We start from the raw sequence: 288358 nt of genomic DNA on the forward strand, positions 1-288358 counted from the left end.
TCTCCCCCCTTTCTCCCTCCCTCCCAAACCCACTTACCTTCTTCTCCTTTTTTTACGGGAGCGGACGTGCTGGGAACACCTCTGTTTCCAGCGTGTCCGCTCCCAATGGCCAGCATGGAAAGGGAAAACTGACTCTGTTTTCCCTTTCCCGTGGCCATTTTCTTGGTTGTTTTTTTGTTTTTGTGTTTTTGGTCACGCATATCTTGCGGGCCGGGGTACTAAAAGCAATATGACCCTCGCGGGGGCATTACCGACTGAGTCGGTAATTCCCCCGCCGCAAGGGTTATATTGCTTAAGCAATCCACTGAAAATAGCCCATCTTATTTATATCCATCAGCATCAGTGTTCAGAATTCGGACACTAACGCTTCAGTAGAGCTGGATTACCAGCTGCAAAGCTCATGTGCCCGGTGAAAGAGCAGCCCGATTCCATGCGCATAATCTGTACAGAAATGCCTCTTGCAGGAGTTTCCACTTGCACGTTTTCAAAAAGCACTGGTGTAGTACAGAGGGCTCAAACCACACACAGAAGGCCCCAGACACTCCTCTTGCTAGACTACAAACGCGTTTGACTCCGCAACAGTCCTTAGATGACACTATGCCAGTCTAAACAAAGGGACCCTTTTGCTAAAAGCCTCATTTCAGTGCTGCCCTAAACCCCCCACACCCCAACTCCTAGGACAACAAACACATGGATCATGCTGATAAAAACCTGCCCCGATTGACCCCTTCTACTCCCCTCCTAGATTCTGTGTGCTGACATGCCCTGATTCTTCCTGAAACATCACCTTCCGGTGACAAACAACTTTGGTCTGACCCTTGCTTGACCAGATGCTCTCTTTCGACACTCACACCATCCAGTGGCCCAACAGAATGATGGTGTTCGTAATAGACCAAATTCTACAAGGACAGCCTTTGTGTCCTGGTAGACGCTGTTGTGACGTAGAAGACCCACCTCTGCCGTTTTAAGGTGGACAGGACAACTCTTCAGAAGGGCTCCAGTGTGTGAGTGAATCTGTGTCTTAGTGTTCACCATTGACAGCAGCCTGTCCTTCCAGAAACACATAACCAGTGTGGCCCAAATATCCTGGCTCAGAATCTCTACCCTTCGAACAATCAACCCCTTCATCCCACTGCAGGATTTCCGGACCGTAGTGCAGGCCCTTGTTGTCCTGCACATTTATGGGGGAAATGCTCTCCTGATAGGGCTCCCAGCTACTAACTTTGCTATCCTAAAAGAAGTCAACCACGCTGCAGCATGTCTTATTACAGGAGCATGTAAATCTGACCAAATTACCCCATCCCACGCAAACTACATTGGCTTCAACTCCGAGCCAGGATACTGCTGAAGACTTCATGTATTATCTACAAAGCAGTCACAAGTAGCACACCAGCATACCTGGCGGCTAAGCTTCACATATATGGTGACACATGCTCATCACGCAGCAAATCGACCAACAAGCTAGATTCACAACTCGTCTGCAAAGTACAGACACGCAAACAATCCTTCTCTAGTCATACACACACCCTCTGTAACTTGCTTCCAGTGTTGGCTCAGCATGCTTTCACTATTCTCCAATTCTGCAAATCTCTCAAAACATGGCTTTTTCAACAACACCTGAACAAGGACCAATTCCAGAGGATGCACATACCGAAGCACACACCTCACAGTACTGACCTACTGTTAAAATATGCCAGCCCAAATCCCAGCTACCCACTCTTCGTTTGAACTTTTCACATCTAAAAATAATGAATAGAACTCTGCTGCCCTCGAGCTAGGTCCGTGCTTTAAACAATACAATAATCTTCATTCCAACGGCGCCGACCCTTAATGCCTGATTACAAGGTTCCCTTTGCGGGATGGCTGTTTAACGCCTACTTTTTGCAGGCGTTAAAAGCCATGCCGCAAAGGGACCTTGGCGATAATTACGGCACCGTAATTTACGGTGCCGTAATTATCGCCTTTCCCCATTCCCATTATGCCCTATGGGGCAAAAATGGGAATGGGGAAGGGGCCATTGGTGAATGGGGAATTACCGCCCCACTCACCTTGGAATGGGGCGGTAATTCCTCCATCCACCATGGCGGAATTGCAACCTTAGCGGCATGGACCATGGTGCTAATAGCACCATGGTCCTCCGCCAAGGTTGTAATGAGGCACAATAAAATGAAATAAAATAAATGTGGATGCATCCCCTGCAGTTTGATTGACATATTCAAGGGTGGAGCACTACATGAGTAAAGCATTATTGTCAGACATGTTTTAATTGTGAGAAAGGGCTCATTTAGCCTTTCATGCTTTTGTGGCTGATAAATCATGTGACTTGGAAAATGGGGTAATGATACTGTTGATTAGGAAGCTGGATATTTATGGCATAAAGAGCTCTGTCAGAACATATTATTATTATTATTATTATTATTATTATTATTATTATTATTATTATTATTATTATTATTATTATTATTATTATTATTATTTTTAGATGTGAAAAGTTCAAACGAAGAGTGTCCATCGCATGGACTGCACGGCTCCCCAGACTCACTGGGGTGTGCCCATCGAAGGAACGCAACCTTAACATTATCAACATGGGCAGCATTGTGGGAGTTGCAGGAGTGGTGACAGGAAGTAATGTCGAGTATAGAACAGAAAATATGTATGAAAAGAAGACATGTTATGGTTTTTGTGTAAGACCCTTTGTCTCCACCAAGCTGAATCCTTTCAGTTTAGGCCGAAATTAAAACAAATGTGGGAACATCTGCATAAGATAATGACATGCGTTTCACGCATGGGTGCCATTTGTAGTCAGGTTACCTGACTGTATAGGGATGAATGGTGGGAAATGTGATCCTTGTGTTTCCCTGCTTGGTGTAGTGAATCTGACTATGTCTCCATACACATCAATAGTTTAATTCACGTGGAGGGGTAGATATGACATTTGGCACTGCCTGCTTCATTGCATGTGCATTGAGCATTGGAAGTTCACAGAGATACATTGTAATGTTGGCCATAATGTGCAAGCATTGTGGTAATCATTACTGATCTCTTTCTGATCTCTTTCTGTCCCATCATTAGGTTTCTTCTAATCGATAACGTGCTGAATCATCTAATCCGGTTGTGTCCTTCCCTGAGATCATATAGAACGTGTTTTTTTTTATGATCGACTGGCTACAAAATGAGGACATGATGCAGAAACCTGTTGGGACGCTCTTTAAGGGGGAGACAATGTAAGCCTAGCACATGCACGAGTGACATTTTTGGAGATTCTATTTTTAAAGAAATTCAAAGAAACTGAATTTCAAAGATGAATTGGTTTGTGAGCTGTGATTGTGATAGACACAATTTGTAATGAACTAAATGACAATAAAAAAAATTAAAACATTGCTGCGACATGGATTTATTGCATCTGACACAAATAATATGCATCAAACATCAGATTGCATTAATCACGAAAACCTAATTGTTGTGCATTGTAATCCGCCCATTCCACGTAAACATCTGCAATAGTTCTTACGAACCTCACGTGTCCATCAGTTGTTCAGAATCCATGAAAGAATCGGATGTTCACAAACACTGCTCAGGACAAGGTTTTGTGAGAACTGGGAATTATCCACTTTTTGAGGAGACCGAGGAAGCTTTGTAACATTCACATCTACCTCTGGATTGCATATCCAACACGTTTAACCTGTATCATTTGCTATGTAGTTAAGCTATGGTCAAGAACCTTGAATGACGTTTCAATGCCATGCATGCAGCAATCATGCCCCGAAATGCATATGTGTGATAATGAATAGGTGACCTGTTGTTTATGATGCCTTATGTGATTGCTTTGAGTTCCTTTGTTGTGTGGGTTGTGTCTCATCACCTCTGTTTCAAGTCACCAAGTGGTGTGAAGAGATGACATCTTTTGTGTAGTCGCTCATGGACGTGTGGCAGCTTGTTTTGTTTCAGAATTAGGAAGTCATTTGTTGACAATGGAAAGAGTTGATATATGTTTGAAGAGCAGTGGTTTGTGCCACACCATATGAAGGCTGATGATATGTTGCTTGTGTCTTTTACAAAAGTCAAGCTGTTCGGTCAGGTCTTGTGGGAGGGTGACACATGTGTGGTCCAGGGCATGACCACATTAGGGAATGAATCAATTGCAAATAATGTAGCTTTCTAACCATTGAGGACAACTAGGTCCCTAAGCAATTGTAGCTCTAATCTTCCCTTAATGGTTTCACAGACCTGTGTCAGGACTTTAGAGAAACATGACTTTGTCACACCATGTGCTTTTGCAAGTCTGCACTTGCATAAGCTACTTGCAGAAAAGTGCAAGACACTAAGCAAATTGAACATCAGTGTATCTCTGTTCTGATCTTTCTGTTGGCTTCTATGTCATCCTGGATTGATGTCTTAGGATTCTATTCTAGCCATGTGAAGTCGGTAGGCGGCAAGTACATGCTGGTCAGTCATGTTTGGGGATAAAGAAACATGGCCTCCCATCCTTATCATCTAGTTGCTAGGCAAGTGTTTTGGGGAGGGTACATGTCTATCTACTGTGTGTATGCTAGGCAAGCTGTGGAGAGGCTGCCCTGCTGTATGGTATTGGGGTGCTTTGGGGGCTACTGGGCCTATAGTTGCTGTCTACGCCAGGATGGCTGCTTTTCGAAGTTAGATGTGCTTCTTTGCAGTGAAATAGGCTGCTGCTCCCTCCATTGTGCTTTGTTATATTGAATAATAAGCTCATGTTATCCTTTGCTATAGATGCAACTCCCTGATGTGTGTATGGTTTCTGGTGCTGGCTTTTTAATGAGCAGTTCTGCTTTGTTTTTCTTTGGAGTAGTATTACATTATTGGCCCTGCCCCTGATTTGCACCTGATTTCAATAGCTGCTAATTCGTGGTTCTGCAAATGGTCTAAACCACGCGTTTTGCATGCATAATGTTTCTGACGTGTAAATCGAACATAAATGGAAAGTGATCAATTGGATTTTGACACGGATAATTCATGTATCAATGAAGTTCCTCACGTACTGCCATGTACATATAAACTAACACCGCTTACTGCTTGTATACAACCATCAAAAGGGGCGCTCATAAAGGGCTTATGATTATTACCACTGACTTATTGTTTCTGAGCATAGACATTTCCACAAGTCTCGTAAAAAATATGCGCTCTAAAGATTGATGTTGGAAGATATTTCTATTATTGTATGCACATAATATTTATAAGGATGCCTGTTATTTCATAGCAGAAGCCTTTATTTAGAATGTTCTTCACAGCACATACAAAATCTCAGTAAATACTTGAAACTCGGTAGTTTAAGCCTGCTTATCTGCCAATTTGCTTCCACGTGTCTTTTTAATCTTCCTAAACTAATGATCACGAGCCTTTCTCGGATCTCTTATTGTTGGTATAAGGACAAGGACAGCTTTAGAATATTACATCAAAGAATGGGCTAGTGACAGCAGTAATTGCAGTTCTTTCAGTCGAGGATTTATTGCAACCTCACACCGGTCCCTGGATTCTTCATTATCCCTGAGATTTACCATGTAATCTGTGCTGTCACTCTGTCTCTGCACATGTAGCTGCTATTATTCTCATTAAATGCTCTAGGTCCTTGGTGGCTAAAGCATTTCTCATCTGCTAGCAGTTGTTTGGCTCTATTTGACTCCTGGGGTTCTGCCGTTGTGATTGTGTGCTCCGCACAGAGGCAGTAAGACCTCTGAGGAGTATGAGCCAAGCTTAGCGAAAGCACTTGGAGACAGAGTATTCACTAAAGAATTAAATGCAAAGTAACACAGACAAAACTGTTAGTTCAGCACACAAAAAATAATGATGGTGCTAAAACGCATATAATATTACATGGACGCAGCAACGTCCATGTCGTTATGGTTAAATTGGTGTTTCCATAGGAAGAACATTTTTTGGGTGGCTTATAACTTTGCTCCCTCTGGACGAATCCTCACCAAACTTTGCAAAAAAAGTATATGGCCCACTCTGCAAAGTTTGGAGAGGTTTGGTCCAGGGGGGGGCAAAGTTATAGGGGGGTCCCAAAACTTTTGTTTTTCCCTTAGACATAGTGGGAAAAAACTTTGCGCACGCCTACAGCCCAAACCACTGGACAGATTTACACCAAATTTGCGGCAGGAGCGGGGGCTTGGTCCCGAAAGCGTGCTTTTGCAAATTTGGTGTAAATCCGTCCAGTATTTTTTTTTAAAATGACCAAAATGTAAGGCAAAAAAATTAATGATATCTCCGTTCGCTTGGCGGATGGACTTCCCGGTTCGCTCCGCGGACAGTGCCCTGATTGGCCGAGCGGCTTGCGTGATGTCCGCGGACATCCGACATGTTCACTGATTGGACGGCGTGGGGCGTGGAGCGCGTCAGATATTTGGTGGCGCCCGACATCTTGCATCCGCGGACGACCGCGGACAGCGAGGTGAAACTTGGTTTAAAAATTGTATTTAGTGGAGTGTGTTGGTGTGTAAAAGTGTTTGGGGAGGGTGAGGGAGTATGAGATAGGTGCAATGTTGTATTTATTTTATGTGCTAGACGCTTTTGTTGTGTTCGATTTGTCTGCGGACAACACAGCTGTTCTGAAATGTTCCTAAATAAGCAGAATGGATTCGGTGTCAAGTTGAAAGTGTTCTAAGAAGACTCGTGTGGTCCTGGAATGTTCGCAGGGGGTGTCCTGAAGACGTTGTCTGTATTGTTCGTTGTCAAGCTGAAAGTGTTCTAAGAACACTCGTGGTGTCCTGAAATGTTCGTACATAAAGAAAATGGGGGTGTCCTGAAGACGCTGTCCGTATCGTCCTCTGGCAAGTTGAATGTGTTCTAGGAACTTCCTTGTGTCCGCGGACATTAAAATGGTTGCAATGCTTGAATCTATGGGTGTGATATGCTGCGGTGGTTGTGGCCAGGGTAATTTTGAATTTGGCCATGCACCCAAGGCTCTATTCCCTGGCCACAACCACCACAGCATATCACACTCATATGCCATGCACCCAAGAGGCTATGCTCTGGCCACAAGTACCGCAGCATATCACACTCATAGTGGCTTATGACTTTGGGTCAAAAATAAATTTATAATGAACATTGTTATAAGTCAGTATGGGTGTGATATGCTGCGATGGTTGTATTTATCATGTTATACTTACTATTTGGTTTAGTAACGGGAGTCCATGTTTTTCTTGTTCATTTCTGTGATAAAAGAAAATAGCATTTTAGTATTAGTATTTTATAAAGACTTATTACATTGTACAATCAACATTTTCTTCTTTTTTTGACCCTCATATTTAGTAGATGACAAACCAGAGTACTGTGCAATTTGCTCAGTTTCTGTGTTTGTTGCTAAAATCATTGGGTCTGTGGGAGAAAAAAAATCCATGTTGGATTAAAAAAAAACCTTTTTGTGTTATGCTACAGTTTATTTGTTTGTTTGTTTTCAGTGTTTACTTGTTGTTTCTGGCTAATGCTTTATACATTGGATTGTTCCAGTTTTTGGGAGCAGTAAGATATTAGGTATTTGTTTGGATATTGTAAAATTTTGGAGCAGTTAGATACCAGTAGGAATATTCTAACTGTTTATTTTTTTATATAATTTCGTGGTATTGATTTATCTGTTTGGATATTTCTAAATTTTGGGGCAGTTAGATACCAATTGGCGTATTCTAACTGTCTGGTTTTTTCTCTATTTGAGTTGTATTAATTTATCTGATTAGTTGTTGTAGCATCTTTGGGCAGTTACATAGCTTTTGGAATATGGTGACAGTTTATATTTTTTTACTACAAGAGTACTTAAGGTTTAAGTACAGTTAAGTTATCAAATTTTGGTTTTAAGAACATTAAATAAGCGTTTGTAAGATTTGCTCGTAATCGCTGCTTTAGAGTAATGGTATTCATTACATTCAAACCATCCACATTTCTTTTTTATATATGCAGTGTAGTGCCCTGAATTGGTTGTGGCTCCTGCGTGGTAGATTATACCTATTGTTGTGAAGGTTTTCCTACCAAGTGATATTTGACCATGTGTGAATCCAGTCAGCTTACAGTTGTTTTTGGTACCATCTGCATTGTAACGTAGAAGCATTAGTATTACGTATTTACTATGTGTTTGTATTACTAACGTGGAGCGATTATCTGAATTGCAGGTCGAACATAATCTACCATGGTTTGCATTTTGTACAAGTTGCTGAAATGGAACGGATTCACAATTAGGTATTGATATATGCACAAAGCGTTCATTGGGGATTTGTTCTTGTGTCACATTGTTGCAGAGAGTGCATGTATGTTTCCACATGTATGAAATCTGGAAGATTTCATTTATAGGTATGTTTTTGTTTTCCAGTACTAATAGTAAGTACATTAAACATTCTTGTGGATCTTCCTGTAAGTGTATAGTGAATTTCACCATTCCAGCACAGTAGTCCAATTGTTGTCTTATTCCATAAACACTATACGTGTTGTCAGGATTGTTTGCTGCGTTTCTGTGAAGTACTAACTTTTGAAAACACAATGGGTCTGTACTGTGTAAGTAAATGTTCTCAACAATTGGTGGTAATTGAAATAGAATATTCATTGCTACATTTGCATAGCAACTTACACCAACTATATTTGAGAGTTTAAATGGGCCAGGCAGTTCTGTATTCGACTGCTTTTTTGGAGTGTGTCTTCCTTCTTTGAAGAAGCACCTGGTTTACTTTCCCTAATTGATTATTTTTTGCTTGTGCCACTTGATGAAGTATTACTTTCTTTTACTCTCTTTGGAGGATTTGCACTGACATCCTGTTGCTTTTCTGTTTGATTTATTTTTCTTTTATAATGTTTTAATTTTTGTGGAACAGAATATGTGTTTAGATGGGGAGTGTATAGTGAACGAAGTCTATTGTATTCTAAAATGCAAGGAATATCAGCGTTTATTTTACTTGCATCAAAGTTGATTAGAAATAGACCGTCAAGTGTACGTAAGCGTGATAGTGCTACGTAGCTCGTGCCTTCTTTAAAGACTCTGTTACCAATGTCTATCATTGCTTTGTCTAGGGTAAGACCTTGTGATTAATGAATGGTGACTGCGTATGCAAGAGTTAGAGAAAATTGTTCTTTGCGTACATACATGTCTTTGAAGAGAAGGAATCGAGCTGTTGAGCCTCCTATTCTTTTTACTTCTGAAGGTTTGTCAAAGAGAATATTGACAAACTGAATTTTGTTGTCATGTGGGTATGTTTGAAAGCCAACAACTGTACCCAGTGCTTCATTAACTAGTCCTTGGTCCACGTCAAGGTTACGTTTCAGCATTACTCTGCAATTTAAGGATCATTTTAATATCTTTTCCAATCCTGCTGTGTTTGAGATTGATTTACTAAACTATTTAGTCTTGTTGTGGCTTGGTCACACATGGGTAGTGTCAATCCATGTACATCTAGTTTGTCTGTGGCGCTAATTTCCATTATTGTTTGCATTTCGAACTTAACATTATTTCATTGAATTTGAAACACCTTGCAAGAGTTGGCATTAAGGCCATACAATTGACAGTTTTGTTGGATAATTGTTCCATAACATCTGTAGCACATGCATTATCACCATAAAGTGCATGAATGTGCCGGGTTTTCAATATTGCTTCTGCTTCTTTAGAAAGTATACCAACTCTGATACTTTTTAAGATGTTGGCATAAGTGAGATCTGCAGATTGGCACATGTTTTCTGTTAATTCTCTGTATTGGAAATGTTGCCAAAGGTTGACATTTCCTATGCTGCCAACAGTTTTACGGCAGAGTTTGTGTCCTAAGGTTTTAAAAATAGGCTCACCTTTTACTCGTGTCAATTGAAGAAGATCTCCGAAAACAATAATGTGTTTTCCTGCAAAGAGCTCTTCACAGTTTGTTTTGAGTACTTCTTGTAATCTGAGGTGAATCAAAGCCAACATTAGGATGGACACCATGCTCACTTCATCTATTAGTAGCATTTGCATGTGTTTCAATACTCTGCATAGTTCCATTGCAGCTTCTGCAGAAAGTTTGTAATAATCTAATTTGTTTTGGTGTTCTACTGGCAGGAGTAGTAATCGGTGTAAAGTGACACCACCTATGTTGTAGGCAGCTAAACCTGTGGGGGCAGTGACAACAGCTGACAGTTTTGTTGTTTGTCAATTGTTGAAGGAACTTACTGATGATTTTGATTAGGAATTTTTTGCCAGAACCAGCTTCACCACTGACATACAATAGTATAGGTTTGTAATTTTGACAGGTGCATTCTTTGTTTTCATGTTGTACACCTTGTGCAATTTCTTTTGTTACTTCTTGAAAAATGATACGCTGCTCATTGTTTAGCTTTGATTGTAGTATAGTTAAGTCTTCTTTATCTTCCTACTGACACATGGTGTTTTCTACTTCTATCATAGCTATTTCTGCCACATTTGTTATTAGTGGGTCTCCCAGTGGTTCTTGGCTTCCTGTGACAGAAGGTTGACTTCTGTCAGGAGTGTCCTTATCTAGTTGGGCCTGGAGTTCTTCTTCGTGTTGCTGTTCATTGTGCAACATTGTTTTGTACTGTGCAAAGTTTACATCAGTTATACTGCTTTCATTTGCTTTGAAAGCGTATTCATATGAGTCATAGATATCTAGTATTTCTTCTTCTTTTCTCCATGCTTAAAGAGTTGTAGCAGGGACATGTAATATACTGCTTTATGTTGAGGAGTCTTTAATGACAATTTGATATGATTAATTACATTTGGTTTGGTGAGTTTTACTAAGCTGTCTTCACAGTTTGTCAGTTTGTATAATTTCTGAGATACTGTTTTATCTGATGACAGGTCATTCCAGAGGTCTTGGAGCTCTGTCTTTTCTGCTTTGGTTAAGTATGCTGCGACAATCATGCAACTGCAGTAAAATTGTCTGCAATGTACTGCACATCTATGTTTGCATTCCATAAGTGGGCAATGATTGCATTATACTCATTGATATATTTTTCTTCTTCTTTTCTTTTTATGTAATATGTATTTTTAGGTGACTTACCTTTAACACTATGTCTAACTGAAGACATGAGGTTGTTTACTTGACCTGTATTTGAAACTGGTCTAGGGAAACCAAATCAGCATTTGGTGTAGTATTTCCCTTTGTTTTTGTATTTGCGACGACAATATTTTCCACATTTGTGTCTTTGAAATTGAAAATTTGTGCATGAAGATCACTATTTGTGGCTTCTGATGGAATTTCACAAGTGACATATTTTTCAATAAACTGTAAAACAGTGGCAGCATTGTCTTGACCACATTTAGGAGCATCTTTAATCCATAAAAGCAAGTGGACATGTGGTGCTCCTCTGGCTTGGTATTCTTTTCTCCAAAAGAAGTGTTGCACTTCTCCAAGGGGAGGAACAGTTTTATTACAAATAAAATGTAGCATAGCAATGAAGCGATGGTGAAAATATTTTGAAACATTAACAGGATCCTGAGAACAAAGTTCTCCAGGTGTTAGTATATCTATGTTTGTTTTATTTTCGTTTGATATGCGTAGGAAAGCATGTACATCTTCGCATGCATATTCTGCACAACTTAATGTAACAAACCAAGTGGGTGGGCCAAGGTTTCTGATCATACACGTACATCTTGTCGAAACCAGTACTCTTTAGTACCACGCATATTTGCCAATAGATTTGTAAGATTTGCTTGAAAAACCTCATCTTTTTGTTGAACTTTTTGTAATAATTGTGCAGCTGTCATATTTTGAAAGTGTGATCCTGATTTTAATATGTGTGCAACTCCGTAACATAAAATTGCTAGTTCACTTTCAAAGAGTAGGTGGAATATGTATTCCACATTTTGTCGAAATCTGGGATCTTCAGAATACATTTATAATGAGCGATATTCTGATGCTGATATTTGAATATGTCTATCATCGTATCTTCCTCCTTTGCCAGTCGGAAAGAGTAGAGGAAAAGCACGTGCTTCTATACTTTTTCCCATATGCTGATTGGTGATCCTTTTGTTTGACGCATTTGGTACGTTTCCAGTGCATCTTCTATGGTGTCATTAGAGTGCAATGGATGCATTGTATAATGGTCTAAAGTGTTTGATATTGCAGCAGGATCTAGGAGCTCAAATTGACCAGCTTCTTGTGTCTCTTGAATTATTTCAGTTGTATCTTTCAAGTTTCCTTCAATATTAATTTCTTTGTAATATTCATTATTCTCTTTAAGATATTGCAGGGCTTCTCTAACTTAAATCTACCAGTTGTTGACAATTTTTTTTTGTCTTTTGTAGGTACTCCATTTACCAATATAATTAAAGATTGTTGCATTGGACGTTGCACTCCTAGAGTGTGCACATTTTCTTTTAGATCTAATGGTAAATACACTACTTTTCCACGAATACCTTTCACTAATTCAGAGGGAGGTAATTTTGCAGTTTTTGGTTGAAGGCGTATTATTGCTTGAAATGGGTGCACTGTTTGAATTATGATGCTCTCATATAAATTAAGTTGTTGAAGGGGTTTTGGTAGTGGATATAATTCCAAGTTATTTGTGATAGAACGTGAAGGAGTTTGGTTGTTGTCAAGTTTTGTAGTGCAGTAACTGCAAAGTATTATGGGGTCAGTTATTTCATATTTGTTTTCTGCTATAAGGTAGAGAGCTAATTCAAACCATTTAGATTCTTCATTATCTTCTATTTTGTATGATAGGTCTACAGTTTTTGTGTTACTTTTATAAAAGGTTCTGCCGCAACAGACACACACGTGGTTTGGTACTTCAGCTGAAGTACTTTCAAATTTTAGTATTTCTTTTTTGTATGTGTGTAGTGAAAGGTTGCCATGTGCAGAATTGTTACGAAGTTGGTTTACAGCTAATTCATCTTGTAAGTGGGTTTCACTTCCAAAATATTTTGTCTGGATATAGTCGATTTCTTCTAGTAGGTGTTTTGCTGTACCATGTAGAAGAATGTTATTTAAATTGGCTAGTGCTAAAGCAGGACATTTAGCATAGTACAGTTTATAAACTAGATTTCTTATACTTGCATGATGTGTTGATATCCTTTTGATATCATGGAAGGTTGTTTTGCAAGTAGGTCCCGTAATGCAGGCCAATTAATGTCCTTGTAGTCCTGTGTACTTGCGTACTGGACAAGCATCCATATTTTGCAGTAGTTTAATTTTGATTTTGTCTTTGCTTTTCACATATTGATTGAGGAATTGGCGTAAAGACTTGAACATTTTTTTGGGAATGTTACACATTGACGTGCATGGCCATTTGTACACTAGGAGGGTAATTCATAGAATCCAGCGCACAAGTAGCGCACGCGGCTGGCGCACAGCGTGCGCCTGCGATAGTCTGCGCCAGGCACGTGCGCTAAAACTGATTTCCGCGCACAGCGTATTCATGGATTTCATGCTCCCAAACCAGCCGTGGCGCAGAGAATCGCAGCGAGCCTGCAGCAGCGCCAGTAACACCCCCAAGAACGCCCTCGCGCAAGGAAAAGCCATCAAAATCGCTAAATCATCGCCAAGGGCTGCGCAAACCCTGGACCACTTCACAGGGCAGGCAAACAAGGAAAGCAAAGCGGGCAATCCTCAAATCAGGAGTACGCGGGAAGTTCTACACGCGACTAGGCAGGGAACGTGATTTACAGGGGTACGCGGGAATTATCACACGCGAACAGCCAGGGAACGCGTATTACAGGGGTACTCGTGAAGTAGAACACGCGATAGGCCAGGGAACGTGTATTACAGGGGTACGCGTGAAGTAGAACACGCGATAGGCCCGGGAACGTGGATTACAGGGGTACGCGGGAATTATCACACGCGAACAGCCAGGGAACGCGCATTACAGGGGTACGCGTGAAGTAGAACACGCGATAGGCCAGGGAACGTGTATTACAGGGGTACGCGTGAAGTAGAACACGCGATAGGCCCGGGAACGTGGATTACAGGGGTACGCGGGAATTATCACACGCGAACACCCAGTACTGAGTCCACCACGGCTCCTGCCCCCTACAACACGCGATTGGCCAGGGTACGTGCATTACAGGGGTACGCGTGAAGTAGAACACGCGATAGGCCAGGGAACGTGTATTACAGGGGTAGCGGGAAGTTCAACACGCGATTGGCCAGGGTACGTGTATTACAGGGGTGCGTGGGAATTATCACACGCGAATAGGCTGGGTGTGCCCTCACAGGTGTACCCTGTACACCCTCCACGGCCCCTGCAGGCAGCCCACAAAACAGGGGACTACCCTGCACACCTGATCATGTCCCCCTGCACCCCCATCCACCAGGGGCACCCTCCACCAGGCCCCCACCCATGTCTCCCACCACCCCCACCCCCCAGCAGTGCAGGGGCACCTGCCAGCAGGCCCCCACCCATGTCTCCCACCACCCCCACCCCCCATCCACCAGGGGCACCCTCCACCAGGCCCCCACCCATGTCTCCCACCACCCCCACCCACCAGCACTGTGGGGCACGTGGCCAGCAGGCAGTCAGGCAGCAGCAGATGGCAGGTGGGAGCGTGCTCAGGGCTCTGGGGGACTGTAATTTGGCCTCCTGGCCAGGAGCGTGGTCTTTCGTGTTTGAACGCGTGGACAGCCTGATAGGGAGTGATTTTGCATGTGAAAATCCCACACTCAGCGAATCGCGCGAAAACCCGTCACCAGCATATGTGCGTCTATAGTTACCTGCACGTGCAGTGTCAAAGCGTGTGATTGGTGAAAATGGATCTACACGCAGGAGTGTCAAAGCGTGTGATTGGTGAAAATGGATCTACACGCAGGAGTGACAAAGCGTGTGATTGGTGAAAATGGATCTACACGCAGGAGTGACAAAGCGTGTGATTGGTGAAAAGTGAGCTACACGCAGGAGTGTCAAAGCGTGTGATTGGTGAAAAAGGATCCACACGCAGAAGTGACAAAGCGTGTGATTGGTGAACATGGGCCAAGCACGTACACGCCGTAAGTGACGCTGTACGTGTGGGCCTGTATATAAGGTAGTGTAGAACACCATATCCTTGTACGTGCTTTTCGTGGAGAGCGAGTGGGTGAATTCTGTACTTCTTGTCGTTTCACACGCGATTTACTTCACGGCGTTTCCAGTTCGTACTCCCTGTTACCTCTGACAGCTTTTTCTCTTTTTCCTCTTGTACTGGTTTACCTGGGCCTGTTCCCTCAAACAGTGTCCCCTTCTACTGTTGTCCTGTCTCCTCAGACAGCGTACACATCTTCTTTTGGCGGGGGTCTTGCCAACCAAACGCGCTCATTTTTCACGCTCTTTTACCTGGCAGACGGTGAGTCACGCAGGTATCTAACTTCTGTGCTTCTAACTTCTGTGCTTGCCCCGTGTGTAGCCTACCCCTTCAGAGGTCATTCTAGGCTGCGTGTGACTGGATGCCACAGCGTAGCACAGGGTTTTCCATCAGCACACGTGGTCTAGGAGGGGTATTGTGCACGTTCCTTAACTTTTTTGGGCTGCCTGTGTGTTGCGTGACCCGTCATCTTTCCCCAGGGGTGTCATATAGCCTTGCCACTGCACTAGGGTACGAATACCATCTGGTACCCAACCCCTTTGACACCCAATTGCCCAGGACAATTGTGCACACCGACTCCCATACGCACAATAACATCAGTGCCATGGTTGGGAGGCGTGCAAGCCGTAAGGGTGGCAAAGGTGGCCGAGCCACACGTGGTGGCCGTGGAGGATCCACTAGGGGACGTGGTTGTGACTTGCAGGGTGCCCCTGTCCCCCCCAGTCTGGAGGACCAGTCAGGGACACCCATGCCCCCCCCCCAGTTGAGAGTCATGTGGCTGATACCAACCCTGATCAGCCCTTGTCGGACCAGCCCATTGTGGCACCAGACCTGTCCGAGGGTGATCCCATCGCTGACATCCAGGTCAGCAGGTCCACTGCACGTGCACCGGTGCACATTGGTGTCATCAGGGCACGCGCATCTATGCCAGATAGGTCATCTGCTGGCCCCCGTAGCCAGGGTGTGGCTCCATCCACCCCACCTCTCATACACCCTGCCAAGACTGTGTCGGTCCTAGTTCATGCACCTCAGATCAGGCCTGACCCCATCCCACTACCCCCAATGCCTGCACCTACTCCCATGCTGAGTGTGCAATCCCACACACCCAGTACTGAGTCCACCACGGCTCCTGCCCCTAGTGTCCACAGCGGCGTAGGACACTCTGGATCCCCACCCCCTTCCAAGCGCAAGAGGAAGAGTGCACGTCCAGCACAGGCTGATGCCCCAGGCACGGCTGCACAGTCCGGCCCATCAAGGAAGCCAAGCTTCACAGACGCCGAACTGAATGCACTTGTTCAGTATGTGTCAGATCATGATAGGGAAATGGTCATCGTTGCAGGGTCCAAGACCACACATGCCAGACGCCAGGCACACTGGCAGACCATTGCTGACAGAATAAGTGCCCTTGGAGTAGTGAGGCGCACAGCTAGTGATTGCCAGAAGCGCTGGAATGACCTCAAGCGCAGGGCAAAGGATAAGCTGGCCTCAAGTCATGCCGCAACCTTGGTGACTGGAGGTGGGTCCCCAGCACAGGAAATAGAACTCACACCACACGAGTCCGTAGCTGGATCCTACGTCACCGAGGGACAACTCCAAGGTGTGGGAGATCTCCCTGATTACGAGGCATCATCCGGTGAGTGCACATGCATGTGTGTATTATCCATGTGCATGGTGTGTGTGTGAAGCATTCATGTTGGGTGCCTGTCAAGGGGGTGTGTGGCAGAGTTGATAGTGGCACCCATGTGCCTCATCCAGTATGTTCAGTGCAACACCATCTGCCCACAGCACTATCCCTACTGGCAACAGTGCACATATGGCCCTACACCATGGAAGTTGCCCTTGAATTGTCATTTTGTCACTACATTGTTGCTCATACTCCCCTGTCTATTCATCTGATGTCTTACATACCATTCCTATACTTTCCCCCAGCCAATCAAGTTTCATCTTCACATGCCTGACATGCAATGATACCACATGCTAATGCGTCCTCTGTATATAAATGCCAACCAACATGCTGTCATACTGTGGATGTTGCCTTGACATCCACCTCCTACCTGTGTGCTTTGGTACCGTCTGGTTTTGAGCCCCATTCCCTCACACTCCATGCTGCTCTTCATGGTCTATCTTCCATGACTTCTACAGTTCAGACCATCGTGCCCTACTCACGACACCTGCTTGCCAACAGTCAAATGAGGGCACCCTGCCCTCCAATGCGACCCACCCTATTGCTGACAAGTGCATCTGAGCCTACTCAAAGCTAACTCTCACTGACATCTGCTCATACATGCCTTTGCCTGTCCCATAGACCCTTCACATGGTCCCTGTCCTCTCTCCTTGCTCCTCTTCCACCATCAATGGTGGGACCCGTTGGGGTGTACTCCTGGCCTCCTTCCAATCCTCAGAGGCCACAATTGATGTGCATGGTAATGGGAGCATCTCAGTCCAAGGCCCTTAGGCCAACCTCATTCTCCTTGAGAAATGCTACCCACATCTCATCAACTTCCTTTCCTCTCCTGCTGTCCCCCCTCCTCTCTCCTCATCAATCCTGCACTGCCTCCCTGCACCCTCCCATGATCCTTCTCCGCCTCCCACTCCAACTCCTACACATGCTGCACCTCTGATCACTAGCACTCCCCGTAAGTCCTACAAGGCTGTCAACCTCCTCCACAATTACACTCCTTTCACTGCGGCTGCATCAGGCATTCCTCCGATATCTGTCACTTACATGAGGTTATGCACCTTGACATCCTTGGTCTCATGGAAACATGTCTGACGGCCAGCTCTGTCTGCATCCTTCACACACTCCTACCTGATGTTCAGGAGACCCTCTCCTTGGCCCGCCACTACTGTGCAGGGGGGGTGTGCCCTTGGCTTCCCTGAGGGTATTCCTGCCACTGTCACTCCTACTTAGACCTACTCCACTCTGGAATGGCTTGTGTGACGTCTCTCTCTACCACAACTTGACATTCACAAACTGTGCGTACTGTGTCTGGGAAAACTGGTCAAATGTACTACTTCCTTTCTGAGTGTCCTCACCTCTCCTCCTCACTCATGTCCCCAGACACAGAAATCCTCTTCCTTGGTGCTGTACGCATCCACCTGCATGCTTGTTGACCCCCCCACGTGACCTTACTGTGACCTCAGCAACTCCCTCTCACCCTCTAGACTCCCGTCTGTCCCTACTCATTCTGCAGGGCACACTCTTGATGCTCTGATCTCATCTGACTTTCCCCTCTCCGTCCATCTCTGCACTCCTCTCTCCTGGAGTGATCACATTCTCCTCTCCTCCCAGCTCACCCTCACCACCCCACAGGCAAAGCCACCCTCACCACTGTCACACACCTTCTTGGTATTCCAACCCATGAAGTGTGTGTCAGTCGAGGCTCATGCTGCCAAAATCTCCCCCCCATCCAGCTCCCCCTTAGGCTCACTCCCATCCTGACAGGGCCCACTCCATGCTCCACTCTATGTCAGGTACACTGGATGTCTTTGCCACGGTCATGACCACCTGTCTGAAGCCCCATGCCAATGCAGAGTCCTGCCATGACTCGGATCTTGTGAACCCAAACCACAGGTGCCGGGTGGCAGAGAGGGAATGTCCTGCATCATGCCCATCCTCTGGCAAACTGGCCTGCCACATGCTCCAAAGGCAATAGCGCCTCACCCTTTTCACCAAGATGAGATCCCCAATCCAAGGGCACATATCTGCGGCATGTGACAACTCTGCAGGACACTTAGAAATCTGCAAGGACCTTGCCGAGCCAGATGCAGTGTGTACCTCCCCTGTCCCCTCCGAGCCCACAGCACTGCATGATTGTCTCTGTACCCCTATAGGGCACCCCCCCCAGCACTTGTCTGCGCCTAACACCATCTGCCCTTGACGTTAAGTCCTACTTACCTTGTACAGCACTTCCAGCCGCCACTTCCCCTTGCACTTCATTGTGCCACCCACCCCTGCACTTGCGTGACATGATTGACACCAGCACCAGTAGGATTGTTGACTGGCATCCCCTTCTGCCCCACCACCCCTCAGTGCTCCGCTGTACCTTCATACATTTCTGGACCGGTGCTTCACGAATGCTATATGATTCCTTTACAGGTGATGGGGAGGTGGAATCACATTGTTAACTGCATTTTGTTGATGTAGACAAGGCACTGTGCATCGTGGCCAATTTGGACTGGCAGATCCATGTACAACATGTTAACTTATTGATGTGACGATGCAATGTCAGGACCAGAGTGGTTGAAATCCTAAAAAGTTGCCCTCCTCTCCCTCTTCACTTGGTGGCTATGTCACATGCCATGTGTGTGATGGCATGTGCCTTTGACATGGCAATCACCGGCCAATGTGTGATGGCAGTGCTAGGCAGCATGGTGAGCAGGCGTTGCTCTCCAATCTGTACATTGTATGCCCTGAGCCTCCCCTACAGACCCAGTGATGGTGAATGCATAGGAGGTCTCCCAGTCATGTGGGACATGTGTCGTAGAACTACTGCCTCTGTTGTTCATCAGCCCTTGTTGCATGCCATGGTGCTAATGCCTGTTTCCATGTTTCTCTTTCATGTCTTTGCAGGGGACGAAGCACTTGTTGATGCTGGGGATGTGGTGGTTGAGCCGTCCCAGGAGGGCAACCCGGGCCGACCTTCCACAAGTGAGGGACGTGGTGTGTTTGTGGGTGAAAACCCACAATTGCTGCAGGTCGTGCTGTCGAGGGGTGTCTCTGGGGGTTCCTCCCCCGAGCAGTATTCAGGTGTAGACTCGGAGGATGACACCTATGTGCAGTCGCAGGTGAGTGTTCTTGGGAGAGAATCTCCTCTGTCCGACCCACCTGCAGCCGGGCCATTGCCCTCAATGGGGATGTCAGTGTCGGCAGCTCAGCCTCCGGTGGTTACGGATGCAGGGCCACACCACACAATCTCTGATCCTGTTCCTGGGGCTGCAGATCAGAGAGGGAATGCAGTCCTGCAGCCTGAGGCCTTGCCGGCACAGCAAGGCGCAGTCCGCCTTGCCCCAGGCAGGTGTGGTGCCCGTCAACGTGGTGGCCGTATGCCACCTGGCAATACCGCTTGGGAGCAATCCATCTACGGTATGGCCACCCAACAGGCAGCATCATCCGAGATGATTGCACAAGCCATGGATAGGGTGGCCACTTCCATTGTCCCCCCAGAAAGGCTGATGGAGCGACTGGAGCAGGCTACACAGTCCATCAGCCAGGCACACAGGGAGGATATGTTGGAGTCCAACATGGACAGGCGGGCGGCACTGGCGACTCTGCGGGAATCACTTTCCATGGAGTCCCAGCGCCACAGGGAAGGCCTGAGGGAAGAATTCCATCACCTCAGGTCGACCCTGTTAGAGCTTGAGGCTTCATCCCATAGAAGGACAGAGGAGCAGCTGGAGCGTCTGACACGGACGCTCTCGGCCGAGATGCAGGCAACTCGTGCGGAGGTCAGGTCATCCCGGAAGTTACTGCATGGGGACCTCTGCATGATTATAACCCAGAACCAGAACTACCAGACCCGCCTGCTTGCAGCCATGGAGGAGCAAACTCGTGCTTTGCGTGGGCTGCCTCCCATTGTCACACCATCTTCTGAGGCAGCTCCCCCACCTCCTGAGTCAGCTGCAGGGTCTGGCCAGAGCGATAGCGACTCATCTCCCACAACAGAGTAGCCGTGCGGGCCACGAGCCTATGGGGTGTTTTAGTTTCCCATGATCCACACAGGTGGATTGTGGCGTGCATCCTGTCCTCGGACCTCATAGGTGCCCCCCCCCCCCGCCGGCCCTTTCACGGCCATTTTTCCTCAATATTTTTTTTTTCTTTTTCAAGAGTGTTGCCTTGTGTGGGTACCTGGGCATACACTGTATTGTGGCTGGGCACATGCAGGCTTGTCCTGAGTTTGGTTTCGATGCTTGGGTAGCAGACATCCACACCCCTCCTGCTTCCGTTTCCATGGGCTTGCAAAGGGTGTGCCCAAGTGACAGCAAATTACACGGTGACATTGGACTCCCATGAGCTGTTGGCCAGTCCATAGTCAATACTGTGTAGACATTCATAGTGTACATTGTTGTTGCACCTAACTATGCATGATGTTTTGATATGTGCCTCTACTTACATATGTTGCTCATGTTTTGCAGGTATTTCACACAGTTCTTCACACGGGCATACTCTCTGGAGTCAGACTACATGTCGGTAGAGGTGCACTGACACTTTTGCGTGGCGCCATCACTGTACATCTGGACGGTGAGGACATACCAGCAGAATCAGGTAATGAGACTACCATTGATTACATGCATTGTGTCTTGTTTGGGTGGGCTTCAGGGTGGGTTGGTGTGTAATTTGATTGAAATTACTCTTACACAGGTGTGTAGTAGTGGCTCCAGCGCGGTTAGCTGTTCAAGTGCGGCCATGTTCCATTTGGGGCACTGCTATTTGTGACACTGGTGTCATGTTGTGATGGCCAGTTTGTTTGCTCTCACATACCATGACATGGTGTCCTCAGTGGCGGGACTGTGAAGGGAATGGGTGACATGGCAATGTTGTCATGTAGTGAATCGCCTGTGGCAATGCATATTTGATTGATGGAGTTGTGTCTTTTCGTTGTGATGCATTGCTGGTGTATGTGTAGGTAGGGGTGCACACATAGTGACACTTCCATGTTAACAATCTCAGGCTGATGTGTATCTGACAGTTTATTGTCAAGTAATTTTGTGACATTGTCAGGTAGTGTCATCATTGATTGTCAGATGGTATGTGCCAGAGCAGTGTGCACTAGCCAGCACTGTGATTCCTAGGTGAAGAAGTTGGCCACCAGTTGCGTACGGGCTGCCTCCCCCCGTGCCCTTTCCCCTCCCATGCGCAGCGGGCGTGCATGTGGTTGTGGATGTGGGGGCACCACCATGTCCACGGGCAGGCCCCGGCGTGTTGCAACGTTGTGCAGGACACATGCTGCCACTATGATCCTGCACCCTATTCGGGGAGCATATAACAGCTGCCCGCCAGAATGGTCAAGGGAGCGAAAGCGTGACTTCAGCACTCCGAATGTGCGCTCCACTATGCCCCGTGTTGCAATGTGGGCTGTGTTGTACCTTACCTCGGGTGGCGTGGTGGGGTTCCGGATTGGGGTCATCATGTGGGGGCTGATAGGGTAGGCACTGTCCCCTGCGGAGGTGGTGATGGGTATCATTAGTGGTGTTGTGTCATGACCCAGTATCTGACATGCATGCATGTGCAGTGGCATTCATGCTCACCAAGCAGCCATGTATCTCCATGCTGGCCAGCCTCTAGGTCCCGGCATAGGGTAGACATTCTGTAGATGAAGCTGTCGTGGGTGCACCCGTGATAGTTGGCATATACTGATGTGATGATTCCCTTGGCATTGCATACAACTTGCACGTTGATGGAATGCCATTGCTTGCGGTTTCTATAGATGTGCTCTGTTGCCCTGGGTGGACGTAGAGCCACATGTGTGCAGTCAATTGCACCAAGCACTTTGGGGAATTGAGCCACACCATAGAATTCCTGGATGCACGTCCGCCTTTCTGCATGAGTCCTGGGGAGATATATGTGCCTGCGGACAGATGGCCGTGCAGTGATGATGTTCAAGACCTGGTGTAGGCAGCGTGACTGCGTGGCCTGTGACACACCACCCACTATGGCACTTGTCCGCTGAAAGGATCCAGTGGCCAAGAAGTGCAGTACATTCAGGACCTTCTGCAGGGGGCTGAGTGCTTGGGAGCACAGGGTGGGTGATGTGAGGTCATCCTCCCACTCACTGACCAGGTCCAGTATGATGTGTGCTGGAAACCTGTACCTCCCATACACCTGGTCATCAGGCATCCCGAATAGGCTGGTTCTGGGTGTGAATATTCTGGCCCTGACTCTCCTCCTCCTCCTCCTTTGGTAGCCCACTGCCACTGCTGCTAGGAACGGTATGTTCATCCTGGCATCTGGCTTGTTTATTGAAAAGTGCGCAAATTGATGCCTTGCGCGTGTTCTAGGCGAGCGTGTGACCCTCGCACCCCTGGAATCTAGTTCCCACTCCAATAGCGTGTGGAAATTCCCACGCAGCAGGCATACAGGTGCGCTGACGTACTTGCGTGTGTAAGTGGCCGCGCACCCCTGAAATACACATACATAGGCCAATCGCGTGTACGCGCACTTTTGGCCAATTACACGCGATGAAATACACGTACATAGGCCAATCGCGTGTACGCGCACTTTTGGCCAATTACACGCGATGAAATACACGTACATAGGCCAATCGCGTGTACGCGCACTTTTGGCCAATTACACGCGATGACACTCTGACGTGCAGTATTTCCACGTGTGCTCCGTCATCACGTGCTGAGTGGGGAACGCCCTTGCGGATCACGTCAGACGCGCTTACGCGGTGAGGGACTCTGGTCCAATAGATTCGCGTATGCGTGCTGACGCACTTACGCGCTAAGGGCCTTTCCTCGGATTTCACGCTGACGTGCAGGAATTTCACGTGCCAATTCACTCCGTATCAAGCTGGCCACCCGAAAACACACGGAACACCACGCTCCTGCCCAGAAGGCCGAGTTACTGCCCCCCCAGTGCCCTGAGCAGCCTCCCACGTGCTATCTGCTGCTGCCTGCCTGCCTGCCTGCTGCCACCGTGCCCTGCCATTTGGTGCCTGCACATCAGCCATCTGCAGGGGTCCAGTTGCTGTGTCCACCCCTGCTGGAACTGAAGACTCCCAACTGGGATTACATCGCTCCACAGCCCAGCCCCAGGACCCAGTTGCCCACCCACACCTGCCTCTGGGGTTGCCATGTCGGGCACTTCCACATCTGGCACCAGTGGCAACCCCAGGCCAGAGGGGCAGAGGGGCACCAGCTTCACTGCCACCGAAGTTGGTGTCCTGGTGGAGCATGTCCTGGGGCAGTATGATGCCCTCTTTGGATCGTCCCGTGCCAGCAAGGAAGGACGGGAGAGGATCTGGGCCGACTGTGTGGTTGCCATCAACGCGGAGGGGGTGGCAACCCGCAACGTCCAGAAGATCAAGAAGCGCTGGGAGGACTTGAGGTCCAGGACCCTTGTGAAGGCCCGGCGCCTCGTGGAGGGGGGCCGGGGCCGCATGAGTTCCATCCAGAAGAGGGTCCTGGAACGCGTACGCCCAGCGCTCCACGCCCAGGTCCTTGAGAGGGAGGCCCGTCTGGAGTTGAGCGGTAAGTGTGCAAGCATTACTGTGTGAGACAGGGCATGTTGCGGTGTGCTGGTTCTATGATACTTGCCTGTATGTGTGCCATGGGCCATGTATGCATGTATGTGTGCAGGGACATCATGGTAATGCATGTGCGACCAGTGATGTGTGACCCACATGGTTGTTGCATGTGTTGAAATGCGTCATGGGGAGCCCTATGCAGATTTAGGACATGAGAGCATGCCAGTCTCTGTACCTGGACATGGATGGGGGTGAAGGATGGGTGCTGATGCCAGGTACATATATGGTAGCCATGTCTGTGTGCCTGACCTGCGTGTCTGTGACTTGTGCATGCCATGGATGCATGACACATGTGTGTGACAATGCACAGATTCAGTGACGCACCCAACTTACCCTTGTTTCGCCTGTGTTCGTTGTGTTTGGGGCCAGATGGATGTGACTGAGGTGAAGTGTGTGCATGTGATATGCATGAGCCATGATGCATGTGAGTTACATATCATTGAATGTTTCAAGAGTCAATTGGACATGCATGGAAATGTGCATGGCATGCACCATGCCTGTTACTGTGTGTGTTTTGCCTGGACTGACCCATGTGTTGTGGAGGGACATGATGGAAGTGTACTTTGACAGGGGTGCTCATCTGCTATTGCTTCCTGTCTAGGGGACCATTGTACAGTAGCCTGATGCTTGTGTCCTTTGTCTCCCTCTACGCAGCGGCTAGTGAAGAAGAGGGCGGAGACGGCGCTGTGGAGCAAGGCGGCGGGGATGCCCCCACGGCTGCAGCGGAAGGGGTGGGTGAGCCCCCACAGGGGCCTGCTACGGCGGGAGACGGTGAGGAGCCATCCTGGTTGGTGGTTTGCACAGAGGAGAAGGAGGCCGACACTGTTGCACACATGGGGCCTGGTGGGAGCATCCCTGCTGGTGCAAGTGGTGCAGTCCAGGGCCAGGGGCAGGAGGCAGCACAGGTCACCGTGGAGGTGCCTGTGCATGTCGCTGTCCCTGACCCTGTGAGTGCACCACCATGCACCAGCAGGGATGCCCCGTCCCAGGCCCGTCCGCAGGTAGAGGGGATGTCCATGTCAACTGACTCCCCTCCACCTGCGGCCGTGGGAACCCCTGGCCGCGTGGAGCAGGTCCTGATTGGGGTCGCGATGCGCACGGCTGTGATTCGTGAAGCCGTGCGTGCTTCCCGGGAGGAGCACGCACGTCATCACGAAGTGCACCGTGCCGACGTGGCCCAATTGGGATCGGCCATGTTTGGGGGGTTCCTGCATGTGTTGGCCAATCTGACGGCCCTCTCCTCCTCTGTGCAGGCTATCCACCGGTCGTTCTCCTTGCCGTCTTCCGGCCCAGATGCCACCATGGCCCCCTGTGGACCTGCCCCGACCAATGCAGCCAGCTCGGTGGGGATCCCATCCCTGCCACAGTTGGGAGTCGGAGGTCGGCAGGGGTGGACAACACAGCAAGTGGACCCCAGCAGATGGAAGATGTGCCGGCATCATCGGGCAGGGCACGTGCACGACGGCGTCGGTGGTTACCATCAGCCTGGATGCCGTCGTGCTGGCAGAGGCAGTGGCGTTGGAGGCAGCAGCGGGCTCGACGTGGGAGGCATCATGGCTCAGGGCCATCAAGATCAGAGGGGCAGGCATCGGCCGGAGGGCAGGGCAACCCTGGCATGGCGGTGTGTTCCGTGTGGGAGGAGTTTGGCCAGCGGATAGGTGCGGAGCGGCAGCGGGCGGAAGAGGAGCGGCTCGCCATGGCCAGGGCGGAGATCTCCATGCGTCGGGCATTGAGGCGGGCTGAGTGCCTCGAGGAGGCTCGCAGGGATTTTGGTGAGCACATGGGGTTGTCCCTGCGAGACCTCGGGGCCAGGACTGAGTCCCGCCTCCAGGACATTGACATGGAGTTCGAGGATGCCCTGGCCAGCATCACCAAGTGAGCCGCAGGACTAGCCCGCTGCCTTTGTATATAGTTTTTTAGTTAGTTAGTGCTAGGTTTCCTTTATTTATTTTTATTATTTTGGACCGCTTGGACAATGGCCACTTTTTTGTACATAGTTTTTTAATTAGTTAGTATTAGGTTTCATTTGTGGTGTTGGGCTCATGGACCCTTGAACATTCCTGTATATATTGTTATTTTTTGGGAGATAATTTTTTTTAATTTCTTATTGTTTACACCATGACGTAATGGTTTTTCTTTGATTTCCTACTACATGGTTTTGCTTTGGTCAAATTCTATTGATTTTTTAATCCTTTGTTTTTTGGTTTATCATTTTTGTTCTCGGACATGGACCTTTTATTTACTTTGCCACATAGTTGTATGTTTTCTTAGTTTACTTATTTTTTGTTTTTAATACATTTTTATATTATCTTACACTTGTGTCATTTTCTCTTTGGTTTCTTACATGTCATGATATGGGTTTTGACATTCACTTGCACCCATTGTGTATGTGTGTGTGACGGACATGTGTTCTTTTGCATACTTGCCTTTGGGGTTGTGTCATGTGATTGCATTCACTATGTGGGTGCATGCAATCCTTGCCTGGGTGTTTGTGCTGGGTATGCTGGCCATTACTGCCATGATTGTGTATCGTCAGGACCTGGGGCCAGGGGGACATGGGTGGGGGCCTGGTGGAGGGTGTCCCTGGTGGATGGGGGAGTGGGGGTGGTGGGAGACATGGGTTGGACATGGGTGGGGGCCTGGTGGAGGGTGTCCCTGGTGGATGGGGGGTGGGGGTGGTGGGAGACATGGGTGGGGGCCTGGTGGAGGGTGTCCCTGGTGGATGGGGGGTGGGGGTGGTGGGAGACATGGGTGGTGGCCTGGTGGAGGGTGTCCCTGGTGGATGGGGGGTGGGGGTGGTGGGAGACATGGGTTGGACATGGGTGGGGGCCTGGTGGAGGGTGTCCCTGGTGGATGGGGGGTGGGGGTGGTGGGAGACATGGGTGGGGGCCTGGTGGAGGGTGTCCCTGGTGGATGGGGGGTGGGGGTGGTGGGAGACATGGGTTGGACATGGGTGGGGGCCTGCTGGCTGGTTCCCCACAGTGCTGGGGGTGGGGGTGGTGGGAGACATGGGTGGGGGCCTGGTGGAGGGTGTCCCTGGTGGATGGGGGGTGGGGGTGGTGGGAGACATGGGTGGGGGCCTGGTGGAGGGTGTCCCTGGTGGATGGGGGGTGGGGGTGGTGGGAGACATGGGTTGGACATGGGTGGGGGCCTGGTGGAGGGTGTCCCTGGTGGATGGGGGGGTGGGGGTGGTGGGAGACATGGGTTGGACATGGGTGGGGGCCTGGTGGAGGGTGTCCCTGGTGGATGGGGGGTGGGGGTGGTGGGAGACATGGGTTGGACATGGGTGGGGGCCTGGTGGAGGGTGTCCCTGGTGGATGGGGGGTGGGGGTGGTGGGAGATATGGGTTGGACATGGGTGGGGGCCTGGTGGAGGGTGTCCCTGGTGGATGGGGGGTGGGGGTGGTGGGAGACATGAGCAGGTGTGCAGGGTAGTTCCCTGTGGTGTGTGCTGCCTGCAGGGGCCGTGGAGGGTGTACAGGTAATGCCTGGGAGCACACAGCCAATTCACGTGTGGAACTTCCCGCGCACCCCTGAAATCCACGTAGCCGGCCATATCGCGTGTGGAACTTCCCGCGCACCCCTGAAATCCACGTACCCTGACTAATCGCGTGTGGAACTTCCCGCGCACCCCTGAAATCCACGTAGCCGGCCATATCGCGTGTGGAACTTCCCGCGCACCCCTGAAATCCACGTACCCTGCCATATCGCGTGTGGAACTTCCCGCGCACCCCTGGAATCCACGTACCCTGCCATATCGCGTGTGGAACTTCCCGCGCACCCCTGGAATCCACGTACCCTGACTAATCGCGTGTGGAACTTCCCGCGCACCCCTGAAATCCACGTAGCCGGCCATATCGCGTGTGGAACTTCCCGCGCACCCCTGAAATCCACGTACCCTGCCATATCGCGTGTGGAACTTCCCGCGCACCCCTGGAATCCACGTACCCTGCCATATCGCGTGTGGAACTTCCCGCGCACCCCTGGAATCCACATAACCGGCCATATCGCGTGTGCAACTTGCCGCGCACCCCTGCAATCCACGTACATGCCATATCGCGTGTGGAACTTCCCGCGCACCCCTGCAATCCACGTACCCTGACTAATCGCGTGTGGGACTTCCCGCGCACCCCTGAAATCCACGTAGCCGGCCATATCGCGTGTGGAACTTCCCGCGCACCCCTGAAATCCACGTAGCCGGCCATATCGCGTGTGGAACTTCCCGCGCACCCCTGAAATCCACGTAGCCGGCCATATCGCGTGTGGAACTTCCTGCGCACCCCTGGAATCCACGTACCCTGCCATATCGCGTGTGGAACTTCCCGCGCACCCCTGGAATCCACGTAACCGGCCATATCGCGTGTGCAACTTGCCGCGCACCCCTGCAATCCACGTACACTGCCATATCGCGTGTGGAACTTCCCGCGCACCCCTGCAATCCACTTACCCTGACTAATCGCGTGTGGGACTTCCCGCGCACCCCTGAAATCCACGTAGCCGGCCATATCGCGTGTGGAACTTCCCGCGCACCCCTGAAATCCACGTAGCCGGCCATATCGCGTGTGCAACTTGCCGCGCACCCCTGCAATCCACGTACACTGCCATATCGCGTGTGGAACTTCCCGCGCACCCCTGCAATCCACGTACCCTGACTAATCGCGTGTGGGACTTCCCGCGCACCCCTGAAATCCACGTAGCCGGCCATATCGCGTGTGGAACTTCCCGCGCACCCCTGAAATCTACGTAGCCGGCCATATCGCGTGTGGAACTTCCCGCGCACCCCTGGAATCCACGTAACCGGCCATATCGCGTGTGCAACTTGCCGCGCACCCCTGCAATCCACGTACACTGCCATATCGCGTGTGGAACTTCCCGCGCACCCCTGCAATCCACGTACCCTGACTAATCGCGTGTGGGACTTCCCGCGCACCCCTGAAATCCACGTAGCCGGCCATATCGCGTGTGGAACTTCCCGCGCACCCCTGAAATCCACATAGCCGGCCATATCGCGTGTGGAACTTCCCGCGCACCCCTGAAATCCACGTACCCTGCCATATCGCGTGTGGAACTTCCCGCGCACCCCTGGAATCCACGTACCCTGCCATATCGCGTGTGGAACTTCCCGCGCACCCCTGGAATCCACGTACCCGGCCATATCGCGTGTGCAACTTCCCGCGCACCCCTGCAATCCACGTACACTGCCATATCGCGTGTGGAACTTCCCGCGCACCCCTGAAATCCACGTACCCGGCCATATCGCGTGTGCAACTTAACGCGCACCCCGGTATACACGCACACGTTTATTTTTTCTCTCAGCGCGTGTCTGTGTTTGTGGGTACCCCTTTGTACGTCATTTGTCCTGGAGGGCCACAGTATTGGACATTGATCATGTCTGTATATAGGTGCTATTTGTTGGCGCACCTTTTAGCGCACATTTCTTGCAGGCGCAGAGACGCTACCGCCTGCTTTCTTGTGGCGGTCGTGTTTGTGCCTGTTTGTGCCTGTGCGCTGCTTTGAGCGTGCGCTTTTTTGCCCTATTCTATTCCATGAATACGTGTTGTATGCGAGCGTGTGGGCGTTCCGCGCACTTGCCTCCTGAACTTTCCCCGTGCCGCCCACATTCTTCCCCATTCCGAGTGTTGTGCCCCATTTTATTCCCCATTCCGAGTGTCCCGCCCTGTGTTCCGCCTACTTTAGAGCTGTGCGCTGCGCTCGGAGTGATAGCGCAGTGGCCGTGGCGCACAACGTTGGTTGACCTGTGCGCCGGCCTGCGCCGCGCGCTATTTCCGCGCACGTCCTCTGCTTTTCTTGCGCATGGACTTCCATGAATCGACGTGCGCTGGTTTCCCTGCGCTTTGCGCTAATTTTCGGCGCAGCGCACGTATTGGCCCCTCTGCGCCGGGATTTTCGGCGCACATTTATTCCATGAATCGGCCTGTAGATGTTCTGATTTAGTTGAATGGATGGGTAAATCTACGTTTTCAGGGCATATTTTTGTAAGGAGTACTTCTTGTTCCATTATGGTATTATTAACTTTTTCATAACCTCGACCACTGCTATGTATGGCAATTGTATTTGTTTGCTTTTGTTTGTACGCTTCTTCATTAAAGTATGGTTCTGCGCTTGTAGTGTGATTCCATTCACCTCCACAGATATTTAAGAAGTTATTTCTGTTGACATTTTGTTTATTGAGAAGTATTTTTTGTAATTTAGTTATTAGTTTTGTTAGTGGTTTTATTCTGTTTAACACTAAAATAAATCACTTTCTTTTGAGAAGTAGTGCACTGTCTATCAACGCTTCTAAGATTACTTTCCTACGATAGGTTTGAAGTGTTGAACCTGGTTTCTCTCCTGTTTTTATAACATTTTGAAGGACTTTGTGATGGAACATTTTGGCTAAAATACTTTTCTTGGTATGCTTACTTTGTACTATATCAAGATTAATAGAAGAAGTTGTATTCGTAGTGATAGTTGATTTTCTATTAATTGTTTTTTGGGTTGTTTTACTTTTTGTTAGAGGAGGCAAAGTTTTTGTACTAGAAACTTCTTCTGTTAAACTACATGACTTTATTAGCTCTGGTGTTTTTTCAGTTTTTTTACAAATTCTGCTATAGATGGATGTTTGTGTTGGAGAGTTTTCTTTTCATTTGCTCTACTTCTGCGTTCCTTTCTACAGAGTTGCTTTTTGGTAGGCATTCTTTAGGGTTTGTTGAAAGAAATACAGAAGGTATGGGTTGGGGTGTTCTGGAATGCATGTGTGTTGTGTGCATGAGTGTTTGAGTAAGATGATTAAGATGTATGTAATAATAATAATAATAATAATTTGGCATTTATATAGCGCTACGAACCCTCAGGTATCTGAGCGCTGCTTATTATTACCCACGGTGTGTGGTGCTCATTTATCGACCTCGGAAGGATGAAACGCTGAGTTTGGCGCTGCCGGGATTCAAACCTGCATTCGCAGGCTCTGCACTGATGTCAAAGCGAGCGCTCTACTCGCTGTGCCACTTGACCAGTGGTGGTGTGTGATTGTGCTTTGGGAAGTACAACTACTTGGGATGGGTATTCTTGAATTAATGTGTTACTAAACTGGGGTTCAAATGACAGAAAAAAGTAAGCCAATGGTTTGTACTAGTATAAATAGTATATCTAAAGCTATACAATTAAAACAGTTGTTTGTTCTACAACATCTAAATTCTAGCGGCTGAGTTGGGTAATTTGTGTGTCGAAAAATAAGAAGTTGTGGGCCATTCTGCCAGTAAATCACTGTTTAAGACTGGGGGATTTTTGGTCAGAATGGTGCAGAATCTCTAATTTTAGGCACAGAAATAGCATGAATTAACCTTACAGTGTGTTTGAGTAATAATTCAAATATTATGGTAACATTGTACTTACTTTTTTTCTAAAATGAGCAGTTTGCTTCTTAGTTGTTCTTTGTACTTCAAATTCGGCTGCTTCTTTTGTGGAGAATGGTCTTCACTGCAATTGTAAAAGAAAGAAATTAGTAATTTGGTTTGTATTTAGCACTGTTTTTAATTTAGACATAGATATTTTAAATTGAAATGCTCAGCGCCTTCCTCAAAACCATTAAAACTATATTATGACTAACTGTAGGAAAGAAAATATCTTTACTATGGCTTGTGAAATTCATAATGTACCACTGTGTACCACTATTCCTGTTACTAAGCTATTCCACGTAATAGTGAGTCAATGTCATAGCCTGCTTTTCCACGTAATAGTGAGTCAATGTCATAGCCTGCTTGTCCTATATAAATGTAAGTAATTATATAAATTGAAAAAATTAAAACCAATTATGTGTTTGTACAAATATTATTGTTTGAGATTTGATCATAGAGTGTGCATGCAATTTTGTTTGATTATATGTAGTCTATATATTTTATTTCAAAAATGTTGGTTTAACATTATTTGCGTGTGTGTGTGTATGAAGAAATTAAACGGTATAAAGGTTTGTTAGTCAAAGTTCATTTTAGGGCAATGAAAAAATGATCGTAGATTCATTTTACAGATTATACAAGGTAAAAGTCGGTTAGAAAATGTGTTCATGTACTGTATAGAAAATATGCATACCTGTAGTTTGTGTTCATGCATATGGATATGGACGAAGCTGCAAGTAGAAATGTTGGAGACTTGTATAGTATTTCTCGTAGATCGTGCTTGCCAATGGTATGAGACTTGTACTCCAAGAGATTCACCGTACATTTGCAGTGCTGATCTATGATGATGCAGTTACATGTAGAGGTCTTGGATTTGATTGTTGGATGGTCATGTGACTTCTTAGCTACCTCCAATGTGGGAATGGTACAGAGAGTGAAGTGGAAATGTTAGAAGGGCTGTCCATGTTACGATATGTTCGTGGACATGGCGGTAGTTCTAGGACACCGCGTATTACTTCCGGGGAATTTGGGGTTGGGAGGCATGCAAATGAAATTGAATGTAGCAAGGGATTGGTCAGTAAAGTTTAGTGAGTGTGTTGTGCTAAGAGAGGTTTTCTCAGATATTCTTTTTGCTGAGAGAAGAACAGATAGCTATGGCTGAGTGTTTCAAAAAACAGATTGTGTGGATTTTGGGATACTCGTGGATACATTGGTTGAAGGTGCATGCATAAAGCTGTGGAGTATCTATAGATCTTGGATTCCCACATGTGGAAGTGCACTGGCATGGAGTGCGTGGAATGAAGTGGTTGGACTTGCTACCTTTCTGTGCAACGTTGAAGATAGAGGAACATCCAGACATAATTGTAATTCATTGTGGAGGGAACAGTTTAGGACATGTGTCTGGAATTTCTTTGCAATTTGCAATGAAAGAAGGACTTCAGAAGATCATGGACATGTTTCCAAACTCCCAAGTAATTTTTTCACGGATTGCGCAGAGACAAATGTGGCTTCGTTCTTTCTCATGTAGTCCACAAATGGAGAAAGCAAGGCGTAAGGCTGTTTGTGCCTTCCTAAGAGATTTTGGCATGTCCTCTTTTCATAATGAAAATATTATGTTTCGTAGTACAAACATTTTTCACAGAGGTGGAGTCCATCTTACTTATGCTGGCAATCAGATTTTTCTGAGAAATGTACAAAATGCATTGCAACTTTTTTTTAGAAATGCAGCATCCATTTTGAAGTAGGTGTTAAGTATTTATAATGTTTAACATACAAACACCTCCCAAAGGCTCTTTTCAGAGCCACCACTTGCTCCCAGAGAAAAATGCAATGGTTACAATAGGGTAGTACCCCAATTTCTTTATGTTCGCAAACTGTCCGCGGACTTTTAAGATATACAAAGGGCCCTGCTTTATTTATCTTTCACCTCTATTTTTTAACTGTGAAAGGCGGCTCTGAAAAGAGCCTTATTTTTTTTTTAATTTAGTTATTTTGTATTTATTTTTTTTTGGTTTTTTATACATGACACACTAGGAGAGGAGGGGAAAGGAGGGTAAAGGGGGGGGAAACCAACCACCACAGGGATATGAAAGGGCGAGATGAGAGAGGAAGATGTAGAGTGGGTTTTATTTGGGTAGTGAGCAGGTCTTCTCGTGCTCTGAGACGATAGTCTCAAAAGCACTCCAAAGCCCCCCCCTGCAGAGTACTGTGTCATAGTACATACATACAACTGTGACCCTCGAAAGGTAAGGGTTATCAGAATTCTGTATGGCCTGTGAGGCAGTTTGAGGAAGACGCTGTCCCACAGAGGTGTTCCTTGTGGTGACAGGATCAGAAACTGAGGATGAAGTAGAGGCAATCAACCTACTACTCTCTTCGCAAGGTACAACATGGCGAATGACCCCAGTGTGGAATGAGTTCAGGTGTCGCTTCATGGTCGTGGTCCCAAAGCTGTACACACCATGCCTCCCGCGACTGAGTACCATTTTGCACTCATTGCAGGTGACATGGTTCGCACGAGCCTCAGGAACATTCCCATGAACGGTAAACAACCGCCACTCCCAAGAATCATGCAGAGGGCGGGTAGTAGGGATTTCCTCTCCCTCATTCTCATCATCCTCTTCTTCCTCCTCTGTATCTTCACTCCTGTTCCCCTCTTCAGGCCCTTGGGGAGATGGTGGTGGTGGAGGGGGCGGGGGTGGTGCTGAGGCAGATGTAGCACCAGGTGGCAATAGTGGAGCCATGGATGTCATCGTCTTGGAGATGGAAATCTCAAAATCTGCAAAGTATGCAGCAAAATGCAGTGTGCTCTGTGGAATAGCCAGAAACACAATGAGAATGAGCTCTAGGGCATGGTCTTTTATAGGGGTGCTTGTACGCCGTCCGCAAGACAGATCGAACACCAAAAAAGTTTCAAAAAGTGGAAATTTAGGATTAGTATGTGGGATTTGTGGTATGGTGAGTTTTTAATGAGAAATATTGTGGATTACTTGGAAATGTACTTTTAAACTGTTCGGGGATATGAACAGTGTCCGCATTCAGAACACGCGATCAACGTTGGCACGGTCACATGATTGCTTCGTGAGCGTGTTCGCTAAGGAAGCGACCGTCCGCAGGACACCCAATGTACGGACATTGTTTTGCGCATGCGTGTTGATGTTCTACGGACAGTTTTCGGGTCCTGAACTAATTAAAAGTGCGTCACACGTAAAATGAACAGTTACGGACAGCCGTTTGTTCTTAGCACAGTTTATCTTACTTGCGAACAATACGGACAGACATAGCGTCCCCAGCACATCTCCATTTTTGTTTATTTACGAACAATTCAGGACACCCGGAGTGTTCTTAGAACAGTTTCAACTTGCTAGCGAACACTGCGAACAGGCATCCTGTTCTTAAGGACACCTCCATTTTTGTTTATTTACGAACATTACAGGACAGTACGAGTGTTCTTAGAACAGTTTCAACTTGCATGAGAACATTACGGACAGATATAGTGTCCTCAGGACACTTACATTTTCGTTTATTTATGAACATTTCCGAACAACCGCACTGTCCGTGGACACCTAAATTGGTTTTAACACAAAGAAATGAAAGTAATTACAACACAATATAAAAAAGTAACTTTATTTGACATATATAAACAATTTATGACTGAGAAGGTAGGGCAGAAACGGAAACAAAAACAGGAGAATTAGGGATTTCAATATAAATGGGATCAGGTGAAGAAGGGATGAAATGTCATCAAAACATTTTGGTCCATGGAGAGGGTTTGGGGTTAAATGAGTGGGATATGGTGAGGTGGGACAAGTACAGGTGGGACAATGCTATGTTGTTGGTAGTTTTAGGTGATCTTCCACAAAGTTCTTTAAATCGTTAAAATTTGCCATAAGTTGGTCCATTTTTTGGTTAATGTGCTCCAGAGTGTTATCCACTGCTTCTTTTCCTGTGGTAGTGGCAATTTTGCACTGGTCTGTAAAAAATAAAAATGTATATGTTAAATGTATACAAAATAATATTTATTAATTGGTTTATATAGTAAAGTGTGTTTCATTTATGTTTCCTATGATATGACTTGACCCTAAGTCTACAAATATAGTAACTTTTCAATTTTTACTTCCTGACTGTTACTGAAGAAAACTATGTGGCTTAAATATGTCAGTAAAGGAAAAAAAGGGAGAGCCAGCCATGTGATGCCATAAGTGATGTCATCAATGACATTTGTGATGTCATCATTGATGTCCTGGGTGTTAGTGTTAGCAGTGCACGGTGGCGCAAGTTATGGTTGCTTATCTTACCATAACTGCCGAATTTCAGGGGTTTTTCGGTTTTACTTTGAACCATAACGTCCCTTTATTTTACTGAATATATATACATATATATATATTGAGAGGAGAAAAATCCTTATCCACGGCACAAAAGAACGAAGGCGGGATGCACTCCCAAAAGCAGCAGAAACACTGAAATCGCTTTCTGCAAAGAGGCAGGGACACCAAAGTAGGTCCAGACTGAAAAATCCCTTTTTTATTAGTTGGTCAGCATGACAAGGAAAAGCAAAGAAACTATATTTTCAAGGAAAAAACGTTAAAGTGCAGTCTAGGTAACTTAACTCAATGCAATAAAACCCTTGAAATCCAGCACATTGGGAAACTCAGGAGCTCCTTAACTTGGTGTGTTCCCATTGATCTCCCCATAATGCCATATACCTATAATAACATTTTGAATGGCATTGTAATTTCCTTCTCTTATAATATATATGTTCTCCTGGGCTTTGCAACAGGAACACGCTGAGTTAAACCGCTCCTGAGATACCTAATGCGCTGAATTTCAAGGTTTTTTATACATTCAGTTTAGTCATCATATCTGCAATTTAAGTTTTGTCCTTGAATTCCAATTGTTTTGTGTCCACTGTTGCATATTCAAAACTCCACTCTTTAAAGAGACCCACCAGGTCCCATCTCGCCAACCAGTTAGATGTGCCCACCTTCAAAAGAACCAAAGCGGGAGGGTCCAGCTTTCAGCACCTGACCCCTAAAAGCTGGAATACACTGTCCACCACTCTAAGAGGTGAAAGATCCTACACTACCTTCCGCAAATGTTGAAAACGAAACTGTTCTGTTAAATCTAACCAACATGTATAGACACTCTTCTCAAATTGTAACCTAAGCAAACAGCATAAAATATGTTTCTGTTACCACCGTTTACTATACTGTACTGAACCACATGCTGTAACCTTTGTCCTGCCTGTTTCCAAGTACAGTATTCTGTAACAGTGCCACAATGCCCCTGGGCCGCTTGTGCGCTTTGTAAATGCAACTAAATAACAAAATAAATATTTTAAATAAGTAACGTGCCATTAGCCATGCTCTTCAGCCATGCCCACTGTGTATTTTTGCCCCACCAGTAGCATCAACAATTGGTGTAAAGTAACACCACCTATGTTGAATGCTGCTAAATCTGTTCAAGTAGTTACAATACATAACAGAGAACAATAAGTAAAAAGGAGTTTCCTGTTCCAGCTTGTCCACTAACATACATGAATAGAGGTCTGTATTGGACACAAGAACATTCATTCTTGTCATGTTTAAAAATGTGTAAGAAAATATATTTGATTTTACCACACACCTCTTTCTGCTCTTCATTTAGTGTACTTATTAATGTGTCATAATTTGGCTGTGCAACTTCAGTCTGTGGTATTGCCCTCTATGTATTCCGTGGCAAGCACAACATCATTTTGAATAATTGGCTCGTCTAACACATTTTGACTTCCTTCTGCAGAACCTTGACTGCCCTCAAGAGTCTCTTTTGTCAATTTAGTTGCCACAGGTTCTTCTTGGAATAGTTCTTTTTCCAGTAGCTCTAAATTCTGTCCAAACATTGGATATGTAATAATGTATTTTTTTGTACAAAATTACTGTTCAATGGTTTCAGAACTTCCAAGCACATAATTATCTGCACACCAGGAAAAAAAAACATTGCAAAAGGCACAAATAAAATAAAATCCTTTTTCTCTGCAGTTTGGGAAGACAGTTTCATGTGGTAGAGACTTGGCTTTCAATGTCTAACAAGAGATCCAGTACATCCTTATACTGTAAACTGTCCTCTGTCATTGTTTACTTCAATACTTCAATGTGAGCCACTTCATACACAGATCTTCCAGCTTGACTGACCTATTTGGATAAAAGGTATCAATCAAATCGGCTTTCAAGATGTCTGTACTATCAGGTACTCTTTCAGCTAACTGTTGAATTTCACTGAAAGGTTTTAGTACCCGATTTCTTGCAGTAAATGGGGCAAGACTTAACCATAAAACATTAATGCTATAGCCATACAGGGGAAAACCGGTTAGCTGATATGCAGCTTTATAGCTTCCACACTCTCTGTGAGAGAATAACTTTATACCAAAGCTTAGACGTATTTGACTAAGACTTTTGTCAGATCATATGTCAGTCTACACTTCAGCTGCATTCCTCTTTTCAGCTTTTTTCATGTATGCAGTATAATAGGAAGCAACAGCTGTTGTATTAACTGCAATACACTGTAGATCAGTATATGCATTCCAAAGTTGAGCAATGACAAGATTTTAATAATTTATGAATTGGCATTACTTATCTCTTTTTAAGTGGTATGTATTCTTTGGTGACTTTCCAGTCATGGCCCAAGTTTCTGATCAAGCATCTAACCTCTGAATGTCATCTATACCAATATTCCTTAGTTCCTCTTATTGTGGCAAGGATATTGGTAAACCTTTCTTCTAAAATGTCATTTTTTTGTTTCACCGGTTGCAGCATATAACATGCAGAAACATTTTGAAGTCTAGTTCCGGTCTGAAGTGTATGAGCAACAGAATAGCAATAGCATAGTGTTGAAAATTCACTTGCATACAGTAACTGAAAAATGTACTCAATATTGGTCCAGAATCTGGAACCTTCAGAATACATCTGTGTACAATGATATTCTGAGCAAGAATTCAGAACCCTTCCTCCAGGCAGACCCTTACCGACATCCTCTTTGTCCTTCACTCTCCAGGCCTATGGATCCACCATATGGTCTCTGTTCTCTCGGTTCTCTCTTTTTTCTTCTCTCCCATTAATGGAGGCACTCGGTGGGAGGTCCTCCTGGCCTCCATCCACTCCTTTAAGACCTTTATTAATGTCTATCTGAATGGCACTGTCTTAGTCCAGGGCCCTCGGCCCACTCTCCTATTTTTCTCACATCTTATCAACTTCCTTCCTTCTCCTGCTAACCCTACCTACACCTTTCTGGCTCTTCTGCCACCTCCGTCCTCTGCCACCTCTCTGCCACCCTCCTCATCTTCTCTGGTTGCTCTGCCACCCCTTACTCTGCCACCTATCTGGCACCCTCCTCTCCCTCTCTGACTACCCTGCCATCTCCTTCTTCCTCTTCTGCCCACTCTCAGGCCCCTCTACCAGCTCCACAGGGTGTGCCTCATGCCTGTACCTCTGCACGGAAATCTTTCAAATGTGGCAATCTGCTCCACATCGCTACTCTTAGCTCTTGCTCTGCTGTCAAACACTCCTCCGACATCTGCAAACTCCCTGAAAAACTTGATCAAGATGTTTTTGGTCGCATCAAGACATGGTTCACTGCCAGCTCTGTCATAAGTTTTGACACGCTACTCCCTGATGGCTACATGATCCTCTCTGAACCCAGAACCAACCATCCAGGAGGTGAAGTAGCCTTGATCTCCCCAGAGTGGATCCCTGCTTCTGTCATTCCTATGCAGGCCTACTCCTCATTTGAATGCCTGGCTGCAGGCTTGCTATCTCTCCTGGCCTATCTCTTACTGTTGTCACCTGGCCAGGTCACCCTGTTCTTCTCAGATTGGGCCAAACTCTCCTCCTCTTTCCTTGCATCTGCCTCCCAACTTCTCCTACACTGAGACCTCCACATCCACCTGTATGCCTTTGACCCCTCCTCAGGGCTCTTTTGCAATCTGTGCGACTCTCTCTCTGTTTCTATTCTACCCTCTTGCCTGATAATCTCTGCCGGGCACAACCTGGCTCTTGGTTTGACCACTATCTTCTGTCCACCCACATGACACTCTCTGTTCCCCAGGGGAAGTGGACCCCAGCACTGCCACCCACCTTCTCGGTCATCCAGCCCATGAAGCGTGTGTCAGTGGAGGCTTTAGCTTTTACTTTATCTCCTCCGCCTATGCATGCGGCTGGCTCACACTCTGGCATAGCCCTCTCCAACCTGCATCTCTCTATCTCTAACACTCTTGATGTCCTTGTCCCTGTCAGGAGGCTCAGTTTGAAGCCCACATCCTATGCAACTCTTGGTATGACTCTGACCTCGCCACCCTTAAATACAAGTGTAGGGTGGCTGAGAGGAAATGGAGGGCATCAGGCTCATCCTCTGACAATATGGCCTGCCGCCTGTTCCAAAGATAATACAGACTCTCTGTCCTGTTGAAAAAGAGAGCTTACGGGCCTCATTACAACCCTGGCGTTAAGGGGTTAACGGCGCCGTAAAAGGCTGCGGTGCCGTTAAACCCTTAACGCCAGATTCACACTTTAACGCCTGGTTTTTGCAGGCATTAAAGTCCAACCCGCTAAGGGACCTTGGTGCTAATTACGGCACCGTAATTTACGGTGCCATAATTAGCACCTTCCCCATTCCCATTGAGCCCTATGGGCCAAAAATGGGACTGGGGAAGGGGCCATGGTGAATGGGGATTTACCGCCCCGCCAACCTTGGAATGGGGCGGTAAATCCGCCATCCACCATGGCGGAATCTGGCATGGACCATGGTGCTAATAGCACCATGGTCCAACGCCAGGGTTGTAATGAGGCCCCGAGTCTCTGCAGCCTCTAACAACATGGCCAAACTCTTCAAAATCTGCAAGGAGCTGGCCAATCTTGCTGCAGTCTCCACCTCTCAGGCCCTTTGCATGACACTGGCTTTTCACTTCACAACAAAAACTCAGGACATCCTATCCTCTCTCTCCTCTACCATTTTCATCCCCTCTTCAGCCACCTCTCCTCCTCCTTTCTCCTCTTTCTCTGTGTTTTCTCCTGACAATGATTCTAGACAAGTCCGATCTATGAAAGTCTCATCCAAGCTGGTGCTTCCCTGCTCCTCCAGAACCATCAAGGACTACATTGATACCCTCACTTCAGCCTTGGCCGATTTTAGCAATCACTCTTTTGCCACTGGAACTTCCCCCTCCCCCATGTGCACTCCCTTGTGCACCCCTCCTTAAGAAGCCTTCTGCTGATCCTTCCTCTCTGGCAAACTACTGCCCAATCTCTATCACTTCTTTCCTGGAAAAGGTGGCCATCTCCGAGCTTACTCTCCATTCTGAATCTGTTGGTTTTCTCCATGACCACCAATCTGGCATTAGAGCAACCAGAAGCACAGAAAAAGCTCTCCTGAACACCTGTAAAGACTTTCTCTCTAGTCTTGACTCTAACCTTCCTTCTGCCCTCATCCTCTTTGATCTATCCTCTGCTTTCGACTTGGTCAACCATCCCATCCTGATCATTCGTCTGTCATTTTCGACTCCACCCTCTCCTTCACTCCTCACATCACAGACATCTTTAAATAGTCCCACTACCAGCTGCACCTCCTCAGAGGTACTCTTCCTTTTCTCCCCTTCCCCCGGTGTCTCACTGTCTCCAGAGTCCTGGTTCTCCCAATGCTGGACTACTGCAACAGCCTCTTTATCAACCTCCCTGCCTCTGCTCTGCATCCTCTGCAACTCATCCAGAACCACAATACTTATCATTGGCCTCAAGCCCAGGGAACACATATTTCTGGTGCTGAAATCCCTCCACTGGCTCCCTGTGGGTGCAAGGATCAAGCTCAAGACCCTCTGCATTATCCACAAGGCTTTCTGGGGCCTGGCAGCTACATATTTGCAACAATTCCTACCCAAATACTGCCCTTCCTGAGACCTCACTCATCTACCTCCGATCTTCTGTGAGTGAGCAGGTTCTCCAACCAGAGATTTGGAGTGAGATCTCTATCATCTGCAGGAGCTTCCCTCTGGAATAGCCTCCCTGCTGCCCTACGTCTTGAGCCAGATCTCCTTAAATTCTGGAAACTGAATTGATGGCTGACTGGCTGCCTGGTGTACATCAGAGTCTCATAGGTCCCTCGCATCCTATTTATTCATTGATTCGGATTTGTAGAGTGCGCTACATCACATAGGCATCGAGGCGCTGGTACATACAGTTTGTAAGCAGGCTTCATTCAAGGTTATATTAGCAGCTCCCAACATTGGGAGTTCTTAGTTACACATCTAGTTGACGAGAGACAGTGGACATTTCATGCGATGTTAATCAATAGGTAACTTCATTGAGTTTCAGCAGAGTGATTCAGTCATGCGACTAGCCTAGTTTTGACAGCTTTGCAGAATGCTATGTGGGAGTCAATAGATATGATGTGCACAATAAGAGCGTTCCAGTGTGAGGCGGCCATGGCTGGGAAGCTGGTGCCGCCTGCGCGTACCCTATGTGTTTTGGGAATGGTAATTCACTTTGAGTAGGCTGCTCTGTTAGGTCTGGATGAGGTGTGCTTGGATATTCTTTGGGCTAGGTACAGTGGTGCTTGGTCATGAATGCATTTATGAGTAAGGGCAATGGTCTTAAAGATAATTATTTTTTTGACGGGAAGCCAGTTAAGGTTTCTATTGACCTCAGAAATGTGGTCCTTTTTGGAGATCCCGTTGGCATTGTTTTGGACAAGTTGGAGTTTGGTGATGTTGTTGCAGGAGGTCCCTACGAGGAGGGCATTGCAATAATCCAATCTTGAGCCAATTATGGCCCTCGCAGTGGTGAGGGTGTTCTGTTGAGATAGGAAGGGTCTGGCTCCATTAAGCAATTTGGAAGAGGCAATAACACTTACTTGTCTGATCATGTTCAGACTTGAGTCAAGATACGCCCAGGGTCTTGGCTGTTTGAGACACCATGATGGGTATGTTATCAATGGTGAAGGAGCTATACTGACAATCTAGTTTACTCAGGGTGGCTGCGGTTCCAATTAGCAGGAGTTCAGTTTTCTGCCATCCAGGATTCAATTGTTGAGTAGATGTAGTTTATGGTGATCATATCAGAATTATAGTCACCTGTGAGAGGGATAGGTACCTGGGTATCATCAGCATAATTGGTATATGTGATGCCCAATTCATCAAGTATGTTGAACAGGGGCCTCGTGAAGAGGCGGTAGAGGGTGGGGGCGATGCAGGAGCCCTGTGGCACTCTGCATTTGATGTGGCTAGGCTTGGCACAAGCTGTGTCGGAGAAGACTTTCATAGCTCTTTCTTGTAGAAACAAGGTGATCCAGACACCTGCCCACAAGGTCAAATGCGGCAGATAAATAAAGGAGTAGAAGGAGCGCGGGTTTCCCTGCATCTCTGAAATCGTCCATTTGATTTTTTAGATCTGGAAGGGCCGTTTCTACCCCATGTCGAGGGCAGAATCCTGACTGCCGAAGGCCAAGAAGGTGGTTGTCTTCAAGGAATTTTTGAACTGGCAGGTAGGCTACCTTGTCCAGGATTTTCAGTAAGAAGGGGACGGTGGTGATGGGCCTATAGTTCCCTGGAACTGTTGGGTCAAGGGAGGGTTTCTTGAGGAGCGGGCATACCCAGGCTTTCTTGAGGCAAGTGGGGACATGGCCAGATTGGAATGAGGAGTTGATGAGGAGTTGATGAAATCCGTGATGAAGAGGGCGAGGGTAGGGACACAGTCTTTGATGAGTTGGGCCAGGCAGATGTCCCCTTTGCAGTTAGTGGGTTTGATTAAATTAAGGAGGGAGAGGACTTCAGATTCGCTCATGACCTTGAAGTCAAAAGGTGGGGACACAGCTGATGTGGTAGCTGGTGGCGGATTGGTGTGAGAGTTAGCTATTAGTTGGGTAATGGCTTTTTGATGAGCTATGATTTTGGCTTGAAGAGTGTTGAGTTTATCAAGCATGGCATTTTCAATGTCATTACACCACTTTTCATCCTTGCAGATGGTGGATGATGGTGTGGAGGGGGTTTCCAGCTCTCTGAAAATGGCAAAGATTGCTCTGTTCCCTGATTTTTGCAATCCTTGCGTTGAAGGAGGCGGCTTTTGCTTTGGTTATGGCTGTTTTATATTCTCTAGAGATGGTATTGAAGGCTATCTCGGTAGTGTTCTGGGAGTTCATTTTCCAAGCTGAGAGTACTGCTCTTTTCTTAGAGCGTAATTCCAGAAGTTCCTGAGAAAACCATGCATTCGAGTGTTTAGCTCTCTTAGCTTTTCTCATGGTGAGTGGGGCTATGGCCTCCACAGCTTGAGTGGTAGCTAGTTTAAATGCACTGGCCAAGGTTTCAGGGTTGTTGGAGAAGGGTGGTAGGAGAGCAGGCACCATCAGGTGGGGCATGATATTCTCCTTGGTGAGCCAGCGTGCACTCCTGACTAGTGAGGCAGGAAGTGGGGTGAAGGGGTTAGGAGGCCCTTTGGATGTATTGAGGTTACATTGAATGTAGTGGTGGTCAGATCATGGAATGGCAGTAACGTCAATGATCTGGATAGAGCAGTTATGGTGTGCGACCCAATCCAGGGTGCACCCCTTAACATGGATTGGCTGGCAGATAGCTTGAGAGAACCCTATGGTGGATAAGGCCTTGTTTAACGCAGCTGCATGGACATTGCTAGGGTCATTGAGTCCAAGATTGAGATCTCCTAGGAACTGAATTTTAGAGGTCTTTTTTAGGTTGTCTGATAGGGATTGAATAAGAGTTTCATGGAAGTCTGTGCTCGGCTAAGGGGGGAATATACAATGTGGAGGGAAATGGTGCATTTGGCAGTGAGGTTGATTTTGAGCATAAGGTATTCACAGTTTTGATTGAGTTCGCCATCAATCCTTCTGAAGACAAGTGTGTCTTTGGCAGTGAGCAACCCCCCCACCCCCTTTTGGAGGGTGCAGTCCTGTCGGAAGATGGTATAGCCTGTTGGAATGGCGAGGGTGAGAGCTGTGCCAGAGGATTCATTCCGCCAGGTTTCGATGAGAATGAAAAGGTCCGTGTTGTCCTTGGTAATGTTGTCAATGCACTTGGAAAAACTGCAGAATCTGCGTCAGACCTATTTGCTGTTATCTTAACTGTAAATTGTATTAGTGCACTTGTTCCATGCACTTACTCTTCCTAGAGCAGACTTGTATTGTTCAGAAACTCAAGGGCTCTGAATGACTGTTGTATTTGCCCCTTGGTCCCTCCCTCTTTGAATGCTTTGAAACACTTTGCTTTGTGTGTAGGCGCTAAACAAATAATACCATATCATACCATGTCACCATTTTGTCTGCACATTGTCAGACTCTATCACTGCATCACTTTAAGCTGTCCCACTAATAGTTAATGTTGTTACATGGAACATGAATGGGCTGTGCTCTCCAATTAAAAGGCAAAAAGTACTAACACGCTTAAGAAGATTAAATACCCATGCAGCATGTATTCCAGAAACGCATCTTTCTGAGAAAGTGGCTGCAAAGCTTTGAATGCAATGGGTGGGTCAGGTATTCTCCTCTAGGGCCAGCCGTCACAAAGTAGGAGTGGCAATACTTAGGCAATACGTAGAACAAGTCCTGCCATCTACAATCGGATAAAGCCAGGAGATGGGTGTGGGCTAAGTGTAAACATGGGGACACCTTCATCATACTCCTAAATATATATGGGCAAAACCAGTTGGATCCCAAGTTGGAATGACCTAAGTCGTCTACCACCCCATTCACAATTATTGGCAGGGACTGCAATGTTGCAGTGTCCCTCTAGACCCTTTCCTAGATGGGAATAATGATGCAGATATAATATCCCTAAAATGCATCGTACATTTGAAACCTTTATTCATGTGAATGGGCTAACTGATGTTTGGAAGGCTTTGTAACCCCAGTGCCTTTGAATATACCTATTTCTCATCAGCGCACTCATCCTACACTAGAATACACTCCCTATTTTTTAGGAATTTAGAAATTTAGGAAATTAGTGGCCCAGGTACAAAAAGCCCAAATCTGTCCGCTGGTAATCTTGTATCATACACCAATAGTGACTATGATGGACTAGGACCCAACCCCTTCAAGATCCCCCAAATTGCACCTGAACACAAATGTACTTTGAACACATGACTTCAGGCCCCTTTAAAAGAATTCACACAAGAATGTTTTACCTTTAATGAGTCCACGCTTCGGGACACATAAAAGGGTATGTAGCGTGGCAAGATAAATCTGAAAAGCAGTCAGGCACTGAAAACTTGAGGAAGATTAAAATGGAGACTGAATATCTGAATAATCCATCTTCACAGATCCTAAAACTACCAATACAATCGAAAAAGCAAAAATGGAATACATAAAAAATGTAAATATGGGCCAGTTGGCACAGCCAGTACGAATTCTTCGGGGGTGGAAACAAAGCGGGCTCACTGCTGGTGAAATAGTTAAAAACTAGAAAGCAAAATAATAAAGTTGACACTCTCACATAGGGTAATACCACTACAGTAAAGAAGAATGAATCGATGATGCCTTTGCAAAATATTACAAATCACTTTCTACACCAGAGTCAACTCTGACTAGGGACCAGAATAAGGACTACTTGGACAATACTCCCACACAACACTTCATTACGTAAAGAAATTCTCCAAAATTGGGTGTGATATAGCACCAGAGGAAAATCAGCAATAGCCAAAATAAAGTAGGGAAAAGCCCTGCCTTCCTGATGGCTTCCAAATAGAGTTCTTTCGGAAATTCATGGATATGGTGTCCCCTAAACTTGTATATTTATATCTATGGTACGCATTTGACCAAGGAAGGCAGGGCACTTTTTTGTGAAGCTATCCTTAAAAAAGTCAATTGCCTCCTTAATTAATGTGGAGGTGAATATCTTTGCCAAGATCTTGGCATCCCAACTCAAACCCCTAATTCCTAAATTGATTCATAAGCACCATCTGGACTTTGTTAAGGGCATAATCTCCTCAGGAAATATCTGCCTGCTATACACTTGACTGATAAAGTTGGATGCAGAGAAGGCCGTTAACAGTGTGGAATGGACCTTCCTGTCGGGGTGACTTCAGTGGCATGGGCTTGATCAACAGGCGACCCCCTTAAATTTTATTTTATATCAACATCCCCGATCCCCTGTCTTTGTTAATGGTAAAATCTATCCTTTCTTCCCATTATACCAAGGGACAAAACAAGGGGTGGTCACTCTGCCACCTTTTAGTAATCCTAGCACTGGAACCCCTGCTTCATTGTATACAGAGCAATGTGAATATCAGAGGAGTGGGTCACCTGTCTCGGGACATACAAGTGGTTGCATAGGAAGATGACATATAAGCCTTCCTCGAGGATCCTCACAAATGCCTTTTCTCCCTTCCTAAAGGAGTTAGAGCTAAATATACTCCATGGTATTGGGTATAAGCTTAATATAGACAAAATGGAGGAGAAACCGCTAAATAAATATTGGGCCTCATTACACGGACGGCGGTAAGGGTTAACGGTCACCGTTAATGGCAACGGTGACCGTTAACCCTTACCGCCGTACTACGAGGTCCCTTTGCGGGTTGGAGGATTTAACGCCTGCTTCTTGCAGGCGTTAAAATCCAACCCGCTAAGGGACCTCGGAGCTAATTACGGCACCGCAAAATTGCGGTAAAACCCCTTTCCGCCAAGGCGGTGCCGGTATTTTACCGGCATGAGCCATGGCGCTAATAGCGCCATGGCTCACCGCCTACCGTGTAATGAGGCCCATTGACTTAAGCCACAGTTCAATAACTGTTGTCTGCTCTGGAAACCTTCTGGTATAGTATTTGAGAGTCCTCTTCTCTGGGGATGTGCAAATGATGACTCAAATTAATGTGCACACAATCACATCTAAAGTTGAGAACCTAATAAATACATGGTCCCCACTTTCTCTATCCTGGTAGACATTTATAAACAATCAAAATGGCCATTGGTGCAATGATTCTGCACTGTCTGTCGATACTACTTATGAATTGACCAGCACCGTTTTTCAAAGATGTCAAGAAAAGGGTGATTAATTTCGTATGGAATGGGAAAAAAAAAGAATTGCAGTGACGAGGGTTATTGTTCACCCCACCCTAGGAGGGGTCGAATTACCCACTTTAAGCGATACCTAGATGCACTCATGATAAAGCAGGGCCTGAATTGGTACACAGAATATTAATGATTCTCCTCCAGCAGTACTACAAGACATTCCGAATTTAAAAAGTATGCCATCCTTAATAGGAATAACCCATATACACACAGCAGTTAAGGCACTTTGTATCTGGTCACAGACCACATGCTGCAACATAGAGAGTAATGGGCCCCAACCACTTTGGTTTAATGTAAATATAACATTGAACAGGGTATCAATATACAGGCCTTCTTGACTTACAGTGAGATTACTGTATGACAATCAGATTTGGACAGGAGAAGCTACACCATCCTTTCAGACCCTTAAAAGGACCAGCACTCTGTCTAAGATAGCACCAAGATGTCCATTGGGTGAATGTTGTGCTTAATAACTGGTCATTACATCACTCTCCCGGTGAGAGAATTTCTAAGGTGCTGGGAAATAGCAAGGAGTTAAACGTAATATGGCCCTGGTTTAACCCGTGGACACACTCACACACAGAACCACATCCAAGTCAGCTCCTCATGTATAGAAAGGTCTGTCAAAGATTACTCAACCCAACCCAAATAGTAAAATGGAGCAAGCATGGATCCTGGACTGTGCGGCTGATATCCCCACTCCATTGTTGCCCTCAATATGGGAAAAGATCAGGCATACATCAGTGGGGCCTAAATTACCTAAACTCTGTTTATGGTGTACAATAGGTCCTTGTGTAAACCATCGAGTGTGGGGAATTCACCTTCAAATCCGTCTGCTGTTCTCTACTGGTCATGCTTTGCAGAAGCCGGGACATTTAAACACATGGAATATGACTGCAGGTTCGATTCTTGGCTCCGGAAATCTATAGGGTTGCTAATCCTACACATCTCAAAGTCACAGTCCCATTTTCCCTATCTGTAATCAGGTGTGGCAAGGTAGGCCCACACTTCTATTCGAAGAAGATTCAGAGTAAGCTTTTCGATGTGCACATTGCTATTGCCCAAAAGATGATCACCTCCAAAGGGAAGAACTTGAATCACCTCTCTAAAGGAATATGGTGGAATCAGGTAGCTTATAGTCATTATATGGAAATGTGTCTAGCCAGGAAGCAAATATGCCACTTCGAAAACCTCGGGATACAAACAAGGGCACAGCATGGACAACCAAAGAGTTGTAAAATAGTTCACAAATTTTCAAAACAGAAAGAACTCAAGGATACTTTCAAAGTAACGTATTCACAAAGTACAAAATAATGTAATAGTGTTCCACAGTATTTTCTGAACACAAATTCAACAAAATATGTACATATAAGAACCCTCAATGGTTCATTACACATGGTTTAACAAAAACATCAATAGCATTTATTACTCCAGGAACAATTGTACAAACAAGTATTAGAGTATTCTTTAATCGGCAAAAATGTAGACCATAATCCTCAAAAGAAAAGGGGTTATCCTGATATCTTGATAGGAGATATTTGTCTTGATGATGATTGAAATCGTCCACCTATCGTCTTCTACGCGTTTCGGGCGTTAGGCCCTTCTTCATGTATTGATATCTGGATATTGGTTCTGAAATTGTAGCAAAGGTAGGTACAATTACTTTAAATTATCTACTTATCAATGTTAGTGTGGCATAACTACAGATAAGGAAAGGGTCTCTGCACTAACCTGAATATGGACTCCTAAAAGTCAAGTCTTTCTTGCATACTGCTTTGGAAAGGGTAGGATTTCTGCTACCTGGGCAAAGTGTAATTTATTATGTTTACTGGGGTCTGCAAAAGGGCTGAAGGTCATCATGTGCCAGTGATTCTGGACTGTGGGAATGTCTGTAAGCTAGCCACAGGGCTCGAGGAGACAGTCCAAGGGTACCAAATGTGGAAAGTGGTACATGGTTGTTGTGTTACAGATAGGGAGAAGTACATATTGGCCATAGTTTTGTTAAGGGGGTGCAGACATGCATTTTTGACTTGTCATTAGCCAGATTGTTTGGTGTAGGGGAAACAGGTGCTAAGTGTGTCTGTTGGGTTGGACATGCCTTGCACAATCTTGCCATTGGCCATGGCCATGAGGGATGATACATGGGATTACGGTGGGCAGTGGGCCCGACCTGTTGCAGGGGTCAATGTATAGTTTGAGATAATTCGTAGGTTTGTAACTTTGTCCCAGTATGGGGTTAAAGTTGCCACATGGAATGAGGCTGTTGAATGAGGAATGTGTTCTTTGAGATGTTTTGTGTGGTTTGCAAAATGGCTGAAGGCCATAGCCCAGGGTCAGTAGAAAGTGGGCATGTCTGTATATTGTTTTGGGCTTATAACTGGGGCAGGTCATAGAATGTTTTGTTCATCTACAAAGAAAAGGAAATATAATTAGTAGTAGAACATAATATGGCAAATATACATACATTAACTTGTGTTTGCCTTCATAGGCAGCATCTGTATATTCAATCTGTGTCCTTGTGCAAGCGATACACTTCTTGCTATTTTTTCCACTTTGTTAAACTTTTTCTGGTTTGTTTCCGGACTGCTGCATTTGCGGAAAGGGAAGGTACCAGGAATAGTGTATCCAGTGGTCCTATCCATTTCTTGGATTCATTTTCAAACTGATTCTGCACCTGAAGAGGACAAATACATTTTAGGAGCATCTACAAACAAGGCAGCAGTAATGGGTGTTCCTCTTCTTCATGGGCAATTACAACTTCCAGAATCATGGGCCTCATTACGACCCAGGCGGTAAGTTACCGCCTGGGTCGTACCTTTACCACCATGGCGTAAACTATGTTTACGCCATGGTGGTTGGTGGACTTACCGCCCCATTCCGAGGTTGGCGGGGCGGTAAATCCCCAATCCCCATTTACCCTTCCCCATTCCCATTTTTGCCCCATAGGGCATAATGGGAGTGGGGAAGGCGTTAATTACGCCACCGTAAATTACGGTGGCGTAATTAACATCAAGGTCCCTTAGCGAAATGGATTTTAACACCTGCTAAAAGCAGGTGTTAAAACCTCCATGGTGCTAAGGGACCTCGGAATCAGGCGGTAAGGGTCGGTGCTGTTTACGCCGCCGTAAACTCCTTACCGCCTGAGTCGTAATGAGGCCCCATGACTTGGAGGACACAGAGGCAGGAATGATAGAGCAATGGAGCAAATCACAGTGCTTGCTTCAGGATTAATATAGGTCATGGAAGCGTTACGCATTGGGCCTCATTACAATTTTGATGGTATGGGATACCACCAAAACAGTAATACCATCACCAGCACCTGGAATGCCGGAATTACCAGCATATTCCAAGTTCTAGTAAGTGTATGTAATTCCCCATTCCATGCAGTCTGCAGGACTCCATGGGGGAATTGTCAGTATTTAACGGTGCCGGTAATACCAGCATTTATTTGTGGTGGGTGCCGGAATTACCGGAAGCTCAGGGCTGCAGGTAAATCCAGCCACCCCACCATGGATTACAACCACTTTTTTCCCACTATGCCAAACTTGTAATGAAGCCCATTATGTTGGAAATGGTATTATCATTAAAATGTGTACAACATGTGCGTGTAGCACGCTGTTCTTGTATTAACGTATTTCTAATAATTGGGTCATGGGAAATATCAAGGTGGATTGAAAGAAGCTGTATTTTACTGTGAGTGTTTGTCAATGTTTTGATAATGATAGCTATTTCTTTTATAATATGCTTAAAGTAGTTATATACCTGGTGGGTTATTCTGTTATTTGTTTAAGAAATATATTTTGTAAATATTAGCTCACATTTTTTGTTTAACTCATAATTTTTGTTAGCTTCATTGTTTTGTCTATTGCTTTAGGTTCTTAAGTAGTTAGATACCCATAGGAATACTCTAACTGTATCACTATACCAGATATAAATATGAATTATAACTTCTGTAGATGTGCTGGTAATATTTCTTTTTTTGTAAAGAAGTGTTGTTACATTCAAACCAACTACTGATCTGTTTAACAAATGCATCATAGTGTCTGAATATGGCTGTCACACAAGTTTGGTATGTTATGCCTACTGTGGTGAATGTGTTTCCACCACGCGAGATTTGTGCATATGTGAAGTTAGTGAGTTTACATTATATTTTTCTTCCATTTGCATTGTATCTTAAAATCACTAATATAACATAATGGTCATTTGTCTCTATTATTATAGTTGAAAGATTGGCTGGATTGCAACATGAGCATACCATGCCATGCCTGGAATTTGGTGGAAGTTGTTCAAATGGTATAGTACTACAATTGGTTACAGATACATACACAAATTGTTAATTGGGAACATGGCCTTGTGAAACACTGTTGCAGAGAATACATGCATGTTTCCATGTTTATGTCATCTGTAGCATTTCATATACAGGGATGTTTTTTCTTGCTAGTGTGAGAAACCTAAAGGTACTCTCACAACCGCTCCCCAGGGATCTTCTATTCAGGTGGCCAGGGAAAGGCCATTGCTTTTGGATCCTGACCCTGGGGGCGGACAAGAGATGGAGGATCACCTGGGTGGAGAGCCCTAGGGATTGGGGAGAGAGTGCCTGAGGGTGAGATATGGCAGCCTCCTGTTTCCTAACACTGACATACCCTGCCCTTCCTCAGACTTTATGGGTCATATGCAATCACATCCCATACTTCCCCATTCACCCCTACCTAGTACTGAGACGGAAAAGTGGGAACCAGGAGTATGTGAAACACCACTCCAGTACTGGGAGAAAGAAGAGGGGTGCGCAGGTATCCACTACAGAAGGTCAGACATGTCCCAGATATTTTGTTTGTTATGTTCAGGCAATACCAGTCAGCAACACACACCGGAGGCCCCTTAACCTTTTAATTGATCAGGGTTTTCCCTCCCAGGGCTAATACCTTTTTTTGAGATTTTGGTATTGCATTCAGTCACTTGTAACTTTTTTGTTAGAACAGATAACGAAATTCTGCCCCTTTTCTTCCCCTGTGTAGGTGGTCATTATGCCACCAAGGAATCCTAGTTTGCTGTAGGGGGGTGAGAGAAAATAATAAAAAAGATCAGATTATGGGCCTCATTACACGGTAGGCGGTAACCATGCCGCTATTAGCGCCATGGTTGCCGCCAATATTTTACTGTGTCCGCCTTGGTGGATGGCGGAATTACCGCTCTACTCCAAGGTGAGCGGGGGCGGTAATTCCCCATTTACAAAGGCACTTCTCCATTCCCATTTTTGCTCGCATAGGGCATAATGGGAATGGGAAAGGATCTATTTACGGTACCGCAAATTGCGGTACCGTAATTAGCACCGAGGTCCCTTTGCGGCACCCTACTTTAACAGCTGTTAAAACCAGCCGTTAAGGTCGGGTCCCGCAAAGGGAACTCGTAGTAAGGAGGTAAGGGTTTACCGGTACCAGTGCCCTTACCGGTACCGGTAAACCCTTACAACCTACTTTGTAATGAGGCCCTATGTTTTTTTTCAGAAAATGCCAATAAATCGACGAACAAAGAAGCCTATGGGCTTCATTACAAGTTTGGAGGCAGCCATGGTGCTATTAGCACCATGGCTGCATCCAAACCGGGCTCCATTACCGGGTTCCTTCAATGCTGAATAACCGGGACATTCCAACATTGAAGGACCCGGTAAGTCCTCCTTGCAGGAACCATTCCCCATTCCCACTTGAGCCCCCATAGGGCTCAATGGGAATGGGGAATAAGGTAACAACGGGCACATTACAAGAGTCCCGTTGTTACCTCCCTCTTCCCCTCGCGGGACCTGGAAAAGACATCTGGTTTTACCAGACATCTGCTCCGGTCCTGCAAAGGCAGCCTCATAATCAGCCCGACGGAATGAAGGGGGACGGCCCCGTACCGGCCCCCTCCATTCCGTCAGCGCAAGCCTCGTAATGAGGCCCCCTATGTTTTTTTATAGTAAGAGCTAGAACAAATGGTTTGCAGTTCTGAATTCGCCATTTTCCAAGCTTTCAAGAACAGGTTAGGTTGGAAACAGAAAAACATTTTGTTATAAGATTACCATCAGTTTTGTGCGAGGGAGGCGATTTTTCCCTTTTCTTTTAAATAGGACCTGTTTAGAAGGAATGGAAGGGGAGGGTAGGAAAGCTCAATGGGAACTCGAACAGGCATACATTGCTGAAAAGTAGACACAATTCTAAGTTCTGGAAGGGGTGATTTGCCAGGTCAGTCAACAAATATGTACCTAAAATGTCTATAATTTGAGAAATGGAAAAGTGAGTGAAGAAAGTATGTGCTGGACATGTTTGGACTGGTAACTTAATGGCTTCTGTCAATATTGAGAACAGCATTGCTCGGATACGTTCCCAGACTCATCTAGTTAGGAAATCAAACATTGTTGGTAATGTTTCACAAAACAAGCAATACCACGAGCCAAAAACTGAGCCATGGTACACAGGATGTTTATGCTGACAGACTAAGTAGACATATGTAGCATTTGAAAATAAGGAAAACAAATGTGGGCAAGAATGGCAAGCATACATTTTTTGAAAGAGCACAGGCAGGCCTTTTGAAGGCTAGGTGACTTGTGCAGGTTACACAAGCGCATTGTGCCTAAAGCAGTGACTAAATGCAGATCACCTTTCGGAAATGAAAGGGGTGTTTAACAAAGTGCAGTAGAAAATGTGTGAAAACTTTTGAAAACCAAGACAAAACAACACATGTCTTACATTCCCACGTTCCCAATGGTATGCCAACGAAAACGGCACCTCACATGTGTCAGTGCACTTACCTGGGTGCAAAGGGAAAATGCTAAACCACTGATACACCAAATGTCCTAGGAAGAAGACATTCTTATGGTATTTGGTGTTTTGGACATCCCACAGTTTTGGGCCTCAGGTGCTACTAAGGAAAACAGAGAACCCCATACATTTCTGAAAAGAAGACACCGCAGGGAATCCAAATAGGTACAACGTTTGCCAATCGTTCTAGAATGTATTACCCACAAAGCTTGGGAAACTCCAAAAAGTGTAGAAAAAAAACAATTTTTAGACATTTGTCACCAGGAAACCACCGAAACACGACGACTACAGCATATGTCATACCTTTCCATGTTCCCGCAGGTGCCCCAATGAAAACAGTACATGGCATATGTCGGTGCACTTACTTAGGCAGAAAGGGAAAGGCTAAACCACTGGTACATCAAAGGGCCCAGGGAGAGGACATTCTTATCGTATTTAGTGTTGTGGACAGCTCACATATTTGGGCCTGGGGTGTCGCAGCCACCAAGGAAAAGGGGGATTCCCCTACATTTCTGAAAAGAAAATACCTGGGGGAATCCAGAGCGGTCTGACTTTCACCAATCACCCTAGAATGTATTACCCACAAGACGGGCAAACCCCAAAAAGTAAAGTGTAGAAAAAAAAAAAAATGTTCAGACATTTGCCACTGGGAACTGCAACACACGGGCAAAAACACGTCTTACTTTGCCATGTTCCCACAGGAGTCCCAATGAAAATGGTACCTCACATGTGTCGGTGCACTTACCTGGGTTCAAAGGGATAAGGCTAAACCACTGGTACATCATATGCCTTGGGGAAGCCTGGATTTTGCCGTCGGGCAACTCACAGATATGGGCCTGGGATGTCACAGCCACCAAGGAAAACGGGGAACCCCATACATTTCTGAAAAAAAGACACCCGGGGGAATCCAACAGGGTCTCAATAACCTCCATGGATGTTGTTAACCTCTGTGGAGGTATTGGCACACTGACGGTGCTCCCTGGTCGGAAAAAGCTGTAACACAGGCAAGCCAGAGCCCCAGGATGGGCAGCTGTCTCCCATGTGAGTCGGCTGTCCCCATGTCCAGCGGCAGTCCAAGGGATCCCCGCCAAGGTTGCCTTTGCTCCCAAGAGAGAAAAGCTGTAATGTAGCCCAGCCAGAGCTCCAGAATGGTTTGGGGTGATGTCCCTGGCCTTGGATGTCTGTCTCCAATGTGGGTCAACCGTCCACAGGTCTAAAAGCAGTCACAGGGAGCCCTGGCAGGTTCCCTATCACTCCCCACAGAGAAAAACTGTAAAACAGCCCTGTCAGAGCTCCAGGACAGCTGGTGGTGCTGCCCCTGGCTGTGGGGCCCCGTCTCTAATGTGGGTCGACCGTCCACAAGTCCAGCGACCGTCCTAGGGATCTCTGGCAGTGTAACCATCCCTTCCTGAAGGGAAAAGCTGTAACAGCGCAGCCAGAGCTCCAGGATGGTTTGGGGTAATGTACCTGGCATTGGGTGCTTGTCTCCCATATGGGTCGACCGTCCCTAAGTCCAGCAGCGGTACAAGGAAGACCCCGCAGGGTCACCATCCCTCCCTGAAGGGAAAATCTGTAACACAGCCAGGCCAGAGCTCCAGGACCGTCAGGTGTGACACACCTGTCCTTGGGCACGGGTCTTACATGTGGGCCGACCGTCTGCCAGCAGTTTTCCAAGGGAGCCTCGGCAGGGTCACCATCCCTCCCCACAAGGAAAAGCTGTAACACAGCATGGCCAGAGCTCTAGGGAGGCCGGTGGTGCTGCCCATGGGCACCTGTCTCCCATGTGGATTGATTGTCGTCAAGCCCAGCGGCAGTCCTAGGGAGCAGTGTGAAAAGCTTTAGCACAACGCAGCCAGAGTTCCAGTATAGTCAAGGGTGATGTCCCCAGCTTTGGGCATCTGTCTCCAATGTGAGTCGACCGTCCACAAGTACAGCAACGGTCCCATGGAGTCCCGGCAGGGTCCCCATCCCTCTCTGGGGGAAAAACCTGTAATGCAGCCCAGCCAGAGCTCCAGAACAGCCAGGGCTGCTGCCACCTTCTTTGGGCACCTGTTTTCAGTGCAGGCCTACTGTCCACAAGTCCAGCTATGGTCCCAGGGAGACCCAGCAATGTCCACATCCCTCCTCTGAAGGAAAAGCTGTAACACAGTGCAGCCAGAACTCCAGGACAGTTGGGGTGCTGCTCCGGGCCTTCAGCACCTGTCTCACAGGTGGGTCGCCCTTCCCCCACTCATCTGTGGTCCCAGGGAGCGTCAGCCGGGTTCCCATTCCCTCCCAGGAGGGAAGAACTCAAGGAAAGTTGAGGGTAGATCCCCCAGCCTTGGGCGCCTATCTCCCATGTTGGTCGCCTGTCCTCAGGCCCAGCAGCATTTCCAGGGAGCCCTGGCAGGTGCCCCATCCCTCCCTGGAGGGAAAAGCTGTGATGTGGCCCAGCCAGAGTTCCAGGACAGCCGGGGGTGGTGCCCCAGGCAATGGGCATCTGACTCACACTTGGGTTGACCACCCCCAGCCCCAGCAATGGTCCCAAGGAGCACCCATAGGGTCCACATCCCTCCCCGAGGAAAAAGCTATAAGGTAGACCTACCGGAGATCCAGGACGGCCAGGTGTACTTCAACGGGCAATGGGCGAAAGAGCCCCAACCCCAAAATCTTTTCCCTTGTGGCTTAGTGCTCCTTACTGCTTCCCAAAATGGGACCAGACCCTAAATGTTGCCCCCCAGGGAAGCAGGCAGGATCTGCCCCTCGATGGGGGGAATCCTGAGGGGGATGGCCATACAGGCATTGGGCCAGACTTCTGATGACCCCTAGTGTGCCCCTGTCAATATTGCCCTATGTTGTTTTGCCTTCCTTGAGGGCAAATGGGTGCAAGACAGCACCCATTTGCCCCCAAAGAATGTCAAAACAACATTATACTGTCTTGTTGGCCTTTTTTGTGGGGTGGGGGAGGGGGGCGGATGGGCCCCGGGACTGGGCCCGGGGATCCCACTCCAAGATCATATCGCTGGTGGCCTTCTGGTCCTTGCTGCATCCTAGGGGTAGCAAAATGGGACCAGAACCCCAATTTTGCCACCCCAGGGAAACAGCAAGGGTCTTCCCATCCTTGGGTGGAATCCTAAGGAGGCTGGCCCTACTGGGCCAGCCCCCTGATTCCCCAAGTGTTCCACTCTAAGTGGAGTGTAATGTTGTGTTGCCTTCCTTGGGGGCAAATCGATGCAAAACTGCACCAATTTGCCTCAAAAGAAGGCAAAACCACATTATGCCATCTGGTTAATATTTTCTGGGGGTGGGGGTGGGGGGCTGATGGCCTGTCCCCCACCCCAAGATAATATTCCTGGTGACAGAGTGGTCCTTGCTACTTCCCTGGGGTGGCAAAATGGGGTCAGAACCTCAATTTTCCCCAGGTAAGCAGCAAGAATCTGCCCTTCCCTGGGGGGATTTCTAGGGGGGCTGGCCCACAGGCACTGGGCCATCCCCCCAAGACCCCAAATGGTGCCTTATTTTTGCATTCATTGGGGGCAAATGGGTGTAAAACACCACCTATCCGGCCCAAACAAGGCAAAACATTGGAGCATTGTTTTTTCTTGTTTTGTTGGTGGTTGGGGCTGTTTGGCCTGGTGGGGGCCCCCACCCCCAAAATCAATTCCATGGTGGTCCAGTAAGATTGCTGGTCAAGGATAAAATGATCCTTGACCCGCTATCGGCATTTGAGAGTCTCCCCTTTCCAACAAACCCTCCCCCATGCAAATCGGGCAGAACCTGCTAATAGCTAAAGCATGTAAATATCATTTCCTGGTGATGTTGGTGCACATAGCATACCCCAACGTCATCATGGCCAAACCCAGGCACAGAAGGGAAAGTCCTCCCCTTCACGGCCTGGGGGCCAGGATGATGGGAGCTGTAACATGGTGGGTGATCCGCCCATCCAAAGGTAACTGCTAAAAAGGATAAGGTATCTCGTCCTCAGCACGGCAAACATAGGATTTAAGGGGTTATCAAGGCTCAGGTGTATAAAAGGTGAACCCCAAATCAATGTGAGGAGAAAGAGCTGCCTTGGTGGAAAGAGAACAGGAGGTCAAGATACTGGCAAAAATCCCAGAGGACTTGCAGGACCCGAAACGAGCAAGTCGGGTAGTGCATGCAGCACCGGGAACCTGTGAAATTGAAGGTGGACAGCTAGAGCTGCCGAACAACAGAAAACTAGAACGGCTGCATGCCACATCCATTCCGATAGCAGGCATGTACAGAGAAGTACCCGGCAAGGAGGAGGAGTCAAGACGATCTGCATATCAGCTGGCAAGAAGGTGAGCTGATGCAGCAGGGACCAATGGAGTGGAGCTGCTAAGAGCCAGTGAGGGTCAGAGGACTCGGAAACACTGGAACGCTCCCAGGGAATCGCAAGTTGCAGTTCACAGAACTGAGGAAATATGAGCAGTATTGAATACCAATCTGAATGAAAAGTACTGTTTGAATGAAAATACGCAATATTGAATGTTGAATGGAATGTAAAGTTCTGTTTGAGGAATATGAAATACCCAATGAACATTGGAAATTAAACTGACAAAGAATGTCATACTTGGTGAAAGGAACGCAGTGAACAGAACAAAAGCAAATAGGTTGATAAACAAAGGTGGAGAAAACTTGTAAGTGTTTGGGAAATGCAAAAAAACTGATGTACAAGTTTGTTGCAGGAAGTAAAGAGAATATAAGTGTGGAAAGTCAGAAGCCTGAGGCAGAAAAGGGAACTTATGTTTCTGTGACCTGTGCTGGGTGGACCATGTGAACTGCGCCTGGATCTGGGAGTTCCCCACTGTGAAGTTCACAGACATTGCAAATTAAGCCCAGGACTGAAACATTGACAATCCTCCACAGTGATGCGCTACTGTTGACAATGCTAGCTCGACGCTAGACTCTGGCTTCTCCTGAACTCTGTAAAGCGTTGTACTGCCCATGGGACAGGTTGGTGTTATAAACAAAAGAAATAAATAGGAGAAGCACAGGGCCCATGGTTGTGTGACCTGTGATGCGTGGTCTAAGTGGTCTGACAATTATGCCTAGACAAGGGATCCCTAAATTGTGACAAGGAAGAGACATTGTGAAGGAACCACAGAGAAATGGGAATCAAATGCTAAAGAAAACTAGAAGGCAGGTCAAGTGGACCTATTATTTTCTTACAAGGAAGCTAATGCAAGTCATATGAGTACAACAGTGCAATCTTGGGGAAGGAAATCCTGAGAACTTAAATAACTGAATATAGTCTTGGGGAAGGGAACCCCTTTTTTGTGAACTGCGCTAGATTGAACTTGGGGAAGGGAACCTCAACACCCCCTTTTGTGTGAACTGTGCTAGATTGAACTTGGGGAAAGACTTGACAGAACATTGGTAAGAACCCTCTTTTTTGTCTGCTATTGAGGAATGGTGTGCCGCCAATTACCTCTGCCTTAATGCCAGTAAGACTGAGATTCTACTCATCGGCACACCCACTCCCTCCTTCCCTGCAGCTCTCTGGCCAGCCTCTCTTGGCCCACTTCCTGCTCCTATTTGCAAGGCAAAAAACCTTGGGGTCATCTTCGACTCCACACTCTCCTTCTCTCCTCACATATCTAACGTCTCTAAGAAGTCACACTACCAGCTGCACCTCCTCAGAGGTATTCTTCCCTTCCTCTCCTTCCCCCAGAAGCTCACGGTCTCCAAAGCCCTGGTTCTCTCGAAGATGGACTACTGTAACAGCCTATATCTTAATCTGCCTGCCTCCACTCTCCGTCCTCTGCAACTCATCCAGAACAGGACTGCGAGACTTGTCCTTGGCCTCAAGCCCAGGGACCGTATCTCTCCGGGACTGAAATCTCTACACTGGCTCCCAGTGGCTGCGAGGATAAGTTCAAAACCCTCTGCATTGTCCACAAGGCCTTCTGGGGCCTGGAGCCTAAATACCTTCAACTCTCTCTTCCTAAATATCTTCCTTCCCGAACCCTTCGCTCATCTGTCTCCAACTCCCTCAGAGTCAGCCGCTTCTCGAAGCAACGAGCTGGGGATCGATCTCTCTCTGCGGCAGGGGCCTCCATCTGGAACAGCCTTCCTGCCTCCCTGAAACTTGAGGAGAAGCATCTCCAGTTCCGGAAGCACCTCAAAACCTTCCTCTTTGCTTCTGCTTTCTCTCTCCCTTTCCCCTGCTAAATTCTTCACTGAAACTGCACTGAACCTGCACCTGGGCCACTCTCACCGACCTCGGTCCTTGGCCCAGCCACTCTCCACTTGCACTGCCTCCCTGGCTACCCCTGCACTGCTGGACTGTCTCTGTATCCCTATAGCCCCCCCTCCCTGCACTTGTCTGCACTTAACTTGCACTTGCCACCAGCTGGCCCTATTTATTTATTTTTTATTCTACTTACCCTGTTCTGCACTTCCCCCCTCCCCTTCCCCTTGCACTTTTCCCTTCCCCCTACCCCTGCACTTGCACGATCAGAATGACACCTGGCCTAGTAGGATCGTTGTCTGTCTTCCCCTTGTTCCCCCCTCCCCGCCTCGTCGCGCCTTGAAACACCTGTGTATAGGCGCGTTACAAATGCCATATCATATCATATCATATCATATCATATCAAGCCATGCAACTATTGGAACTGTATTGAACTTGTGAAAGAACTTACACTGAAAACAGCTGAGACTTTACTTTTCAACACTGTTCTGTTGGCTAAGAAAAAACGTATTCTAGATGTGAGGGCAAGCCTAGGTTTTGACACAGAGAGACTTTTGATTCAGGCTTCCAGGCATAGACACCTCTTAGTTTTATTTAGGAAGGTAAATTCATACCTCAGTTATAGGGCAAGTTAGGTGTTACACCATCCTGATCCTTTATAAAGCTTTTGATATTGACTTATACAACTGTTGTCTCAGTCATGTCCTGATACAATGCCTGTCTCACACTAGTCATTTTAGTAAGTAGATGAGGAATTATTGGGGATCCTCTTGTGTATTTATGGCAAATTGAACAATTTATTCACATTGGTCCGCTACCTGTCTTACACCTGACACAGTGTAGCTAGTGTTAGAATTATTACTAGCATATCTGTGCAGAATGTGGTGTTGTAAACATAGCTGTTGTGAGCCATGCAAGTAAATATTGTCCAAAAGTGGTAACAATTGGAACAGTAGATTGATTTCCACATTGCATAGCAATTCACTCCATTTGTTTTCTTAAATGTAAAAAGGCAGAAGAATTTGGCCTGCGGTAGATTTAAAGGTGTTGCATTTCTTTTTTCTTTTTAAATGGGGACCATGGTGTATTTTCAGTCCTTACCAGTTCCTTTTTTCAGATTTCTTTTTTCATGTACAGGGTACATATGCCGATGGGGAGTGTACACTACACATAGTTTGTTTTATTCTAGGATACAACAAATGTCAACTTTGAATTTGTTTGCATTGAAGTTCAGTAGAAGGAAACCTGTTGGAGTGCTGTGTAACTTGTATCTTGTGACTTATGACATGTTACAGCATGTGACAGAGTGAGAAATAATTGTTATATGTGGGCATGCATATCTTAAAAAAAAGAACTGTGCTGTAGTTCAGGAATCTTTTAGTTTCTTCAAGTTTGCAAACTTGATGAGTATAAATTGGATTTTGTTTTATTTGGATATGTTTGTAAACCAACCACTGTCTGCATTGTTCCATTAACTAATCTTTGATCTACCTCAATGTGCATCTTAGTGTTATGCCGATGAGACAGGTAGTGAAAATGTTTTCTAATGCAGTTATGTCTGATAGAGATTTTTCTAGGATATTTAGGCGTTCCATAGCATTTTGACACATAGGAAGTGTTTTACCACGGATTTCTAATTTGTCTATGCAGCTGATGTGGTCTATGGGTTGACTTTCATTTTTGCACGCTGTGTCATTTAATTGGGCACAGTTGGCAAGAGTTGAAATTTAACACAAGCATTGTTGATTTTGCTGTGCTAACTATTCTATTATTTCAGGGCCAGATCATTATAGTCCACACAGTTCATTTGAAACTCTAATTTTTAAGGATGCTTTTTCGTGTTCAGTAAGTGCACCAATTCTTATGTTCTTTAGAATTTGAGCATATGTTGGGTCTGCTGATGGATACATATGTTGTACAATTTCTCTGTAATGAAAGTGAGGCCACAGACTAACATTTCCTATACTGCAGAGTGTGGTATGAACTTCTTTGTAACCTAATTTGTTTTAATCTATGTTGGTCTTTGACTGGTATGAACTGTAGGAGATCCCCAAACACAATGTTGTGTATTTCTACAAACAGTTCCTTGTATCCAAGCATAAGGACCTACTGCATACTTACTTCAGCTATTAGAATAACTTTCTTTGTTCGTAGCATTCTGTGTACTTCTGTAAAGATGCAAATCCAACGTCCTTAAGGGAGGGTGCAAGTACAGGATATAAAAAATATTTTAGCAAGGCCTTACACCTGGGTAGTGATGCAGTGATCACTTAGTTTTGTGACATCACAGGGTAATTACAATATATACATATAGGTGTACCTCACATCAGGCAGTTGTCAGGCTGGGGGCTGTGCAGAAAAGCACAAGTACAGAGGGTTTACAGGGAACTAGGGTTAGCACCCGTATATTGTTAAATAAAAGAATAGGTAGGTGCAGCTTCATTTTTTATGTAGGTATCCAGCCCCTCTGGGAAAGGACGTCGCCCGCTGCAGCAGGAAGGAGGAATTAATTTCTCATGGAAAGCTAAGAGAAAAGAACCAGAATAATGTATATTGGCAAGTATTTATTTATTTATTTATTTATTTATTTATTTGACATTTATATAGCACACAAAACCCTGAAGTATCTAGGCGCTGTTACATTAGTTCAGTGTCTACAGGCAACCTTTTGTGCGTTGCCTGTAGTCACTGAACTAATGGGAAAGGAAAGCACCAGTTTGATTTGTCAATGTGTAACATTCTTTGGGGGGCCTGATTTCGAGTGACCAATCAACATGTTAGAATTATACTAATTGTTGTCATTTTTCACTGTAAAAGTTGTAGCCCGGAAGTACAATGTTGAAAAATGATTTCCAGTTCGGATCCACTGAGCTGTCTGTTTTTCTCCCAGCTGTTTCTTTTTATTAAATACTTAATTTTTCACAGATTTTGGATTATTTCTTTGATTACTTGGGAGATTGCATCTTTACATTTGGAGGACCCTGCAATGCAAGATCTCTAGTTTCTCAACAAGTCGGGGGGCTCCATGCCACATACCTTGGAGGTAAGGTTCTGGCCTGCAGAGACCAGATTGAGTGCAAAAAACAAGGATGTCTTGCAGGATCTGAGTTTCCTGAAAGTCTGCTTGATCCCATGGGACGACTGTGATCCAGGGGGTTCAGTTGATAGGGGAGATTCAGCATCAAGGTAGCTCAGTTGTCCTAGAGCACATGAGTGTACTAGTAAACGAAAAGGTAACATTGTACATGTTTTAGTTGATTCTTATAGTGGTTGGTATATTGGACAGAAAGGGATCTCCTCTGTTGTGGGGAAAGACAGCACCATTTAGAATTGTAAGCATTCTGATGAGCTATTGAAGGGAACTCTTCCATTGGGAGGAACAATGACATCATAAGTATGATAGAACTGTGAACTGGTTTGGAAACTCCTCTTACGAGAGGAAAGACAGTGCTGTATAGAGGGAGGAAATGTGTCTTTTTTTGGCCCAATGACTGAGGACAAAAGGAAATTATTGTTGAATATAGGAGTGAGTCTTGTTTTTGTGTAGGTGAGGTTATTTATGTTTGCAGGAGTATAGAGGATTTTTTGACATTTTGTAGAATTGTATTAGAGTTGTTAAGGTGGTGTGGGTACAAGTGTGATGGAATGAGTGAGTGAGGATTGATTTGATTGGTGTAAGAAGTGGGAAAGGTGTGTGGTGACTGGAGGGTGAGGTGTGAGTGGTGGTGCTGTGAAAAGAAAACACGGTTACACATTTGAGGCTTTCAAAATTGTTTTGGGGAGTTGGGGACTGTTGTAATATGATTTATGTTTTTCCAAATTGGTTTATTTAAGTACTGCAGAGGCATGGGAATACACAACCATGTTAGAACAGTGTCGGTGGACATACAGTGGGGAGGGATGGTGTTAATTTGTATTATGGAAACTCTGTTAGAGCACTTGTGCAGTAAATTGCCAAAGTATAGAGATAAAATGATAAACTTCTATATAGAGGGGCTACCAGACACAACAGGAAAGTTGTTCTAGTCTTGGCCCGGTGAAGGTACATTTGAAAGGTATATTGTAGAGCATGTGTACACTTATTTATTGAGCACAACAAGAGAGGTGATGGCTGAAAGGTTTCAAATTAATTTCAAACTCTGGCATTGCTCTGGCAAACCCTCCAGAACATAGTTCTTCGCCGGCCAAGATATTATAAAAGGGGAAAGACATATGCAAATCAGGCATGGTGGAAGCCCAAAAGGGGTATTCCAGGCCGAACCTCTTGGTCAGATCCCCTCTGCATGAGACCTATTTATTAGCCACACACAAAGGGAGAAAACTGAAGAGTAGACAAATTATATTAGAGTTGTGGAAAATGTTTGAGGGCGAGGAAGCTCCCGCCAAAATGGCAGTTAACAATAATGGAACGGTTACCATCCTTCAGCCTTTTCCCCTTATGGTTTGTTACTGCTATTACAAGCCACGGTGGGCTACACCCACCACCGTCATGTACTTCCAGCTGAGGATCAAAAAGGGGCGACCAAGAAGAAAGCAAGGACTAGTACGATTCCCTCAGTGAGTACCTCTAGTAACAGAACTACTATCCTCACAGCAGCAGAGACTGTTAGGAGCACAATACTTTCAGAGATAGGGAAGAGCATGCAAAGACAGAGAGGATGTATTAAAAGAAGCAGAGGGAGATGTTTCGAGGGCCACATAGGAACAGGAAGAGTGCTAGCGCAGAGTGATTACTTCAGACACCTCGATGACAGGAAAAATCATGTTTAAATTGGACAGCAAACCCAGTTCAGAGGTGGAACTCGCCACTTTAAAACCAGTCGATAGTGATTCCACTGAAGATGACTGTCAAGTAGAAAAGGATGAGGGAGAGGAGATTTGATATTTTGGGGAGATGATATAGATAGGGAAAGAGAGAGAGAGAGAGAGAGAGGGGGAGAGAGGGGGGCAGAGATTCATTTTAACAACTTAGGAAACAGGAACGCAGGGTAGCAGTAGCAAGCAGTGTGAAGGGGGACAACGTATCACAGCCTCAGATGCAGTTCCTCCTATTATCGAAAGGTTGCGGGGGACCCCAGTACGTACCATGGCCAAATATAGATAATGACAATTTAATCAACATCTTGTCCTGCACAGCAGGGGAAGACAAATGGATCTATGCCCTTGAGAAAGAGACATCAGGGACTGCCTTGGCTATAGGAGATTTAAAAAGCTTATTTGCCACTTTACTGGGTGGGAAGGTGGACATAATTTGGGAGCTGGGTCTTCAAAGCGGTTAAGCACTGTGTCAACCCGCTACCCAGACCTGCCACTCCACACTCCCTCAAAACATTGAAAAATCCACTGCCATCAACGCCTTCTTCATTGACAAAATCAGAACGATTTGCCAGCACATAGACACCAGATCTGCATCCACAGACCCTCCTCAGGAAATCTCCATAGCCAGGACAACATTCAAGACATTCTTGACAGAGGAACTGGTAGAAACCCTGGATACGCACAAAGCAACATCGTATACAGGCAACATCCTCCCAATCCATCCTGAAGATCCTCCCCACAGACGCTCTCCTTCCCTATTTGGAAATCAGCAATAGCTCCCTAACTCAAGGTACCTTCTCATTGACCCTAAAAACAGGGTCAATCCTCCCTCTACTAAAGAAACCCATTCCTGATGACCTAGGTAAGTATCATCCCATCACCCATCTTCCCTTCCTAGGAAAGATCTTCAAGATAGTGGTGCCACACAACTGCAGCAGCACATCAACACCAACAATCGCCTCCAAACCTACTAATCATGTTCAGACCCAGATGCAGCATTGAGGCAGCAACCATACATGTGGTTGACAACACCCTCAACACGCTTAACAATGGCCACCTGCGATGCTGGATATGCATTGGAGGGACAGGGCCTCCATGTCCTTGCCTTGTACTCCCTTATCATGTGTGATCTGTGTTATTTTCTGCACACGAGTCCAGTTGGTACCCCTGACAGTGCAGCTCTTCCTCGTTTTGGTTGTGGTGAAAAGAAACCTTTGGGATACCCTAACCGATGTCTGGGGGTACACTCCTGGACCCCTAGTGCATGTTTCTGGGCACCTGTGTGTTGCCCACAGAGCAGGGTATCGGCTGCTGGCAGCTTTATGCCGGTGTGACAGGAGCACTGATTATCCTCCATTTTGGGATACCCAGGCCCTGCCATAGGAATCAGTGGATTCCTGATAAAGGCAAGATGACCTCTTGGTTTCTATTGCCTGTTAGCTTGATTTCCAAAAGTCCTGGGAAGCCCTGACTCTGTCCCTTCCCTGACTGGCTGTTGGGTGGAAGAACCATATATGGTCTTGTGAGGAAGTCCAGGCCAGACTGGCTGGCACCTTCCCAGTGACTGAATGTTGCGGGGACACCCTTGGGGTGGGACCTGTGTAAATGGAGTGTGTGACAAATATGCATTCCATGTTATGGGTGTCTAGTTTCTGTGTGTGTAACACAATGAATGACACAGCCCTGCCTGAAATGGACATGAATGCAGTTTAGTGTGCTGAAAGGCTGGGTGCTTGCCCCCAATCTACATTCCTCGTATATGGGTGTCTGGGTGGAGTGAATGGCCTGAATGCCTGTGAGCATGGGTGGCTGCCTGCTTGCATGAATGCCCTTCAGCTGACACAGCCCTTGCTAACCTCAATCTATCTATCTCCAACACTCTTGGCATTCTTGCCCCTGTCATGAGGGTCCTACTGAAGCCTTTTCAAACAGTGCAACTCCTGGTACGACTCCTGGCTGCCCTTAAACGCAAGGTTAGGGCAGCAGAATGGAAATGGAATGTGTTGGGTGAACCATCTGACATACTGGCCTGCCACCTCCTTCAAAGGCATTATCGACTCTGCATCCGCACCAAGAAAAGAATATTTATTGAAGCCTGCATCTCCGTGGCATCAAATAACACAGACAAAGTTTTCAAAGTCTTCAAGGAACTGGCTAATCCTGCAGCAGCCACTTCTTCTGTTGCACCCACCGAGGACCTTTGCTCGGCCCTGGTGGCACACATCACCAAAACAACCCAAGACATTGTTTCCACCCTCTCTTCCACACCACAGCATATACCAACACTGAAGTCTCCCTTGGCCCCCCTCCTCTTACCCTTTCTTCTCTTTCTCCCATTACACCGGATGAGGTCACGAGACAAGTCCGATCTATGAAGGCTTCATCCAAACAGGTGGACCCCGGCCCCTCCAAAACCCTCAAAGTCAATATTGACTCCCTTGCCCCAGCCTTGGCTGATCTCTGCAATCCCTTCTTTTCCACAGGAGCTTTCCCATCTGCCCTGACGCACTCCCTTGTGCACCTTCTGCTAAAAAAAACTCTGCTGACTCCTTCATTCCGGCAAACTACCGCCCTATCTGCATCACTCCTTTTTTGGGCAAACTCCTGCAGAAACTGGCTATCTCTCAGCTGACCCTCAACACTGAATCTGATGGTTCATCCCACGACAATCAATCTGGCTATAGAGCATCCAAAGGCATGGAAACTGCTCTTCTGAACACCCATGAAGACCTGCTCTCAAATCTCGACACTAACACCCCCTCTATCCTCATTCTCCTTGACCTCTCCTCTGCCTTCGACATGGTTCACCACTAAATCTTGATTGCATGTCTCTGTGCCACTCAGGGAATCATAGGTCAGGCTCTGGCACAGTTAACCTGCTTCCTCTCCGACCGCACATCCCAGGTGGTACTCGGAGCCTTTCACTCGACTATCACTTTCTCATCATGTGGCGTTCCCCAGAGATCTAACCTATCCCCTTGGTTCTTCAACATCTATATGCCTGCCCTGGCATGTGTGATTGCCACTTTCACCTCTAACTTCCAGTGCTATGCTGATGACATGCAACTGTCTTTCGGGCTACCCTCAGCCGCCCCCTCCTCATCGCTCACATCTAATTATGTGACCACTATTCAGTCATTGCGTGCTACAAATGGCTCTGCCTCAACACCACTAAGAGTGAGATTGTTCGCATTGGGATGCCTGTTCCGCTTTCCCACTTTTGCTCTGGCCGGCCTCCCTTGGCCCTGCACCCGCACCCACCTGCGAAGCAAGAAACCTTGGAGTCATCTTTGACTCCACTCTCTCCTTCTCCTCTCGTCTCACATTTCAGACATCTCTAAAAAATCTAACTATCAGCTTCACCTCCTAAGAGGTACTCTACCTTGCCTCACTTTCCCCCAGAGGCCTGCTTTCTCCAGATCCATGATTCTCTCCAGGCTGGACTATTTCAACAGCCTCTTCCTCACCCTCACTTCTTCTGACCTGCACCCTCTGTAACTCATCCAGAAAAGAATCGCAAGACGTATCCTTGCATCTCTGTGGCGCTGACATCTCTTCACTTGCTCCCTGTGGCTGCAAAGATCACATCAAGACCCTTTTCATTGTTCACAAGGCTTTCTGGGACCTGGGACCTACCTACCTACAACACTGCCTACGTAAATTCAGTCCCTCACAAGCCCTCTACTCATTTACCTCCAATCTTCTACGAGTGAGCCGGTTCTCCAAGCAGATATTTGAAGGGAGATCCTTATCCTCATCAGGTGCCTCCCTCTGGAATTGCCTGCCTGCCGCCCTCTGTCTTGAGCCTCATCTGCTTAAACTCCAGAAACTCCTCAAGATGTTCCTCTTCTCCTCTTCATTCTCTCTCCCTCTACCCTGCTAACCAAATTCTCTGTTTTTTCCCTCTCTCCCACCTCTTCCTTACGGCATGCTGACTGGCCGCTGGGTGTACCTCACTGTCTCACTGGTCCCCGGCACCCGCCAGTCCACTCTCACACTTGCTCCAGGGCTGTACACCCCACCCACACTCAGTGCTCTTGAGAAATTAATCCAAGAGAGTGGCTCTCTCTGCACTTAACTCAGTCTCAACCGACTGGGTGCACTTGACCCCCCTGTGACTCTCTGTGCATTTGCATGATCCTAACGCACCACGCCTAGATAGTCTCTCTGTTCTCCCTTGTCTTCACCCTAATTGTTAAAACTGCAGAAACACAGTCTGGCCTATTTGCTGTCTCCTAAACTGTTAAGTGTGTTTTTTATGCACTTACTGTGCCTGTGCAGACTATTATCGTCTCAGAATTTCAAGGGCTCTGAGCGACTGTTTGTTTTTTCCCCATGTTCCCATGTGGGGGTTAAGAAAAGCCTCTATCTCAGGGATTGGTCTTTAAATATAGAAATATTGCACAGCTACGAGTCAATGAATCACCTCTGCAATGAACATAAAAAACGAGGAATAGCTCCACTGTACTTGTCAATATAGACTTGTGAGAAAACTTTTTATGAAATTTAGATGAAACTTATTTGTATCAAAACAAATCCAGGGCGGTGTGGTCTTATCGCCTGCAAGGCAATGAATTGCAAATTATGTGATCTTCCCGAAACTCAGTAATCACTCAGACATTTGGTGACTGTTTGTTCCAGTAAACAAAGTAACTTCTAAAGTTCAAAGCAAAAACAGCTGCACTATCTTAGTAAATTCTTACATTTATATTACTCCAATGAGGAACATGTTTTCTGGAATAAATGTCTGTCAGGACGTACCACCTCACTGGTTATACCAATTGTGGGTTTTATGAAAATTTTACATCTTGATGAGAACGTTATAAATTAATGATGGCCTTGTCTTTTAGAGATGCATTGAAATATTTTTTGCTATGTTTACGGATTAAATGAAATGTAATTGTCTTTTTATTTTTAATCATGAGAAGAAATCGATCTACTAATAGATGGTGTAAACATTTTTCATTTGGTTTTATCGAATGTAATATTGTATGTTAATGTTTTTGCAACTTGTTAAAGGTTATATGATTAACCAAACAACAATAAAACCTTTTTTTTAAATGTTTTGCATTTGCTGATTTCCACTTATAAGGTAATTGGTCCTTTTCTGTGGAATGCTATTGCCTGAAGCTGTCTCCAACATAACTGCCCAATCAGCACCTAGCATTCTATCAACTTCCGATACTAACAATTCCAACCAATCAGAGTGTCATGTTTGCGCTATCACATTAGGTAATGTTGTGTATTTGCCACAAGAAAAGAAGCCACCAGTTAGGTTTGTCAATGTATAGAGTTCTTTTGGGGCCTGAGTTCGAGCAGCCAATCAACATGTTAGAGTTATACTAATTGTTTCGATTTTCCTCTTTAAAAGGTGTAGTCCGGAAGTACAATGCTGAGAGATTGTTTCCAACTCAGGTTCACAGAGCTGACTGTTTTTCTCCCAGCTGTTTCTTTTTAATAAAAACTTGTTTTTCCTTGCAACATGTACTCTCCATTTTTGACAATTTTTCAATTACTTCTTGGATTACTTGGGAGACTGCGTCTTTACATTTGAAGGCTTCAGCGACATCTCCCGTTACCTCGACAAGGCTGTGGGCTCCCTGTTGCACACCTTTGGGGTGTGCCACCGACCTGCAGACACCAGATCGAGAGCACTAAATGGGGAGGTTTTGCAGACTTTTGCCAATGAGGAGTTTTGTAGCTTTTGCCAACAGTTTGTGGTATTCTTGTTTGTTTTGGGGCTCAACTGGGATGAGTAGTAGTCTGTGTAGAGTTACTCCTCCTAAGTTGTAAGCAGCAGAACATTTGTTGGTTCTTTTTTCTTCTCCAAATATACACATTGTTGCCAGAACACGCTTCATCACTAACAAACAAGAGTAGAGGTGTGCATATTTTGCAATTGCTAGTTTTATGTAATCCATGTCCAATGTTTTCTGTGACTTCCAGGTAAATGGTGAGTTGTTCATAATTTATCTGTGATGTGAACACTCATACACCTTGTTCAGAGTGCTTGCAATGATCCATCATGTTTTCTACTTTGGTCATTGCTATTTCCGATTCATTTTGAATAAGTAGTCAAGTGCATAGTTCTTATTAAAAATATTGGTGGATGTAAGAAGTTGTGAAACTGATGGTACAATAAGTTGCCATAAGAAAGACCTCTGAAATTGTGTGACTTTTTTTTTAAAAGGGACTTTGGGCCTCATTACAAACTGGGTGGTATTCCAGTGGTAAATCCATTAGAATACCACCCAATGGAATTATTGTTACTGCCATTTGGTCTGGTGGATTTACCACCAGATTACAGGTGGTGGTGGTGGTGGTGGTGTTAGTCCCCATTGATTTTGGGTCCATAGGACTCCATTGGGGATTTTGACAGAATTACTGTTCCAGAATTAATGCTGCAGTAATTCCATTGATTTTGATTATATTTCTGTGGAAAGTGGGAGGATTTACTGCCAGCATGATGTTGTAGGTAAATCCCCCATTCCAGGGCCAAACTCATAGTATGACGTTGTGGAAAAGTGCATGAGGAAAAAGCAATTTTTGGAGGCAATTAGATTACATGTTTTAATCATGGATGCATATGGCAAGAGGGGAAGACATTGTATAAGTATTTGAGTAAGATATTAAAAAAACCTTAACGAAACGTAGATGAGGTAAGTATGCATGGGTTTGGGTGAAGAATTTTCAAATACGGGTTGTATCATGCTAAATGCTAGGTCCAAGGATGATACCCGAATCGTCTATTGGTGCACAGTGTTCAACTATTAATTAGAATGTTGTTAGCCTCGATTTCTTTTAAGGTATTAGAAAAGATTTCTCTTTTGGGACACTTTCCCTCCATATGTTATTGAGCCGCACAGTTGTTGCTTTTGTTTTGTCTTGACTTGTTGAAGGCTGAAGGCTTCACTTCCCTGGCTTTTTGCTATTTTGTTATGGGGAAACTGACTAGTGCTTCAGACTATCAGTACTGGAAACCTGTTTCCCTTTTGGCTTTTTACTTGTTATTTGTTTGGCTAACTTTTTTCATATTGCACAAAGCATCTTTCAATTACTTTTGAATCACCCTAGACTTAATTCAAAGGGATTTTTGCTTGCTTTTAAATTTGCCTAAAGAAATGTTGGTGGCAGAAGTTACTTTTTTTACAATTGTAGCTATAGTTTTAGTTAGCACATTCACGTTTACTGCGTTTAGCTACGAGCAGTGGCTAGTGTCCCACGATGTTTGTGCCACAAGGTGTTTTTCTTGTTATTCGGCCATTTGGTCTTTGGTCTTCTTTGGTCAGGAATTCCCTTTACATGGTCATGAATTTTTCCAGGAGAACTATTGTTTGCCATGTGTCTATGTGCCAAGGAAGCAGGCTGGGGCTGTCTGGTCCCAATCCACATACTGGTGCCATTATGTCTCGTGTACATAAATGAGTGAGCCCCATAGAGGTCCGTGATTGGACCACTGCTGGTGTGCATTGTAACAATGTAATTGGTTATTTATAATGCGCTGAATACCCAGACGTTTCTAAGAACAGACCCGGGAATCAAACCTATGTTGCTCTGCATCGTCTTGCTTCCAAGGCAAGCTTGTTGCCCCTGAGCTATCCTCCCAGTCCTGTATGAGTGGTGCAGATTCTTGCTATTGGAGGGCTGAGTTTTATCACTCACCTTAATTTAGAATAAGAAGAGGAGACCTACAGCCATTCCAGCAGATTAGAAGAGGAGCCAAGTATTCTGTGTAGCAGTGCAGATGACGAGGACCACAGGATGATTCCCGAAGAGGCCTGAAAATCGTTTGTTTTTGCTGTTGCACCAGTGAAGCCCTTGCTGAACTACCTCATACCAGAAGACCCTTTCTGGTGTTTCATACCTTTTGACTGGTGGTACCAACCAGTCTTGAAGCCTTCTCACAATCCTACAGCCTGGAGCCTTTGGAAGTGCCCCTCTACCACTCCGTGGACTAAAAAGCTCTATGTTGGGCTACCGTGGCAGAAGAATTGCCGTTATTCATTTTTGCTTTGAACTTTAGAAGTTACTTTGAATTAGAACAGAGCAGGATACATTTGAGCCCTCCACCCCACTCCATCACAGAATTGACGTGGAGTCACTAATACCTCACAATGGAACATGCTAATCCAGGGATATTTTCCAATTAGAATGGGGAGATTTTAAAAATAGATATTAGATATATATTTGGAAAATTAATGTCTTTCAGAGCAGTCAGACCAAATGGCTGAACAAACATATTATTGAAAGTGAACCAAGACATCTGCTTTGACATTTGGTATGGGTAAATTAAGAAGGTAACATGTAATTTATAGAGAACACATTCGTGGCATAATGCCCATATCACTCCCATATATAAAAAGGAAAACCGGGAAAAAAAAACAGATAATTACTGGTCTATAGCTTTGCTGAATGTGATGAGCAGACTTTGCAGGAACTATGCTAATAAAAATGGAAATCTGAGTCATGAACTCCAGCTATATCATGACATTAACCACCGTTTTTTTCAGAGGCATAGGAACCACATTAAAGGGGATAGCTCTCAACATATTAATAGAAGAAATATTGGACAAATGGGGATATGAGAAAGGATTTTTGAAATTGTTAATCTATTTGCATCAAGACAAAATAAACAAGATTAGCTTGAACATGGGTGACAAACATACAAGATGCATACCAATATACATATTGTCCTACAATTAACATTAATACAGATCTGAAATTATGGGATTAACGATGCTTTAGATAAGAACATTGATAAAACTAAGGTTTTCAGAATCACGAAAAAAGGAAATAAATTGAGGTACACGTGGAGTTTGGGTCAACACCCCCTATAAGAAGTCTGAAAGCTGAACAATTTGTGATACACAATGGGCCTCATTACAACCCTGGCGTTGGACCATGGTGCCATTAGCACCATGGTCCATGCCGGATTCCGCCATGGTGGATGGCGGATTTACCGCCCCATTCCAAGGTTGGCGGGCGGTAAATCCCCATTCACCATGGCCCCTTCCCCATTCCCATTTTTGACCCATAGGGCTCAATGGGAATGGGGAAGGTGCTAATTACGGCACCGTAAATTACAGTGCCGTAATTAGCACCAAGGTCCCTTAGCGGGTTGGACTTTAATGCCTGCAAAAAGCAGGCTTTAAAGTGTGAATCTGGCGTTAAGGGTTTAACGGCGCCGCAGCCTTTTACGGCGCCGTTAACCCCTTAACGCCAGGGTTGTAATGAGGCCCAATGTGTAAAACGAAACTGTCCCTCAGAGATCAGGCTAGAATTCGAGTTTAGAACAATGTTAATAGTATCCAAATAAAATAATTGCACTGAACAGTATGATAGCTATAGCCCGAAACCATTAATATTGATACCTTTTGAAAATGTTTTCAATTCTGTTATACTCAATCAAAGTGTGAATAAGATAATGATTGGAAGCGTGACAACAATTATAAGATATATCTGTAGATTTTTTTTTTAATTCAATATCAATTTACCCCATGCAGTGCCATTAGATGTGAACTAGATATGAACTCTCTTTCTGCACTTGCTAAATTGGGGAAGATTTCCTTTTCTGTAAAAATGAGGAATGTCGTAACAACTGATTCATGCTATAAATACAGCTGCGCTAAGTCAGAGTGTGCTGGTGATCTCTGCATACATGCCTCATTGTCAACGTCTTTTGAAACATACAGAAATGAAGATGCATTGAAATGACTTGTGAGTATGTCAGAGTTATCAAAGCGACTAGTTTACACTGGCAGAATGCATGCATTTCTTTCCAGGTGAACCTAATCACAGTGGGGCACTGTACACTTTCCTGTGAGACAGGAGAGTGCATGTTTTACGAGACTTTGCCTTAACTAATTAAACAACTAAGAAATACTTGGGGCTAGGATAGACATTCACACAGGCAGATGAGAACATGTAGAATGAATAAACTAGTGTGCTGAATGGAACATGTGAAACATCTGTGCGTTGAATATCCCATCACCTGGGAGTTTAAGGAAGAATGTTTCTGTCATATTGTGCCTGATATGTCATTTACTTTGAAAGAATATTTTTCATTGATAATTTTGCCAGGATAAGAGATCTTGCTAATTAAAGAGGACATTAGCTTGTGCACATTTTTTTTTTTTTTTACAGTTATTTAGTTTTGGACACTTTCCTTTCACGTATATTCATACTGTAATCAAGTCAGTAGTATACGATTTATTGGATATGGTACTCCACGAAATATGTAATATAATATTTATTGGACATTTAAAGGGATAGTCCAGTAAAAAAAAATATTTTAAAAATAGATAGGCAACATTAAAAAAAATAATACTAGCACTTTTTTTTTAAGCTTCCTATGTAAAATTTGGAGCTATTCAAGCTCAAATTTCGCAAAAGCAAGCACATGGGCGCATCCATTTTGTGAAATGGATGCCCACCTGTGCTGGCTTTTGCTTTTGCAGCACTAATGAAGGAAAAGCCAGCCAGCTGTAGTAAACAAAAGCTACCGCTGGGTGGCTTTTCCTTCATTGGTGCCGGGACTCGGAGGACGCGGACCGGAGACCAGAGCAGGAAAGCTGCAGCTGAATCTCGGTAAGTACTATTTATTTTTTTTAAAAAATAAGCACTAGCTGCGTTTTTTTTTCTAAGTTTTCCGGGCTGGAGGAGCTGCAGCTTTAAAAACGTCGCTTTTGAAGCGACCGCAAACATAAATACAACGTTGTGTTTGAAAATGCTGCGGTATTTCTTTCCAAGTTTCTCAGGCTCCTCTGGCTCGAGGAGCCTGAGAAACTCGGAAAGGAAAACCGCAGCGTTTTCAAACACAACCACGTTGTGTTTCTGCCTGCCGTGGCTTTCACTTTGGGTCTCCGGTGCTCCCACAGGGGAGCACCGGAGACCCAAAGTGAAAGCCAAGGCAGGCAGAAACGCAACGCGGTTGTGTTTCTGCCTAAATCTGCTTTCCCATTTGGGGCTCTCGGGCTCCCCACGGGGGGCCCAAGAGCCCCAAATGGGAAGGCAGATTTAGGCAGAAACACTGCAGCATTTAGCATTTCCCATTTGCTGCAAGAACTGGACTTCCCCATGGACTACATGCGGGAGCACAGCCGTGACATGCTAGTGGGGCCTAATTGTCAGACTACGGCTGCCCACTATGATACCCACTGGAAGCAAGTTGCGGAACATGTGAGTGCATTCGGCCATGAGGTGCGCACAGTGTTAGAGTGCAAAAAGCATTGGAATTACCTCAAACGCAGCGCTAAGGCTAAGCCTGCCTCAAATTACAACTTGACTCTGGTGACTGGCAGTGGGCCTGCACCTGAGGAGGAAGACCTCACTCCGCACGAGTCACTCGTTGCGGAATTCATACCACCTGAATCGGTCAAAGTAGTGGGAGAGATGCCCTACTTTGATTCCCAGTCCAGTGAGTGTTGCTGCATGTTTGTTGAGGACATGTGTGTTTTACTTGTGTGATGTGTTGTGGATGACTGCCACTACATGTCATGTGTACATGGTTCTGATGTGCAAGTAATGCAATGCTTCACTGATGCATGGCTGCTCTGCAGGATGGTGGACATGTGGAGCGGACGGGGACTGTCCGCAACACCACTATTGCACCCTACTCACATGCTGGTCACCAGGATGCCCCTCCGGTCCATGTTCCAGCTCACTGGCCCTTCTGCATATGGCCTGGGGTGACCTTCCTCTCAGCCCTGGGACTATGTCATAGCATGACTGACATGCATGTGTCCTCTGCCTGCATGTGGGTACTCCACGTAGGCATGCTCCCTTGCCTCTCCACGCCCCCCTCTGCACCCCAATTTCACCTTTGCACTGGTCTGCTTCAATTTTGCCGTTGAGTACTTGCCTGTTCATGCATCCTGTGTACATGCTAACTTCAACCAGCCAATCTGCCAGACATATGCTGTGGGGTACATCCTTTGTACCTGATGCAGGGTGTCTCACTTGGACTGTGCAGAGGTCAGATGCCCCGCGGGGTCATGAGTGCCCATTCATGTGGATTCCATGCATGCCCCTATGTGTCCTTGACTGGATGATTATTGTAGTACGTGTCCAGGGTGACCTACATTGCATGGCATTTCATCAGCCTTCCCATGGCCACTGTGGCTCAGTCCTGCGTCGCACACATGTGTAGGGTGTAACAGTCTGTGTGGGTCACAGGCCTCAGCCTGTTTCATGGCCAATGACTCTGTCCAACTGGTGTAGTGTCTTCTTCACACGTGGGTTTACTCCTGAGGTTTCATCATGTGTCCTGCTTACTGTCCCATCATCATCTCCTGTGTTGTCACTTGACTCACATGATGCAATTGAGGCTAGTCAACACTGTCTGTCAATACACAGGTCTATGGTCATCATTTTGATGCCATGCAAGGCATCCCTGCATTTTCACTTGGGGGGAGGGGTGGTTTGCTTGTAGCTATGCTACCCATTGCATGCACATTGCACGTGATGGCTGAAGTTGACCTTGCACTGCCTTCACATTTTCTGATACACATCATGAAGTACTTGTACATGTGCATAGTGGGTAACGTACAAATGTGTTGCACTGCATCGACCCACTTCAGAGCGATATAACACCCTTCTACATGCCTAATCAAAGAGGCAATGTCAAGTTGACCCAGCATGCATGGCAGGTTCTCTTTTGTGTGTGACATGTCTGCTTCATGTGTTTGGTGTCTGTGTTGTGTGCTTCTAACATGTGTAGTGAACTTTTTTCTCTCTACTTTTCAGATGATGACGCAATGGAGCCAGAGGATGGTGTTGTCATGCCAGGCACAGGGTTGTTATCACTACAGCAACCCGGCACAGGTGGGGGTGGTGGGGAGGTAGGCCACGAAAACCCACATGTGCTACAGTCCATCTTGTCTTTGGCTGGCAATGAGTCCAGCCCTGGCGACCACTCTGACATCCATGTCGAGTTGGATGTGCATCAGGTCCATATGTCAGGGGTGAGTGATTCTTATGCGGGCACTCCTCTGTCTGTGACACCTGTCAGATAGTCTTGGAACCTCCGCCTGTGGTGGATAGGGATGCAGGTCACCCTCCACACCAGTCACTGATGTGCCTGGGCCATCACGTCGACAGGTGCATGTAGTCGTGCAGCCGCGGGTGGTGCCAACACAACAAGGACACCCGGTCCTTGGGTCCCGCAGGTGTCAAGCCCAGCAACGCGGTTGTCACACGCAACCACTGTATACTGAGTGGGAGCAAGACATGACTGCAAATTCTGAACGCCAGGGGGTAGCAATGGAGAACATCACTGTGAGCATGGAGCGGGTGACCCAATCCATGCTCCCCCCTGCTAGGCAGGTGCTTCTCCAGCAGCAGGCGGCACGGTCCATGGCCCGCTCACTCAGGCTGGGCATGGCGGCCTCAGATAGGGCATGCCAGGCTGAAATTTTGTCTCTGTGTGAAGCAATTGCTGCTAACGCAGAGGCACGAATGGAGGCCCTGAGGGAGGAGTATGCTTCCCTCAGATCCACTCTGGGTGTCCTTCTGATGTCCCAGAGGGAGCGGTCAGAGGAGAGGTTTGAGCAGCTTGAGCGTACCACCTCGGCTGAGCTACATGCTTGCCGGGAGTTGCATCAGTTGTCCAGCCAGGCCTTGCAGGAGGAACTCTGTGTTACACGTGTTACCTTGCAAGAGGAAGCACGCGTATCATGTGAGGTTCTGCATGCAGACCTACGTGTCATCGCCGCACAGAACCAGGCTCACCCGTCCGGAAGACTTGCAGGCTCCTGTGAAACGTCCTCCTTTCCAGGAAGAGCCAGACTCGGACAATGAGGTATCTCCCACATAAGTCGGGCTGTGCAGGCGTTGAGCCCATGGAGTTTTTTTTTCCTCAACATGTGGGTGTTGAGCAGCACCCTGTACCTCCCCCCTCCTGGGATCCTCCCCCCCTGGTCATATTTGGCCATTTTTTATTTTTATGTTAGTTTAGTTAAGGTTCTATTTGATAGTTAGTTTAATTAGGTAATGTAGGTTTTTGATAGTTAGTGTAATTAGTAAATATAGTTTAAAATTGCTTGTCTTTTGTGCTTTCATGTGACGGTGTGGTGCTTTGTGGCTTTTGAAAGCATCCACTGTCTGTTCCAGCTGGTCCCTTCAAGCTTGTCTAGTGTATGTGTTTGCAGCTTGGGGTCCTGACTCACATATGCCACTCCTGCTTCCCTTATCCATGGGCTCGCAAGGATGGTTCGGTGTAACAGCCTATTACACAAGGGCTTAGGACTGTCATATCTGTGGTATGTCTACTGCTGTACTACTTGTGTTGACACCCCTAGTGGGGATGATAGGGGTGATTTTGACCGCAGTTCTTCCTATGCTAGATGGGTGGTTTCATGATTCATGTGTGCATTAATTGCTGTACATTGTGTAGTGTGTTTCTTATCTTTGCTGCACACGTGCTTCATGCAATTCATGCTGTAGACATTGGCTGACACACTTTGGCTGGGAAAGTTGCACTGATAGAGTGATTTCAGATGTATGTCTCTGACATGGTCCACTCATGACATGCCTGAGGAGACACACACAGGGAAATTTCATGCATTAATCATGTTTTTTCGGCCCTTTCTGCAGGGGGATGAGCCTCCAGACCACCTTTCCCAGCATACATGGCCCATTGGATGTCTGAAAGCTGGCCACGTTCGGTGGTGCAGACATGCACATGTGTGCACAGGCAGAGCCACAGGGATTGCTCTCATACGTCATACAGAAGCTGACGTGTTTCAAGGAACTCCAGGAAAGGTGAGCAGCACAAGGGGGCCACACCGCAGCCAACCATCCAACAGGACAGTTGCACATGCATGCTAAGTAGCACCACTGACGGTCAGCTTGGACAGATATTGGTGTTGAAGCGCAAAGTACAGCTAAGATGCGTTGGTGGAGTAATGGGTAGTTGATGGGAAAGTTGTCAGGGGCACATGCACGGGCAGTGGCACATATCCTCTGGTCCAACATGGTCCATTGAGGCAGTTGTATTAGCCATGTAGCATTCCAAGACAGGGAAAGAAGCAGCTCACAGGGACAGACAGCGAGGGACAGACTTGTGTGCAGTGCATTTCATTTACAGGTTTGAATTGCCACATGCACTACCTACTTTATTTAGGTTATGCTGGAACACGACTTGTACTGAAGTCGTACCTTGCTAAATGCGTCTGGATGCTTACCCAGGGAACATTGGATGTTGTGTGAATCTTGACACATTGGTCTTACATTTGCCACGCACCCACCGGCGCATTACTTGCTGCATTGACTGTGTATGAACCATCACGGGGGGAATCTTATGTATGGGTACGAAGCACCACACCAGATAGTTTTTAGAGTATCTTGTTACTTTGGGGCATGCATGGGTGTGTGTGTGTGTGTGTTATGGGCACGCACAGATTAGTGACTCTGGCTCTCTTTGCGGCATTGAACTGCTCATGTTACTGGACCTGAGAGTGCGCAGGCAGGAGGCCAGCACTCATCCCAGAGATAAGTTTCTCTTTGACTTCAATTTCAGTAATTTGATACTATGTGCATGATGTACACGTTTGGTCTGATTGTGTATGTGTTAATGTGATTAATATGTTTTTGTACATTCCCTACTTTCCCTTGTCAAACCTACTCCCCTCTCCTGCCCCTCATTCCGGTTATCCAGTATACCAATGCCTGTCCCAACTGCATATCCCTGACCCTCCTTCCCCACCAGGGTCTCAGAGGCCTGTGTGAGTTTGACCTTGCAGGCACCCAGACCACGGTGGGGGTGGTTGGTTTGTGCCAATCCTGCTCCTGTACACGGGAGCTGTGACAGTACACATCAGTTTGTGGTGCATCATTCAATATTATGTACCACACATGGTACACATCCTTTTGTGACATTGTTTTACTGTGCTACCTTGGTTGTTCCATCATTGTGCTAGTACTTGGGCTTTGTGACATACTGCTACTTCAAGTCATCTATTGGAGGCTCTTCTGGTTTGTTTTGCTGCCTGCAGGCTTTTTGCTTGGCTTATGTGTTGGCCTGCTTTGAGTTCTCTTTGATTTGTTGTTTTTGCAAGTCAAGGTGGCCTCTGAGGGTGCTGGACACTTTGTACATGCAAGGTGGAAGATGGAGACAAAGGGGAAGGGTGATCCTGTGGCCAGGTGAATGTCAAGGATGAAGGTGACATACCCCATGCACAGTTGTTCAGTGGGTCATGGTGATATGTGAGGGAGGGGGGTATTTTGTTGTTGGACAGTTGCCTTGCCCCACAGTATGATGGGCACCCTGACATTGTAATTGTGGTACCCTATGTACATGATGTATTCTGCTGATCAATGGCTGTTCATGTGTTGTGTTTACCTTCCATTGTGAGGGTATAGTTGTGGTTTGACATGCTGGGGTGTACACATGGGCAATGTTCACATGTGATGAGGACACTGATGGTCACTTGATTGCACATGCATGCATTGAGTGCATGTCCCTACTGACACACACACTCACACTATGATCCACAGCATGTACAACCACCCTTCCATGTCCACATGTGCACACAGTTAGCCTTCTGGGGACCACCGTGTCCCTGCAGCACATGATCTATGACCATTTGTGGATCCTGTACATGCATGATTTGTTTTTTTATTTAGTTTGTCATTTTCATGTGATGCTCAGGGTGTGCATCACACACAATGACTGGTCACTATGCTGTGTGCTGAGCAGTGTGTTGCAGGAGGTGGACACAGCACACATATTATGCAGTGTTTATTTTGCTATGCACAATGTGCATGTGAACAGGCATTCATTGTTATGTTCAAGCTACAACTGTTGTTATGCATTCGGGTATGATCTGCTTTGTGTGGGAGGTTGTTGGTCAGTCATGTCATCTGATTCCATGCCAGGCATCATTGTCTGACGCCACTTTGCATTTTTCACATGTCAATGTGTACATTGTTGTTATTGTGTTGGTGTTTTGCTATTGCTTGCCATGTCATGTTGTGGTTTTGGTGGCTTTGTGTGACATACCAGTGATTGTCATGGCCTGTTTTGCAAGTCTGTGTGATACACACCTGCATGGATACCTTTTGGTCACACAGGATTTTTTAGTTTTGAGTAGCTAGGGATGCACACAATGTGACAATTCCATGGCAACACTCTCAGGGTGGTAAGGATGCGACAGTTGACTCTCTCTTTGTCATCATCGATTGTCACCTGGTATGTGCCAGGCCTGTGTGCACTCTGCAGGGGTGGGAGTTTAGGTGAAAAAAACGTGGCCACAAGCTGGGTCTGGGATGTCTCGCCACTTGCCCTATCCCCTCCCATGGACAGCGCCTGTGCCTGTGGTTGGGGATGTGGGGGCACCACCATGTCCACCGGTACGCCCTGCCGTGTTGCAACATTGTGCAGGACACATGCTGCCGCAATGATCCTGCACACTACTGGGGGTGCATAGAGTAGCTGGCCGCCAGAGCGGTCAAGGGAGCGGAAGCGTGACTTGAGCACTCCGAATGTGCGCTCCACTATGACCCTGGTTGCAATATGGGCAGCGTTGTATCTTACCTTGGGTGGTGTGGTGGGGTTCCGGATTGGCATCATCATGTGGTTGCTCAGAGGGTAGGCACTGTCCCCTGGAGAGGTGATAATGGTTGTGATTATTGGAGTTTGTGTATTTGTCTGTGTGTGACATGCATGCATGTGCACGGGCATTTGTACTCACCTAGGAGCCATGTGTCGCCATGCTGCCCAGCTTCCAGGGCCCGGCTCAGGGAGGACATTCTGTATATGAAACTGTCATGGGTGGAGCCAGGGTAGTTTGCATAGACAGAGGTGATGATTCCCTTGGCATCGCATACCACCTGCACGTTGATGGAATGCCAGTGCTTGCGGTTTCGGTTGATGTGCTCAGTGGCCCTAGGTGGATGTAGGGCCACATGGGTGCAATCTATGGCACCGAGCACTTTGGGGAAGTGTGCCACCCTGTAAAAGTCCTGGACAACGGCCTGCCTTTCTGCGGGTGTTCTGGGCATGTATATGTGCCTGCTGACTGAGGGGCACGCACACATGATTGCCAACACCTGGTGTAGGCAGCGTGACTGCGTGGCCTGTGAGACCCCCCCCCACTATGGTAGGGTCCAACTGCTTGCAAAAAACCCAAAGGACAGATAGAAATCAAGGATTATTTGTGTCCATGGGCCTCATTACAAGTCACCAGGTGTGGTAATAAAGGTGCTGGAAGCAACATACCAGCACCTTTACTACGAATCTGCCGGTTGGCGGCACTGAACTACCTGCAGGCCTGACATGCCGGAAGTTTAGGCCCCTAATGGCAGGTTTTTCACTGAGGTACCACTGGCATCATTAAGGGTGTTGGTGCTTCACGATTCCCACTCCCATGGAGTCCTGGAATGGGAACGTAATGTACCGCCGTCTCTTGTGATGTCCCAGTAGCACCGGGATGTGAGGTGGCAGTAACGGTAATACAGGGTTGGCAGCAACTTGCCGTTGTGCCAACCTCGTAATGAGGGAAAGTCTTACAGAGATTCAAAGGGAGACACACATGGAAGAAAACAATTCACAGCATTTTATATGCCCATAATTTGGGTTGAACAACACAAGAACTTGTGATGGTAGCTGACTTATGTCAAAGGAAGTACATTTGCAAAATGCCAAATTCAAACAGAAGGTGGACTCCTGATATGGTACACACCCCTTTAAGACGCTCATACATCCAGTAATGGATCATATGCACCATTACACTGTGCCTTCATGCTGACACAACAATGTGTAGAAAAGAGCAGACAAAACTAGTGGGGCAACAATATATGTAAGGGAAAAATACAGGGGAGGATTCATTTTAAAGGCATGCTAAACATAGACAGGAACTGATTCAGGGCCTCATCACAAGTTGGGCGATATCCTGGCGGTAAATCCGCTGGGATACCTCCCAACACAAATAGCGTTACCACAACTAGGTATGCCGCTATTAGCGTCAGATCCCGATTTGTGGCAAAGCAGTAAGTCCCCATTTATATTGGGCCCATTGGACCCAATGTGGCATTTTCGGTGCAATTAGCGTCGAGCAAATTGTGCTGCAGTCATTGCAACGAGAGTGGGTAGAAAGTTGGCAGATTCACCACCAGCTCAGAGCTGGAGGTAAAGCTGCCAATTTTCCACCCCACTCCTAGCCGGGACGGAGCGGTAATGCGGCAGTAATAGCATTACCATCACATTTTTACCACTCCGCCCAACTTGTGATGAGGCCAAATAGTGTCTACATGGAACAGACACATTCACAATCCATCTTAGGGCCTCATTACAAGTTGGGCGGAGTGGTAAAAATGCAGCAGTAATGCTATGGATTTACTGCCAGGATGCCGCCCACTCGTGATGAGGCACTAAGGGCCTCAATACGACTCAGGCGGTAAGGGTTTTACGGCGGCGTAAACAGCGCCGACCCTTACCGCCTGAGTACGAGGTCCCTTAGCGCCATGGCGGATTTAACACCTGCTTTTAGCAGGTGTTAAATCCATGGCGCTAAGGGACCATGGAGTTAATTACGCCACCGTAATTTACGGTGGCGTAATTAACGCCTTCCCCACTCCCATTATGCCCTATGGGGCAAAAATGGGAATGGGGAAGGGTAAATGAGGATTGGGGACTTACCGCCCCGCCGACCTCGGAATGGGGCGGTAAGTCCGCCTACCACTATGGCGTAAACGTAGTTTACGCCATGGTGGTAAAGTCACGGCCCAGGCGGTAACTTACCGCCTGGGTCGTAATGAGGCCCTAAGTCAGTTAACTCAGGAACTAGGTCAATTGAGATGTTTTGCTTGCACCTATAGGGATACATTTTTCTTTGGACTACCCAGTGTGCAAGCCTTCTGCCTTATAGTGCAGACTTGCTGGAACCAATGTTCAGAAGATCAGTTTTAGATGAAGGGCATAATCTCTTGGCTGTAAACAACATCACATTGCCCCAGTTAGCCAGGTAGAGCGGACACCTTGCACATATTGAGCATATGCAGCTAAGATCACTGAATCCTTGCAGGTCACAATGGTGATATGTGCTTCCAGAAGAAATAGGAACACGTCTCCAGACACACAAACACACATCATTGCAGTTACTAACTCATGATATCACCTGCATAATCATCCCTTTCTGTCAAAAGGTGATGAGCCTAACTGAGCCCACATCACATCACACTCCATGTTGTCACCTCCTACTTTTGTCCATGAATTCGAAGGATGGCTCAGCAATAAACTTTTCCCTAGAAACGGTAGCTTTTGACAGAACACACCAGCTCCCATAACCTCTGCTTTCTCATGCCCCATCAACACATCTGGATGTCTACATGAAATGGACATACACAATAGTGTGCTTAGAGCCAAATACGAATGCTAAACATGCCCTGCTAACCTGCCCCATACCTGAAGGGCAAAGCAAAATTGACTTCCCATTTTGGGCACATAGTTATAATAACAGGACAATGGCTTGTGGCACATTAAAAACCTTCAGCAAAGTAATGGCATTGACATCCCTCACCACCATGTGGTGCACAATGCACCAGTACAACTCATATATCATACACCATCAAAGCACATGGGCCAGAGCAAGTGCAAAGTTTGCTTGGTAGTAGCACTAGAGAAAAGTTTGCCCTATTTTTAACAACACTGAGAAACATTAAAAAAATCAATGCACCTCGACAAGTGCAGTTTGGCTTATTGAAAGCACCAGGGCTAAAACACACGATGTTGGGTGTGCCTCATCGAGGTAGGGGGCCTTTCCTTCATGGTCCCAGACCGCAGCCTCAACCACACTAGATCGACTCACCCCTGCAGGGTACCGCGTCGCAGTACACACACAATACAGTGACCTTTGAAATGTAAGGATCTACTGCAGTGCATATGGCCTGCGAGACTGAGTAAGTGTTCCGCTGCTCCACTGGAGTGTCCCTTGTGGTGACAGGAGCAGGTGTTGTGGATGCTACAGTGGAACACAACCTACTACCCTGTTCGAGGGCGACAACCCTCCAAACTACTTCCTTGTGGCTCGACCTCAGGTATCACCGTATGGAGGTTGTGCCAGAGCTGTACAGCCCAGGTTTGCCACGACTGTGTAGTGAACCTTGGCTGCTTGAGCCTCAGCTACACCCCCAACGGTGGTAAAAAGCCTCCACATCCAAGACTCACATTGGCAACTCGTAGTGGGGACTTCCACTACCTCATCCTCTTCCTCTTCTTGTATCCCCTCTGCATCATCATGCCTGTTCCCCTCCCCAGGCCCTTGGGAAGGCGGTGGTGGTAGTGGTGGTGGTGGGTGTGGTGCTGAGGCAGAGGCAGCAGATGCAACAGCATTGGATGCCATTATCCAGATAATCCAGCAAATCAGCACCCCAGCAATCCAGTAATTCAGCAATGCAGCAATTTGGAGCAGTGCTCTGTTTTGATCAGCCAGAACAGAATGAGTTGCAGCACTGGGGTGTGGCCTTTTACAGGGGCACTGGGTCCTTTCATAGGGGTGTTGGGGAGCACTCTGCAAACAGTTGTAGGCTCTGTGACCATTTTGAACCCCAAGCTGGGCTCAAAAAGTTCCAAAAGTCTCTAGATACCCAGAGGCATAGCCTGGGTGCTCTGCAAGGGTGCAGTTTCACAGTAAAACACCTTGGATTGCTCAAAAACGCTCTTTTCTAGTATCTGGGGACCCAGACAGTGTTCACAAATAAGGACCGACACTCAGCGTGGGTGCAGTCACATGGTGACATTGCGAAAGTTTGCAAATGAAACAACTGTCATAGGACACCTATTGTGAGGGATCCATTGTGTGCATGCGCCTAGGTGTCCTACGGAAAGGGTTGGGCTCCTCAAACTAATTAAAAGTGTGGCACATGTGCGGTGGACAGCTCTGAACAGGCGCAGTGTTCGTAGGGCCCCGGGGCATGATACACATGTGACCAGGTGCCCACCAGACATGGGTGGGCTCCTCAAAACTAATTAAAGTACATCACTGCTTTGCGGACATGCCGGACAGGCCCACTGTTCGTTGGATCTGGGGGACGAGATGCGCATCCGCCCAGGTGTTCGCCGGAGAGAGGTAGGCTCCCGTAGGACACAAGGAATGTGATGCATGTGCTCCCAGGTGTCCTCAGGACAGGCATGGTCTCCCTGAACTAATTAGAGTTACATCACAACTTTGCAGACATTTCTGGACAGGCACAGTGTTCTGGAAACCTCCATTTTGATTGCAGACAGGCCAGACAGGCGCGCACTTCGCAGACTCCTAACAGGGCTTTTAAAAAAGAAAACACACACACACACACAAAGCAACAGCATATACATAGAACTTTATTTACACACACAATTAGTAAAGGGGAGGGGTAGCTGAAATGGAAACATATACAGGGAAATTGGGTTTTTGTGCAGGCTGGTCATCAGGGTAGGAAGGGATTGAGGTCTTATCATAATGTCTTTGCTTACAGGAAATTTGTGGGATAGTAGGCTGGGACAGGGGGAAGGGGTACAGGTGCAAGTGGTGCAGTGGTACTTTATATTTTCCATGATATGCCTTTGAGCAAGTAGCTTTAAATCTGCAAAACTGTCATTCAATTGGTCAATTTTTGTCCCCAGGCTCACCAGTTCATTGGCTGCATTGTCAGTTTGGGTTTCTATGTGCACTCAGGCACTTGTGTAGTAGCTGCTGTGTCTGCTCATTCCCTTCATTTCCTGTTTGTACTGTTAAACAAAAACACATATTTTTTTTACATGTGAAGCAATGTCTATTAATTCTCTTACTTTTCAAACTGCACTGTGTACCATTGGAGTTACTATCTTCACTCATTTCACCAAGAGTGAAATTCTCCTCAAGCCACTCCAGGGTGCTAGCCCTTTCTGTGTAAAAAATATATATATATATATATCTTTTTACTAGTCATGTACACAGAACAAACTGCACTGTTACAGGAAAAAATATAGTGTTCTTACTTCTTTCTAGTACGGTTTTGCTGAGAATACTTTGCATTTCTCCCGCTGACAGTTGCTTCTCAGTTTGTATGTAAAGCAGCACTGAGGTAATACTGTTGGAAGCACAGGTTATTTTTCTCCTTGGTGCATTCCATTATGTTGCACACCCTATACAATTGACCTGCTGCTTTTATAAGTACAGAGTTTGTAGACCTACTTAATGTTTCCTTATAATTCACTTACATGTTGCTCTTTAAACATGTTCAGTTTCTTTGCTGCATGCTACCATAATGTAAAACAACCCCTGAGCTTTTGGACACGGTGGATGCTACCCGAGGTCCGTGAACAGTCACACAATCCGAGGAACTTGTGATCATCAGCATTGGGCCAAGGGGTTCAGTATGTTGTATGGTACATCTGCACAAATTAAGTGTATCTTGGTAAAAAACTATAAAATTCAGTGAAGAAACATTGTTAAAGGGACGTTATGGTTAAGTTGCCCTAATTATATTTCTGGAATGCCGCTGGAGCTATTTCATAAATAGCAACTATGCGGGTAGTAACATAAAATGGTGTTTTTGAAAAATAAAATGCAGCCATTTCCACCTTCACTTTGAAGGTGAAAATGGTTTATTTGCATACAGTAGTGTAGTTGCTCATACACTACTGTACATTTTATTTTATGAACAAAAGGATCAATTATGACCATATTATACATTACATGGGTAAGGTGGTGAGGGGGCATCAGAGTTTCCCACCTTTTTCACCCGCCTACCATGACCCTTTGCAAAAATATTTTTCACTGTATTGAAGGGAAGCACCCGCTATTCCTTGAAAACACAATTTAATATAAATGGCTACTCTTACTATGTCTCCTTCACCAGATCCCAGTCTGACAACCCTCACAGTTTTCTCTGCTTCAATGAATTGAAATATGCAGCAAACTCAGTAGAGCAGTAAAATCAAAATCCACTTGTCCAGATGCATATCCCATATCCACAATTACCAGCAAGATGCTGACCACAGATTCCGATCACATAAGGCACAGGCTGAATGGCAAATAAAGGTGGCCAGTGCAATGCAAGGGCGTGAGTGACAAATAAACTGGCCATTTAGCAACGTAGGCATGGGAGTGGAGTGAAAGTGAGGTAGGGAAAGGTGATTGAGTAAAAGGTTAATATAAATGACAAAAGGGGAACAGAGCTCTGAAAGTTAATTTTAAGTAAGGAAGTGAGGTGGTATCAAGGATTTGGTGCATGGGAAGGGCACCAGATGGGGATATGTTTGGAAAATAGGGTAAATGAGACAGGTACAAATCTAAAAAGGTAGGTCAGTTGATTGAGTGAATATTGCTTTGATCTGTGCCTGACCTGATTGTGGGGTGGAACCAATTTCTTGCTTGAATGAAGTGATGCATCCTTGCTTTATGAACATATGTTACATTCAGACTTCTCTTATCATGTGTATGATGCTTTGAAAGCCAGATTTATTGAAAAGTGTACTAGTTCTGCCCTTCAAAAACAACTTTGCAGAAAGTGTTTTGGTAGTTCTAATATTGAAGATGAAAAGTAGAAGATGATGTCCCCCCTTCTGTCTAAATTGAAAACTGCTGAACCAGGAGGCCAAGCCTCAACTCCTGGCATTCCGCTCTTCACACTTTAAGTGATCCTGAGCAAATAATGTTTAATCAATGGCCCACATTACGAGTTTGGTGGTAACGCACTGGTGCTACCGGCAGGTTGCAGCCAAACTCGAAACACTCTTCCGCCGCCTGATATCCTGGTTCCACCGCGGCATTACAAGTCCTGGGATGTCTTGCGGTGGAAACTGTTGCGGTGGAAACAGTTCAATTTGACTCCACAGGAATGGGGACACAGAAGCAATGGCACTGTTGCTAATGGTGTTGGTGCTTCAGAGAAAACCACGTCTGCAGGGGTTGGTGCCCTCAGCAGGTCAGATTTGCCAGAAGCAACCCGGTGCCCACTCAGACCAAATGTTGCCAATACTCCTCTGGATAAGCCTCTACACAAGGTCCACAAGTTCCACAAGTTGTGGTCTATGGATAGGGTTTATAGTAGTCTACCTCCTTGCAAGGCTTTGGATAGGTGAATGCATCAGGTAGTTGAATAGCCATGTTTAGAGTTGCTTCCTAAAACATCTGGCCATCATCTTCCATGTGATGTGGTGTATAGCAGATCAGTAAAAGTACAACAACACTTCCCTTGGTGACAGACAGTCGTTTATTTATGAATAACCCCTGTGTGTACATTTCACAGGAGGTTTATACATAAGTAGGTGTTATAGTGAGTCTGCTACCATTAATCATCTGCCTATTTACAATCTTAACCACATACGGTACAATTTATCTCTGTGTTTATACTAAAGTGGATTCTTCAATACATATTGGAAAGGTTTAGGTATGTCTGACCAAATTCCAACTGGTCGTGGCAAACTGACCATAAATCAATTTGGTCGGTGCCCAATTTGAACGCATATATATATATGTATTTATCCCCCACCTCCAATTTTAGGGCAAAAGGGGAACATCCCTGCATCCCTAATATTGCTAAATACCAACCCAGGATAGCGGGGGACATCCCCATAAGCCCCGCTTTCCAGGGTTGGTATGTAGCAATATATGCAACCAAATTGGCCCGAAGGCCAAATAATCCATATCATATTCGATCAAATTGGTCATTCGGTCAGTTTTCCACGGTCAGATAGGCTAAAACCATTGGAAATACACCAAGGCCTATTACAAAGCATACTTTCTTTGTGTATTACTGTTGAGAAGTGTCTTGCTGCCTTCCTCCCTGAAATGTTATATGCCTTAGTGGTGCTAAGGGAAATTCTTCTAGATATATATAGGCATCTCTGGGTGAATACAATTTTCTAAAAATTAATAAAATCTACTAATACAGACATGGGCTATTTAACCAGGGTTACATCTGCAAAAAAAATGAGAGTGGAGAAGGTGCTTACTCATCCCTATTGTAAGCCAAATCTCAAATTCAACAATAAAAATCAATCTAAAGAGCCAAAAAATAATTCATGAGATGTGAGAAATATGAAACGTTTATTACAACACAGCCTCGGCTGGGAATTATCAAAAAGTCATTCAACATGGTGACAGAAAATGGCTGAATTTATAGAAAACAACAGAGATGAAATGACAACAAATGTTATAGGTTATTCACACTTTCCCGGTCTCCGATTTGGCATTGTCATTTGCAATATAGGTGAATCGATACAATGCATAGCCCTATTGGGTTATTCAATCCTCGTGACCGAAGCAAGACATCAGTTTATTAATTAATCAGCATTGAGATCATCTCCTTTTCCATGGTGCTGATTGGATTCTACTCTTTTTATTTTGTATCGGCTAGACTTGATTATTTATTTATGTATTTATTTTCACATTTGTTGGGGTGCACTGAACCCTTGGGTATCTAGACGGTAGTTACATTGTGAGACAAAAAATACACAAAATACCAAGTAGAAAGACAAAAAAACAAAACATACAAAGTAGAAATAATACAGAAGCAGGCATGAAACACAACAGGGTGGGAGGGTGTCATGGTATCTTAAAGCCTTGATTTGAGGAGGAGACAGGTATCCAATTCTCTTAGTCTGTTAGCTAAGGGAGTTTTTAGGTGAAAATCCAAGTTTTTATGTTTTTTCTGAATGTCTAGTAGGAGGGTACTTTTCAGGGTGCTGAAAAGATGGTTCTATAGTTTTGCGGCCATGACGGGAAGGCTCTGTCCTCCTGACGTCTTTCTGGTGTAGGTGGGCACTCTGAGGAGATGGCTGGGTGTAGATATTAGAGGGCAGGGGGTGTATTTCTCCACCTTGCATGATATGCAGGCCAGGATGGTATTGTTTTGGGTTGTTTGCAGCTTGCACAAGTTACGTTCAGAGGTTCCAGCAAAGAGATCATTGCATTATCCATTTTGGGTCTGGTGACTAGGTTGGTACTGGTGAGGAAAGGCTTGCTAGCATTCAGTAGTTTTGTAGTGTAGGCAGTGGAAGTGGCAATGGCATTGACCTGATGAGAGAGGTCAAGGGTGGCATCTAGGTACATACCCAGGGTTTTGGCTGCAGAAGATGTATGGACCTGGTTGTGTCAATGTCAAATGCTTTGTAACCTGGGTCTATGCTGCAGAGGGTGGAGTGAGAGCCTACAGTGTCCTAAACTGAGTTGATGGTTGCAGCGTCTATGTGGTAGGTGTCAGAGAGAGAGAGGAGGATTTAGGTGCTGTCAGCATAATTTGTGTAGGATATGACAATGGCAGATGATCAAAAAGGGGTTTAGTGTAAATGTTTTACAGGGTTGCGAAGATGCAGGATCCTGGTGCGACTCCACAGGTTACTGGGGTCGGTGGGGCAGCATGGTCGTCCATGAAGATACAGGAGGATCTGTCTGTTAGAAAGGGTTTAATCGAGTCTGTTGCTGCTGCATAGAACTTTGCTGTCGTGATGAGGTGGTTGCAGAGGGTCTGGTGGTCGACAAGGTCAAAAGCTGCTGATAGGTCCAGTATGAGGAGCAGCGCAAGTTTGTCTGAGTCTTTGATGTCACTTAAATGGTTTTTATGACCAGTAAGGCGGTTTCTGTTCCGTGCTTTGGTCTGAAGCCTGATTGGCAGATGCACAGGATGTGGTGTTCCTCGAGGTATTGCTGGACCTGGATGTATGCTGCACAGCTGAGTATTTTAAGGATTAAGGGTATGTTGCTGTTGGGGTGGTAGTTAGTCAAGATGGTAGGGTCAACAGAGGTTTTTTTTTAGAAGCTGGAGGATCCAGACTTCTTTCAGGGCATTTTGGCGCAGTTTTTGTAGCAAAGGAGGAGTTGATGTTGGGATGTGATGATTGGTGTAAGCGTCCCGGCACAGTCTTTGATGATAATGGCTGCACAGGCATACCCTTTGTATCGGGAGGGCTTGAGGCCTTTGATTATGTTTGTGACTTTGGGTTCTGATACCGGGTGGAAGTCAAATTGGGTGATGGTCGGGTTGTAGGAGGGAGGGCCGTGGAGGTGGCTGGTGGTGTTTTGGTGAGGATGGCCAATTGCTTGGCACACATTTTGGTCTGAGGGAGTTTATTTTCCATGTGAGGGGCATCTTCTATCTTGGTACACCAGGTGTTTTCTATGAAGAGGTCTGAGGGAGTGGAGACTGGCGACTCGAGTTCGTCTAAGATTGGGAACAGTTTGATTGTGCTTTGTTTATTCTGGCATTGTAGCTGCTGGCTTGGGCTGAGTGAATTGCCCTTTTATAGTCTTTGGCTAGGTTGGTGTACAGTGCTTTCGAAACTGTGGATGCACTTTTTCTCCACGCTGTTTCAGCGGTGCATTTCTTGGTGTGGGCGGTAAGGAGCTTCGGGGTGAACCAGGCGTTCTTTTTTAAATCTTGCTTGGCTTTGTGATTTTTAAGCATGGCTAGAGTGTTGATAGCTAGAGCAATGGTATCGTTGTACAGTTGGACCAATGACTCTTCGGTCGTGTCTGTGTTGGATGGGTTAGTGAGGGCCAAGAGGAGGGATGTGAGGTTGTCCTTGTTCAGGTATTTGGTGCAGGTTTGTGTTTCATTTAATGACCTCTTGTTGGGGAGGTTGAATGTGATGGTGTGGTGGTCAGACCATGGGCAGGTTGTGGTGGTGGGGCCAGTCAGGTCAGAAATCCAATCGAGGGTGCAGCACTGGATGTGGGTAGGGTCAGTGATTTGCATATCAAAACCAGAGAAGTTGAGAGCTGTTGCTAAGCTTTTTGTGTGTTTCTGTGGGGTCATTGAGGTCAAGGTTGAGGTCTCCCAGGATTAGGATTTTATAGCTGGGCTTGTCAGTGGGATTGATGATAAGCATGAGGTGTTCCTTGAAGGATGAGATGGGGCCTGGTGAGCGATAGTTGCGGTGGAGATTAAGGCTATTGGTGGATGAGAGAGTGAGTTTGGTGGACAGCATTTTGCAGTTTGGGAAGAGACTAGAGTTGGTGGCCCTGATGGTGATGTTATTTTTGTAGATAAGAGTGACTTTGCCACCTCTGCTGTGGGTTTGGTCATTGTGCATAATGACGTATCCTTGGGGGATAGTGATGGATAGAGCAGGGCCTGCTACTGAGTGGAGCCATGTTTCGGATTGGCCAGCAGGTCAGATCATTAGAGGTGAGGAGGTCTTGAATTTCTGGGGCATGGGCAAGGACTTATCCGGTGTTGATCTGGACACATTTGAGGGGCTTGTTGTGAGATGTGGCTGGGGTGGGGTCTCGTGGTGGGTGAGCACAGTGTTTAGGGGTGGGTGGGGACAGAGGTCCAGATGTGCAGGTGGACAAGCTTGTTTCTGACGTGGATGGAGGGTGATGCTAATAGTGGAGCAGAAGGGGGCTGCGGGGGATGATTTTGGGTGCGGGGTTGTCTTGTGAAGAGCTGGAGGTGCCGATTCCTGGTATATATTGCAGATTTAGAGAGGCGTGTTTTTCAGTGAGTAGTGAGGCTCGATGGGGTGCAGCTCAGGGTTATGTTATGTTAATTCACTTGGAAGGCGCCAAAGCCCGAGGGCATCCAGGCACCATGCGTGGGGTACGTGATGCAGGGGGTAGGTGCAGGTGGTGCGATTGTGCTTTCCTAATGCAGTGGGTAGTAGGCCTGCATCATGGCGCAGCTCAAGGTGCGAGATACTGGGCCTAGAAGCAATTGGCACGATCGTGCTCTCCTAATGCAGCGGGTAATGGACCTGGGTAGAAGTCAGGGTGCAGCTCGGGGTATGAGATACAGGGCTTAGATGCAAGTGGCACGATGGCGCTTGCCTAGTGCAGTGGGTAGCGGGCCTGGGCAGAAGTCGGGGTGCTGCTCGGAGTACGAGATACAGGCCTAGATGCAATTGGCACTATTCCACATTACTGATGGGATGGGTGTGTTATTGGGGCAGTATAGTAAAGCAGAAAGTACTGCAACCTTTCCCTGCACAGGCTTCACCTATGTGGGCTTCGGTACCTGGAAGATATGTAGACCGTGTCAGAAGTGGCACTTGCGTGGTGGAAGTATGGGCCAACGATGGTCAGGCAGAACCTTGTGTACCCCTTTGAATGCGCGGGCTTCTCCTGTGGGGCTTTGGTACCTCTGGTATAGGAAGGACTTTGCAGGACCTTCCTCTGGTAAGTTTTGCTGCCTCACCAAACAATAGACCCAACACCCATCACCCAATGGCAGGGAGCTCCGAGACCACTGTTATCTGATGGTTCTCAACTTCACTAAGATCTTTGTGCTCAACAGATCCGGGTCAGCAAAAGCTGCTTTATTTTTGACACCAAAGGAAATCCCCCTCTCCAAAAGTTGCCCTTCAGAGATACCCAAAAAAAGTCCTGTTTAACTTGATGCCACTTCCTTTTCCCTGTGAGACCGTTCACAGGAGGTGGACGGATACAAATAAAAGTGCCAAAAACGGTTAGACTTTTAAAAGGCAGGAAGTGGGTCCACTCCGAAATGTCCACACTCAGCCCAGAGGCCAGCAGCTCCCAGGTAGCACTTCCCCTATAGGCAACCTCAATTCTCCTCTTCATACTCCACTCCCACATGCCCAGCCTCACCAGATAGCAACCCCACCCCAGGGATCTCAGTGTGCCATTACCCACCTGCCGCCCTTCCCGCTGTACTCCTTCCCTTGTTCGGCGGAGTGGTGGGGACTGGAATGCTTGGCTGTTTCCTCCCCCTCCACTGGGCCTTAATTTGCTGTTGCAGGAGGAGTATGAGTGGAGTGAGAGACTGAGTAGATATCAACCAATCCCTGTGTGAGATGTGACAGTGTGTCATCAAAATTATGACTTTTACATCCTCTTCCCAAAGACCTCACCGTTTGACACCATCTTACTTTTCCCATCATTATGAATGGTTAATCGCCAGTTTAACTTTGCAACTCTTTGTTGAAACATTACTTGCTTCCCCTTCCATGCTCATGATTCAATTTTTCCTGCATCTGACCTTATTAGCTAGGGGCTTAGATGCTTGCAAATTGCATTCTCCTACAATGATATGAAGATATATATATATTACAGGGCCTGGTTATGGTTATGTTGCTAAACCCATAGGAAGAGCACTTTATGAGTGGCATATAACTTGCCCCCCGGATGAATCCTCACCAAACTTTAGAACAAAAGGTTTATGACCCCGTCAGATCGATCCTGTAAAGTTTGGTGAGGTTTTGCCAAGGGGGGAAAAGGTATAGAGGGGACACAAAATGTGTTGTTTTTCCCATAGACGCAATTGAAAAGATATATTGCTGACATTGCTGATATATATTGCTGATATATTGCTGTTTTTGTAGGTTGAAAAAGGCAGTGCCGGTGTGTAGAAATGGTAGGCAAGTAGAATGAAGGTAAAGTAGAGCTGTTTTTATACATGAAAACATTGTTTGGAAATGCTGCCGGTTCCGCAGTCAATTTCGGTGTCCGTGGACATCATTTCGATTGCACGGGTGTTGGGGTGAGGGTTAGTTTTATTAGTTAACAATGTATGAGACGTTAAAAACCAACCCGCAAAGGGACCCAGGGAGCTAATTACGGTACCGCAATTTGCGGTACCGTAATTAGCGCCTTCCCCATTCCCATTATGCCCTATGGGGTAAAAATGGGAATGGGGAAGGGCAATGGTGGAAGGGGGAATTACCGCCCCGCTAACCTTGGAATGGGGCGGTAATTCCCCTTTCCGCCAAGGCGGTGCCAGTATTTTACCGGCATGAACCATGGCGCTATTAGCGCCATGGTTCTCCGCCATCCGTGTAATGAGGCCCTTAGTGTTGTAGCATCATGAAGCTTTCAATACACATTTTCTTTTTTAGACCCTCATAAACAGTACATGTTTTGTACAACATAAATGTATGACACACTGCTGTTGTCTTGCCATTACATAATCATTGGGTCATTGGGAAAATAATTCCGTACTGGATAATAAAATAATGATTACAGTTACAGTGCAAAGGTGATTGTATGTTTGTTTTTTGAAGTTTGTTGTTATTAAAGGAATGCTTGAAATAGTTAGACATCTGTTGGCATATTCTAACTATATTAGAGGTTAGAAGATGATTTGTCATGCAAGAAGTAAGATGGCATATTTGCAATGTTTGAATGAAGGGTGTTTTGAAGTAGTTACATACCTGTTGGCGTATTCTAACTAGATTGACTTCACAATTGTTCTTGCAGTATGATGGATGTAGTTAGATATCTGCTGGCATATTCTAACTGTTAATGGTGCTACAGTTTAGTGACAATATTTGGTTTGAAGGAATATTAAGCAAGCATTTATTACATTTGCTGGTCACCTATGTTTTGGGATAACGGAGGTATTGTTACATTCAAACCAACAACATTTGTTTTCACATATGCAGTGTAGCGCCCTAAAGTAGTTTCAGCACCAGCATGGTATATTATACCTACTGTTGTGAAGGTTTTTTTTCCAAGAGATACTTGGTTGTGTGTGAAGCCTGTAAGCTTACAGTTATTGTTGGTAACATTTGCATTTTACCTTAGAAGCATTAGTAAAACATTTTGGCTATGTAAGTTTATGTGTATGGTGGAGAGATTATCTGAATTGCAAAAAGGGCATAATATGCCATGTTTTGCCTTCTGCAGAAGCTGTTGAAATGGAATAGATTCACAATTTGGCAATGATACATATATCAATAGTTCATTAGGGATGTGGTCTTGTGAAACATGGTTGCAGAGAGTGCATGTCGGCTTCCATGTGAATGAAATCTGTAAGATTTCATTTATAGGGATGATTTTGGTTTCCAGTACTTGTAGTAAGCACAATTGGATCCTTGTGGATCCTCTTGTGTGTTTATGGTAAATGTTAACATTCCTGCAGAGTAGTCTAATTCTTGCCTTATACCTGAGACAATGTAAGTATTGTCAGGGTTATTTGGGGCATTTCTGTGAAGGACGAGTATTTGCAAACACAACTGTTCTAAACCATCTAAGTAAAAGTTTAGAACAATTGGAGGCAATTGAAAGAGAATCCTCATTGTCACATTCACATAACAATTTGCTCCAGTTGGGTTTCTGAATTTAAATGGACCAGAGAATTGCGTTTGTGGATAGTTAGATGGGCATGCAGCTCTTTCTGGAGAAGAGACATATGTGTCGTTCTTTTCTGAAGGATGTGAAGTTGACTTTGTACTAGACAGTATGTGGTTGCATTGATTGATGCATTGCTTGATTCAGGAGTTGATTGTTATTTTTTAGTGGAATTGTTGGCAAATATGCTATAGCTTCTGTTTATATTATTTGTCTTTTTTTAGATACAGGGTACAGATCTAGATGGGGATGTATAGTGCCCGCAGCCAGTTGTATTCTAAGATGCAAGGAATGTCAGCATTTACTTTGTTTGCATCAAAGTTAACTAGGAATAGACCATTGAGTGTACACAGATGTGAAAGTGTTACGCAACTCATACCTTTATTAAAGACTGTGCTGTCAATGTCAATAAATGCTTGATCTAGGGTTAGATCATGTGATTTGTGAAAAAACATTTGCCAGTGACTGAGAAAATTGCTCTCTGCATACGTACATGTCTTTGAAAGGAAGGAAACCTCCTATTGTTAGGCCAAAGTCTTTAACTTCTGTAAGTTTGTCAAAGTGGACATTGACAAATTGAATGTTGCTGTCAAGCAGATATCTTTATAAACCAACAACTGTATCAATTGCTCCATTGACTAAGCATTGTTCTACATCAAGGTTACATTTTAGAATTACTCTGCAGTTCAAACACAAAATTAATATTTTCTCCAATCCATCTGAGTTGGAGATACATTTTTCTAAGCTATTTATTTGTGCTGTTGCTTGTTGATACATAGGAAGTGTCATGTTGTGTCTGTGGAGCCGATATGCAGTATACGTTGCATTTCTTTTTTCAACATTGTTTCATTGAATTGTCTACATCTTGCAAGGGTTGGCATTAAGGATATACATTTTAGATTTTGTTGAGTTAATTGTTCCATGACATCAGGTGCAGATGTGTTTTGCCCATATAGCTCATGGATTTGTCTACTATTTAAGATGGATTTTGTATCTTTAGTAAGCAGCCCAGTTCTAATGCTTTTCAAATGCTAGCATATGTGAGGTTTGCAAACTGGTGCATGTTTTGTGTTAGTTATCTGTAGTGAAAATTTTGCCAGAATATATACATTTTCAATGCTGCCAAGAGTATTACAGCATTCCGTGTGTCTTAATATTTTAGAAAATAGGTTGCCATTTCACTGGCGTTAACTGTAGAAGTTCTCCAAAAACAATGGTATGGGAGGATCCACCAGGGGGCGCCGAGATGTGTTGAAGCATCTCCGCTCGTCTCCCCACCAGGGCGCTGTTCGAGGGACCCAAGCCCCCCCGACACCCCCGGAGCGAGACACCGACACCCCCCCCCAGTACGAAGGTGCCGGGCACCCCTGGCCCAAATCTGAGACCCGGGAGTGGAGCAGAGCCGGAGCTGCGAGCCAGCGGATCCTGAGGGCGCGAAACCCCTCCCTCCTGCAGCCCTGCGGCTCCGCGAAAAACAACAGCGAGCCCGGGCCCAGAGAGGCCTCGCAAAGGCCCAGGCGCTCGAGGCCGAGGGATCCTGACGAGAACCGACGGCAGTTCGCGGCAACGGGATGGCCCAGGAGGTGGACCGAGGAGCGGGAGGAGGAGGCGCCGCAACAGGATGAGGAACCCCCCCAGCGGAGTGCCAGCGAGGGAGAGGCTCCCCAGGAGGGCGCAGAGTCTTGCGAAGCCCGCGCGGGGCGAACACGAGTGGCGTGGGAGAGGCCCCCCCCGAGGTAAGGAGACCCACCCCGGGGCTGGGCACCCACAGGGGGCAATAAAACTCACGGCCCCCAACACAACGGTGGGAAAAAAAAAAAAAAAAAATAAAGAAAAACGGAGAGAACCTGTGAAAGTGAATCCACCGCCCACGACAAGTGAACTGCCTGGGGCTCCAGCCCCCCCACAACCTCCTCCCCGCCCCTGGCCGCAGAGCTACCAAGGGCCCCCGCCCCCCCTAGGACGCAAAGGAGACAAGCAGGCCCCGGTGGCCACAATCATTTGGGGGCAGACACCGGGGAGCAAGAGTGCCCAGGGAAGGCCTATGACCTGGAGGGAAACTCTGCAGAGGTTTCGGCGCCCGTCCCTTGAGCCCCAAACAACCCCTGAAATGGCCACCCAAACGCAGCAAGAAGCGGCAGACGCAATCTCGGTCTCCAGGGGAATGGCGGCCCTGTTGGATGAAATTAGAGGATTCCGCGCAGACATCACCCTTAGGCTGGACACCCTAGACAAAAAGGTTGAAAACATAGAAGACAGGGTGCAGTCACTGGAGAACATCACCCCTTCGAGTGACATTCTCGAATCGCATTTTGACATGCGCCTGTCTGAACTAGAGAGAAGAGAAGAAAAATGCTCATTGAAAATGGATGACTTGGAAAACAGAGAAAGGCGCTGCAACCTACGTTTTCTGGGCTTCCCGGAACAGGACGGGGAAACCCAGGCAGACATTGTCAAGGCAGTCAACGCGGTGGTGAGAGTGCTTTTCGACGGATCTAACACCAACGAACCCACCATCGACATGGCCCACAGAGCAGGGGCAGCCTCCAGAGGCCCCAGATCCGTCTTAGTTCGCTTCCACTACTTCTCTGAGAAAAGCAGGATCCTCGAACTAGCTCGCAAGAAGGGCCCGGTGGAATGTGATGGGGCCCAGATCTCAGTATACCAAGATTTGTCGGCCTTCACTTTGGCGAGACGCCGTCTGTGTTCCCCTCTGACGAAAATGCTCCAAGCCAAGGGAGTCCGATACAGATGGGGGTATCCTTTTTCACTTTCTTTCGAGCTTGAGGGATACAAGTATACCCTGATCACCGAAGACGACATCCAACGAGTGACAGGCGAACTCCTAGATAACTCGGATTTTGAACCGGGAGACCGCGATCGCGAGCGCTCCCCGAAGGGCCCAAAAAAGATCAACGCTCCGAAGGAGAGGCGCAGAGTACGAGGCCAAAGGAAATTCAGGAGAGTGGCACCAGCGTCGCCGGACCCTCAGAATAGCTGAAACAAACTACTAGAATCAGATGTAAACTTTCTCCACTCGACGTTGCACAGGGGGGATGTTGTTACATTTCAAATCCTTGCACCAAGCCTGAAGGGGCAGGGGGGGCTCGAATGGGTGTTTATAATGAGGTAACGAGCCCGGAGGGGGGAGACATGGTTGGCCGGTTGTGTGACTTTGGGACGATGCCTCAACACAACCAGGCGATCTGGGGGGAGGGGGGTCGGGGGAGTGAAGAGGGGATGTTGGAATGTTGGGGAATTTGTTATAATACACCAAAGTTTGGGGTCTTGATCGCACCCTGGGGGCAGTTCCTAACCCTCAGCGAGGTGCTGAAACATAGAGGGAGTAACGACGCTTGCATCCTTGAAATTGGAGTTAGGTGCTTCATAACGCATCCTAATGGATGATTCACTCCAATCCTTGTCAGTGGGGTCTCTGAATGTTCGGGGGCTCAACTCACCCACCAAGAGGTCACTACTCATGCGGGAATTTACGAGGACGAAACTACAGTTTCTCTTTGTGCAAGAGACCCACTGGGTTCGGGGGAAGGAACCCAAGCTCAAAGCTAAAAATATAGACCAGGTATTCTCAGCCTCTACCCAGTCCAAGAAGAGGGGAGTAGCTCTGCTGGTGTCCCCCGGGGCTCACTTTGGGTTTAAGGTGGCACAGGCCGACCCCGAGGGTCGGTATCTCATGGTAAAAGGGGGTGTGCGGGGACGCCTGTTCACCTTGGTTTGCATATACGCCCCAAACGAATCACAGGACATTTTCTGGGAAAGCATGAAGGGGACAATAATGTCATTTGCGGAGGGGACCCTCCTGGTGGGAGGGGACTTTAATATGGTACTCTGCCCCGAAAGGGACAGAAAATCTGTGAACCCTTGCCCCAACATCCGCCTCCACAAAAAATTGGCATCAACCTTCCAGGCAGTGAATGGGGAATTGGGGTTGTGTGACACGAGTACACCCAAGAAAGGTCTGAACCCCGACTACACTTTTTACTCTAAGCCTCACGATGCCTTCTCGCGTATAGATTACATTTTGATAGATTCAGCAATGCAGGGTGAGATCACCAGCGCTGGGGTGGAAACCGTCCCCTGGACGGACCATGACATGGTGAAGATTAGGATCGGCCTCCCCCCTACTCCTGTAGCCAGCTCCCGATGGAGTTGTAACGACCTCCTACTACATGACAGGGAGACGCGCCAAACCCTTCTTACAGCCATAGAAGATTATTTCTCCCTGAACGACAACGAGGAGGTAGGCACTATGGGAGGCTTTTAAGGCAACCATCAGGGGCACCCTAATTGGCATAGGGGCGGGGAAAAAAAGAGAGAGGGACCGGGAAGAGAAAGACCTGAAAACCAAGATAGAGGCCATACAACCGGGTGGTAAACTGAAAACACAGATGTTCCCTGGGCAGTGGGAGGAATTGCAGAAGCTGCGCACTAGATTGGCTCACCTCCAGGTAGGGCAAACGGAAAGGAAGCTCTCGTTTCTGAAACAAAAATATATGGAAAAAGGGGAAAAGGCCGACAAGATACTGGCCTGGAGACTCCGCGAACTTAGGAAATGCAGGAGAGTGAACTCAATCCGCTCTGTGGACGGTAACTCGACCGCAAGGGACTCCAAAATAGCGGAACAATTCAGGCTATACTATGAAAAATTATACTGCTCAGAATACAAGGGGGACGGGATAGAAGTTGATAGGTTCCTGGATTCCCTCCCTGTCCCGGGCCTGCTACCAGACAAGGCCGACACTCTGGAAATCCCCATTTCCCCGGAAGAGGTAATTGACACTATCTCCTCCTTAAAAAGTGGCACGGCCCCGGGGGACGACGGCTTCTCAGTCAAATTTTATAAGACCTATAGATCTACACTCGCCCCCTTCCTGGCCAAGTTATTTAACTGTGCACTAAGCCATGGGTCCCTGCCTCCCACAATGATGTCAGCCTTAATAGTGGTCCTACCGAAAGACGGCAAAGACCCAGCCCTATGCCAGTCATATCGCCCCATATCGCTCCTAAACACTGACGTCAAAATACTGGCGAAACTCCTGGCGAACAGACTGGCAAAATTCCTCCCCACCCTGGTACATGGTGATCAAGTGGGCTTTATCCCGGGGCGCCAGGGGTCAGATAACATTAGAAAAACCCTCGACCTTATGCATGAGGCTACCGAACAGGGAGTGGAGGGGTACCTCCTTTCACTCGACTCTGAAAAAGCCTTCGACCGGGTCGAATGGCCTTATATGATCAAGGTTCTTAGGAAAATGGGATTGGGAGATAATTTCTGTAGGTGGGTCGCAGCTCTATATAACTCGCCCTCGGCGAGAGTATCAGTTAATGGGGGCACATCCGAACCCTTTTCCCTTTCCCGAGGCACCCGGCAAGGCTGTCCCCTGTCACCTCTCCTATATGCCCTGGCCATGGAGCCCCTGGCTATAGCGGTTAGGAACGACCCGGAGATTAGGGGTATACGATGGGGGGAGTGCGAGTTTAAGCTCTCTCTGTTCGCTGACGACATACTGGGCTATCTGACCAGCATTCACACTTCCCTACCGAGGCTGTTTGATCTCATAAATCTTTTCGGCTCCTTTTCGGGGCTGAGAATAAACGCATCCAAATCAAGTATTATGCCAATGGGCCCAGGGGAACAAGATATTGAGAACAAAACCGACATTCAAGGGGTTAGAATCGAGCGAACATCCACAAGGTATCTGGGCATCATCATCCCCAGAGATCTGTCTCATCTATACCAAGGGAATTTCCCTGGAATCCTCGCCCAGGTCAGTAGCGATCTCAAAAGATGGGCCCCCCTCACGCTCTCCTGGCTTGGACGCATGGTCTCGGTTAAGATGAACATCTTACCTCGCCTTCTCTATCTCTTCTCAGCTCTCCCTGTCGTGATACCTGAGGCCTTTTTCGAGGTGCTCCAGTCTCGTGTCCTTCACTTCATTTGGAACGGCAAAAGGCCCAGGGTTAAAACTTCTACTCTGACCCTCCCAAAGTCTCATGGTGGCTTCGGACTCCCCGATTTTAGGCTCTATTATAAAGCAGCTCAGCTCAGGGTGATGTTGGAGCACATGCGGGACGACATGCGTACATTCTGGACGTATGTCGAAGACATCCACGCACATCCGAAGAAGGTCAGGGACTATCTATGGGCCTCTCCCAGGTCACTCCCCCCACAACTCAAGGCACATCCTACCTTAGCAGTCCTTTGGTCACTGTGGAAACCCAGCAAAGCTAATAATTTGATATCTACATGGCCTTCGCCTCTGTCATCTCTATGGGGCCCGCCCATCGATCTGGACATGAGGGGCTTTCGGGACACCCAGGCATGTTCTGACAAGGGACTGGAAAGAGTCTCCCAGCTTACACGAGAAGAGGGCTTCATTGAATACGACAGCTTGGCAGAGGCTCTGGTGGACAGGCCCCCCACGGTTTTTGAATTCCTGCGGCTGAAAGGGATACTTACCCAACCGCGGTGGTCCGACCAGCTTAGTCGCCCCCTCACCGCATTCGAACTAATTCTGGCCAAAAGTAAATCCCGCAAAGGTTCGCTATCTAAGTTTTATAGTGTGCTGATTACAGCCGACCTAGAAGGCAGACAACCCTTCAAGCGCATATGGGAAGAGAGGATGGGGATGCCAATAGAGGACCACACCTGGAGGGCTGTTTTCAAGTGCATTTTCACAGGCTCCCTATACACAGCAGCTATGGAACATAACTTTAAAATCCTCCATTCATGGCATCGCCCCCCGGCGCTATTGTCTAGAATGTTCCGGGATGTTTCCCCCCTTTGCCCCAGGGGATGCCATCAACGGGGAACCTGGTTTCATATGTGGTGGAGTTGCCCGTCCATACAGGTATACTGGACGGAGCTTCTAAGCTGGATCAAAGATATCGAGGGTTACGGCCCATCTTTGCACCCGCTGGAAATCCTACTGGGCTCCCCCATGCCGGATTCGGAGGTGAATGCCTTCCCCAAGGTCATATGCGCCATGTTGCGGGCAGGGAGACTGGCGCTTGCGCAAAAATGGAAAAGTGTCCGGGCCCCCTCTAAAGAGGAATGGCTCTGCAAGCTCAGAGCGATATTCAGCTACGAAAAACTCTCGGCGATAGCAAACAATACTATGTCTGATTTTGTCCAAGAATGGACAGCAGTACTGCTGCACGATGATTGTATTACTATGCGATTGTAGAGGGGCGATTGAACAAATGTTTAAACCAATGGTTGCTATGCGCTGGTCCCCATGCCCCTCAGAGGGTTGGTCTTGCCCTGGCCTAAGCACCACATGGTCTTACCCCACTGTTTCAAGGATCACATTTCTCTATCGCCGCGCTATGCAAGTGTTCTTCCCTATGCTTAATATAGTTGCATTTTCCCTAAAGTTGGCGTAACAATTGTTTTGGGGGAGGGTTCGGGAGGGGGGAAGGGGGGTTGGGAGTTAACCAGAAAATGTTTCTGACAATGTGTCTTTCTTTTTTTTTTTTTTGCATCTATTGTGGGTGGAAAAGGCCAGTAGGCCCACCCTGTCGTGTATGTTGTCAATAAAAATAAATTAAAAAAAAAAAAAAAACAATGGTATGTTTTCCTCCAAACAGTTCTGCAACTATTGGAATACCACATTTTGGTTAAGATCAATATAGTTATAGTTTCATTTTCAATTTTCTAAATTGTGGTCCATAAATGTAATCGTATATATATATATATATATGTGTGCCCAATTCAATAACATACTATGGCAGCACGTTACTAAGAATGAGCTGATTCTAATCATACATCCAACATGGCAGCTATTGTTGTGCATACGGAGCATGCAGTACATTCTAGCTCCGTTATGTGTGTACTAGAATAATACATAGCGCCCTATGGCACGCAAAGCTCCAGCTCCAGTTCATCACCATCGGAGATGCTGGTGAGTAATGGTCTTTCGCGCAAGCCCCTGGATTTCACAATTCACAATTCACAATTACTCTGGGGTGCTGTGCAGGTGACCGTCTAGCCTTGCTCAATATAATTAAGAGTACCTAATTGGGTTTTCTTGTTCTTTGTTTTTATCTCTGCGTCTCTCTGTGAATTCATTCAGTGGATATGGGCCACAGACATCTAAATTCTTCACTGCAACAAAAGCGTTTATATAGGTATGTTTATAATGTTAACGTACAATATGTTCATTTTCCAAGTGCTGGTTTCATCTTATGAAGTAATTCAGTGACATAATTGGTTTGGCTTTGACTAAATAATACCAATAATTTTCAATTGAATCTTAGTCAGGTTGACTAATTTCACAGAAATCAAGGTAATTAAGTCCGGCATGCAAAGGGCATCATTTTGGTGGAGTCTGACAGCTGTTGAGCTGTGGCTGCGACCCCCCTCACCTGCCCTCTGCTAGCATCTGGAGGACTTTGGAGGTGCTAAGGGACATGCGGCTTGCAGCTTTGAGAACGCGGAGCAGGAATGAGCGGCGTCGCACTGGTTGGCTCCGCCCCCTGCCCGCCCCCTGTGACGCTTACCAGAAGTATAAATCTTGCATCCAGGCACTCTTGCGGCGCTAAGCCCGGCGCGCAAAGGGCATCATTTTTGTGGAGTGTGACAGCTGTTGAGCTGTTTGGCTACCTGCTGTGGCGTTACAGGGAATTGCAAACTGCAGGAGCTGAACACAACGAAAACGATGAACTACGAGGAGGCTCCTAATTACATGAGGCAAACAGCCACAGCAATGGACCTACAAGATGCCGGATTGAGAACCCACCTAGAGGTAAAACAAAGATTTGCCTCACTCCCGGAGGCAAATGGGAGTTCTGAACAAGTATTAAGACCAGCTCTTTTAAAACAAAGCCGTTTACCATTTTTAACAAAAAAACGGAAACGTTTATCAGTGGGAGCCAGTCAGCCCATTATGGAAATGCAAAAACAACTGCAGCCAGCAGAAAATGACGATAATCTGTGGTTGGCCCCTAATTCTCCGGAGCTGCCTATGGCGTGTACTGTCCCCATGGCAAGAGAAGCTACAAAACAACTGCCCCCAGCTCCCACAATAGCGATAATAGACGAGATGGTGATAGAGACTATAGACAAGGAAAAAGTGGCTGAACAAACTCTTAGTGACTCTAACGAAATTGCGCTACAGGAGGACCCGATCCTGGTAAAGGATCTCAACGTTAGAACTAAGCCGCTTAACCAAGAGTCTATTAAACCTCCTGAAAATATTCCAAAAAACCAGAGGAACATAGAAACTGATGATGAGGCCATTGTAATATGCCCTGTAGTGGGGGAGATGGAGGCTCTGCATACATCAGGTGTACCCCTGGACATTCTTAGAAGTGACCAGCCCCCCACAAATAAGAATGAGAATGAAACCACTGGAAAGCCACACTTAACCACACCTTTGAATGACGTGGAAAGGACAAATCTTGGGGACTCACTATCCGAGGCTAGAGTGGCTATAAATCCAAAAGTAATGCAAAAATTACCGATGCAAAAGTCCAGCTGTGCTATGGATAATATACAAAGCTCCAACCCGTAGAAACAGCATGGGAACAAGGAGGTCAATGGGACGAAGTGGATCTCGGACAGATAAGTCTTACAGGAGTCCATCGACCCGAGAGACAAAACAAATTACAGAGCTCCGATAAAGACAGCTTCAGGTCCTAATTCAATCTGGAAGATCGTGTGCTTATGGAACCGCAGTTACTGTACCAGGAAGTAACTCATGCCTTGCAAATAAAATCCTGCAAGACATTTCCAAATTGACGAACAAAATTGAAAAAGAGAAAAGAAAGAGCTTTTGCTTGATAAATTAGAGAATGGCAGCCCTGGATAAGGAACAAGCCAAAATAAACTCTTCATTTGTTGAGAAATCTCCTTCACCTCCAACAGAACATCGGAGGTACAAGACTGCAAGGAAGGAGAATCAAACCCCAGCCTCTGATTACAGAAACGTAGCTAAACCAGACGAAATCCTGCAAGATTTAACCACGGATGCAGTGGGAGGGGAAGAACGGTCAGGAAGGTCCAGGGCCTCCACCCCAACCTCAGAGGAGGTAAACAGGCACTCGGGAGATTTATGGAACAAACAAATATTACGGACAATAACGGAGGCCTGAAAATGTGAAAGAGAAAAAGACATGGACCATATTGAAAAAGTGGTTATGGCTTCGCTAACCATTACACTGGCTCTCTTTCTAAAACTACACGAGGCAATTAAAGACTCTGTTCAAGATGTGTATACCAGCAATACACAAATAAAGGAGACCCAGGCCCAAATGGCCTCATCCATGCAGATCCTAAATAAAAGGATAAATAAAGAAGCCGAATTAACTCAAATTTGGCAAACACGCCTTAGCGATCTAGCCAGGCGAGATGCGACCGATAAATCCCTGCTGATGGAGGCTGTCCTGGAGGACTGCAAATGGATGAGGAGTATCCACAAACAAAAGACCGAAAAGAACGATGAGAAACAGACAGAGACAAAATCTAAAGAAGGAAATGGCCCAATGAAATTGACACAAGGAGCAACTGTTCCTCCGAAACAAAAGGAGCAACATCTGGAGGACGTGATTCTGATCCCCTCTGGAGAAAACAGAGGGGATAAGGTCAATTTAGTCAATCAATTACCCTTAGCCCAACTGAAAACATCTACATTTGCAATTTTTGCAGGGGTGGCGCCTAAGGCTGGGACTCAGCAAAAGGGAAAGGAGGCCATTAGAATACTTAATGAAAAAGGAAAAAAAAACAAAGAATGAATCTCTCAAACGGAAAGAAAATGGTTTCGAGAGCCTTCTTAAGGAATATAAGAACTCCACCCAGAAGAGACAATACACAGTGCGCTAAGAAGCCTAGAAGAGAACTGATAATGAATGATTCAGACTGTATAGAGATTGAGAGGATTAAAGAACTAGAAAATGCTATAACAGAGGATAATGGGGACGACCCTGAGCAGACAGGAAATTTAAGTGACCTCATTGAATTGATGGGAGATGACAGTAAGGAAGAAGATTGGGAAAGTATTAGCGTCTCGGAATGGCAAACCATAGACAATTGGGATACAACGGACCCAACTGAAAATCCTAAGGATGCTAAGAAGCCAAAGTCCAATAGAAAATCCAATCAAGCCAGCACCAAGGATTTAGAAAGAAGAGCTGGACACCCGGGACATGACTGTGATCCAGACCAGGAATATACCAAATTTAAAACACTGGAACAAAAAAGAAAAGAACAGGATGATAAAAGAATGATAGAGCATAAGACTCAGGACAGCCCACGACCTAAACAATCAAATGAAAAAAAGAGAAGAAGCCAACAGAAGCCAAGAAAAGGGTGGTGCCATTGTTGCCATCCCCGAAAAAATCCATGTTATTCAAAGTATGCTACCTAAAACTTGAAACAGCATCAAATGGTCCTAGAAGGGTGATACTAAATAGGAGCCATGTGATGGAACTCTGCAATCAAGTTTTACATCCACAAATGATATCTGTTAGGGAGAATTCTCTGTTTAGGCTGAATTTCCTAACCTAGTGAGTCCCCCAACAGCTTTGCTGGATTTCTGGAGTTTGTTTTTGTCCATCCTGCCAAGAGTGAGACTCTTTTCTCCCACTCTTGGACATGAATGTGGTTGATTCCTGTGAATGTCAATGTGTTCTATGGGCTATGGGGTCTTTTACTCCATAGGGTCTCATGTGTTTTACTGTGTGTGTTACACCGCACCCTCCGTGCCGTAACACTGGGGTGTCCTAGAGGATCCCCACCATAGACTCCATACCCTGGGACTGACTACTGTCTCCCAAGGCATGTAAAGTCACCATTGGCTTTACTAGACCTAAATTTACTAACAGAACTAGTACAAACCATCCTATTGTGGACATACTAGTAGGGGTAATTCGATTACCCCTGGGTCTGTTATTCAAGGGGGCACTCTCCCATCCCCCTCATCGAGTTTTGGCTGGTGGCAGTGGAAACTACTTGTTATATTCGACCCCGAATATAACTCTATGGGGTTCTTCCCATTGTTGGAGGCTAATACTTTTTTCCATTAGTCTCTAACATACCGCCGATTTATTTGTCTTAAATAAATCTACCAGTCGGTATTTTCGGCCAGAACTCGGTTTTTAAAATGGCGTCTGTGTTCACCTATGTAACTCCGAACCAAAGGTTGAGCCCTTTGTTCCACATTTGGCGGGCTTCTACACAGAAGCCCTCCAGAGTGGTGCCATTCTGTCTGGGTACCAAAGGGGGTGTGGGAGGGGGTTTAGGGACCCTGGACTGAGTTGCCTTGCCAACTCAAGTCGCCCTCTGGTGTGATTGGCCCAAGTGGTGAGCACCCCGCTCACCACTTAGCGTGTTTTGATTGACAGCTAGGCTGAATGAATGGGGGTTTGCTGCATAAAAGCAGGGCTTTTGGGACTGGATCTTCAGAAGTCGCAACAGGACCTAAGAATCTGACGAGGGTAAAGCTGAGCCGACCTGCAATGACGACACCTCCAGTGGAGCCCTGCTGAACTGACTCACCACTTCCCAACGACAGAGGAGATCTCCCCGCTGGAGAGTCTTCTCCCCCTGACTGGTGGGAACAACCAGTCCCTTTGCTTTTTCTTCGCTTCGAAGGCGTAGTGGTCAAATTGCCTGTGCTGAGCACCCCGGCAACCGGATAGCCACTAGCCCATAACGCGACCAAAAGCTGGTGCCTTGTGACGGAGCACTCCGCGGCTGGTCACTTCCCTGGTGGTGCAACGATCTTCAACTTTCCTTCGACGACGAGATCATCTCATCTCTTGGCAAAGCCCCGACGTGCATCCACCACCAGGAACAACTGCCCCCGCTGGAGCTGGCTCTTCACTTACAAGGTACTGTGTCCGCCTGGCTTCCCTTGTGACGGTTAGCGTGGGGTGTCTTGAATCCTTACCTTTCCATTGGGTCGCCTCCAGACCTTCTTAACTTTTTGTGCTAAAACTGGTCTAACCTTTCTGTGACAATTTGCTACAAAGACTGGAGGTGCGTTTCCACTGTGATACTTGTTGGGACATATCGCCTTGCCTCTCTCCGAGTGTGCCTGGCCTCTGAACTTTGTAAATCACAGTAGACCCTGCCTTGCGGGCCTTGCATTTGCTTCGTAAAAGTGTTGGTACCGAGTTGGTTTCATACCCTGCCTTCTCTCTCCCGTTCTAACGAATATTAGAGTGCCATCTAGGTTAAAGCATTCACCTCTGTCTGCAAATAAGTGGTGCCGTTGAACCTAGACTTGTCGAAATATTGTTAGAGGATTGATTTACTTATAGTAATTGTAATTGAAGTTGTTTGCCGTATTAGTGCCAGAGTGTTTTCATAGATGTGTCCTTAAAATAAATAATGATATATCTTTACACCCAAGCTCTGTTCCGTGTCTGCTTGTTCTACTGTGTAAATTGCCCTATTTTGTATACTCCACATACTGCCTAACTCTTCTTGAGGGAAGTCTGACTGCTCAGCCACAGCTACCAGGTGAACCTGTGTGGTACAGACTGCTACCAAGTGGGTTTACTGCCAAACACCTGTAGGCCTATATCTTTTGCAGTGGTCCCAGGTTGAACTGCACAGGTTTCCACTTAACACTGGTGGCAGCGGTGGGATTTGTATCGAGTATACAGTTTAGAGTGCTTTTCAACACTTTAGGATAACTAACCACAAAGCTTAGCACTAAAAAGCAACTTTCAAAAACATGTCTACTATGGAAGTTTACAGCCAAGAGTTCTTGTCAGGCGAAAGTACTGAGAGTTTGAGAGCTCTCTGTAGGCAAAGGAATCTTTCTGTAAGAGGCAAGAAAGTAGAACTGATAGCGAGACTGCTGGAAAACCAAAGTCTGGGTACTGGTTCAGAGGAACCAACTTCTCCAGCGAATGTAGAAAACAGTGATGGCATTGATCTGAATCAAAGTCTTGATAATGAGTCAGAAGAGGAAAGTGAACCTAATGAAGTTAGCCACTCTGAGCCTCTGTCTGCCTTACCTACTTTACCTACGGGGCCCATACCAGGTCCCACATGTAACCCTGCTTATTTTGAACTTGAAAAAATGAAGGTCGAATTACAAGCGGTTTTTAGCCCAATCTGAAAGAAACCAAGAGCTAGAGTTCAGACGAATGAATGCCCAAGCTGAGCAGAAGCAAGCTGAGTTAAGACTCAGAGAAATAGAACTTAATCACGAGTTAGATATGAAAAAGATGTCTGTGGAAAATGCTTCTCTCTCCTCTGGTTCCTCTAGAAGTTCCAGTCCCAAAAGACCCGGGATGCCTAAGGAATTAGTGGCTATGTATGAACCGAGATTGGATGCGTTGGATTGGTTGAAAACGTTTGAATATAATCATGGGCTCCAGGACATCACCGGGAACGAGTTACTTCCCTGGTTGTTCTCTAGGCTTCCCCCTGTTGCAACTGATGTGGTAATGGAGTTGGGGGAGGTGGATAAGAAGGATTACGAAAGTGTGAAACTAGCTTTGATAGCTAGATTCGGGAAGACCCCTCCCCAGTATCTTAAGAGGTTTAGAACCCTCAAAAAGCTTGATGGTACCCCTTGGGCTACCTGGCTAAGTGAAGGGTTGAAAAACTTAGAGGGATGGATTAAGGGTTACAAGGTGAACACTTATGAGGGTATGAAGAATCTTTTTATGTTGGAGTCTATTTATGATGCCTGCTCTCCTGAGCTCAGACAGCACTTGGCTGATTCGAAGGAATTGGATTCCAGGAAGCTAGCTAAGGCTGCTGACTTGTGGGTTGCCAACAGGGCTACTCATAAGGATTTAGGGCAACTCAGAAGAAGGATGAGGGAAAACAGCCTAAAAAAAGACTAAAAAGAGAATTCTAATAACTCATAATTCCAAAGAGGGCCCCAAACAAAATCATAAGGGTAAGCCACCAGGAAAACCGCAGCAGAATAGTGTACCTTCTGGTGCCAAACCGGAGGGAGGCCAGAACAAGCCACCATTCCAGAAAGCATTCGATAAATGCTTTGTTTGTGGCTCGACTGACCATGTGAAAGGAGATCCCAGATGCAAAGGTAAACCTTCAGGGGTCCAGCTTGTCTCGTTAGCCTTCGCTCCAGAGGAAGAAGTCCAAATGGCAAGTGGAAACTTTCTACTACTGGCTGATGAACCCACTGGAGTCTCAGCCAGTGTTTCTTTAGTGTCTCTGGGTTTGTGGGAACAACAGAATTTAGATGTCTATAATGCTATCCCAGATAATACTAAAGAGTATTATAAGGACAGTGTCCAGGTGAATGGTCAGGAGACTCCTGCCATTAGGGACACTGGGGCCAGCATAACTCTAGTGGATACATCTTTTTTTCAGGCTGAGGATGTTGCTAAGGCACCCAAACGCTTCACCAAGTTAGTTGGAGGGCCTGTGCAGATGCTTCCCCAATTACCAGTTCTCATCCAGTGTAACAACATGACTGTAAAGATACCTGTCAGCATACAGAGTGAGGTACCAGGACGCGTTCTGTTGGGTAACGATTTAAAAACTCTCCGAGTTGTGTCTCATACCCCCAGACCTCCTAGTAAACGGTTACAGGAGCTAACCAGACCTGCAAGGGAGAGAACCATGAGAGTTACTCCCCAGGAGATGATGAAGAAGGATATGACTCCCGCTCCACTGGAATTGTCAACTGCCGTCTCAAAGAAATCAGAAGCGAAAGGGAAACCTAAGACTTCTATACCGAAACCAGCAGCCAGCATTCCAGTGCAGCCAACAAGGACTTCCCCGCGGTTTTCCAAAGTTACACCCATGACTCCCCCTCCAGCTGAGGCTGAGAGGGTGGTACAACCCTGTGTGGTAGAATTAGACTCTGAAGAAGAGCTAATGGAAGGCCAGGAACTCATTGGAGATCTGGATCCGGTTGACCATCCTGACCTGCAGTCTTTACTGGCAGAAGGTGCACCCAACAGGAAACAATTCAGTAAGGGACAGAGGGAATGTCCAACTCTGGAAGGTCTTTGCACCAGGCAGAAGCTCAGGCTGAAGGGCAAGAGCCTGGGAAATACAGGTTGCACTGGGAAGATGGCCTCTTCTACAGTGAACCGCCCGAGTCTGCACCTGGAGACTACACACGACTTGTAGTACTCCAAGAGAACAGACAACAGTTCTTGCAGTTAGCCCACGAGATTCCTTTGGCTGGTCACTTGAGTTTCAAGAAGACTAAGGAAAGGCTCTCTCTCTACTTTTATTGGCCGAAGATGGGGGCCGAAGTAGAAAAATACTGCAGGATCTGCCACACCTACCAGACCTCTGGTAAGGTTGGCTCCAAGAATGTGGCACCTTTAGTGCCTCTCCCAGTTGTGGGAGTCCCATTTGAGAGAGTAGGGATTGACATTGTTGGTCCCCTTGATCCTCCAACCTCCTCAGGCAACAGGTTTATACTTGTTGTAGTAGACCATGCTACTAGTTATCCTGAGGCAATTCCTATGAGGACTGTTACAGCTCCGGCTGTGGCTAAGGCCCGCCTTGGTATTTTTACCAGGGTCGGGTTTCCTAAGGAAGTAATCTCTGACAGGGGGTCAAACTTTATGTCCCACTACATGAAAGCCATGTGGAAAACCTGTGGAATTACTTACAAGTTCTCAACAGCTTACCACCCACAAACCAATGGGTTGGTCGAAAGGTTCAACCGAACCATGAAGAGCATGATAGGTGCTTTAGAAGAACCCCTTAAATGAAAGTGGGACCTTCTACTGCCATGCCTTCTCTTTGCTTATAGAGAAGTCCCTCAGGAGGGAGTAGGTTATTCTCCCTTTGAGCTTCTCTATGGTCATCCCGTCAGAGGTCCATTGGTCCTGATTAAGGAGGGGTTGGAGAGTGCTCCTTCCCCCAAGCCAGTCAGAGTGACTGACTACGTGATAGGTCTCCGGAGGAGAATGTCGCACATGATGATGGAAGCAAGTAATAACTTGAAAGCTGGACAAGCATTGGTCAAGCACTGGCATGATCAAAAGGCTAACTTGGTTGAGTTCACTCAAGACCAGCTAGTTCTCGTTATGATCCCAACAAGGCAGAGTGCCTTGCAAGACAAATGGATGGGACCATTCAGAGTTGTGGTTAAACTCGGAGAGGTCAACTATCTGGTGGACTTGGGCAACCCCAAGGAGGCTCAGACAGTCATCCACACCAACCGACTCAAAGCGTATGTTTCGAGACCTGATGTAGGAGCGTTGCTTCTAGCATCATCAGAGGAAGAACAAGAGAGTGAAGCTCTTCCTGATCTCCTCAGAGGCTTACCTTTAGATGATAAAATTGAAGGAGTGAATCTCTCTTCAAATCTGACACCCAAGCAACAAGAAGAGTACAAATCTATGTTAAATCAGTTTGCCCCTCTGTTCTCGCTTTCACCAGGCTTGACCCCTTGAGGCCAGCATAACATACTCACTGGTGACTGTCTGCCAGTCAAAAGCAGAGGATACAGAATGTCAGAAAATGTACAAACCCATATCAAAGGTGAGGTCAGCAAGATGCTTGATCTCGGGGTAATAGAGCCCTCTACTAGTCCATGGTCTAGCCCAGTTGTGTTAGTACCAAAGGCAGGATCTAAAGAACTTAGATTCTGCGTGGACTATAGAGCTCTTAATGCAGTCACCAAGACTGATGCCCACCCTTTGCCAAGAACAGATGAGTTGGTGGATAAACGTGGTTCCGCCAAGTTCCTCAGCACATTTGACTTGACGTCAGGCTATTGCCAAATAGCCCTGACAGACCATGCCAAGGAGAAAACTGCATTTTCTACCCCCGGTTGCTTTATACCAGTTTAAGGTGATGCCTTTCGGATTAAAAAATGCACCTGCTACATTTCAACGGATGGTAAACCAGGTTCTGAATGGGATGGAGGACTTCTGCATGGCATACTTGGATGACATAGCAGTGTTCAGCAATTCCTGGGAGGAACATGTAACCCACCTAAGAGATGTTTTGCAGGCTCTTGGACGAGCCAATCTGACCATAAAGGCGAGTAAATGCCAAATTGGACAGAGTAAGGTAGTCTATCTTGGGCATGAGGTAGGAGGTGTAGAAATAAGGCCTTTGCTCAGTAAGATTGAAGCTGTGCAAAATTGGACAACACCTACTACTCAGACCCAAGTGAGAGCCTTCTTAGGTCTCACTGGGTATTTCAGGAATTTCATTGAGAACTATGGGACCATAGCTTCTCCTCTGAATGTCATCTCCTCTCCAAAATTTCCTAAAAAGGTTCGATGGAACGAGAAGTGCAATCAGGCTTTTGAAAACCTGAAAAAGGCTCTTTGACAAGCCAGAGTACTCAGAGCTCCTGATTACCACCAAACTTTCATTGTTCAGACAGATGCTTCTAATGTAGGAATAGGTGCCGTACTCAGTCAACTGGATGGGAAAGGTAGGGAGCACCTCGTTTGCTTCATCAGCCGCAAGCTGAAGGATCCTGAAACAAGGTGGGCAACAATCGAAAGAGAATGCTTTGCTATCGTGTGGGCTCTGAAGAAGTTTAGGCCATACTTGTATGATTCTACTTTTGTCATTCAGACTGACCACCAACCCTTGAGATGGTTAATGCAAATGAAAGGGGAAAACCCAAAACTACTGAGATGGTCAATCTGCCTGCAAGGGTTTGATTTCACCATTGAGCACAGGTCAGGGTGTCACCACCAAAATGCTGATGGTCTCTCTAGGATGTATGTCATCGACTAGAGGTATGAGATTCATCCAGGAGTGGATTAAATCCTCCTGTCCCTTAGTCTGGGCGGGTGAGTGTTAGGGAGAATTCTCTGTTTAGGCTGAATTTCCTAACCTAGTGAGTCCCGCAGCAGCTTTGCCGGATTTCTGGAGTTTGTTTTTGTCCATCCTGCCAAGAGTGAGACTCTTTTCTCCCACTCTTGGGCATGAATGTGGTTGATTCCTGTGAATGTCAATGTGTTCTATGGGCTATGGGGTCTTTTACTCCATAGGGTCTCATGTGTTTTACTATGTGTGTTACACTGCACCCTCCGTGCCGTAACACTGGGGCGTCCTAGAGTATCCCCACCATAGACTCCATACCCTGGGACTGACTACTGTCTCCCAGGGCATGTAAAGTCACCATTGGCTTTACTAGACCTAAAATTACTAACAGAACTAGTACAAACCATCCTATTGTGGACGTACTAGTAGGGGCAATTCGATTACCCCTGGGTCTGTAATTCAAGGGGGCACTGTCCCGTCCCCCCTCGTCGAGTTTTGGCTGGTGGCAGTGGAAACTACTTGTTATATTCAACCCCTTGTTATATAACTCTATGGGATTCTTCCCATTGTTGGAGGCTAATACTTTTTTCCGTTAGTCTCTAACATACCGCCGGTATATTTGTCTTAAATAAATCTACCGGTCGGTATTTTCTGCCAGAACTCAGTTTTTAAAATGGCGTCTGTGTTCACCTCTGTAACTCCAAACCAAAGGTTGAGCCCTTTGTTCCACTTTTGGCGGGCTTCTACACAGAAGCCCTCCAGAGTGGTGCCATTCTCTCTCGGTACCACAGGGGGTGTGGGAGGGGGTTTATGCACCCTGGACTGAGTTGCCTTGCCAACTCAAGTCACACTCTGGTGTTATTGGCCCAAGTGGTGAGCCACTCCACTCACTACTTAGCGTGTTTTGATTGACAGCTAGGCTGAATGAATGGGGGTTTGCTGCATAAAAGCAGGGCTTTTGGGACTGGATCTTCAGAAGTCGCCACAGGACCTAAGAATCCGACGAGGGTAAAGCGTAGCCGACCTGCAACGACGACACCTCCGGTGGAGCCCTGCTGAACCGACTCACCACTACCCAACGACAGAGGAGATCTCCCCGCTGGAGAGTCTTCTCCCCCTGACTGGTGGGAACAACCAGTCCCTTTGCTTTTTCTTCGCTTCCAGGGCGTAGTGGTCGAATTGCCCGTGCTGAGCACCCCGGCAACCGGATAGCCACTAGCCCATACCGCGACCAAAAGGTGGTGCCTTGTGACGGAGCACTCGCGGGTGGTCTCTTCCCTGGTGGTGCAACGATCTTCAACTTTCCTTCGACGACGAGATCATCTAATCTCTTGGCAAAGCCCTGACGTGCATCCACCACTAGGAACAACTGCCCCCGCCGGAGCTGGCTCTACACTTACAAGGTACTGTGTCCGCCTGGCTTCCCTTGTGACGGTTAGCGTGGGGTGTCTTAAATCCTTACCTTTCCATTGAGTCGCCTCCAGACCTTCTTAACTTTTTGTTGTAAAACTAGTCCAACCTTTCTATGACAATTTGCTACATAGACTTGAAGTGCGTTTCCACTGTGATACTTGTTGGGACATATCGCCTAAAAGTGTTGGTACAGAGTTGGTTTCATACCCTGCCTTTTCTCTCCCGTTCTAACGAATATTAGAGTGCCATCTAGGTTAACGCATTCACCTCTGTCTGCAAATAAGTGGTGCCGTTGAACCTAGACTTGTTGAAATATTGTTAGAGGATTGATTTACTTATAGTAATTGTAATTGTAATTGTAATTGAAGTTGTTTGCCGTTTTAGTGCCAGAGTGTTTTCATAGATGTGTCCTTAAAATAAATAATTATATATCTTTACACCCAAGCTCTGTTCCGTGTCTGCTTGTTCTACTGTGTAAATTGCCCTATTTTGTATACTCCACATACTGCCTAACTCTTCTTGAGGGAAGTCTGACTGCTCAGCCACAGCTACCAGGTGAACCTGTGTGGTACAGACTGCTACCAAGTGGGTTTACTGCCAAACACCTGTAGGCCTAAATCCTTTGCAGTGGTCCCAGAGCAAACTGCACAGGTTTCCGCTTAACAATATCAACGGAGGATATAAAAATAGTCGAATTTCCAAAAGAACACAGATTGGATCAAGTCATCCTGCATTTGACGTCTAAGAAGATCAAGCGAAAACTCCCGGCGGTTACTGATATTCTAAAAAAAAGGGGGTATCGGTAGGAAGATCTGGACGATGACTTCAGTGAAGAAAAAGAGCAAGCCACAAGGAGTCAAAGTGATGAAGTAAAGGAGGAGAGATCATTGCGAGTCAGCGATATAGATACTGTGAAAAAGTACACAAAAAAAAAATAGCCCAGACTTGGAGACATTAAGGGAAAAGAATGTAAATGGTAAAGAAGGTGAACAAAAACAAAAAGGATACCCTACAACAACAAAAACAAGTAAGGAGGCACTGAAAACCTTAAGATTCACGGTGGATAATTCTGATAATCCAATGAGGACAAAAAGTAAGTCAAATAAGTCAGACAGCCAAGGAAAGGAATGGTCATGGATGGCAAATGCCCTGAATTCTAAAAAGAAACAATAGAACACAAGAGGATTTAAACATCTGCTCTCCAAGGACAGTTGTTTCCTGGCCAAATATGATCTCATCTCAATACAGGAGTCATGGCTGAGAGAACCTCCTGTATGTGAGGGCTATGAAGTTTATATTAACCCGCCTAGAAAAGGACCCAAGGGAAGACCTTTTTGGAGGCCTAATGATATTAAAGAAATTGGGCTGCCCACTTAATGTCGTAGAATATTTGACACCGAACCCCTACGTACAAATACTTAAAGTAACACCTGAAGTTGAAGATGCGAAAGCTATGAAAAAATGGTCTTGATTAACATATATTGGAGTGAGAATATCCCAGGACCGGCGAGTTTTCTAAAATCAATCATGGATATAATTGATAAATCCATGACAGAGGAAAATGATCAGCTGATACTACTAAATGGCGATCTAAACATCAAACTGCTGGACAAAGATGGCAAAATCAAAGAAATAGAATAGCTACTGGGAAAAGAACAGACATGGATGAAGGAAATGAGAATTCGTGAGATGAAGATGTTAAACGGCCAAACAAAAGGAGACCTGCAGGGGGCCAACACCTGGCATAGTGGGAAAACGGGAGCATGCCTAGACTACTGTTTTGTGGAAGGGAATACGTTGGAGAGAATATCTTCCTTTACTATAATGAAACAGACAAGCAGTGATCACTGTCTGTTAGCCACTGAACTTGCCTGGGAAATAAGAACTAATCGATTGACCGAAAGAGCGATGGAAACTGAGGTCACATCGGGTCGAAATCGCTTGAGACTTAAAAATCAGGCAATTCCGGACCTGGCCTTTGGTTATAAAGAAGCAGTAACTAAGGATGCAGAGACAGTGGAGTGTAAATGGCTATTGGAAGCATATGAGGTAAAGTATAATCCTACCGAAAGTAAGCATACTAAGAAAAAAACATGTATACGATGACCAGCTAGTGGCTAGGTGAAAACAATATAGAGCTGATCGGAGACTCATAATAAAGAACAACAGTACAGAGAGAGATGAACTACTGGGGAAATGCCATCAAACGTACAAAAACTGGCTGCGACAAATTCGACATATAAGAATGCAAAGGGATGCCGAAAAAATGCTAGCCGCAATATCTACTAACAACGCAAGAGGCACATGGGATTTGCTTAACAACAGGGATCTTAATTTATCGGCTATAGGCATTAATCAAGTATCAGAAGAGAAATGGTTCCAGCATTATACTACTCTCTATGAAGGAGAAACCCAGGAAAATATCACAAAAGAAAATCTGGACACCATTCCTTGGGCTCTGGCTTTTGATAAAGAAGACATCCTAATTCTATTAAAAAAACTTAGCACTACGAAAGCAGCAGGCCTAGACGGCATCTCCAACAAACTGTTGAAAGAAAATGGTGAGGATTGGGTGGACTTAATATTTGCCCTATTTAAACAGATCATGAAAACTAAACAAATTCCAGCTACGTGGACGGAGGCCTATATTGTACCAATATACAAGAAGGGGGACAGAGAAAATCCCAGGAACTACAGGCCAATAGCACTCCTAGACTCAATTGGTAAGCTTTTTGCATCGCTTCTGCTAAGAGATCTCAAAAAATGGGCCTTAGAGGCCAGAATCTTAGATGAAAGACAGACAGCCTTTGTTAGTGGAGTTGGCACAGCCCTGAATCTATTTCTGATAAACCTGTTGAAGGCAAACACACTAGCTGGGAAAAAAAAGCTTTATTTAGCGTTCATTGATCTCGAACAAGCTTTCGACGGAATTGATAGAGATCGTCTGTGGCTAAAAATGAGGAATTGGGGATGTCCAAAGGACCTATTAGAAGCCATCAAAGCCCTATACACTGGCACTTCAATTAAGATCCAAATCACAAGCAATGGAGGGCTATCTAGGAGGATCAAAACCCACAGAGGTATCAAACAGGGCTGTGCTTTATCACCATTCCTCTTTGTGCTATACATGGCCGATATGAAAACTGCCCAAGAGAACATTCGTGCTTTCCCACCTAAAATAAATGGATGGAAGATACCATGGATGCTGTATGCTGATGACGCGGTATTTATTGACCAGACACCGATAAGTCTACAAAGACGGATTGAGACCTTCAACAAATACCTAAAAGAAAACAGCCTGAAGATCAACGTCAAGAAATCGATGATCCTAACCATGAAATCTGGAATGGGGAGGAAATGTGCAGGCAAACCGGCGACATGGGTATTGGAAAATGAAAAATTGGAAGAAGTGGAAACCACAATGTATTTGGGAATAATGATTAATAAAAACTGTAACGAACAGGCACATTATACTCTGATCCGGGAAAAACCTGTGGCCCTGACAAACCAAGGGATTTGCCTACACCGTAGATATGGGAAATTCTCCCTAACCCCGATTGTAACCTTTTTTAAGCACAAGGTGATGGCGGTCATCACGTATGGTGCAGAGGCACTCCTAGCTCTCAAATGGGAAGTCTGGAACCTGTGTGAGGCCTACTTTTGGCGTAAGATCCTGCGCCTACCAGCTTCGCTACCGGTGGAACTCATAAGAACAGAGCTTAGGTTACAATCAGTGGCTTCGGTAGCTCTCTGGAAATCCTTAGCATTCTATAGAAAGTGGATTCTGGACAATCCATCCAAGCCTTTTGAAATTTTAGTACAGAAGGCCACAGTAAAGGAAGATAAGATGCTACTTGATTGGAAAACAAGATGTAAAGCTTGCATGAGCCAGGCAAACCTCTCGGAAGACACCCTAAAGAGCAACCCGGATAAAGAAAAAAGATCTATCAGGGAAAAGGACGGGGAGGAAACCCAGGATCTAAGATGGAAAAGAAATCTATGCTACAACATTGTTTGGGAAAAAAAAGGCTTCAATGTGTTACCTCCTTATCTGCTGAAATTCCCATCTAAGCACTATCAGGACCTACTCCTGCACTGCAGACTTAACATCTGGCACTGCAGAGAAGTAAAATGGAAAAGAAAGCAAATTGAAAAATCAATAGCATTTTGCAGGTTCTGTAAATCCAAAGAGCAACTGGAAACGATCAGACATGTAATGTTAGCGTGCCCAGTATTAAAATGGAAAAGAGAAATCTATATGGTAGCTATACAAGATACATAACTAAAGACACGAAGGAGGAAATTTGGGAACGTCTCCTAACGGTGTAAAAGATCCGCAAAACCCTTGATGCATTAAAATTTGTCAAAGCATTGCATCTTAATCAGGAGGAAGAGGAGACGGACCTTGAGACAATCCCAAGGGGGCTGAGCTGTTTAAGATATTGTTAACCACTCTGGATAAATGAAGCTGGGAGCAATGTTACAATGTAACAAAATGGACCTGAGGGAATAATTTATTGGACTAGTCCCTTCTGGATAAAGAGAAACTTAATGTTGAAATAATGAAATTGCTAATGGACTAAACAACCAATGTTTAAGGTTGAAATATGATCAACCAATAAAAAAATATATATATACATTTTTTTCTCTTTAGTTTAATTTGGTATGAACACTAACTGGAGAGACAATTGACATGTTAAAAAAAAAAATTGGGACTCTAACTAATTTTACTGTTTTACTAATTTTTTGCCCCCATTTCTCCTTGTATAATCTTCCATGGTCTTTGCTATTGTGGATGCACCACACAATATCCTTTTTCATAATGTGATTTATGATGCTACTTATTGCATATGTATGTTTTCATTTTGTTATGCATATGATTTACCTATCTGTGGGGTTTACTGCACATATGCCCCCTGCTTGGATTTGGTTTTGTCCTTTCATTCACAATCTTTCATGGTTAATTGTGCTCAAATTATTTTTGCATCTTTTGAATAATTGTGTAATGAATTTTTAGCCTCTGATGACGAGTGCCTCAGCTCGAAACACGTGTCAGGCTGTTCAAACGCTGTGCAATAATTAAAATTCATCTACAATTGTTTCTGTAATCGTGTTCTGTGTGCTGACAACAGGTAAACTACCCCTTGATACAATTTACGTACTGTTGGCAACTTTGGCAGGTTGCCCACACCTTGCCTCAATCTGCAGCCCAACACTATGATTGAAAACCCATCAGGGTGCCATTTCTCACTTGTCCCTTTTCTGACAAAATCAGATTCTTTGTGTAGTTGAGCTTCCATTTCTTCCTCTTGTTGGTGTTCATTGTCCAACATTTGTTTGTATTGTTTGAAATTGTGATTTCTTATACTGGGTTCATTTGCTCTCCACCATGACAATACTAGGTGTGTAACTATCCACAATACCCTCATAGCCTGCAACAAAAGCTGAGGCAGCTAACCATCCTTTCTGAAGAGTGAAGATTTTCCCCATACTACAACCATTTCTGCCATGGGAAAGGCCCCAATTTTCATATGACGCTTTCATTTGCAGCCTGCAGGACAAATCTAGCAATTTTGTTTAGGCCATGTGGCATTCACAACCTTTATACTCAAACTCTGTTTCACTTACAGGTTTTACCTGCCCTAGAGTGAGCATACAGCTCATCCAACAAAGATCTCTGTTGCAATGTTCCCAATGTGTTTTTCTTTTACAAAAAAATCACAGAGAGTGCTGCTAAAATTGAAATATGTGGTTTGCAGCTGTTATGCAAGTGGGCAGTAAAAGAAAGCACATAACTGTCACTTGATGTCAGGAGATGGGACAAATGAGAATACGATTATTGGGCAGGTTATGCAAGGTAAGTGACATGCACCCTGTTCATATGGATGCAATCTATGTATTTTCTATGCTTTGGTAACATACATGCAGTTTTCGTTTTTGGTGTGCATTCCAAAATATATGCATACCTGTAGTTTGTGATGATGGATGTAGATGTGTATGAATCTGGAAGTAGAAATCTTGGAGAGTTTTACAGTACTTTTGGATACAGATGCTTGGGAATCATAGGAGACCGAGTTGACAGAGTAAGATGTAGAGATCTTGCATGTGATTGGTGGATGGGTATGTGGCTGCTTAACAGTAGCCAATCAGAGAGTGCCACAAAGAGTGAAGTGGAAAGGGAAGAAGGGCTGCCCCTTTGAAACGAATCCACAAACACTGCAGGAGTTCATGGGTTACACATGCCAAATCCGGCGCATCTAAGCATGACTGTCATGGAAATGGGACTGTGGGGATTAGCCAATCAGGTGTTCAGGGTGTGCTTTACAGGAAAGGAAGGGTAATACATTTTTTCATTGTGTGTTGGTTGTGTAGTGAAGATGGCTGGCATTACTGTATGGATAGTGGGAGATTCCTTTGTGTGTGATCTGGAGAGGGATTCAAAAGGAAGAGATGTTTCTGCTGATCTTGGTTTTCTGGGCCTGCAGACTTTGTGGTGCAGTGTGCCTGGCTGTAGTTGGCAGGCACTGCTGGCTCTTTACAGAAACATGGGTACTTTTGGTAGTCTTGATGTTTTGGTGGGGCACTGTGGAGGAGAGCACTTGGGCTATATGAGTGTTCCATGTTTGGTTCCTGTACTCAAGTAGTTGATGGAAGAACTGATGCTGCTTTTCCCTACTGCAAAGGTGTTTCTTTTTCAGAAATAGCATCTAGAGCACAGTGGAACAACCCCAATGTCTTTAATCCCCAACAAAATGTTGGAAGGCGCCTCATTGATAGAGGCATGTGTTGCGACATGCTGAGATGTCATTCATCGCAATCTAAAGGATACTTTGCTGAGGTTGATGTAAGGCAGTAAGGAGGAAAAGAAGAGACCACCCCCGAAAAAAAGAGAAAACAAAAGATGTTTGTTCAGTAGCACTAAAAAAAGAAAGAAAAAAAGGCTCTTTTCAGAGCCACCACAATAGTGGAAATCTCCTTCCCTGGGTTAAATGTCTCCCCCCGCCCCCTGATTTGTCCGATGTATCTGTGAACACTGTGGTAGTTTGCGGATTGCATGTGCCGCATCCGGGCTTCTAAGGATGGCAGGCATGGGAAAGGGACTGTGGAGGCCAGGGGATTGGTCAATAAGGTTCCCTGGGTGTGGTGTACAAGGAGAGAGTGTGGCAGAGGCTCTGTTTGCTGAGAGGAGTGCAGGTGGCTATGGCTATGGCTGTATGTTTCTGGAGGCAGAGTGTCTGGATTTTGGGGGCTCTTGGATACATTGGTTGCAGGTGTATGCAGAGCACTGTGGAGTGGCTGCACATCTTACATATCCTCATGTGGATGTGCACTGGTATTAAGTGCGTGGCATGAAGTGGCTGGATTTGCTTCCTCTTTGTGCCACTTTGGTGATACAGCATCATCCAGCTTATTATTGTTCATTGTGGAGGGAACAGCTTAGGCCATGTTACTGGAATCTCTCTGCAGTTTGCCATGAAGGACGCACATGGAATATCATGAACATGTTTCCAGACTCTCGAGTATTTTATTTGTGCTTTGCCCAGAGACAGATGTGGCTGCTCTCTTCCTTATTTGGTCCACAAATAGAGAAAGCCAGGCACAATGTCAACAAGGCTGTTTGCGCATTTTTGCAAGGTATTGGTATGTATTTCTTCCACAATGAAAACATTACATTTCATAGCACCAACATTTTCCGCAGAGATGACGTCCATCTTACTGATGCTGGCAATCACATGTTTTTGTATAATATCCAAAATGCTTTGTAGCCGTTCTTGCAAGTATAGCAAGCATTTGGGCAGTAGGTCTTGTCCACTTGAAAACTTACAAAGAATAAAAAAAGGCTGTTTTCAGAGCCACCACTTTCTCCCAGAAAAGAATGCAATGGTTTACATGCTGCCACCCGCTGCATGTTTAGAAGTCCACAAACATCTGTGATATCCGTGGACTTTGCGGACTGTGCAGGGGGATGAACCATTTCATTGGCACTTCTATTTTTAAACTGTGAAAGGTGGCTCTGAAAAGAGCTGTTTTATTGTGTGCTTCCTTGTTTTATATTTTATTTTTGGTATTTTTTCAATGAGACACAAAAGGAAGGGAAGGGAGGGTAGGGAAGGGGCACCAACCACAGGCATACGAAGGGGCAGGTGGAGGCAGGAAGATGTTGGGTGGGCCTCCTCGAGGTAGAGGGCCTTTCATTCATGGTCCCAGACCACAGCCTCAACCACACCAGATCTACTCACCCCTGCAGGGTGCCAAGTCGCAGTACACACACAATACAGTGACCTTTAAAATGTAAGGATCTACTGCAGTGCATATGGCCTGCGAGACTGAGTCAGGGTTCCGCTGCCCCAGTGGAGTGTCCCTTATGGTGACAGGAGCATATGTATTGGATGCTGCAATGGAACACAACCTACTACCCTGTTCGTAGGGGATGACCCTCCAAACTGCTTCCTTGTGGCTGGACCTCAGGTATCACCGCATGGAGGTCGTGCCATAACTGTACAGCCCAGGTTTGCCACGACTGAGTGTGGCACTCAATGCAGTGAACCTTGGCTGCTTGAGCCTTGGCTACACCCCCAACGGTGGTAAAAAGCCTCCACACCGAAGACTCACATTAGCAGCTGGTAGTGGGGACTTCCACTACCTCATCCTCTTCCTCTTCTTGGCCCCCCTCTACATCATCATGCCTGTTCCCCTCCCCAGGCCCTTGGGAAGGCGGTGGTGGTAGTGGTGGTGGTGGGTGTGGTGCTGAGGCAGAGGCAGCAGATGCAACAGCATTGGATGCCATTATCCAGATAATCCAGCAAATCAGCACCCCAGCAATCCAGTAATTCAGCAATGCAGCAATGAGGAGCAGTGCTCTGTTTTGATCAGCCAAGAACAGAATGAGGTGCAGCACTGGGGTTTGGCCTTTACAGGGGTGCTGGGGCCTTTCATAGGGGTGTTGGGGAGCACTCAGCGAACAGTTGTACACTCTGTGACTATTTTGAACCCCTAACTGGGCTCAAAAAGTTCCAAAAAGTCTCTAGATACCCAGGGGCATAGTCTGGGGCCTCTGCAAGGGAGATGTGTCACAGTAAAACACCTTAGATTGCTCATAAAAGCACTTTACTGGTATCTGGGGGCCCAGACAATGTTCACAAATAAGGACCGATGCTCAGCGTGGGTGCGGTCATATGGTGACGTTGCGAAAGTTTGTGAATGAAACAACTGTCCATAGGACACCTATTGTCCGCATGTGCCTAGGGGTCCTACAGACAGGTTTGGGCTCCTCAAACTAATTAAAAGTGTGACACATGTGCAGTGGACAGTTCTGAACAGGTGCAATGTTCGTAGGGTCCAGGGGCGTGATGCGCATGTGCCCAGGTGCCCACCAGACATGGGTGGGCTCCCCAAACAAATTAAAGTACATCACTGCGTTGCAGAAATGCCAGACAGGCCCGCTCTTCGTTGGACCTGGGGGACGAGATGCGCATGCGCCCAGGTGTGCGCTGGAGAGGGGTGGGCTCCCCGAACTAATTAAAAGTATGCCACAACTTTGCAGACAAGCCGCACAGGCGTGTTGTCCGTAGGACATAAGGAATGTAATGCCTGTGCGCCCAGGTGTCCTCAGGACAGATATGGTCTCCCTGAACTAATTAGAGTTTCGTCAAAACTTGGCAGACATTTCTGGACAGGCGCAGTGTTCTACGGAAACCTCCATTTGATTGTGGTCCACCCGGACAGGCGCGCACCTCACAGACTCATAACAGAGCTTTTAAAAAAGAAAACACACACACACAAAGCAACAGTATATACATAGGACTTTATTTAAACACACAATTAGGAAAGGGGAGGGGTAGCTGAAATGGAAACATATACAGGGAAATTGGGTTTTTGTGCAGGCTGGTCATCAGGGTAGGAAGGGATTGAGGTCTTATCATAATGTCTTTGCTTACAGGAAATTCGTGGGATAGTAGGCTGGGACAGGGGGAAGGGGTACAGGTGCAAGTGGTGCAGTGGTACTTTATATTTTCCATGATATGCCTTTGAGCAAGTAGCTTTAAATCTGCAAAACTGTCATTCAATTGGTCAATTTTTGTCCCCAGGCTCACCAGTTCATTGGCTGCATTGTCAGTTTGGGTTTCTATGTGCACTCAGGCACTTGTGTAGTAGCTGCTGTGTCTGCTCATTCCCTTCATTTCCTGTTTGTACTGTTAAACAAAAACACATATTTTTTTTACATGTGAAGCAATGTCTATTAATTCTCTTACTTTTCAAACTGCACTGTGTACCATTGGAGTTACTATCTTCACTCATTTCACCAAGAGTGAAATTCTCCTCAAGCCACTCCAGGGTGCTAGCCCTTTCTGTGTAAAAAATATATATATATATATCTTTTTACTAGTCATGTCACAGAACAAACTGCACTGTTACAGGAAAAAATATAGTGTTCTTACTTCTTTCTAGTACGGTTTTGCTGAGAATACTTTGCATTTCTCCCGCTGACAGTTGCTTCTCAGTTTGTATGTAAAGCAACACTGAGGTAATACTGTTGGAAGCACAGGTTATTTTTCTCCTTGGTGCATTCCATTATGTTGCACACCCTATACAATTGACCTGCTGCTTTTATAAGTACAGAGTTTGTAGACCTACTTAATGTTTCCTTATAATTCACTTACGTGTTGCTCTTTAAACATGTTCAGTTTCTTTGCTGCATGCTACCATAAAACAACCCCTGAGCTTTTGGACACGGTGGATGCTACCCGAGGTCCGTGAACAGTCACACAATCCGAGGAACTTGTGATCATCAGCATTGGGCCAGGGGGTTCAGTATTTTGTATGGTACATCTGCATATATTAAGGGTATCTTGGTAATAACCTATGACATTCAGTGAAAAAGCTTTGTTAAAGGGACGTTACGGTTAAGTTTCTCTAATAAAAAACTATCAAATTTAGTGAAAAAACATTGTTAAAGTGACGTTATTGTTACTTTGCACTAATAAAAACCTATCCATATTATGGTTGCAAGTAAAATCGAAAACCCCAGAAGCTGGGCAGTTATGGTAAGCTAAGCAACCAGAACTCACGCCACCACCGTGCACTGCTAAGACTAACACCCATGACATCAAAGATGACATCACAAATATCATTGATGACATCGCTGATTGTGTATAAGTGATTGTCAGTATAATGTTGGCAGAAAATGTGTCAGGGGTGGTTGGAAGACATATTATGAACTACATAGTTCAATAGGCAATGTACTGATATAAACAATATTCCTTTGCAGTATTCTTTCTACTACAGCAACATACTCAGGCATAGGCAATTGCTGCAACATGCACCTTAGAGGTGTAATATTTATAACGTTGCAATGTTGGGTAGTAAAATGGTGAATGCTTCTGCATCAAACTTTTGTATACTGTGCAACATGTAATAACTAGCTAATAATGCATAACTTATGAAATACTGCTACACACAAAACATAAAGAAACCACAATGTACACAAATCTGGGGCATATACAGGGAAAGTAAAGTAACCAAAATAGGTAATCATGGGGTTGCTCCCCTTCGACAAGCTTGTGTTAGATCTCAGTAAACTCCCGCGCATTAACCTGGTCCAAAAAGCGGTAGAAACTGTCCTTAACCGAGCCAGTCAGGACTCAAAGGAAAAAGTAGCCATCAAAAGGCCCCCCCCCAAGAAAGAAAAACTGACCATTCCCCCCCCCCGGAACAGTCCCGAGTTTCACCCCTCAACTAAGCTAGACCTAAAAATATGCCTGCTTAACACGCGCTCTCTCAATAAACATGCACAATGTGTTCAGGACAGGATTGTCAATGAACAAATAGACATCTTCTGCATAAGTGAAACCTGGCTCAAGGACCCTATCGGCCCTACCTGCGACATCGCAGTCCCGGAAGGCTACTCCATCTTCTACTCTAACAGAGAAGAAGGCCAGGGGGGTGGTGTAGCAGCCATCGCAAAAGACTCTATACATATGTTTCCCAGCAGCATAGCATGTACAGGCTGTGAAATACTGCACCTCAAACACAACCCTACGGCAAACAGAAGTTTAAACTTGATTGTCCTATACAGGCCCCCCACGTCCACCCCAGAATTCAACGACGAAATAACGCATCAACTCAATATGCTTAAAGGACCCAACACAGCCACACTAGTCACGGGCGACTTTAACCGCTGGTATGGCGATACAAAAGACAAAGAAGCTAGTAAAATTCAAAGATCCCTAAACAACATTGACTTTGAGATCAACAACCAAGAGTCCATAATGGACAACGGCCATCTTCTTGACTGGGTCGTCTCTAACAATCTCGAAACCCGAGAGTTTAAGACTGAACCTTGCATTTGGTCAGACCACAATCGCATATCCTTCCACATCACCCTGCCTCTTCCCAAACCCAAAACCCCTAACTGCCCGACCCTCTCGACATACCATAACTACAAAAACATTGATAGGAACCACCTCATACAATACCTAGCTGAGGTGGATAACAACCAAACCGAGAATGACTCCTGTGAAACAACGTTAGCAAATCTACTTAGTCATCTTGAGAAACTCACGGACCAAATTGCTCCCCTCCAAACCAAATCAACTAGACCCACCCAAAAAAAACTACAATGGTTCTCCAAAGAACTAGCAGAACAAAAAAGGGACAAACGAAACAGAGAAAATGTCTGGCTAAAAAATCCTTCATCAGCCAATAAAGCCCACTGGAAGGAAGGTGAAATAAAATATAAACATATGATAACCGAGGCCAAAAAAAACTTCTATAATGAACAGATTTCTACAGCCACCAATTCCACCAGCAAACTGTTTAATATCCTTAAATCCATAGAAAAACCCAAAGCCATTACCCCTCCTTTCCTACCCTCTCAAGAAGAATGTGATGCCACCCAGATCGCCTTCTTCAACAAAATTTTAAAAGCCAGGGACGCCATCATAAATTCCCTGACCAACAAAAAAACGACAGTTACCCTGCCATCTGAGACTGCAACATCAGGTATTGGAATGTTCAAGTTCACAGAGATCAACAACAGCGAAATGATCAAGGTACTGGCGACCATGAAACCCACGACCTGTGCAGAGAATATCATTACACCTAAGATAATATTGGACAACATAGACATATTCGCCCCCATCCTGACAAAGATCATTAATGCCTCTTTTAGAGACCAGGAAGTCCCTAATGCCATCAAAAAAGTCTCAGTAACCCCCCTGGTTAAAAAACCCAATCTTGACCAACGCGATCCAAATAATCTCAGACCCATAACAAACTGCAATTTCATCCTTAAAATCATGGATAAGATCGCCACCATGCAGCTCCAGGCACACGTAGAGGAATCTAATTCCCTCCACCCACAGCAGTCTGGTTTTTGCCCCGCTCACAGTACCGAGACGGCCATGTTAGATCTGCAGACCAATATGCTCGGTATTATTGACAAGGGTAAGACAGGCCTACTCGTTCTACTCGACCTCAGCGCCGCATTTGATCTCCTCGACCATAACCTACTCCAGAATGCGCTAAAAAAGTCCACCAACTGCTCTGATGAAGCCATCAGCTGTATAATGTCCTTTCTAAAAAACAGAATATCCAGAGTGCACTGGGGGGACAAGTTCTCCCTTGAAAAAGAAATCCTCTGTGGAGTTCCCCAAGGGGCTAGTATGTCACCCCTACTGTTTAATCTTTACTTAAGGTACCTATGCCTTGTTCTCGACCACATAAACACCTATTTTACTAACTATGCTGACGACACGCAGCTTGTATTCGAACTAAGTGGCAATTATCAGAAAGATAGCGAGCAATTTACCACGATATACAAACACGTGGAGCAATGGATGGACTCCAATTGGATGTGCCTAAACGGAAAAAAAACAGAACTCATGATTTTCGGCTCATCCTCTGCTCGTGCTAAGCTACCCTCATCCTACACATCCTTCCACATTAAAGATACCCCCATTCCGGTCCTAAGCAAGGTTAAAACCCTAGGTATTCTGTTACAAGCATCGTTGGGGGCAGAAGCCCAAGTACAGTTCATCAACAAAAACTGTGCTTACCACCTCCGTCTAATAAAAGCCATCAGACCATTCATATCTGAGGAAAATTGCGCGACCATAGCAAGAGCCACCATCTTGTCGCGCCTTGACTATGGCAACACCTTAGTCCTGGGTGCCTCCAAGCAATGCCTACAAAGCTACCAAATTGTACAGAACAACGCGGTAAGAATTGTCAAGCTCAAAACTAACACAGAGCATATCAGCAACTCCAGAAGGGAGCTTCACTGGCTGAAAATCGAAGACAGGGTGCATTTCAAAACCTTAACCATCGTTCACAGATGCATCTACGGAAAGGCACCAACCTACTTAAAAACTAGGATCAAACCATAGGTTCCTAATACAACACTGAGATCATCCCAACTTGGTAAAATTGCTACGGCACCACACAAACTCAAAAGTGGCTTAGGTAGAGCCTTTCCAACCCTTGCAGCCAACCTTTGGAACAACCTACCAGACCACCTTAGACTGGAAACCAACTATTCGCGCTTTCGCAAACAGGTAAAAACCCACATCTTCAAATAACCGGCCATCATCGCCCGTACCTCAGTTATTTTAATTCTATGTGACTGTCCCGTCCGCTCTGTCTAATCACTGTCTGTTCATCCGTCCTCGTGTCCTTGTTTCTGCGCCCCGAGGCTCGCGAGCTACCGGCGAAATATAAATATTAAATAAAATAAAAAATAAAATAAACAAAAAGAAGCAATATCATCAGAAACTGTTCATAACATGAATGGTTATCTTCATGTACCAAAATGATTGCTGTGTTTCAGGCCTGCTTTTTTCTCTATGCATCGCTATTTGTCTAGGCTGATTAGTGAGCAGGTCTATGTCAATAGTCAATAAAGTTGTTTTTATTGTGGAGAGCTTTGTAATGATTAACCATCCTCTTGTGGCCACACAGCAATTGCTACCAGCCTAGCTGATGCGGTAAGACGTTTTGGCAGGTATTTATAATTTAACCCCAGGACCCTGTTGAAATTCTTTTGAGGGGACCCCTGAATAAAGACATACATAGAGGAAAGTTAGTATGTAACTAAAAACAATAATAATGATATATATATATATATATATATATGTATTAGTTATGGTTAAGTTGCTGTTTCCATAGGAAGAGCACTTTTTGGGCGGCTTATAACTTCGCTCTCCCTGGACGGATCCTCACCAAACTTTGCAAAAAAAGTAGTTGGGTCACTCTGAATTTATTTGCAAAGTTTGGTGAGGATTCGTCCAGGGGGGGGAAGTTATAGGGGGGTCCGAAAGACTGAATGGGAAAAAACTTTGCGCACGGCTACAGCCCGAACCGCTGGAAGGATTTACACCAAATTTGCGGCAGGAGCGGCGGCCTGGTCCCAAAAGCGTGCTTTTGTAAATTTGGTGTAAATCTGTCCAGTAGTTTTTTTAAAAATGACCAAAATGTAAGGAAAAAAATTAGTGATATCTGCGTTCGCTTCGCGGACGGACTTCCCTGTTCGCTCCACGGACAGCACCCCGATTGGCCCATGGGCTTGCGTCATGTCCGCGGACATGAGACGTGTTCGCTGATTGGACGGCGAGGGGCGTGGAGCGCGTCAGATTTTCTGTGGCGCCCGTCATCTTGTATTCGCAGTCGACCACGTACAGCGCAGTGAAACGTGGGTAAAAAATTGTATTTAGTGCCGTGTGTAAGTCTGTAAGAGTGTTTGGGGAGGGTGGGGGAGTATGAGATAGGTTCAATGCTTTGTTTTTTTATGTGCTAGACCTTTTTGTTGCGTTCGATTTGTCCGCAGAGAACACGGCTGTTCTGACATTTTGTAAATAAACTAAATGGTGGGGTGTTTAGAGGACAGAGTATGTGTCATTTTTGTTAGCAAGGAAGGTAAAAATGAGCTATGAACACTCGCGGTGTACTTAATTGTTCGTAAATACACAAACTGGGGGTGTCCTCAGGACGCTGTCCGTATTGTAATCTGTCTAGTTCAATGTGTTCTAAGAACACTCGCAGTGTCCCGAAATGGTTGCAATTATACAAAATGGGGGTGTTCTGAGAACGTTGTTTGTATTGTTCGTTGTCAGGGTGAAAGTGTTTTATGAGCACTCCTTTTGTTCGCTAATAGTACAATTTCCTAGGAGCGTCAACCGACTTTTTGTCCACTAAAGAAACAATAAATCCGGCTGGTGTGCGTCGACATTATGTGATGATCCTATGACTGGCGCTATTGACCTGGCTGACTTGCTTTTGCGACACTAAATCATATTTCCCGCCACTAAGCCTGATATTATCAAAGTATTCATATTCCCCGCCCTTCTGCGTGACGTTACAGGGTGCGTAATGAAACGCGCCCAGTCGTCTCCAGTACTACGCGACTTTACACAGAACCCGGAAGACAACACACATTATGTCACAACACAGCGCGCCACAATTCAGAATATGAAACTGTGATTTAAAAGCAAAGAGCAAGATTGTAAATGTTGTAAAGTACATTTATTTGACATCAAATGTTTAGAGAATATTCAGCAATTTGCATTTGTCTTTGTTGTCGATCCGCAAAAGTTCATGTTGAGACACGCGATGTTCCTTTGCGGTACAGAGAGTGTTAGATCAGGTTACAACTCCGTGCGCCACAATTCGGAATATGAAACTGTGGTTTAAAAGTAAACAGCAGGATTGTACATTTGGTAAAGTACATTTATTTCACATGAAATGTTTAGTGAATATTCAGCGATTTGCTATTGTCTCTGCTGTTGATCAGCAAAAGTTTATTTGGAGCCACGCGTTGTTCCTTTGCGGTAGATAGGCTGTTGGTTTATGATAAAAGCAGTAAATGGTCTCACTGATAATCGGAAAGTTGATCCAACAATGAGCCATTAGACCACCGTATTGGTTGGTATGTTGTTTGTAGCCGCTAGTACTGCGTAAGGGCATATTGGTCCTTGGCGATTGTCCCATAAAATGGTGAGGGTCATGAAGTTGCATATTTGGACTTGCACCTGGCAGTTGAAGACCCCATCCGCTGGAGTCTGTAAATCGTGACATAGACAAAACGGGGCCAGGTACCTGTTTTAAAAAACATAAATTAGTCTCACCAGCCGATCTTCATTAAAAATCATCATTTTATTTATTAGGGCGTGAAACTATTTGCTATCGAAGATAGTGCAACAGAGTATGTTAATAATAAAATAATAATATTTTCCCATTCGTATAGCGCTAAGAACTGTGAGGTATCTAAGCGGTGCTTATTATTAACCAGGGTGTGTGGTGCTCATTTATCGACCACGGAAGGATGAAAGGCTGAGTTTGGGCTTGCCGGGATTCGAACTTGCGTTAGCAAGCTGTGCACGGATGTCAAAGAGAGCGCTGTACTCGCTGTGCCACTTGACAGGCTACAGTGAAGTGGCACAGCGAGTAGAGCACTTGACCGCCTATAGACCGGTTAAATTATTTATATTAACCCACTCTGTGTCGTCTGCCTTTTTCAGAGCCCTCTAAACAACAGGGGATCAATTTGGCGGTGATAGTGCGCGGTAGAAAACATTATGCCACTTTCAACGAACAAGTTCAACTTCAGCGGTCTTTAATGCTACGCTATTGTAATTATATTTGGTATAAAGTAATGTAAAGGGTTACTTACAGTACAATTGCAATTTCCATTGTCTACGAGTGGTGCAGTCCCAAAATACGACTCCGCGTGTGCCAACGATCTTTCGCATAGTGATATAATATGTAAAAGTGGTTTCGTTTCAGAAATTTCATCTTTATCTTCTCTTACGTTTTAGCAACACTCCTTCAAGAGAAGTCTTTCATCACAATCTCTGTCTGTCAAGGTCAAAACACAATACAACCTTATAGTCTTCTTCGTGAGCCTCTCCGGGACCCGAGAAAAAAATGAAGCAGCTGACCTTCACTGTGAACGAGCATAAATTTTTACTTTGCAACATTCTGTGTAAAGCCATCTGTAGAAGTTGGTTTTTGCACGCCATGTTTGTATATTGTTTGCGTGATATTAAAAAAAGTTTGTTTAAAGGACGTTATGGTTCTAAGTACAGTCGAAAGACCCCTGAAAATAGCAAGTTATGGTAAGCTATGAAAAATAACTCGCGCCAACACCATGCACTGCTAAGACTAACACCCAGGACATCAAAGATGACATCGCAAATGTCGTTGATGAAATCACTGATGACATCATATGTGTATGTACTTTTCATGCAATTTGTGTACTAGGGATTTTCATTATAATGTTCCGAAAAAAGTGTCAAGGATATTGCAATAAATATCATACCGTTATTAGTGCTTTGAACAATGCATTTATATCAATAAATAGCATTGTATTATGGGATTCTATGTAGCATACTGAGCTGCTAATGGAGAAAGATAGCATTGTGTGCAGAGTTAATATGTAGAATAATGAAAAGATAATTGTCCTGAAATGTTCGAAAATTCACAAAATGGGGGAGTTCTGAGGACGTTATTCGTATTGTGTGATTGCTTAGCTGTATGCAATGAGGGAATGGTACAGAGAGTAAAGTGGACGCCGTCCGCGGACCCCGCGGCTGTTCGTGGACAGGGCGTGGTCAATCCGGGTTTTTCCAGGAAATCCAACATGGAAAGAAGACTGTATGGATCAGCCAATCAGATGTCGAGGTTGTGGATTTGTGTTGAAAGAGACTGTGTTTGGTGAAGATGGCAGAAGTGGAGAAAGTCAGGGTGTTGGTGCTCGGAGATATGTTTGTGCATGATTTACAGCAGCATGCTGAATGCAGGCATGTTGCAAAGAACTTTGATGTCAAAGGAGTGGAGGTGGTGTGGAGCACTGTGCCTGATTGCAATGTACAGGGAATTGTACAAGTTTGTGAGGATATGGCCACGATGAACAGTCCGCATGTGGTAGTTTTGCACTATGGTGCTTTCCATTTGGGCAACGTCAGTGCCCCTACTTTGTTGGCTGATTTGGAACGCTTGGTTCAAGCCGTAGTGAAGATCCTTCCAAATGTGAAAGTAATTTGTTCTGGATTACTACCTGGGGAAATATGGGACAATAGTTCAGTTTTTTGTCCTCAGCAAAACATTGCTAGGTGTGTCATCAACCGAGGCATGTGTGCCTTCATGCTTAGAGCTGGTATGTTCTTCTGTAACAATGAGAATATTGATGCCAGTAATGCTGTTAATTTGAAAGAAGATGACATTTGTTTATCTTTTACCGGAAATGCCTTTTTATTTTGGAATGTAAGGGTTGCTTTGGAGAAGGTTATGTGAAGATTTTAGGAGTAAAGTAAGAAAAAAAAACAAGAAAAAAAATATAAAATAACAGGTGTCTGTCAAGCATCTGTAAAAAAAAAAAGACGCTCTTTTCAGAGCCAACTTCAAAGGGGAAATGGGGCACACTATTTAAATTTACATTCACCACGCTCAGATTTTCGATGTGTCCGCGGACATGGCGGTAGTCCGCGGACATGAAAATCACTACGAGGGGGTTAGTATGTTCTATGTTACATGTCAGGGATAGTATGGTTAAGTTGTGCGACTAAAAACCTATGAAATTCAGTGAAAAAACTTTGTTAAAGGGACATTATTGTTCCAAGTAAAACCGAAAAACCCTTGAAATTCCCCAGTTATGGTAACATAAGCAACCATAACTCGCGCCACCGTGCACTGCTAACACTAACACCCAGGACATCAAAGATGACATCACAAATGTCATTGATGACATAACTGATGACATCACATGGCTGGCTCTCCCTTTTTATCCTTTACTGACATATCAAAGCCACATAGTTTTCTACAGTAACAGTCAGGAAGTAAAAATTGAAAAGTTACTATATTTGTAGACTTGGGGTCCTGTCACATCATATATGAAACATGTACATAGCAGAAGATATAGGCTTGAAAGAGAGCAATCCTTTCTGTGCATGAAGATAATCATTATGGTTATCAGCACTTTGTCATAGTTTTATTTTTATTACTCTACCTTCATCTATATGCTCATATTTGTATACATTATACTCACTCTCCATAGAGTTAATGGGAAAAAACTTTTGCTCGCGTCTACAGCCCAAACCGCTGGACGGATTTCCACCAAATTTGGACCAGGAGCAGCGGCTTGGTCCCGAAAGTGTGCTTTTGCAAATTTGGTGAAAATTCGTCCAGTAGTTTTTTTTAAAATGACCAAAAAGTAGGTAAAAAAAAATAGAGATATCTGTGTTCGGTTTGCGGATACACTTCCTTGTTCGCTCCGCGGAAAGTGTCCTGATTGGCCAATCGTCTTGCGTGATGTTCGCGGACATACAAAGTGTTCGCTGATTGGACGGCGTGGAGCGTGAAGCGCGTCAGATTTTTCGGTAGCGCCCGCCATATTGGATTCGCGGACGTCCCCGGACAGCGCGGTAAACTTTGTTCAAAATGTGTATTTTGTAGAGTGTGTTGGTGTGTAGGAGTGTTTGGGGAGGGTGGGAGTGTGTGAGATAGGATGAAAGTTGTGTTTTTTATGTATTAGACGTTCTTTTTGTGTTCGATTTGTTTGCGGACATCACGGGTGTTCTGAAATTTTCTAAATAAACTGACTCGGGGGTGTTCTAAGGAGTCAAAATGTGTCCGTTTTGTTTGCAAGCAAAGTGAAACTGTTCTAAGAACACTTGCGGTGTCCGGGGAATGTTCGTAGGTGGTGTCCTGAGGACGCTGTCCGTATTGTTCTCTGTCAAGTTGAATGTGTTCTAAGAACACTCGCGGTGTCCTGAAATGTTTGCAAATAAACAAAATGGGGGTGTTATGAAGACGCTTCTAAGAACACTCGCGGTGTCCGGGGAGTGTTCGTAGGAGGTGTCCTGAGGACGCTGTCCGTATTGTTCTCTGTCAAGTTGAGTCTGTCCTAAGAACACTCGCGGTGTCCTGAAATGTTCGCAAATAAACAAAATGGGGTGTTCTGAAGACGCTTCTAAGAACACTCGCGGTGTCCGGGGAGTGTTCGTAGGGGGTGTCCTGATGACGATGTCCATATTGTTCTCTGTCAAGTTGAATGTGTCCTAAGAACACTCGCGGTGTCCTGAAATGTTCGCAAATAAACAAGATGGTGGTGTTCTGAAGACGCTTCTAAGAACACTCCCGGTGTCCAGGGATTGTTCGTAGGGGGTGTCCTGAGGACGCTGTCCGTATTGTTCTTTGTCAAGTTCAATGTGTCCTAAGAACACTCGCGGTGTCCTGAAATGTTCGCAAATAGACAAGATGGGGGTGTTCTGAAGACGTTTTTGAGAACACTCCCAGTGTCCTGGAATGTTCGTAGGGGGTGTCCTGAGGACACTGTCCGTATTGTTCTCTGTCAAGTTGAATGTGTCCTAAGAACACTCGCCGTGTCCTGAATTGTTCGCAAATAAACAAGATGGGGGTGTTCTGAAGACGTTTTTGAGAACACTCCCGGTGTCCTGGAATGTTCGTAGGGGGTGTCCTTAGGACGGTGTCCGTATTGTTCGTTGTTAAGTTGAAAGTGTTCTAAGAACTATTGCGTTGTTCTGAAATGTTCGTAGGGGGTGTCCTGAAAACGGTGTCCGTATTGTTCGCTGGCAAGTTCAAAGTGTTCTAAGAACACTCACATTGTTCGCGGACATTAAAAGTTTCCCATAGATCATAGTTGAAATGTTTGACTCTATGGATGTGATATGCTGCGGTGGTTTTTTCCAGGGCATAGAGTCTTGGGTGCATGGCCACTTGGCCATGCACCCAAGACTCTATGCCCTGGCAAGACTCATCCTTTTGTTGCACTTTCTCTAATAATTGTGTAGCTGTCATATTTTGAAAGTATGATCCTGATTTTAATATGTGTGCAACTCTGTAACATAAAGTTGCTAGTTCACTATCAAAGAGTAGGTGGAATATGTATTCCACATTTTGTCTAAATCTGGGATCTTCAGAATACATCCGTAATGAGCGGTATTCTGAAGCTGATATTTGAATAGGTCTATCATCATATCTTCCTCCTTTGCCAGTTGGAAAGAGTAGAGGAAAAGCACGTGCTTCTATACTTTTTTCTTATACTTTTTTTTTACTTCCATTTGGCCATGCACCCAAGACTCTATTCCCTTGCAACAACCACCACAGCATATCACATTCATATTTGTTTATAACTTTGGGTGAAAAACAAATGTATAAGGAACAAAGGTATTAGATACTATGGATGTGATGTGCTGCTATGGTTGTCCTTATTATTGTATACTTACTGTTTGGTCTAGTAATGTTTTTCTTCTTCATTTCTGTGATAAAAGAAAATAGCATGTTAGTATTAGTATTTTGTAATGACTTATTACATTGTATAAGCAATATACTTTTATTTTTTTTCGACCCTCATATTTAGTAGAGTACAAATCAGAGTACTGTGCAATTTGCTCAGTTTCTGTATTTGTTGCTAAAATCATTGGGTCTGTGGGTGAAAAAAAATCCATGTTGGATTTAAAAAAAACCCTTTTTCTGTTATGCTACAGTTTATTTGTTTGTTTGTTTTCAGTGTTCACTTGTTGTTTCTGGCTAATGCTTTATACTTTGCTTTGTTGTATTTCTTTTGGAACAGTAACAGATTCTTCATTTGTTTTGATATTATAAAATTTTGGAGCAGTTAGATACCAATTGGTGTATTCTAACTGTGTATTTTTTGGCCTAATTTAGTGATATTCATTTATCTGATTAGTTGTTGTAGAATCTTTGAGCTGTTAGATAGCTTTTGGAGTATTCTAACAGTTTATATTATTTTAACACACATTTATAATTTTGGGACAGTTAGATACAAATTGGCATATTCTAACTGTGTATTTTTTGGTCTAATTTAGTGGTATTCATTTATCTGATTAGTTGTTGTAGAATCTTTGAGCAGTTAGATAGCTTTTTGAGTATTCTAACAGTTTATTTTTTTGTAACACAAATTTACTTAAAGGTTTAAATACAGTTTATTTATCAAATTTTGGTTTTAAGAACATCAAATAAGCGTTTGTAAGATTTGCTGGTAATCTCTGCTTTAGAGTAATGGTACTATCATTACATTCAAACCATCCACATTTCTTTTTTATGTATGCAGTGTAGTGCCCTGAATTGGTTGTGGCTCCTGCGTGGTAGATTATACCTATTGTTGTGAAGGTTTTCTTACCAAGTGATATTTGACCATGTGTGAATCCAGTCAGCTTGCAGTTGTTTTTGGTACCATCTGCATTGTAACGTAGAAGCATTAGTATTACGTATTTACTATGTTTTTGTATTACTAACGTGGAGCGATTATCTGAATTGCAGGTAGAGCATAATCTACCATGGTTTGCATTTTGTACAAGTTGCTGAAATGGAATGGATTCACAATTTGGTATTGATATATATATATATATATGAAGCGTTCATTGGGGATGTCTTCTTGTGTCACATTGGTGCAGAGAGTGCATGTATGTTTCCACATGTATGAAATCTGAAAGATTTCATTTATAGGTATGTTTTTGTTTTCCAGTACTTGTAGTAAGTACATTAGAAATTCTTGTGGATCTTCCTGTGAGTTTATAGTGAATTTCACCATTCCAGCACAGTAGTCCAATTGTCGTCTTATTCCAAAAATACTATATGTGTTGTCAGGATTGTTTGCTGAATTTCTGTGAAGTACTAACATTTGCAAACACAATGGGTTTGTACTGTGTGAGTAAATGTTGTCAACAATTGGTGGTAATTGAAATAGAATATTCATTGCTACATTTGCATAGCAACTTACACCAACTATATTTGAGAATTTAAATGGTCCAGGTAGTTCTGTATCTAACTGCTTGTTTTGGAGTTTGTCTTCCTTCTTTAAAGAAGTACCTGGTTTACTTTCTCTAATTGATTCTTTTTTGTTTGTGGTACTTGATGAAGTATTAGTTTCTTTTACTCTCTTTGGAGGATTTGCAGTGACATCCTGTTGCATTTCAGTTTGATTTAGTTTTATTTTACAACGTTTTAGTTTTTGTGGAACAGAATATGTGTTTAGATGGGGATTGTATGGTGAGCGAAGTCTATTATAGTCTAAAATGCAAGGAATATCAGCGTTTACTTTACTTGCATCAAAGTTGATTAGAAATAGACCGTCAAGTGTACGTAAGCGTGATAGTGCTACGTAGCTCATGCCTTCTTTAAAGACTGTGTTACCAATATCTATCATTGCTTTGTCTAGGGTAAGACCTTGTGATTTATGAATTGTGACTGCGTATGCAAGAGTTAGAGAAAATTGTTCTCTGCGTACATACATATCTTTGAAGAGAAGGAATCTAGCTGTTGAGCGTCCTACCCGTTTTACTTCTGAAAGTTTGTCAAAGAGTATATTGACAAACTGAATTTTGTTGTCACGTGGGTATGTTTGAAAGCCAACAACTGTACCCAGTGCTACATTAACTAATCCTTGGTCCACGTCAAGGTTACGTTTAAGCATTACTCTGCAATTTAAGGATAATTTTAACATCTTTTCTAAGCCTGCTGTGTTTGAGATTGATTTTTCTAAATTATTTAGTCTTGTGGCGTGGTCGCACATGGGTAGTGTCATACCATTTACATCTAGTTTGTCTGTGGCGCTAATTTCCACTATTGGTTGCATTTCTTTACGTAGCATGATTTCATTGAATTTGAAACAGCTTGCAAGATTTGGCATTAAGGCCATACAATTGACATTTTTGTGGGATAATTGTTCCATAACATCTGTCGCACATGCATTATCGCCATAAAGTGCATTAATGTGCCAGGTTTTCAATGTTGCTTCTGCTTCTTTAGAAAGTATACCAACCCTCAAACTTTTTAAAATGTTGGCATAAATTAGATCTGCAGATTGGCGCATGTTTTCTGTTAATTCTCTGTATTAGAAATGTTGCCAAAGGTTGACATTTCCAATGCTGCCAACAGTTTTACTGCAGACTTTGTGCCCTAATGTTTTAAAAATAGGTTCACCTTTTACTGGTGTTAATTGAAGCAGATCTCCAAAAACAATAATGTGTTTTCCTGCAAAGAGCTCTTCATAGACTGTTTTGAGTACTTCTTGTAATCTGAGGTGAATCAAAGCTAACATCAGGTTGGAGACCATGCTCACTTCATCTATTAGTAGCATTTTCATTTGTTTCAATACTCTGCGTAATTCCATTGCAGCTTCTGCAGAAAGTTTGTAATAGTCTAATTTGTTCTGGTGTTCTACTGGCAATAATAGTAATTGGTGTAATGTAACACCACCTATGTTGTAGGCAGCTAAACCTGTGGGGGCAGTGACAACAGCTGACAGTTTGTTGTTTGTCAATTGTTGAAGGAACTTACTGATGATTTTGATGAGGAATGTTTTGCCAGAATCAGCTTCACCACTGACGTACAGTAGTATAGGTTTATAATTATGGCAGGAACATTCTTTATTTTCATGTTTTACACCATGTGCAATTTGTTTTGTTACTTCTTGAAAAACGCTACTTTGCTCATTGTTTAGTTTTGATTGTAGTATAGTTAAGTCTTCCTTATCTTCATATTGACACATGGTGTTTTCTACTTCTATCATAGCTAATTCTGCCTCATTTGTTATTAGTGGTTCTCCCAGTGGTTCTTGGCTTCCTGTTACAGAAGGTTGACTACTGTCAGGAATATATTTATCTAGTTGAGCTTGGAGTTCTTCTTCATGTTGCTGTTTTTTGTGCAACATTGTTTTGTACTGTGTAAAGTTTACATCAGTTATAGTGCGTTCATTTGCTTTGAAAGCATCCTCATATGAGTCATAGTTATCTAGTAATTGTTCTTCTTTTCTCCATGGTTTGAAGAGTTGTAGCAGGGACATGTAATATACTTCTTTATGTTGAGGAGTCTTCAATGACAATTTGATATGATTAATTAAATTTGGTTTAGTGAGTTTAACTAAGCTGCCTTCACAGTCTGTCACTCTATATTTACCTTTTTTTTCATCGGGTTTCATATTATTTTTGTATGTGTAGTTTTGGGCTATTTGGTATAGACACATGTTTTCCAAAGTATTACTTCTGTTTGGGTAGTATGTGCCCAATAAATTGTTTTTTAAAATGTCTTGGCTGTTGGGATCATGTTTGGCTATTGTTTCTATATCTTCATATGATTTTAGAACTCTTTTTCTAGATTTAGCTGGACCAAGATTTAGCCATACTATATTTTCAGATTTACCATACAATGAAGTACCAGTTAAACGATCAGCTGCTTCATAAGATCCACATTCTCTATGGGTGAGCATTTTTATGCCCAAGCTGTACAATTTCTGAGATACTGTTTTATCTGATGACAGGTCATTCCAGAGGTCTTGGAGCTCTGTCTTTTCTGCTTTAGTTAAGTATGCTGTGACATATCCTGCAACTGCAGTAGAATTGTCTGCAATGTACTCCACATCTATGTTTGCATTCCATAAGTGGGCAATGATTGCATTATAATCATTGATATATTTTTCTTCTTCTTTTCTTTTTATATAATATGTATTTTTAGGTGACTTTCCTTTAACAGTATGACTAACTGAAGACATGAGGTTGTTTACTTGACCTGTATTTTTAACTGGTCTAGGGAAACCAAATCGGCATTTGGTGTAGTATTTGCCTTTGTTTTTGTATTTGCGACGACAATATTGTCCACATTTGTGTCTTTGAAATTGTAAAATTTGTGCACAAAGATCACTATTTGTGGCTTCTGATGGAATTTGACAAGTGACATATTTTTCAATAAACTGTAAAACAGTGGCATCACTGTCTTGACCAAATTTAGGAGCATCTTTAATCCATACAAGCATGTGGATATGTGGTGCTCCTCTGGCTTGGTATTCTTTTCTCCAAAAGAAGTGTTGCACTTCTCCAAGGGTAGGAACAGTTTTATTACAATTAAAATGTAGCATAGCAATGAAGCGATGGTGAAAATATCTCCAGGTGTTAGAATATCTATGTTTGTTTTGTTTTTATTTGATATGCGTAGGAAATCATGTAAATCTTCCCATGCATATTCTGCACAACTTAATGTACCAAACCAAGTGGGTGGGCCAAGGTTTCTGATCATACAACGTACATCTCCATGACGTCGAAACCAGTACTCTTTAGTACCACTCATATTTGCTAATAGATTTGTAATATTTGATTGTAAAATCTCATCCTTTTGTTGCACTTTCTCTAATAATTGTGTAGCTGTCATATTTTGAAAGTGTGATCCTTATTTTAATATGTGTGCAACTCTGTAACATAAAGTTGCTAGTTCACTTTCAAAGAGTATGTGGAATATGTATTCCACATTTTGTCTAAATCTGGGATCTCAAGAATACATCCGTAATGAGCGGTATTCTGAAGCTGATATTTGAATAGGTCTATCATCATATCTTCCTCCTTTGCCAGTTGGAAAGAATAGAGGAAAAGCACGTGCTTCTATACTTTTTTCCCATATACTGATTGGCGATCCTTTTGTTTGACGCATTTGGTAAGTTTCCAGTACATCTTGTACGGTGTCATTACAGTGCAAAGGATGAATTGTATACTGGTCTAAAGTATTTTATATTGTAGCAGGATCTAGTAGCTCAAATTGACCAGCTTCTTGTGTTTCTTGAATTATTTCAGTTGTATCTTTCAAGTTTTCTTCAATATTAATTTCTTTGTAATATTCATTATACTCTTTAAGATATTGGAAGGCTTGTCTAACTTTATATAAATCTACCAGCTGTTGTCATATTTTTTTGTCTTTTGTAGGTACTCCATTTACTAATATAATTAAAGATTGCTGCATTGGACGTTGCACTCCTAGAGTATGCACATTTTCTTTTAGATTTAATGGTAAATGAACTACTTTTCCACGAATGCCTTTTACCAATTCAGAGGGAGGTAATTTTGCTGTTTTTGGTTGAAGGCGTATTATTGCTTGAAATGGGTGTACTGTTTGAATTATGATGCTCTCATATAAATTAAGTTGTTGTAGAGGTTTTGGTACTGGGTATAATTCCAAATTATTTGTGATAGAACGTGAAGGAGTTTGGTTGTTGTCAAGTTTTGTGGTGCAATAACTGCAAAGTATTAAGGGCTCAGTTATTTCATATTTGTTTTCTGCTAGAAGGTAGAGAGCTAACTCAAACCATTTAGAATCTTCATTGTCTTCTATTTTGTATGATAGGTCCACAGTTTTTGTGTTACTTTTATAAAAAATTCTACGGCAACATACACATACATGGTTTGGTACTTCAGCTGATGTACTTTTAAATTTTAGTATTTCTTTTTTGTATATGTTTAGCAAAAGGTTGCCATGTGTAGAATTGTTGCTTAATTGGTTTAAAGCTATTTCATTCTGTAAATGGCTTTCACTTCCAAAATATTTTTTCTGGATGTAGTGAATTTCTTCAAGTAGGTCTTTTGCTGTACCATGTAGAAGGATGTTATTTAACTTTGCTAGTGCTAAAGCAGGACTTTTAGCATAATACAGTTTATAGACTAAATTTCTTATAGTTGAATGATGTGTTGATTTCCTTTTGATATCATGGAAAGTGGTTTTACAAGTAGGTCCTGTAATGCAGGCCAATGAATGTCCTTGTAGTCCTGTGTACTTGCGCACTGGACAGGTATCTATATTTTGTAGTGATTTAATTTTGATTTTGTCTTTGCTTTTTACATATTTATTGAGGAATTGGTGTAAAGATTTGAAACATTGTTTGGGAATGTTACACATTGACGTGCATGGCCATTTGTACACTGGACGTTCTGATTCAGTTGAATGGAGGGGTAATTCTAAGTTTTCAGGGCATATTTTTGTAAGGAGTACTTCTTGTTCCATTATGGTATTATTCACTTTTGCATAACCTCGACCACCACTATTTATGCCAATTGTATTTGTTTTCTTTTGTTTGTACGCTTCTTCATTAAAATATGGTTCTGTGCTCGTAGTGTGATTCCATTTACCTCTGCAGATACTTAAGAAGTTCTTTCTGTTGACATTTCGCTTATTGAGAAGTCTTTTTTGTAATTTAGTTATTCGTTTTGTTAGTGGTTTCATTTTGTTTAACAGTAAAATAAATACATTTCTTTTGAGAAGAATTGCACTGTCCATCAATGCTTCTAAGATTCATTTCCTACGATAGGTTTTAAGCTTTGAACCTGATTTCTCTCCTGTTTTTATAAGATTTTGAAGGGCTTTGTGACAGTATATTTTGGCTAAAATACTTTTCTTGGTATGCTTACTTTGCACTATATTAAAATTTGAAGAAGTAGTTTTATCTGTACTGATAGGTGATTTTCTGTTAATTGTTTTTTGGTTTGTTTTACATTTTGATAGAGGAAGCGAAGTTGTTGTACTTGAAACTTTTTGTGTTTCACTAAATGATTGTATTAGCTGTTTTGTTTCAACTTTTTTTTACAAATTCTGCTAGAGATGGATGCTTATGTTGGACACCTTTATTTTCATTTGCGTTGCTTTCTACGGAATTGTCTTTTGGTAGGCATTCTTTAGGGTCTGTTGAAAAAAATAAAGAAGATATGGGTTGGGGTGTTCTGGAATGTATGTGTGCTGTGTGCATGAATGTTTGAGTAAGATGATAAAGATGTATGTAATGGTGTGTGATTGTGCATTGGGAACTAAAACTAGTAGGGGTAGTTATTCTTGAATTTATGTGTCTCTAAACTGGGGTTCAGATGACAAAAAAAAAGTAAGCTAGTGGTGTGGAAAAGTACACATAGTAAATGTAATGTATACAATTTAAACAGTTGTTTGTTCTATAATATGAAAATTGTAGTGGTTCAGTTGGCTAATTTGTGTTTCCAAAAACAGAAATTTGTGGGCCATTCTGGTTGTAAATCGCTGTTTACGACATGGACATTTTTGGACAAAATGGTACAAAATCTCTATTTTAAGAAACCAAAATAGCTGGTATTAATGTTATAGTATATTTGATTAATAATATAAATAATATGGTGATATTTTACTTACTTTTTTTTAAAATTAACAGGTAACTTCTTAGTTTTTCTTTCTCCTTCGAATTCGGCTGCTTCTTTTCAGGAAACTGGTCTTCAGTGCAACTGTGAAAGCTTCAAATTAGTAACTTTGTTTGTATATAGCACTGTTTTTAATTTAGATATTGATTTTTTAATTGAAATCCTCAGTGCCTTCTGTAAAACTATTAAACTAATTTATTTACATAAGATACATTGCATCAGTTCAGTGTATATGATATGTTCTTAATGAACAAATTGTATTGAATGACTAACTGTAGCAAAAATACAATATCATTACTATGTCTTGTGAAATTTATAATATATTAGTGAATACCACTATTTCTGTAAGTAAACTGTTCTAGGTAATAGCGCCTCAATGTCATGTCTAATTTAAAGTAATTAAGTAAATAAATAAATAAAAACAAAAAATATGAAATTGTATAAGTATTTTTATAAAGGTTTAAACATAGATTGTGTTTGCATGCAATTTTTTTGAATATATGTAGTCTATATATTTCATTTAAAAAATGTTAGTTTAACATGATCTGAGTGTGTGTGTTTAAAGAAAGTAAAAAGTACAAAGGTGTATAAGTGGTAGTTGATTTTAGGAAATTGAAAAAAGTACAGTAAATTGATTTAACAGATTTTACAAGGTAAAAGTCTGTTTGAAAATGTGTTCATCTACCATAGCTCTCAAGTCACACGCTTTGGGCGGGTGTCACACGCCTTGTAAAGGGCAGACTCACCCGCCAAGCCTCCTGCACGCCCATTCATTCCAATGGGGTGCTCACCCGCTAAAAACAAAATCGGGTGATTTCACCCGCCTGTAAAACAAAAATGGTTGAGAGCTATGTCATGTACTATACAGAAAATATGCATACCTGAAGTTTGTGTTCATGCATATGGATAGGACTTGTACAGTATTTGTGGTAGATGCTGCTTGCCAGTGATATGACACTTGTACTCAGAGAGATTCAGAGTACATTTGCAGTGCTGATCTATGATGATGCAGTTAGATGTAGAGGTCTTGAATGTGATTGGTGCATGGTCATGTGATTTTTGAGGTACATCCAATGAGGGAATGGCAGAGAGAGTATAGTGGAAATGGTAGAAGGGCTGTTCATTTTACGATATGTCTGTGGACATGGCGGTAGTTCCAGGACATCGGGAGTTACATACGGGGATTTTTGGGTTCAGAAGTCATGCAAATGAGAATAAGCACTCAAAGGGATTGGTCAGGAAAGTTTGGTGGGTGTGTTGTGCCAGGAGAGATGCTCTTTTTGCTGAGAGAAGAAAAGATAGCTATGGCTGTGTGTTTCAGAAAACAGATTGTTTGGATTTTAGGAGATTTGTGGACACATTGGTTGAAGGTGCATGCAGAAAGCTGTGGAGTAGCTGTAGATCTTGGATTCCCACATGTGGAAGTACACTGGGATGGAGTACGTGGAATGAAGTGGTTGGATTTGCTACCTCTCTGTGCTACTTTGGAAACAGAGCAACATCCAGACATAATTGTAATTCATTGTGGAGGGAACAGTTTAGGGCATGTGACTGGAATTGTTTTGCAATTTGCTATGAAAGAAGGACTGAGGAAGGTTATGGACATGTTTCCTAATTCGCAAGTGATATTTTCACGGATTGCGCAGAGACAAATGTGGCTTCGTTCTTCTTCATTTGACCACAAATGGAAAAAGCAATGCGCAATGTTAATAGGGCTGTTTGTGCCTTTCTAAGAGATTTTGGCATGTCTTCTTTTCACAATGAAAATATTATGTTTTGTAGTACATACATTTTTCGCAGAGATGGAGTCCATCTTACTTATGCTGGCAATCAGATTTTTCTGAGAAATGTACAACATGCATTGCGACCTTTTTTGGAATTACAACAACGATTTTGAAGTAGATGTTAAGCATTTACAATTTTTGACTTACAAACACCACCCACAGGCTCTTTTCAGAGCCACTACTTCTTTCCAGAGAAAATTACAATGTTTGTGATGGAGTAGTAACCCAATTTTTTTAATGTTCGCGAACTGTTCGCAGACTTCTAAAAAATACAAAGAGCCCTGCTTCATTTATTTTTACTTCTATTTTTTAACTGGGAAAGGCAGCTCTGAAAAGAGCCTTATTTTTTTTGGATATTTGTAATTTTGTGTTTTTTTTTGGTTTTTCAGACACGACACAGTAGGAGAGGAGGGTAAAGGGGGGACACCAACCACAGGGATAAGAAAGGGTGAGCTGAGAGAGGAAGATGTAGAGTGGATTTTATTTGGGTAGTGAGCAGGTCTTCTCGTGCTCTGAGACGATAGTCTCAAAAGCACTCTGAAGTCGCTCCCCCCTGCAGAGTACTGTGTCACAGTACATACATACAACTGTGACCCTCGAAAGGTAAGGGTCATCAGCATTCTGTATGGCCTGTGAGGCAGCTTGAGAAAGACGCTATCCCACATAGGTGGTCCTTGTGGTGACGGGATCAGAAACAGAGGATGAAGTAGAGGAAATCAACCTGCTACGTTCTTCGCAAGGTACAACCCTGCGAATAGCCCCAGAGTGAAATGACCTCAGGTGTCGCTTCATAGTAGTGGTCCCAACGCTGTAGTTACCGTGCTTCCCGCGACTGAGTATCATTTTGCACTCATTGCAGGTAACATTTGTGATGTCATCTTTGATGTCCTGGGTGTTAGTCTTAGCAGAGCACGGTGGTGGTGCGAGTTATGGTTGCTTAGCTTACCATAACTGGCGAATTTCAAGGGTTTTTCGGTTTTACTTGGAACCATTACGTCCCTTTAACAAAGTTTTTTCACTGAATTTCATAGGTTTTTAGTAGCGCAACTTAACCATAACGTCCCTTTAACAAAGTTTTTTTCACATATATATATATATGTATATATTACATGGCCTGTGGTAGCGGCCATGTAGCTATGGTTAAGTTGCTAAACCCATAGGAAGAGCACTTTTTGAGCGGCTTTTAACTTTGCTCCCCCTGGACGACTCCTCACCAAACATTGCAAAAAAAAGTATATTGCCCACTTTGAATGTTTTTGCAAAGTTTGGTTAGGTTTGGTCAAGCAGGGTCCCAACATTAATTTTTTTATCATAAACTGAATGGAGAAAATACTTTTCTCACGCCTACAGCCCAAACCGCTGGATGGACTTACACCAAATTCGTGGCAGGAGCGGCAACTTGGTCCTGAAAGCATGCTTTTGTAAGTTTGGTGGAAATCCGTCCTTTTTTTTTAAACAACCAAAAAGTAGGTCCTATAAAATTTGTGGTATCTATGCCTGCTCCACGGACACCCTTCCCTGTTCGCTCATAGGACGCTCCCACTGATTGGATGGTGAAAATCGTGAAGTGCGTCTGATTTTTGGAAATGCCTGCCATCTGGAATTAACGGACATCAACCGGAGTCCACGGACATCGAAGTAAAAACATATTAAAAAACACAACATTGCACTTGTCAAACTTGTCAAATAATCTCTGGGGAGTGGAGTGGTGATGAGGATGGGATGGGATATGGCTGCAAGAAGCAAAATGGTGTTTTTCGCCACAAAACTCCGCTAAATGGTTTGCATGTTCGCAAACAGTCCTGAGAAGTTTGGGGACACATGATGTTTGGGGGCAGTTTTTGGCTGGCATATAACTTTGGCACCACTCAATGTAACTGCATGAGATTTTGCAATTATATTTCTGACCTGATTCCGAATGAGTTTGCAAAGTTTTCTGGAATTTTGTCAAGAGGGGGCATAATTAGAAGGGGGGTCTCAAAATAATGTAAAGGCATATAAATGAGGTGCCATTTGAAGAATCTACACTTAATTTAGCAAACTGATTATAGATCTAGATATAAATGTTTTTGCAACGTTTGGTGGGATTCTGTCAAGAGGAGGCAAAATTAGAGGGGTGTCCCAAAATATTGCAAAGGCTTATAAATGTGGTGCCATTTGATAAATCTACACAAAGGTTTGCAAAATGATTATAGATCTAGATATAAATGTATAAAAAATAGTGATATATCTTTGGTGACTGAGGTGTAGCCTGTGGCCATGGGCAGTGGCCAGATTGTCTGGGTCATGGAATAAGGTCATGATCCGGACAATCTGGCTACTGTAACGACCACGAGGGACAACACATGGGGTTAAAGTGTCCACCTGGGACTGGCTTTGTGGTAAAGTTATTCGAAATTGGGATAGATTTGAAAGGGAAGAAAATGTGCTCGTGGTAATAAGGTAATGGGGTTCTCTTTTGGCATTCTGCAGGCTTCCATGGAGAGTGAAGAGGGGCACTGTATGGAACCATGCCTTCCCTTTCCATGGTGGCCATCTTGGAAAAGGATTTTCCTTCCTACACCGGGATGCCACAGGCATTCCCTGTGTAGGAAGAAAAATCCTTTTTTTTAGCACCTCGGATTCCCGCTTTGGGATCCTAGGGTGCTAATGGCCTTCATCCTCCATTATAGGGGCTGGAATGGGGGGATAATGGTCCAGAGACCTCTATATCCACCCTCACTTCGCTTGGGCTGATAATTTGGGCTGCCACCCTATCAGTGAGGTGGAGCTGTGCCTCTCTGAGCACAGTGATCAAGGAGTCCACGTCTGGATTGCCTTAGTAACTTAGGGTGAGAACCCAAAGTACCCATACATGTGCATAGAGAGGTCTGGGAAACCCTCTACCGGTACATACATGGCCCATTGACCTGTTAGTGCCCCTGGGATGGTATCAACCAAGTTAAAGACATCTGTGATGTCATCTTTGAGGTCATGGGTGTTAGTCCTTGCAGTGCAGAGTGGTAGTGCAATTATGGTTGCGTACCTTACCATAACTGTCGAATTTCTGTGTTTTTTCTGTTTTACCTGTAACCATAACGTCCCTGTAGCAACGTCTTTCAATTGAATTTCATAGGTATTATAGTAGTGCAACCTAACCATAACTTCGCTTTAACAACTTTTTAGTTGGTTAATTTGGCAGGTTTTTAGTAGGGCAATGGATCCAGAACGTTCATTCACTATAGATTTTTCAGTGAACGTGATAGGTTTTTGTTAGCACAACTTAACCCTAACGTACCTTTAACAACATTTTTTGACTGAATTTCATAGTTTTTTACCAGGAAGCTATTATTTTGTGTAGATGTACCATTTGAAATTGATGTCTCCATAACAATGAGCACAGTAACCACAAACTGTACGTCTGAGCGCATATAGCGACTAGCATTCAAATGTTCTCTTACATGCTGCTACCATTCACCAAAGTGAATGAACATGTACAAATAGCATCATGGATGTACATTGCAAGGAGAATGAAGTAAGTTAAGTGTGCAAACTCTGTGCTTGTAAAACAAACAGACCAAAGGCATAGAGTATGCACCATAATGGAATGCACCAGTACACAAAGTGACGTATGCGTTCAACAATATTACCACACTGCCACTGTACATGGAAACGAAGAAGGAAATAGCAGAGTAAGGAATGTATTCAGAGCAGAACGTAACTGCAGCATGGTAATTATATTGAAGTCTCTCCTATGATTGCAGAATTTCTGCAGTGAACAACAACAGCAAACCATGGAATTTGTTTTTTACACAACAATGTCATGCACCCTAGAATGGTTGGAAGAGAATGTCCCTCTTCAATAAATGAGTAACGATAATAACTGCATTGGCAAGCAGCACAGTCTAAACAGTAATGTAGTTAATATTTATTGCTTTATGCACATGTATGTTTGTGTGTAACAGGACATACTTTACATTGAAGGAATGCATCAGAAGTGGCACTTCTTCTGCAACAGCATATATCCACACAAAATCAAAGAGACGCTGTAAAAAGAAACGTACACAGCATGGACATAAAAATGGAACAATTGCTAAACAATTAGTACTACTCCTACCATGTCCTGATACTGGCGATGAAATGAAATGGAATGGTATTTTATTTATATCACACTCGTACACAAGTGTTTCAGAGTGATGTTTCTTACAAATTAAATGTGTACATGTAAACTGTCAGTGTGTGGACAGTGCTTTGGTGCTGTAATTGCAATGTGACTTTTTAGCACACAGTGCTGCCCGAGATGCCTGCAGGTAAGCAAAATGGAGGTTTCCTATTGAGAGTGCACCTGCCCGGCGTATATGTCCAATCACAATTGAAGTGTCGTAGGAGTACAGTACAGGCCTCATGTCCGCATCTTCTCATTCACTTTTAATTAGTCGTGGCACTGGTCGTCTGTCAGTCATGCAGCTATACGTATGCCTATGTCATCCTCTATCTCCTGGTAGTGCCACCCCTGTCACCAACCCTACAGAATCATGTGACAGGCTACAGCATGTCAAATAGTCCTGTCGCTTACGGATTTTGTATTGCAAAGCTACTGATTTATGGCTGCATCATGTCTGGCTGCCTGAGGCCCATTGGGAGCAAGGAGCAGGGTGTTCCAGTGTGCAGTGGTTGTGTTAAATGGCCCATTGCTTTGATTGATGAGCTGCTTGCCCTTCCATGACCCGTGAAACTGACACAGCGTCTCTGCACTTAGCACCATGAGGATTTGTAGCAAGTTGCTCACTGCAGTTTGTACAGGTGCATAAAATATTGCACTGCATATTGCACTGCACATATGCCAGTCTGTAGTGAGTCTGGAAAATATGAACACTGTTGCTGCTTGCTAACTTGCAGACAATTAAATGTAAGCACAGCTAAGTAAACAACAAATTCTTCGGATCTCAAAGATTATGAGTGCCGGTTGCAAAGGTACTGTAACCGCATGCAGCTGCCTGAACAACTGTCTTGTTTCTCTGCCTAATGAAACTGCGTGTCTCCTGATGAAAAACATTCCTATGTGGCAAAATGTACTCATCTCCATGAATGCCACAGATATAGCTAATGTCGTGCCATCAAGTGACGGTACTTTCACTGTGATGACGTACAAATAGCAGTTTTGTGACGTAATACATATCATAAAATATAACGCAGATCAATATCTGCGAAAACACATTACACGTGGTGTGACATTCCGACATATGGCAGCGCCAATGCACAAGCTGTTTAGGACTAGTGCATCAGACGTTGGATATATACATTCGCTGTAGTGTTATACTGTTCATAGCAACCTGCAGAGTGGCCCTTTGTTCACAGACAAGAAGAAAGGAACACAGCGGGTATTGCGAGCGAGTTGCAGTCGACGGCTTTCATTCACAATGCGTGTCCATATCCTTTCCCACCCTTTCCAGTAGCTATTGCAATTACCAACTAGCAAGATTATATACAGTGCTTTAATATTTCATTGGTGACTATTTTTCAAACGTTATGCTTCCAACACATTTTTGCTCACACCACACCCAGAAATCTTATTGCACAATCTCTTAGCTTCTACAGAACCATTTCCATGCGCGCCATTCTGCAAATGGGACGGATGTGGAACATGGAATCCCGGAAGTAACAAGATGTTTGCATACTTTTCGTGCTGTCTGCGGGCATGGTGAAATACATTTCTACCAGGACAGTAGATTTCATATGTAGTGGTGGCTCTAAAAAGAGCCTTTTGTTGTTTAGTTTTTTAGATGCTTTTAAGGAAACACTTTTTTTGTGGGTTTTATAGAGATTTTTATTTTTATGCACATTCTTACAGTAAGCTCTACAACGCATCTTGTAGATGGAGCAACACAATACCATTGCCAATGTTGGACAAAGAAATGCCATTGTCATGGAATAAGTCTGCATTTTGAGAATCAATGATGTCATTGTTACAGAAGAACATTGCAGAATCACACAAAAAAGTAGCCATGCTTCCATTGATGATACACCTTCCGCTCTCTGTCTGTGAACAAACTGCATTAGAACAGTCCCACCCTCTTCTTGGTGGTATAGATGAGAAAATAATTTTCATAGTGAAAAAAAACACTTCACTGCTTTCATCAATCTCTTGAGTTGACACATATGAACAATGCGCATAACCCAAATTCTGAGCACCGTACTCGGACAAAATTAAAAGGTACGAAAGTGACCACTTCTTTGCAAAGGTCAAGGACAATGCCAAAATTGCAGACATTGGCAGCACACCACAATGCCTCCACTCCTTCCAACTGAAATTGCCATGCAAGTCTCTTTCCTGGGCATACCTGTGCAAATGTACCACAAAGGCATCACACAGTAACAGCACTCTGCATCCCTCCATTTCTGCCAGTCTGAGTCCACGAAGTAATGTAAGAAAATGTTACCGCCCCTTCCTGTGAAGCGAAACCAAAGCAGCTAATTGGATAATCCCCACAGTCACATTCCCATTGGCCAACTCTTCACTGTTGGTGTGCTTTCCTGTGACACACACCCTGAGCACTTGATAGGACACTCCCTACAGTCCCATTTCCATAGGCCAGCCTGGCGAGAAGCACAGAATGTAACACGTGTGCTTCCCCAAGTACGGCGAGGGCCAGGTCCGAGTGAAGCAGGAGTCCTTCTTCCTATTGCTGAAAACCCTAATCACCTGATTGGACAATCCCCAAAGTCCCATGCCAATTGGGCTACATGGTGGGAATGTCAGATTGTCAGATTGTGACACGTGTGCCTCCCAAAGTCCGCAAGGGCCGCACCCCTGTAAAACTGGAGCAGTCCTTCTTCCCTTTCCACTATCTTCTCTGCAGCACTACCTCATTGGGTTACGCGTAAATAGGCGCACATGCATCCACCAATCGCATTGATGCTGCCATAATCCAACACTGTACTCTTGTACAACACTTCAAATGTACTGTTACACATTTACAGTACAAGTGTCGTGCCAGTCCAATGCAAACTTCAGTAAATGTATGCACAATTCGCCATCCGCATACATCCACATGGCCACCCAGGATGTGGCACGTGCAATCCTGAAAGTACTGCAGAATCTACTACCTTTTCGTGATAGTGAAGGGGTTGCAGGGTGTGGCGGGTATCAGCAATATCAAGCTGGGTAGGGGATTGAGTCTTCCATCATAGATGTATAACGTTTTATTTTTCTTAATTTTTTTTAGTGCATGCAAGCAACTCTTTTGTTATTCTCTTCATATACGTTTCCTTTTGCCTCTCCTTACATTTTTACCACATTCTAGTCAATGCTTCTTGCACAGTGTAAAAGAAAACGCCATTGCCAGTGGTGCTCAAATAAATGCCATTTCTAAGGAACCACTGCATATTGTGCCACCTCATGATTTCATAGTGGGCGGAGAACATGCCAGCAGTCTGCATAAATTCACACATGCTTCTGTTTATAACACACTTTCCGACCTCTGGTTGGGGACAAATTGCACCGGCATGGGCTCATACTCCTCTTAGTGTTATGCATGGGAAAACTACCTTGGAAATAGGATAAATCCCATCACAGTGTTCAGCGACCTGAAGTGGGAGAATGGAAGACCAGGCTCCTGCCCTTCCCCCCTCACGCTTGGCCTAGAGGATCACGGCCTAGACACCCGCCATGAGAGGAGTTTGCCTATCTATCAGACGACCAAATACCCTGGTACAGGAACATACGGATGTGCCCATCTGCCTGCCCAGCAGCCCGCCCTGTCCATGCCGACACCTGCGGCACGGATCAACTCGACTAAACCTACATGTCATGTCGTTAGAGATGCCATGACGACCTAGCCACGGTCAGCACACCTGTGCAAATATACACACCGGACACTCCCACACCAATCCACACGAAGAATATACTCAGTGCTATGACGTAGGTGACAGACATACTCACGGACGTGCATCTTATTATTTTCCACATAGGCTCTCAAAATGCAGAAACGCAAGACGCATCATGAACTTATCTAAAAAGGCTTGCTCACGCTTCTTCTAAGAGCCATGTACCATAATGAAGAATATAACGGGGACACGATACTGAGGATAAAGCAATATGATACCGTAACCTAAAGCGCTCTGCATCAAATGGTTCCACCTATGCACCAGGCCCAAGTAGGCCGCAAACAAAAGCTTCCATGAACATTGAATGAGCAAGAACTGGGTTGCTGACCCTGCAAAATGAGCCCGGCGAAAGCACACCGCCAAGGGCACGATGTTGCAATCTCGCACGCTGCAAGCCAACGCCAAGGTCGCACCTGCAAGATAAACCAGGCACACAGTAGGAAAAACAATATTAATTATGTTGAATTCTGCCTCAAACACGGTCCCACCTCACATGACAAAGCCAAACCTGACAAGATGCCAAGCCAAGGAGGAAGGAGACGCCTGAATCCCACGTTTGAAGACACAGGCAGATACAATTAAAAGACTCATTGGACATCTGCAGCAGTGGGAGTAGTCGACCTCCCAACATATGAATAAATCCTCATATTGTTTACACCTACCCATATTAAAACATTGTTGCACATTACAGGTGCACCGCGAGCTGGGAACAGCGATAGTCCCAGACTGGGAGGCTCGCGAGCGGACCAATCAGAACATGGGGCTCTTATCACTGACGCCATTAACATTGACCAATCCTCAGAGGTCTTCATGTAACAATTTTCATGTATCAAATTGAAGGGACAGCCCAGGTATACCACCTGACTAACCCTCAGCCACTAACACCGTTCTCTATATGTGCGCTATACTAACCCTACCACTCGAGTAACCAATCCAGAGTGGAAATAGGTTTTTTACTAAACTTTGTAAGATGACGCAAGTAGCGCATCATACTAAGGTAAAAAGGGCCTGCGAGCCCCACCATTGTGTGTGTGTCAGGACGGACACGTACGCTCCTTGACCCATCCCTGCCGTTTTGTCTAATAAACAGCAGAGTCACCTTGCTTCTTGCGTGTGTCTCATACTCTATCTCTTTTGGGATATACGGGAGGAGTTGGGGCCTCCCTGCCCGGAGGTCTGCGGACGGCCCAGCCGACCCCAGCAGAATTTCCCCCCCCGACAGACCTCTTTAGGTGATGGATTAAACGTCCACATGACATGTAACCCAAATGTAGACTTCCATAGTGCACCAAGACAACATCTACGTTTGTGACGGAGACCACATATCCGCAAAGCCGAACCATCCTGCCGAAACTGCAGTCACCTTGATGGCCCCAGAAAGCGTACACTCCTTCCAAACCAATATTACCAGAAATGCCTCTTCACAAAAAACACCCGTGCAGATGGCGCACAAAGGTATCACCAACGATAAGCACTGTGCGTCTCTCCATTTCCACCAACCTCCCGACACAGTATTGGAAAGATATGGTACCACCCCTTCCTTTCAACCACACCGTAAACACCTAATTGACTGTTTCTCACAATTCCATTTCCATGGCAAGCATGCTCATAATGGCAGTATGTGTCACAAACGATTTCCCATCTACAGTGAGGGCCACGGCCCAGTAAAGCAGACACAATACATCTTCCCTTTGCAGTGGCATTTTTGCAGCGTTCCCTCCTTGGGTGCTGTCAAATTATCAAACATGCATGCAACAATCACATATAAATTCTATGCATTGCAAACTATCATTTCTGTACACTACTCCATATTTACCGTTAAACACTGTCAGTGCATGTTCCGTTTGATTCCAAAACCTCTCCACCAGAAACGTCTGCTAATGAGTGCACGATTGCAGCATCACCAAAGAACCTCTGGTGCACCATGCACACCTTTGGCCATGCACACAAAAGTGCAGCCCTTCCCACACCCATCACAACACCCTCTGGGCAGCTAGCATATGCACAAATGTAACATACTGGCACTTCTACCCAACTCCCCCACACCATAGAACATCCATTCACGAAAACATGTCACAAATAGCATAATCCACAGCCTGCACCACCACTACCCACTTCCATTCACAAAGTCTTTTGTCACTGACAGCCTAAGCACAACAGCTTCACAAAATCGGGACTACTTCATTAAATCTGCACATAGCACACTAACCAAGCACATACAAGCTGCACTTCAACCATACCCTCTTCCATACACACATTATATACACACTGCACCCTGTGGCCACACTGCACACCTTCTCACTGCACCATCTCCTACTGCACACCAAATACTGTTGCATGTTGCAACTATCACCACAACCATGCAACACACAATAAACGCTTTTCAACTCTCTTGTGCTGCTGTATCACGTCTACAATGGGCTCCACACCCAATTCTGCAAAACTCACCACCCTGTGCCTCATGCACTGTCAATCCTGTATTGCCGCAATGGATGTGCTCCTTGCAAACATTCCCGCACCGTAATTCATCCATGCATGTCAGCAAGTCACCAGCTAGCACTGTGCACATACGCACCACTGTCACCAGCACTCCTACCCAACCTCTGCACTGCAATGGAGCTATACAGCGTTAAATGCAACATTAACCTATCATTAGTTACTGCACCACTAGAGATTAGTCAAATACTATCAACTGACCATGCTCAAATATCTACTAATCTGAAATTGGAGTGCCAACTGTTTAAGATCGATCCATCTCTAGTACTAGTAGAAATAGACCGCCCTCAATTGTCCATTAGGTGGAGTCAGGGATTCTCTAATCAATTTGTCAGGCACATATCACAACAAATGAAACAGAAAAATCAAAAATGTTAACAACTAGTCAGTACTCTGAATTGATTAACACTGCACTAATGTTTTTTAGAAACAAATATAGCAATAAGAAACATTTACATCCCGATGATCCTACTTGTAAGATTTTGAAAAGGGAAAAAAACAAAGCACTGAGACAACTCAAGAAATAAATACTAGGATCAGAGCTTTCTAAAACTTTGCGCTACAAACCCTGTACGTATATAAGCAGAATCTCAGGCATGCCCGCATTCTGAAGTACAATAGAGAGAATTGTACCTTAGTAAGAGCCATAACGTCGCATGACACACGTACAAATGGCGTACGATTAAAAGTGATAACAAGAATATTGCTTTGGCTATGCCTCATTGCATTGCCGAACAAGTATGTCAAGACTATATAACAGTTAAATTTCAGCTTCCATCGAAATTTAATTCTGAACCAGGAGTATCTCTGTGCTATAGTGCGATCACCCATCTGAATGGACACTACATGACATTAAATGGGCCACTTCCAGACTATACTATTCCAAATCAGCAGGGCCCGATGGATTTCCTCCATGCCTTTACAAAGCAGAGCCTGAGCTTTGGGCAGTAATTTTAAAAACTAAATTTGAATCCGTCATTAATTCGGGAGTTATACCGCCATCATAGTTAACTGTGGACATTGTCCCAATATTCAAAAAGGGAGATCCTACCTTACCACAGAATTACTGACCTATTTCCTTAACAGACACAGATGCCAAATTGTTTGCGATTCTGCTTTTATATGACCTTGAGAAGTTTATTGAAAAGAAAAATCTATATTCAAGATATCAAACGGGTTTCAGGAAGGGCATGAGCACCTCACTAAATGCCGCAATCATGGCACATGTAATAGCGGGAACAAAAGACAAGGGGCCTCATTACATGGATGGCGGTAAGGGTTTACCGGTACCAGTATTTTACCGGTACCGGTAAATCTTTAACGCCTTACTATTAGGTCCCTTTGCGGGTTGGGAAATTTAACGCCTGCTTTTTGCAGGCATTAAAAACCAACCCGCAAAGGGACCCAGGGAGCTAATTACAGTACCGCAATTTGCGGTACCGTAATTAGCGCCTTCCCCATTCCCGTTATGCCCTATGGGGCAAAAATGGGAATGGGGAAGGGCAATGGTGGAAGGGGGAATTACCGCCCCGCCAACCTTGGAATGGGGCGGTAATTCCCCTTTCCACCAAGGCGGTGCCGGTATTTTACCGGCATGAACCATGGCGCTAATAGCACCATGGTTCTCCGCCATCCGTGTAATAATAATAATGAGTCCCTAAGAACTCATATCCTGTGTACATTGCTCTGATTGACATGACCTTGACCTTTGATAATGTGGTTCGTAACCTCATTTAGAAAAAAAATATGAATATGGGAATTCCAACTGCCTTACTTTATTGGTTTATCAAACTACACACTAATACATCATATAAAATAAATATATCAGCCGAAGGAAGAACCACTATGCCAATCAGCACATTTATAGGTCTTAAACAAGGATGTAACCTTGCGGCTACATTCTTTAATTTATATTTGTCTGACCTGGATAATAATTGGGATCACAAGAATGTTTTCTGTCAAAGTTGGTGCCATGCGCCTAAAATGGTTGGCATTTGCGGACAACATTATCATTTTTGACCCTACTCCAGTAGGGCTTCAAACAAAACAGCAACATTTTGAGGAATTTGCAATTGCTCACAACTTAACTCCTAATCAGGCAAAAACTGCCATTATGAAATTTGGCCCTAAGCACAAACATAGAGGTTACCAATGGCAGATTATGAAAACCCGAGTATCTTGCATTACTAATACAATCTACCTTGGATACAATCTCTCAGAACAAAACTCAATTAAAGCATGGACCAATCTAATCTGCAAGAGCAGACCATTTCTGTCTCAATTAAAAAGGATGTATGCGAAATACTTTAAATTCTCATTAATACCTTTGATCGACTTCATGACACTGAAAATTGAAAGCGAAATACTATACTCCCTTGACATATGTTTATGTGATATGTGTTTAATTTTCAATTGTTTTCAGGGTTCTATGTTAAAATCTGCAATATATTCACCAATGTCTATACCTAACACTGAGATTCAACATGAATTGGGGCTTGTGGTGTTATCCCGTCGCTAGAAATGGAGACAATTGTCAAATTATGCAAAAATCCATTTCCCACCAAAGAACTTGCTATATGTCGATATGAAAAGTACCTTGGGAACAACTACTTTCACTTCAATCACTCAATATTATTTGAAAATGCAACAAATATTGAATGACCTGCATATCACCGCCGATGATGTTTATCACTGCCCAGGCTATGCTAAAAAAAAGCTCTTTGAAAGGGATCGGTGCTTAACCATAGAACGAATAACAACCTATAAATTGTACAAAGAATACGGTGTATATGTTAAACAGCACATTCCAAGATATGATCACATTATTTTATTCCCTTGCTATCATATCAGAAAAGCATATTTATGGTATAGATTTATGGTATTAGATTTTAACTTATAACATACAAGGGAAAGGACTATGAAATGTAATGAAAAAGGGAAACTAAAATAAAGTAAATGTTGTTTTCCTCAATACCATGAACCCTATGAAACCATGAAACACCTTATACTTCATTGCCCCCATTTTAAGTCCATGAGAACAAATCAATGGAGCTACACAGCGTTAAATGCAACAGTTACCTTATTCTACAAACATTACACTGTTTCCGGCACACCTACACCCTTTCATTCACATAGTATGGTCTTACCCACTTCCACTCAGAAAGTATTGTGTCACTGCCAACCTAACCACAACATGTTTCCAAAATTGCCCTTGCTACAAGCAATCAGCACACAACACACTATCCAAGCTCATATAAGCTGCACTTCAACCAAAGCATCTTCCATACTGAAAATATGCAATCACTGCACCCAGTGCCCACACTGCGTGACTTTTCACTGCACCATCTCCAACCTCACCTGCGTAACCAAACATACATGCATGCCAGCTCTCTTCTGCTGCTCTATTGCGTCTGAAATATGCTCGACACCCATGCTGTTCAAGTTACAAACCTTTAACTGATGTAGAGTCACAAATGCAGTACTGCTGTGAGTGTGCTCAAGCACTAGGCTCTTCAGTGCATGGCCTACAACCTACGCCCTTCGGCCATGCACCCAATAAACTAGGCCTTGAACACACCCACTGCAATGTAATTCCACCATGCATGTCACCATGTCACCAAATACGACAACCTTTCAACAGACCCACCGCAACTTCATGCACCCATGAATGCCACCATGTGCCCAACTACCACAATCCATCTGCCAGGCACAGCCACCTGCGCTCCCAGAAAACCTATGTCCTGTGCAAATAACTCCCCTTCTGAAAATCACCTGCCACCACTCACCATGGAAAGAGGTCGGCGCAAACAGGTCGCGGCACAAGCTATCGGGCCGTTATGACAGCTGCCTCCAATCACCACACAAAGAAGTCGCCTGTCTAGGTGCCTGCAATTTGGCACAATATGCACGAATACTGCAGCCACTCCTCTGTCTTCTTCCACCTATTCAGATATCTCAGAGCACGGTGTACCGCACGCCAATGAGACTTCAGTCCACAGAGTGAACAGGGAAATGGGTCCATAGAGTGGACCCAGATATCAATCATTTTTAGAGACGTACATTTCAGTCGTTTGCAACAAAAGTACTGATTGGATTCCCACCAAACACAAAAGCACGCTTTCTAACGCAAGCCCCTGCTCCTGCCGCAAATCCGTCCAGCCGTTCGGGCGGTAGCTGTGCAGAATGTTTTTGCCCATTCAGTCTATGGAAAAAACTATTTTTTGGACCCCTTATAACTTTGCCCCCCCTGCAAGAAACCTCACCCAACTTGGCGAAAATATTCAGAGCCAGCCATATACTTTTTTTTTTCAAAGTTTGGTGAGGATTCCTCCAGGGGGAGCAACGTTATAAACCACAGAAAAGGTGCTCTTCCTATGAGTTTAGCAACTTAACCATAACTACACAGTCGCTACCGCAGCACACGTAATATATATATATATATATATATATATATATATATATATATATATATATATATATATATATATATATATATGTAGTTATGGTTAAGTTGCTCTTTCCATAGGAAGAGCACTTTTTGGGTGGCTTATAACTTCGCTCTCCCTAGACGGATCCTCACCAAACTTTGCAAAAAAAGTATTTGGGTCAATCTGAATTTTTTTGCAAAGTTTGGTGAGGATTCGTCCAGGGAGAGCAAAGTTATAGGGGGGTCCCAAAACTTTTTTTTTTTCCATTCAGACTGAATGGGAAAAAAATGTTGCTCGCGCCTACAGCCCAAACCGCTGGACGGATTTCCACCAAATTTGGACCAGGAGCAGCGGCTTGGTCCCGAAAGCGTGCTTTTGCAAATTTGGTGAAAATCCATCCAGTAGTTTTTTTTAAAATGACCAAAAAGTAGGTAAAAAAAAATTAGTGATATCTGTGTTCAGTTCGCGGACACACTTCCCTGTTCGCTCCGTGGACAGTGTCCTGATTGGCCAATCGTCTTGCGTGATGTTCGCGGACATGCAACGTGTTCGCTGATTGGACGGCGTGGAGCGTGAAGCGCGTCAGATTTGTGTTGGTGTGTAGGAGTGTTTGGGGAGGGTGGGAGTGTATGAGATAGGATGAAAGTTGTGTTTTTTATGTGTTAGACGTTCTTTTTGTGTTCGATTTGTTTGCGGAGATCACGGGTGTTCTGAAATGTTCTAAATAAACTGACTAGGGGGTGTTCTAAGGACTCAATATGTGTCAGTTTTGTTCGCAAGCAAAGTGAAACTGTTCTAAGAACACTCGCGGTGTCCGGGGAGTGTTCGTAGGGGGTGTCCTGAGGACGCTGTCCGTATTGTTCTCTGTCAAGTTGAATGTGTTCTAAGAACACCCGCGGTGTCCTGAAATGTTCGCAAATAAACAAAATGGGGGTGTTCTGAAGACGTTTTTGAGAACACTCCCGGTGTCCTGAAATGTTCGTAGGGGGTGTCCTGAGGACGCTGTCCGTATTGTTCTCTGTCAAGTTGAATGTGTTCTAAGAAGACCCGCGGTGTCCTGAAATGTTCGCAAATAAACAAGATGGTGGTGTTATGAAGACGCTTCTAAGAACACTTGCGGTGTCCGGGGAGTGTTCGTAGGGGGTGTCCTGAGGACGCTGTCCGTATTGTTCTCTGTCAAGTTGAATGTGTCCTAAGAACACTCGCGGTGTCCTGAAATGTTCACAAATAAACAAGATGGTGGTGTTCTGAAGAAGCTTCTAAGAACACTCCCGGTGTCCTGGAATGTTCGTAGGGGGTGTCCTGAGGACGCTGTCCGTATTGTTCTCTGTCAAGTTGAATGTGTCCTAAGAACACTCGCGGTGTCCTGAAATGTTCGCAAATAAACAAGATGGTGGTGTCCTTAGGACGCTGTCCGTATTGTTTGTTGTTAAGTTGAAAGTGTTCTAAGAACTATCGCGTTGTTCTGAAATGTTCGAAGGGGGTGCCCTGAAAACGATGTCCGTATTGTTCGCTGGCAAGTTCAAAGTGTTCTAAGAACACTCACATTGTTCGCGGACATTAAAAGTTTCCCATAGATCATAGTTGAAATGTTTGACTCTATGGATGTGATATGCTGCGGTGGTTGTTGCCAGGGCATAGAGTCTTGGGTGCATGGCCAAATGGCCATGCACCCAAGACTCTATGCCCTGGCAACAAGAACTGCAGCATATCACATTCATATTTGTTTATAACTTTGGGTGAAAAACAAATGTATAAGGAACAAAGGTATTAGATACTATGGATGTGATGTGTTGCTATGGTTGTCCTTATTATTGTATACTTACTGTTTGGTCTAGTAATGGGAGTCCATGTTTTTCTTCTTCATTTCTGTGATAAAAGAAAATAGCATGTTAGTATTAGTATTTTGTAATGACTTATTACATTGTATAAGCAATATACTTTTATTTTTTTTCGACCCTCATATTTAGTAGAGTACAAATCAGAGTACTGTGCAATTTGCTCAGTTTCTGTATTTGTTGCTAAAATCATTGGGTCTGTGGGAGAAAAAAAAATCCATGTTGGATTTAAAAAAAAACATTTTTCTGTTATGCTACAGTTTATTTGTTTGTTTGTTTTCAGTGTTCACTTGTTGTTTCTGGCTAATGCTTTATACTTTGCTTTGTTGTATTTTATTCTAACTGTCTATTTTTTTAATATATTTTAGTGGTTTTCATTTACCTATTTGAATATTGTTACATTTTGGCACAGTTAGATACCAATTGGCGTATTCTAACTGTGTATTTCTTGGCCTAATTTAGTGGTATTCATTTATCTGATTAGTTGTTGTGGAATCTTTGAGCAGTTAGATAGCTTTTGGAGTATTCTAACAGTTTATATTTTTTTAAGACATTTACTTAAAGGTTTAAATACAGTTTATTTATCAAATTTTGGTTTTAAGAACATCAAATAAGTGTTTGTAAGATTTGCTGGTAATCTCTGCTTTAGAGTAATGGTACTATCATTACATTCAAACCATCCACATTTCTTATTTATGTATGCAGTGTAGTGCCCTGAATTGGTTGTGGCTCCTGCGTGGTAGATTATACCTATTGTTGTGAAGGTTTTCTTACCAAGTGATATTTGACCATGTGTGAATCCAGTCAGCTTGCAGTTGTTTTTGGTACCATCTGCATTGTAACGTAGAAGCATTAGTATTACGTATTTACTATGTGTTTGTATTACTAACGTGGAGCGATTATCTGAATTGCAGGTAGAGCATAATCTACCATGGTTTGCATTTTGTATAAGTTGCTGAAATGGAATGGATTCACAATTTGGTATTGATATATATATGAAGCGTTCATTGGGGATTTCTTCTTGTGTCGCATTGTTGCAGAGAGTGCATGTATGTTTCCACATGTATGAAATCTGAAAGATTTCATTTATAGGTATGTTTTTGTTTTCCAGTACTTGTAGTAAGTACATTAGAAATTCTTGTGGATCTTCCTGTGAGTTTATAGTGAATTTCACCATTCCAGCACAGTAGTCCAATTGTCGTCTTATTCCAAAAACACTATATGTGTTGTCAGGATTGTTTGCTGCATTTCTGTGAAGTACTAACATTTGCAAACACAATGGGTTTGTACTGTGTGAGTAAATGTTGTCAACAATTGGTGGTAATTGAAATAGAATATTCATTGCTACATTTGCATAGCAACTTACACCAACTATATTTGAGAATTTAAATGGTCCAGGTAGTTCTGTATCTAACTGCTTTTTTTGCAGTTTGTCTTCCTTCTTTAAAGAAGTACCTGGTTTACTTTCTCCAATTGATTCTTTTTTGTTTGTGGTACTTGATGAAGTATTAGTTTCTTTTACTCTCTTTGGAGGATTTGCAGTGACGCCCTGTTGCATTTCAGTTTGATTTAGTTTTCTTTTACAACGTTTTAGTTTTTGTGGAACAGAATATGTGTTTAGATGGGGACTGTATAGTGAGCGAAGTCTATTATATTCTAAAATGCAAGGAATATCAGCGTTTACTTTACTTGCATCAAAGTTGATTAGAAATAGACAGTCAATTGTACGTAAGCGTGATAGTGCTACGTAGCTCATGCCTTCTTTAAAGACTGTGTTACCAATACCCATCATTGCTTTGTCTAGGGTAAGACCTTGTGATTTATAAATTGTGACTGCGTATGCAAGAGTTAGAGCAAATTGTTCTCTGCGTACATACATATCTTTGAAGAGAAGGAATCCAGCTGTTGAGAGTCCTATCCGTTTTACTTCTGAAAGTTTGTCAAAGAGTATATTTTGTTGTCACGTGGGTATGTTTGAAAGCCAACAACTGTACCCAGTGCTCCATTGACTAGTCCTTGGTCCACGTCAAGGTTACGTTTAAGCATTACTCTGCAATTTAAGGATAATTTTAACATCTTTCTAAAGCCTGCTGTGTTTGAGATTGATTTTTCTAAATTATTTAGTCTTGTTGTGGCTTGGTCACACATGGGTAGTGTCATACCATGTACATCTAGTTTGTCTGTGGCGCTAATTTCCATTATTGGTTGCATTTCTTTACTTAGCATGATTTCATTGAATTTGAAACAGTTTGCAAGAGTTGGCATTAAGGCCATACAATTGACATTTTTGTGGGCTAATTGTTCCATAACATCTGTAGCACATGCATTATCGCCATAAAGTGCATTAATGTGCCGGGTTTTCAATGTTGCTTCTGCTTCTTTAGTAAGTATACCAACTCTCAAACTTTTTAAAATGTTGGCATAAGTTAGATCTGCAGATTGGCGCATGTTTTCTGTTAATTCTCTGTATTGGAAATGTTGCCAAAGGTTGACATTTCCAATGCTGCCAACAGTTTTACGGCAGAGTTTGTGCCCTAATGTTTTAAAAATAGGTTCACCTTTTACTGGTGTTAATTGAAGCAGATCTCCAAAAACAATAATGTGTTTTCCTGCAAAGAGCTCTTCATAGTCTGTTTTGAGTACTTCTTGTAATCTGAGGTGAATCAAAGCTAACATCAGGTTGGAGACCATGCTCACTTCATCTATTAGTAGCATTTTCATTTGTTTCAATACTCTGCGTAATTCCATTGCAGCTTCTGCAGAAAGTTTGTAATAGTCTAATTTGTTCTGGTGTTCTACTGGTAATAGTAGTAATCGGTGTAATGTAACACCACCTATGTTGTAGGCAGCTAAACCTGTGGGGGCACTGACAACAGCTGACAGTTTGTTGTTTGTCAATTGTTGAAGGAACTTACTAATGATTTTGATTAGGAATGTTTTGCCAGAACCAGCTTCACCACTGACGTACAGTAATATAGGTTTATAATTATGGCAAGAACATTCTTTATTTTCATGTTTTACACCATGTGCAATTTGTTTTGTTACTTCTTGAAAAATGCTACTTTGCTCATTGTTTAGTTTTGATTGTAGTATCGTTAAGTCTTCCTTATCTTCATACTGACACATGGTGTTTTCTACTTCTATCATAGCTAATTCTGCCTCATTTGTTATTAGTGGTTCTCCCAGTGGTTCTTGGCTTCCTGTTACAGAAGGTTGACTACTGTCAGGAGTATCCTTATCTAGTTGTGCTTGGAGTTCTTCTTCATGTTGCTGTTCATTGTGCAACATTGTTTTGTACTGTGTAAGGTTTACATCAGTTATAGTGCTTTCAATTGCTGTGAAAGCATCCTCATATGAGTCATAGTTATCTAGTAATTGTTCTTCTTTTCTCCATGGTTTGAAGAGTTGTAGCAGGGACATGTAATATACTTCTTTATGTTGAGGAGTCTTCAATGACAATTTGATATGATTAATTAAATTTGGTTTAGTGAGTTTAACTAAGCTGCCTTCACAGTCTGTCACTCTATATATACCTTTATTTTCATCAGGTTTCATATTATTTTTGTATGTGTAGTTTTGGGCTATTTGGTATAGACACATGTTTTCCAAAGTATTACTTCTGTTTGGGTAGTATGTGTCCAATAAATTGTTTTTTAAAATGTCTTGGCTGTTGGGATCATGTTTGGCTATTGTTTCTATATCTTCATATGATTTTAGAACTATTTTTCTAGATTTAGCTGGACCAAGACTTAGCCATACTATATTTTCCGATTTACCATACAATGAAGTACCAGTTAAACAATCAGCTGCTTCATAAGATCCACATTCTCTATGGGTGAGCATTTTTATGCCCAAGCTGTATAATTTCTGAGATACTGTTTTATCTGATGACAGGTCATTCCAGAGGTCTTGGAGCTCTGTCTTTTCTGCTTTAGTTACGTATGCTGTGACATATCGTGCAACTGCAGTAGAATTGTCTGTAATGTACTGCACATCTATGTTTGCATTCCATAAGTGGGCAATGATTGCATTATAATCATTGATATATTTTTCTTCTTCTTTTCTTTTTATGTACAATGTAGTTTTAGGTGACTTACCTTTAACACTATGTCTAACTGAAGACATGAGGTTGTTTAGTTGACCTATATTTGTAACTGGTCTAGGGAAACCCAATCGGCATTTGGTGTAGTATTTGCCTTTGTTTTTGTATTTGCGACACAAATCATTTGGTGTAGTATTTGCCTTTGTTTTTGTATTTGCGACGACAATATTTCCCACATTTGTGTCCTTGAAATTATAAAATGTGTGCACGAAGATCACTATTTGTGGCTTCTGATGGAATTTCACAAGTGACATATTTTTCAATAAACTGTAAAACAGTGGCATCACTGTCTTGACCAAAGTTAGGAGCATCTTTAATCCATAAAAGCATGTGGTTATGTGGTGCTCCTCTGGCTTGGTATTCTTTTCTCCAAAAGAAGTGTTGCACTTCTCCAAGGGGAGGAACAGTTTTATTACAAATAAAATGTAGCATAGCAATGAAGCGATGGTGAAAATATCTTGAAACATTAACAGGATCCAAAGAACAAAGTTCTCCAGGTGTTAGAATATCTATGTTTGTTTTGTTTTTATTTGATATACGTAGGAAATCATGTAAATCTTCATATGCATATTCTGCACAACTTAATGTAACAAACCAAGTGGGTGGGCCAAGGTTTCTGATCATACAATGTACATCTCCATGACGTCGAAACCAGTACTCTTTAGTACCACGCATATTTGCTAATAGATTTGTAATATTCGATTGTAAAACCTCATCCTTTTGTTGCACTTTCTCTAATAATTGTGTAGCTGTCATATTTTGAAAGTGTGATCCTGATTTTAATATGTGTGCAACTCCGTAACATAAAGTTGCTAGTTTACTTTCAAAGAGTAGGTGTAATATGTATTCCACATTTTGTCTAAATCTGGGATCTTCAGAATACATCCGTAATGAGCGGTATTCTGAAGCTGATATTTGAATAGGTCTATCATCATACCTTCCTCCTTTGCCAGTAGGAAAGAGTAGAGGAAAAGCACATGCTTCTATACTTCTTTCCCATATACTAAGTTTCCAGTACATCTTGTGCGGTGTCATTACAGTGCAAAGGATGAATTGTATAATGGTCTAAAGTATTTGATATTGGAGCAGGATCTAGTAGCTCAAATTGACCAGCTTCTTGTGTTTCTTGAATTATTTCAGATGTATCTTTCAAGTTTTCTTCAATATTAATTTCTTTGTAATATTCATTTTTCTCTTTAAGATATTGGAAGGCTTGTCTAACTTTATATAAATCTACCAGCTGTTGCCATATTTTTTTGTCTTTTGTAGGTACTTCATTTACTAATTTAATTAAAGATTGCTGCATTGGACGTTGCACTCCTAGAGTATGCACATTTTCTTTTAGATTTAATGGTAAATAAACTACTTTTCGACGAATGCCTTTTACCAATTCAGAGGGAGGTAAGTTTGCTGTGTTTGGTTGAAGGCGTATTATTGCTTGAAATGGGTGTACTGTTTGAATTATGATGCTCTCATATAAATTAAGTTGTTGTAGAGGTTTTGGTACTGGGTATAATTCCAAATTATTTGTGATAGAACGTGAAGGAGTTTGGTTGTTGTCAAGTTTTGTAGTGCAATAACTGCAAAGTATTAAGGGCTCAGTTATTTCATATTTGTTTTCTGCTACAAGGTAGAGAGCTAATTCAAACCATTTAGAATCTTCATTGTCTTCTATTTTGTATGATAGGTCCACAGTTTTTGTGTTACTTTTATAAAAAATTCTATGGCAACATACACATACATGGTTTGGTACTTCAGCTGATGTACTTTTAAATTTTAGTATTTCTTTTTTGTATGTGTTTAGCAAAAGGTTGCCATGTGTAGAATTGTTGCTTAATTGGTTTAAAGCTATTTCATTCTGTAAATGGCTTTCACTTCCAAAATATTTTTTCTGGATATAGTGAATTTCTTCAAGTAGGTCTTTTGCTGTACCATGTAGAAGGGTGTTATTTAACTTTGCTAGTGCTAAAGCAGGACTTTTAGCATAGTACATTTTATAGACTAGATTTCTTATAGTTGAATGATGTGTTGATATCCTTTTGATATCATGGAAAGTGGTTTTACAAGTAGGTCCTGTAATGCAGGCCAATGAATGTCCTTGTAGTCCTGTGTACTTGCGCACTGGACAGGTATCTATATTTTGCAGTAATTTAATTTTGATTTTGTCTTTGCTTTTTACATATTTATTGAGGAATTGGCGTAAAGATTTGAAACATTGTTTGGGAATGTTACACATTGACGTGCATGGCCATTTGTACACTAGACGTTCTGATTCAGTTGAATGGAGGGGTAATTCTAAGTTTTCAGGGCATATTTTTGTAAGAAGTACTTCTTGTTCCATTATGGTATTATTCACTTTTTCATAACCTCGACCACTGCTATGTATGGCAATTGTATTAGTTTGCTTTTGTTTGTACGCTTCTTCATTAAAATATGGTTCTGGGCTTGTAGTGTGATTCCATTCACCTCCGCTGATACTTAAGAAGTTCTTTCTGTTGATATTTCGCTTATTGAGAAGTCTTTTTTGTAATGTAGTTATTAGTTTTGTTAGTGGTTTCATTTTGTTTAACAGTAAAATAAATAAAGTTCTTTTGAGAAGAATTGCACTGTCCATCAATGCTTCTAAGATTAATTTCCTACGGTAGGTTTTAAGCTTTGAACCTGATTTCTCTCCTGTTTTTATAAGATTTTGTAGGACTTTGTGACGGTATATTTTGGCTAAAATACTTTTCTTGGTGTGCTTACTTTGCACTATATTAAAATTTGAAGAAGTAGTTTTATCTGTACTGATAGCTGATTTTCTCTTAATTGTTTTTTGGTTTGTTTAACATTTTGATAGAGGAAGCGAAGTTGTTGTACTTGAAACTTCTTGTGTTTCACTAAATGATTGTATTAGCTGTTTTGTTTCAACTTTTTTTTACAATTTCTGCTAGAGATGGATGCTTATGTTGGACACCTTTATTTTCATTTGCTCTACTTTTGCGTTGCTTTCTACGGACTTGAATTTTGGTAGGCATTCTTTAGGGTCTGTTGAAAAAAATAAAGAAGATATGGGTTGGGGTGTTCTGGAATGTATGTGTGCTGTGTGCATGAGTGTTTGAGTAAGATGATAAAGATGTATGTAATGGTGGGTGATTGTGCATTGGGAACTAAAACTAGTAGGGATAGGTATTCTTGAATTTATGTGTTACTAAACTGGGGTTCAGATGACAAAAAAGTAAGCTAGTGGTGTGGAAAAGTACAAATAGTAAATCTAATGTATACAATTAAAACAGTTGTTTGTTCTATAATATGAAAATTGTAGTGGTTCAGTTGTCTAATTTGTGTGTCCAAAAATAGAAATTTGTGGGCTATTCTGGCTGTAAATCGCTGTTTAAGACATGGAAATTTTTGGACAAAATGGTACAAAATCTCTATTTTTAGAAACCGAAATAGCTCGCATTAATGTTATAGTATATTTGATTAATATTAAAAATATTATGGTGATATTTTACTTACTGTTTTTTAAAATTAACAGGTAACTTCTTAGTTTTTCTTTCTTCTTCGAATTCGGCTGCTTCTTTTCAGGAAACTGGTCTTCACTGCAATTGTAAAAGCTTCAAATTAGAAACTTTGTTTGTATATAGCACTGTTTTTAATTTAGATATTGATTTTTTTAATTGAAATCCTCAGTGCCTTCTGTAAACTGTTCTAGGTGATAGCGCCTCAATGTCATGTCTAATTTAAAGTAATTAAGTAAATAAATAAATAAAAACAAAAAATATGAAATTGTATTTTTATAAAGGTTTAACCATAGATTGTGTTTGCATGCAATTTTGTTTGAATATATGTAGTCTATATATTTCATTTAAAAATGTTAGTTTAACATGATTTGAGTGTGTGTGTATAAAGAAAGTAAATAGTATAAAGGTTTAAAGTAATAGTTGATTTTAGGAAATTGAAAAAAGTACAGTAAATTCATTTTACAGATTTTACAAGGTAAAAGTCTGTTTGAAAATGTGTTCATCTACTATACAGAAAATATGCATACCTGAAGTTTGTGTTCATGCATATGGATATGCATGGAGCTGCAAGTAGAAATCTTGAAGACTTGTACAGTATTTCTGGTAGATGCTGCTTGCCAATGATATGACACTTGTACTCAGAGAGATTCAGAGTACATTTGCAGTGCTGATCTATGATGATGCAGTGAGATGTAGAGGTCTTGAATGTGATTGGTGCACGGTCATGTGATTTTTGAGGTACATCCAATGAGGGAATGGCAGAGAGAGTGTAGTGGAAATGGTAGAAGGGCTGTTCATGTTATGATATGTCCGCGGACATGGGGGTAGTTTGCGGACATCGGGAGTTACATCCGGGGATTTTTGGGTTCAGAAGTCATGCAAATGAGAATAAGCACTGAAAGGGATTGGTCAGGAAAGTTTGGTGGGTGTGTTGTGCCAGGAGAGATTTTCTCAGATACTCTTTTTGCTGAGAGAACAAAAGATAGCTATGGCTGTGTGTTTCAGAAAACAGATTGTTTGGATATTAGGAGATTTGTGGATACATTGGTTGAAGATGCATGCAGAAAGCTGTGGAGTAGCTGTAGATCTTGGATTCCCACATGTGGAAGTACACTGGCATGGAGTACATGGAATGAAGTGGTTGGACTTGCTACCTCTCTGTGCTACTTTGGAGACAGAGCAACATCCAGACATAATTATAATTCATTGTGGAGGGAACCGTTTAGGACATGTGACTGGATTTTTTTTGCAATTTGCTATGAAAGAAGGACTTAGGAAGGTTATGGACATGTTTCCTAATTCTCAAGTGATATTTTCACGGATTGCGCAGAGACAAATGTGGCTTCGTTCTTCTTCATTTGGTCCACAAATGGAAAAAGCAAGGCGCAATGTTAATAAGGCTGTTTGTGCCTTTCTAAGAGATTTTGGCATGTCTTCTTTTCACAATGAAAATATTATGTTTTGTAGTACATACATTTTTCGCAGAGATAGAGTCCATCTTACTTATGCTGGCATTCAGATTTTTCTGAGAAATGTACAAAATGCATTGCGACCTTTTTTGGAATTACAACAACGATTTTGAAGTAGATGTTAAGCATTTACAATTTTTGACTTACAAACACCACCCAACGGCTCTTTTCAGAGCCACCACTTCTTTCCAGAGAAAATTCCTATGTTTGTGATGGAGTAACAACCCAATTTTTTTAATGTTCGCGAACTGTCTGCCGACTTCTAAAAAATACAAAGAGCCCTGCTTCATTTATTTTCACTTCTATTTTTTAACTGGGAAAGGCGGCTCTGAAAAGAGCCTTATTTTTTTTTGATTTTTGTAATTTTGTATTTTTTTTGGTTTTTCAGAGACGACACACTAGGAGAGGAGGGTAAAGGAGGGCAAAGAGGGGGACACCAACCACAGGGATAAGAAAGGGGCGAGCTGAGAGAGGAAGATGTAGAGTGGGTTTTATTTGGGTAGTGAGCAGGTCTTCTCGTGCTCTGAGACGATAGTCTCAAAAGCACTCTGAAGTCGCTCCCCCCTGCAGAGTACTGTGTCACAGTACATACATACAACTGTGACCCTCGAAAGGTAAGGGTCATCAGCATTCTGTATGGCCTGTGAGGCAGCTTGAGGAAGACGCTGTCCCACAGAGGTGGTCCTTGTGGTGACAGGATCAGAAACAGAGGATGAAGTAGAGGAAATCAACCTGCTACGTTCTTCGCAAGGTACAACCCTGCGAATAGCCCCAGAGTCAAATGACCTCAGGTGTCGCTTCATAGTTGTGGTCCCAAAGCTGTACTTACCGTGCTTCCCACGACTGAGTATCATTTTGCACTCATTGCAGGTAACACGGTTCGCACGAGCCTTAGGAACATTACCATGAATGGTAAATAACCGCCACATCCAAGACTCACGCCTAGTGCGGGTAGTAGGGTTTTCCTCTACCTATTCTCATCATCCTCTTCTTCCTCCTCCGCATCCTCACTCCTGTTCCCCTCTTCAGGACCTTGGTGGTGGTGGAGGGGGTGGGGGTGGTGCTGAAGCAGGTGCAGCACCTAGTGGCAGTTCAGCAGCCAAGGATGCCATCTCGATGGTGGTGTAGTCTGCAGGTGGCCGCAAAAATCACTGTGTTCTGAAGAACAGCCAGAAACACAATGGGAATAAGCTCTTGGGCGTGGTCTTTTATAGGGGTGCTTGTGCGCGGTTCGCGGACATGCGCACTGTCCGCGGACAGATCGAACACAAAAAAAGGATCTGAAAGTTTCAAAAGGTATATAGAAACTCAAGATTGCTATGTGGGACTTGTGCCATGGTGAGATTTTATTGAAAAATATTATGGATTAAATGAAAATTTACTTTTAAATTGTTCAGGGACACGAACAGTGTCCACATTTCAGGACACACGATGAGCGTGGGCGCGCTCATATGATCCATTTGCAAACTAGTCCGCGAAGGAAGCGCCTGTCCGCAGGACACCAAGTGCACAGAGACACTGTTCGGGTTCTGAAGTAATTAAAAGTGCGTCACACGTGAAACGAACATTTCAGGACACCGCGTGTGTTCTTAGAACAGTTTAAACTTGGAGGGGAACAGTAAGGACAGATATAGTGTTCTTCAGGACACGTGTAATTTCGTTTATGTACGAACATTTCAGGACACCAATTGTGTTCTTAGAACAGTTTCAATTGGGTAGCGAACACTACGAACAGGTATAGTGTTCTTCAGGATACCTCCATTTTCGTTTACGTACGAACATTTCAGGACACCAATAGAGTTCTTAGAACAGTTTGAACTTGCTAGCGAACAGTACCGGACAGGTATAGTGTTCTTTAGGACACTTTAATTTGTGTTTGTTTACGAACAATTCAGGACACCGCGTGTGTTCTTAGTACAGTTTCATGTTGCTAGCGAACACTACGAACAGTTGTACTGTTGTTCAGGACACATCATTTTCGTTTATTTACGAACATTTCAGGACACCAATTGTGTTCTTAGGACAGTTTTAAGTTGATAGAGAACAGTACGAACAGGTGTGGTGTTCTTCAGGACACCTCCATTTACATTTATGTACGAACATTTCAGAACACTCGCACTGTCCGCGGACACTTTTATTGTTTAAAAAAAAAAAAAACGGAAACTATTCACAATACAATATAAAAATTAAACTTTATTTAACATATATTAATAATTTATTGCAGAGAAGGTGAGACAGAAACAGAAACAAAAACAGGAGAATTTGGGGTTTCAACATGATTGGTATTAGGTGAAGAAGGGATGGAAGTCTCATCAAAACGTTTTTGATTATGGAGAGGGTTTGGGGATAATTGACTGGGATATGGTGAGGAGGGACAAGTACATGTGGGGCAATGGTACGAGGTTTTTGGTTTGAAATGTTTTTCTACAAAACTTTTTAAATTATTAAAATTAGTCAACAATACATCCATTTTTTCTTCTATATTGTGAAGACTGTTATCCATAACAGGGTTTTCTGAAGTTTTTTCTATTTTGGTATGCTCTGTACAAAAAAATAATATATATGTTAAATGTATATAAAAAAAATAAAAAAATAAATGGTTTATATTATAAAGTGTTTACCATTAGTTTCACTATCTTGTGACATTTCTTCATGTGGGAAATTGTCCTCTAGCCATTCCAGAGTACTAGACATTTCTGTGAGAAAAAAAAAGAAAGATAATATATTTTTTAATCTAATACAGAAAGTTTATAAATATATGAGTAAAATGAAGTACACTTACTATTTCTGGTAAGATAAGTCCTATGTATTCAGTGGGTCTGGTCTTGTTCTCAGTTCTGTTGTGTCTGTGAGGTAATTATGTTGGAAGCCAATTTATCTTCTTGTGGTATATTCCATTTCAGAACATATTGTATTTAAATGAATGGTTAGTGTGTTACATATATGGGTTACATTTCGTATGTATTACTATATATAATGTGTTTGTGTGCTGATTTTTGAATGTGTTAAATGTTCCTATATTATGATATAACAATCAAACATACCCCACCACACCCCCCACAGTTTTTAGGTAGTGGTACTGTTCTCCGAACATGTCCGCGAACATTAAATACGTTTGCGGACATCAAGTTCATAAGAAGAGATCTAGTCAGTTCCATATGACATGTATATAAAGTCAAAGTCATTATTGTTAAGTTGTGCTACTAAAAAACTATGAAATTCAGTGAAAAAACTTTGTTAGAGGGACGTTATGGTTAAGTTGCACTACTAAAAACCTATGAAATTCAGTGTAAAAAACGTTGTTAAAGGGACGTTATGGTTAAGTTGCGCTACTAAAAACCTATGAAATTCAGTAAAAAAACTTTGTTAAAGGGACGTTATGGTTAAGTTGCGCTACTAAAAACCTATGAAATTCAGTAAAAAAACTTTGTTAAAGGGACGTTATGGTTAAGTTTCGCTACTAAAAACCTATGAAATTCAGTAAAAGAACTTTGTTAAAGGGACGTTGTACATTTCCAAGTAATCCACAATATTTCTCATTAAAAATTCAACATGCCACAAATCCCACATACTAATCCTAAGTTTTCACATAGTTTTTGTGACTTTTGAACCTTTTTTGGAGTTCGATCTGTCTTGTGGACGGCGTGCATGTCAGCGAACCGCGCACAAGCACCCCTATAAAAGACCACACCCTAGAGCTCATTCTCATTGTGTTTCTGGCTATTCTACAGAGCACAGAGATTTTTGCTGCAACCTGCAGATTTCCATCTTCAACCTGATGGCTTCTGTGGCTCCAGTGCTGCCACCTGGTGCTGTATCTGCCTCAGCACCACCCCCACCCCCTCCACCACCACCACCATCCCAAGGGTGTGAAGAGGGGAACAGGAGTGAGGATACAGAGGAGGAAGAAGAGGATGATGAGAATGAGGTAGAGGAAAACCCTACTACCCGCCCTCGGCGTGATTCTTGGGTGTGGCGGTTCTTTACCATTCATGGGAATGGTCCTAAGGCTCGTGCGAACCGTGTCGCCTGCAATGAGTGCAAAATTATACTCAGTTGTGGGAGGCATGGTTTGTATAGCTTTGGGACTACGACCATGAAGCAACACCTGAACTCATTCCACACTGGGGCCATTCGCAAGGTTGTACCTTGCGAAGAGCGTAGTAGGTTGATTGCCTCTACTTCATCCTCCGTTTCTGATCCTGTCACCACAAGGAACACCTCTCTGGGACAGCGTCTTCCTCAAGCTGCCTCACAGGCCATACAGAATTCTGATGACCCTTACCTTTCGAGGGTCACAGTTGTATGTATGTACTGTGACACAGTACTCTGCAGGGGGCAGCGACTTTGCAGTGCTTTTGAGACTATCGTCTCAGAGCACGAGAAGACCTGCTCACTACCCAAATAAAACCCACTCTACATCTTCCTCTCTCAGCTAGCCCTTTCTTATCCCTGTGGTTGGTGTCCCCCCCTTTACCCTCCTTTCCCCTCCTCTCCTAGTGTGTTGTGTGTATAAAACCAAAACAAATACAAAATAACAAAAATAAAAAAAAAATAAGGCTCTTTTCAGAGCCGCCTTTCACAGTTAAAAAAACAGAAGTAATTAATTGTCATCATTAATTGTCATCATTAGTTCCCATCTAGTTATCTGGAGCCATTTTGCGTTTTCGTAAGCCTGTAGTCCCGGATGTATTATTGAGGAGAAGAACATTGCTGCTCTGCTGAATAGTCTGTGTTCTGGCAGGATTGAAGTGAATGCTGTTTCCGACCTTCCCCATAGGTAATTTCCTCTCAGAGGTTCTCCTTGTCTTTTCTTTCTATTCAGGACAGTGTTGTTGCCGTTGTTTTGGTTTTCTGGCCCCTTCTGAGGTTGTACAGATCTCTTCTTTCTCTTGTTTCCTTCATCCATTTTGGGGAAGTTCGCCACATTCACATGTTTCTGGGGCACCACTAGTGATGGTACATTAACGTGTACCATTGTGCATATACCATTCCACAGAGGGGGCAGTGTGTGGTATGCCTTGTCCCCGCAGGCCCAGTAATGGTCCATTACCACTGCTGTTCCTGCTCCCCCCTCAGGTAACTCCGTCACGCTTGCACAGTTGGTGTTGTATCCCACGTCCACTTTTCCACTATGTTGGTAGCATACCTTAGGTGCAGACAGCGGCAGTATTGTTATTGGGTCTTCATCCTTCTCTATCCACGTTAGCATCAGTACGTACTTGACCCAAGTCATCCAACATCTGTTGTTGTGTTCAGCAATAGTTGTAGTATCCTCTCTCGTTACCATGTTGCTGCCAACCACTCCTATGTCCCATTTGTTACCCAGGTACACCTTCCCTGTTATTATTATCAGTGGTCTTTCCCAACATCCTTGTTTACCCGGAACTTCAGTGGCGTACCAATCACATGGTAGGTATTGTAGTGTTACTTTCTTTGTTTCTCCTTTTTCAGGGCCACTTGTTATGTATCTGAATGCTTCAGCATGCAAACTGGTCTTGTGGTAACTTAAATAAAACTTGAGGAAGTTGTTTTCGTACGGGTATGTGTCTCGCGTTTTCCATACCAGGTGCACCGTGTTCCCTTGAAATCTCCCTTTCGTTTGGAACAGTGCCAGGTATATTATACACCGTGCTGTCTTTTCATCTATTTCCGTGGCAACAAAGGTTCGGGAAGCGCTCATGGCGTATGGGATCAATGAGCAGACATAGCAGCTGTCATCTGTTGTCTGCTTACCTATTTGAGTCATGTGCTGGTACCACATGTTGTTCGAGACGTGTGCTGAATCTTGTATGTAGTTGTCAATACCTTTATTATCTGAGTATGCGCTGCGTTTAACTCTATTTCCCTTGTGTGGAATTTTGCTAGTACCACCTGACGTAACACCTGTTGCAGCCGTGGGTGGGGGTATATTAGGTTTGGGTACAGCCAAAATACTGATAGCATAACTGTTCAGCCATACAGAGGCAGCCAAGAACCCGGTGACCATCAAAATCCCTATCATCTTTTTCACAGAGGCTAATCTCACCGGCATTTTGCTCTTACCTTGCTGCAGTCCGGCAGCTAATTCTTGCGACGTTAAAGTTGCCCGCCTGAAAATTCTCAATATGCTTGTTATTAGTGTTAGTTGTTGTTTTCAAGCTCTCCCTATCAAGTAGTCGTTCAGTGCCAAGGCGAAAATCTGTTCTCACACCAATCTAAGCGATCTATCTCTTAGGACAGGCAAGTATGGGTGAAGGTGGGGCATTGATTGTTCTATGGCCAAGAGAAATGCTGTGTAGTAGACACGTACCCTCCTCCTTTTCAGGTACTTTGGCCTTTTTATGTGATAGACAAATTGGTGTGATAATTCTTCAGGGTAGTTATCGTCTGAGGGTAGCATCTACTCCTGGGCAGTGAACCTTGTTAGTTATCTGTTTTCTTAGCAGTACAATAATACACGGTACCTGCATGTGCGAGAGAAAAAAAAAGGGAGAACATTCAAGTGTTTACTTTCCCAGGTATGTGCAAGATAATGTCCTTCAGTTGGGTTATTACTGCAGTGGGTGGGGCGTCGATAGGCAGAGGGTTTGAAGCTCAACTGGCGGAAGTCTCTTTACTCTTTGATCGTGTGACCATGGGGTGGGCGGTATGGGAATTAACCTTCTCTATTTCAGTAGTTGTCTCTGGGGAATCTGGGGGGTGGTAGGGTAGGGAGACACTTAGGCCGTTGGCTGTGGTAGAAGACTCTTCCTCCGTGGGTGACGCTGTTGTTGTTCTTCCAATGGCCCTGTCGATGACGCTAGGGCGGGTCTGGAGTTTGCAGATCTTTACGTCGTGTAGGTGATTCCAGGCACGTTTGTCCTGTAGCTTTACTGCTCTTGTTGATACTTCCTCTACCAGGTGGGGGCCAGTGAAGCGTGGGCTGTTCCACTTTCTGTTGAAATTGCGGAGTAGTACGTGGTCACCTTTAGCAATTTTGCACAGTTTTTCTTTTTCCAATTTTTTATCCGCGTCTTCTTGTTGATCACTCTTAAACCCGCCCCGCGTGCGCTCGAGCTGTTGAGACACAAACACTACACTAGTAATCAAAGTAGACACATATTGGTACATTTCATCACCAAGAACGGTTGCAGTGTTTTCATAATCAGTGAATGCTCTTGATGTTGGCGTTAGAGGAAGGCACATTTGACGTCCGGTCACCACCTCGTGAGGGGTGAAGTGGTGATCGGAGCCTGGTCTATTCCTTAGCTCAAATAGGGCTAGCGGAAGGCAATACGACCAACTCTTATTTGTTGTTTGTTGTATTTTTGCAATTGCCTCCTTCAGTAGGCCATTCAGGCGTTTGCATAAACCGTTGGCCTGCGGGTGATATGCACATGCAAATTTATGCTTGATGTTCAGTAAGGATGTGATGTGCTGGAACATTTCATTGGCGAAATGCGGGCCATTATCCGACTGCAGAACCTCGCACACTCCCCACCTGGGGAAGACCTCCCTCACTAGAAATTTAGCTGCTCTGAATGCATCTGGGTGTGAGCAGGGCCCTGCCTCAATCCACCTGGAGAATGGGCATACTACTACAATCATATACCTATTTCCTTGACATACGTTGATCATATCAACATAGTCAATGTGGATGTGTAGGAAGGGTCCCTCTGGCCGGGGTATTGTACCTTTTATCACCTTCAGCGTGTGACCGGCCGTGAACTGTTGACATGTGAGACAATTGCTGATAAAATTTGTCACATGGGAATTTAACTCGGGGCAGAACCAATCTTCCCTAATTCGTGCTGCAATAACTTCCTTGCCTGTGTGGGCTGGGTGGTGTAGCTGGCTCAAGGCGGTGTTCAATAGTGCCAATGGCATTACCATCTTTCCATTGTTACCCTGGCGCCATAGTGCGTCAGTTGGTGACATTGTACATCCTCTTTTTACCCATATTTCCTTTTCTGCCATTGGTGCAGCCGCTTGTAGCTCCATTATCTGTGTGGCTGGGAGATGGGTGTACCCTTCCCTTATCAACATCTCCTTAGCTATTCCCCTCCCTCTCCCTCTCTCTGACTCTGGGGGGTTCCATATCTCACCAAAATATGCAGCATACTTTGCATGTGCGTCTGCTGCTGCATTCCCCTTTGAGATATGATCTTCTTCATTAGTGTGTGCTGTACATTTGACCAAAGCTAATTCTTGGGGGTCATTTATTACTTCAATTAGTTCAGCCAACAAGAGAGCCTGTTGCACTGGGGTGCCGTCAGCTCTCCTAAACCCTCTTCTCCTTCATTTGGACAACCCTGAGTGGACAGTAGACGTGACATATGCGCTATCAGAATATATAGTCACTCGTTTGTCAAAGCTTTCCTTCAACGCCAAGATCAGTGCAACTAATTCAGCTGCTTGAGCAGAGTAATGCTGTGGTAATTGTACGCATTTCATTGCCACACACACCGGTTCCTCTGTCATTTTTACCACTGCTGCCCCAGTTCTCCTTATCCCATCACTTTGGTCTATTGTTGATGACCCATCAATGAACAAGAGCTCACCTCCATCTAGTGCGTTCTCTTCAACCTTTCTAGTACATGAGTACATTTCGGTAGTCTGCGTACAATCGTGTGCATAGTCTCCTTCCTCAATTACTTCTGCTATAAACCTTGCAGGGTTAACCGTGCTGCATCTAACAATTGATAGTTCTGGTCTAGATAAGATGATCTCATAACCTGACGCCCTCTGCGTGGTTAGTGTGGACTTAGGCTTGTTCAATATTGCAAATAGTGCATGTTCCACAAATAGTGTGGTTGGACACCCCATGGTTATTGCTGATGCTTTCTCTACCGCAAAGGCAGCTGCGGCGAGACCTTGTTCGCAAGGGAAATGTCCCAACATCACAGGATCCAATTGACCACTGTAAAACGCTACTGGTTTGTAGCCCTTGCTTGTTTTTTGAGCCAACACTGCTTTCATTACTGCTGAGTCGCAATGTGAAAATATAAAGAATTGTCGTTCATAATCTGGGGTGGCCAGTACCGGAGCAGTTGATATTGCATCTTTCAGTTCATCAAAAGCCTCTTTCATTTCCATTGTCCACCCCAACTTTTTCTCCCCTTTGTTAGCTTATTTTAAGGCCTCAAGTAGGGGTCCTATTATGAGCTGTAATCAAATACCCAGGCTCTACAGTAGTTGCACAGTCCCAGGAACTGCTGCAGTTCCCTCACTGTTTGGGGCAGCAGCATTTTTGAAATGGCCTGTGCTCTTTGTGGTGCAATCTTTCTTCCGTATTGGGATATGAGCTGACCAATGTAAAGTACCTGTTCCTGACAGTACTGTAACTTTTCCTTGTCTACCTTGTAACAATTTTCAGCCAATATTGTCAGCATCTTCAATGAGTCCTCTCTGCATCTTCTTTCGTTTGTGCTGCAAATTATTATGTCATCAACATACTGCAACACTGTGCTTTCCACTTCAATGTTACCCAGGTCCATCTGTATTACTCTGTTGAAGATTGAGGGTGACTCGCGTACCCTTGTGGCAATCTGGTGTGTTTCCACTTTGTGTTTCTGTAAGTGAAGCTTGTCAGATCTTGTGAGTCTGGGTGCAGGGGTATTGAGAAAAAGGCATTTTTGAGGTCTATCACTGTAAATCGTGATGCCTCTGCTGGAATGCCGCACAATATTGTGGCCGGGTTTGCTGCTATGGGGTATTCTGCTTCCACTATGTTGTTCAAAGGCCTGAGGTCCTGTATGAAGCGCCAAGACCCCCCTTTAGCCTTGCGCACTGGGTATACAGCTGTGTTGCATGGTGATTCTGATGGTACCAATATGCCATTATTTATAAGGGCCGTTATTGTTTCATATATGCCCTCATCTGCCTCTTTTGATAGTGGGTACTGTTTCACTCTGGGGAATATTGCACCCTTTTTCAATTTTATTCTTACTCCCCCTATGCTTTTTATGCACCCCACATCATAGGGACTAGTAGTCCATAATGATGTGGGTACTTTTGCCATATCCTCCTCAAAGAAGGGAACTGGGGTGGATGTGGGTGCTTCAAGTGCCATTGTAATTTTCTGTGCCACTTGTTTGTACGTCACTCTTAGCCATATTTCTACACTCATCATAAACACCCTTTCACCTTCTTCCTTTTCTTCTGAGAAGAGCTCCTCATCTGACACCTGGGTGAGTCTACATCCCTCTGCTAGTGCTATCACTGCCCTCCATGCTCTTCCTTCTCTGTCTTGGGCATGTACTGCAATGTAATCAGCGGTTGCTATAATGCTCTCTATGTTCACTGAAATCACCTTTCCTTCTGGTTCATTGGCTGGTGTTTCTGGTCTAAACAAATAGGCTGCTGGCCTCCTCCAGATCTTTCCTTCTATCCCTGGCATCCATGCAAATGCCATGTCTGTCCCGTACTGGAACAGTTCACCATCTACTGGCTCAGCCCTAATCACTGTCTGTCCACAGTATGCTTGCATAATTTTTCGTGCAGTGAGCATGTTAATTCCTGGAGTGGAGCAAATTATGCCGTCCTCCGTAAAGGAGATTGTCATATTCAACCTGCTCATTATGTCTCTCCCCAGTATATTTACTGGTGAGGCCCTAGAATATAAAAGTGGGACTGACATGTCATAATCCCCTATTGATAAGGGAATGTTATCAGTAAAGGGAACCAACCCCCTAGCCCCAGAGAATCCTTGGGTGTTCATGGCTTCACCTGACATCTTAAATTTACCTTCCCTTATGCAAGACCGGGTCGCCCCGGTGTCAACAAGGAATGATAATTTTTGTCACCTATCGTTACCTCTATGCGTGGTCCTCCGCACTATTGGGTGTTACCGACAGGATGGGACACACCAAGCCGTCTGTGGGCTGTCCTATTGAGGGTATAATGATTGACCACTTCCTGTGTAAGGGTTGTGTCCCAGGACCGTCACCCTTCCCAGTTGTGTTTGCTGTAGTTGTGTATTGGTAGAGGTTATGTTATGGTCTTGGATTTGGGCAGGTTTCTGTACTTGCTGTACTTGGGGTTGTTGTGCTATTGCTACCTGTTGTTGTGGCAGTGAATGTGTCTGTGGCTGTTGTTGTGTTACTAGTTGTTGCTGTCCATTTCCCTGTTGCAATGTCTGCTGTTGCTGGATGCCCTGCTGTTCCTGTGTGGGCCCTTGTTATCCCTGTTCACTCCATGATAGTGTGCCTGGTCTCGCTCTACACGTGCGTGACATGTACCCTACTAATCCACAAATCCAACACACCGGTGGTTCCCTGTTCTGCCATGGAAAGCTTCCTGTGTTGTCCTGGTATACTGGTTGCCCAGTGGGGTAGAAATTTCTAAGTCCTCCCACCTGCTGTTGTGTGTTATATCCGTATCCTCTCCCTCTCATTATTCCTCCCCTTCCCCTGTTGTAATTATAATACCCAGCTCCTGGCGTTGAGTATCCTCCTCCCAGGTTAGTCGTGTATGGTTGGAGTGGTGGCAGCTGTTGTGTTACAGTCTGTGATGATTGTATTTGGGAGGGATCTTGTGCAGCCACTACTTGTGTGGGGCTTTGAGTCATTGTTGCAGGTGTAGTTATAAGTGCGCCTTCCATCGTGTATTTAGTAAGTTTTTTCTGTACTAATTTAGCCTCTTCCATTTTTCTATCCTCTTCTTTTTGTTTCATTTTTTCTTGCCATGCCCTACAATGATGCACTAATGTCAGTTGTATTTCTGGCCATGCTTTTGCTTCCATCCCCACTACTTTCTTCAGTTGTTTCTGAACTGCTTCTGGGAGCCCTTGTACTAGTATATGGTAGAATATTGCTGGTGTCTTGTCCCATTGTTCTCTAGTTTCCATGTGCCACTTCTCTTGAATTTCCTGGATATAATCAACAGGATCTTCGTTCTCACGCATCTTGCGTGAGGTAATTGCTCCTATGTCTGATGTGTCTGGATACTGTACCCTCAGTGCCTGCCATAATGCATGTCTGCAGTTTGCGAATGGTGCCCCATCGTGTGATGTGTTTGTTATTGTGACCCCGGGGAAGCCCGCTCTCTTCCAGATGTCATCCGCTGCATCCCCTAATATTGATATTAGAAGGCCCTTTACATCCCCCACTGCCAATTTCTGTCCTGCGGTGTGTTTTTCCATTTCATATATCCATTTACCCGTGCCTCCACTTAATGATGGGAGCCTGCACTTTATATTTTCCTTGTCTGCATGCTTCCAGGGGACGTATTGTGGTCTAACCCCTCCCCTCTCCAGAAGTGGCATTAGGTTGTGTCCTGGTTGGCCCTTTGGGTCCCACACAATCAAATCCGTACACCCCTCCTCTTCTTCCCTGTCTTCTACGTCGTCAATGGGGTCCGCATTGCTCGTAACTTTTTCTCCTCCATCTCTTCCCTTTCTTTTATCATTTCCTTTATTTAATGTTGGCGTGTGTATTCGTTCTCCCTGCCTGCGTCCAGGGAGGCCTCTAAGCCTACCTGCATAGGGTGTCAGTTTGTGTGGGAAGGGCGCGAGTTTAGATGGGCATGTTGCACGTAATGAGCGTGAGGTAGTGGAGCATGTAAGGCGGGATGGTGACGGTGTGGCTGCACGTGTCTGCCTTTCCGCTATTCCTTGCTCTTCCTCCTCACTTCCCTCCAGTTCTTCCTTTCTCCTGCAGATCCATGGTGATTCTCCATTTGTCCGGGTGATGTATAATTTATCTAAGCTTTCCCTTTCACTGTCTCTCCCTTCCTTCTCTATCCCTTCTCCTTCCTCACTGCAAAAGTCCTCCATTAATGGCAACCCCCAATCTGTTTTTTTCCCCCTAATCGTTACTGTTTTTAAGTCTATTAGATCCGTTCCTCCATTGTCTTCTTTGCCAATTGCTTCCCTTTGTGCTGATGTTGTTGCTACTTCTGTGTCTCTGTATACATACCTCCTTACTTCACTCCCCCCTCTCCTTTCCCCTTCATTTTTCTCTGCTATTTCTCTACCAATTTCCTCTCTTTTCTTTTTCAATTCCTCCATTACTTCAATACTCATCTTTTCCATTATCCTTTCTTCTTCTTTCTTCCTTTCCCATTTCGCTCTTTCCCGCTCTAATATACCCTTTAACATCTTTCCTTCTTCGTATTTCCTTGTTGTTTCTGATAGTAATCTCCTTCTCCATAGTTCCATTTCCTTTTCTTTCTCTTCTTCTTACCTTTTCTTGTCACGCAGTGCTGCTCTGGATACCCTCTCTGCTACTGCCTTCACCCTTTCTGCTTCTCCCTTTTTCTCCTCAGTTCGTTCCCTCATTTTGTCCAACTCATCCTTGCTTTCTTTCCTTTTCCGTGCTCTCTCTCTTTCCTCTCTCTCGAGTTGCTTGATCAGTGTATTCTGCTCATCCCTTAATTCTGCTAATCGTTCTTCCAAAATCTCTTCCCTCTTTCGTTTCCCCTCTTCCCTTTTCCTTTCACTCTTCCTGGTGTTGTCCTCGTCCATTTTCCTTACTACCTCTTCCTCTTCTTCTGTTAATGAACCTCTTAATTTTAATAATACCTGCGCAGCTACCCACCCATCCTGTCCTATTCCTGTGATCTGTTCCTCGCCAATCCCCCCTTCCCCTGCGGGCATTTTCGTGCGAGCTGATCCCGTCGTGCTACTCTGCTCCCTTCCTGTGTGGCTACCTGTGGCTGTATATGGTGGCGGGCTGTATGCCGGGTTCGAGTACCCCTCAGCCGCCCTTAATTGAACGATGTCCCGTAGTTCTGTTAAAGGATATGACCCCCCTTCCTCCTTTTTCACTACCTTCGCCAGGGGTGTATCGCCGTTCTGTTCCTTTTTTATTTCCTTTTCGCTTATGTTGTTACTCTTCTCTCCTCCCTCTTCTCCGTTCCCTGTGTTTTGTGTGCCTTCACTCTCTTTCTCCCTATTCTCTCCTTCCTCCTTAATCTTCTCTTCCTCCGTTGTTCCCCCCATAATAAACATTCCATTTGGTCCTGGTCGGGACCCTTGGAACATCCTCCATAGGTTAAACACCTCCACGTGGTGCGTCAACTTCTTCCCCTTGTATGTGTTATGCAGATGGTTTAATAGTGAATGTTGGGTACATGGATCGAAGCTACCATTAGGCGGCCATGGTGTCGTCATTTTGTTGCCCGTCCCCTGTGTCCATTCTATGCTATACTTGATCAGTTTCTCCCTATGGGGTGACAGTGTTTTACATATGTGCTGTAGCGGGGTAGTGAGGGTGTTCCCCCACCCTACGGATCCTGCCCCGTATGACATAGTAGCGCTTCACTTGTTATCCTTCCCCTATTTGGTAGTGGTTATCTTACTAACAGTTTACACTATACAGCCTTATAACTTTACCTGGCCCCGTAAGTTTGGGGACTTGCGATAGTCCGCTAAGGAAAATTAGTAAAATATAGCATTTACATTTGTATATTCTTTTCTTTCTTTTCTTCCTTTATCGAACACCTTTACGGCCCCCTGCGGCCGAGGAGCACGTAGCCTCCTGCGGCTGCGTGCCCCTTGTGATGTTCTTATACAGCCGTCCCACTTTTGCTTGCTCCTCCTCCTTTATCTACACTTGCCGTGGCCGGCGTTCTCTGTGCGCAGCCACTTCCCCCTTTTCACCTTCCCCCGATCAACTCATTACCGTTTACCTCCGTTTCCACTCCCTTACCACAACTCTCTTCCCCACCACTCTCAAAAATAAAGATGCCTTGTGCTCGAGATATCCTATGAAAGACCTACTGGTGACGTCACCGATCTCTTCAAACTACTGGTAAGTTCGTCATATGTTTTTAAAAGTTCAAAATACACTTGCAATCTACCCCCGTTAACCCCACAGCTGTCTTCCTGTCACGCCTGGCACAAGGTAATCAACAATATAATCGGACTGCGCACGCTGTGTCGCCTCGCGTGTGATACGCCCCTCGACAGGAGGGCTTAACCAGCCAATTATCTTCCATATTGGGCAACCAGCTAGCTACCGCCTACAGGGAAACGTCATCTATCGAGTTTCTTGCCCGATCAATAGGGATCCTCATCTACTCATTGATCAGTAATTACCAAATCGTAGGAAACTGCACACACACACACACACACCCTTACACGTGGTCGCGACCTAGGCCAATCAGTGTCTACGAGCGGCCGCACGTGATGTTTTCGTGCTCCGCCCCCTTCTCTCCCGTAACGTAACGGACTGCTCTTGCACTTGTCCGGCTACCATTCATTTCATCGCCAACACTAATTTATAAAACCTTCGCTGTGCACCTGTGCAACACCTCCCGCCTCCCGTATTCAATTCCTTCCCCCTCCCTCACAATTTCACATTGCTTGTTGTGCGGGGCATACTCACCAAGTTCTCTTGATGCGGGGCCGCTCGACTGCGTGCACCCCTCCAAGCGGCTCGCCACCTCCCCTCGTCTGGACCACGTCTGGACACTCGCCAACCGCGGGCGGGATACTTCTCAACCGTCTCCCGAAGGCCAATAACCGGATTGCGCTGTCCGGTCTTCTCGCAGTTCCGCGATGGTCCTGTAGTCCTCAAAAGGGGGCAGCGGCAGAGGGGGCCGCGCCGCCGGGCCTCCTCGCAACGGGAGTACTCGGAAAAATAAAATAAAAGCAGACCTCAAACAGATCTCAGCAGTGCCTCCAACTTGTTGGGGGGAAATTCTCCCGGGGTCGGCTGGGCTGTCCGCGGACCGCCGGGCAGGGAAGCCCCAACTCCTCCCGTATATCCCAAAAAAAATTGAGTATGAGACACACGCAAGAAGCAAGGTGATTCTGCTGTTTATTAAACAAAACGGCAGGGATGGGTCAAGGATCGTACGCGTCCGTCCTGACACTCTCTCTCAATCGTGGGGCTTGCAGGCCCTTTTTACCTTAGTATGACGCGCTACTTGCGTCACCTGGGAAAGTTAGCAAAAAACCTATCGCCACTCTGGATTGGCTCCTCGAGTGGTAGGGTTAGTATAGCATACGTATAGAGAGCGTTATTAGTGGTCGAGGGTTAGTCAGGTGGTATACTTGGGTTGTCCCTTCAATTTGATACCTGAAAATTGTTACATGAAGACCCCTGAGGATTGGTCAATGTTAATGGCGTCAGTGATAAGAGCCCCATGTTCTGATTGGTCCACTCGCGAGCCCCGCAGTCTGGGACCATCGCTGTTCCCAGCTCGCGGTGCACCTGTCATTTGCAACAATGCATCACTATGGGTTTGTGCAGACAATGTGAGGATTTATTCATATGCTGGAAGGCAGACTACTCCCACCGCCGCAGATGTCCATTGAGTCGCTTAATTGTATCTGCCTGTGTCTTGAAACGTGGGATCCAGGCGCCTCCCTCCTCCTGGGCCTAGCACCCTGTCAGGTTTGGCTTGGTCACGTGAGGTGAGACCGTGGTTGAGGCAGAATTCTGCACAATTAATATTGCATTTTCCACTGTGTGCCTGGCTTAATTTGCAGGTGTGACCTTGGCGTCGGCTTGCGGCATGCGAGTTTGCAACATTGTGCCCTTGACTGTCTGCTCTCGCCGGGCTCATTCTGCAGGATCAGCAACTGTACTCTTGCTCATTCAATGTTCATGGAAGCTCTTGCTTGCGGCCTACTTGGGCCTGGTGCATAGGTGGAGCCGTTTGATACACAGGCGCTTTAGGTTATGGTATCATATTGCTTTATCCCCAGTATCGTGTCTTCGTTATATTTCTCATTATGATGCATGGGTTTAGGAGAAGCGTGAGCAAGCCTTTTTAGATGAGTTCATTGTGCGTCTTGCGTTTCTGCATTTTGAAAAGCCTATGTGAAAAATAATAAAGATGCGTGTCAGTGGGTGTGTCCGTCACCTACGTCATAGCACTGAGTATGTTCTTCGTGTGGATTGGTGTGGGAGTGTCCAGTGTGCATGTTTGCACGGGTGTGCTGACCGTTGGCTAGGTCGTCATGGCATCTCTAACGATGTGTTGATTTAGTGTTGGATGGTTCAGTCAAGTCCATCCATGCCGCAGGTGTCGGCATGGGCAGGGCAGGCTGGTGGGCAGGCGGGTGGGCACGCGGGTGGGCACATCCGTATGTTCCTGTACCAGGGTATTTGGTCGTCTGGTAGATGGGCAAACTCCTCTCGTGGCGGGAGCCTGGGCCGTGATCCTCTAGGCCAGGGGTGTGAGGGGATTGGTGGGAGCCTTTTGTTCCATTCTCCCACTTCACTACCCTATTGTAACCATTGCATTTTTCTCTGGGAGGAAGTGGTGGCTCTGAAAAGAGCCTTTGGGAGGTGTTTGTATGTAAAAAATTATAAATACTTAACACTTACTTCGAAATGCATGCTGCATTTCTAAAAAAGGTCGCAATGCATTTTGTACATTTCTCAGAAAAATCTGATTGCCAGCATAGGTAAGATGGACACCATCTCTGCGAAAAATGTATATACTACGAAACATAATATTTTCATTGTGAAAAGAGGACATGCCAAAATCTCTTAGGAAGGCACAAACAGCCTTATTGACATTACACCTTGCTTTCTCCATTTGTGGACCACATGAGAAAGAATGAAGCCACATTTGTCTCGGCGCAATCCGTGAAAAAATTACTTTGGAGTTTGGAAACATGTCCATGATCTTCTGAAGTCCTTGTTTCATTGCAAATTGCAAAGAAATTCCAGACACATGTCCTAAACTGTTCCCTCCACAATGAATTACAATTATGTCTGGATGTTCCTCTATCTTCAAAGTTGCACAGAGAGGTAGCAAGTCCAGCCACTTCTTTCCACGGACTCCATGCCAGTGCACTTCCACATGTGGGAATCCAAGATCTATAGATACTCCACAGCTTTCTGCATGCACCTTCAACCAATGTATCCACGAGTCTCCCAAAATCCATAGCTATCTGTTCTTCTCTCAGCAAAATATCTGAGAAAACCTCTCCTAGCACAACACACTCACTAAACTTTACTGACCAATCCCTTGCTACATTCAATCTCATTTTCATGCCTCTCCACCCCAAATTCCCCGGATGTAATACGCTGTGTCCTAGCACTACCGCCATCTCCGTGAACATCTCGTAACATGGACAGCCCTTCTACCATTTCCACTTCACTCCCTGTGCCTTTCCCTCATTGGATGTAGCTAAGAAATCACATGATCATCCACCAATCAAATCCAAGACCTCTACATGTAACTGCATCATCATAGATCAGCACTGCAAATGTACGGTGAATCTCTCGGACTACAAGTTCATACCATTGGCAAGCACGATCTACGAGAAATACTAGACAAGTCTCCAATATTTCTACTTGCAGCTTCATCCATATCCATATGCATGAACACAAACTACAGGTATGCATATTTTCTATACAGTACATGAACACATTTTCTAACCAACTTTTACCTTGTATAATCTGTACAATGTATCTACAATCATTTTTTCATTCTCCTAAAATGAACTGTGACTTACAAACCTTTATACCGTTTAATTTCTTCGTACACACACAGACGCAAATAATGTTAAACTAACATTTTTGAAATAAAATATATAGATTACATATGATCAAACAAAATTACATGCACACTCTATCATCAAATCTCAAAAAATAATATTTGTACAAACACATACTTGGTTTTAATTGTTTTAGTTTATATAATTACGTACATTTATATAGGACAAGCAGGCTATGACATTGACTCCCTCTTACGTGGAAAAGCAGACAATCACATGGACTCACTATTACGTGGAAAAGCTTAGTTACAGGAATAGTGGTATACAGTGCTACATTATGAATTTCACAAGCCATAGTAAAGATATGTTCTTTCCTACAGTTAGTCATAAGGTAGTTTTAATGGTTTTGAGGAAGGTGCTGAGCATTTCAATTAAAAAAATCTATGTCTAAATTAAAAACAGTGCTATACACAAACCAAATTACTAATTTCTTTCTTTTACAATTGCAGTGAAGACCATTCTCCTGAAAATAAGCAGCCGAATTTGAATTACAAAGAACAACTAAGAAGCAAACTGCTCATTTTAGAAAAAAAGTAAGTAGATTGTTACCATAATATTTGAATTATTACTCAAACACACTCTAATGTTAATTCATGCTACTTCTGTGCCTAAAAATAGAGATTCTGCACCATTCTGACCAAAAATCCTCACGTCTTAAACACTGATTTACTGGCAGAATGGCCCACAAATTCCTATTTTTCGCCACACAAATTACCCAACTCAGCCACTAGAATTTAGATGTTGTAGAAGAAACAACTGTTTTAATTGTATAGCTTTAGATATACTATTTATACTTCTCCACACCACTGGCTTACTTTTTGCAGTCATCTGAACCCCAGTTTATTAACACATTAATTCAAGAATACCCATCCAAAGTAGTTGTACTTCCCAATGCATAATCACACACCATTACATACATCTTTATCATCTCACTCAAACACTCATGCACACAACACACATGCATTGCAGAACACCCCAACCCATACCTTCTGTATTTTTTTCAACAGACCCTAAAGCATGCCTACCAAAAAGCAACTCCGTAGAAAGGAACGCAGAAGTAGAGCAAATGAAAAGAAAAGTCTCCAACATAAACATTCATCTACAGCAGAATTTGTAAAAAAAGATGAAACACAACAGCTAATACAGTCATGTAGTGAAACAGAAGAAGTTTCTAGCACAAAAACTTTGCCTCAACTATCAAAAAGTAAAACAACCCAAAAAACAATTAAAAGAAAATCAACTATCACTACAAATAAAACTTCTATAAATCTTGATATAGTACAAAGTAAGCATACCAAGAAAAGTATTTTAGCCAAAATGTTCCCTCACAAAGTCCTTCGAAATCTTATAAAAACAGGAGAGAAACCAGGTTCAACACTTCAAACCTATTGTAGGAAAGTAATCTTAGAAGCGTTGATAGAAAGTGCACTTCTTCTCAAAAGAAAGTTATTTATTTTAGTGTTAAACAGAATGAAACCACTAACAAAACTAATAACTAAATTACAAAAAAGACTTCTCAATAAACAAAATGTCAACAGAAATTACTTCTTAAATAACTGTGTAGGTGAATGGAGTCACACTACAAGCACAGAACCATACTTTAATGAAGAAGCCTACAAACAAAAACAAACAAATACAATTGCCATATATAGCAGTGGTCGAGGTTATGAAAAAGTTAATAATACCATACTGGAACAAGAAGTACTCCTTACAAAAATATGCCCTGAAAAGGTAAATTTACCCCTCCATTCAACTGAATCAGAACATCAAGTGTACAAATGGCCATGCACGTCAATGTGTAACATTCCCAAAAAAATGTTCAAGTCTTTACGCCAATTCATCAATCAATATGTGAAAAGCAAAGACAAAATCAAAATTAAACTACTGCAAAATATGGATGCTTGTCCAGTACGCAAGTACACAGGACTACAAGGACATTCATTGGCCTGCATTACAGGACCTACTTGCAAAACACCCTTCCATGATATCAAAAGGATATCAACACGTCATGCAAGTATAAGAAATCTAGTTTATAAACTGTACTATGCTAAAAGTCCTGTTTTAGCATGTAGGAGAGGATTGGTCCAAAAGACCCCCCTTGCCTGCATCCCCTCCCCCGGTGAGGGCCATGGCTCATCAGGCGTCCCCTCCTTACCACCAGGGCCCAGGTGGTGGATGGCTCACCTGCTGAAGACATTCCCCAAACATATTGAATTTAGCTAGGCCTCAGGAACCATCTTGTCTAATAAAGATGGTGTGAGCTTGGCGCACTGCAGCGCGGCCCCCACCTCTGGAGAGTTTCAATTATCCCTGTGGCCACAGCTCCCTAGCAGATCCGCTGTGAGCCCGTTCCCACGAACAAGACGGACATGAGCTAGTGTAAGATACCAACACTGTAACATTTCACCTTCCGCAGTGTATCGCTGCTCCCAACATGACCCGGCCAGCAGAGCCTGGGTGGAAAAAGAACTGTAAAATGGCCCTCGGATAAAAGCAAAAGTTCCCAAATACTAATGCCAAAACTACCTGCGATGGGCGCATTTTCTCCACAAACCTCTTTGCTCAGAAAACCTGTAAGATGTATAGATTTGGCAGAATGTATGTTCACATGGCATTAGCAATGAAGCACCCACACCACTGCAGTTATGTACAAATAGTAGAAGCGTCCCGGGGGGTTATTTGTTATACGTATCATTGAAAAGTTTACACCCCAAGGTCCCGCGCCATAACCAAACTAATGCTGCTAGAGTGCAAAGGAAGACAAATGCAACCATACTGAGGGCTCATGTGAAGGACTTGCGAAATTGCACCCTTCATGTGTGTATGTCCAAGCCCCTTATGTGCCACTACCATCACGTACGGTGGCAAGTCATTTTCTATGTGCTCCACCAACCTCACTACTACCTCACTTACTGCAAATGTATATGCATATAACAAAATGTTGTAGTTGTTAAAACATAGTGTACAAATAATGTGCTCGGACTGGCTATATTTGAGAGGCATTTAGCAAAGTTAAAATGTAAGCTTTGGAATGATTCAATGAGTATTGTATTGTATTCAAATGTTTATGATGCTTTCACCTAAAATCGGCAACACACGAGTAAGATACCTTTGTGAATATGTGCAAGGCCATTCCCCCTCCCTCCCTGCGAAGCCTGTTAGACGAGAGAGCAGAGGCCCGCGCGCGCTTCTCCACCTCCCTCAACTAGGCTGGAGCCGCTTCAAAGATTTGTAGTTCCCTCTGCAGCACCCAAGGCCACGGCCCGCCACCTGCATTATTTACAGCCCAGCAGTAAACCTCCGCCTGAATACACAAATCCAGAGGCACCCTCTCTTAAACCCCACAACCCAACGGATCACCTTAGGTTAATGGCCCCTGTAAAATTAGGACACCCAATATTATGGCAACATTACAGCAACACATTCATAACGACTTCTAACAAGACAGGAGGACATGAACCATCTGTCCCATGCCTTGAGACCCAGCCCCACGACCTATGGTACCCGGTCAACAGGACACTGGTAACCATGTACTGATGAATCGCCATCAAACCCCTCTCAAGGTGCATTCCTCCTGTGTTGCATTAACTTGTAGCATAACCTATTGGGAGATTTACTAAAGAGGATAATATTGTAAATGACTGAATGACTGCGGTGTGCATGGCCTAGGGCAAAGAAGTCAGGAAAAGACATTTATCTCTGACACTGGCCACAATGGCACAACAACACCGCCCAGATGGACCCAGCTGACCCGCCAGGCCCAGCCCAACCCACGAGGCTGACCAGTGACATCCTCCAGCCAAGACCAACCACATCACAGCAGCACCTATAGCTAGTTGTCGCCACCCAAACCCATTGAACTTGTGCCCCCTATAGTGTGTAGGTTTTGATGACGTCTTTTGTAAATATATACGCCTGTCTTTGCTATTGTCAGACAGAGCGCTCTCGGAGTTTGCAGCGTTCTTTGCATGCCCTATTCTGATTGATAAACTCCCATTTAAGCTCACCCGCACTTAGTCTTGGCCTTATTCCCATTCTGGGAGAGTCCATCATTGTCTCTCATTGCGGGGATGATCGTGCTGGTTGGGGACGCTTGCGTTCAAGCACTAGCCAATTTAAATAACATTCCTCTACATGGTACAGCAAAAGACCTACTAGAAGAAATCGACTATATCCAGACAAAATATTTTGGAAGTGAAACGCACTGACAAGATGAATTACCTGTAAACCAACTTCGAAACAAATCTGCACATGGCAACCTTTCACTACACACATACAAAAAAGAAATACTAACATTTTAAAGTACTTCAGCTGAAGTACCAACCCACGTGTGTGTATGTTGCCGCACAACTTTTTATAAAAGTAACACAAAAACTGTAGACCTATCATACAAAATAGAAGACAATGAAGATTCTAAATGGTTTGAGTTAGCTCTCTACCTTATAGCAGAAAACAAACACGAAATAACTGACCCCATAATACTTTGCAGTTACTGCACTACAAAACTTGACAACAACCCAACTCCTTCACGTGCTATCACAAATAATTTGGAATTATATCCACTACAAAAACCCCTTCAACAATTGAATTTATATGAGAGCATCATAATTCAAACAGTGCACCCATTTCAAGCAATACTACGCCTTCAACCAAAAACTGCAAAATTACCTCCCTCTGAATTAGTAAAAGGTATTTGTGGAAAAGTAGTGTATTTACCATTAGATCTAAAAGAAAATGTGCACACTGTAGGAGTGCAACGTCCAGTGCAGCAATCTTTAATTATCTTGGTAAATGGAGTACCTACAAAAGACAATACAAATTGGCAACAACTGGTAGATTTACATAACGTTAGAGAAGCCCTGCAATATCTTAAAGAGAATAATGAATATTACAAAGAAATTAATATTGAAGAACACTTGAAAGATACAACTGAAATAATTCAAGAGACACAAGAAGCTGGTCAATTTGAGCTCCTAGATCCTGCAACAATATCAAAATATCAAACACTTTAGACCATTATACAATTCATCCATTGCACTCTAATGACACCATAGAAGATGCACTGGAAACGTACAAAATGCGTCAAACAAAAGGATCACCAATCAGCATATGGGAAAAAAGTATAGAAGCACGTGCTATTCCTCTACTCTTTCCTACTGGCAAAGGAGGAAGATACGATGATAGACCTATTCAAATATCAGCATCCGAATATCGCTCATTACGAATGTATTCTGAAGATCCCAGATTTCGACAAAATGTGGAATACATATTCCACATACTCTTTGAAAGTGAACTAGCAACTTTATGTTACGGAGTTGCACACATATTAAAATCAGGATCACACTTTCAAAATATGACAGCTACACAATTATTACAAAAAGTTCAACAAAAAGATGAGGTTTTACAAGCAAATCTTACAAATCTATTAGCAAATATACGTGGTACTAAAGAGTACTGGTTTCGACGTCATGGAGATGTACGTTGTATGATCGGAAACCTTGGACCACCCACTTGGTTTGTTACACTAAGTTGTGCAGAATATGCATGGGAAGATTTACATGCTTTCCTACGCATATCAAACGAAAACAAAACAAACATAGACATACTAACACCTGGAGAACTTTGTTCACAGGATCCTGTTAATGTTTCAAGATATTTTCACCATCGCTTCATTGCTATGCTACATTTTATTTGTAACACAACTGTTCCTCCCCTTGGAGAAGTGCAACACTTCTTTTGGAGAAAAGAATACCAAGCCAGAGGAGCACCACATGTCCACATGCTTTTATGGATTAAAGATGCTCCTAAATTTGGTCAAGATAGTGATGCCACTGTTTTATAGTTTACTTGAAAATATGTCACTTGTGAAATTCCATCAGAATCCGCAAATAGTGATCTTCATGCAAACATTTTACAATTCCAAAGACACACATGTGGCAAATATTGTCGTCGCAAATACAAAAACAAAGGGAAATACTACACCAAATGCCGATTTGGTTTTCCTAGACCAGTTACAAATACAGGTCAAGTGAACAACCTCATGTCTTCAGGTAGACATAGTGTTAAAGGTAAGTCACCTAAAAATACATATTGTATAAAAAGAAAAGAAGAAGAAAAATATATCAATGATTACAATGCAATCATTGCCCACTTATGGAATGCAAACATAGACATGCAGTACATTGCAGACAATTCTACTGCAGTTGCACGATATGTCACAGCATACTTAACCAAATCAGAAAAGACAGAGCTCCAAGACCTCTGGAATGACCTGTCATCAGATAAAACAGTGTCTCAGAAATTATACAGCTTGGGCATAAAAATGCTGTCCCATAGAGAATGTGGATCCTATGAAGCAGCTGATCGATTAACTGGTACTGCATTGTATGGTAAATCTGCAAACATAGTATGGCTAAGTCTTGGTCCACCTAAATCTAGAAAAAGAGTTCTAAAATCATACGAAGATATAGAAACAATAGCCAAACAAGATCCCAACAGCCAAGACATTTTAAAAAACAATTTATTGCACACATACTATCCAAACAGGAGTACCACTTTGGAAACAATGAGCCTATACCACATAGCCCTAAACTACACATACAAAAATAATATAAAACCTGATGAACAAAACCGTAAATACAAAGAGACAAACTGTGAAGGCAGCTTAGTAAAACTCACCAAACCAAATTTAATTAATCATATCAAATTGTCATTAAAGACTCCTCAACATAAAGAAGTATATTATATATCCCTGCTACAACTCTTTAAACCATGGAGAAAAGAAGAAGAAATACTAGATAACTATGACTCATATGAAGACGCTTTCAAAGCAAATGAAAGCAGTATAACTGATGTAAACTTTGCACAGTACAAAACAATGTTGCACAATGAACAGCAACACAAGAACTCCAGGCCTAACTAGATAAGGACACTCCTGACAGTAGACAACCTTCTATCACAGGAAGCCAAGAACCACTGGGAGACCCACTAATAACAAATGAGGCAGACATAGCTATGATAGAAGTAGAAAACACCATGTGTCAGTATGAAGAAAAAGAAGACTTAACTATACTACAATCAAAGCTAAACAATGAGCAACGTAGCATTTTTCAAGAAGTAATGAAAGAAATTGCACATGGTGTACAACATGAAAACAAAGAATGCACCTGTCAAAATTACAAACCTGTACTATTGTATGTCAGTGGTGAAGCTGGTTCTGGCAAAACATTCCTAATCAAAATCATCAGTAAGTTCCTTCAACAATTGACAAACAACAAACTGTCAGCTGTTGTCACTGCCCCCACAGGTTTAGCTGCCTACAACATAGGTGGTGTCACTTTACACTGATTACTACTCCTGCCAGTAGAACACCAAAACAAATTAGATTATTACAAACTTTCTGCAGAAGCTGCAATGGAACAAACAAATGAAAATGCTACTAATAGATGAAGTGAGCATCGTGCCCAACCTAATGTTGGCTTTGATTCACCTCAGATTACAAGAAGTACTCAAAACAAACTATGAAGAGCTGTTTGCTGGAAAACACCTTATTGTTTTCGGAGATCTTCTTCAATTGACACCAGTAAAAGGTGAGCCTATTTTTAAAACATTAGGACACAAACTCTGCCGTAAAACTGTTGGCAGCATTGGAAATGTCAACCTTTGGCAACATTTCCAATATAGAGAATTAACAGAAACCGTGCCAATCTGCAGATCTCACTTATGCCAACATCTTAAAAAGTATCAGAGTTGGTATACTTTCTTAAGAAGCAGAAGCAATATTGAAAACCTGCCACATTCATGTACTTTATGGTGATAATGCATGTGTTGCAGATGTTATGGAACAATTAGCCCACAAAAATGTCAATTGTATGGCCTTAATGCCAACTCTTGCAAGCTGTTTCAAATTCAATGAAATAATGTTAAGTAAAGAAATGCAACCAATAATGGAAATTAGCACCACAGACAAACTAGATTTACATGGAATGACACTACCCATGTTTGACCAAGCCACAACAAGACTAAATAGTTTAGAAAAATCAATCTCAAACACAGCAGGCTTGGAAAAGATATTAAAATGATCCTTAAATTGCAGAGTAATGCTGAAACGTAACCTTGACGTGGACCAAGGGCTAGTTAATGGAGCACTGGGTACAGTTGTTGGCTTTCAAACATACCCATGTGACAAAAAAAATCAGTTTGTCAATATTCTCTTTGACAAACTTTCAGAAGTAAAAAGAATAGGATGCTCAACAGCTCGATTCCTTCTCTTCAAAGACATATATGTACGCAGAGAACAATTTTCTCTAACTCTTGTATACGCGGTCACCATTCATAAATCACAAGCCTTACCCTAGACAAAGCAATGATAGACATTGGTAACACAGTCTTTAAAGAAGGCATGAGCTACGTAGCACTATCACGCTTACGTACACTTGAGGGTCTATTTCTAATCAACTTTGATGCAAGTAAAATAAACGCTGATATTCCTATTCCTTGCATTTTAGAATACAATAGGCTTCGTTCACTATACACTCTCCATCTAAACACATATTCTGTTCCACAAAAAGTAAAACATTATGAAAGAAAAATAAATCAAACAGAAAAGCAACAGGATGTCACTGCAAATCCTCCAAAGAGAGTAAAAAAAAGTAATACTTCATCAAGTGCCACAAGCTAAAAAGAATCAATTAGGGAAAGTAAACCAGGTACTTCTTCAAAGAAGGAAGACACACTCCAAAAAAAGCCGTCAGAAACAGAACTACATGGTCCATTTAAACTCTCAAATATAGTTGGTGTAAGTTGCTATGCAAATGTAACAATGAATATTCTATTTCAATTACCACCAATTGTTGAGAACATGTGCTTACACAGTACAGACCCATTGTGTTTGCAAATGTTAGTACTTCACAGAAATGCAGCAAACAATACTGACAACACGTATAGTGTTTATGGAATAAGACAACAATTGGACTACTGTGCTGGATTGGTGAAATTCACTATAAACTCACAGGAAGATCCACAAGAATTTCTAATGTACTTACTGTTAGTCCTGGAAATCAAAAACATACCTATAAATGAAATCTTCCAGATTTCATACATGTGGAAACATACATGCACTCTCTGCAACAATGTGACACAAGAACAAATCCCCAATGAGCGCTTTGTATATATATATCAATACCTAACTGTGAATGTGTTCCATTTCAGCAACTTGTACAAAATGCAAACCACAGTAGATTATGTTCGAGCTGCAATTCAGATAATCGCTCCACGTTAGTAATACAAACACATAGTAAATACGTAATACTAATGCTTCTACTTTACAATGCAGATGGTACCAAAAAGAACTGCAAGCTGACTGGATTCACATATGGTCAAATATCACTTGGTAGGAAAACCTTCACAACAATATGTATAATCTACCACACAGGAGCCACAACCAACTCAGGGCACTACACTGCATATATATGAAAAAGAAATGTGGATGGTTTGAATGTAATGATAGTACCATTACTCTAAAGCAGAGATTACCAGCAAATCTTACAAACGCTTATTTAATGTTCTTAACACCACAATTTGATAACTAAACTGTACTTAAACCTTAAGTACACTTGTAGTAAAAAAATATAAACTGTCACAATATTCCAAAAGCTATCTAACTGCCCAACAACTAATCAGATAAATTAATACCACTCAAATAAAGCAGAAAATAGACAGTTAGAATACGCCAATTGGTATCTAACTGTCCCAAAATTTAGAAATATCCAAATAGATAAAGCAATACCACGAAATTATATCAAAAAACAAACAGTTAGAATACGCCTACTGGTATCTATTTTTTTTTAATCAAACATGGATTTTTTTTCTCTTTTCTCCCACAGACCCAATGATTTTAGCAACAAACACAGAAACTGAGCAAATTGCACAGTACTCTGGTTTGTCATCTACTAAATATGAGGGTCAAAAAAAAGAAAAAAATGGGATTGTACAATGTAATAAGTCTTTATAAAATACTAATACTAACATGCTATTTTCTTTTATCACAGAAATGAACAAGAAAAACATGGAAACAAATATAACATGATAAATACAACCATTGCAGTATATCACACCCATACTGGCTTATAACATTGTTCCTTATAAATGTGTTTTTGACCCACATTTATAAGCCACTATGAGTGTGATATGCTGCGGTGCTTGTGGCTAGGGCATAGAGTCTTGGGTGCTTGGCCAAATGGCCATGCACCCAACATTCTATACCCTGGCCACAACCACCGCAGCATATCACACCCATAGATTCAAGCATTTGAACCATTTTAATGTCCGCAGACACAAGGAAGTTCCTAGAACACATTCAACTTGCCAGAGGACGATATGGACAGTATCATCAGGACACCCTCATTTTCTTTATGTACGAACATTTCAGGACACCGTGAGTGTTCTTAGAACACTTTCAGCTTGACAACGAACAATACAGACAACGTCTTCAGGACACCCCTGCGAACATTCCAGGACCCCACGCATCTTCTTAGAACACTTTCAACTTGACACCGATTCCATTCTGTTTATTTACGAACATTTCAGAACAGCCGTGTTGTCCGCAGGCAAATCGAACACAACAAAAGCGTCTAGCACATAAAAAAATACAACATTGCACCTATCCCATACTCCCCCACCCTCACCAAACACTCCTGCACACCAACACACTCCACTAAATACAATTTTTGAACCAAGTTTTACCTCGCTGTCCACGGACGTCCGCGAATGCAAGATGGCGGGCGCCACCAAAAATCTGACGCGCTCCACGCCCCACGCCATCCAATCAGCAAACACGACGGATGTGCGCAGACATCGCGCAAGCCGCTCGGCCAATCAGGGCACTGTCCGTGGAGCAAACCGGGAAGTCCGTCCGTGGAGCGAACGGAGATATCACTAATTTTTTTGCCTTACATTTCGGTCATTTAAAAAAAAAAAACTACTGGACAGATTTACACCAAATTTGCAAACGCACGCTTTTGGGACCAAGCCCCTGATCCTGCCACAAATTTGGTGTAAATCCGTCCAGCGGTTTGTACTGTAGGCTTGCACAAAGTTTTTTCCCATTATGTCTATGGGAAAAAACAAAAGTTTTGGGTCCCCCCTATAACTTTGCCCCCCCTGGACCAAACCTCTCTAAAATAAAATAATTCAGAGTGGGCCATATACTTTTTTTGCAAAGTTTGGTGAGGATTCGTCCAGGGGGAGCGAAGTTATAAGCCACCCAAAAAATACTCTTCCAATGGAAACACCAACTTAACCATAACTACAGCGTCCATGTAATATATATACATACATATATATATATTATTATTATTGTTCTTAGTGACATACTTACCTTACTCTATGTATGTCTTCATGCAGGTGTCCCCACAAAAGAAATTGAAGAGGGTCCTGAGGTTAAATTATAAATACCTGCCAAAAAGTCTTGCAGCATCGAAAACTAAGCTGGCAGCCATTGCCGTGAAGCCACAGTAGGATGGCTAATAATTACAAAGCTCTCCACAATAAAGTAACTTTATTGAGTATTGACGTAGACCTGCTCACTAATCAGCCTAGACAAATAGCGATCCACATTTGAAATCGTTGGGGATCTCGTCTGAAGTCATAGACTGATTGTGTACCAATACAAAACCTGAGCTAAAATATGTGTCAGATACCATGTATGCCATGTAGTACTTGCTTTACTGTACACAACCACCATGCAAACCAATTGTGCCTGTTTTTCATCCAGTTGTTTTATGTTTTGCAACTAATTATTGTATCAGCCCCAGAACTGAGAACACATTTAATAAACATATGTTCCATTTTGTAATACGTTAGTATGTGGTTCAATTCACAAGGATGAGTGCAGCGATGGACACACAACTCTGCCCTAAGGAGAGCACTGAACTTCAGGCTCTCCACTTCCCGCTGGTTCTTGTTATTTCTTCTGTTGTTTATGCCTGTGTATGCCTGTTTTTTCATACTTAGTTGTGTCACTGTCTGTCCAAAACTAAGATGATGTTTTTCTAAAATAGGAATACAGATTTTGGGAGCCCACCAATGTATTTCCTTCAGTTGCTTTAAATGCAGCTTCAAATAAGTCATAGTCACTTGATAATTATTTTTCTTTTCTCCAAGGTTTAAAAAGTTGGCGTAGGGCCTTGTAATTCAGTTGTCTATGTTGTGGAGATTGGTTTGGTTAGATTCACCAGGCTTCCTTCACAAGTTGAAATTGAATATTTCAGTTGTCTCATTTGGTGTGACATTGTTTTTGTAGGTGTAGTTTTGGGCAATGTTGTAGAGACACAGACACATGTTTTCCAAAGTAGTACTTCTGTTTGGGTAGTATGTGTCTCTTGAGAGAATTTTAGCACTCTTTTTTTCTGGGTGATTTTTGTCCACGGTTCAGCCAGAAAATGTGCTCATATTTGCCATTTAAGATTGTAGGACCCGCATTCTCCATGGGAGAGCATTTTTATACCAAAAGCTGTACAATTTCTGTGATAGTGATGATTTGTCATCTCAGAGGTCCTTTAGCTCTGTTTATTCAACTTTGGTGAGATCATCTGGGACATATATTGCAACTGCAGTGGAATTGTCTGCAATGTATTTTATGTCTATGTTTGCATTCCAGAAGAGGGCAATGATTGTAAGGTTAGGGGATTTGCCTTTTACGCTGTGCCTAACAGAAAACATCAAGATATTTACTGTCATTTTTGTCACACTGGTCTAGGGAATCCAAAGCGACAGTTGGTGTAATATTTCCCTTTGTTTATTTATCTACGTTGGCAGTATTTGGCATATTTATGTTTTTGGAAGTGTAACACTTGTGTATGGATGTCACTATCTTTGGTTTCTGAAGGGATGTTGCAGGTAATGTATTTTTCACTGAACTGTAAAATAGTGGCTCCACAATCATGGGCACATTTTGGAGCATCTTTTATCCACAAAAGCATGCAGGTGTGTGGTTCACCTCTCGATTGATATTCTTTTCTCCAAACAAAGTGCTGCAATTCACTGAGTGGATGGGTAGTGTTATTGTAGCTGTCATGTCATGTCAAACAACTTTATTCAGCCTGAAAGGCCATTCAAGGGCATCCTAAAAAAAGCAATTCTAATATATAATTGCAATAAACACAGCAAAAAGAGAAACAGCAAAGCCGTGCAGAAGGCTGCACCCTCTGTGAGTGCCCCAGAGCAGGTCTTTTTGCCAAAAATCAAGAACCACCGTCCCCCTGCCTCTTGTGACTCCCATAACGCCTCGGGCCCAAGGCAGTCAAATTTGCCACTGAGAGGGGACTGCTACAAGAGGGGGCTCTTGTGGGACACACAAGGGCAGGGATGAGGGGTACGCTGACTGTGATACCACTTTTCCATGTCCGCCAGTGGCCATTTCCTTTTTCCAAGAAGTCCCTTGCCATGTGGGTGTCCCCAAAAACCAGTTTGACAGTGTCCTTTTTGGCTGGGAGTTTAGACAATCTGGTGCACTTCAACATAGAGACCCTGGACACAAACCTGCACTCCCCAGCAGCCCACAACCAATGAAGACATTTGTTCTGAAGGGCTTCCCTTGGTTGTCTTGTGTCAGTTGATAGTTTTGGGACACCATATAGAAGCACCATGGAACTGCAACAGCCTTCTGGTGTGTGGTGCCCCGGCAGAGGCCTCAACTGACCAGGGATTAAAGCAATATCCCCCCTCCCAACTAGACACATGTTGCCCTGAGCTCTCCCCTTGGGGTTCCGCAAAGATGGAGGCTCGACCCCCGAGACTATGGTCCCACTGTTCTCTCTTTGTGGGGGTGGCACTGGGGGAATAACCACCTCTTGTTGGCTCCTCACGGATGGGAGAGTCCTAACCACGTAAGCAGGGGACAGACAGTGGTACGAGGAATACATCCCTTTGCCACAGTCTAGATTAGGTCCATCTGGTCCCCCTGGGCCAGCGCTACTGAACCCTCTCCACCCCTCCCTGCACCTCATTCTCCCCTGACCCCCAGCACCCCCTTGATCAAGACTAATAAGAGGTTTTTAATCTCAGAGAGCAGGAGGTGACAGGTGCAACTTGACACATTTGCAGATGATGTGAAAGGTGGAGCTGGTGGACAATTACCTCCTTTTGAGGGGGGTTTGGGAGCCCAAAGAGGGCTGAGACGATGTAAGGAACTGACCCCTGAGGGAACATCAGGCATGGGCTTGCACCCGATGCTAGACAGGGAGCTGGACTTCTCTCCCCCGCCCAAGCCAACTGTACCCATATCCCTGGAATCCAAAGAGATGGGAACAAAAGAGAAAGGGGAGGGGGCTTCAGCTTCAGGGGGAGCCGGTGGTGACTGTAGGACTGTGGTGTCAGGGTTTGGGCCAGAAGGTGGACAACGAGGGGCCAGCACAAGAGAAGGAGCCAAAGGTGGGGCCAAAAGTAGGGCCAACAAAACATGACCTCCAGTCAACTTCAAAATGCCCATTAAAATCCTCACACAGCCATTGGCCAGGGTATCCAGGAGGTCGGCAGTGGCCACACGATCAAGACCCCCTCCATGGGTTAACAGATTAACAAGGGGTACAGGTTCATCCAGGAAAGGGGCTTAGCAGTCTGGTCATAAGGAAAGAAGTCAAAAAAGGACTGCGAGTGGTCCCAGAGGGCCAAATTAGGACCCCCCTCCTTGCAGGCTGTAGGTGCAGGGTAGCTTGAGAGTGGGCTCAGTGGAGTCTCCCTCTTTGTCGCAAATAGTGGCCGAAGACAGTTGAATGGGACCTCCATTCACGCAAAAGCTCCCAGTCCAAGCTCCCTTTCCCTGCATAGCCCAGAGATTTCTGCCCCTGATTGGCTTCCGTTGCACGAGGAGGGGCCGGGGGGCCCTGTAGATTCAATAGGAGGAAGGATTTGGAGAGGTACGGCCTGAAAAGTAAGAGGCCTTGGGGATCAGTTCCAAGAAAGGAAGGAGTCTCGCCTCATCACACCACAAAGGGGTCATGCTGTTGGGCTGCTGCGTCGGGCCTTATGCGCCTGGTGGAGAGTGGTGGAGTTTCCCACCTCCCAATGCTGACTTTTGCCCTCCCAGCAATGGCTGGCTTAATCTCACCTCACAGTCCGATTCACACCTCACAGTCCGGGTGATGGGCACACCCCCATGTGTCCACTAACACCCCAGCAGACTGCCAACTCCCCGCGCTCTTGACCCCATGGGCTTCACCCTGTCAGGCTGGGGTTTGGGATAAAGATAGGCAGGCGAGCATGGTCTCAGGAACGGAGTCCCTCCTGGGACTAATCAAGTAAGAAATGCGGCAGCGGGCCACCAACAGCCTGCGCACTTGACCCCACGGCTTCACCCGGGCTGTGGTCTGGGGTAAAGATAGGCAGGGGACGTGGCATCAGAACAGAGTCCCTCCTGAGATAAATTAAGCCAAAGAAATTCAGCAGCGGGCCGCAACACCCTACACCCTTGATCCTGCGTGCTTCTCCCTGGTGGGTTGGAGTCTGGGGTTTAAGATAGGCAGGGGGCGTGGCCTCAGGAACAGAGTCCCTCCTGGGACAAATCAAGCAAGAAATGCGGCAGCGGGCCGCCAACACCCACCACCCTTGAACCCGCAGGCTTCACCCTGCCGGGCCAGGGATTGGGGTAAAGATAGACAGAGGGGCTTAGCCTCAGGCACGCAGTCCCTCCTGGGACAAATCAAGCAAGAAATGTGGCAGTAGGCTGTCAACACCCCGCGCCCTTAACCCCACAGACTTATTGCACATAAAATGCAGTATGGCAATGACCCAATGGTAAAAAATACCTTGATACATTGACAGGGTCAATAGAACAGAGTTCTCCTGGTGTTTTTATGTCTATTCCGTCTTTATTTTGGTTTGCAGTGTGTAAAAAGTCGCACAAGTTATCCCATGCATACGCTGCACAACTTAAAGTTACAAACCATGTGGGTGGGCCTAAGTTCCTTAGCATACAATGTACATCAGCGTGACATCAAAACCAGTATTCTTTAGTACCACGCATGTTTGCCAAGGGATGTGTAATACTTAACTTCAAAACTTCATTTTTTGTCTTTTTTTAAGTAGTTGGGTAGCGGATATGTTTAAAAAGTTAGAGCCTGTTTTTAATGTGTGTGTGCGACTCCATAACATAGAGTTGCTAGTTCACTTTTGAAGAGGAGATTGAAAAAGTATTTGACATTTTGTCTAAATATGGGGTCTTCGGGATACATTTGTAAAGAGCAATATTCTTATGCACTAATTTGTGTGGGCCTTTCATCATATCTTCCTCCTTTTCCTCTAAAAGAGAGTAGAGGAAAATAACGTGTTTCTACACTTTGTTCCCATATTCTCATTGGGGATCCTTTGGCTTGATGCATTTCATATATTTCTAATGCATCATCAATTGAGTCTTTGGAGTGTAGTGGGTGAATTGTATACTGGTCTAAAATGTTGGCTGCTGTAACACGATCTACATGTTCAAATTGGCCAGTTTCTAGAGACTCTTGAATAATGTGGGTGTTTTCTCTTAGGTTTTCCTCAATGTTTATATCTTTGTGGTATTCATAGTTTTCTTTTAGATATTGTAAGGCTTCTCTCTTTGTTTATGTCGACTAATTGTTACCATTTTTTTTTCTTTTGTTGGCACACCATTAACTAGTACAATCAAATATTGATCTATTGGCCATTTTAATCCTAGAGTTTGTACATTTTCTTTTAGGTCCAATGGTAAATATAGTACTTTGCTACGGATGCCCTTTAGTAACTCGGATGGAGGTAATTTGGCTGATTTTGGTTCAAGGTGTATTATAGCTTGAAATGGGTGCACTGTTTGTATTACATTGCTCTTGTACAGGTTAAGTGTTGGAGAGCTTTTGGAACTGGGAATATTTCTAAGTTATTAATGATGGCAGGTGATGGCATGGTTCAACGTGTTAAAATCGCAGCAAAAATGGCAATGGACACAAAATATAGTGGCAAAAGGGCAGTGGTTTTGCCACCGCAATGCATGTAAAGGATGTGGGGGACACCCCTGCAACCACTGTACCCAGTACACCATTTAAGGGGAGTATTCGGGTACACCTTTAACGGGTCAAACCACAGCATTTTTACTGCGATTTATTGTACAGGTGACATTTTTGCTGCAATTTTATCATTACATACTGATGGCATTAGGTTATTGTCAACCTTTGTATTGCAGTATGTGCACATACTTGAGGGGTTAGTTATTTTGTATTTAGCTTCTGCTGTTATATATAAAGCTAATTGGAAACATTGGGATTGTACATTATCTTCTATTTTATAGGCTAGTTCTACTATATTTGTGCTCTTTTTATTAAAAATTCTGTGGCAACAGACACATATTTGGTCTAGTATTTCAACAGATGTCTTTTGAAACTTAGCTATTTCTTTTTTGCATGTTGTAATTATGGTGTCCATGAGGTTTTCGATAATGTTTTCTAAAGGTACAGAATTTTCCAGGTCACCTTCATTTTCCAAGTATTTACGTTGGATGTGCTATATTTCTTGAAAGAGTTCTTTGGCTGTTCATTGTAGAATGTTATTTAAATTTTTCAGTTCTACAACAGGCCTATTTGCATAGTATAGTCGATGCACAAGATTCCGTATAGTAGAATGGTGTTCTGCTAACATTTCATTCAAGGTTTTTTGGGAACTTTTTATTCATAAGGGTTTCTTTTGCCATAATGGTGTGTTCCACCATTTGATACCCTTGGCCATTATTGTCTATGACAATTGTTTTTTGTTGTTCATGTTTATAAGCTTCTTCATTGAAGTATGGTTCTGTGCTGCCTCTGTGAATCCATTGACCATTACAGAAGTTTGAAAAGCTCTCTATATTGACAATGCACATGTTTAGAAGTACTTGTTGTAATTTATTTATTAATTTAGTTAGTTGTTTCATTCTGTTTAAAATGAATATAGACATTGTTCTCTTCATTAGAAAAGCTCTGTCAATTACAGCTTGCATCATTACTTTCCTGCGGTAGCTTTGAAGGGAAGATTGTGACCTTTCAGATGTTTTTATAAGATTGTGAAGAACTCTCCGGCGGAACATATTTTGTAAAATCATTTTCTTTATTGCTTTACTGAGGATTAGGTTTGATAGTAGGCCTGCTCCTCTTTGTATATATTGTTTAGTGAGGTTACTAGCTCTTTGTTTTAATGTTTTCAATAAACTGTTTTAGAGGTGGATGCCTATACAGAGTAACTTTAGTCTTATCTACTCTAATTTTTCTTTCTTTTCTACGGAGTTGCTGTTTAGTAGGAATTTTGTAGTGTATGTTGGGAAAAGAGAAATGTGTTTGAATGTTGTGCAATGTATTTGCAAGTATGTTGCATGGGTATGTGGGTGTGGTTCTAGAGATGAATAGAGTGTTGTTCAATTGTGAGATGGTATATTAGGTGTGGTTGGGATGATTGTGAGAATATGAGTGTACAGATGTGTGATGGTGTTGGGTTAGTGAGTAAGGCAGTGGTGGTGTTATGTAATCTGTACAGTTATTGTGCTGTTTTAGGAACAGCACAGGTGTTGCAATGCTGATGTGTAGATGGGATAGTAAGATTGTGAATGGTGGAATATAATGGGCTAGAGTGAAAGTAATGTTGGTTTGAAAAGTGTAGTCTAGGGTAATATATATAGTGGAGCTGTGCTGCTATAATTACATACATTTCTTCACAATACTTCCAAAAAAATAGTTTGAAAAGCACAGAATGTTATATGTTTAATTGATGTACATGTCACAGTTTCAACTCTTGAAGTTTAATTTTGTTTTTTTCTTTGCATTCTTGGACTTGTAGTTTGAGTTAGATAATGGGTGAAGTGGAATAGGAAGTGACAGAATGTAAAGGAAAACATAAAGACTTAATACGCACCTATAGATTGGTATGGGTGATGTTGGGATGTATGCATCTGCTGCCAGCATATTAAACGGGCAGACACTAAGTGCAACTTAAAAATGGTCTACAGATCTATTTGATCTACTTTCCCTTTATTATATGAAAAAGTGACACAGTGCTGCTTTACATGCACATATGCATTGTTTTACTTTCATCACAATGCTTGTAAAAAGAAACCTTTTTAAATACAGGTCATTCTAATTGTTTGCTGCTTCATGTGAGCAGGTGATGAATGCTGCAATGCATGGCGTTTTCTAGAGTGGTTAAAAAGGGATTATGCTTATTGAAAAGCTTATTATAGGGTAAATAGCAGGAACCCTCTTTATATACATATGCATTTGTGAAAAAAGATGAAGATTTGTGCTTTTTAATATAAGGATACCTGTACTATGTGTTGTTAGATGCAGATCTTATAGAATCTGGAAATAAAAATATTGGACAGTTGCACAGTAGTTTTAAATGCAAGTGCCTTTCATTAACAGGAGATATGTACTATGAGAGTTCAAGTATAGACCTGAAGTGTTGAAGTGAGATGATAGGGTTGAGTGTAGAGGTGTTCAATGTGATTGGTAGATGGATGTGTGCCTCTCTGAAATTAGCCAATGAGGGAGTGTTGAGAACATGAAACTGGAAAGGGTAGAAAGGCTGTCCCTGTGTTACAAGGTCTACAGACACTGTGGTAGCCCACAGACTGCATGTGCCACATCTGGGTCTTTTGAGGATGCCTAGCATGGAAGGGGGACTGTGGGGATAGCCAATCAGGTTTGCTGTGTGTGGTGTATAGGACGAGAGGGTAGTATGAGTTTTGTTTGCAGGGGTTGAGAGAGCAGTGACAATGCTATGGCTATGTGTTTCAGAAGGCAGACTGTGTCGATTCTGGGGGACTCTTCAATTCATTCATTAAAGGTGTTGCTGATAATCATGGCATCCTTGGAAATATTGGATTGGCAGAAGTGGACGTTTTCTGGCATGCAGTTTGTGGCTTAAACTGGGCAAGATGTTTTCATTCTGTAAGAGTATGACTCACTTTAAATGTCCAGACATTGTAACTGTGTATTTTGGAGGGGACAGTTTGGGGTGTGTGACTCCAGTGTCTTTGCAAGTTGCGCTGAAGGATTTCTTTAAAAGTCTAACGCAACTGTTTCCTGCTGCAAATATTATTTTTCGGAAATAAATCAGAGGCGCACATGGAGATGTCCAACAAACTTTTTCAGTCCTCATATTGAAGTATCAAGGCAGATTGTCAATAAAGGTGTATCTGCTTTTTTATATGCTGCAGGAATGGCATCTTGTGAGAATGATAATATAAGATCTCATGGTGTGAATTTATTTGTCCAGATGGAGTTCACTTCACAGATGTTTGAAATGCAATTTTCCTTTACAATTTTAGGAATGCATTGAAAAAGTTCCTGTGAGGGAATTGTAAAGGAAGATGTAGAGTGTACAGTACTACTGTACATAAAAGCAAAAAAAAGGAAAAACAATATGTTTGTTAACAACTCCCCCAACATAAAGGTTATTTTCAGAGCCAACCCCAAAGATTTAATAACTTAAATTGTGTTCAATTCCCCCCTTGACTGGCCACGATATCCACAGACACCGCAGTAATACTGGTCTTTTAAGGATGCCTGGCATAGAAAGGGGACTGTGAGGATTAGCCAACAAGGTGTGTAGTTAGTGGTTTATAGGAAGAAAGGATAGTAGGTGTCTTGACTGTTATGTTTAGGGTAGATGGATGTAGGTAGTGCTCAAGAAAAGCTCACTGTGTGGATGGTGGGAGACTGTTGGGTGAATAATGTGAAAAGGTACTGATTTGTTTGGCATATCTGGTACTATTTGTTTGGAGGGAGTGGAGGTTTGCTGGAAAATAGTGTCTGGGCTAATCTGGGCGAGACTACTATCATTGTGTAAGACTATGGCTCACTTTCCATGCCCACATATTATTGTTCTTCATTGTGGAGGAAATAGTTTGGGATATGTTACGCCACAATAGTTGCAGTTTGCATATATGTTCTGAAGTTTAATGGAACTATTTCCATGTACAAATGTAATTATTTCAGAAATACATCCAAGTGAAGTGTAGAGATGCCCAAATGTGTGCTGTGGACAATGGGCCTCATTACGACTCAGGCGGTAAGGGGTTTACGCCGGCGTAAACAGCGCCGACCCTTACCACCTGAGTACGAGGCCCCTTAGCGCCATGGAGGTTTTAACACCTGCTTTTAGCAGGTGTTAAAATCCATGGCGCTAAGGGACCATGGAGTTAATTACGCCACCGTAAATTATGGTGGCGTAATTAACGCCTTCCCCACTCCCATTATGCCCTATGGGGCAAAAATGGGAATGCGGAAGGGTAAATGGGGATTGGGGACTTACCGCCCCGCCAACCTCGGAATGGGGCGGTAAGTCCGCCAACCACCATGGCGTAAACGTAGTTTACGCCATGGTGGTAAAGTCACGGCCCAGGCGGTAACTTACTGCCTGGGTCGTAATGAGGCCCAATGAGATCAAGATAGGCACCTTGTAAATAAAGGTGTATGTGCTGTTTTGAATGTGTGGGCATGGCAAGATTAGAAAATAAAAACATCAATGTGGATTCGGCAAACAATTTTCTGAGTGATTGAGTGAATTTTACTGATTATGGGAATCAGATGTTCCTTGTAAATATTTGAAATGCACTGACAAAGTTTATGTGAAAAAAATGTACAGTGCATATCAATACATCTGTAAGTAGTTTTAGTAAACAAACATCAGAAAAGCAAACAAAACAAGAATAAAAAATTGAAAAAAACAAAAAAGGCTCTTTTAAGAAAGAGCCACCAGTGTATAATACATTGTTTGCCATTGGCTATGTTATCGTTGCTCATTTCTTCTTTTGGGAAGTTCTCCTCTAACCATTCAAGTATGCTCGCCATTTCTGTGAGAAAAAAAGGGCTTATGTTTCAATGTTAATTTAATGAAAGATAATACAAGAGAAATAAATACAATGCACTTACTATTTAATGAAAATGGTTTGTCTTAATACTTTTTCTTAATACTTTCCTAATCAGTATGCAGAGTTGTAGTGAGGAGATTATATGAAGTGTTCATAAAAAAATTGTATTTTGTATTTTTTAATGTGAGTGTTTGTAAAAAAAGGTATATTTTCATGTTGTAAACATTAGTTGTTATTTTAAGTACATATGTTTGTTGGTAGCTGGGTACATATTTCTTCCCTCCCCTATGATTCTGAGCCTTGTAAATGTGCGCAGACTCCATATCTAACATATTGGGGGAAAGTATTATATAAGGGACTTGAAGCAGATTAGACTAGTAAAAACCTATGAAATTCACTGGAAAACAGAGTTAAAGGGATTTTATGGTTACAAGTAAAACCAAAAATCACATGAAATTCAGCAGTTATGTTACGCTAAGCAACCATAACTCGCGCCAGCTCCGTGCACTGCTAAGACTAACAACAAGGCCATCAAAGATGAAAGCATAATTGTCATTGATGACATCACAGATGACATCACATATGAAATTAATTTTGATAACAATTCTGTAAAAGGGGGTTTATATGATATGATATTATGACGCTCCTGTACACAAGTGTTTCTAGGAACGACAAGACAAGGAAGGGTAGACAGGGGGAGGACAAAAGAAACAATCTTACTAGGCCTTGTGTCATTTAGATTGTGCAAGTGCAAGAGGGGAGGGAAGAGGAGTGCCAGAAGCAGGGGGGGAGAGTGCAGTGGCAAAAACCTGGTAAGTGCTATCAGGGTAGTAGCTCAAGTAACTGCAGGGAGGCAAAGAATTACAGGTTTACAGATACAGTCCCTAAAAGGGTTGGAGGCCCGGAGGCAGTACAGTGGGCTACTGATCATGCAGGACCATGGTGCCCTTGAGGTTCAGTGGGAGGACAGGTAACCAGTTAGCACCAGTTAGCACAGCAGACAGGAGTATCGGCAGGGAAGAGGGAGAGAGAAAACGCAAGCGAAAAGGAAGGTCATGAGTTGCTTCTGGAACATTAGGTGGTCCTGCTCACGTTCCAGATGTAACCCCCACCCGAGGACAACATGTACACCCCACTCTCTGCCTTGAGAAGTGTGTGACCCACAGAAAGTTGGAGACCAATGAGCAACAGGCTTGAGCAGGAAGATGTTTAGGAAGATGGAGTTGGACATAGTGTGGTACAGGCCACCTGAAACCCTTGTGAACAATGCAGAGGGTGTTGAACTTGATCCTTGCAGCCAACGAGAGGCAGTGGAGAGATGTCATGACTGGAAAGATACAATCCCTGGGCTTGAGGCTGAGGACACGTCCTGCAGTCCTTTTCTGCATTAGTTGCAAAGGGCAAAGGGCAAAGAGTAGATGCATGTAGATTTGGAAAGAGGCTATTGCAGTAGTCCAGCCTAGAGAGAACCAGGGCTCTAAAGAGACAGTGAGCTTCTGGCAGAAAGTGAGAAAAGGAAGAATACCTCTGAGGAGGTACAGCTGGTAGTGCGGCTTCTTAGAGATGCCAAAGATGTGAGGAGAGAAGGAGAGGGTGGAGTCGAATATGACCACAAGGTTCTTCACCTGACAGAAAGGTGAAGGTTGAGGGCCCAGGGTGGGCAGCCACACTGAAAGAGGGAAAGCAGGAGCAGGGGTCCTAATGAAAAGGATCTCAGTGTTACTGGCATTACTTACCTTGATGCCATATCCCTCCCTTGAGACCCTGCACCTAGCTGCCCCATCCCTCCCTCCAGACCTTGCAACCAGGTGTCCCCCCCCTACATTCAGACCCTGCACTAAACTCTTCATACTTTTCAACCAATTTTCCTCTACTCCTATTTTCCTGTGTCTTATGATTTGTTTGACTTGTCTATTTTTTTCTTTTGTTTATTGTTTTCATTTTTTTAATAAACTTTTTAATTGTTACAGTTATCTTTTTTGTGTTTTCATTTTTATTGGTTTATGTTTACCTCCCCATTTGGACATACCAACATGTCTGACCACGAGAATAGAAGCAGTGATGATGACATCATCATTTGGGTTCCAAATCCTTCACCACCAAGGAAGAGGCAAACTGTATGAAAAAAACTGCAGACAGTAGGCGCTTCTTAAAGGAAAGGAACACTGCTCGAGAAAAGAGGCGGAAAAGATACTGTGCACCTTTTGTAACAAAACTATATGCCGTGGACCTTCCAATATCCTGTCTCAAAGTCTGGGGACATTGATAATGATCAACCATCTGGTGCGAGTCCACTGGGATGACGTCAACGATGATTATCATAAAGCCCATGAACACCACACTCAACCAGTGCATCACCAATGCCAACTGGAAATGCTATGTCTATATCGGCAGTGGTATCCAATACACTGACTCCTATTTTGCTGACACCCGATCTAAGCACGTTGAAAGTCATGCATAAAAGATGCTGTGAATGGATAGTCCAGGGAGATGCCACAATTGGGCAATTGCTGCAGATAATGTCCCAACATCAGGCTACCTGTCATGATTATTATTATTTTTTTTTTTAAGTGAATTTTTTTGCCACTATATTTTCTTAACAATATATGTTGGATTTTTAATTCCCTTTGATATATGTTTCATCCTTAAGTATGTTCCTCCCCTATTCCACCCCTCTCTTTCCATCCTTTTAATGGCTACCTTTTATGTTACAAAAATAGATAAAATTGAACACAGAGTTTCAAACATATATTGAAATATCTAATACATTTATTTTATGCAGTTGCACAACTCAAAATTGTCATTTCTTGCCTGTAGCCACGGTTAATAGAGACGTTTATGAATGGTAAAAGCACTCCAGCCATTGTTCACCTTGGCCGCGTAAATGCACTCCCACCATTCATTGGCTAATGCAGTAGCCCCGGCTATAAATTCTTAAAAAATATATATATTTGTATGTGCACATATGTGCATTACACATATGTGTTTATCAAAATGCGTATCAAATGCCTTTCATATTTGATCTATAAAAGAAAGTGAAATATACTTCATATTAATGTTAAATGCCATTTACAGGGGAGACTATCACCACCAGAGTTTTCATGTAATGTCACAACATAAATACAAAATATATTTATGTTTCCTTTTGTCATAATGATACTAAAGGAATACTGATTGTATTCCAAATACACAATCATTACCAAGTTGCATTCATTAATCATTCTGTAGAAGAAAAGGAACTTCTCATTGGAGAACAAAACCTTCTGTTTTTCTATTTTAATTATTCAACAGTTAAGGTATTACAAACTAGTTTTTGCATCAGCAAACTCGAAAAAGAATTGCCCACAACATCCATAGTTCGTACACTAATATATACAGTTAAGTAAAATGCACAAACAAAACTATACCGATATTACTTTATGCTACATTTTGAAGATTAGTTTATGCAACCTTCACCAGGAAACCAAGACATATAGCATAACCATGTCTTCAGTTTTACAAAGAAATAAATGACCACATTCCAATACTGTAATATTATTTCGAGTATTCATCTTTTTAAATTATAGTCGTAGCTATATTATAAATAGTAAGAAGACAATAAAAAACATTTGTGAATAAAGATATTAAAAACTACACTAATAACCTAACAAATGTTATTTGCATACTTCTTATACAATCTGTGCGGGTGTCCTTTGTTTGGCCATCTATACACATAAGAAGTTCATAATGACAGTTCATATTATAAATGCCATATTTTCAAAAATGTTAAATCTATAAATTATTATATAAACTTGGTTTAGCACTAATACTGCAACACAGTATTAAAAACCTGTTTTCATACACCAAAATGTATTTTAACTTATTCAAATTATACCTACATTAGTATTTCTTAACTTCTTTTATAATTTGGTGTGTTTCCTTTTTATGGCCACCTAAACACCTTAGAAACAAATCACTATAATCATAAACATACCATACAAAATTAACAAACATACGTGATTGAATGACTGAATAGATTGCGCAATGTTTCTAAAAACTCCACACTTTACATAGAAGATATTTCTATATTTAAAAAAACATCCTGTTCAGTACGTTATTTTGAAATTGTATTTTAATAGCGATATGCATTCTTGTATCTAGAACTTACTGTGTATTTGTTTTATATGTCATCAGCTTCTAAACTCCCTCTCACTCTAAAGAAAGTACATGGAAACATTTATGTAAGCTAGCACTTATAGGAAACACTTGTACATATTAAAATGCATAGTGTTTTACACAATAAACCAACCATGGAAGATATCAGAATGTTATTTTCTCTTCTAAGTTATATAATCCTCTCAATAGTACCTCTACATTTATTTTGAACATCCTAATAACAATCCATATCCTCCTTTACATAAAACACTTATTAGCCAATTTTTCCATTTCAAACTTTTATTTTGCATGTTTATATTCACAAAAATGATTACAATTATAGAAACATATGTAGAAACACTTGCCATATTATTTTTTTTATATATTTGGTAATTGTAGGTTATATGTTGATTCTCCCATCTTAATTAGACTTGCTCCATCACACTCATTATTACAGGCACTGCAACTTCATCACTCCACTTCAAGCCCGCTCTAATTCATTAACACCTCTGTCCTTCCCTTGTCACTCTGCAGGTTTCAGTTACTAAGGAGACACAGTTTGATGCTGGTGTGGATCATAATATGGTGAAAAGAGCCAGTAAACCTGTTGTATATTTCATGAATTTAAAACCAACCATGTAAGTCATGTGTATCTTTCTTCTCTGCTACAGCATGTTTCTACCATGTCATCTATGCACCTCTCAAACTTGAGCTGGACCAAATCTAATTTTGGAAGCAGATCAACACTTTCATTTTCTCTTGTGCTTTGTTTTTGACCCTCCCCTGTTGACCGAAATGACTTACCGTTCTGCTGTAGCAACTGATTGTTTGGTTATTCTCAGACTCTTACTGGGTTCCAGGCTTTTTATTGACCAGTTTCCCTTGCGCTGTTTCTGGGCCTACCCCCCATTTTGTCTTTTGAATACAGGTTCAGCTTTCACAGGAGTTAAGTGTACAACATTCACTGCAAATACACTGGGATGATCATAACATTGCAGCTACAAGAAAATACAAAAATAAGCACAATACAAAACTAAACTTGCACAACAACATTGATTGAACTACCTCACAAAACACTCCAAACACCGACAAGTACTGCATAGCTCAAAATTCATTAAAAGTACAAGTAAAATCAAACCTTCAACATTAATAACAATGCAAAAGCTGCATCTCAACATTAAACAATACTTGCTACTCAACCATATCAAATGAGAAAATAATAAAGTACACCATCTGATAGCAGTGCACTCTACAACTAACACACTCAACACGTCAAATAAACCTTCAAATATGTAAATGGTGATTAACATGTACTTTCACATCAGCCACCTTCCTGCCATGTGCAAAGTGAGAGTTCAAAAATCAAAAGGACAAAACTGCAGAAAATTGTGTCTTTTAGACTTTCCAAAATCAAAACCAAAAAAGAGGACTATAAACCAATAAAACTAACATGGCTGACACATTTTCAGCTCTTGGTTTTTACCCGGGCTACATGAAAATTTTTCTGCAAACCCAAAATCAAAATAAATTGGCATTCAAAACTTCAAATTAAATAAGTGAACAACTAGTACATAAAATAACCTAGAAAAAGAAAAATCTGTACTGTATCATCCACAGGAACATGTGATTATTGCACACAAAATGTATGTTTATAGACGCGACCACAGCTATAGCCATGGCTACTACACGTCCACAAACACACAACGTTTCATCTGTCCTAATATAGCGGCAGATACAGAGGGGTTGTGTACATGCCTACCTGAGCCGTGGCTACTACACATTCACAAACACACGACATGTAATTTGTCCTAATATGGCCGCGGCTACAGAGGGGTGCTGTGCATGTCTACCAGCAAATAGCAATGCAGCGAATAATAACAACAGCACCATCAAGCAATTACAAACTACAACTCACACACATATCATACATACCCTGCTCATACAAACTTCTTGAAATTCAAAGTAGGAATCATGTATCTGGAAACAGAGAGATACTACAAATATCATCATGGCTTGAATGAAAACTGTGTGGCTGATTGGAGAAAGTTGGCTGTTTTGGTTGCTGGAATTTTTGTGAGAAACTAAATATACCATGGACCTAGGTTTGATAAATGGTTAGGAATGCGAGGAATGCAGTGGTTTCAAATTCTTACAAAATTGTTAGGTCTGAGAAGTACAGGGCACCCCGATGTCATACTCATTAATTGTGGAGGAAACGTTTTGGGAAATACAACAGGAGTGTCCCTTACTTTAATGATCAAACAAGACATGGAAAAACTAATGGAACTATTTCCTCACACCATCTTTATCTTTTCCAATCCAACTCAGAGGCACCAATGGAGTTGGACCACCAGATTTAATGGTAAAATTGTAAAATTCTGGAGAAATGTTAATAAAGCAGTTTCAGCATTCATCACAGACCACAATCAATTATGGATTTCGAACAACAACATACAGTTCTATATGGCCAATGTCTATAGACATGACAGAGTACACCTAACCGATGAAGGAAATACAGTTTTCCTTCATAACATCAGAACATCAAAACAGTGCTCCTGATGTGCTAAAGTTCTACACTCAGTGTACCCCTAAACAGTCCTTAAGGACTACTCATCATAAATACATAAATACACAAATACAATAAATAATAACCATAAAATATTTGTTATTATACCCACAGCTACAGTTCATTGACTTTTATCATAGCCGCAGCTACAAAAAAGTCAGTTGAGAGGGGGACTAACTTTTATACTAATATACAACTTGAATAATCAGTACAGAACAGCAATGATCTTGAGCTTATATGACATAACTGAAAAATAATAAAAATATGTAACAATAAACTAGGTAGGCTAACAATCCACAGCCACAAAATATAAAACCATAATTGAAAATACACACCCTAAAATATATTCTCTTGTACATCAAAACTACACTACAGTGCTACAGTTCCTCCATGTCATATTAATGTTGTTAAACTTGTTTCTTCTATTTCTCTCCAAAGTTTCACATGCCTATAAGTTTGAAAACACACATCCAAAATAAAAAGACTCTACCTAAACAACGTACTTTCAAAAATACATAAAACACTGACACCCCAAGCTATATAGCTGCACATACTGAACTAAACATACCTCGTCTATCTGTAGTCCTTTGAAGCCTCAAATATAGCCGTGAATATCATCAAAACTGTGGTAAAAAAAATCCTTCCCTGCTCCCAGGCCCTCACCAAATGCCCCCTTCATCTATTCTATCACTCCCCAGATGGCTTCCTCACATCCCCTGCCCTCTCCCTTTCACCCCAGAACACATGCTGCTTCTGTGACGCAGTTTGCATCAAGACGTCAGCTATTCACAGCTATAGCCGAGGCTACGGAAAGCTTTGTGATTTGTCCCTGTGCCGTCTCCAACTCCCAACTGTCACTCAGTGCACTCTAGGTAAACTAGCGGGGCAGCCCATAATGGTGGAACCTAAGGCTGAGGTAAACAGTACATCACAAAAAGGGGTAACCGCCTAGCAAAGTTGAGACATACTATAACTTTGGTATGTAGTTAATTATATTGAAATTGTTGGTGTATGTAAAAAATCACCAATGATTCATCCTAGTGATGTAATCTAGAACCCCCTTGGGGGTGGACAAGACAATATAAATTGTATTGTATGAGTGTGCGCTATATTATTAAGAAAAACAGTTTTTTTGAGGTGCAGTTTTTATTATTATTGCACATCGCTTTCTTTGTCAAAACAGCAAAACACAAAATATGGTGTCCTGATAAAAATGGAGAAGCAAGGAAAATAGGGTACAGACAGTGATAGAGCATAAGTCTCAAACCTGTTCTGTAAACAAAGGAATAAAGTAACCAAAATGCAAAACAATGACTGAATTATGATAATAAACTTTTGACCAGTATCTGCATAGCATCATCACTTGAGTGGAAAATTCTTTACCGAAAACAGCAGGGGCATCAATGATAAAAGATACATTTACATCAATTACAAAAGAAATACCCTGTTCGGGGGATGCTACAGCAAGAGCAAAGCAGGACAGACTGGTGAATGTTAGTAAATGGTGTACATTTGAATATAGGTCAGGAGCAATTGTCCTTGCAATGTCAGTTATGAGTCCTATACAGTTGTACACTGATTTTTCCATCTATGAGTGGCCAATCCTCAGTCGGTCTAGCCATCCCCCCACCTCTACCCTGAGGACATGTGTGTGTTTTTTGACTTGCAAATAGCTTTTTACTGCGTTTTGAGAGAAAAACAAGATGGTAATTGTTTAATTTCTGAAAACCATGATCCTGCAATGCACCATGTGAGATTTAACTATAATTTTAGTGGGGAAGGGGGCACTGCATGTAATAACTTGAAACCACAAAATGATCGCGGGTCAATGCTTTGTGCCCAAGTTGTTTGGACTTGTCCATATCTCTCCAGCAGTTTAGGCTGTACGCTTTGGCATTAATTGACCTTTTTTGTCTATGGGAAAATGAATGGGAAGTAGGCCGCACTTTTGGCAAAAAAATGTTGATGATTTATAACTTGTTCTTTTTTTAACAAATGTTTACGAAACTTTGCAGTCTGGGGGTGGCCCGCAGACTTTTAATTACTTTTGTTATTTTGACCAAATCCATTACTCAATTGAAAGGTTATCAAGAATAGAATTTTGAGTGGATCCCATGTGTCTCCGACTGACCTTAACTATAGGATTGCCGCCATCTAATATACATAAATATTACACAGCCTGCAGTAGCGACTGTATAGTTACGGGTAAGTTATAGATGTAGTTATGGTTAAGTTGCTCAACTCATAGGAAGAACACTTTGCTCCCACGGTACGAATACTTACCAAAGCTTTGCAAAATAGGTATATGGCCCACTCTGAATGTTTCTAGTAAGTTTGATGAGCTTTCGATGGCCCACTCTGAATGTATCTAGTAAGTTTTATGAGGTTTTGTCAAGGGGGGGCAAAGTTATAGGGGGTCCCAATTATTTTTTTTCCATAGACGCAATGCAAAATAAAATGTGCTGACGCCTACAGCCCAAAACGCTGGATGGATTTTCACCAAATTTGCAGCAGGAACAGCGGCTTGGTCCTGAAACCGTGCTTTTGTAAATATGGTGTAAATCTGTTCAGTAGTTTTCATTAAAACAGGCTAAAAGCAGGTAAAACAAATAGCGATATCTGGGTTCGGTCTGCAGACGCATTTCTCTGTTCGGTCCACGGACGGGCATCCGATTGGTGTAGAGGGCAACATGATGTCCACGGACATCAGACGCAATCACTGATTGAATGGTGAAAAGCATGAAGTGCGTCAGATTTTTGGAAACGCCCGCCATGATGGATTCGTGGACAGCGGCCGGTGTCCTTGCTAATGCTCATCATGCAAGTTTGTTGTAGTCTTGTCCCCCACTTCATTCTGTAACCACAAGCAGAACATTTTTCTGATTCAAACCTTCTGCTTTGGCCATGTTGCATGTCCCAATAATCAAAATAGAGTACACAATTCTCCATGCTGACAGCTAAGACCATTGCCCAGACACCAATGTTATATCACCGAGTTGTGTACTTACATTTCACACTTTACAAAACACAGTGCATATTTGCAAAACCACCCTCTCCAGATCTTGATGCCCTTCCGCGTGCATATTTTCTGTAATCCCACCAGCACTTCAACTGTACCCACAAGCAATTTTTTTTCCCTTTCAATCATATCCCAATTTAAAAAAACCTTACCACATAGCACGTCCCTGGTGCCAATGCCCACTTGAACCCCATTGCTGGTCCCTCGTAGTCATATCTGCAAATCTGCCCATGTTTTATTTTTTCAAACGTGTCAAACTGTAAGCACATACAATAGTCATATAACTTAGCCCCCACTTGACAAAATCCATTCAGACTTTTAAAAAACAAACAATGTTGGGATTATAATCTTTCTGAAAACCTTTGTCCACATTTGTCAAATGGCAACAAAGTTAAGTTGAGACCCCCCTCTAATTCTGCCCCACTTCACCAAATCCCACCAAACTTTGCAAACACATTCAAATCTAGATAAAAAATAATTTACAAACTTTTGACAGATTTTTCAAATGGCACCACATTTATAAGCCTTTACAATATTTTGGTACCCTCCTTCTAATTGTGTTCCCTCTTGACAGGCAAGTAAGCCTGTGGACAGAATCCACATATCACAATTTATTTTGTAACCTACTTTCTGATCTTTTTTTTAAAAAATCTACTGGACAGATTTACACCAAATTTACCAAAGCATAAATTCGGGACCAATCTGCAGGCCCTGCTGCAAATTTGGTGAAAATCCATCCAGCGGTTTGGGCTGTAGGCGTGAGCAAACATATTTTTCCATTGCTTCTAGGGGAAATACACACCTCTATAATGTTGTCCCCCTTGATGAAAGATCACCAGACTTTGTAGACTATCTCTGAAGGGGCCATATACTATATCTGCAAATTTTCATGAGGATTCGTCCGGGGGGGCAAAGTTATAAACTGCCCAAAAAGTGCTATTCCTATGGTTTGGGCAACTTAATGATAACTACAGGGCTGCTACCGCCCTCTAGATATGGTTAAGTTGCTAATCCCATAGGAAGAACACTTTTTGGCCGGCTTATAACTTTGTTCCCCCTGGACGAATCCTCACCAAACTTTGCAAATAGACATAATGGGAAAACACTTTGCTCACGCCTACAGCCCAAACCGCTGGACGGATTTTCACCAATTTGTGGCAGGAGTGGTGGCTTGGTCCCAAAAGCATGCTTTTGTTAATTTGGTGTAAATTCGTCTAGTAGTTTTTTTAAATGACCAAAATGTAAGGCACACAAATTAGTTATATCTATGTCCGCTCCGCTGACACACTTCCCTGTTCAGTCCGCGGACAGGACTCTGATTGGCGTAGAGGGCAACGTGGTGTCTGCGGACATTGGATGTGCCCACTGATTGGATGGTGAAAAACGTGAAGTGCGTCACATTTTTTGGAAACGCCGGCCATCTTGGATTCAAGGAAGAAGCTGGTGTCCGCGGACATCGCGGTAAAAACATATTAAAAAACAGAACATTGCACTTGTCAAACCTATCAAATAATCTCTGGGGAGGTGAGGGGTGATGAGGATGGGATGGGATATGGCTGCAAGAAACAAAAAAATTGGTGGTTTTTGCCACGAAAGTCCGCGAACAGTTCGGATGTTTGCGAACAGTCATGAGAAGTTCGGAAGCACTTCAGATGTTTGGGGACAGTTTTTGGATGGCATATAACTTTGGCACCACTCAATAAAACTGCATGAAATTTTGCAATTATTTTCCCGTCCTGATTCAGAATGTGTTTTAAAATTTTGGTGGGATTCTGTCAAGAGGGGCAAAGTTTGTTCACTGAATTTGATAGGTTTTTAGTAGCGCAACTTAACCATAATGTCCCCTTAACAAAGTTTTATATATATATATTTTTTTTTATTTTTTTGCCTGCAACACCTCCATCCGCCAGTGAAACAACATCACAAACTGCAAATGAAGCCTCAACTTCAGCAGCGGTGTCCACTGCACAGACTCCTGCTTTAGAAACTCCCAATCTTTATGCAAGTCATGTGTGCACAAGGTCTCGAATGGGTAATCAAGGAAGTTTCAACATTTGAAAAATGGCAAAAGTTAATCTTTGAACACCAGATTACCTGTCACTCTTATTTTTTTTTAGGTGCCAATTGTTCCCCCTTTTTTCTAAAAGCAAATAAACAATAATATATGTTGTTGTTTATTTTAATTTCCTTTGTTATATATTTCATCCTTATGTGTTTTTCTCCCCTATTGGACCCCCCTCTTTCCGGCCCCCCCAAAACCGGCCTTTTAAGGGCCATCTTTCAAGTTACAAAAATATGTATAATTGAACACAGAACGCACAACTATCTTACAATATCTATTGTCATTTATTGTATGCAGTTGCTATAATCAAAATGCCCCAATTTCTTGTTTGTAGCCACAGTTACACTGTTAACATGGGTAGCAGTTTAGATGCAAATAAAAACACTCAAGTCGTTGTTCACCTTAGCCGCACACGCAAAATCCCATAATTCATTGGCTGATGCTGTAGCCACAGCTAAAAATAATAATAATAACACAAATATACAACTCTGTGTCTGTGCATTTCACATATGTTAATTTCACATGTGATGACATCAGCTATATCATCAATGACATTTGGGATGTCATTTTTGATGCCCTGGGTGTTAGTCTTAGCAGTGCATGGTGGTGGTGCTAGTTATGGTTGCTTAGCTTACTAGAACTGGTGAATTTCTGGGGTTTTCGATTTTGCATGTAACCATAATATCCCTTTAACATAGTTTTTCCACTAAATTTGATAGGTTTTCTTTAGTGCAACTTAACCATAACGTCCATTTAACAAAGTTTTCTCGAAATTTCATGGATTTTTACCAGGATACCCTTAATTTGTCTACATGTCCCTTACATCTTACTGACCCCTGCAATACCCTAACTTGATAGCAAGAGAGTCTGGGGACAGGGTGACTGTCCGCGGACTCCAGACAGCATTCACACAGCCCAAAAGCACAGGGGTTACCCTACATTGTTATATCAGGCAGCGAACAAACTGAAGATGTGTAAAGTGCAACACAAAAATGTAGCACATTGAAAAATTAAATGTCTACAAACTTTGTACCTATGAAACTAGACGTACAATTACATAGGTTGCACAGCATAATGGAATGCACCAAGCACAAAAGTGACCTGTGCATCTAACAATATTAACTCAGTGCAGCCTTGCTCACACAGTCAGAAGCAACTTTCAGACGCAAGTCCACCCTACTAAGAAGAAACACATACAAAAAGTAGCAAGTACACTATATTTCTTCCTGTAACATTAGAGTTTGTTGTATGCACATGTGTTGTAAGAAATAGAAGTATTGTTTTCTTTAGACCAAAATGGCAACCACCCTGGGGTGGCTAGAAGAACATTTCCCCCATGATGAAATGAGTGACGGAAATACAATTTTTAAAGTAGGAAAAGTAAGGTAAATTGTTTCACATGTCACTAAAACATGGTTTTCTTTTTAACAGTACATAGTGCAAATGAAGAAAGTGACCCGGAATTATCACCAAATGAGCAAGAAGAAGGGCACAGACAGCCCCAAAATGCAAATGTTGCAAATGAACTAATAAGTCTCTGCAAAAATGGATCAGCTCAACACTGATGTTGCACATTTAATGACATTTGTGGAAAGGCATATTAAAGACAATATTAGATACCACTGACCCACTTGTACCTGTGTCCTTTCCCCCTGTCCCAGGCAATCATCCCAACAAATACCTTTAATGAACAACACTATGATGAGACCTCCATCCCTTGCGCCCCTGATTAACAGCCTCTGGAAAACCCCAATTCACCCATACGCTATATATGTTTCCCATTCTGCTACACCTTCCCTTTCCTAATTTAGTGTATTTCTGTGTGTTAATACATGTCTATGTGTTTACTGTTGGTGTGTGCATTTTTTTTAAAGCCCCGTTTTGAGTCTGCCTGCAGTGCCACTGTCCGGCCTGTCCATAATCAAAATGTAGGTACCCTCGAACACCACTTCTGTCCGCAGATGTCTGTAAAGTTGTGACATACTTTTAATTAGTTCAGGGGTCCCACCCCTGTCCTGCAGACACCTGGGCGTATGCGCATCCGATCCCCTGTGCCCTCCGAACACTGCACCTGTCTGTAGATGTTCACAAAGTTGTGTCATACTTGTAATTAATTTGAGGGTCCCACCCGTGCTATGGACACCTGTGTGCATGCATATCTGGTTCCCTGTGCCTCCCGAACACTGCACTTGTCCAGAACTGTCCACTGCATGTGTTGCACTTTTAATCAGTCCGGGGATCCCCCCCAGTCCTATGGACACCTTGGCACATGCGCACATCGCATCCCATGGAATAGGTGTCTTATGATCAGCCGTCCTATCCCATGTGACCGCACCCGCACTGGGTGTTTGGCCAATCTGTGGACACTGTCCTTACCCCCAAACAGTTTAAAATGAATTTTTGGCCAGTCCACAATGTTTTAAGCTGAAACTTCACCCTTGCAGAGGTCCTACACCATGCCCTGGTCAAAGACACTTTTTGCGACTTTTTGAGCCCAACCTGAGGCTAGAAATGTTGGTGGAGTGTGTAACTGTCCGCACAGTGCACCCCTATAAAAGACCATACCCCACTGCTGCCCCTCATTGTGTTTCTGGTTGACCAGGATGGAGCACTGCCTACAGATTGCTGTTTCTGGTGTGCTGCTATTGGTGTGATGCTTTTGACCTACAATGGCATCCATGGCTGCAGCAAGTGCCTCAGCACCACCACACCATCACCATCACCATCTGGAGGGCCTGGAGAGGGTAACAGGCATGGTGATGCAAAGGGGGATCAAGAAGATGAAGCAGATGAGGTAGTGGAAGTCCCTACTACCAGCTGCCAGTGTGAGTCTTGGGTGTGGATGCTGTGTAACACTGTTGGGGGCTCCCCAAGGCACATGCAGACAAGGTTCAATACACTGAGTACAATGTACTCAGTCGTGGAAAGCCTGGGCTGTATAGCTAGAGGACCACCTCCATGCGGTGACACATAAGGTCTAACCACAAGGCAGCTGTTTGGAAAGTCTTCCCTTTTGAAGGCGGTAGCAGGTTAACTTCCACTTTTGCATCCTCAATCTCTACTCCTGCCAGCACAAGAGACACTCCCATGGGGCAGAAGATCCCTGAGGATGCTTCCAGGCTATGCATGATGCAGTCGACCCTTACCTTTCAAGGGTCACTGTACTCTGTATGTACTGTGATGCAGTACTCTGCAGGCGGAACAGTTTCAAGGTGCTTTCAAGGCTACAGTCCGGGAGCATGAGAAACAGAGCCCCCTATCAAAGAGCAGCCCACCTTCCTCTCTGCACCTGTCCCTTCGTCCCTGTGGCTGGTGCCCCTTTCCTTCCCTACATTCCCTTTCCTTTCTTGTATGTCCTGTTTAAAAAAGGCAAAAAATCATAAAACACAAAACATAAAAAAACAGTTCTTTTCAGAGCCATCTTTCACAGTTCAAAAATAGAAATACCAAAAAAAAGGTGCAGGCCCCCTACGCAGCCTACGAAGTCTGCAGACATCCCAAAAATGTGGGTGGTGGCAGCATCAAAACCATTGCATTATTTTGTGGGAGAAAGTGGTGCCTGTGAATAGAACCTCCTGTTTTTGAAGGTTCTTTCAAGTTTTAGAGTAAAGTGGACAAAACCTACTGCAAAATACTTGCTTAGCAAAGCAGTTAGGATATTTTGCAAGAAAAGATGATTACCAGCATCAGCAAGATGTGCTCCATCTCTGCAAAAAATATTGGTGCTGTGAAATTTAAGGTTTTCGTTATGGAAAGACGTCATGCCAACATTTCTCAAAAATGCACAAATAGCCTTGTTCATATTGCACTTTACTTTCTCCATTTGTGGACCGAATGAACTGGAGTGCAGCCAGATTTGTCTCTGGACAATGCTAGATAAAATTACTCTCGAGTTTGGAAACATGCCCATCATTTTCCCAAATGTCTCCTTCATTGCAAACTGCAGTGAAATTCCTGTTACATGGCCTAAACTGTTCCCTCCACAATGAACAAAAATAATGGTTGGCTGTTGGAGCGTCACTAAAGTTGCAGAAAGTGGGAGCATGTCCACCCACTTCATGCTGCCCACTCCATACCACTGCACATCAACATGCTCAAATTCAAGATGTGCTGCCACTCCACACGGCTCTGCATGCACCTGCAATCTATGGATCCGCGAGTCTCCCAAAATCCACACACCCTGCCCCCTGAAAGACAAAGCCATAGTCATACCCATTTGCACTACTCTCTGCAAACAGACCTTCTGCCAAACTCTCTCCTTGCATACTACACCCAGGGAATCCTAATTGGCCAATCCCCTGGGCTCCACAGTCCCATTTCCATGTCTGCCATCCTCAAAAGCCCCGGATGTGGCACATGCTGTCCGCTGACTACTGCGCTGTCCGCGGATAGATTGTCCAATTCGAGGGAGTGTGGAGAGAAATGAAAATGTAAGGTTTACACTTTACTGGTGGCTCTCAAAAGAGCCTTTTTTTAAGGTTCTTGTAAACAAACACCTTTTTTTGGTGGGTGTCTTTTTTTTTGCCTTACATTCTTACATGAACCTCATCAGAGCATTCCTTACATTGTAAATCAAAATGGCATCCCAATGTTTGAGAAATAAATGCCATCTGCAGTGAAGAAATTCCTGCTCTAAGAATTAATGTTCTCAGTCTCATTATGAAAAGATAACATGCCAACACTCCACAAAAAAGAAGATATGTCCCTGTTTACAAGACACCTCGCTGCAACTTGCTGAGGACAGCAGACATTGGGACAGTTCCATAGTGCTCTAGATGCTATGTGTGAAGGCATCACATCTGCATATGGAAGTTCTTCAGTGCACTCTGCAAAGTTAATGCACTGATATACCCCAAATGCAGTCCTCCACAGTGCACCACAGGCACACCAGGAGTATTGAAATTAGCCATATCGCTACAAAGTGCAAGCACACCTTGAAAATTGCAGCCAGGCACACCACACCACAAAACCTCCACTCACTCAAAACCAACTGCATACCTCTGCAGATTAGTAATGAAACAATCTCCCACCATCCACATACAGAGTCTCTCCATCTCTCTAACCACAGCCATCTTCACTACACACAGCAATACAACTATTACCCTATCTTCCTATGAAGCACAACCAGAACACCTGGGGCCAGATTACAGAAACTTTGCGCCAATGCAAGGGCAAGGATGCACGCTATTAACACTAGGGCAAAGTTTGCCCAATATTTAAAAACACAGGCACACACTAGAAAACTACTGCAACAAGACAAGTGCAGTTTGGCATATTAAAAGCACCAGGGAAAAAATTGCCTTAATGCAAAAAAGATGCATTTCTACAGCATTTTTGCACCAGGGCAAAGTTTGCCCTAGTGCTAATTCGGAATGGTATTAGCACAAGGGCAAACTTTGCCCTGATGCAAAAATGCATAAAACATGTATCTTTTTTACAGTACGGCAATTTTTGCCCTGGTGCTTTTAATATCTCAAACCACATTTGTCATGGTGCAATAGTTTTCTAATATGTCCCAGTGTATTTAAAAAATAGGGCAAACTTTGCCCTAATGCTAATACCGTGCAACTTTTTACTTGCACCAGTGCAAACTTTCCGTAATCTGGCCTGCACTGGGTAATCCCCACAGTCCCATTTCTATACCATTTCCATGCATCCTGAGAAGACCCGGATGTGGCACGCCCTGTCCGCGGACTACCGCAGTGTCCATGGACCACGTAACACAGGGCAGCCCTTCTTCCCTTTCCACTTCACTCTTTGCAGTACTTCCTCATTGGCTACTGTTAAGCAGTCACACACCCATCCACCAATCACATCCAATAACTCTATATCTAACTCTGTCATCTCAGTTCAACACTTCAGATGTACTGTTCAACACCCACAGTGTAGGTCATGATTACGAGTATGGTTGTCACACTGCTGTTGCTGCAGACCAGATTCCTTATAATTGTTTGGCAGGTGCCTTCGCAGTGTCACTAGTACATTACAGGTCATGTTGGCTTGGAAAGTCAGGTGGTTGAAAATGTTTGTTTCTATCTGTATGCACTTGTATCACACTGTATGCCAATGGGGCATGGGAGCACCAACAGTCTTCTTATTGGGGCCACTTGTTCCATGAAAGGATGCCGTATGGGGCTGGAGTTTTGAAAGTATGAGAGTTGTTGTTGCACTCTTTGTATTATAAATGGAGTATTTCAAGCCCTAATATGCTGAGAAAAATGGAGACACCAAGAACCATGTACAGATTAGAAAAGACAATGTTAGTGTGTGCAATTTCATTAACTTTCCCACACATGCATGCTTGGTATGTGAGTGCTACTGCAATATGTTGGAAACATAATTTCCATTTTATTTCATTCATTTACTAAATATTACACACAGCACTGCTGTAAATGTGCACATGCATTTATTAGGTGTCCTTCAAATGGTGCTGCAATGAATACTTTTAAACGCATTGCATTTGCCTGTAATGTACTAGTGACACTGGGAAGGCACCTGCCAAACAATTATAAGGAATCTGGTCTGCAGCAACAGCAGTGTGACAACCATGCTCATAATCATGTGCAATGTTGCTAACTTTTCCTCCCAACAACTCGTCCTACAGTGTAAAACAATGTCTTCTTGGACAACAATTATGTTGTCATTACCACACATATCCACTAATTGTCTTCATTCCCATATATAGTGAAGAACAGCCTCCAGAAAGACAGCAGGATTTCCCTAGAAGATAAGAACTGGAAGAAAACTAATCTTCACATCCTACAAAGTAAGTATAGTAGTGTATGAGAATTCTTGCTGTTACTCATACAGTGCAGTGTAAACATATAGTAGCCTACAAAACTCTATCCAAACCAACAGAATGTACCTTACTCTTAGTCACTGCACCTTTCTATTCTCATCTGAACAGCAGCATCGTAACACCCATTTGTGTCACGAAAACTTCACAATATCCTTGCGTATTCATGCACAGTACACTGTCAAATGGACTGAACCAAGCCCCTCACACATCTACACACACAGCTACTATTACAACCTTCCCAACCAGAACTAACATCCCTTTGCACAATCACACAGCCCTCTATTTGTGGCTGTCCTGATATTCACACACTCATTCACAATGCACACAAATACATTGCACAACTTTCAAACCCACACTTTCCTTTTTTCTCCAACAGACAGAACAGAATGCCTAACAAAAAGAAACTCTATAGAAAGCAACAACAAAATAGAGCAGATAAAACGAAAAGCATGCAAAATATGCATTCACCTCTAGCAGAATGTATAGCAAATGTTCAAACGAAACTGCTAATACACTCAATCAACAAAACTGAATCAGCTACCAGTAAAAAAACTATGGCCCCCTCTTCCAAAAAGTAAAAATAAAAAGAAACATATTAACAAGAGTACTAATAATGCAAGCACTACATCTACCAATGTAAACATAGCCACAGTTAACCATTCCAAAAAACACATTTTACAAAAAATGTTCCACCATAGAGTACTTCATAATCAAAACAGCAGATAAATCACTCTCAACTCTTAAAAATTACAGCAGAAGACTAATCCTGGAAGCTCTTGTTGACAGTGCAATGCTCCTCAAAGGAAAATTCTTCATACCAGAATAAAACCACTAACAACATTAATCAGTAAACTACAAAGGGTACTTCAAAACATGCACTCTGTCAACAGATATACCTTTGTAAACGTCTGTGCTGGTGAGTGAATTCACACAACCAGCATAGAACCCTATTTTAATGAAGAGGCATACAAACAAGAAAAAATGTCCCCAAGAAACTTAAAATCAACTCTACAATCCACAGCACCAATCCGTTTAGTCTACAAATAGCCCTGCACCTCAATGTGTAACATACAGAAGCAGTCCTTCAAATTTTTATGCCAATTCCTTTATCACTATCTCAAAGTAAAAGAAAAAAATAGAAAGAAACATTGCAAACCATGGACTCCTGTCCAGTACCGAGTTACACTTGACTGCGAGGAAATTCATTAAACTGCATTTCAGGACCTGCTTGTAAAAGCATTTTCCACCACATCAAAATGTTAGCAACACAACATTCCACTCTACTGAATCTTGTCGAGAGACTGAATGATGCAAAATGGCATGCTTTAGAACTGCAACAGTTTAATAGCATTCTCCTACATGGCACAGCCAAAGAACTCCTTGAAGAAATAGACCACATCCAAAGCAAATATTTTGCAAGTGAAAATCACTTAGACAATTCAGTAACTTTAGAAAAGAGTAGCAAAAACCTTACAGATGCCAATCTTCTAATAAACACATACTAAAAAGAAATGGCAAAGTTTAAAAGCACATCTGCTGAAGTAACAAACCAAGTATGTGTTTGGTGTCGCAGAACTTTTTATACAAAGAGCACCACAACTGTAGATATAACGTACAAAATAGTAGACAACGAGGAATCCCAATGGTTCCAATTTGCTCTCTATTTTATAGCAGAAAACAAATACAAAATTAATAACCCCTCAATACTTAGCACATACTGCAATACAAAGCTTGATAATGACCAAATGCCTTCATGGGCATATAACTTGGAAATATTCCCACTTCCAAAATCTCTTCACAAGCTTAATATGTATGAGAGCAACTATACTCCAAACAGTACACTCATTTCAAGCTATAGTATGCACTCAACCCAAAACAACCAAGTTGCCTCCTTCTGAATTACTGAAAGGCATTTGTGGCAAAGTAGTTTATTTGCCATTGGATCTTAAAGAAAATGTAGACACTAGGAGTGAACCGGTCAATAGATTAATCTTTGATTATCCTAGAGAATGGTGTGCCAATGAAAGGCAACACAATTTGGCAACAACTAGTCGACTTAAACAAATTTAGAGAAGCCCTACAATATCTTAAAGAGAACAATAAGTACTACAAAGAAATAAACATTGAACACAACCTAAGGGAAACCACCAAAATCATTTAGGATTCCTCAGCAACTGGCCAATTTGAAATTGTAGATCCTATTACAGCATCCCATATTTTAGACCAGTATACAATTCACCCAATGTTCTCCAAAGACACCATAGACGATGCACTAGTAACATATCAAATGCATCAAGAAAAAAGGATATCCAATCAGCATATGGGAAAAAAGTGTAGAAGCACTGCTTCCTACTGGAAAAGGGGGGAGGTATGTTGACAGATGCACACAAAGAACAGCATCAGAGTATTGCTCTTTACACATGTATTCTGGAGACCCCAGATTCAGACAAAATGATGAATACATAGTCCACCTCCTGTTTGAAAGTGAACTAGCAACTATAGTTCATGGAGTTGCACACACATTGAAAACAGGTTAAAAATGTTAAACATGTCTGCTAACCAAATACAGCAAAAGATAAAAGAAAACGATGAAGTTTTGCAGTCAAGTATCATAAATCTCTTTGCAAAACATGTGTGGTACAAAAGATTTCTGGTTGCAACATCACTCTGATGTATGGTGTATGCTACGGAACCCTGGCCCACCCACATGGTTTGTCACTTTGAGTTGTGCAGAATATGCACTGGCGGACTTGCACGACTTCCTATGCATATCAAACCAAAACAAAAAAAGGGATAGGCATACAAACTCCAGGAGAACTCTGCTCTTTGACACTGTAAATGGATCAAGATACTTTCACCACCACTTTATGGTCATGCTGTACTTCATCTGGAATAAAACAATTCCTCCCCTTGCAGAAGAGAAACACTTCTTTTGGAGAAAAGAATATCAATCCAGAGGAGCACCACACATCCACATGCTTTTGTGGATACAAGATGCTCCTAAATTTTGTCAGGACAGTGATGCCACTGTGTTGCAGTCCATTCACAAATATGTATTCACAAATATGTCACCTGCGTCATCCCTTCAGAACGCACACATAGTGAGCATCATACACAAATGTTACGCTTCCAAAGGCATACATGTGGCAAATATTGTCGATGCAGATATAAAAACAAAGGCAAATACTACACCAAATGCTGCATTGTTTCCCTAGACCAGTTTCAGCAAAAGGACAGGTAAACAGATTCATGTCTTCTTTTAGACACAGTGTAAAAGGCAAATCGCCTAAAAGCACATACTGCATTAAAAGAAACAAAACTTCAGTGTACATCAATGATTATAATGCAGTCATTGGCATCTTGTGGAATGCAAACATAGACATACAATGCATTGCAGACAATTCCAGTGATATTGCACAATATGTCAGAGCCTACTTAACCAAAGCTGAGAAAACAGAGCTAAAAGACCTCTGGGATGAGATATCATATGACACAACACTGTCAAAAAAACTATACAGCTTTGGCATAAAAATGCTCTCCCATAGAGAATGTGGATGCTATGAAGCTGCAGACCATTTAACAGGCACAACCGTATACGGCAAATCTGAAAACATAGTCTGGCTAAGCCTTGGTCCATCTGCATCCAGAAAAAGTGTGCTGAAATCGAACCAAGGTATAGGAACAAACACCAAAAATGATCCCAACTGCCAGGACAGTTTGAAAAACAATTTATTAGATACATAGTACCCAAACAGGAATACTGTTTTGGAAAACATGTGCCAGTACTACATATCCCAAAATTTCTCATAAAAGAATAATATTAAACCAGATGAAAAGAAAGGTAAGTACATAGTCAAAACATGTGAAAACAGCCTTGTTAAACTTACCAAACCCAGCCTAATTAATCATATAAAGCTATCATTTAAAACTCCTCAACATAGAGAACTTTACTACATGTCCCTACTCCAACTTTTCAAACCATGGAGAAAAGAAGAAGATCTATTAGGCACCCATGACCCATTTGAAGATGCTTTCAATGCAAATGAGAGCAGTATAACAAATATCAATTTCAAGCAGTAAAAAATCAAGTTGGACAATGAACGCCGACAAGAGGAAGAAGTTCATGCACAACTAAATGAAGACACTCCTGAGAGCAGTCAACCTTCTGTTACAGGAAGCCAAACACCACTTGGAGAGCCACTCATAGTAAATGAAGCAGAATTAGCCATAACTGAAGTAGAAAACACCCTATGTCAATATGAGGAATCAGAAGTCAATGATGAGCAATGTAGCTTTTTCCTAGAAATAACTAAAGAAATTTAACATGGTTTGCAGCATGAACGTAAAACTTGTATCTGTCAAAATTATAAACATGTACTTCTCTATGTAAGTGGAGAAGCTGGTCCAGGCAAAACATTCTTAATAAAAATCATCAGCACATTCCTCTAAAAAATAATAAACAACAAGCTTGCAGCTGTAGTAACAGCCCCCAAAGGTTTAAGTTGTTACAACATAGGAGGTGTTACTTTAATACAAACTTTCAATAGAAGCTTTTTTTGAGCTACACAGAATTCTGAAACAAATTAAAATGCTCCTAATATATTTGTGAGCATGGTCTCCAACCTAATGTTGGCTTTGATTCACCTCAGATTGCAAGAGGTCCGTAAAACAGACTATGAAGAACTCTTTGGAGGAAAACACTTTATTGTTTTTAGAGATCTCCTACAATTAACTCCAGTGACAGGTGAACCTATTTTTAAAACCTTAGGACACAAACAGTGCCATAACACACTTGGCAGCATAGGAAATATAAATCTCTGGCAACATTTCTAATACAGAGAACTAACTCAAAGCATGCGTCAGTCTGCAGACCTCACCTATGCTAATATTTTAAAACGCATTTGGTTTGGTCTTCTTTCTAAAGATGCATAATCTATCTTAAATGAGCCATATGGGCATGACACCTCTGCTCCTCATGTCATGGAACAATTAGCATACAAACATTGTGAAATGTATGCCCTTAAGCCAACCCTAGCAAGCTGTATGCAATTCAATGAGGCAATGTTAAAACAAGAATTGCAACCAATAATGCATATTAACTCCACAAACAAACTGGAAGTGCATGGCATGGCACTCCCTATGTATCAACAAGCAACAGCACAACTGAATAGCTTAGAAAACTGTATCCCCAAAAGAGCTGCTTTGGATAAAATATTTACATTGTGTTTAAACTGTAGAGTCATTTTGAAATGTAACCTTGACGTGGAGCAAGGTTTAGTTAATGGAGCACTTGGAAAGTTGTTAGCTTGACATCCACGTGACAACAACATTCAGTTTGTCGACATCCACTTTGAAAAACTTTCAGAAGTTAAAAGCATATGATGCTCAACAGCAATATTCCTTCTTCTCAAAGCAATGTACATATGCAGAGAACAATTCTCTATGTCTCTTGCATATTCAGTCCCTATTCACAAATTGCAAGGTCTAACCCTAGATCTGGTATTGATTGACACTGGCAGCACAGTCTTTAAAGAAGGTATGAGTTACGTAGCACTGTCACGTCTATGTTCACTCACAGGACTATTTCTAGTCAATTTTGATAGAAATAAAGTCAAGGCTGATATTCCTTGCATCGTGGGGTACAACAGACTATGTGCACTCTAGACACCCCATCTCAATATGTATCTTTCTCCTCAAAAAGGAAAACTTGTTAAAAGAAAAGTAATGAAAACAGAACTCATAAGAGATCTCCCAACAGCGCCACCTCCATCAAGTAGCACAACCACAAAACTATGTAGTGCAAACACAATGCACATCCAACAGCACAAACAAAGAGAAATATGACTTCTAAAAACCAAGTGGAGGTTCAGCAAATGACACAGATACAGACACAGAACTCTTTGGTCCATTACAATTTTCCAAGAGAACTGGTGTAAATTGATATGCAAATGTAGCAATCAATCTTCTGTTCCAATTGCCACCAACTGTTCAAAACATGTACTTGAACAGCACAGACCAGTTGTGTTTGCAAATACTCCTCCTTCATAGAAATGCAACAAACAATCCTGACAACATTTACAGTGTCTCAGGAATACGGCAAGAATTGGACTACTGTGGGGGAATGGTAATATTAACCATGAACACACATGAAGATCCACACACATTTCAAATACACTTACTGCAGGCACTAGAAAGCACAAATATACCTATATGGGAAATCTTCCATATTTTACATAGGTGGAAACAAACATGCACGCTCCACAACCACGTTGCACAGGAGCAAGTCCCCAATGAATGATTTGTATATGTATCGATACCTAATTGTGCATCCACTCCATTTCAGCAGCTGGTGCAAAATGCAAATAATGGCATATTATGTACTGTTTGCAATTCAGACAATTGTTCCACCCTACACTTAAACTCACATAGCCACTATATAATAGTAATGCTTTTAAGGTGCAACGCAGATGGTACCAAAAACAACTGCAAGCTTACTAGCTTCACACATGGGCAAGTGTCTCTTGGAAAGAACATCTTCACAATAGTAGGCATAATATACCACACTGGTGACACAGCCAGTGCAGGTCACTATACTGCATACATGAAAAAAATATGTGGTTGGTTTGAATGCATTGACACTTCCATTACTCTCAAACATAGATTACCAGCAAATCTAACAGATGCCTACTTAATATTCCTCAAAGCTAAATGTAGTCACTGACCTGTAAAACTATCATAAGTTACCGCACAATAGACACCAACAGGTATCTCAGTTCCAAAAAAAAAAATACGCTTCTGAACTGTACAAGTAAAAAACTTAGCATACACCAACTTGTATGTAACCACATCCATAGTGCTACAATGCTGTTTGTGAAATGGAAAACAGTTGAAATATTCCAACGGATGGGCATGTTGTACATTTTTGATAATACTATACAGTTTTTCCCCAATGGCCCAATGATTATGCACACAGAAACAACTGTGCAAAACACGCACTAATATTGTTTCACCCATAGTACTTAAAATGTACTGATTATGTGGTTCTACAAACGTTAGTCACTAACATGTAATACTATCAACTGTTAGAATATGCCAGCTGATGTAACTGTGCCCATACCACTGCAAAGTTACTTTCTAACAGAGAAATAGTTGGAAACCACCATCAGGAATGAAAGTGCTTCAAAACATACCCTTCTAAAATATAAAAGTAGCATCAGTTAGAATACGCCAACTGGTATGTAACTGCACCCATACTACTGAAATATAACTTTCCAAAAGTGAAAAACTTGAAATCCACCAACAGGAATGTAAGTGCTTCAAAACATATCCCACAAAACTGTAAAACTATCAAGAGTTAGAATACACCAACTAGTACCTAACTGCGCCCACAGTACTACACTATTAGTTTCCAATAGTAAAATGCTTATAATACAGCAACAGGAATCAAACTGCATCAAAGAATATTCTTAAAAATTGCAAAATGATTAACAGTTAGAATATCTATCTATCTAGTGGTATCTAACTACACCCATACCACCACCACTTTCAAAAAGCAAAACACATACACCATTTCAATTCCTCCTATTGCAACAGTGATTGTAGCAGCAAATGTACTTATTTGTGCACCTTAAACATTCCTGTAAGTAGTGCACACTTCAAACAAACATAGTGTAACATGTAATGTCAAATAAATATACTAGGGATTTTTTTAATCCTACATGGATTTATTTTCCCACAGACCCAATGATTATGAAACCAAACACAGCAACTGTGCAAAACTCACAGTAATGTTGTTTGAAACATAGAGAGATTGTGTGCAATGCAACATTGTGAAGTACCTTACCTAACATATAATGCTATGTTTTTTTCACAGATAAAGAAGCAACAGTTTCTCCTGCATTACCATGTACCGCAAAGTCAATCATGGCCCCGAATGGTACATCAATGAAAAGTACCATTTCCCCTTCAATGGTATTGTGCCACTGTGTTCCGAAAAGTATATACTGCCTATACAGTATGTATAATGAATATACACATATTATTGTAATGGTTCTTTCCAATGGTCAAATTCCATTTCTGTACACATATTATTACAATACCTGTGGCCAATGGCCATATTCTTGGGTGCATGGCCGTATTATGCTGTGGTGGTTGTGGCCAGTCCCTAGACTCTTGGGTGCATGGCCTATGGCATGGAGCCTCTGGCCATGCACCCAAGAGTCTAATAAACAAGCACTCTTGCAGTCACCAAATAACCCCAAACATGTTTCTCCAACTGCCCACCAAACACTACCTACTGCAATAGTTCTGGGCAAATCCTCGGTTGTGTGGCCATATGATACTGCAGTAGTTGTGCCAGTGCCTAGATGCTTGTGAGCACAGCCGATGTTTAACCTATGAAAACATCCTCCTATCATCTACATTCCACTCCCCTACCCTAATGAAGTCTGCCCGCAGGCACCAGATAAGCTGCCAGCCCAAGACCCTGTCCGCAGACTACCTGTTTCCCAGCCCTGTTCCGCGGATAGAATATGGCGGGCGTTTCGGAAACATATGACTCACATCACGCTTTTTACCAACCAATCAGCGGGCAAGTTGGGTGTCCGCAGACCTCACTTCGCCCTCCGGACCAATCAGAGTCCTGTCCATGGAGCAAACAGGGAAATGGGCCGCAGAACAGACTCAAATATCAATAATTTTTGGAACCTACATTTTTCCTGTTTTAAAGAAAACTACAGGATGGATTTACACTAAAAGACCAAGCCACCGCTCCTGCCGCAAATTTTGTGAAAATCCATCCACTGGTTTGGGCTGTAGGTATGATCACATTTTTTTTCCATTGCACCTATGCAAATTGGGACCCCTATAACGTTGTGCCCCCTTGACGAAACCACACCAATCTTGCCAAAAAATTTCAGAGCAGGCCATATACTTTTTCAAAGTTTGGTAAAGATTCATTTAGGGGGAGTGAAGTTATAAGCCACCCAAAAAGTGCTCTTCCTATGAGTTGAGCAACTTAACCATAACTACACGGCCACTACCGCGAAATAAAAACAAATAATGGTACTAAGTGAATACTGATTGTATTCCTAGTACACAACCATTAACAAGTTATATTCATTAATCATACTATAAAGGGGAACATACACTTGTTGGAGTGAAAAGAAAACTCTATTCGGTTATTCTAAATATTTAACACTAATTATAGATTCATATACATATTATACACTATCTCATATCTCCAAGAATATTTGGATAATAGCATGTAAAATAAAAATGTAAACAGTTGTATAAAATAAATATTGTATTAAAAAACACCCTTCACAAAATAACACTTTCAAAATCTAAGAGCTGCTACAGTGCAGTATATGCAGAAAAATACAGTTTTTTCACTTCAGCTACTCCAACCATTTAGGTAAATACGAACTTGGTTTAGCATCAGCAAATTCTAAAATGAATTGCCCACAACTTCAACAATTCATACTTCGATTAAGGCATTTCACTGCAATGCATATATGTAAAAATACTGTACACACATTATTTAATAATACATGATGACAAATGTACAGATTACTTTATGCAATCTTCACCAGGAAACCAAGACATATAACCTAACTATGACTTCAGTTTTACAAATAAATAAATGAAGACATGACAATAGTGTAACATTATTTTGAATATTGATTTTTTTAAAGTATAGTCATACCTATATATCAATTAGGTATACAACAACCATTTTTTCTGTAAACATATTATCTAACAAATGTCATTTTTATACTTCTTATACAATCTGTGTGATTCCTTTTGTTTGGCCACCTATACATAAAACAAGTATATAATGACATTTCATAATGTACACATTATTTCAAATGTTTAAAAATTAGGACGTTATTTATTCTTCTATTCGCACTGATAGTTGTACGCAGTGTGTAATACTTTTTTTTTAACTATATCAACATTCATTCTAAATTATAACAATTATTTCTACATTGCCATTTCATAACTTCTTTTATAATTTGGTGTGTGCCCTTTTTCTGGCCACTTACATACTTAAGAATCTAATGACAATGGTCTTAAACCTCTGATAAAAAATGTATGGTTTAATGACTGAATAAATTGGACGACTTTTCTAAAAACATCACACTGCGCATAGAACATATTTATACACTTAACAAACTAACCCTTTGAGTAAGGCATTTACATTATTTATTTCCATCAGAATACTTTTTTTAAACGATTGCCCAGCAAGTACAGTGTATGGTATACACCCCAAATGTAGTCTGATTGATTACATCTTGGTGAATGTGGAAACTAGGGGTTACCTGCAAGATTGTTGTGCGCTTAAGAGCCAAGAAAGTGACTCCAATCCTATTGTAGTATTTGTACTAGGGACATTGGTTGGTGGAAGGAGAGAGGTCATGGGCATACAAAGATTCTTACTGAGACTGGGGTAGTGGCAGTTGCCCCATCAAGTGGCACTTACTAGACCAAGAAACTAATTTACCAGGTATGTACGCAAGAATCCTGCCTCTCCTTGAGCTTTTGTGTAGAAGTGAGGTTAATAACGCTGACCAACTCCTTCAAGTGCATGAAAGGAATGTGAGTGCTGTAGGGAAATGCATGAGTCGACTGTAGACCCCATCCCTACAAGGGCTGTTCATAGAACGTTATGGTATGACGGTAAGTGCAGCACTTCTAAAAGGGCATTGAGCAAGCAGGCTAAGTGCTGGGGGAGCAGGGCCCATCGACCGTGATTGCTGCAATGGCCCTATACCACAACCTCCTCAGGGTTAAGAAGGCGGCATATTCGGATCAACTCAGGGACAAACTTTTTCGGGCTTCTAAGTTTCTGGCACCTACTTAAAGTAGGGAAGATCAGCAGTCAGGACCTAGCAATGGAAAGTATCCCAGAGGATGCCTAGGTTGATCATTTTGGCAGCATCTACAAGGCAGCAAGCTCTCTCGTTGGACCCTGATGCAGTCTCTGAAGCATCTGCAGTGGAGGACACAGCCCCCTCATGCTGACCATACATGACATTGAGGTTGCCCTATTATCACAGAAACGAGGGAAAGCGCTGGGCCCGGATATGGTCCCGGCAGAGTGGTACAGGAAGGAGGTGACCATAATGATTATGTATTTGCACACGCTCTTTAATGTCTTGATGGCAGCCAATAGCGTGCCCTACTCATGGACCCAAGCAATATTTCAAGTAGGGGCATGGGGGATGTCCAGCCAACAACTGACCCATTTTCCTCCTGGATGCAGTAGGCAAAGTGTTTGCCAAGGATGTCTTCGGGCATTAAATGCCATGGAACGTGGATGTGAGCGCTCTCCATCATCTGCAGGCCAGTTTCCAGCGCTATATCAGCACTGTAGATCAAGAACTGAGGTCCCAACCGCTCTTGGACAAGTATGTGGCATTAAAATCAATAAAAATGTATGCTTTCTTTGTGGATTTGAAGACCGCGATTGACAGTGTACCCAGAGCAAAACTGGAATGCGCTGGTCAACAAGGGTCTTCCTATTGGTATTTTAAGAGGTGTACAGGCACTTTATAAACATAATGGGGCAATAATTAGGTACTCACCGCACGGCCATACATCTCCAAGGATTAAAATAGAGGTGGGTGCCAGACAGGGCTGTATCCTTGCACCCATCCTGTTTTGCCTCTTTATTAATGGGGTTATCGATTACCTTGTGGGTGAGTAGAATGATGCCCTGTTTCATGCATGCAAGCCAATACCTATCCTCCTATTTGCGGATGATGCGATTCTCCTCTCTCTGATTCCTGTTTGAGAGGTGGCATTATCGAGCAGGTAATGAACTATGGCTATCTGGGGGTCCGAGTTACGGCCAACTGTGTATGTAGTAACCAGGTTGAGCGAGCAGGCTAAGTGCTGGGGGAGCAGGGCCCATCGACCGTGATTGCTGCAATGGCCCTATACCACAACCTCCTCAGTGTCAAGAAGGCGGCATATTCGGATCAACTCAGGGACAAACTTTTTCGGGCTTCTAAGTTTCTGGCACCTACTTAAAGTAGGGAAGATCAGCAGTCAGGACCTAGCAATGGAAAGTATCCCAGAGGATGCCTAGGTTGATCATTTTGGCAGCATCTACAAGGCAGCAAGCTCTCTCGTTGGACCCTGATGCAGTCTCTGAAGCATCTGCAGTGGAGGACACAGCCCCCTCATGCTGACCATACATGACATTGAGGTTGCCCTATTATCACAGAAACGAGGGAAAGCGCTGGGCCCGGATATGGTCCCGGCAGAGTGGTACAGGAAGGAGGTGACCATAATGATTATGTATTTGCACACGCTCTTTAATGTCTTGATGGCAGCCAATAGCGTGCCCTACTCATGGACCCAAGCAATATTTCAAGTAGGGGCATGGGGGATGTCCAGCCAACAACTGACCCATTTTCCTCCTGGATGCAGTAGGCAAAGTGTTTGCCAAGGATGTCTTCGGGCATTAAATGCCATGGAACGTGGATGTGAGCGCTCTCCATCATCTGCAGGCCAGTTTCCAGCGCTATATCAGCACTGTAGATCAAGAACTGAGGTCCCAACCGCTCTTGGACAAGTATGTGGCATTAAAATCAATAAAAATGTATGCTTTCTTTGTGGATTTGAAGACCGCGATTGACAGTGTACCCAGAGCAAAACTGGAATGCGCTGGTCAACAAGGGTCTTCCTATTGGTATTTTAAAAGGTGTACAGGCACTTTATAAACATAATGGGGCAATAATTAGGTACTCACCGCACGGCCATACATCTCCAAGGATTAAAATAGAGGTGGGTGCCAGACAGGGCTGTATCCTTGCACCCATCCTGTTTTGCCTCTTTATTAATGGGGTTATCGATTACCTTGTGGGTGAGTAGAATGATGCCCCGTTTCATGCATGCAAGCCAATACCTATCCTCCTATTTGCGGATGATGCGATTCTCCTCTCTCTGATTCCTGTTTGAGAGGTGGCATTATCGAGCAGGTAATGAACTATGGCTATCTGGGGGTCCGAGTTACGGCCAACTGTGTATGTAGTAACCAGGTAAGGTGGGCAGGGTTAAAATTGACTAAGTGTGGTGCGTCTTACACAGATTCATGCAGGCCCATGGGGCAGGCCCAGTGAGTGTTATCCTACAGATCTACATGAGCCATATACAGCAGATTGCCCTGTATGGGGCTGAGCTGTAGGGCATGTGTAATCTAGGCATGCTCCAGGTTGCGGTGTTGACATGTTTTAAGTCCATATTAGGCAGCCAGCAAAGTCCCCAATATCCCGGTTGTGTGGGAATTGGGCCTATTGGGCATTTGCTTTATCTGTTGAACCAGGCCAGTATCCTTATGGGTCAGAGTATGGTCAAATGATAATCTGGATGAATATAGAAGGTCTGTTAGGGATGTTTTGACTCACCCAGGATGGCGTGATCTACCCTAGTTTCGAACCATAAGAAAGAAGCTGGTTGCAATGTGGATGGAAGGCTGCTTGCTGCAGTCCAAATAGATCCCAGCTAATTTCAAAGTGTTATTCAAAAAGCCTAATGTAGTTAGATAGGAGAGCGAGTCCAGAGAAAAACTGATATGCCCTAGTTAGTTTGGCCCCCTATCTATCCAGGAAAATTGCCCCTGACTTATCTAGATAGTATGCAGAGGAAGTTAATGAAGACCCTATACATGAAATTTCGTATTGGTATATTACCCTTGGCTAGTCTAAAGCACACCGGAAACCCAAGTAATTCAGTAGATTGTCCCTTTTGTCCTAAGGAAGAAGAGAGCACTGTGCACTTTATTCTGTTCTGTCCAGTCTATGCCGACATTAGGAGAAACTGGTTGATACAGCTTTTTAAACAATTGCATGTGCGAAAGGTTAAAGTGGTCTTGTGTCTTTGTCTGGTGGGAGAAAATGAACTACCACATTATTGTATTGTGACAATTTTGTTGCAAGCCTGGAAAAAAAGATCTGCATTTGTATACTTGCCAGTGAGAGAGCCATTGGTATTGGACAATTAATATGGCCTTTTTATACTTTAATATGTTAACGTTTTGACACGTTTTAAATTGTATTTTTCCCTTTGTATAGAAACAAATCATATTTTTGGATGTGACTTTTATGATCCATTTGGGTCGAAATAAAAGAATTGATTGATTGAAAAAAGTGTTGTGTGCATACTTATTTTCACCACCATACACATAATAAGTGAACACAGTATATCTAAATTCTTCCCTAAAACGTTTAGTAGTAGTTACATCTCATTTATTGTTCAAACATTGTACAATATGGTGGTGTATCTACAACCTACTATTTACTTGTTACATAAGTAAACAGTCATGCCCTTTCACATTCCCTATCACTGAAAATAATGTACATGGAACCATTTATGTAACATAGCAATTATAGGGTACACTTGTACATATTAAAATATACAGTGTTTTACACTTTTATTCAGAAATAGAAGATTACAGAATGCTGTTTTCTCTTCTAACGTATACACTCTTAAGAATTTTGCCTCTACATTCAGTTCATACTTTTTTAAAGTACATCCCAGTAACAATCAATTTCCTACATTATATAAAACACATATTACCCTATTCTTCCATTGCAAACTTGTATTATGCATGTTTATATTCACAACCAATATTACATGTATAGTTTAAGCATTCTTTAAACCCTCTGGCATCTAGCTTGGTGTGTGATTATAGAGTCATTACAAACAAGCCAATCAACGTCTGTACGCACCCATGTCGTGAAATGTACACATTCAATGGATGCCCCCTCATGAAAAATAATTGCAGTCATCTTAAAAGTTTTCTTACTAACAGAAACTTGACAAAATAAGAAATTCATTAGTTACATATTATTATTCCCACCATCTAAATTGTATCTTTGAAACATTATAAATACATGCACATTAAATACTAGATTTTGCAGTGTTGATTGTACATTACCTCCACAGTCATTGCAGTGCATGCCATGCAATGCTTTAGCAACAATGTCAGAAACATTTACACTTTTCTGATTAGGGTTAGGCACATGTACAAATCTTTCACAAATATCTGGAGTAAAATAACCTTTCTTACATTGTGGACACATATGATTCCACTTGTAACTAATTCCTGTATACCTATCTACACTAACAGTTGCCTTTACTAATACATCAAAGACAGTCATGACCAATTCTTCACTATCTTCCTGTTTATTTTGAGAACATTTTTGATTTCCACTTACAACATCTACTCATTTCGGATTGTCATTGCTGAATGTAAACTGTGTGGTTTTTCATCTATGGATATTTTAAGAAATTAAAGTTGCACATATTGCTGCTTCTCTGTTGTGGAAGCAATTTCTTGCATCAATGGAGTCATTCGAAACATCATACATAAAACTGAATTCCAATAGCATTGAACTCCTGTTTCATTACTAAATCTGCAATTTTAGTTGATCAACTCTCCAACATCGTAAAATTCTGTTCGTATTTTGGCATTACATCAGTATCAGCTGAGCAAAGACAGGATTGGAATCATTAATGAATTGGCATTCCGAATCTCTTTTTAGAAGATATGTATTTCTCAGTGACTAAATAACATGGTGTTGAACAGATGACATTAAACTATTCACCCGACCAACTGGTATCACAGGCCTTTGAAAGCCAAATCTGCACTGAGTGTAGTATTTGTCTTTACTTTAGTATTTTCTCTGACAGTACTTTCCACTTGAGTGCGTTTGAAACCTTTCCACCTTGTTGAGCAGGAATGGAGTATGTAGCATATTTTTCAATGATCTCCATCACACAGCCATCCCTTTCCTTACCAAACTAAGGAGCATCTTTAATCCACCACAGCATATGAATATGAGCAGCCCCACCTGCCTGGTTCTTTTTTCCTCCAAGAGAAATGTTCCACATTGCCTATTTGACCATTTTCTTTAATACATATAAAGTGTAACATAGTTACAAAACTGTGATGAAAGAACCACAATACATTTACAGCATCCATGGAACGCAATTCTCCTGGTGTCATGTGTTCTATGTCTTCTTTCTATGGATTACTTTCACAAATCCACTCTGCAGGAACATCCCAATCAATACTCAGTGCAACTTGAAGTCAAAAAGCAAGTTGGAGGGCCCAAGTTTCCAATCATGCATCTAACCTCAGAGTGTCTCCTAAACCAATATTCATTGGTTCCTCTCATTGTAGCTAGAAAACCTTCTAAAACATCATTTATTTATTTCACCTGTTGCAGCTTCTCACAAGCAGAAAGATTTTGAAATCTAGTTCTGGTCTGAAGTATATGAGAAACAGCATAACACAATTTTGAAAACTGATTTTCATACAATAAGTGAAAAATCTGTTCAACATTGGTGCTGAAACGTGAATCTTCAGAAAACATTCTTGTACAACGATATTCTGAAACAAAGATTTGCACCTTCCGATTATCCAATATCCCTCCTATACCCATTGCAAGAAGCATTGGGAAACAACAGGCTTCTAATGTCTTTTCCTGTACACTAATTGTTTCAACTTTCAATGCTTTCCTACTGCAACAGATAGACCCTGGAACTGACCTTCACTGCTTTTGTGTGTTGGCTCAACATCAAGCATAGACACGTCTGTTACAGTCAGACTGCCTTTATATGAATCATTATGTTGAAATAGAAACGCCAATGCATTCTTCACGTTTTCAATATTTATGAGCAGTTGCCAAATGCTCTTATCTTTCGTGGCAACACCATTTACTAAAACAAACAAAGAATCTGCAATGTCACGCTTCACTCCTAGAGTGTTCACATTTTCTTCCAAATTGAGAGGTAAATACACATGTTTGCCTCTCACACCTTGCACTAATGATTTCTTAGGCAGAGTTGACATATTTGTTTGCAATCTAACAGTAACTTGGAAAGAATGAACAGTTTGCAATGCAATCACTTCAAACATGTTACATTCTTTAAGCACAGAAGGGGTATCAGACACTACCATGTCATTCAAAAAACGTATTTGAAGATTGCTCCTTTGATTATAAAACCCAACAGTGTCTACAAACATAAAGTTCATCTCTTGTGTCACATTGCTCTTTTACAAAGACCTATAATTTTCTTTACAAACATCTTCTATAGTGTGTTTGATTTTCTCCTCAATATACTCTAGTTGCACTTAAGACTTATAAAAAATATGTCGACAAGATGCGCAAACGTTTCAGGTCTTTCACTAGAAGACAACTCAAATATTACAATACTTCTTTTATACAGATACTTTGAAAGCATAGGATCATCATTTCCACTTCCTGCAAGTGTTCAATCTAGATACACATACTCTTTTAAATGCATCATATTTATGTACAGTTCCATTCAAAAGTATTTGATGTAAAACTCCAATAGACATAGTTGGTGTTTTGCATTCATATAGTTTAACTAGAAGGTATCTCATTGTAGTATGATGTGCAGCCAGCATCTGTATATGATGAAGCTGATTCGCACATCTACTTTTATCAAAACAAGCTAGAGTGTGACCCAAAATTCTTGCTTTTTCACAAACTTCACAGTCCTCTTTTCTTTGTAGCATCTTGATCTGTCTTTTTTTATTTTATTAAACATCTTGGCAGCAGAACACAGGCGAACAATACACAAGGTAAGCACAAGGTAGGAACAGTTAAACCAGTATAGGCATACAGTCAGTGCATCTAGTATTAACATTTTCCATCAAGGACGCATACAGTGCAACCGCAGTATAAGAGAGCCCTTGGCTCAGGATGGATCACCCGCATGAGTGGGTGTAGTAGTTGGGGAAGTTGTATCAGGTGTCACATTTAAATCTGACATATAGGAGCGAAACTGGATCCAGACATCCCTAGGCCTCGAGTGGGCTGGTTGTAGACAGGACCACGCTTCCTCAGTGTCTGAGGCCCATGTGAGAGCCCTGAGCCATTGCGCATGCTTGGGGGTGCGGGGCGAAGCCAGCAAAGCAGAATGGCTCGTACCGCAAGGAGCTTGCAAAGGCCGGCCAGTTTCTTGGAATTTCGGGGTAGCTCTGGAAAGTCATGGAATTGGCCCTTCAATGGGGAGGGGTCGATAGATTGATCGAGTATAGCAGATACGGTTGTGAACACCGTCTCCCAAAATTGGGAGAGGCGGGGGCAGGCCCAGATCATGTGCATATAGGCGGTGCCTTCCTGCCCACACCTGGGGCATCTTGGGGAGTGATCACTAAGCATACGGGGTATAATGAAACCTATGCAACACCTTCAGTTGAATCAATTTAAAACAGGAATTGAAAGATACCTGGTGTATACGGGCACACATGTGAGTCCAGCGCTCATCCGTCACCTCCACCCCGAGGTCCTCCTCCCACAACCGCCTTAGCCCAGTGAATTTCGGAGTGGTTCTGGATTGCATCATTGTGTATAGCCTAGATATTTTCCCTCTGGTAGGTGTGGGGGAAGTCAATTCTTCGATAGCCGGATCATCCGGTGGCATTGCTGGAAACATGGGGTAGTTTCTTTTAAGGGTTTTACGTAGAGCTGAATACTGAAGCCATGCACTCGGGCCACCCCTCAAGGGCAGCGACAGGTCGGGCCACTCAACAAAGCTCGAATACGTCACAGAGCAACTCGTATCCCGCCTCAGCCCATCTGCGCGCAGTCGACGGCGGTACTCGTGGGATCCCGGGAAGAAAGTTCCACAGTGGGAGATTGCCATGAAATGGATGAGGAGTATCTAGCAATTTCCACGTTTTTGTTAGCGCCAGGGAGGTGCAAGCCACCGGATTCAGAGTATCCCATGCAAAAGGAATGGGCTGTATCACCAGGGAGCGGATGTCTCGGTCGCTGACCGCCAGCCTTTCAAGTCTAACATGTGGAGGATGGTCTACTGTGTTAAACCAGTAGGACGTGTATTGGATTTGAGAGACCAACCAGTATTTAAGAAAATCAGGGGCCCCAAAGCCGCCGTCAGCCATCGGGGTGGACAAGGTCCCGAGCTTGAGCCTGACCACGCCCGAATGCCACAGAAAGGCGTTGATGCTGCGTGTCAATGCTTGGAAGAAACCCTCGCGCGGCCACAGGGGGACGTTGTTGAACCTGTATAGTAGTTGGGGTAATACTATCATTTTTAATAACCCTATTCTACCCGCCAGGGAGATCGGCAATTTGCTCCATGCCAGAGTCTTAGTCGCCAGATGCGCAAGGTAGTTCTGATAGTTCTCCTCGAGGGTCATCTCAAACTGACGTGTTATTTCAATCCCCAGATATGTGAACTTCGATTGCGCCCACAAGAACCCCATAGTGTCAGGGGGGGGGAAGGGTGCATTCCGTGAGCGGAAAGAGCTTAGATTTTGTGCAGTTCACCTTGAGGCCTGAGATATACCCGAAGTGGATAACATCTTTCAATATCAGGGGTAAATTAGTGGAGGGGGACCGCACAAGAAGGAGTGCATCATCAGCGTAGAGGGATACAATATCAGCTTGACCCGCCGAGCGAAGCCCTCTGTGCGAGTGAAGTTGGCGAAGCATGTCGGCGAAAGGTTCTATCGCTAAAGCGAATATCAGAGGAGAGAACGGACAGCCCTGTTCGTTCTCCTGGCAATATTAAAGAATGGGGAGCATCTGTCCTCCATGCGGTCAATGGCCACAGGCCCTGAGTAAAGTACCTTGACCCAGGAGCGAAAAACCGTCCCGAATTGGCATTGTTCGAGCACCGGCCAGAGATATCTCCAAGAGACTGAATCGAACGCCTTCTGCATGTCGAGGGTTGCGGGGACCGTCTGCACATTGGGGCTGATCCTGCTGATTATATTAAAGAGCCGTCTAATGTTCAGAGCGGTGGAGCGGCCTGGAATGAATCCCGCCTGGTCCGGGTGTATAATAGATGGCATACAGAGAGCAAGCCTGGTCGCTAACATTTTAGCAAAAATTTTTGTGTCACAGTTTATGATGGAAAGTGGCCGATATGAGCTGCACTGGGTGGCAGGTTTACCAGGTTTGAGCAGTACCGTAATTGTGGCTTCGCGAAGTGATGAGGGGAGTGTGCCTGCCTCTACCGATTCCTCCCAAAGAGCTATTAAGTGAGGGAGTAAGAGAGTCTTATAACATTTATAGAATTCAATCGGGATGCCATCCGAGCCGGGGGCCTTCCCCGAGGAGAGAGAGGAGAGAGAGTCTATGGCCTCCGTAAACTCTTCCGGGGTGAGTGGAGAATCAAGGGAACCAGCGGTCTTGGGAGAGAGCCGTAAGATAGGAGTCCACCTCCGCCTCCGTGGCCTCATCCGAATTGGAGTATAGGGCTTTGTAATAAGCGAAGAACTCTGAGTTGATGGCCTGTGACATGGTAGCTACGGAGCCATCCAAATGAACAATCCCAGGTATATGTGGAGCACCCAGCTCATGACGGATGAGTCTAGCAAGGAAGCGGCCAGGGCGCTCGCCCTCTCCGTATCTCCTCGCCAGGCCGGAGCTATCTAGGAATTTTTGTTCCCGTTCCGCCAGGGAGCGAAAAACATCCAGCTCCACTCCTATAGCTGCAAGGGTTGCAGGGGTTGAGGACCGCGAGCACTGGGCCTCCAGGGTCGACAGTTTGGTTTCGCTGACAGCGATATCCCTTCGAATTGTTCTAAGTATGCCACTCTCTTTGGACAGTGCAATGCCCCTAATATATGCTTAAAGGCCTCCCATAGGGTGGCCTGGGAGGACACTGAGTCCTTGTTTATTTCGAAATACTCCTCAATGGCTACCTCGAGCTCCGATCTGAACAGAGGGTCAAGGAGAGAACGAGGTTTCATCCTCCAGCGTCTGGTACGGTCACCGTCCAGTCCCCAGCCCATGGTGATGGTCACCGGGGAGTGGTCAGATAGGGTGCTAGGGAGGATCGTCAATTGTACCACATTTTTGATCAATACATCAGAGATTACCCACCTATCAATTCGGGAATATGAATCATGGACTGAAGAGTAAAAGGAATAGACACGGGAATCAGGGTAGAGTAGTCTCCATGTGTCTACAACCGCTCCGGGCCTGTGGCAGATGCAGAGAAAACATGGTGCCTACAATGAAGCTTTGGACGTGACTTGACAACTATAATTGGCACAATTTACCTTGGCACAGTCATGCAGAGTCATCCAACTGACAATTGTTGAGAAGTACAAGTGTGGTATATTCTTGGCGACGGGGGAAAGCCGGTGTCGGCGCCTCCCCAACAGGCACGCCGAGTAGTTGTAGAGGAATAGCTGGGGAGGAGGGTCAACCTGGGAAATGATCGTCGATAAACCTGAAGGCCTCCTCCGGAATCGTGAAGAATGACACCTGATTGTTGTGCTCCACTCGTAGCTTAGCGGGGTATAACATGGAGTATTTGACTCTGTGATCCCTAAGCCTTCTTTTCACAGCCAAGAAAGTATTGCGCTCCTGCTGGACAGCCACCGAGAAGTCAGGGTATAGGTGTATCCTTGCTCCATCCAGTAGAAGTTCACCTTTGAGTCTTGTGGCTCTAAGGAGGGCATCACGGTCTCGGAAGTTAAGGACACGAGCTATAATGGGTCGCGGAGGTGCACCTGGCATGGGTTTAGGCGTCAGGGCCTGGTGCTCCCGCTCTATAGCAAACTGCGTAGAGAGCTTTGGTGAATCCAGAAGTGACAGTAATGTGTGTTCCACAAAGTCTTCCATCGGCTCTCCAGTGCCACTCTCAGGGACCCCAAAGATACGGAAATTGTTTTGCCTCGAGTGAGATTCCAAGTCCTCATTTTTCTTCTCCACCTCAAGGACGCAGTTGGATAGAGCCGTGACCTCTGAACGCAGCGCCCCCAGACCGTCCTCGGCAGAGCTCACCCTGGTTTCGACCTCCAACACTCGACTGTCAGTCCTCTCAATGTGGGCCTTGATAGAGGAGATAGTGCCATTCATGTCATCTAACTTTGAGTGGAGCGTGGTAAAACCCTCACGGATAAAGTCCATCATGTTCTGAGATTCTGAGGTAGCAAGGGATGAGGTAGTGGCAGGGGCCTGCTCCGAGACCTCCTCAGCAGGGCCGACGGGAGTCTTCGTGAACATGTTTATGGAGCTCTGTTTTTTCCCAGTCCCTTTAGTCATTGTGGCGGTGATGTGACTCAGGAGAGAAGAGGGAGAGCCGATGGTGTCCCTCGCCTCCACGGACAGGATCAACGAGGTACAGCCCCCAGGGGATCCAGGCCTCGATGGCAGAGGCTGGCAAGGTACAACCCAAGCAGTGCCGGGGAGCCCGAAGTCAGGCGCCCTGGAAAGGGGAGAAGCGGGGACAGGGCAAATCTACAGGTGTCACAAGGTATCTGGCGCGGGGCAGCGGGGCTGGATAACGTGGACCACAGGAGATCCTAGCAGGCCGCAGCCAGGCCGCCAGGGGTCCGGGCCCCTCCAAGTGCAGACAAGAATCTAGTGCGGTCTGCGCCGCGCCGGGAGGGTCACAGCACGTCGCTCGGCGGGAGCAGGCCGTCCTCTATCGGGTGCGGATGGTTGGTGACCCCCGCGGAGCAACGCATCGATTTGTCCTTCTCTCCGCTTCAGGATGGCCAGGGGTTAGCAGCATCCCCAACCCCCACGTACCTTGCGGGCACCAAGGGTCCGGCAACCCAGTCCACGACCGCGGGGGAGCGCAGCACCCAGTGTCCGTTGGTGTGCCGCAGCTCTACCCTGGGCGCTGAAAGGGGGCCCAGCGAGGGAGACAGCAGGGTGAAGGCCAGTATAGGAGTCAATGAGGGCCTGAGTAGGAGCCGCCCAGCTTGGGCGCGGGTCCACCACACGAGTGGTTACATTTCTAGTATCTGCGGTGCTCCGCGCCGGCACCGTACGGCCCAAGCAATCGCGTGGCTCGCTCCCGGTCGTCGACTCAGAGGTGTTCCACCGCCACGCGGGCCTCCACAGGGGTGGCGGGGTGTTACGGTACCGAGGGCCTGGACCGTCTGACTCTCCTCGAGTGCCGGATTTCAGCACGCAGATTCGCGGGCGATGGGGGATGGTCGCGGCAGTTCCCGATTACAGGGTTACCGGCGCCGATTTTCTTCGGGATTTGGACCAGTTGGTCCCTGGTCCAGCAGCTCGCGAATCGTAGCAGTCTGGTACAAGTTGTAGATCATAAATGCCCAAGATCAGGATCGAGCGATCTGCCTGCCACGGAGCTCACGTTTCAGGCGGCCTTCTTGTTCGGCGCACAACAGCGCCCCCCCCATCTTGATCTGTCTTTGAACATTATCATTTGTATGCAAACCTTTCAAAAATCTCTTTAAGACTCTTTAAAAACTGATTGATAGTACACAAATAATGTCACGTCCATACATCACACTCCTTGTTTTGTTTTATTTTATTTTTGACTGACGTACAGTTTCCATTTCTGTATTCTGATTCTTTTTTAGAAATCACACCATTTCGGACTTCGTAGCTAGATCCACTCTCATCTATATCTAGGGGAACATTCTTTCCTTGAATATACCTCTGCTCATTAAACAATCTTCTGTATTAGAAGTGCATTGCCACTCTCCACCAAACATGTCACTTATGTTGTCATGTGTAAGTACATGAACTGTTTCTATATTTGGATAGAATGGCATAGTCATTTCTTAAGTTTATTCAATACAAACATGCACAATTTTTGCTCATATCAAAAGCTGTTTTAATTATTACTTCTACTTATTTCTTTTGCAACTAATTCTTTACCACATATCTAGATGTTGGTTTCACACTTCTCCAAAGATTTGTAAAACCTCAAGAATGATGCATTTTCCTAAATATATTTGTATTCCTCTGTTTCAAATGAATAGCCCATTGGCTACCTTTTCTTCTAAAAATCTTTATTTTTTTTCTAGCTAGTAACACATTTGATGCATGTTTTCTTTTCTTAGTTTCAAAGAAAACATTCTCGGTTCCATCAATATATTCCATTGGCACATCTCCTATTTTAAATTGCAGATTTTCAAAAGTATTATCGATAACAGGTATTTTTGTATTATCTACAGGAATTCTATCTACAGATTTAACAACACTACTTTTTAAAACATTACATTATATAAGTTGACTTCACTGCAGACGATCCTTTCTTAAGGCACGTTGTTGTTGCTTTCTTGATGGCATCTAACAAAAAAGCTGTATAAAATACAATTGGCATGGTGCAGGTCAAGCATTCTGTTTCTTTACATTTTCAATATATAATATAACATTTACACCCAGGCTAACGGGCAGAGACAGTTTTTAATGGCCTGCCAGCCTGGGCTTTGTAGAGAAAAGCAAAACAAGGGCCTCAGTCAAGGCTGCAGGACATCCAACTCTGTGTCCACCCGTCAGCCCCTGGTATAAAAGTAATTTGCACCCTGGGATATGCCTTTGGTGTGGATAATTTTCTTTTTTTACATTCCTGACAGGATATGTACTCAAATGGAGCACATCCCCCATCAGAAGAAAAAGAAAATAGCCACCGCCATGGGAATCGAAAATGGACTAGGTCCCTTTTTGGATGACGGCGGCCATGAAAATCTTGTTCCAAATTAGCTCAGGTGATTAAAAAAAAATGCACCTTCAAACTAATAACTAATACTGTTACTCAACAAAACACATCAGCATGTAATTCTGCCCTCCACTACCCATCCCCACTATCAGTACAGTTTGAAGGCTCAAGTCCCCTGGGCACCCATAAAGCTACCCTACCAGACCTAATCAATATTACCGTAACCCCCATAGAGGTATGCTGTTTGTTTAATGATACAAATTACTATGCACCTCTATTCATTTGACATCTTTCTATGTCAGTGCATTGTGTAACAACATGTGACATTACAAAGCATGAAACCCAAATAGGTTCCTGCCCTTCCAAAGCACACCATTTCCAAGCAGATTGTGAAACTTCCAAATATGGTGGCTGATTATTATTCCTAAATTACCACCAACAATTAGACAGGAGAGGAAATACTGCAGTATAACAAAATGTCCCATTTAGACATCTCTTCTTAGTGCTTGAGTAATGTGTGATGGTATTCAGCAGCTCATATAGCGTAAATAAGATACTTAACAACTGTAGGCCAGCTCCAGGCAGGCAGGCTTCAGTATACTGCTGTTCACATAACTGGGCCCTGCTACACCCTTGCTCCTCCCACCACCCATTCAATCAGTCCTCCTTGTAATAGAGATGTAATAAAGATGCAAGTCCAATGAGGTAAAAAAGAACAAACTATTCAGCTACGATGTTTGCAAAATAAACTCATACTAAAACTGATTTGTAAATACAGTGGCACAGGTAAGTATAATCAAAACGTAGTGGTCGGATGAAACATGGTAAATAGGCCTTACCAGCTTGCTTTTGTAGAAAACATCTGTTACCATTTTACATGCTGGAAAAGCCGGTGTGGCTGGTGGCTTAGTGCAGAGTCTGCAATCCCAGGCTAGTGCTGGAGAAAGAACACACTGGTTGTTATTTTTCAAGGTTTTAGTTTTGAGCTCGAAGGTTGCACCAACAAGCTCTGAATGCATGACCATTTTATAATTCAAAATCACTTGTAAAGTGAAATTTTCGTATGGAGCCAAAAAGAACCACAGCTGTTTCAAATTCCCCCATAGTACATTTTGCCTGGGGAAAGGGTTAGTGTGTCCCTGATATGCAGCATTTGTATAACAGTACGTCTGTGGTTCAAGGCTCTGACGGTGGCACAGTGGACAGTAGATTAAAGTTGTGCTGGTCATCTCAAATGTTTCAATGACTTCACTTTGTACTGTGGGAATCGGGCTGGATTGTGACCTCACATGTTGTAATTGAGGGAGGTATGGGAAGGTAGTGGAACCAATTATTGAATGAAATGCATGTTTATCTATACGGGTTCAAAGAGCGAATTCCAATCAGCTTTGTGTGGGAAGATTTTTTTAATGTTGTACAATCACAAATACTTATTACTTTGCATTGTATAAAAGTTCTGTCTTTAGGGATGGTTCTTTGACAGTGCTTTTTCACAAATTTCTGTTCAGCGATCTATTTGAATTTGATGTCCCAGCAACGTCTGGGGCCCCGAATAAAACGTTTACTTCTTGCACAGATGTCCTTCCTTTTTGACTACTTTTGTCATTTCTTGATGAGTTATTTGAGGCGACCTACTTAAACATCATAGAACCAATGGCCTGGCCAGCTATTCTGCATTGCACCTGCAAACTAATCACTACTACTCAACAAAAGATATCAGCATGTATGTCCTCCCTCCACTACACATCCCCACTTTCACTACTGTTTAAAATGCCAAGTACCCTGGGCACCCCCAGAAAGCTACCCTAGCAAACCCCATCAATACTACCTGTGTCCCATTGCACTAAACATTTCTTCAGTAATACCTGACATACTGTAACCATAACTTCAGAGGAGAATTCCCAAACCACTTCTAAAAAGAGGAAATGTTCAATGGCAACTTACCAATTGAATTTAACATTCCCCGTAACATGGCCGAATCCATGAATTATCACAAATAAAGAAATTACATTTGCCAACATCAAAACCAAGTGAACATTTATCAGCTGCACTTCATCATAACAATTGCCATGTTTAAGGCCATTATCAACATCGTCCACAAATCTAACAAAGATGTAGTTACAAATATGGGATGAAAGTGAAGAGCTTGCTATCCAACTTCAAAGCACAAACACAGCAGCAATATTTTTAAAGGTTAGAGGCATGCTGCTTGTTTAATGATGACAATTACTATACAACCCTATTCGTTTGGCATATGACTACAGTGCATTGTGTAATAACATATGAGATTACATAGCATGAAACCCAAATAGGTTCCTGCCCTTCCAAAGCACAACATTTCCAAGCAAATTGTGAAACTGGCAAATATGGTTACTGATTAATATTCCTAAATTACTACCAGCAATTTAATGGCAGTGGAAATACTGAAGTATAAAATAATGCCCCATGTAGACCTCTCATCTTATTGCTTGAGTAATGTGGGATGCTATTCAGCAGCTCAAATGGCATAAATAAGATGAGAAAACTAAAGTTTCACTAGGTGGGCATTATATTTGTCGGGTTGTGATATATATATGTGGTTGGCACATTATTTTTGACTGCATAAAAGCTGAAATGCAAACTATTACGCCCTACATGCTGTATTTTGTTTGAAATGCCAAAAGACTTTAATACCTGGCATACTCTAGCCATAACTTCACAGTACAATTCCCAAACCACGCCACAAGAGAGAAAATGCTCACTCCAAACTTTCTAGTTCAAATTAACTTTCTCAGTAAGGTAGCATAATGCAGAAATCTCCACAAATAAGCACAATAACATTGTTGAACATCATCAACAAGTTAGCATTCATCAGGTGCACTGCCTCGTAAAACATCTGAAATTTAAAGGCACATTCAAACACTTCTACAATTCTAACACAGTAGAAAATCACCAAAATAGGGTCAGACAAAGCACCTTAACATCCAACTGCACAGCCCATACACAGCTGCAATATTTGTCAAAAGTAGAGTTATGCTGCATGGTTGACACTAGTGTTTCTTTTGCACCCCATTCATATTTTCAAATATCTGTGAGAAACAACCTTTAATTGCAAATATATGTGTTATCACACAAAACCATAGCATAACATGTAATACGGCTTCATAACTCTCCTAAAAACACTGAACTACACTATGGAAAACCGTACTAGACAAACAATACTTTTGACTAAATAAGACACCTAAACATACTTAATTTATCTTCGAAATACAACAATTCATAATATATATAAAATATAAAAAAAACACACAGAGCCTGATTCATGGAATTTTTGGCATGGTTCAAAGTGACTTGGCCCTGCCGAAAAGTGACTTTGCACTGCCGACACTGATTCATGGAACTGTACAAAGTGTATTTTTGCAGTGTGAAGTCCGTGCAAAGTCATTTTGTACTCCAAAAATGACTATGCACTGACTTGACTTTGAACTGCAAAAATACACTTTGCACAGTTCCATGAATCAGGTTTTGTGTCGGCAGGGCAAAGTCAATTTGAAGCGTGCAAAATAAATCCATGAATCAGGACCACAGTCACTCACCTTCTGCTGCCCAAATAATGAATAGATCTTCACAATAGCCAAACAAAGAACATGTGCTCACGCTGAGCATTGCAATTCAAAAGTCAAAAGTTCAGAAAGAGGTCATTTTCATAGCTTTCAGAAATCAATAGCACAAAAAGAGTACTGGTGAAAGCAAACAAGCAAAATGCCCAACACATTTTTATTACAACCTATGACAGGGAATAAACCCCAATGCCATCCTTCCCAATAATGGTATGTAGAATATGTACAAACACAATTAAATTAATATTTTTTTCTTGATGTGATAAATTACATATCTGCAGCTATAACCCCTGTTAAATGGCAAAAAAACTCCTATAGATGCATCTACATGTACATGTTTCAAAGGCGCTGGAGAATACATATTGAAAAGGTTACACATTTATATTGGACATGCCATGAGGTGAGAATATCCAAACAGAAACACATGTAAAAATCTGCGCTAAACAAACATGAAACAATATGATCACTGAACCAAACTACAAACAGTGAGCAGTGAGCAGGTTCATGCCCGCGGCTACCAAAACCTGCCACAAAATACGGTGTACCATTGGGGTATTCATAGCTGTGGATCTAGTTGGCCGCCAGTAGTCGCCGCTACCCCGAACATCTTTCACATTCAAAAAGACATATTGACAAGGTGTTCCAATTCACACAACATAAAGGTACCAATGAGGGCATAGAATCATGAAAACATCTACAATTGAATAGTGTTAAATCAATTAAACAACATGATCAATGCACAGAAATTGAAATTGCCATACCCGAGGCTATGGCAATAGTTATAGACATGGCTATACCTGCCAAAATACACAATGTCCCATTGGCTATAATCCATGAGACATGAGGTACGCAATGTTATAATCCACTTCACAGAGCACAAAGTTCCATTGGCTGCTATTGTAACCGCGGCTATTTAAAAAGGCATCAAAGGTATTACCTTTTCCAGTATACTTAAAAAGTATTTTGAGTGGCTCTTAGCAATATATAACCCAAAAATATATTTTCAATCAGAGAAATGCTCTTCACCTCTATTACAAAAAAGAATCTTGGAACGTTTCTCTGTGCTCTTTCTTTAGATGATTAATTAATGATTAATTAATGTTATTTTCCCAAACAGAAAAAAAAAACCCTGTCAAAATGTTTCTCAACAATTACAGCATAAACCTCTCATTTCAAACACTCCATCATAAATAAGATTACAGAATGAAAAAAACCTTGTAAGCCAATGCTTTGACAACACATCACCTGTGTCGTCAACATCACTATGCACCCCATTCTCAAAATGTTCTCAAATTCTACACTGTCTGAACAATACACATCTTATCCTTCTGAAATTGGCTACTTTTTTTAAATATCCAATCAACAATCAACAATAAATATAACACCAGAAATACAACAACCTCCTTAAACTATACCTCACTCTCAAGCAACAAAAATGCACTATGTAGAAAAACTCTTAAAACCATGATACAATATAATCTACAGTTTCATTGGCATATAGAAAGATCACTCAAAAATACATTCTCTGATATATTCAACAATTCAACAGCATCTGAGGTACTTGACATCCTATTGGAAGCCTGGGTGGCGCAGACAATGAACAACCAATCAGAAAGTAAATACAAACATTCTACTTTCTCTCCTCATGTACTCTTCTTACATTGCTACTTCTAATATTTGAAGTGACAAGTAGTATTTCTTTCTATCACACTAAAATATAAAACTACATGTATTAACTGGGGGACAATTATCCTACAGAAGAAGAAATAAAAAATAAGACGCAGAAGACAATAAACCAGAAGTAAATACAGCCAAATCAGGATTTTGTAAACACATATCTTTTATCTACCTACTATCAAACTATGAAATGTTTATACAACCAACACAAATATGTACGTGTATCTTGAATTGTTTTAACATTTTTCAAACAGGAACCACCACAAAATGTACCCACAAATATAATTATAAATGCCTTAATAGACGTAAAATAACTATTGATTAATATTAAACAGGAAATACAATCAATGAAAAATGACATTCGACATTTAAGAAAAATCATGGACAGTAAAAAATCAGTTCTAATTTAATAACCTTTGATCTGAGTAATGGTTTCGGATGACATTTTGAAAATGATTAGAAACATGTGGGCCCCCACAGACTGCAAAGTTTCAGAAAGATATGTTAAAAAAAAAAAGTTTTTAAAAAGACAAACCTTTTTTTAATCAAAGCTGCTGCCTACTTCCCCTTCATTTTCCAATAGACCAACAAGGTACATTTTTGACAAAGCCACAGCCAAAACGGTTGGATGAATATGGACCAGGTCCTAAACAACTTGGGCACGAATGCATGGTTTGGGATTAGTCGGTGCATTAGTAATTTAAAAGTTTGACAGAAAATGGGGTTAGCTATATCAATGTTAAATTACCAAACTAGTGTTTTTTAGAACTGAAATGACTGCCATCTTGTTTTTCTCTCAATGCGAGAGAAAACCATTGTTATAGCTGAGGATAACGGGAAATGAAAAGTAGTTAAAAAGCTGTTTGGAGGTTAAAATAATTCCAAATGACATTAGTCTAGAGGTGAGGAAGTTGCTGGAGGACACCAAGTGACATTTGGGAGGACTGTGTTTGTAACACAAAACTTTCTGTAGTCGTGGCTATAGCCTTGAATAGCCAACATCTCAAAGCAAACTGCGTGACAGAAAGAGCGTGCATTGTGAGGCGAAACAGGTATGTCAGGGGATGTGAGGAGGCCATCTGGGAAGTGGGGGGACAGGAAAGATTTTTTTGTGTGACTTTTTTCAAATATTTGCTGCTATATTTGAGGCTATAAAGAACTACAGACAGCCACAGATATTAGTAGTCCCCTGCCCGCAGCTATAGCGTTTGGGGTTTTTGTGTTTTATTTCTTTTTAAAAGTTATTTTTAAAGGTATACTGATGTCAGGAGTGGAAAATCACTGGCCATGGCCTTTGTTACCGGTAGGTATTTGGGAGTATCATTTATATTGGATGTGTGTGTTTCCAGACTATTTTTTACATGGGAGACTGTGGAGAAAAATTGAAGAAAACTGTCAAAAGAAACTCAATACAAAAAGGAGTGTGGTTATTAAAATGGAAATTCTTAGAAAAAATATATAGCAAAGTAAAAGGAGTACTGTTAATTTACATATTACACAGCCACATTAGTGGCTGTGCAGTTATGGTTAAGTTGCTAATCCCATAGGAAGAGCACTTTTTGGGTGGCTTATAACTTCGCTCCCCCTGGATGAATCCTCACCAAACTTTGCAAAAAGTATATGGCCCACGTAGAATGTTTTTGCAAAGTTTGGTGCGGGTTGGTCTGGGGGGGAAAAGTTATAGGAGGTCCCAAAATGTCTTTTTTCCCATAGACTGAATGGGGAAAAGTTTGCTCACGCCTACAGCCCAAACCGCTGGACGGATTTTCACCAAATCTGCGGCAGGGGCAGTGGCTTGGTCCCAAAAGCATGCTTTTGTAAATTTGGTGAAAATCTGTCCAGTAGTTTTTTTTTTTAAATGACCAAACAGTAGGTCACAAAAAATTAGTGATATCTATGACCGCTCCGCAGACACTCTTCCCTGTTCACTCCGCGGACGGGACACCAATTGGCTAGTCGACTTGCACCATGTCCGCGGACATGCAACATGTCCTCTGATTGGCTGGAATGAAGCGTGAGGTGCCTAGTATTGTTTCGATGCTCCCGGAGAGTGCAGCATCGAACGGAGGAGAAATACACATTTGGCCAGTGTGTTGTTGTGTAAGAGTGCTTGGGGAGGTTGTGGGAGTAAGAGATGGGTTAAATGCTGTATTCGTTTAGGTGCAAGGCACCCTGGTGGGTTCGTCATGTCCGTGGTCACCGCAGCTGCCCGCGGATGTAAAAAGTGCAATGTAAAATGTTTAATTCACTTTAAACCTCTTTAGGGCAAACTTATTAAAAGATAAAGCAACCATCTTGACCAATTCCACCTCATTTGATCATGTCCAAGTGTTCCTGAAACACATATTATTTCGCATATTATTTATCCAGGTCTATCCTGTCCTTGTTGAGCAATGTCTTGAGAGCAGAGGATGTGATGATTCATCTGATTATATTTGTGCCTATCTCTAATCCCATTTGTGTACTTGTATTCCTTTCTATCTGTCATCATCTCCTTGGTGTTTTACTAAACTATTATGCACAGTAGTACATTTTAGAAGGCAAAGGGAATATTCCTTGTCATTAATCTCAATAATATATATATTTGACGGGCAATTCCCTAACCATGGACAGGCAGGTTTAGGTCTTAACATCTGTTTGTACACTGTGTCTTCTGCACAATATATGGGTTATGCATCCCTCTATCTTTATTTGTGGACAGTTAAAATGTGTGATTTTATGGGTGTGATCTATGGTTGTGATATGCTGCGGTGGTTGTGGCCAGGGCCTAGGAGTCTTGGGTGCATGGCCAAATCATTTTTTTCATGAGTTGGGTAACTGGAGCAGATATTCTTTTTCAATTTCTGTGATAAAAGAAAAGAGCATGTTAGTGTAGGTTTTTTATAAAGACTTATTACATTGCATAATAGACATTTCCGCTTTTTTTCAACCCTCATATTTAGTAGTTTAAAAACCAGTGTACTGTACAATTTGCACAGTTTCTGTGTTTGTTTCTTAAACAATTGGGCTTATGGGAAAAATAAATCCATGTTGGATTAAAAAAAACTTTTTTTTGTTATGGTACAGCACATTTGTTTGTTTCTTTTCAGTGTTCACTTGTTGTTTGTGGCTAATGTTCATGTGTTGGCTTTTTGCAGATTGTTAGATCCCTGTTATCGAATTGTAACTGGTTGTAGTTTGTTATTTCTATTCTCAAGTTGCTGATCTATCTGTTGGGTTGTTGCAGATTTTTGGGGTAGTTAGATACATGTTGGCATATTCTAATTGTTCATTTCTTATTATAATTTAGTGGTATGGATTTATCTGTTTGGTTGTTGTAGAATCTTTGGGCAGTTAGATACCTGTTGGCGTATTCTAACTGTTTATAGTTTTTTATTGGAAGTTTTATTAATGTTTATGCACAGATTAGTTATTAGTGCTATTGATTTATTTGTTTGGTTGTTGGAAAATCTTGGGGCAGTTAGATACCTGTTGGCATATTCTAACTGTTTATTTCTTCTTATAATTTTGTTGTATTGATTTATTTGTTTGCTTCTTGCAGAATCTTGGGGCAGTTAGATACTTGTTGGCGTATTCTAACTGTTTATAGTTTTCTAATTGAAGTTTTGTTAATGTTTATGTTCAGATTAGTTATTACATTTTGTTTTAAGAAGATTAAATAAGCGTTTGTAAGATTTGCTGGTAATCTCTGCTTTAGAGTAATGGTACTATCATTACATTCGAACCATCCACATTTCCGTTTTATATATGCAGTGTAGTGGCCGCATTGGTTGTGGCTCCTGCGTGTTAGATTATAGCTATTTTTGTGAACGTTTTCTTACCTAGTGATATTTGACCATGTGTGAATCCAGTCAGCTTGCAGTTGTTTTTGGTACCATATGCATTGTAACGTAAAAGCATTAGTATTACGTATTTACTATGTATTTGTATTTGTAAGGTGGAGCGATTATCTGAATTTCAGGTCGTACATAATCTGCCATTGTTTGCATTTTGTACAGTTGAAATGGAAAGGATTCACAGTTAGGAATGGATACATACACAAAGCACTCATTAGGGATTTGTTCCTGTGCCACATTGTTGCAGAGTGTGCATTTATGTTTTCACACGTATGAAATCTGGAAGATTTCATTTATAGGTATGTTTTTGTTTTCCAGTACTTGTATTAGGTACATTAGAAATTCTTGTGGATCTTCTTGTGAGTTTATAGTGAATTCCACCATTCCAGCACAGTAGTCCAATTGTTGTCTTATTCCATGAACACTGTATGTGTTGCCAGGATTGTTGCTTGCATTTCTATGAAGGACTAACATTTGCAAACACAATTGGTCTCTATTGTGTAGGTAAAGGTGAACAATTGGTGGCAATTGGAATAGAATATTTATTGCTATGTTTGCATAGCAACTTACACCAGTTATATTTGAAAATTTGAATGGACCAGATAGTTCTGTGTCCAAGTCATTTCTTTTGAGTGTGTTTTGCTTCTTTGAGGAAGTACCTGAGTTACTTTGAGTAGTAGAAATAGTTTTCCTTTCCAATGTTTTACTTTCTGTGGAACAGGATATGTTTTTAGATGGGGGTGTACAAGGAAAGTAGTCTATTGTATTCTAAAATGCAAGGAATATCAGCGTTTATTTTACTTGCATCAAAGTTAATTAGAAATAGACCATCAAGTGTACGTAATTGTAATAGCGGTACGTTGCACATACCTTCTTTAAAGACTGTGTTCCCAATGTCTATCAATGCTTTACCTAGGGTAAGACCTTGTGATTTGTGAATGGTGACTGTGTATGCTAGAGTTAGAGAAAATTGCTCTCTGCGTACATACATATCTTTGAAAAGAAGGAATCGAGCTGTTGAGAATCCTATCCTTTTTACTTCTGATAGTTTGTCAAAGAGAATATTGACAAACTGAATGTCGTTGTTACGTGGGTATGTTTGAAAGCCAACAACTGCACCAAGTGCTCCGTTAACTAGTCCTTACTCCACGTCAAGGTTACGTTTAAGCATTACTGTACAGCTTAAAGATAATTTTAATATTTTCTCCAAACCAGCTGTGTTGGAGATTGAGTGTTCTAAGGTATTTAGTCTTGGTGTGGCTTGTTGACACATGGGTAGTGTCATACCATGTACGTCCAGTTTGTCTGAGGAGCAAATTTCAATTATTGGTTTTATTTCTTTTTTCAACATTGTTTCATTGAATTTTGAACAGCTTGCAAGAGTTGGCATCAAGGACATACAAGTGACATTTTTGTGTGCTAATTTTCCCATGACATCAGTAGCACATGAATTATGGCCATACAGTGCATGGATGTGCCGGGTTTTTAATATTGATTGTGCTTCTTGACGTAGGACACAACTCTAATACTTTTAAAAATGTTGGCGTATGTGAGGTCTGCAGACTGGCGCATATTTTCAGTTAATTCTCTGTATTGCAAATGTTGCCAAAGGTTGACATTTCCTATGCTGCCAACAGTTTTATGACATAATTTGTGTCCTAAGGTTTTAAAAATAGGTTCCCCTTTCACTGGTGTTAATTGAAGAAGATCTCCGAAAACAATAATGTGTTTTGAGTACTTCTTGTAATCTGAGGTGAATCAAAGCCAACATTAGGTTGCAGACCATGCTCACCTCTTCTATTAAAAGCATTTTAATTTGTTTTAACACTCTGCGTAGTTCCATTGCAGCTTCTGTAGAAAGTTTATAATAGTCTAATTTGTTTTGGTGTTCTAATGGAAGGAGTAGTAATCGGTGTAAAGTGACACCGCCTATGTTGTAGGCAGCTAAACCTGTGGGGGCAGTTACAACAGCTGACAGTTTGTTGTTTGTTAATTGTTCAAGGAACGCGTTGATGATTTTGATTAATAATTTTTTGCCTGAACCAGCTTGACCACTGACGTATAGTAGTATAGGTTTGTAATTTTTGCAGGTACATTCTTTATTTTCATGTTGTACACCATGTGCAATTTCTTGTGTTACTTCTTGAAAAGTGGTACGCTGCTCTTTGTTCAGTTTTGATTGTAGTACAGTTAAGTCTTCTGTATGTTCTTCATAGTGACACATGGTGTGTTCTACTTCTGTCATAGCTAATTCTGCCTCATTTGCTATTAGTGGCTGTCCCTTGGCTTCCTGTTACAGAAGGTTGACTACTGTCGGAAGTGTCCTTATCTAGTTGGTCCTGGAGATCTTCATTGTGCAACATTGTTTTGTACAGTATAAAGTTTACATTGCTTATAGTGCTTTCATTTGCTTTGAAAGCGTCTTCATAGGAGTCATAGATATCTAGTAACCCTTCTTCTTCTGTCCATGGTTTAAAAAGTTGTATTAGGGACCTGTAATGTAGTTCTTTATGCTGAGGAGTTTTTATTGACAATTTGGTATGATTAATTAAGCTTCATTTGGTAAGTTTCACTAAGCTGCCTTCACAATTTGTCACTCTGTATCTACCTTTATTTTCATCAGGTTTTATATTATTTTTGTATGTGAAGTTTTGGGCTATGTGGTATAGACACACTGGTACTCCTGTTTGGGTAGTATGCGCCCAGTAAATTGTTTTTAAAAATTTCCTGTCTGTTGGAATCATTTTTGGCTATTGTTTCTATGTTGTCGTATGATCTGAGAACTCTTTTTCTAGATTTAGCAGGACCAAGACTTAGCCATACTATATTTTCAGATTTTCCATACATAGCAGTACCGTTTAAAAGATCTGCAGCTTCATTGCATCCACAATCTCTATGAGAGAGCATTTTTATGCCTAAGCTGTACAATTTCTGAGACAGTGTTTTGTCCGATGATAGGTCATTCCAGAGGTCTTGAAGCTCTGTTTTTCTGCTTTGGTTAATTAGGCTGTAAATATTGTGCAACTGCAGTGGAATTGTATGCAATGTACTGCACATCTATGTTTGCATTCCATAAGAGGGCAATGATTGCATTCTAATCATTGATATATTTTGCTTCTTCTGTTCTTTTTATGTAATATGTGTTCTTAGGTGATTTACCTTTAACACCAGGTCTAACTGAAGACATGCAGTTGTTCACTTCACCTGTTTCTGTAACTGGTCTAGGGAAACCAAAGCGGCATCTGGTGCAGTATTTCTCTTTCTTTTTGTATTTACGACCACAATATTTCCCGCATTTGTGTCTTTGAAATTGTAAAATGTGTGCATGAAGATCACTATTTGTTGCTTCTGATGGAATTTCACAAGTGACATATTTTTCGATAAACTGTAAAACAGTGGCATCACAGTCTTGACCAAATTTAGGAGCATCTTTAATCCATAAAGGCATGTGGATATGTGGTGCTCCTCTGGCTTGGTATTCTTTTCTCCAAAAGAAGTGTTGCACTTCTCCGAGGGGAGGAACAGTTTTATTACAAATAAAGTGTAGCATAGCAATGAAGTGATGATGGAAATATCTTGAAACATTAACAGGATCTAGAGAGCAAAGTGCTCCAGGTGTTAGTATATCTATGTATGTTTTGTTTTTGTTTGATATGCGTAGGAAATCATGTAAATCATCCCATGCATATTCTGCACAACTTCTGCACAACAAACCAAGTGGGTGGGCAGAAGTTTCTTATCATACAACGTACATCTCTGTGACATCGAAATCAGTACTCTTTAGTACCAGGCATGTTTGCTAACAGATTTGTAATGCTTGATTGTAAAACCTCATCTTTTACTTGCAATTTTTGTAGTATTTGCGTAGCTGACACATTTTGAAAGTGAGTTCCTGATTTCAATGTGTGTGCAACTCCGTAACATAGGGTTGCTAGTTCACTTTCAAAGAGTAGGTGGAATATGTTTTCCACATTTTGTCTAAATCAGTAGGAAACAGTAGAGGAAAAGCACGTGCTTCTATACTTAGTTGCCATATGCTGATTGGTGATCCTTTGGTTTGTCGCATTTGTTACATTTCTAGTTCATCATGTATGGTGTCATTAGAATGTGTAATGGATGAATTGTATAATGGTCTAAAATATTGGATACTGTAGCACGATCTAGAAGTTCAAATTGACTAGTTTCTGGTGACTCTTGAATTCTTTCAGGGGTTTCCCTCAGGTTTTCTTCAATATTCATTTCTTTGTAGTATTCATTATTGTCTTTTAGATATTGCAAGGCTTGTCTAACCTTATTGACGGTGCGCTCCCAGAGTGTGCACATTTTTTTTTAGATCTAATGGTAAATAAACTACTAGATACTATTATTATCTTTCACGGAGTCGAGCGTAGAGTCAGTCTACGTCAGTCGCTTGGTTTTATGTCGAGAGAGGAGCTGCAGCTACGCGACCCTGCTCAACCCCTGAATTCCAGCACTGTCACCTTAAGAAGCCGTGTGCCGTGTGTTGTGGGCGGCTTCTATAAAAGTCCTAAACAAGCGCGGAGCGCGCGCAGAGTCGAGCATGGAGTCAGTCTACGTCAGTCCACGTCTGGCCGTAGCCATGAGCAGTGTTGTGCTGCCCGTTATGACTGCACAATTCTGGCCAGGTTGGACAGGGGGTGCCTCAAACCAGACGCAAGACAATCCAACAACGCTGGATGCAGAATCCGTGGACTGCCTTAAAGGCAGATTCTGGTCCCGACATTTCCAAGGTAAGCACCGTTTTTCGTAAACGAGTGTCAAAGAAATCATTGGAACTTTGTGAACATTCAGAATCCACTGACTTCAAAGAATCATCACATGTTTCTGTGATCCCTCCAGTAACGGGTAAAACCCTTAAACATTCACCAGCAGCCAGTTTGTGTTCAACAGTAAGTTTATCAGTAAATGAAAAAGGGGTCGAGGAAGGAAGAGCAAAGAACGGACTTTCCCTATCACCTGGTATTCTTGACATGCTTGATTGTCAGCTGATTCAAGCTCCTGTTGCTTCTAATGCCGGGGCGCAGTCTCCAGTGGCCCTTGAAGATGCTCACATTCTAATCACTGATGGTGGGGAGCCCAGCGTGTCTGAACGCGAACCTGAGGAAGCCGTTGTGTCTGCCTTGTCAGACAAGGTTGTCTTGTATACTACCACAAAGACCTCTATTAACATTTCTAGATTTACCTCCCATCGATTCGAGTTTATTAAGAACACTCTCTCTTACTGACACAAATCTGACGTCGTTGAAGCAACTCACCTCTGAAACAGCTAACAAATTCTTTTCACCTTTTGAGTTATTGGATGCAGAGCTTATGGAAGCGTCCCAAGACGACGACGGAAACGATAGTCAGCATGACTCTACAGAGAAAACGCCTACAGTCACGCCAGTTATGCTCGCCGAAAATGATGATGTAATTATGGCCGGCAGCTCAGTAGTGGCCGATATTGTCAGACAGAATATCCATTAAGAAAACACGAATGAACCAGTTGAAGGTTTCAAACCAGTGGACTGTGAAAAAATAAGAATAAAAACGACGCCACGTGGTATCCCTAATTCTACACAGTTCCGGTTTACTAAAGAAGATGAGATGCCATGCACCGCCCAAGTTTTACCAGGCAGTGTACATCTCAGTACAAACCTAAGACTCCCAATTAACCCATCGAGTCGTAATTACGATGCCAATGCCGAACATTTGAATATATCTCGAGGAGATATCGGCTGTGTCTTGATGGGAAAACACCACAACACTGGCCAAATACCAAGCGATAACCGATCTTCGAGCAGTGCAGCGGATCGAACTCTGAGTACAATACACACAAAGCCTTGAGTGCAATCTCATAACAAGATTTGATTGAATCCACAGAGAAATGGGGGTTCACGGTCAAAGTCATTGCATTTACTGCAAGACACCTCGACGAATGCAGCCATGCCCTCATCGACAATTAGTGATCCTCCATCTGAGTCTGCAAACAATTCGCACTCATGCTCGGCTGACAAGACTGGTTCTGAGTCGAAACACAGTCTTTCTTCAGCTGCAGCAATGCAGATCTACAACAATGTCTTGGCAGCCGCATCTGCAGTTTTACTTCCATTTTTGAAGATGTATGAGTCTCTGCATGAGGCCTATAAAGATCAGACATCACTAATTATAACTCTGAAGGAAAAGATGGACTAATTTGAGTCTGTAACAAACTTTCTGCAAACTCAGTTGACACAAGAAGCAGAACACACAATGCGATGGCAAGAGCGATTAAGCGATCTCTCCGCACGTCATCGCTGTCAGAATGATACCTTATCCGATGGTTTGCTAGATGCCGTAAAATGGATGCAACATTATTCTGCTATGATGGGTCCAAACATTGCGCTTCAAAGAAATCAATCAACGTTAGCTGCAAAACCTGATGCAACTCCTGTTAGCATGTGCCCAGAATTAACCCCTGACCCGAGTGACTTACAAGATCGACCAATAAACAGACCAGATGTTGCATTGACATTGAAGCCCATCGTTCAAACAAAAGTCCTTCCGGGTGTGGCTGCTTCAGCTGGAAGTACAAACCCAGATGCTTATCGCCATGAGCCCACTCCTGTCCAAACGACTAATCAACAAGCCAAAGGCCAAACTTCAAGCTTAATTACTGTGATGCCTCGGGTTTCTTTTGGAATCTTTGAAGACTCAGCAAAATAAATTGATCCCTCCACGAAGTCGGCAGACAGTACCTCGATTATCCAAACCCAGCAAGCAGTGCCTGGAAAAAGAGTGCCTGTCGCCAAGAAAAGTACACGGACACCGAAGTCACGGAAATTCATCAGACACGTAACTTCCAATGTTAAGTCAGGTCTATTGAACCGTACAGACCTGCCAAAATTGGATGTCCAAAAAATCCTTTCTGCTGTTCATAAATCGGCCCCCGGCCATACAGATGTACCTCCCAACAAATGACAAAGAGTCGACTCAGCTTCGGAAAGGATTATGAGTAAATCATCTGATCTGCGATTGAAATTTGTGATCTCTCTACATACTCTGATGAAATTGCATCTGATCACTTCACAGTCAATCCTTGTGCGGCCCACGCAAGCTCACAAGCTGGAACCCTGCGAACCTCAAAACCTGAGGTGCACTGGGACAAGACGTCTGACACCCGGCCAATGGTCTCTGAGCAACGCTCAAAAATGCTGGTATTACTGAATCCTAAACACACCAGATCCCAAGAAAATAAGCAACCTCGCAATTCCTCATGTGTCTCTGAATCCCTGAATTCTGGCACAAGCTCCTGGAACTGTAAACTGAGATTACAAAATCTCCATCAGGAAGATCATGATCTGAACCTGAATCACAACAACGTGCTGAAACTGTTCACTTGCATTTCATCGCTTTGCACGATAATGTCAGACGATATTCGAATTGTTGAGTATGCTACAGAAAGGTGCTGTGATCAAGTTCTGTAACATATCAATTCAGCCTCAGTTCGTAACACCATTCTGAATGCTTCAGACAAACTGTTAGTCTTCGGATTCCATATATCCATTGAAATGATGTGTGACGGACCCGACACAGGTGCCACTAGTAGGAGGGGTGCCTATCATGCCAATCAAGAGCAAAGACGTGCTGATCTACGTCGACCAATGTCAATTTCAGACACTAAAAGACCGCATACCAAGCTTGCTTCTAAAAACATCATCCATAGTGACAGAGCAGATCGGCGTTAGCCACCAGCATCTGTAAATGAGTGCATGCGCGAATTCTTATCCTGGAACACCAGAGGATTCATCCACTTATTTAATACATTTGATGCAGAATTGGAAAAGGTCTTTGTCATTTGCCTTCAGGAGACATGGTTGAGTGAGCCACCATCCAGAGATGAATTTGTGACCCTATTAAAACCTGCAATTAAAAACGCAAAAGGGCGTCCATCTTCTGGTTTACTGATGATGATCAGGATAAACACCTTGTGGTGGCTTGTCGATTCATTCAGCCCAAATCCCTTTGTGCAAGGTGCGTTGCTTCAATCTACTGATGAAAATCATGGCACAAGGAAGCACTTGCTTATTCTAAACGGGTATTGGAACCCGAAAAAAATAAGCACAATGTCCTTTCTCGAATCAATGACTTTTCACATCAACAAGGTCTTATTGCATTGCAAGAACCTTTCAATAATCTGTGCCGGCGACCTAAATTGTTCATAGTTCAAATTTGATCATGTCATACAGCTGTTTAAATTGTCATTGCACGATGAAGTAACCAGTCGCGGGCATCAGTGGAGCCAGGCACTACGCAATCGCAATTGTAATATGGTGAACGGACATGTACCAGGTGATCAACCACCCCAGCAAACGTGGTCCACTCATAACGTCCAGTCAATTATTGATTACTTTTGGGTATCCCAAAATTTATTCAAAAAGGGCATGACGCTCACAATAGGTACTATGTCAAGCAATGACCACAACCTTCTCCGGTTGGCCTGTATGGTGGAATGGCCAAGTGAAAGTAGAAAATATGACATTCCAATCTCTGTAAACACTGGTGGTAATCGTCTTAGGATCGATAGTTCTAAGATCCAGAAACTTAGTCAGAAATTTCTTCACGACGTAGCAAAGTCGGTTGATTACGCTCCCCTACTTTCTGACTTCATTACAGTGAAAGCTCTAAATCGTACTATGGGTCTAAAACATGATATTGACGCAAGCCAAACAGGCGATGCGACGTGAAATCTTTGAAGAAGTCCCGAAACGCTGCCACCGACACCATTGTAATAAAAATTGCAATCCATACACATCGTCAAGCTTATCGCAACTGGCTAAAATCCCAAAAATCAATAATTGAGCAAGACAAAGCAGAGACATTAAGGATGCACTTAGTCCAGAAGAACTCTCGCAAAATCTGGGCTATTTTGAATACAGGAAACTCAAAACATCTCTCTACCTTGTCTAACGCGATCGACGCCGCCCAATGGGAACTCCATTTTGCAAATATCTTTAGCAATCCATCTCATGAAGAATTAAGAGTGGCAGAACATAAGCTGACATCATGGGACTTGCAAATAACATTGGAAGACATCAATGCTGCAATACGGACCCTGAAAAATTCTCACACGGCAGGCCCAGATCTAATCACTAACATGATGTTGAAAAAGAATGAGGAGCAATGGGCAACTTTCATCGAATCTCTGTTCTCACGATTGTCGTCATCAATGATGATTCCGGACTCTTGGCGCGAAGCAATCATTTTTCCCATCCATAAAAAGGGCAATCGGGCGGACCCTACCAACTGTCGCCCGATTGCCCTGTTGGACACGATAGGCAAAATCTTTGCCTCTTTTCTACGCCAAAAATTAGCAGAATGGTCCGTGTCTGAGCAAATCCCTGTTATTCGACAAACTGGTTTCACTAAAGGTGTTGCAATGGAAGTAAACATGTTGCTGCTAACCATACTTAAGCTTGAAAGTCTGAAGGCAAAGACGCGACTATACTTAGCTTTCATTGATTTACAGGGAGCTTTCGATAGCATCAACCGCTCCAAATTGTGGCAAAAACTGGCAAACTGGAATTGTCCCAGTAACTTGATTGAACCCATTAGAGCACTCCATTCGGAAACTGTCATCAGCAAAAGATTAAACAATCATGGCACTTTATCAAAGCAGATACCAACAAATATGGGAGTGAAACAGGGTTGCCCACTGGCTGCTGAGCTATTCAAATTGTTTATTTCTGACATTCCTGTTCATCGCAAAAATGTGCGATGCTTTACACCCAAACTAAATAATACTAAAATTGGTTGCATCATATATGCCGACACGTGGTCCTTTTAGATCGGACCCAGATCAGTTTACAATGACAATTAACACATTTACATGAATATTTGAATGTCAACGATTTAACATTAAACACTGAAAAAACTAAGATTGTTATTATTGGTCGAACAAATATCAAAAAACAGAATTTATTCACGTGGAAATTTGACAACAAATATCTGGATGTAGTGAACTCAATCAGATGTTTGGGAACTACATTCAACAGCTCTCTTTGCGAACATCATTGGAAGCATGATATGATAAATCGCATGATCCAATTTAGCATACAAGGTCAGTTGCTGAACAAAACCTATGGGAAATTCACATTAGCTCCCGTTTTGACTTTCTATGTCCAAAAAGTAGTCCCGGCTATCACCTTTGGATCAGAAGCCGGGTGGAATATCGATGTCTTGTTTTGGCAGAAGCTGGAAGACATTTTTTGGAGGCGTGTTATGAAGCTTCCCCTCTACATCTCAATGATCCAGATAAGGTACGAACTTTCATTAAATTCTCTTCATGCTTGCGTTATGTGGAAATCTCTAACGGCATTGCGCAAGATGAATCTGACCCCGATACCGCCAGCATTTCAAATCTTTTCTGTGAGATCAGGTCCAGGAAAATCAAATCTCTTAGAAGAGTGGAAACAAATAATGGAATCAATCCTACTTAGCGCTGACCTGACTCTGAATGACCTCATAATGAAAAAAAAAAGTTTTAATATTGGTGTTGAATCCAGAACAACGATCAATGCATACAGATGTCGACTACCTTAGATTCTGGAATAGGAGCGCATAAGTTAAATGTTCCAAGTCAATACTTAACTAACTGTCCCTCTCGACATGATCGCGACCAGTCCTTGAGATTCAGCTTAAACGCCGCGAAAACTAAAGAGATGTTGCGGCTCCATCATTCCAATGAAGCAAACGATCATTTATGTCACTTCTGCCTCAATGAAATTGAAAACTCTGTGCATCTTCTCATCAATTGCACGCAGATCATACCAAACCGAATGCAGCACCTAGGAAACTATATTCTCGCGACTTTAAGCGGCCGAGACTGGTGGTCATATGCTGCGGCTGGTCATTGTGTTAAATTGAGCTGTGCTGAGGTCGATTTTTTGGATTCATTACGACTAGAGACAAACTTTTGACCGTTTTAAGACAATCTCTTCCTTGGACAATTAAGTTGAGGCAGCATATCATGTTTTGTTTTAGTAAATTAAGAAATATGTTTTCACGTTGTAATAAAAGTCTGATGCCACAGTGCTTGCACTGATGTTTCAATAAAAAAAAATAATAAACTACTTTGCCACAAATGCCTTTCACTAATTTAGAGGGAGGTAATTTTGCTGTTTTTGGTTGAAGCCGTATTATTGCTTGAAATTGCTGCATTGTTTGAATTATGATGCTCTCATTATATTGAGTTGTTGCAGGGGTTTTGGTAGTGGGATTAATTCTAAGTTATTTGTGATAGCATGTGAAGGAGTTTGGTTGTTGTCAAGTTTTGTAGTGCAGTAACTGCAAAGTATTAAGGGGTCAGTTATTTAGTATTTGTTTTCTGCTATTAGGTAGAGGCATGCAAATGAGAAAGAGTAGAGCAAGGGATTGGTCAATAAGGTTTACTGGGTGTGTTGTGTAAGGAGAGAGTTTGTCAGAAAGTATTTTTCCTGAGAGAAGAACAGATAGCTATGGCTGTGTGTTTCAGAAAACAGATTATCTGGATTTTGGGAGACTCATGGATACATTGGTTGGAGGTACATGCAGAACCCTGTGGAGTAGCTGCAGATCTGGGATTCCCTCATGTGGAAGTGCACTGGCATGAAGTGCGTGGAATGAAGTGGCTGGACTTGGTACCTCTTTGTGCTAGTTTGGAGACAGAGCATCATCCAGACATAATTATTATTCATTGTGGAGGGAACAGTTTAGGACATGTGTCTGGAATTTCTTTGCAATTTGCAATGAAAGAAGGACTTGGGAAGGTCATGGACATGATTCCAAATTCCCAATTAATTTTTTCTCGTATTGCGCGGAGACAAATGTGGCTGCGTTCTTCTTCATTTGGTCCAAAAATGGAGAAAGCGAGATGCAATGTCGATAATGCTTTTTGTGCCTTTTTAGGAGATGTTTGCATGTCCTCTTTTCACAATGAAAATATCATGTTCTGTAGCACATACATTTTTCGCAGAGATGGAGTCCATCTTACTTATGCTGGCAATCAGATTTTCTGAGAAATGTACAAAACGTATTGTGAACTTTTTTGGAATTACAGTTATCTATTTTGCAGTAGATGTTGACGATTTCAAGTTTTTCAAACACACAACAACACCACCAAAAGGCTCTTTTCAGAGCTACCAATTGCTCCCAGACAAAGGTGCATTGGTTTTGCTAGGGCAGCACCCCAAAACTTTATATGTCCTCAAACTGTCCGCGGACTTCTAAAAAATGCACAGGGCTCTGCACTATTTATTTGCCACTTCTATTTTTAAACTGTGAAAGGCGGCTATGAAAAGAGCCTTTTTTTATTTTTGTTCTTTTATATTTTTTTGTTTTTTTACACACGACACACTAGGAGAGGAGAGGAAAGGAGTGTAAGGAAGGGACACCAACCACGGGGATAAGAAAGGGCAGGTGGAGAGAGGAAGATGTAGGGTGGGCCTTAGTTAGGTAGGTAGCAGGTCTTCTGGTGCTCTGTGACCGCAGTCTCGAAAGCACTTTGAAGACTCTTCCCCCCTGCAGAGTACTGCATCGCAGTACATACACAATATTGTGACCCTCGAAAGGTAAGGGTCAACAGCATCGTGAATGGCCTGTGAGGCAGCTGGAGGGATGCGCTCTCCCACAGGTGAGAGGAGCAGAAATGGAGGATGTGGTAGAGGAACTCAACCTACTATGTTGATCACAAGGTAAAACCTTGCGAATGGACCCACTGTGGAACGACCTTAGGTGTTGCTTCATGGATATCGTACCAAAGCTGTATGAACCAAGCCTGCCACGACTCAGCACCATTTTGCACTGGTTGCAGGTGACCTTGTTCGCACATGCTTTTGGTACGCCACAATGAATGGTAATCAACCGCCACACCCAAGACAGTGGGCCTCATTACAACCCAGGCAGTAAGTTCCCAACTTTACCACCATGGTGTAAACGCCTGGGTTGTAATGAGGCCCAGTGAGTGCTGGTAGTAGGGACTTCCACTACCTCATCCTCTTCATCTTCTTCATTCTCCTCCTCTACATCCTCCTGGTGGAGGGGTTGGGGGTGTTGCTGAGGCAGATATAGCACCAGCTGGAGCAGCAGCAGCCATGGATGCCGTCAGGGTTGATGAGATAATCTCAGCAAGAGCAAGAGCAGCAAAGGCAGCAAATGTCAATCTGCAATAGCCAGAAACTCTGCGGTGTGGCCTTTTGTAGGGATGCAGGGGCGTGCTCTGCGGACAGCCGCGCTGTCCGCGGACAGATCGAACACCCCAAAAAGGCATAAAAAGTTCTAAAAATTATGTATAAAGCCAGGGTCATTGTCTGTGACATGATTTGTGTCATCAATGACATTTGTGATGTCATCTTTGATGTCCTGGGTGTTAGTCTTAACAATGCACATTGGTGGCGCGAGTTATGGATGCTTAGTTTACCATAACTGGCGAATTTCAGGGGTTTTTCGGTTTTACTTTCAACCATAACGTCCTTTAACAGCTTTTTTTACTGAATTTCACAGCAGCGCTCTTAAACATAACATCCCTTTAACAAAAAAAAATGTTTCTGAATATACATATAAATACTATATATACATATATACTATACAATATATCATTGTTAGAAACAAATAGGTAGCCGCTTCAGCCACACTGCTCTAGTTTTAGCTGCCTTTATCCAATGTATTCTAGGTTGTGTATATTCACCCATGTTACTATCTCTTGTGTAAGTTTACTTATTAAATGTATCCTCACTTAGTGTACTGACATTTATAGTATGCTCTTTTTATCATCAATCTATCTCACATAACTCCATGAGCTGACTTTTATTGTATTGACCTTTTAAGTAACATTGTATCACTACTGTCTGTTTCATCATTCGTATTCAGTACCCAGAATTTAAAAAAAAGAAAACATTCTTATAACCGCGATTATACATAAAACGTGTGATTGGTGTATTCGGAATCATGCCTAGCTACAGCAATGACTGCCGTGTTTAGAGTCCTTTTTAATAACAATCTACTACATAAATATTTATACATGTATAAAAACGTATTTGAGCCACCCATCAACTAATATTTTGTAACCACGACTATAAAATGTCAATGAATCATAGCCGTGGTTATACAGAAACATATTTTTGGTATTATTTCAAGTGTATTTGTATATTTATAAGTAGTGATTTAAAGGACTGTTTTAGGGTACACAGATTGTAGTATTTTAGCACATTTGGTGTACTATTTTGATGTTATGAAGGAACACCGCATTTCCTTCATTGGTTAGGTGTACTCCATCATGACTATAGAAATTGGCCATATAGAAATGTATGTTGCTGTTTGAAATCCATAACTGGTTGTGGTCGCTCATGAATGCTCAAACTACTTTATTAACATTTCTCTGTGATTTTTCAATTTTACCATTGAGGGCCGATTCATGGAACAAATGTGTGCCGAAAATCTTGGCGCAAGTCGGCGCAAGCGTGAAAAAACAGGCGCACGTGCACGTGTGCGATTCATGGAAGGGCCTGCGCGTGTTTACTGTGGGATGTGCACCAAATCCGAGCGTGGGGCGCACGGGCGCACACGTCATAGCAACATCCCGAACGCCGCGAGCGACGCGCACAGCGAAAGCGCACAATGACGGCGCACACACCAAAAAGGGGGCGGGACACGGGGCGTAACACGTGGAATGGGGAACAACGTGTGAAAAAGAAGGCGTAAATGGGGAAGTATTGCAGGCAAATACACGGAACGCCCACACGCATGCGAACAACACGTATTCATGGAATTGAATACGGGAAACTCGCGCACGCTAAAAGACGCGCACCGGTGTCAACACATCTGCCACATGAAGGCAGGCGGAAGCGTCCCCGTGCGCAGTATAAAAGTATGCCCAAACAACAAACACGTATATACAGCTGAGATGAATGCCCATTTGTCGCAGCACTGATCGTGGGAAACCACAGGAGGAGGAAAATAGCCAGGGCACGCATTCTTTCACCACGGACAAGCCTTTTTGGGATGCCTGACGACCAATGTGCTCAGTGCCATAGATTGCACCCATGTGGCCCTACATCCACCCAGGGCCACTGAGCTCATCTATCGAAACCACAAGCACTGGCATTCCATCAAAGTGCAGGTTGTATGCGATGCCAAGGGAATCATCACCTCTGTCTATGCGAACTACCCTGGCTCTACCCATGACAGTTTCATATACAGAATGTCTGCCCTGAGCCGGGCCCTGGAAGCTGGGAAGCATGGCTACCCCTGGCTCCTAGGTGAGTACAAATGCCTGTGCACATGCATGCATGTCACACACAGACAAATACACAAACCCAGCTAATCACAACCATTATCACCTCCCCAGGGGACAGTGCCTACCCTCTGAGCAACCACATGATGACGCCAATCCGGAACCCCACCACACCACCCCAGGTAAGATACAATGCTGCCCATATTGCAACCAGGGGCATAGTGGAGCACACATTTGGAGTGCTCAAGTCACGCTTCCGCTCCCTTGACCACTCTGGCGGCCAGCTACTATATGCACCTCCAGTAGTGTGCAGGATCATTGTGGCAGCATATGTCCTGCACAATTATGCAACATTGTGGACGTACCGGTGGACATGGTGGTGCCCCCACATCCCCAACCACATGCACAGGTGCTGCCCATGGGAGGGGAAAGGGCACGTGGCGAGGCAGCCCGGACCTAGCTTGTGGCCACATTTTTCACCTAAACTCCCACCCCTGCGGAGTGCACACAGGCCTGGCACATACCAGTCGACAATCGATGATGACAAAGAGACAGTCAACTGTCACAACCTTACCACCCTGAGAATGTTGCCACGGAAGTGCTACATTTTGTGCATCCCTAGCTACTTAAACATAACCAATCTTGTGTGACCAAAAGGAACACGAGCAAGGTGTGTATCACACCACCCCATGCAAAGCAGGCCATGACAATCACTGGTATGTCACCCAAACCCTCCCAACCCACATCACCCTTGTCTGCCACACCATGACATGGCATGCAACAGCAAAAGCCCAACACATGACCAAATACATACGAAGTGACATGTGATAAATGGAAAGTGGCCCGAGACAATGACGCCTGACATGGAATCAGATGAAATGACTGACCAACAACCTCCCACACATACCAAGTCATACAGAAATGCTTTCCACCAGTGGTAGCATGAACAAAAGACTGAATGCCTATGCACATGCACATTGGGCAAGCCAAAATCACTACTCCCTAAATGGTGTGCTGTGTGTGTCTCCTGCAACACACTGCTCAGCACATAGCACAGTGAGCTGCCATTGTGTTGGGGATACACCTTGAGCATCACATCAAAAGGACAAAGAATATAAACAACCTATTGACGCATGTACACAATCCCCAAATGGCAATTGATCATGTGCTACAGGGACACAGCGTGCATGAGAAGGCAATCCGTGTGCACCTGTGGGCATGGAAGGGTGGTTGTACCTTGTGGTGGAGCCGGAGCATTATGTAACTGTGTGTGTCAGTAGGGACATGCACTCAATATATGCATGTGAAATCAAGTGACCCTCAGTGTCCTGTACACATCACATGCGAACATTGCCCATGTGTACACCCCCGCATGTCAAACCACAACAATCCCCTGACACCTGAAAAGTAAATAAAACACAGGAACAGCCATTGACCAGCAGAACACATCATGTTCATAGTACCCCACAATGACAATGTCAGAGAGTGCCCAAACACTGTAGCCCAAGCTGACTGTCCAACAACAAAAGGGCCTCCCTCATTTACACATCACCATGACCTTCTGAACAACTGTGTCTGGGGTATGTAGCCTTCTTCCTTCTAGTCTACCTGGCTACAGGATCCCCTTACCCCTTGGACTTAATGTTCCACATTGCGTGAAAATGGGGTCCAGACCCCTCAGAGGCCACCTTGACTGGTAAAATTACCAAATCGCAGAGAACTCCAAGGAGCCAAACCCCCAAACCAGGGAAAAAAACCTGGAAGAGTCAGCAGTAGATAACGTGAAGTTGCAAAATAATGTCCAAGCACATGTACAAGCAGAATGCTAGAACAACCAAGGTAGCACAGTTCAACAATGGTTCAACAGGATGGGTACCATTTTCAGGACACAATATACAACTTACACAGGCCTCCAAGACCCTGGTGGGGAAAGAGGGTCAGGGATCCGTTGTTTGGACAGGCATTGGTATTCAGGATAACCAGAAAGAGGGGCAGGAGAGGGGAGTTTGATTGGTAAGGGAAAGCAGGCAAAAGACAAAATACAACTATTGACAATAACACATACTCATTCAGAGAAACCATGTTCTTCATGCACATTGTACTAAATGAGTAAAATGCAAGCCAAAGAGAGACTTATCTCTGGGGTGAGTGCTGGCCTCCTGCCTGCCCACTCTCAGGTCCGGTAACAGGAGCAGTTCTATGCTGCTAAGAGAGCGTGAGTTACTAATCTGTGTGTGTCTACAACACACACACAACACCATTCATGCCCCAAACTAAGTGACTTCTCCACAAACAAACACTCTTGTCTGATGCTTTGTACGTATACGTTAGCTTGCCCCTGTGATGGTACACTGTCAATGCAGTAAGGCAGGTGCACATGGGGCGCGCGGTAAATGGAAGAATAATGTGTCGAAGAATCACACATGATAGAATTGTCCCTGGGTGAAATGCTAGACGCGTATAGCGAGGTGCGACTTCAGTACAAGTCGTGTTCTGGCAGCCGCGGATTTCAATAGGTAGTGCACGTGGCAATTTGCACATGCAAATGATATGCACTGCACTCAAGTCTATGCCTCGCTGGGTGTCCCTGTGCGCTGTATTAGTTTCTGGCTAGGAACGCTACTACGCCAATAACTCAGATTCTATGGAGCAGGGGGGACTCCAGGATATGTGCGACGACCCCTGCGTGTGCCCCTGACAACTTGTAATGCTACTTGGCATTTGTTCCTCAACGCATATTAGCTGTATTGTGCACTTCTACAACAATGACTGGCCAAGCTCCCCAGCACTGGTGCTACTTAGCATGCATGTGCAAGTGGCCTGGTGGAAGGTTGGCTGTGGTATGGCCCCTTGTGCTGCTCACCTTGCTTGGTGATCCTGGAAACACGTCTGCTTCTGTCGGACGTCTGAGCTCAAGCCCTGTGCTTCTGCTTGCACACACATGCGCACGTTTGCACCACCGAACATGGCCAGGTTTCAGTAGTACTTGTCCCTGTGTCTGCTGGGAAAGGTAGTCTGGAGGCTCATTTTCCTGCAGAAAGGGCATACAAGATATTAATAAGGCTGGAAAGTTCCCTGTGTGTGTGTCTTCATGCTGGTTGTCACTGGGCCATGTTTGAGACCTACATTCGAACTCCTCCCACCATCAGTGTGACTTTGACAGCCAAAGGGTGCAGGCTGCTGTCTACAGAATGCAGTGTATCTAGCACATATACAGGCAAGAAAAGAACATACATCACAATCCACATCAATTAATGGAGACATCAATCATGTACTCACCCAAATTGATTGCAAACATGCCGTGTAGAAAACCCACTTAATCCCCACTAGGGGAGTTAACACAAGTAGTACAGCAGCAGACAGGCCACAGATATGACGAAAGTCCAATGCCCTTGTGTAAATGGTTGTTACACCGAACCATCCTTGCAAGCCCATGGATAAGGGAAGCAGGAGTGGCCTATGTGAGTCAGGACCCCAAGCTGCAAACACATACATGAGACAAGCTTGAAGGACCCAGCTGGAACAGAGAGTGGATGCTTTCGAAAGCCCCAAAGCACCACACCATCACATGACTGCACAATAGACAAGCAATTTTAAACTATATTAACTAATTGAACTAACTACAAAAACCCATATTACCTAATTAAACTAACTATAAAAATAAAAAAATGGCCACATACGACCCGGGGGGAGGCACCCAGGAGGGGGGAGGTACAGGGTGCAGCTCAACACCCACATGCAATGATGTTGAGACAAAATTAAAACCTCCATGGGCTCAACGCCTTCACAGCCCGACCTGTGTGGGAGATAACTTGTCGTCCTCATCACCCTCTGGCTAAAAAGGTTGACGTGGCACAGTACCCTGAACACGCCTAGGCGCAGCTTGTCCCTCGTCGGCAGCAAGTCTGCGGGATGGGTGAGCCTGGTTCTGTGTGGCGATGACACGTAGGTCAGCATGTAGAACCTTGCGTGATACGCGTGCTTCCTCTTGCAAGGTAACACGTGTAACACAGAGTTCTTCCTGCATGGCCTGGCTGGACAACTGGTACACCTCCCAGCAAGCACATAGCTCAGCCGAGATGGTATTCTCTAGCTGCTCCAACCTCTCCTCTGACCGCGTCCTCTGGGACATCAAGAGCACAGCCAGCGTAGATTTGAGGGATTCATAGTCAACACTCATGGCCTCCATGTGTGCCTCTGTGTGAGCAGCAATTGCTTGACACAAAGACACCATTTCAGCCCGGCGTGCCCTGACTGAGGCCGCCATGCCCAGCCTGAGCGAGCGGGCCATGGACTGTGCCACCCGCTGCTGGAGTTCCACCTGCCTAGCAGGAGGGAGCACGGATTGGGCCACACATTTCATGCTCTCAGTGATGTTGTCAATTGCTGCCCCCTGGTGTTTTGAATCGGCAACCATGGCTTGCTCCCACTCAGTATACACCAGTGGCACACGGCCACCACATTGCTGGCTTGACACCTGCAGGGCCCAAGGAGCCGACGTCCTTGTTGGGTTGGTACCGCCCGCGGCTGCAGGACTACATTCCTCCATTGACGTGATGCCCCAGGCACATCAGCAACTGGTGTGGAGGGTGACCCTGTGTCCCGATCCACCCCAGGCAGAGGTCCCACCACCGTCTGGCCCCTCAGTGCAGGTGTCGCAGACAGAGGAGCATCCACATC

The sequence above is a fragment of the Ambystoma mexicanum genome, chromosome 4p (assembly GCF_040938575.1).
Source record: "Ambystoma mexicanum isolate Mex_15411 chromosome 4p, UKY_AmexF1_1, whole genome shotgun sequence".
NCBI classification, from domain to species: Eukaryota; Metazoa; Chordata; class Amphibia; order Caudata; family Ambystomatidae; genus Ambystoma; species Ambystoma mexicanum.